The sequence below is a fragment of the Chionomys nivalis genome, chromosome 8, assembly GCF_950005125.1.
Source record: "Chionomys nivalis chromosome 8, mChiNiv1.1, whole genome shotgun sequence".
Lineage (NCBI taxonomy): Eukaryota > Metazoa > Chordata > Mammalia > Rodentia > Cricetidae > Chionomys > Chionomys nivalis.
In genome coordinates this window covers 22152443-22437072 of record NC_080093.1, presented here as the reverse complement: position 1 = coordinate 22437072, position 284630 = coordinate 22152443, and the positions used below count along the sequence as shown (strand labels likewise).

General features: G+C 42.8%; 3 protein-coding genes across 6 annotated transcripts; all 3 read left to right on the top strand.

The window, feature by feature from the left end:
- The first annotated feature begins 42469 nt into the window (after positions 1-42469).
- On the top strand, positions 42470-193090 carry Exoc6 (exocyst complex component 6). 3 transcript variants are annotated; one of them, XM_057778887.1, is made up of 22 exons: positions 42470-42659; positions 86468-86639; positions 87939-87986; positions 88120-88210; positions 89999-90044; positions 94148-94352; positions 95989-96144; positions 100377-100445; positions 105044-105127; positions 109922-109968; positions 110102-110222; positions 111826-111897; positions 114687-114784; positions 118796-118901; positions 120956-121065; positions 122532-122643; positions 123589-123723; positions 134005-134184; positions 145000-145141; positions 161089-161162; positions 190642-190754; positions 191925-193090. In XM_057778887.1, exons 1-22 carry the CDS (start codon positions 42535-42537, stop codon positions 192055-192057), a joined length of 2439 nt encoding a protein of 812 aa, XP_057634870.1. In that variant the 5' UTR covers positions 42470-42534; the 3' UTR covers positions 192058-193090. The 3 variants fall into 3 exon arrangements, with proteins under 3 accessions (XP_057634870.1, XP_057634872.1, XP_057634871.1); XM_057778888.1 differs by lacking the exon at positions 42470-42659 and adding an exon at positions 61352-61485; XM_057778889.1 differs by lacking the exon at positions 145000-145141 and having other exon boundaries at positions 191925-192064.
- Positions 193091-194682: 1592 nt separating this feature from the next.
- LOC130880632 (cytochrome P450 26C1) lies at positions 194683-201807 on the top strand. The gene is made up of 6 exons (XM_057779762.1): positions 194683-194886; positions 195412-195636; positions 196049-196324; positions 197484-197639; positions 199283-199600; positions 201430-201807. Exons 1-6 carry the CDS (start codon positions 194683-194685, stop codon positions 201805-201807), a joined length of 1557 nt encoding a protein of 518 aa, XP_057635745.1.
- A 4365-nt stretch (positions 201808-206172) lies between these two features.
- Positions 206173-209648, top strand: LOC130880127 (cytochrome P450 26A1). Of its 2 annotated transcripts, none has more exons than XM_057779002.1 (7): positions 206173-206493; positions 206689-206913; positions 207165-207458; positions 207538-207699; positions 208159-208293; positions 208821-208973; positions 209214-209648. In XM_057779002.1, the coding sequence occupies exons 1-7, from the start codon at positions 206305-206307 to the stop codon at positions 209553-209555; spliced, it is 1500 nt and encodes a 499-aa protein (XP_057634985.1). In that variant the 5' UTR covers positions 206173-206304; the 3' UTR covers positions 209556-209648. The 2 variants fall into 2 exon arrangements, with proteins under 2 accessions (XP_057634985.1, XP_057634986.1); XM_057779003.1 differs by having other exon boundaries at positions 206177-206205.
- The last annotated feature ends 74982 nt before the right edge of the window (positions 209649-284630 follow it).

Sequence of the window (284630 nt, the reverse complement as noted above, 5' to 3'; positions counted from 1 at the left end):
GGGGGAAGGGAACAAAGGAAAGCGGGTAGAGATATTTGTCCTGGTGAGACAAAGGACTGCTTCTGGAAAGAGAGGAGACAGATGTGGCCCACAGGCAAATGGGCAGCTTATAAAGGTAAAATGGATCCCCTGTGTTAGGATGAGGTGTTTAATTTTTATTGGACAAGTCTGTTAGGCAAGCCAGAGCAGCTGTTGATTGCTGGACTTCAACATTTTGATGCTGGACTTCAATACTTTGATAGCTGGACCTTGGTGGTCTATTTTAGGAGGAGGAAGTGGCCAAAGAAGGGACTAGACCTTGGTGGTTAGCTTTAGGAATGTAATCCAATGATTTTTAGCAGAGGGACTCAGGCAGAAGGGCCCCAGAGCCATGCCTGACATGCTCCAGCTGGCCAGGGTCTCTTCAGTTGGTTCACAAGTTGAACTTTGATGATATCTGTACTTTGGTTTGTTGTGGGTTCCTATATGTGGGTGGGAGAGTAGAATGTGTGTGCACTGTGTCTCCTCAGGAAAAGGTCTGTCGGGTATCAAGTTAAAGCTCAGTATACCTTGAGGCTGTTTCTAATTTGAGATTCATTTGATCTTGGAATCAAAACCCAAATCAAGGCAGTGCTCAAGAATGCAGAGGAAAGTCCTTGAGACCAGGACTCAGGAAGCCTGGACTCAGTTTCTCTTCCACCAGAGCCTAGACCTGGGCCTTTGGAATATGATTTACTTATGGAGCCTAGCTTCTTCATCTTTCAAATAAGGCTGGTGAGCCAGGTGGTGGTGGCACACACTTTTAATCCCAGCCCTTGGGAGGCAGAGGCAAAAGGATCTCTGTGAGTTTGAGGCCAGCCTGGTTTATAGATCAGTTTCCGGGACAGTCAAAGCTACACAGAGAAACCTTGTCTTGAAAAACAAAAAACAACAACAACAACAACAAAAAAAGAAAACAAAGGAAAGAAATGGGGTCGATGGAGTGGGTGGTCAGTATGATGAAGAATAAGCTTCAGCTTACGTCATCATTCATACAGTTGTGCGTCTTCGTCTGTTTCCCAAGGCCAGGACCCCCGAGGCTGCTGTGGTGTGACCCCTTCCTCCCTCCGTTATCTCTGGTTGATTCAGTGGTAGCCACTTGTGACAAGTCAAGTCTGTCAAAATCTTTCTCTAGGACTTTTGAATGTGAACCACAGAATGTATGAACAGTTCCTCTCTTGTGGTGGGAGCCTGTGAGAAGTGAAACTCGGTAGCCATTGGTAACCGTATTATCAGCGTAGTGAGGTATTAATGTGGATAGGATAAAGACGGTTCCCTGCCCCGTGGGGAAGTAGTCACATAAAAAGGAGCAACCTCTAAATGTGATGTTTGGATCGTGTCCTGGAACAGAACCCAAAGTACTAGGAAAGAAAAAAGAGTGAAGCTTCGGGTAATTTCATGAGTCGTCGCGACCACACCCAGTTCTGGGGACGTCTGTGAAAGCAGTTCTGTGAGAGCAACATTTGAATGGATGCACAGGCAAAGCAGATGGTCCTCCCCAGGGTGATGGAAGGTCTGAAGTGGCCCAGGGGGACAGTTTGCTCTTTTTGCCTGCCTTAGGGCAGGAGTGCCTTCAGACTTGTTCTCAGGCTAGGACTGCCATCACCGGCCCTCCTGGGTCTTCGGGTGGCCCCACCTTTTCAAATCCCACAAGCATGTCATTGCCTCTGCCATCTCATGTCAAGTCCAGTACTCAAAGGCAGAGCAGGAGGATCACATGTTTGAGGCCAGCCTCGGCTACAGAGTGAGACCCTCAACAGCCAAGGGCCTGGAGCTCAGTGGTAGCCACTCTGTGAAGGTCCTGTCCCCAGGGCTGCCTGTTGAATGGGAAGGGCTATTGGTGACTTTCAAGTCATTTATATATGTTCTTCCTATGTTTAACTGGGTTTTTCTGTGCCACACCTTTAAAGTAGAGTTTGGCTATAATGTGACACCAAATCTAGTTCATTTAAGAAATGGTTCATGAGGAAGACTACCCACCTTAAAGAACAGGCCTTTTCCTCCTTCTAGAACATCTCTGCGCCAGTGCTGTGGACTTTAATTAGACCAGAGCTGTCATGGCTAATCTTGGTTGTCAACCTGACCCTTTGGGAAGAATGAACCCCAGTTGCAGAACTGACTCCCTCAGCTTGGCCTGTGAGCATGCCTGTGGGGGTGTTTCCTTGGATGACCATCAGTGTGGAGGATGCAGCTCCTTCTGGGTGATACCATCCACGAGCAGGTGGTCCTGGGGGGGATATAAGAAGGCAGGCTGAGGATGCGCAGAAGGATTAAGTCAGTGTTCCTCCATGGTTTCTGTTTCAGTTCCTGCCTTGCGCTCCTGTGGCGACTTTTCACAGTGATGGAGTGTGGCCTGTGAGCCAAGAAACCCTTTCTCCTCCGGCTGCTTTTGGTCACGGTGCTTGTGGCAGCAAGCGAGAAACAAACTAACAAAGAAATTGGTACCTGGAATGTGAAGAACCTGACCGTGTTGCATTTTGGAGGGTCATGGAAGGTTTTTTTGAGCTTTAGACTGGAAAAGTCATTGAGCACATAGACCTTAGCGTGCTGTTTTTTGGGAACTTGGAAGATGAGCATGTTGAGAGACGTGCATTTGGTGAAGGTCTGGGTTGTGAAGTTTCAGATAGAAGCAAAGACCCTATCAGGCCATTTGTATAATATATTTGAATTAAGAATCTTTAGCAGTAAAACCTTTGCTTTATTGAGACAATTATTGCTGGTTAGCTGGGGCTGAAATTGATAAGGACCAGCATCACTGAGGCAAAATCTTTTAGGAAGTTATTTTCTCAGGATCAGCACACAGAAGTTGTGGTCTGGTGGGGCTAAGCCTACACCCCAATTGGCAGTGGGCTTTGTAATGTGTACAACTACCCCACATGGTGCTGGGTTTGAAGCATGAAGTGGTCACTGAGAACAGCTAAAGCTTCTCTTGGTTCGGCAGGGTCAGGGTCCCTGAAGAGAAGCCAGGAGGCCATTGGTGAAGGTGCAGCCTCAGTTATAGTGGAGACTAGCATATTGGAGATGCCAGAACTGTGGGACAGCCACCGACATTGGCAGGTGTGGTTTGGCACTGAACTGAGCCTACCAGATAAACTGTGTATTGGGTGGCAAAGTTGGAGAGGTGGGGCTACTCAGGATATTTGGAGCTCAGAAAATCTTGAGTGAGACTCTGTAGACCAGGCTGGCCTCAGACTCAGAGACATCTTCTTGCTTCTGCCTCCTGAGTGCTGGCATTAAAGGTGTGCGCCACCACACCCTACTGGACTGTGTTTTACACTGCGATAGTAATATAAAATCTTATGGACAAGTTCTGGTTTAATAGTGATGTGTTATGTGTAAAGAAACAGGAGAGATTATGTCAAAAAGTAATAGAATTGACTTCCAAAAAGGTGGGTGCACACACACAATTTTTTAAAAAAAAAACAAAATTGCTAATTGTCAATAAAAATTCAGTGAAATGGTTCCTGTGGTAGGATATATTCCCTCAAATATTTTACTGCAAGAGGGAAAATAGGCATCCCAGAATTTGAAGCACAGAGAGAAAAATGACAAGCAGAGGAGGGTGGAAAGTTCTGGTATCAGATAAATATGGGTTTGAATCCCCTCCCCCTTCCCTGATTTTGTGTCCTCTGTGAAGTTATTCATCCTTTTTAATGCTGCCTTACTTCCCCATCAGGACTATTTTGTCAACTTCACAGATTACTTATTTGTGTTGCGACAGAGTCATGTCAGGCTGGCCTTGAACTTGTGCAGCGGAGGATGAACTTCGTCTATGGTCTGTGTTGGGATTACAGGCATGGGTCACCATGTCCTGTTTATGTAGTCTTGAGGATGGAAACTCGGTTTAATGAATGGTCCTCAGAAATGTCAGGCAAGCACTCTACCAGTTGACCTGCATCCCCAGCCCATTACTGGGTTTTCATAAGACTTCAAGTGTGTCTTGTGTGTGTGTGTTTATGAGATAAATTGCCACTCAAAATTTTATAACAAGCCAGGCGGTGGTGGCGCACGCCTTTAATCCCAGCACTCGGGAGGCAGAGGCAGGCGGATCTCTGGGAGTTCGAGGCCAGTCTGGTCTACAAGAGCTAGTTCCAGGACAGGCACCAAAGCTACAGAGAAACCCTGTCTCGAAAAACCAAAAAAAAAAAAAAAAAAAAAAAAAAAAAAAAAAAAAAAAAAAAAAAAAAAAAAAAATTTAGAACAAAGACTTCCATGCTTAAAAGAGAACTAATTTTCTGTGACGTTTTAGGGCAGGGGAAGTGCCATTTAAAAGTAAATCTTGGGCCAGTGATATGGCTCAGTAGGTTAGGGAGCTACCCCATGTCTGATGACCTGAGTTCAAACACCAGAATCCGCAGGCTAGGAGGAGAGCGCCAGCTACCACCACATTGCCCTCTGATGTCCACAAGGATGCCATGGTACAATACCGCTCTCAAATAAATAAATAAATAAATAAATATTGAATATAAAAATAAAATTTAAGCTGTGTGTAGTGGCATATTTGTGTAATCCTAGCATTTGGGAAATAGAAGCAGAAGGGTCAGAAGTTAAGGTCATCCTTGGCTACGTACTAAGTTCAAGGGTAGCTGGGACTACTTTAAACCTGTCTCAAAACTCCAGGCAAGCTGGCTGTAATGGCTCATGCCTTTGATATTAGCCCTGGGGAGGCAGAGGCAGGTGGATTCTGTGAGTTCCAGGCTAACCTGGTCTACAGAGTGAGTTCCAGGCCTACCTAGGCACACAGTAAGACTCTGTCTCAAGTAAACAAGCAAGCAAACAAACAAACAAACCTCCAAAAATACATATTTGCTGATGGTCGTGTACTAGACAGCATAGTTGTTTTCCAAGCCACTCCTTTCCCTTCTGTTGGTCCAACTCTGGACTTCTGTAATATTTCCCTGGGAATTAAAAAACATAATAAGTTCTCACTATGTAGCTGTAATTTTAGCCAACGCTGGCCTGAAATTTTCTTTGCAGCAAGGCTGACCTTAAACTTTGGATCCTCCTGCTTCTACCTCCTGAGTGCTGGGATTGCAGGCATGGACCACCATGCCCCACTTTCCTGGGATTCTTGCTGTTAGTTGCCTTTTGGCTTGGTTGCTAGTGATTCCTAGTAAACCAAGCTCCCTGCATCTTCGGATCCTTGGCCCTTATTGGTTGTTCTCCTTCAATTCTCCTATGACAAAGACTTATGTGGCTTCTCCTTTGGTCAAGTCTTTGCTCAAACCTAACACCCTCAGCAAACCCCTCGTCATCTACTCCAATGGTACCCTGCTGTCCTGCCCCTCTCTCTTCACCCGTCTGCAACGTTTTCTTCATTGCGTCTCTCCCATCCTGGCATGTTATTACATAGCTTTTTTATTACCTGCATCTTCCCCCATGAAGCTCTGCTGCTCCAGGCGGCTGTTCCGGCAAGGCTGGCGCACTGCCTGTGAAGTGCTCTGGCTGGTGGAGGGAGGGGTTCCCAAAAGAGCTTCTAAGGGAGGCGGGAGGAGTCCTGGGCCAGGTGGGGTACCTGCTGGTAGGACCTGTTCCCTCTGGCCCTTTCTCACCGACCTCTCCACAGCCTTGGCAACATCCTTTCTTCCTGATTCCTCCCCGCTGGACCCTTTGAAGGGCTGCTGAACCGGGGACTGACCTCTCCACGCTTTCCTCAGTTCCTTGGTTTAATGAGAATCTTTAATGGAGGAGTAGAGCCAAGAACAATGGCACTGAGCACCTGTTTCCTGACCTTTCTGACAGCTCAAGGATGTGGGGAAGAAGTCCTGCTACCGTTAGCCAGGGCGTTTCTGGTCCGCCGTTGTGTGCAGTATAATCCCCGTCCTGAACCTGCCCAGAGTTCTCCTTAATCAGATCACGGACTCTCTTCTTCTCATGGGATTGGAAAATTGGTTGCATTAACTTTTTCCCATGATATTTTGTTGAGAATAAAATTGAAACTTATTGGATTCTAATTTTTCTTTTGTAACAGGATTAGCACATGGCTTTAAAAATATTTGTCTTGAATTTGAAGCCATTTTGAAAGAATAAGTATTGTATAATTATGATATTTATTGACTTAGAATTATCTACAATTTATAATAATGTTGATACAACCATTTATTAAGCTGAAGAAGGTGTTGTGTCAAGAGGTTTCACATTATCTCATGCATAGTTCTATCTCATGGGCTGTATTAATTGTCTCCTGTTGTATGACTGTCAGCCTGTTAAGCACCTACACACCACACACACACTTCTTTCATTTAATTTTCTCAACCCTATGGCAAGGGTAACATTATTGTCCCCATTTTGCAGGTAAAGAATCCGAGGCGTAGAGAAATGTGGATAGTGTGAGGGAAGTACAGGCAAGGAGTCTTAGCAAAACTGATTTCCCACAGTTTTTAGAAGCTCAAAGTCCAAAGACAAGGGCACACTGGCTTCTAACTTGGCATCTTTTTGTGCTCTCTTGCTTCAGGTAGCTTATTCTCTGCCAGGATTGCTTTCTGATGCCTCTTTCTCCTCTTATAGTCACACCAATACAATCCAATTACAGTTTGTATTGAAACAGGGTTTTACTATACAAGCATGGCTGGCCTGGAATGCGCTATGTAGACCAGTCTGGCATCAAACTCACAGGATACCCTTATCTATGCCTCCTGGGATGCTGGGATGAGAGGTGTGAGCCACAACTCTCAGTTAACACATTTCTCTTTAATAAGACTTTCTCTTTTTCCGTTTCAGCTCTCCAGAGAGCTTCTTCTTGCTCACCGGTCCTCACAGTTAAATGCAGGAGCAATCAGTGCTGGCTTTGAACCTGCAGACCTGCTCCCGCCATCTGGCTTCTGTGTCTCCCATGGGGTCAGAATTCCTGGGAAGCTTCTGCCCATGAGCCTTCCAGGCGCTCACGGTTTGGTGGGCCTGGTTTTAATAAGTGCCCTCCGTTCCCAGTAACCACACTCAGGCAACTGTTCAGTGGTCCGGGTCTCCCTGGTCTGGGTGAGTGTGGGAATGAAGAATACCAAAACGATGCCCTTGCTCATGGCTGTCCCTGACTCAGTCTTTGGAATTCTCACTTCTCTGCCCCAGTTCCATGATGCACAACTAGTTGTCTCTGCTCTGCCTGGTTCTGGGGTTCCTCCTCCCGCGTGTCTATGGACAAATGCATGCTCCCAGCCCGTGCAGCAGTGATGCATGCTGCTTGGTTTCTAACCCTTGCTCTACTGCTATGAATTGCTCATGCCAATGACGACTGCATGGTGAAGAAGGAGCCGTGTAGAAGTTGGTGGGCATGCTCTTGACTATGAAAGCTGGGTGATGTGATGTTAAATTAATTAATTAATTGTTTTTTTTTCCTAGATAGAGTCTCTCTGTGTAGATCTGACTGTCCTGGAAATCACTGTAGACCAGGCTGGCCTTGAACTCTGAGATCCCCTTGCTTCTGCCTCCCGAGTACTGGGATTAAAGAAAGGGTTTGCTCCACCGTGCTGGACTTAGTGACTTTAAATTCTTAACTTCACGCAGTCCATGACTGTGTAGTTTCAGTCTCTTTGGACCTCCACTTACTGACCTGTAAAATGGGTTGGGAATGGTTGCTGTGTGTATGCCAAAGAGAGGGTATATGGAGGAATGATACAAAAGCTCGTCTCACCTTAAAGGGAAATAATAAAGTTAGTTGCCATAATGTCAGAAACGATACGATTTGAGTACTTCTTATGTTGACTGCATGTAACGGAGGGTCAGATGGGGAAGACAGGCCTTATGGGAAACTTTCTAAAGTGTTGAAACTGCCGGGGTCTAATGGAAGCTGACCACCTGGCACGAAGATGAAAGCTGCTCTCTCAAATACAGAAGGAAAATTTTGTTTCTTGTGTTTGTTCTTCCTCATGTGGGGTGCCTGCTAAGGGCTTGCCACTTTGAAAGCGTCATTCTAGACCACTGGTTCTCAACCTTCCCAATGCTGTGATCCTTTAATACAGTTCCTCATGGTGTGGTGATCCCCACCCATAAATCATTTCTGTTGCTACTTCACAACTGTAGCCTGCCTCTGTTAAGGATTGTAATGTAAATACGATCTGATATGCAGGATGGCCTTAGGTGACCCCTGTGAAAAGGTAGTTTGATCCCAAACCGCTGCTCTCGCCTGCATATTTTTGTTTGTTTGTTTGTTTTTGTTTTTTGAGACAGGGTTTCTCTGTAGCTTTGGAGCCTGTCCTGGAACTAGCTCTTGTAGACCAGGTTGGCCTCGAACTCACAGAGATCAGCCTACCTCTGCCTCCCGAGTGCTGGGATTAAAGACGCAGACAAACACACACCTCACTTTGAAATAGGAAGGACCATTGTAGGGACCAACTTAACTACACTCGCTAGTTCATATCCACTCATCATCTAGGAGAAAACTGGCTACAGAGAGCTGGAGGTGCCCTCACACTGGTCGGCAGAGCATTGGCAGTTGCTCTGGCTGCTTTAGAGAAGGCTGCCCCTCTCACTGGAGTGACTGGGGTGGGTAAATGGACACGGAGAAACCCAGCACGATATTTTCTTTCTTGGCTCTCTAAGGCCTGCAATCCGCTCTTCCCGGACAGAACTACCGAGGGCGCCCTCTAGAGGTCTATTCGCTGCCATTAACTACATGAGGCTCTGCTTTTAGCAGTGACAAGCCGCTGCACACAGTAGGAGTCCACAGTATGTGGTGAGTGCAACCTGGGCTTGCAATACATATTTTAACTGTGTCACAAGATTTGATGCAGGCCTTTCCTGAGCCAGTGGTGTGCGAGGGAAATGCTACGTAGATAGGACTCACAATAGGGATATCCTCTCTGGAATACCGACTGGGCCAGCAACGCTTAGGGAAGGGCAGAGCTTTGAGGTATTTTAAAAGAGATTAACACTTATTGTAGGAGCGCTAATCACCGAGTGAAATAATCAAAGGCCAAGCTACGAGGTGTTAACAAGAAAGATTAGAGAATTGGGGTGTGAATATTCAAAACTGGGGCTGAGAAACCTGGGTACACAAAAGGGAAGAAAAGAAGTACAAGCATAAGTGACCAGTTTCCCTGAAGCAGGGCTCAGGAATCGTCCTTAAAACTACTAAATGCCCCAATGCTGGCGCGCTGCTTCGTTTGTATCAGGAACACGATAAATATTAGATAGGGTCACTTCTTTATTAAAGTTCCTTGTTTAAAATATTTAAGAGGATCACAGAGAGGAAAAAACAAAGCAAAACATGTCTTTAAAAAGAAGGTAGAGGAGAGTCTGGCTCGCTTGTTTCTTTTAAAAATGGTGAGATAATTTGCTTGCAGGAATTGATCACCCTTGGGTGCATAGTTGCCAGAACTTTTGCAGTCAAGGATGGGAGTTGCTCAGATAATTTTCGTTTTCTTTCTGGAACGAGACAGAGCACCGGATAACCAAGGACTGAGAACTTGAAAATGAAATTAGAGCACAGGAGGAAATGGTTTGATGTCCAAGTCACCAGTGCCTACGAGATGGTTTTCTAGGAAGCGGGTGTTTGCAGAGAACACAATGAGAGGGTGGCGGGGAAGGAGGCTCTGGAGGAGGCTTCTCTGAGCATGGGAATATCTGAGAATGAAGTGCTAATTTGAAAAGGGAAAAAAAAAACAAAACAAAACAAAAAACAAAACAAAAAAAAACCAAACAAACAGAACAAGTCCCAAGGAGAGGCTTAAATAAAAAAAAAAAATAAGTAAATATTGTTTTCAGCATAGTTAATGTGGGGGGGGAGGGAAGGTCATTTAAATTGGCCAGAGCAGTTGGATAGTTGAGTGCTTGTCCTTCCTGTACTGAATTGAGGAAGAGGAGGACAGGAACATTTGCTGGGCTTTCCTAGGGCTATTGGAGGGCAGGGAGGGGTAATTGCTGACCACGAGAGGAGAAGTTTCTTTGGCCAAGACTGAGAGCAGCACCAATCTATGGGTATAAACCTAAATTTTTAGTAAGCACACGGATAACATATCCATGTAGTAAGAGAACAGTAGAAGGTTCTCTCGAGGGCCAATGACCTTCCCGGCCATGGGCTTTTGACTAGGTTTACAGTTCCAAGCATGAGTTCCCTGGAGCGGAGCAGGCCTCAAATCCAGTGCCAAGTGGTTGGTTGTCCCCATAAGCTTCAGACCGCTATTTTGCCGTCCCACCTGGACGGTCCCTCTTGTAGCATTTGGGATTTGCTGTGGGACACCACTAAGGTTTTTCTCTCCCAGCAGCCCACACAGCATGTGCTGTGAGAACCAGCCGCAATGAGGAAGTCAGAAGCCCTTTGGACTCCTTTGCCTTTATTCTTCTCCTTAGAAGTGGCTACTGCTGTCTCTGGAGTGTTGCTAGGTCCGCCTAGCATATGAATGATTATGGATATCCAGAAAAGTAACTTTGGTGTTTCAAAGCCAGTAAAGTGAGTGCTGGGGATTTAGCTCAGGGAAGAGAGTGGGAAGAGAGTTTACCTCACATACTTAGGGTCTTGGGTTTCATCCCCAGTACTACAGCGAAGCAGCAACAACAGATCAGCCACATGTATTTCTTTCAGTCTGATTTTCTTGCTAACATTAGGACTTCGTGGACAGATTTATCAGACTCATTAAAAAACAAGCAAGCAAACAAACAAACCTATCCTTAGCCTATTTAACCATTTCCCTATTGATGAAGATTTAGGATGCTTTTAACTTACTGCCATTATTGTGAAAAAAATGATCTAAGAAAGTCTTTTTCTAATGATGAAAATATTGTCATTATATCATCACTTTCAGAGAAGAGATGGCATGCCTGTCAGAGTTTGGAAAACTAAACAAGTTGTTGAACCGTATGACTCAGGGTTAGCGCTGCCCATTTCCCTGACTTCCTGGGAGCCACACCAAATCCCCCTGCGGTTCTTAAAGTCAATCATCACAAGTTTTCTTCACTAGGAGACACATTCGCTTTTCACAGACCCGAAACTAGAGCGGAGGCCGAATAGAAAAAGAAGAGTTTTCTGTGGCTGAAGAGAGAAAGAACCTCTAGAATGAGTAATGATGGCGTGGGGGTGGGGCTGTCGCTCACCCGGGAGACTGCTTGCTGCTTGCCTAGCATGCTTGACCCCCCCCCCCACCACACACACACACAACCTTGCATAAACTGGGCTGAGTGACCCAGGTGGGTAATCTCTGTTTTTGGTAAGGAGAATCTGAAAATCAAGGTCTGGCTATAGAGTGAGTTCAAGGCCAGCCTGGGCTGAATGAGAATGAGATGAGAGAAGTGGGGGGGGGGGGTAGTAGGGAGGGAGGAAGTGTGTGTATGTAGGGGGGTGTGTATGTAGGGGGGTGGGCAGGACAATACTGTGATTCCCATTTGGAAAATGCACTGAAATTTTCATGCTTTTTAAGTCCTTGAGGTGCTTGGAAGCCTCACGATACATCCTGGCAGCTCCTTGATGTCCTGAACCAGGCCTATCCTCTTATCTCCTTTCTGCCTGTGTCCCATGCTGCATGGTTGCTCAATAATCCAGTCCCCCTCAGAGGAAAGCTTTCTGATAGCTCATACGCATTGTGTGAGTCCTCTCTGGATCACTATACTGAAATTACATTATTTTAACCCAGACAAAGGTTATTTTCATCCACGGCTCAGAGACCAGATCTCCACATAGGACTGTTTATTGCTTTCTGCCTCTGAAGACTACATATGGTAGTAGGAGTGAATGGTAGGAAAAAAGAAACTCTCAAGATATGAGCTAGGAAGCAAAAGGAAGAGTACTATAGTCTCTTAATCCCTCTTTGGTGGCTCCCATCACCTAAGGACCTCTTAGTAGGCCCTGCCTCTTAACAGCCACAGCATACCCCAGTATCTCTACTCTGGAGCTGTGGCTTCATTTGTGTGACTGTGATATAACACTCTGACCAAAACCAGCTTCGGTAGGAAAGTGTTTATTTGCCATAGACTCTCGGGTCACAGCCCACCGTTGAAGGATGCCAACAAGAAGACAAGCGTGCTTACTATTTCTTGACACAACCCCCATGACCAGGAAACTCACTCATAGCTAGGAAGTACAGCAGAAGCCATAGAGCAGTACTGCTTGGTGGCCCCTCCTTACACAGCCCAGGACCACCTGCTTAGGGAATGGTACTGCCAACCGTGGGCTGGGCCTGTCTGTATCAGTTGACAATCAAGACAGCCCCAACTGACTTACTCAACAGGTCAATCTGCTGCGGGCTATCCTTCAGCTGAGACAGTCAGGTAACACTAGACTGTATCGGGTAGACAACAGTTAAAGCTGATGGAATACCCGGGGATCAAACCTCCAAAGGCAGGGACCTTTGAGGGATCCTGACACTTGTGAGGAAGAGCTGCACTTTAAATAGTGTGTAAAATTGATAATTCTTGACTCTCTCTGCCCCTGAGTTTAGCAGTCATCTGATACATTTATTACCTGGGTCACTGGGATATCTCAGTGACTAAAAGTGCTTGCTGTACAAACAAGAAGACCTGAGTTTGGGTGCTGAAGAGGTGGCTCAGCACTTAAGAGCACTAACTGTTTTTCCAGAGGTCCTGAGTTCAATTCCCAGCAACCACACATGGTAGCTCACAACCATCTATAATGAGATCTGGTGCCCTCTTCTGGGGTGCAGGTACACATGTAGGCAGACCATTATACATAATAAATAAATAAATAAATAAATAAATAAATAAATAAATAAGACCTGAGTTCAGTTCCCACATCCTATGGTTGAGGAATTGAACTGAATTCTGACCTCCACATGTACACACTGCGGCACCTGCATGCCTGTACACACACACATACAAAAAAAATTAAAAACAAATTTAGTGAACGGCGTACTGTAGGTTATACGTGGGCATACCAAGGTGAATTTGAGCACATGATGTCTGAGGATTATTCTAGAAGGTTTTTACAAAGTCCTTATTTTGAGCTATTATATAGGCATGGCAGTAGTCATTGGGGTGATGCTAAGAGAAGAGCATTGTGAAAAGGAGGTGTTTCAGGGTCTACTTAACATAGTGTTTAAAGACTGTCCCGTGTAAAATCTTACGGAAAGGTGCAAGGCCACCGGAAGGCGATCAGAAATGAAACACGTACCTTTCCTCCAAATCTTAGCCCTAAGCCTTTTTTTTTTTTAACTAAACAATTAGTGTTTGTTTATTTTTACTTTTTAAGACAAGGTCTGTCACCCAGGTTGGCCTCAGCCTTCTAAACTCTGGGACTACAGGTGTGCACTGTACCTGTTATTGTCTCTAGAATTTTTTCCCCCTTCGCTGCTGCTTCTGTCCTCTGTGACCAGTCCAGGCTATGGGAATTTTTCTCAGATCACAACACAACTGCCTTCCATTTCAGTTGGGAGACAAACCCTGAACATCGGAGCCCGATGGTCCAGCGCATGGAGAACTAAGCCTCATAGAAGGAAACATTACATCTTTGTGAGCCAGGGCTCAAGCAGAGCAGAGCGCATGATTGACAACTCTTCCAGTCCAATACTTGGTAAAACTATGTGCAGAATAGATATTATAGCACTGGAGGCAGTGTGGCATCATGCTACCCTAAGACATTCTGAAATAGATTTCCCATTCTTCCCCTCCACGTGGAGCAGACAAGCCCAGCACCTACCCAGAAAGCACTTTAAGTTAGTGAGTCATTAGGCTATGTTAAGAGGACTAATCTTGTGTAAATCTGCTCCTGCCAACAAAACAGAAAGGCTTCCATGACCGCAACTCATTTCAAGGAAAGGGTAAACATTTTAGCCAGGGCAGGGCCCTAATTCAGCAAATTTTATTTATGTCCAAATGCAGTGGTATTGGCAATGAAGAGCAATTCAGAAGTCATAACCAAGAAGATCATTGTGCAGGGCCCTTAAAGTTCCCTATAAATTTCTGCCGGTGACCTTAGAGCCACTGCTTGACCACATAGCCAAATATTTGTATTAGGTGTTCCTGTGTTTAGCACATAATTAAAAAGATGGCATTCTTTGACTCCCTCTCAAATCATTTGGCTTCTCATCTCTTTCTGGAAAAGGCGGCAGGGACTGAGAGTGTGTTTTCTAAAGAGAAACTTTACTGTGTTGCAATAAATCCAGGGGCTAGGGCATTAATGCACCTGAAGGGCTCTTAACGTGTCTGTGGTGGAGATCATCCTTCAGGCCTGTTGCAAGGAACTTTACCTTGAGGGTTATAAATCCTTTGATAAATGGCTATAATGGAAAAAGCTTCACCAAAGGAAACATGGACTTCAAACATAGTTAAATGCATTGGTTAGAACGGAGGCTTCAGGACAGGTGGGGAGGCCATGACACCTTGGGGGATTCCCTCAGAGCACTTGTCTCTGGTGAGGTCGAAAGATTGTCCCTGAAATGTATACAGTGGGAAATGAGATGCCAGAGGCAATCTCTCCCCAGCCGCTAACACAATGCATTTCTCTTTCTCTTTTCTGTTTGTAATCCAGGGAATAGTAGGGGTGCTAGGAATACAAAGCTCCTATCTAATGTGTATTCTGAGGGCTGGTGATGAAACTTGCACACACAAATCTGCGGGTTTGATCCCCAGCACCATATAAGCTGACCATGGTGGCATAAGCCTTTATCTAAATATACGGGGACACAAAGTAAGAGGGTCAAGGATGCTGTTGAGATCATTCTTGACTATACAGTGAGTTTGAGGCCAGCCTGGGCTACATGAGACCACATCCTAACAAAGTACAGTCTGAGGACTCCAGCGTGGTAATAGCAAGAAATCAGGGTAAACAAACCCGTTCGGGGCTTATGTCATTCCTACTGAACCAGAGTCTTTGGTGGTGGTGACAGGGGCAGGGAAGTGAGTGGGCTCAGGATTTGTATCTTAATTTTTTTGATATTATTTATTAGCCCATTTTAAAATAGCAGCAGTAAGATTATTACATGTTAACACAGATATCTTGTAAAAAAAATCGGTATATTTTCCAAAATAGCAAATAATTTGTGAGAATAGTGGTGTCATTTATATAGAGAGTTTCCAAGTATCTCTAGTGTGTGTCCTAACACACAACAGGTGACCCCTCTTGTTCAATGTCGGTTCTGCATTGAACCTGCTGGGACACGCTGTTTTGGTAAAGTCCTCTTTTAGACAAATATATAGTTAGGAAAAAGAATGTTGTTTTAATGGCATTTTCAGGTAGTTGTGAGTTGAGGAAGGAGACTTTTTAAATCAAAACTTGGTAAGTGGAAACTTGGACAGGGCAAGAGCATCATGGAATCTCAAGTCATATTGCTGGAATTTACATACCGTCCCGTTAAAACATAGCCACCTTCCTGGAATCTACATTTCTAAGACAGGCTGCTTATTGCGGTGCTTACATAGGGCAGAGATGCCTAAATGCTTTCCACATGCCCAATGGATGGGGTGGATAGCTGCTCAGTAGTGAAGCCGCCATGGCTTCTGGGTGCTGACCGTAGGGGCTCATCTCCATCTTCAGTCCTGTATACCTTCTTACCATCTGCCTTTTCGTTTTCTCCCACACCTCTCTCTGTCTCAAATGTCCTTTCTCCTTGGCTTTCATAATTAAATGCTGCTTTTGTCCAATCACAGCCCCTCACATACTTGTTTCTGTCTCTTGTTGCTTCTTACTCTGTTCCGTGGCCTTAACTGTGGGTAGTGCAGGGTGTGGACCTTGGACTCACTTCTTCATTTTCTGCCTGGTTTTACTAAAACACCATCACTGTGTCAACCTTCTGTGAGAGCCAAAGCTACATTTTAAGCTTTAATTACTATGCCTTAGCGATCTATGAAACAAAATGAGTCCGATCTGCAAGCCCCAAGGATGGAGAGTCCCTGAAATGCTAGAGGCCACGTGTTTTCACTCCCCTAAGCAAGTTTGTGTGTCCCATCTGCACTGGATGCGCTTGGTCACGTGTGGGCAGGAGGTAGGTTGGCAGGAAATGTGTCAGGATGTGTGCTTGCCCCTAATTGGACCTGATGGGAAATGCAATGAACTATGGATTTTCCTTCTTAAGTCCTTGTCATACTTGATTCCAGGCCATTTCCTGGGAACCTGGCTATGGACGTGGCCAGAGCCCATCCACCTGACCAGTATTTTATTAAAGCTTGCTTCAAGTTTGGTTTTAAACTGTGGTAGTGTTCTTAGTTTGATCGGTGGGAACAACACTTCACCTTCATGCAGATAACCCCAGAATCCATATCTCTAACCCTGACCTCTCACCTGAGTTCCTGCCTCTTATCTTTGCCTGTCTGCCCCTGGAGATTTCTGCCTGGATTTCCCACCACCCCACACCCAGAGCTGGCTTTCCCAGACTCCTGTCAATGGGGAAGGGGTGTGTGTGTGTGTGCGAGCGCGCAGGCATGTGTGTATGTGTGCATGTGTGTGTGCATGCATGTGTGTGAGTGTATGTGTACATGTGTGGGTATGTATGCATATAGGCACGTGTGTGTGAGTGTATGCGTGCATGTGTGGGTATGTATGCATATAGGCACGTGTGTGTGAGTGTATGCGTGCATGTGTGGGTATGTATGCATATAGGCACGTGTGTGTGAGTGTATGCGTGCATGTGTGGGTATGTATGCATATAGGCACGTGTGTATGAAACTTGTTCTTACTTCCACTGAAAACAGCCATGAGTGCAGTAGCTACAACACCGTAACTACCTACTCCGTGTCAGGCTCTTCACATCCCCGCCTCAATTCATCCTCACCACAGTCTCGTCGGAGGGTAATTGTTTGCACTTTTACATGGCAGGAAACAGAAGCAGAAAGAAATTTAACACCTTGGCTCATATGACACAGTTATGAAGTGGACAGAACATGACTGTCTATCCCAAAGCTCATGCGCTTGCCATTATGCCAACAGCTACCAAAATAATTTAATTCGCAGTTACATTTCCTGAAAGACGGGAGAGGGAGCAGCAGTTACCTCTGAGTCTTTAGCATTTGGTGTGAGCTGTCTGTATAGGCAAGGTTTGCTAAATAGCAGGCGGTGACTGATATGGAAGCTTTGAGGCAAGCAGACCTGGGCTCACTCCGACTGCCATTTTCAGTGGAGTGGGAGAATTGGCCGTCTGGGCCTCATCTGTAGAGTGAAGACACACACACCTTACTTTCAGGAGTATTGGAAAGAAAAATGAGATACCATTTGTCAAGAATCAGCCCTGGTAGTCAGATGTGGTCGTATACTCTTGTAACTCCAACACTCAGAAAGTAGAGGCAGGAGGATCAGAAGTTCAAGGCCAGCTTCAGAGAGCAGCCTTGGCTACATGAGACCCACTTTCAGAGCGAAAGCACAAAACCCATCCTAAGTATTTGGAAAGAGGAAACAACCAGAGGGAAGCGGGAGGGAGAGTCTGTGGGAGCTGACTGTCAAAATACTTTGTGTGTGTGTATGAAAATGGCATGATTCTGCATAACTAATGCATGCTAATAAAAAAATTGAAATGTACCCTAAATACCCATCCATTGATGAGTGGATCTATGGGACATGATACATCCATAGAATGGAACATTATCTGATGATAAAAGGGACTGAGTTCTGCAGCAGGCTATGATATGCATGAGCCTTGAGAATATGCTAAAAGAAAGAAGCTAGGCATAAGGAGCCATATTTTATTCCATTTCATATCAAGTTTTCAGAGCAGGAATAATCAGTAAAATCAGAAAGTAGGTTAGCGGCTGGTTAGTTACAGGTGGGACTGCTAACTAGGAATGGAGGTGTTAAGCAGGGTATAAAGTCCTATGGGATGCTGGCTGTAAAACACTGTATCTGCTAAGTCCACTGAAGCATGTACTGTACTTAGGTGAGGTACACAGTATATGAATTACATCTCAATGAAATGGTTAAGAAGCAGAATGAACCTCAGATGCTCTGTGCATCATTGGGGCTTAGCCAATTCTTATTGATGACTTCGCCTCCTTTGCTAGTTTGCTCCAGTGACAACTGGCCATTTGTCTTCTCTTAGGATGTCCTGACCGAAGTGCCGCCATTGTCCTCTGCCTGCCTCTGGCAAACATCTAGTGAGCTTTGTTTGTCTTTTCTTTGGAGGTGTTTGAAGACTGGGGGGGGGCTGTCTGCCTGCTGCTCCTTAGGGTTTGGCTTCTGTTTGTGCCTGGATAGTCCTGGATGTGCTGCCATTCACAGAGGTGGCCAGACCACCTTTCCTCCCTTCCTAACCAACAGTCACTTGGTAGATGACAACACCTTGAGGCATTGTGGGTGAAGTAGGGGACTGAAGCCAACTCAGCCTGTGGACGTGGACTCTTTGGTTTGATTGTGATACATAGGACACAGATATAAAACCACGGAGACATGACTCAAGTCTGCTAAGTGTGCAAGTGTGCAGTTCTCACTGAGATGCCCACAGAGCACAATTGGCCCTTGAGGATTTAAGAACATTTTGATGATGAGAAGATGAGGTGTGTGAGCCAAGGCTCAAAAACGGGTCTTCCTTCTTCCTGCTGGGGTATTAAGAATGTATTATATGCTAACCTCTGCTTTGTTATGTCTTAAATCATTAAGACTGAGCCAGGTTGGTGGTGTGAGCCTTTCACCCCAGCACTGGGGAAGTAGAGGCAGGCAGGTCTCTGTAAATTCAAGGCCAGCCTGGATTCCAAGCCAACCAGGGCTAAGTAGTGAGACCCTGTCTAGAAACAAATAAAAAACACAAGATTAAGTCCAGCCCTGCAGGAGTTTACAGGTGTGGGAGGCTGAACACAGGAATTCCTAGGAATCCATGAATAAAATACAGTTTGGATGAAGGAGTTTGAAAGGCTCACCGAGAGCTATTGTGTGGACTCACAGGGCTCAGGACAGTTTTCTGTCAGGAGGTAAGGAAGCAGACCACAGGAAGTTTCAAGGCCAGCCTCAGACACTGTGTTGGAGAAGGGCAGGTGGTTCTGAGCCCTGTCCTTCTGAGCTGGGAACTGAGAACATTTGAGGGGAGGAGAGATTTCGTGGCAAAAGTTTTTTGTTTTGTATTGAGCAACTTATGCTCTGTATGAAAGCGATCAAAGCTGAAGGCAGGGCATCTTTTCTATCTCTCTCAGATAAAACTGCCTAATTTCACATCTATTTTGCTGCCTTCTCTTGAACACTAGCCCTCTCTTTTCCGGTAACTCCTGCTGCAAAGTCCCTTCTCGCTTTGGTTAAACTGTGGAAGCCATGTTTCCTGGAATCCTTGCCATGTGGGTCAGGAAGGATAGGATACTTTCTCCCCTCTGTCACTCAGGGAAGGAAGCTGAATGGCACAGAACCCTGCCCCCTCAGCAGAGACCACCAAAATCAGAATCAATACAACAGAATGTTGGTCCCATGTATCAAAAACACCTACTGAGCACCAATCAAAATTTGTATTTTGATTATAGCATTTGAAAATACAGACCTCTAAGTCGGGAGGTAGTGTTTGCCAAGCCTACAGAAGGATCTTGATTTCAGCACCAAAGACCAAACCAAACCAAACCAAACCAAAATAAGCCAAAACAAAACAAAAACCAATTCAGGTCTGAATCCCCTAGCAAATTTTTAGAATGTTCTCAAAGTAGATCTACATCCCTGAAACTTGTCTCTATGTGTCCTAAAAGATTTAACGTGGTCTTCCTGGGGAAGCATAAACCCCTTTGCTGGTCATCGAAAGAGCAGCAGGAAAGTGCATGGAATATTCACACGGACTTGCATGTTTTTAACTGAGTGCTGTACACGTAATTACTTCTACAATCTACAGGTGCAAACCAGGGATTGTAGCCCCCAAACAAAATGGCACATTCATGGACTGAATTCTTACTCATTTATTATCCTTTTCTGTACTGTATTAGTATCTTTAACTGGTCAGTCAATCATAAAAAAAATTTCAACTCTCAGTAAATCTTATCAGTAGCACAGAGATAATGGGATCTCTGTTTACACGCTGTCGATTGTGTTCGCTCTTTGATAAAGACTGCAGACAGTCAATAAATGAGGAGACATTTACATGGCCAGGAGGAGTCTAACTAAACTATCTAATCTTTCAAAAGACAGTCAACACAATGAGCTCCAAACGAAATCCCTTCAAATACTAGAGAGACAGTTTAGTGCTTAAACCCAAGCCGCCATTAAAGAACCATTAAAGCTTTCCCCTTTACCTCCCAGAAAAGGATTCCTGCTTGCAGTTTCTGCTCTAAGGCGGGTCTTTATCATTCGTGTTCAGTGATTTCTAGGACCTGGGCTTGGGCTGGGGGACAGCTATTTAAGTGCTGGACGGTTGACCTCCATAGTATTTAACACTGTAAACATGACAGGAACATCTCTCTTGGATTTCACAAAAGTGAAACACCAAACTTGCTGGTTTTATTCCTCCTAATCAAGTAAGGAAACCTCCCTTCGTTCAGAATTCCCAGATGCTAGTACTTTACATGTTGTTGGGACCATTTGGAGTCCTGGCCTCCAGCTGCTCTTCCCTGCTAGAGATCTTTACTTTCCTTCTGATTTGAGTTACTGCAAACTGTGTCAAAGTTGTTTACCAGCTCTGCTTCACGAACACGTGTTGCCTTGGCCTTGAAGATCAGAGGATAAGGTTTTCACCCGTCGGCCCACTTGACTGTTGGGTATATAAGCCTCCATGGTGCTATTGAATAGAGGGCTTCTTACCAGTGACTAGAGGTCTGTGTCTCTGTCTCTCTGTGTGTCTTTGTGTGTTTTAACCTCCAGCCCCTTGCCCGAAGCTCGCGAACTGTATGGTAGCACATAGAAGAGCGCAGATAGGTGTGCACTGCAACATATTACTTGGAGATTCTTAAAATAGAGGTTGCACAGAGACTAGGAGTTGACCCAGTGGTCCTTATCACCTGATGAAGGAGCAAAGTTTTAAAGCTCTGAGTTCCTGACCAGACACTTTGGAGAAGACAGGTTGTTAATACCTGGGTACAGAGACATCAATTTAGATACTAAAAGAAAATTTTGGGTTTTCTGTGCTGAGAGAGCGAGAGAAAGAAAAAGGGAAATTGACCATGATTTGTCTATGTGCTACTCCGGCTCTCCAGAGCGCTGGGATGCCCATTAAACAATGCTATTGGCTGGAGGAATCAGGCCTGGCATCTCAAGGCTTCCATGGGATTCTTAACTTGAGGCCGCTTTGTTCCTTCTGGGTCCTTCCTACACCCTGTTTAAGAAGCCCGGCTAAGGAAGTTTGGGTTTTGTTCCATTCTCCACCCAGGTATAGAGGCAGTCCCGCTGAGCTTGGAAATTCTGGGCCTGAGAGCAGACCCACATAGTGGCCTGCAGAGCGCCGGCATTCCATTTTCCACAGGTAATGAGATTCTCACTGGCCTGGCACTTAGTCATGCCAGGAAGCCCACTGGAGTCTCGACTTTGTGGATTAAGAAGTGGCAGGAAGTTTACCAACACAGTCAGTCCAGGAACATGGCCTCTCCCTTCAGGTAGACAGTGGGAAGTCTTGGATGAGGGATGTCCTGCTTATTTTTGAATTAAGCTTTGACTCACACCGATAGGATATCAGTAAGGGGTAGAGTACGAGGAGGGACTGTTTAGGGGACACATACGTATCCTAGGCACTGACACTCCTTCACCTTTAGAACCCCACATCTGTTGACCCCTCTACTGTTACAGTCCCTCACACCATGACCCGCTCACTTTGTTGAGCTGTACATAGCCTTTGTCCAGGTGGACTCCCGCACCCTGTTCCTGCAGCTGGACATAGCTGGAGTGTGGCGCACAGCCAAGCTGATCTGACTTCGTTCAATTTTTTTTTTTTGTCTTTTGTTCCTTCTCTTTCTGTGTCTCTATCTCTCCTTCCATTCATTGACAGGTTCTCATGTAGGTGAGACCTGCTTCAAACTCTGTGCTCCGGGCTGCCTCCACCTCCCCAGGGTGGGGCTTACAGGCAGGCGCCACACCTGGCTTCATTCTTCTTGTGACCTCTGGTGGCCCGGCTAGCCGCCCAGCACTTGCATTGTGTGCTTCTTAGGCCCTTCATTCTTTGCTCTGCTGGGAGGGGATTATTTTATACCTTTTTTTGTTTGTTTGTTTCAAAACTTTACCCTCTTCCTACCTCATTGTCACAGTGACTTTGCTTGCTGTCTACTGAGGAAATACAGCCAGAAGAAGGAAACTTCCACAAACTTCCAGATTGCTCTTTCTCCCCTCTCTTCCCTCTTTCCATCCTCTCTCTTTCTCAAGTTTTAAACTACATTTATTTAATGTCTGTCTGTGTGTGTGTGTGTTCACATTTGTGCATGTCTAGGCACAAGTACCGCAGCACAAGTGTGGCGGTCAGAAGACAGTTTGATTCAGGCCCTGACCAACCTAGCCGATCAAGCATGACACCACAGCCCTTCCCACTCTCCTGCATTGCCAGTCTTTGCCAGTATCACAAACGTATCTCTCACCATAAAAAACTAAACACAACATTGACTCTCTTAACCTACTTTCTCCTCTAGCTTACTGCGCACCCAGTTCTCAGCTTCCTGTTTCCACCTTCTCCCGAGTCCTGACTTCTCCCCTTCACTAACTGCTGCTCATTTTCCTGTTTTTTCAGCTCATCATCATCTTCTTCTTCCTCCTCCTCTTCTTTCTCTTCCTCTTCTTTTTCTTGCCTCCTCCTTCCTCTACATCTCTGTCTCTCTCCTTTCCCCTCCTTCCTTCCTTTTTTGGTGCTGGAGATGGCCTCCGAGACTCCTACATGGTAGACAGTGGACACATAGTGTCCCCTGAGCTACCCTTTCCAAAGCCTCCCTGCTTTTCCTCTCCAAGTTGTTCTAGGATGGAGTGAGTACTCCAAGACTCAGTACTGAGCCATTTTCTGTTATTGAACTATACCCACCACTTTCCTCTTTCATCCAACCTAGTATATTATCTCCATATTGACAGCTTGTAAACGTGTCTACTTCCAGCCTGTACCGTGCCTCTGTGTTCTAGACTATATCCAACTCAAGACCTCCCTCAGGTGTGCAATACACATTCCCAGCCGGAGTTTATCCTTCCCACCCTAATCTCTTCTTAGGGAGTGTCAGCTCTAATCTTTCAGTCCCCAAGCAAGCAAACAAACTTTTGGTATCACCCTTGACTTAGTTTTCTCTCGTATTCTACCCATTAGCAAGTCTGGTTGGCTTGTCGCTCAAAATGGAATGAAAATGATCACTTTTCATCTTCTCTATCGCCACCACCCTGGTCCAGTTCACCCCGTTACCTGGTCTCTGGTAACGTAAGTCTGGTTATGGAGAGAGAATAGATAAAGGTGTGGAAAATCAGTTGCAAGATATTTGTCCTGTGAAAACCAGGCCAGGACATGTGGACATGGCTCACTTCAAGATGACTTCTGACTTGTGGACGGAGCATGTTCCCTCAAGTACTGCCACTGCCACTAGTTTTAAAAATATTTGTTTTCTGGGAGGTGGTGGCACACACCTTTAATCCCAGCACTCGGGAGGCAGAGGCAGGCAGATCTCTGAGTTCGAGGCTATCCTGGCCTACAGAGAGAGCTCCAGGACAGCCAGAACTACACACAGAGAAATCCTATCTCAAACAAAACAGAACAGCTATATAACCATATATATGTTTTGTTTTTGAAGAATTTCATACAAGGTATATGATCAGATTCACCCCAACTTCTTAATTCCTCCCAAATCTTCCCATCTCTATACCCCCAAACTTTCTGTCCTTGTATATATGTGTGTATTTATTTATTTATTTATTTAATAATCCATCAAATCAATTACGTGCTGTTCATATGTCCTTCTGGGTGTGGGGCCAGCCTTGGGAGTGTCACATTTTTTTTTTCCGAAAGTCATTTAAACTTATTTATTGATAGAATGGGAACGCTATGGCAAGTGGGCATTAGGGCTCTTGAGATGGCAGAATGAGGGCTGAGCAACGGGCTTAGCTCGCATTTTGCAAATGCTTTAGCATTTTGGAATTCGTTCACATACGGCAAAAGTTACTGTCAAAACACCACACTTCCTTCAAGAGTCTTTGGATGCCTGTTCTTTAATTGTTTTAGGATGTGACCAACTCTTGTGGAGTTGAGCTAGTTGGCTCCATTATTCCCCTGCAACATTTCCTCTGCACTCACTGATTTCCATGGCTACATGATGATTGCTTCCTGAGAAACAAAGGAACACATGTGTTTAGGAGTCAAGAGGAAGCATACAGATCACCTATTGAACTGCAGCCCTGTAGAAGCCCGGATACATGGAAACTTTTCTTTCTTTTGTCGTGTGTTGGGAATGAAGGAATCCACATCAGTTATTCTCCTAGGATTTACTCTGGAATTATTGTACTTGCAAGGGGCCAGATGGTGTCAGGGACTGTAAACCAAGTTTACTCCCAAGAGATGTAACAGACAGGCTGTTTGCTACATCAATATTTCCGAGTAGTGACCAATCCAGAGATAGGAGGTAATGGGAAATTTGAAGAGATTATGGGTAGTGAAACCTAGTGTGGTGAGACATGTCTGTAATCTGAGCATGCATAGGGCTGAAGCGAAAGGTTCATATTCAAAACCAACCTGAGCTACAGTGAGACTATCCAAAAAAAAAAAAAAAAAAAAAAAAAAAACCAAACAAAAAAAACCCCAAAACAATCAACCAAACAATCACCAGACAACCAACGAACCAAAAGACAAAAGAATGGGTACAGGAAGAAGGAACATCTCACTGATTCTATTTTATTTCAATAATTCATTAATGACATCAACAAACATTCACTAAGACTTCCATGTATGAGATCCTGTACTAAAGACTCTGAGAACAAAGGTAAAAACCCCAGAGATGAAAAAATTTTGCTGGTCATGGTGGCACACGCCTTTAATCCCAGCACACAGGAGGCAGAGACAGGTGAATCTCTGTGAGTTTGAGGCCAACCTAGACTATAGATTGAATTCCAAGACAGTCAGGACTACATAGAGAAATCCTATCTCGAAAAATCAAAACAACAAACAAAAAAGGATGGAAGCAAAGCTCCTTAGTTTAGTGTTCCATAAACAGCATCTAAATCTTGTCCAAATCTTTCCTGCACAAATTGGAATCTATAGTGACTTTTTGGTGAGGGCTGGGCTGTGCGTGTTGATTCTTGAACACATAGAAATTCACTGAATAGAGCCGGGTGGTGGTGGCTCACACCTTTAATCCCAGCACTTGGGAGGTAGAGGCAGGCGGATCTCTATGAGTTCGAGGCCAGCCTAGTCTACAAGAGCAAGTTCCAGGATAGGCTCCAAAACTACACAGAGAAACCCTGTCTCAAAAGACAAAAACAAACAAACAAAAAGAAATTCACCGAATAAACAGACGTCTAGAAGCCCATTCCAAATAATAGGAATAGCATCTAGTGTTGTGGAGTAATCTTTTTGTACATTATAAAGATGCGTCTTTTCCAAGGCACCTTCTGATTGGTCTAATAAAGAGCTGAATGGCCAATAACTTAGCAAGAAGAGGTTAGGCAGGACTTCCAGGCAGAGAGAGAAGAAGAGGAGATGAATTGTGGTGAGAGATGCCAGACAGAGTACATAGAGAGGGAACAGGAGGCGCAAAATGGACGAAAGGTAAAAAGCCACGAGACAAAACTTAGATTAATATAAATGGGTTAATTTAAGTTGTAAGAGCTAATGGGACAGCCTAAGCTATAGGCTGATTTTTCATAATTAATAAGTATCTGCGTCATTTTTTTGTGACCTGGTGGCCCAAAGAAAAATCTATCTATGATCTACCGATGTCCAGAGATGCACCCATCAGAGCTGGAGATTGGAGGTTGGCAGAGACCTCTTTGAGAACAAGAGTCCAGTGAGGATGTTTGTGTTGGGGCATTATCATTTGTAAGTGTGTGTTCATTGCACAGAGGGAGCTGTGCAAACTGAGGAGAGTCGATGAGTCCAGCTTTAGACCTTTCTGGTGGGGTGGGGTATGGTAATGGAAATATTATGTAGTTTTTAGCAACGAAGTTTGGAGCTTAAGGGAGAAGTGCAACTGAGGACTTATACAGAAGGAACCTGAGCACACAGGAATCTAGAGTAAGAAGAAAAGAAAATTAAAGAGAGAATTTGTAAATTCTGGGGGAGACAAGTGCCTTTATAAAACAAGCTAACAAGAGGTAACCCAGGAAAGAAACTAAAGAGGAGTCAGGGTGCTATGACGAAAGCCACACGAGAACAGCAAATGAGGCTGCCCTAGTGTGGCCCTTCAGTGGCTGTTGAGAGAATGTCACAGCAAACAGCAAAGGGACTGCTAACTGGATCCTTTCTCTACTGGTTCCTTGACTCCACAAATTTGTGGCTGTCTTTCAAATGTTGACCCTACCCTTTGTTTCCAAAAATAAGTTCCAGAAGTCTGGCAGAGCAAATGGGTGCTTTCCCTCTGGATTGCATAGTGAAAGCTCTCTGGAGTCGGGTGAGACGGGATTACACGGTGCTTCTGTCTTTCCAGTTGTCTGGAAGAGTCAAGAGTCTGTTTCTAACCGTCAGCAATAACCATAGCGACGCGTGCGTTCAAAGTACAGAGAAGCCATGATTGCTGAAAGCCCAGCCACCAAGGAGACATCTATATCACCTCCTCCAAGGCTCAGCGAACACTATGGAGGACGGTGGAGAGAATGCAAGAGCCAGAGGAAGTGTGTGTGTGGCAGGTGCGGGGGAGAAGAGTTGTGAAAGTCCAAATTCTGGGCATGACGTGTCTGCTGCTGTCTTGAACTCACAGCAGCTGAGGTCACTTGCGCAAAAATCTCCACAGGATTGGATCCATCAATACTCAAGCACAGAGGGAGAGGCTCCTGGGACACCCCTGCCCATCGAGGATTTATATGCAGTTAATGGTTGACGGGAGGGAGAGACATTTTCTTAGGTGGTGTAGCCACTGGTAAGGGGTCCATGCTCCTGTAAGCAAATTCTTATCCACATTTCTATGAAGAATTCTAATGCAACTGATTGGAGGTGCACACACACACACACACACACATGCATACACATGTGTGCACACACACAAATAAGAGAAGAAAGATTAGTGAGAGTGGGAAGGGGGACAATAATGGGTGATGGAGGGGTGAACATGATCAAAATATATTACACATGTATGAAGATGTCATAATGAAATCCATTATTATGCATATTTACTGTATGGTAATAAAAACAGTTTTTAAAAGGATGTTCTAAGTTGTAGCCCTCCAATGAGCAGGGAGCAGTGTCCTATACAGTAGAGACGAGCAGAGCATCAGACAGATCTGTGTTCAGATTCTGCTTTGGGGTTTAGAGATGGATCCTTCCAGCTAGTGTGAGCGTGGGCAGCCCTGGTGTTGACTGCAGCCAGACCTCAGCCCTCATTTTCAGGCTGAAATGACAGAGAACTTGTCTTGCTGACCTCTGGACTCCTCAACGGCTTGAAACACAGTGGAGTTTTCAATTATGTTTTACTTTTTGTTATTTTTTAAAGCTTTATTTATTTAGTATGTATACAATATTTTTTCTCCATGTACACCTGCAGGCCATAAGAGGGCGCCAGATCTCATTACAGATGGTTGTGAGCCACCATGTGGTTGCTGGGAACTGAACTCATCCTCTGGAAGAGCAGCCAGTGCTCTTAACCCGTGAGCCATCTCTCCAGCCCTACTTTTTGCTATTTTGCTGTGTAGTTTAGGCTAGTCTTGAACTTGTGGTGATCCTCCTGCCTTGGTCCTTGCGACGCTGGGAATATAGCCATGTGTCACTATCCTCTATAGTCTTAGGTATGTAGCTTTACTTTGAAAGATGAATAATTACATTTACAAGCCAGAGAATCAGCACATAGGAAATAATTTTATGAGCACCTGAAATTTATAGTCTCCTGATATTTCCAATATCATTTGTAGTTTTCTGATATTTCAAAACTCTGACCATTGGGTTTTAAAGAAACATCTATGGGTACTCATTTGAGGAAAAACAAACAAACAAAGGAATAATCTACTCACCAGAACAAAAATAAAAATATTCCTTGGAACTGGGAGCTTATAAGCACACAGGGATCCGATTCCCACCCTACTTCCTCAGCTCAGGGACAGATAGCTTCTCATCCTTGTCACGGCCCCTCTTCCTAAGCTGGGAGAGTTCTGCCTGTGGGAAAGCCCATAAGGGAGCATCCAGGAATTCATAGACCTTGTCTGGCTTCACTTGTCCTGCTGGGGAGTTTTCTGAGGGGCCCCATGTACCCCGAGGTCTGTACCCGTAGGAGGTCACACTTCAGTGGTAACTGAGAAATAGCTAAAACTGTCTGAAAGCCTGTGGAGGCACAGGGCTTGTGGCCTCAGCTCTTGAGAGGTGGAGGCAGGAGGATCAGGAGTCCGACATCATCCTCAGCAATACATCCTGGATTATAAATAACCCTGTCTGGTCAGGCGGTGGTGGCGCACGCCTTTAATCCCAGCACTTGGGAGGCAGAGACAGGTGGATCTTTGTGAGTTCGAGGCCAGCCTGGTCTATAGAGTGAGTTCTAGGAAAGACTCCAAAATACAGAGAAACCCTGTCTGGGGGGTGGGAGGGGGTAGAAGTGGGGAACACAACCCTGTCACACACACATACACATACAAAAGAAATAAAATAAAATACAAAGCAAAAAATAAGTCCTCATCAACAAAAATGACGGGAATTAAGCAGAAGGAGCTATACTCTAAGGATTGGAAACATGGCTGCTGCCTTGAAGAAAACTGGAATTCAAAGTGATAGTCTACAGTCACTCTAAGGAATATATCCAGTGTGTTATAGCATACACAGCATCTATGTAGCTCTCTATCTACCTTCCTAAACGCAGATATAGGTGCAGACACATATATACGTTTAAAGTTCAGGGTGGGGTTGTAGTTGAATAGTAGCAAGGCCACTGCAAAAAAAAAATCTGAAAAAAATATTTTCAGATGTTATATTCTCTGAATGAGGATATTTTGCAATTACTCTTATTTAATTATATTAAATATCACTTACTGAAGAAAAGAATTCCAAATGTATAAAAATAAACCTGATTAGGCTTTGTGTTCTGATTAATGTTTTTTTTTCCACCCAACAGGAAAACATTTATTAACAAAAGTTTTGAGAACAATAAGGCAACTGGAGGTTATTAATATGAAAATAGCGTTGATTGTTTCTCCTGTAGAAATCTCCCTGGGCAGCCTATTTCCTGAAAAATGACTCAGCAAAACCGCCAAGAGGAGCTATTGGTGTTCAGTATGATTGTTAGGCCAGGGCTTGTTTCTTATCTATAAAGTCGCCTTTTGATTGATGGCTTGTGCTTCTTTTCAATAAGGTGCTTTGGATGGAAACGATTTCTAAACGTAAACAAATAGCTTTGGTATTAAAAGCAAAACATTTCCGTTTGTTTGGTACTATTTCCTGATTTAATGCTTGAAACTCTATTTTTGCCGGAATTGTTTGGTTTCAAAAGATGGGAAAAGAGAATGATTGTTTAGAAGAAAGTGTGCAAAGGGAGGGGTACCTTGGCTCTGGGCAAATGGCCCAGAGAAACAGGTGTCCTGAGCTGGGCCTCCATGCAGACCTCCTTCTCCTCTAATGGGAGGAAGGGAGGGTTTTGGCACATTATGTTATTATAGGTCCTGCAGCACGTCCTTAAATTCCAGGCTCTGCTGGTGAGGCCTGGCGTAGGTAGAGGGAGGGTAAATGCTGCGGAGAGCTGCGGCTTAAAACCCTCGAGAGGTCTGAAGTCATTTCTGACGACTGCAAATGTCATGAGTGGGCCATGGTGGGGCAAATCCGCAATCCTAGGGTTAGTTCCAGGCTAGTTCTGGCTACATAGCAAGTTCTGCCAGTCTGAGAGACGTGGGACTCATTCTCAAACATAAATAAATACAGGGCCAGAGAGATAAGAGCGCTTTCTGCTCTTGCAGAGGACACTGGTTTGATTCCCAGCACCCACGTGACTGCTGGCAGTCATCTGTAACTCTGTTCCCTGGGGATCCAAAGCCCTCTTCTGACACACCAGGCATGCGTGTGGTGCACATACACACACAGCTGAAACATTCATACACGTAAAATAAACAAACACATGAACAAGACAGAACAACCCTTCCATAGGGGTCACCTAAGATTCCCGAAAACCACAGATATTTGCACAGCAAAATTACAGTTACTAAGTAGCAATGGAAATAATTTTATGGCTGGGGTCAGCACAGCATGAGGAACTGGGTTAAAGGTCACAGCATTTTAAGGGTGGAGAACCACTGCATTATATGCAAGCATGAAATTCTCAAACAGTAAAACAATGTAAACTTTAGATGCATTTAAAAAGTGCTGAGGCATGGCCACTAGGTGGTGCTGTAACCACGCTCTGTGACCACAGAGTTAACTGTCAGCTCTCTGTATTGACTGTTCAAAAGGAGACTCAGGAGTAGACAGACCACCAAGGCTGGCTTGAAATTTTTCGTTAAGAAGACCCTAAAATAAACTGAAGCTGAAGAAAGCTCAAATATTTATTTGGTGAAACTATTCCTACTCTGGTCACTATTTTCTTTGAAAATTCAGATAGGATATTGTAGAAAAGATTTGAACTGTCTTTCCAAAACTGTTTTATTTTATTATTTATGTGTGTGAGTGTGTGTGTATGTGTGTGGGTGCCGTGTGTGTGTGTATGTGTGTGGGTGCCTTGTGTGTCTGCACAGACCAGAAGAAGGCTTTGGATCCCCCGGAGCTGGGGTGGCAGTTGGTTGTGAACCACCTGGCATGGGCGCTGGTATCCGAGCTCTGGTCCCCGTCTCCCCGCCCCCCCCCCATCTTCCACAAGAGCAGGCGGTGCTCTTAACCACCAGGCCATGTCTCCAGCCTTGAGTCATCTTTTAAGGAAACCCAGATTTGCATGGAAATAGACAAAAAGAATTGTCATAATTAGTTTGGACATTTCAAAATTTTCTTGTCAGATTAGAAAAAATATCAACCTAATTGAGGAGCCAGCACCGCTCATGTGTGTTTTGAGTCTCCCAGTCAGCAATGGTTCAATGCAGCATTCCCGCTGCGCGCCTGATAGCACGGGGAGGGCTCTGAACCTGAAGAATGGAGACAGCTGACTAAGGCTGATGGCAACCAACCCTATGAAAAACAGAAGGCTTTATAGCCTTAAAAGACGAGGAAGGGACTGGAGAGATGGAACAGTGGTCAAGAGCGATTTCTGCTATTCTAGAGGATTCAGGTTGTGTTTCCAGCACCCATATCTGGTGGCTCAGAACCTACAGCAGCTCTGGTTCCAGGGAACACAATTAATTGGCTGGCCTCTTCTGGCCTCTTCAGGCACACGAACACACCTGACACACACTTGTACACACATGCTTAAATGAAAACAAACCTTTTAAAACAACGACAATAAAAAGATGAGTAATAACGTCTGGTGTCGATGCTTACTCTATGCCTAGCCCTCCCAGACGCACTCCTAATCAAATGCTTGAAGCTGAGTCATCCCGAGAGCTGTAAGAGGAAGGGGCATTGCTTTTACCCACATTACAGGTACGAAAGGCTGTTTGGGAGCGGTGGGCAGCTAGACAAAGGAAGCTGTATGTACAAAGGCTCAGAGACACACGAAACCGTACCCTACCCCAAGGAGCAGGTAGGTTGAGCTAGCAAGAGCGTGGGCACAGTCACAGAAATGCACAGATTCATAGCATCTCTGTGAATGTTCCTCTGTGGTTTAATGAATGGGAAAATCTGGGGAGTGATGTCAGAAATTCAAAATAAAATTTTACGAAATTCTTATTGCTTAGAAATTTTATTTATTTTAGCTGATGTGTAAAGTTGTATGCAGTTTTGGCATAGCATGTGATATTTTTGAAGTATTTGACTCTTTAAAGAACTGTAGACTTATTACTAATTGGGAAAACAGACCCATTGAACCATCACAAAACTCTTGTCATGAAATATTATATCCCGAATCCTCTGAAGATGATATAAAACCATATGGGAACACATTTTTATGCCATAGCTCTTTGCTCAAAGTATAGACTTCCAAATAACAAACCAAATAGTTAACCTGCTCTACTAATGTAACAAAGCTACGTGGGTTTTGAAAACCCCAAATAATACCTTGAAAGATCTCCTAATATTGAAATCATATCAGTACCATGCAACTTTTAACTATTTTATTTTAGATAGCTTTTGTAAGACAAACTGTGATATCACAATTAAATATTTATTAGTTATCCATTACTTACAAAGCACTGTGCTTCTGTGTCAAGATTATTTATCAAACAAATATTTATTGAGCACCTGATTTGTGCTAGTCACTCTGCTGACTGCTGAGACAGCAAAACAGCAGCGCCCGGCCTCTGTGGCTAGCATCCCCTTGGTTACCTCTGGGCACATTCGCTTCCCAGATGTGTCCTCTCTTCACGGTAACAATCCCTGTGTCCACCAGCTTCTTTGGATATGACATGTCTGTGAACCCCTGTAGTATCCAAATTAGCTCCATGGTAACTGGCAGGGCCAGTGACCCAACTATTCCTCTGTGCACACTGGGTCTCACTTGAGCCCTCTAGGCACTAAGAAAACAAGCCCTCCCTTAACCAGTTTGGAGTGTACGGTTCAGAGGGTTGAGTGAAGTCGTTGTTTTGCAAGAGATCTGCAGGCGCTTTTCCTCTTGAAAAATCGAACTTGTACCTCCATTAAACAGCTTCCGGTCCCACCCTTTCCCCTCTCCTCAGCACCTGCTGCCCTACTTCCTATTTCTACGGATTGGCCTTTGGGTGCCCCATCTGGGTAGGAGGGGACAGGGTTTGCCTTTTTGTGGCTACTCATTCGGTTTTTAGCATGATACCCACAAAGAGCTCCATTTGGGAGGAGTTCTGTCCTTCCCTGGGCTGACAGTACATGGACCACTGCCTGCTTATAGCACATAGCACCTAGGATGCACTTGTAACTGAGGAGCTGCTCTTTCTGCTATTTTTATTTTTATTTTTTTAACCATTAATTTCTTGTCTCCAGGGGAAACCATCTGGGCATGGATTTTTCTCTTCTCATCTGCGTGTCTCTTCATTTATCCATCCAACAAATATTTGCTGAAGGCCCTCTTCTTGACACGCACATGCACATCACAAATGAACAAAAAAAGAAACAAAGCTTCACCTTCACCTTCATGTATCTAACACTGAAAGAGGGAAGACAGGTGACGACGGGGTAAAGTCAGCAGGGGGTCCAAAGCTGGAGAGCCTGGAGCGAGGGAGTCGGGGAGAGGAGAATCCCATCAAGGGAACATGTTTATGTCCAGGAATGATGAGCTCGGAAGGAGTGTGCCTACTGAGTGTCAGAAGCCTTGAGAAGAGAAGCAGAAGCCCAGCGAGTCAGACCCACATGGGAGGCTAGGCACAGAGGCCAAGGGAGTAGACCAGCAGAGGACGGCAGGTACCAAGGTTGGAGTGGAGGAAGGGGGAGGGTGTTGGGGGCCTGAAGTTAGGGGTAAAGGCAGAAGGTGAGTCAGGCTGGGCAATCAGCAGGGAACTCTGCGATCATTCTGAAAAGCGCCATAGGCATTTCACTCAGAAATAGCACTTGGAAGAATATTTGAACAAATACTTGTCTCCTCTAATGCATTTGTATGTCGCATCTGCCTTCAAGGGTGATGTGGTACTAAGAGAAAAAGTGCCATATTGAGTTTCGTCAGTCCTAGATATAATGGGACTGTTGCCTTCCTTGTTCTGACCTCTGTCCTAATTGCTATTGTGATTGTTGTTGTTGTTGTTATTACTAAGACAAGGCTTCATGTACCCCAAGCTCTCCTTAAACTCTGTTTGTTTGTTTGAGACAGCTGTGGCTGTCCTGGAACTCACTCTGTAGACCAGGCTGGCCTCGAACTCACAGAGATCTGCCCGCCTCTGCCTCTGAAGTACTGAGATTAAAGGTATGCGCCACCATCGCCTAGCTTTAAACTCTTTCTGTAGCTCAAGAATGAGCTTGAATTTCTGATCTTCCTGCCTCCACACTCCTGAGTGCTGGAGTTACTGAACAGGGCCACCACACTGGGTTTATGCATTGTTGAGAACCAAACTAGGATGAGCACATGCAGCAGGGCGGTGGTGGCGCACGCCTTCAATCCCAGCATTTGGGAGGCAGAGGCAGGTGAATCTCTGTGAGTTCGAGACCAGCCTGTTCTACAGAGCTAGTTCCAGGACAGGCTCCAAAGCCATGAGCACATGCTAGACCCATCCACCAAGCACAGGCTAGACCCATCCACGAAGAGAGCTACACTTGCAGTCTATTATTTTACCCAGGTGGGTCTGGAACTCTTGTCAAACTGCCGGCCTCTGTGTCTCTAGGGCCAGGATTACAAGGGCTCTTCATGCTATGCTGATTGCAGCTAAGCCTGCAGTGACTACAGAAGAGGAGGGGAGGTGGTTTGAGATGTTATCCCCCCCGCCACCTGAGACAGGGTTTCTCTGTGTAGCACTGGCTGTCCTGGAACTAGCCTCAAATTCAGAGATCTGTCTGCCTCTGCCTCCTGAGTGCTGGGATTAGAACACTCCACTACTGCTCTGCCCTGAGATGTTACTCTTTAAGGAAGTCTCCTATCTGCTTCCAAGACTGGCTAGGTGCCCCTCCTTTGAGCTCCCTTAGAAGTGCTGGGGAGTCTCTCTCATAGCCCTGACCATGTTGCATAAAACAACATGGCTCCCAGAACAGACTGAAAGTTCCCAGAGAAAAAGAAGTTATTAATGTGTAACTGTCCCCAGGTAGGTATTTGATAATGGAAATAATGAATGTTCTCAGGTTCTAGTTAAACTAAGGGACTTTATATTTCTCCCTTCTAAATATTGTTAGGTTAGAGTTTTCTTTCTTTACCAGCCGTCGTCCCTGCTTCTTGGTGAATTGGAATAGCGACTAAAGCTGGTGTGGTGGCACACACCTTTAATCCCAGCATTCGGGAGCAGAGGCAGGAGGATCTCTGAGAGTTCAAGGCTAGCCTGGTCTACAGAGTGAGTTCCTGGAGGACCAGGGTTATCCTGTCTTGGAAAAAAAATAGTGACTAAAATCATTTCTGAAGCCGTTTCTTCCACTTATTGACTCAGCAGCCTGGAACAGTTACTCAGTGTCTCTCTGTTCATTATTTTAAATGCTCTGAAATGAAGTTAGTAATCTCTATCTCTTGGTGCTAGAGAGATGGCTCAGCAGTTAAGAGCACTTACTGCTTCTGCAGAGGACTGAGATTCAGTGACTCACATGGCAGTGGCTCACAGCCACTGTAACTTTAGGTCCAGGGGAACCCAGTGTCCTCTTCTGACCTCTGTGGGCACCAGAAACACATGTGCTGTGCTTCCATACATGCAGAGAAAACCACTCATGCACACAGAATAAATAAATCTAAAAACAAATTTAAACAAAGAATGATCCCACTATGAAAAACAAAACAAAGCAAAACAGAACACAACCCTAAGATTTTAGGGAAAGTGTGTTCAAATGTTTACATAGGCTTGTATGTGGTGGTTGGTGAGTATTTAGATAGAAGACAATAAAAACAAGTAGGGGTGCAAATACTTGATGTCTCTGAAGACTTAAAGAGACCGAAGGAAGGAGGAGGTAGAGAGGTGAGGATATCAACTAGACCAGCTTTTGAAATGATTCTGGTCCAGGGGAGCTTGCTTGTTAGCCAGGGGAGATGGCAGGTAGGCTGCCGAGGGCCCACCTGGCACATGTTCATGTTATTAGAAGTTCATATGCTAGCCAGGTGGTGGTGTATACCATCAATCCCAGTACGAAGGAGGCAGAGGCAGGCAGATCTCCGTGAGTTCAAGGTCAGCCTGGTCTACAGAGTGAGTTCCAGGACAACAGGGGTTGTTTAAAACCCTGTCTCAAAAAACAAAACAAAACAAAAATTTCATAAGCTGAGTTTTATGGGGAGGAAGTGGGGAACAGCAGGGCACACGCTAGCAGAGGTCCGTGTGTCAGGGTGCGGTGTCCGGGACGTGGTGTGTCAGCATGTTAGAGGTCAGAGATGATGCTTTGTGACATATGAACAGCTGTTGTTAGTTGTAGCATGACCCCATCCTTAAAGCTAGACCATACACCCTCAACCAAGTGAGTCTAGAAAAGTAAATCGCACGAGCTGAAAGTCATTCTCGATTCAGGACTCTAAAACCTTACTTGTTCTAGATTTTCTTGACTTTTTCTCCCTTGATAGGCCCTCTGGACTGCTGGATTTAAAAACTTTCATGGGCCCTTCTGAAGGGACCTTGTCATTTCTTGCTGTTTTAGGCCTCTGTTAGCTCTTTCTGTAATGATCCAAAGTATCCCAATCTTAGCCAAGTAGTATATCATATTCTCAGGTATTTGGTATATTTTAATCCCATTGTACATGGTATTGATTTTGTATTTCATTTCTTTTTTTAAATATTTATTTATTTATTATGTATACAATATTCAGTCTGTGGGTGTGCCTGAAGGCCAGACGAGGGCACCAGACCTCATTACAGATGGTTGTGAGCCACCATGTGGTTGCTGGGACTTGAACTCAGGACTGTATTTCATTTCTTAATTACCATCAATACACAAACATATATTTGAAATTTACCTAAAAATATTCCCGTTTTCATTCACTATTTGTGCCTCTATTTTTTAATATAGAGAACCATTTGTATATGGTTCTCTCAATGTCACTTTTTCTTACAATTCCACGTTGTTTGCTGCCTTGTTGTGTTGTGCCGGGACAGTTTGGAATAGAACTAGGGATTATTGTTTCCGTGAACAGAGAAGCTAATATTTGGTGTTTCTTTCGCAAACGTCATCACCAAGCTTTTGCATAGACTTGTAAAGTGGCTGTTTCTATTTTTTTTAATGGAATCATAAAAACATATAAAGATCAGAATTATACAGAATGAAGCTCAGATTCCACAAGACCAAGTAGAACCGAATGCCAGGAGATACTTGCTAAAGCTGGGCCACCTTTGGGGACCCCCTCTTCTTTCTGGGACACCCTTGCTTTGTCCCCAGTTCCTAGATGTTCCCTAAAGGCTACAAACTTTAGGTGCAGCACCCGTGCCCGTGGAACCATGACAGCACTGGAGTCTAGAACTGATGGGAACCAAGGGCCAATGGGATTTCATTCGAAGAACCTTTTTTTTTTTTTTTAAAGTTAATTTTTAGTTTCTTCCAGAGGGTCGAGGAGAGCTCCTAGCTGAGTAACAGGACAGACGCTTAGTTTCAGAGAAGAAAGAAAAAACCCAAAGCAGTCCCAGGAACAGACACGGGTCCAGAGCCTCACGCCCTGATCATAGGACCACTTCAGCTTCCCTCAAGTACCCAGGCTTCATTCTAGAAAGCGGTGAGTCTGGTCTGTAGCTAGGAGGAGAGATCAAAGGTGGAGACAGAGTCTCATTGAGCATACAAACTGTACTTAAGGGCAGGTCCCGTGTCCAGCGAGAGGTGACCAGCACACAAAGGCTCAGTGGTGTTTTTGCAGGGGTTTTGTCTCATAATGCTTTGTCTGGGCAGTTTTTTTTTTAACCATATAGATATTTTGCTTATATATTTTGGTTTTAATTTTGCTTTAATTTTGCGTTTTTAGGGGATTTCTATGTGTGCATCTGTTTGTATATTTTTCTTCTCATTTCTTCTTTTTCTTTGGTTCTCATGCTCTCTCCCTCTCTCCCCCATTGGTTTTGGCCTAGTCTATTTTTTCTTGTTTTTGCTTTTGTTTGTTTGCCTGTTTGTTTTATAATGAGAGAGAGAAAGGGTCTGTGGATTTCGGTGTTTGGGTGGGTGGGGAGGTGGGGAGGATCTGGAAGGGTTGGGGAAGGGGAAATCATGATCAGAATACATTGTGTGGAAAGAATCTATTCTCAATAAAAATTAAAAATTTTAGAACTATCTATAAATGCTGAGGCTGGAGAGATGGTTCAGTGGTGAAGAACAGGGACTGCTCTTTGAAAGGTTCTGAGTTCAATTCCCAGCAACAACATGGTGGCTCACAGCCATTTATAATGGAATCCAATGCCCTCTTCTGGTGTTCAGGTGGGTGTTCAGACAGACAAGCATTCATAAACGTAAAATATATAAACAAATAAACCTTTGAAAATTCTTTTAAAAAAATGAAAAAGAAATTGCAAGTGTTGATGGCACATGCCTTTAATCCCAGCCTGGTCCAGGATGGCCAGAGCTACAAAAAGAAACCCTGTCTCCAAAAACCAAAACGAGAGAGAGAGAGAGAGAGAGAGAGAGAGAGAGAGAGAGAGAGAGAGAGAGAGAGAGAGAGAGAGAGAGAGAAAGAGAGAAAGAGAAAATGCAATGAACAGTTATGGATGTCTTGGAATATGGCTGCTGAAAACTTTCTATTTTCTCCTTTTCCTTTCCTTATTTGGTTAATTTGACATCAGGGCATCACCCACCTAGGAGACTGTTTTTCTGACTGGTTTGTGGGAGGAGAGCCTCTCCTATTGTTTGAGTGTGTGTGTGTGTGTGTGTGTGTGTACATGGGCGTGCACTGGCAGGAAGTGAACTCAAAGAAAGTTCTAAATAAAAGGAAGATGCCAACTGAGCTGGTGGAAACAGGAAGTCATTGCTTGTGTCTTCTGCAGAGTGGAGGAAAGTAAAAGGCTGAGCAAACATTCACTTTACAGAGTGGGAGGAGCAGCGGAAGGGAGTGGAGTTGGAGGGGAGGGATGGTGGGGGCACTCGGGAGCAGAAAGTGGTTAGCGAGCCACTGGCTTAGAAGACCATGGCTCTTCTGGTGGGGCTGGCTGCTCTGGAAGAGCAGGCCAGGGTTGCCCCATAGTCGTAATTGATAATAATAACAGTTACTACAGTATAGTGGTTTGTTAAATGAACTGTATGACATTGTTTCCCTAAGTACTCTATTTAAATCAATAGGATTCTATATTAAGGACCTGTGCCCATGTCCTAAAAATTCCTTCTAGAAAATGTAGCAAAGTGTAACAACCAAATGAAGGGCATGTGACTTTTCATTGTTTCTTCTTAGAACTCTTCTGTAAGTTTGAAAATGTCAGGTAATTTTTTTTTTTTAGACAAGGTCTTGCTACATAACCAAGCTGGCCTCAGACAAGTGCTGGAATCCAGGCCTGCCCCATCAGGGCTGGCCAAAACCAAAATTCTGCCTATGCTTGGGAGAAGAAGCAGTTTTAAAACCATGTGCTATGTAAGGCAGGATCTGTCCACTCAGGTCTTGTAGGTGGCATTACCCATGTAGTTCATCTTTGATATTTGATCTGTTGTGCTCATGAATGATAAGGGTGGCTTCTTGTCTTATGTGTTTTCAGGTTTTAATGCGTTTCATTTGAAGTTGTCAGATGTTTGCATCACTTACATCAACCCTTCGCTACAGAGCCAGAGTAACCTCTAGGTTTGGCGTTCATTCATTCTTTGAGCATTTCCTGAGCATCTAAAGAGGGTAGACAAATATAAGTCTGTTCATAAGTAGTCTTATAATATGGTTCAGGTTAAACTGTAGATGACATTAACGGATGATAGGGGGCATTGTTTTCTGTGAAATCTCTGGAGGCCACTATTACTGCATGCTATTCATGTTATAGGCCTGACGGTGCTAGGCATATTCTGTTTGTCCTGCTGTGGAGGGAAATCAGGACTGGGTTGGAGCTATTGGTGGTGTTGGGGAAAGCACTGCATCAAGTTGCTATTGCTGGTCACCCCCTTGTGACTGAGGACAGAATTTAGTTTTACTCTCGTGGGTCTGGCTGATCCAGTCTGGGTCTGTGTGGTCAGCTTCCACGGTGTGGAGGTGAGGAGGGCTCTATTGTGTGAATTGAGAAGTGTTTTTCTCAGATGACTGACAAGATCCCAGCAGGCTAACTAAGAAATATGGGAGGTTTTGGGGGCTGGAGAGGTGGCTCAGCAGTTAACAGCACTTGCTGTTCTTCCAAAGGTCTCAAGTTCCACTCCCAGAACCTTCAAGGTGGCTCACAACCATTTCTTACTCCAGTTCCAGGGGATCCAATGCTCTCTCCTGGCTTCCATGGGTCTGGCCATGCACGTAGTGCACAGATAAACATGCAGGTGAAAAACCCATACACATAAATATTGAAAGAGGTGAGGCCTCATAAAACCTAAACTCAGGACTCAGTGTTTCTGTCATTGTCATTGTCATTGGCCAGCAGAAGTCACCAATTGTCCAGGAGTAGAAATAGTGCCTGCAGTGAGATCCTGACCCTGGTATGCATGAGGTCAGGAGTGACAACTTACTACAATCTATGGTAAATGCTTCATGATTATAACATGTGTTGGTTTTGTTTTAGTTAGGGTTTTTTAAAATGTATTCTTCTCTCATACAATACATCCCGATTGGAGTTTTCCCTCTTTCTACTCCTCCCGATCCCCACCACTACCTCCTCTCTTCCCCAGATCCACTGCTCTTCCATTTCCCCTCAGAAAAGAGCAACCAGGGATAGCATCTGAACATGGCATAACAAGATGCAATAAGACTTGGCACAAGTCTTCATAGCAAAGCTGGATGGGAAAGCCCAATAGGAGGAAAAGGGTTCCAAGAGCAGGCAAAAGAGTCAGAGACACCCCCACTCCCACCTTTAGGGATCTCACAACAAAACTCCAAGCTAGCAACCATAACGTGTATGCCGAGGACCTAGTGCAGACCCGAGCAGGTTCAGTGATTGCTGGTTCAGTCTCTGTGAGGCCCAAGGAACTCTACTTAGTTGATTTCTCCTTGTGTCCTCAGCTCCTCCAATTTCTACAATCTTTCCTCCCTCTCTCCCGTGGGCTTCCCTGAGACCCACTTAATATTTGGCTGTGGGTCTCTGCATGTGCTCCCATCGGCTTCCAGAAGAAGACTCTCTGATGACAATCGGGCTAGACACCTGTGAGTCTAGTTGAATATTTGGAGTCACTTCATTGCAAGTTTTTCCAGTTGTGTTTGGTTCTACTCTAGGTCTTTAGTCCATCCAGTTTCTGGTTCCTGGCCATCTAGGCAGTGTCTGGCATGGACTCCCTTTTGTAGCACGGGTCTCAAGTTAGACCAGTCACTAGGTGTCCACTCTCACAAGGTCTGAGCCACCATTGCCCCAACACATCTTGCAGGCAGGACAGGTTGTAGGTTGAAGGTTTTGTGGTTGGGTTGAAGTCCCAGGCCCACCACTGGGAGCCTGGCCTGGTTACAGAAGAAGGCTAGTTCATGCTCCATAGCCTCCATTGCCAGGAGTCCTTGCTAGGGTCACCCTCATAAGTCCCAGGAAGTTTCCACCGCATAGGTTTCCATTACTTAGGGTTTCTATTGTTGTGATGAGGCACCACAAACAAAAGCAACTGTGGAGGTGTCATTTCTGTTTACACTCAGATCACACTCCATCACTGAGGGAAGTCCGGGCCAGAACCCAAGGTTGGAACCTGGAGGCAGAAACTAAAGTAGAGGCCATGGAGGGGTGCTGCTTACTGGCTTGCTCCCCATGGCTTTGCTCAGCCTGCTTCCTTACACAACCAGGACCACATGCCTGAGGGTGGTACTGTCCACTGTGTGCTAGGTCCTCCCACATTAATCATTAATCAAGAAAATGCTCTGTAGGTATATAGGACATTCTTGTGGAGGCATTTTCTCAATTGAGGTTCTTTTTTCCCAAATGACTCTAGTTTGGGTCAAGTTGACATAAAACTAACCAGGATAGCTATTATGCTTATTTTTTTTTATGAGAAAGAACTTCAGTTTTTCAGAGCAATTAAAATATTACAAAATTTAAAACTGATAGCTTCATATGGAAAAATGTCACTCTCCAGCTCTTTAAATGCCCACCGTCTACAAGCTGGAGGTGAAACCTGGGGTTGGGGAAGATCAAGTACGAAGGTCTGTGTAGCCCTTCAGATCTACGTTGGTTACACTTTCCCTGGGTATTTTTTAATATCCCATTCCAGCTCTCTCTTTCTCCTTCTCTTTGGCAACCAGTCTCCTAAAAATCTTGGCATCTTCATGTTCTTTATTCTCCTTATTGAAACTAATTCTTCAGAGAGGATTCAGCCCACTCACCCACAGTGGGGAGTAAATGTAGGAGCAGGGTTAAGATCTAGGCACCTCTGGGAGCATCTGCCCTGGAACATGAGGGCAAAGAGTCAATACTGCTAGAAGGAAGACAATTAGCATGCAGAGAGTAGAATAGGGAAGGACCAAGGAACTATCCCAGAGACCCCAACATCACATTTCCTGGGATATAACCTTCTTCCTAGACAAGTTGCCCCCTGAGATTCATCAGCAAGGGCAGAGTTTTCATGAATAGCGTGAAATTTGCACTATATATGTTAACATAAATATTATTGTATTGCAAATAAAACTATCTATCAGCATAAGTAATATTAAAACAGAGGCCACAGTAAATCAAGTGGATCTAATTGTCTGATTCCGTCTCAGAGTGGCTGTCTGTGAGAACTAAGAGAGTAAAGAGAGCCGGCAGTAGGCAGGAGCTTTCTGAACTGTGTCAAGGTTAATAATAAGTAAAATGTTGTAAGTAGAGACGAGACAGTAACAGCTGTGCAGCATTCTCGGAAGCAAGGGCGCTGATAGCATGAGGACAGACAGAGAGCTTACTTTTTGTCGCTTTTTTTGGATGACCAGAAAAGACTTACGATTGGAGAGAAAACATCATTTGTTGTATCGAATACAAACATCCTCATATAAAATCGAATGGCTGCCGCAGCTGGGAAGTCAGGGGCATGCGGGATCATGTTAGAAGAAGAGACAGAGCAAGCCTATGAGAACGTCCTGGCTGAGATACAGTCTTTTGAGCTCCCCATTGAAGCTACTTTAAGGTAGGATGCCTTTATATTTTGCAGTTTATTTATTTTAACTTCATTTCTCTCTTTTCATTTTTTTTTTTTTTGGTATCCTGAGACAATTTTACTCCATAGCCTAAGCTGACCTCAAATTTACAGCTATCCTTTTGCCTCAGCCTCCAGAATTCTAGGATTACAAACGTGCACAACTCAGTTTTAAATTCTATAGGTTTTTAGTGACTCTAAAATGATCTGTGTATACTTTCCTTGCCCCTTCCTTTGTTTTGACTTTTTGAGACAGAATGTCTCTGTGTAACAGCCCCGGTTGTCCTGGAACTCGCTTTGTAGACCAGGCTGGCCTGGATCTCACAGAGATCCACCTGCCTCTGCCTCCCAAGTGCCAGGGTTAAACATGTGTGCCACTACACCCGGCTTCTTGTATACTTTTAAAAGATAACAGAATAAAAATACTTTTGAAAAACAATCATAGTTCTTTACATACTTAATATAGAAGTTTTCATATCCTTTGAGATATTGTAAGAATTAATATACCTTTTTTTCTTTGTATTGTGTTTGTTTCCTGATCCATGATTACAAAACTAAAAATGTGAGACTTCGAAGTGATCGAATATCATCTCCTAACAGATATATTTCTGTTCAATTCTTTTCTCTACAATATCTCAGTGAAAAAGGAGCAGAAACATTAGACATAGCATCAGAACCGGCTTATATTTGGGTTACAGAACAACACAGGTGAATGCTTGTTTGGTATTGTTCTCTTGAGCGGCCTCTTAGCTAAATGCTTCTTATTTCCACGCGAGACCTAAAAATAGCCCCTTTGGTAATGTGGGCAGTCACTTGCACAGCTCAGGCCTGGATTAAAATGAAAAACCATGTCTCTGTGTCAGGAGGGTAGCTTTAAACAGTTCATCCTCTCTGTCTGTCTGTGTACGGCATTCGTCAGTGCGGGAACAAGATGCCAACCTCTGCCTGTGGCAGCGATGGGAGGTGATTATGTGTTGACTGATGTTTAAACAGTAAGAGGGAGGACATTTTCAGTGTCTTTACTCTCAGAGAATCTAATGCTTAAGCTTGCATACATTTCTGCAGTTTGTTTACATTTTAGTTTGCACCACATAGTCTGAATATCTTTAAAGAGTTCGGGACAGTGTTGGGCCCACAGAAAACCACTATGTCTTCCTACCTGGTTTTTTGATTGGCAGCATATGGCCGTAGATACAAAAGAACCTTCTTCGTGTGGATCGCACTGTGGACTGTACCAGCCAGTGCCTTCTGAGTGTGTGCCTCTGCTCAGTGGCTAGTTTAGGAGTCTAAAGTGAAACAAGAAGGGGAGTCAAGGCCCCTAAACATATCCAGCTCCTATGGTCTATGCTGCCATGCTGCTCAGAGTCCTCGACCTCCAACCACTGATCCTGTCCACTTCCTCTCTAGTATCACAGTCCCGAGCCAAATCTACAGACTATGACCCACCATCCTTGTGAGACAAAAGAAAATAGACAGTCAAGGAAAAATGCCATTATTTCAATGGAAGGAAGAAGCAAGTCTCATGGTGGTGGTAGACACCTATAAACCCAGCACTCAGAGGCTAAGCCTAGAGGATCAGAAGGTCCAGACCAATCTGAACTACATAGAGAGACCCTGTATCACACACACACACAAAAAAAAAAAACCAAACTGCCAAAACAACCTAAAAATAATAACAATAAAAAACCCCAGATTTAAAATAAATGCAAAAAAACCAAAAAACAGAAAACCTAAACACTTAAGGGGGGGACTGGTTTCAAATTATAAGCTCTAAGGGTAGAGAGGAAGGATTTAAATGGAAGCAGATTGCCTGGGAGAGACAAAAGGTCTTGCTGTGAGGCCCTGGAATGGACAGTAGGGGAAGGTTAGGATACTGAGATGATCAGACTAGGAATCTATGACGCCTTCCTGGGGAAATCCCTGTGTGTGGGAACTGAGGCAGGGGAATCCCTGAGAGTTCTGCTACTCATTTCCTACCGTGAGGGAGACAAAGCCCAGCTCTCTGAACCAACACCCTAAACACCGGCTTCTCCCTGCCTACTTTGGTTTCCAGGCAGGAGTTTGAGGTTCCCTGTTGAAGAGCAGGGTTAACAATCAGGGCCAGATGGGAAACGACTTCCTAGCAAGGTGAATTCGGAGACCTCCTTGGCTTGGAGCTCACATGACTTCTAACAATGTCACTTAAGGATGACTCTGGCTCTTCTTTGCACACCAAGCCAACATTCCTGGCACACTCACTTCCCCTACCATGTCAGATGGGAGAATGAGCCTGGTCTATCTGGAGAGTCATGAGCGGGTCCTTGAGACCAGGAAATATGCAGGCAGGAATCACAGACGACCTGTGGTCTCCTGTGCCCTGCAAAGGCTGTATTCCTCCCATGTCTTGATTTCAAGCCGTTCCCAGAGCAAGTTACTCCCCTTCCTGCTGCCCTCAATAGACCCTTGGACCAGCATCTCGGCTTCCTTTTCTGAAGATGACCAAGAACCACATGGTTCTGAGGTCTTGTGTTAATTTTCATTCTATTTGTGAAATATGGTACCATTGGCTGCTGTACTGTTTGAAGGAGAGAGAGAGAAAGAATTTGAGAGCTGAGACTCTCTGCTAGCCCCAGATTTGATTTACCCAAGAAACATCCATTACAGCTGTACAAATTGAATTGGAGAAGAAAATTCCAGGGTGGAAAAGTAGAATCTCATAGTAGCCATGGTGGCAGTTAGTTTGAATTATCCAGTTGACAGAATGGAGAGTCACCTGGGAAGGGAGTCTCAGTAAAGGACTATCTAGATCAGCGTGTGAGTGTCTTGATTGCCTTAATTGATGGCATGTACCCAGCCTAAAAGTGTGTGCTTCCATCCCCTGGTTTGGGGCCCTGGGCTGTATGAAAACTCAGAAAGCTAGCTGAGCACTAAGCATTCATACATTCCTTTCTCTTGGTTCTTGACTGTGGGCGTGGCAAGCTGCTTCAAGCTCTTGCCACTGTAACTATCCGAAATGATACACTGTAACTTGGAGTTGTGAGCTAAGAGAACCCCTTTCTCCCAGAGTTGTTTTTCAGCTAAGGTATTTTTATTGCTGCAACAGAACCAAACCTATGACAGTCACAGGGCTGGCGATGGAAGAGCAAAGGGAGAGATGGAAAGGAAAACCTGCTGCCACTCGGGCACTGTCCTAGCACATTGAACATCTCCTAGCCGGCAGGGTGCAGCTCACCACCAGATGGGGCCTCGAGTTGCTTTTGCTGTTTGCACCATGCTACATCCAGACACTTACATATATCCACAGGATTATTTTTACGCTGTCCAGGTGCCTTGATTTTTACTCATGTCTCTCCTTAGACCCACCTGCTACCATGCCAGCTTCTCCCTCTAGGGGACCTGATCCCCTCTGCCCACAGGACACTCAATGACAGTCTCTGGGAGGCTTAACGTCTTAGCCCTGTTGAGAAAACTTGGTGCCTATTTTTCTAAGCCTTAATAGCCTCCTCAAGCAAGGAAGTCAATAGATTTCAACTAGCGTATCATTTGTGCCAATGGTTGCCCAAATCATCTTGAGGATGCTCTTGGTAAACTAGGGATGACAGCTATGGTTTTAGGAGAGAGCAGTTGCAACGTTTACCATCTTCACACTAGAACTTCCTGACACTAGGTCTCAAGCACTGGACATGCCCTGCACGGGCCAGATGTTGCCTAGGGTTCCTTAAGCCTCCTGGGATCTTGCAGGTGTGTTGTCAGCTCTTTAGTCCAGGCTCTGACCTATGTTTGTCGCTGGAACAGAGTCTCCCTGATAAGAAAGTCAGGACGGATTGTGGCCTTGCAAAGCCAGTGGGAGGTAGAGGGGTGGAGGAGGTGGGGGCGTAGCCACAAAGGGTTCTGCAGAAGGCTGGGAAAAAATAGGAGGAAAAGGGAATTGTACAGGATGACGTACCAGAAGAAATTCTTGTAATTGTTCTGTGATAACATAATTGTTTCACACTTGTGTTCACAGACTCCCTTGGGCACGTTTCCAAAACCTAAGCGTGAAATTCTACCCGTTTGAGAGCAAACAGGATACTGTGTTTCTTTGACTTGTGTGTTTTTAGGAATAAAGATAACGAATGCGATTTCAGAAAAGGAAAGAAGAGGGTTTTGTTTGTTTAAGCTTTGCATTAATATATGTCCTCAAATCTTAACCTAAAAATGTTAACTGATTAAGTTCAACTTCAGAATGCTCTCCCTGTTTGTGTTTTCAGAAATGGAAGACTCCTACTTTATTTCATTCTGGTAAGTATGTTAGTTGAGGTAAAGATCTAGATTTTAATGGGGGCTATAGACACTCATTGCTTGTCTGATTTCAGCTTCAGTTTCTGGAACTATGAGGCAGAAAGAACAATGCAGCCTGCTGCAAGGGGGCTCAGATAACGCTTGCTTGACTCATAGCAAATGCTTAGTGAACGTTCGGCCTTACAACTACTGTTTCCATCTGAGGCATATGTTTCAATATATACATCTATGCCACATACGCACTTTATGGTTCATATGTAATCTAGAGTCACAATAAGCAAGCGCTCACAGCATCTTGAAATTCTGAGTAGCTGGGAAGTATTGTCATGAAAGTTTTGAATTTTTTAAAGGTTTACTTTATCTTTTATGTGTATGAGTGTTTGGTTTGCACGTATGTCTGTGCACCATGAACATTCCTTGTGCCTGCAGAGGTCAGAAGAGGACATCAGATTCCCCTGGAACTGGAGTTTTGCTCAGTAGTTGTGACCTGGTATGTGAGTGCTGGGAATGGAACCCCGGTGCTCTGCAAGAACAGTAAGTGCTCTTAACCTCTGAGCCATCTCTCCAGCCCATGCACTGAGAAATTTTAAAAAGAATTTTGTAGTTCTTAAAAATTTTTAGTCACAAGACAGGGCAGCGTGAATGCCAGCATCTTGATATTCTGAATTGACCATAGAACCTTTTAAGATTTTCTTTAAATAGCTCATTGTCAGGCTCAGAAAGATGGTTTCTTTGTGTTTTTGAAGTTTATACTTTCTTTTTTAAGATTTATTTTTATTCATGTGTAGATGTGTGTATCTGTGTATACCACATGAGTGTGGGTACCCACAGAGGCCAAACAAAGGTGTCAGACACCCGAGAGCTGGAGTAACAGGCAATTCGTGAGCTGTCTGATATGGGTGCTGGGCAATGATCTCAGTTCTTCTGGAAGAGCAGCGAGTGCTCTTAACCACCGAGCCCTCTCTTCAGCTCCCAAGTGACTATTTTAAAGGCAATTGCTGGGCTGGAGATGCAGTTCATAGGTTCAGAGCACTGGCTGCGCTTCCAGAGGGCCCAGGTTTGATTTTCAGAACCCATGTCATCTGTAAGGTTAGTCTCACAGGATCCAAGGCCCTCTTCTGGCTTCCATAGGTATCAAGCATGTACATGGTACATAGACATACATGCAGATCAAATGTTCATACATATAAAAAAAGTTTCATTTATATCTGGGTATTCCAATACTCAGAGGCTTGCAGTAATAAAACTTTTATTTTGGCTGCATATATTCAGGGAAGAGAGGTGTCCCATTCAAAAATCATATTCACTAATACTTAATACCTAGGACAATATAATGATCTCGTTTATTCTCTAATCAGAGTTGTATATTGTATTACATTTTTTTTTGTGGGTGTTCAGAAAGAATCTCAATAGGTCAGGGATATAGCTCCATTGGTAGAACTTGCCCAGCATCCATGAAGCTCAGCACTCTGTTCCCAGAACTGGGTAAGACTGGATGTGCTGAGGGATGCCTGTAATCCATGTGCTCTGCTATACGGGAAAATGACACCTTCTCTCTTAAACAAACAAACAAATCTGAGGTACAGTTCAGTGGTTAAGCACTGGAATGTGTGGCCCTGGGTTGAATACATAGACCTATAATAAATAAAGCAGTAAGTAATAAGCATTTGGAAGGAAAGAAGAAAGGGGGCCTGGAAAGATGACTCAAAGATTAAGAGCACTGGCTGCTCTTACTGAGGCCCCAAGTTCAGTGACTATTACTGACATGGTAGTTCCTAACCATCTGTAAGTTCAGTTCTAGGGCATCCAATGCCCTCTTCTGGCCTCCTTGGGTACCAGTCACACATGGTGAACAGACATACATTCAGGCAAAAAATCTACACATTTAACTTTTTAAAAAGGAAGGGAGGGAGGAGTCTCTCTCTCTCTCTCTCTCTCTCACACACACACACACACACACACACACACACACACACACACACGTAGCTGGAGGCTGCCCATTCCCAAAATAATCACACAGAAACGGTATCAATTAAAACACTGCTTGGCCAACCACTTAGGTGTATTGTTAGCTAGGTCTTATATTTTAAACTACCCCATTTTTATTAATCTGTGCATCTCCATGAGGTTGTGGCCTACTGGCAAGGTTTTGGCGAGCTCTCATGGGTGTCTTTCTCCTTCGGCAGCAACATGGCATCTCTCTGACTCTGCCTTTTTGTTGTTGTTGTTGTTGTTCCATTTGCTTGGAATTTTCACCTTGTTCTATTCTGCTAAGCCACTGGCCAAAACAGCTTTATTAATTAACCAGTAAAAGCAAAGCAACTTTTACTTCCCACATCATTTTCCCTTTTTTGTTTAAATACAAAGGAAGGTTTTAACTTTAACATAGTGGAATTACATATAACAAAGCAGGTATTAATCAAGCATTAAAGTTACAATATTTATATCTACTTTATCTTTTATCATAACTAAGGAAAACTATAACTATCTGTTTTTTAACTCCATCAAAGATTCCAGGAGGATATAATATTACCTAAGTAAACAGGAAGTGCATTGTAAGCAACTTCCAAAACTCTAGAATTGACAGAGACAGACATCTTGCTGCCTGGATAGTCACCCAAAGTTCTTTTGTAATATTGGGGCATCCATCTTCAACCTACCATAGTATACCATAGTATTTGGTAGACTTTTTCATGAAGCAGGAAATTTTAAAGACAGTTCCACCTATATTGGCAGTGTGTCAGTTACTTTTTTGTGTGTCCTGCAGAATGTCTGGAAGACTCTTTCATGAAGCAGGAACCCTGAAGGACCGTCTTACCTTTAAGCAAGTTTAACAGCCATTTTTTTTATGGTCCTACATGTCCAGTTCATACAGCATAACATCAAGTAGTCCAGGCAAGAACAGTTTATTGCCCAAATGACTAGCAAACTCCATAAGGGGCCTCTTTGATGCCCATTTTCTTATTGAAGTAATTGGTGCTGCCAGGAGCAGATATGACTTATTGTCATGAAAAGTTCTAAGTTTTTAAAACATTTTAAATGCCACATTCTGTTAGTCTTTGAAAGGTTTGAAGAATACCTATCTAACTGAAATATATCTCTATATATTTAGAAAACCTAACATGACTACAAGCTTGACTATTATAGATGATTATCCATTAATATATATTTTTAATTATACATTGCATTTTTAAATGAGTCTCACAAACACAATACCTTAATCAAGAGCAGAAATACACATATAATAAAATTGACCTTAAATTTGTATCAATAAACCAAGATCCATACCAATGCAAAGTATTTATCTCTATATAATGTTTCCCTTTAAATGTAAACAAGCATTTATAAACAATATTTGGAAATTTTGGCATAGTTCTTTTTAAATTGCTTCTCGCTTTTTGTTGGGTGAAGTAATTTTAGGGGATCTTGTTCCACAAAACCACATCATTCTGGAAGGAATCTACAGGTTTTCATCCTCTGTGGAAACAAAAGCAGAACCTTTTTTTTCAAAGCAACAAATCCTTAACCCAAATTTTGAAGTCAAGATACCTTTAAAAATATATGTTGGTTTAGTTTAGCACCCCATACATTCAAATGTCTCTCTGTACTTAGCTTATTTACAGCCAAAAATTAAAAGAAAACAATAATATACATAATCCAGACTCTCTGTGTCTATTGCATCTTTACGTAAGACTGTCTGTACTCTTTTATATTGTAAGTGTCTATACTCTTTTTTCCTTCTCTCTCAAGTCTGGGTACATTTCTTCAACATTGTGACCCATTTAGAAGCCTTTTAAATTTAGATTTGTTTTTATTGTGTATGTATCTGTAATTATTTTTTGACCAGGATTGCTTTTTAAAATGTTAAGTGGCATGGCTAGGACTGAGTCTCTTTTGCCTTTTGACCCTGACCAGTCTCACATGGCAGAGGTCTGTTTAGTGTCAGCTCTGTGAGTCATGCTCACAGCCCCATTTTTGGGCACACAGCGGGTCTTTGCTGCCATTAAGCAAGTTGTAGCACTCTACTCACAAATCCCATTCAAATACTCTGTTCCTGGACCTCCAGAAAGAGTCAGAGTTGTTTGTGTAGGTGACCAGGAAGCTGGCTTCTAAGGAAGTCACACAGCCATTTTTGTCATCGTTGAGTCAGGAAGACCTCTCTTAAAGGAGGTGCGGCACTCTTGCTCACCACCAGCAGACCAAAAAATGCAGCTACCAAGAAGTTGCATTAGTTCTGTTTGTGTGTATGTGTCTGTCTAGAATTTTTTTTAAATCTCTCTCAGGTTTTATGTGGATGTAGTCAGCCCCAAATTGGGTGCAAATTGGTCGGCAGAAGCTGCTTGTTCTTTTCGGGTCACCCAGACCTAAAATAATCACACAGAAACTGTATTAATTAAAACACTGGTCAACTAATCACTTAGGCATATTGCTAGCTAGCTCTTTTATCTTAAATTAACCCAATTTTTTGGGGAGATTTTTTCGAGACAGGGTTTCTCCGTAGCTTTTTTGGTTCCTGTCCTGGAACTAGCTCTTGTAGACAAGGCTGGCCTTGAACTCACAGAGATCTGCCTGCCTCTGCCTCCCAAGTGCTGGTATTAAAGGCGTGCGCCACCACCACCTGGCAAATTAACCCATTTTTATTCATTGGTGAATTACCACAAGTTTGTGGCCTACCGGCAAGGTTTCAACAACCCACCACAGTCATCTTTTTCCTTTGGCGGCTATATGACTTCTCCCTGACTCTGCCTCCTTTCCTCCTCTATCTGCTTGGAATTCCCACCTTGCTCTATTCTGCTAAGCCACTGGCTGAAACAGCTTTATTCATTAACCAATAAAAGAAACACATATACAGAAGGACTTCCCACACCATTCACACACACACACACACACACACACACACACACAGAGAAAGAGAGAGAGAGAGAGAGAGAGAGAGAGAGAGAGAGAGAGAGAGAGAGATGATTATGATAATGACAGTGGCTTATTGCACTTATATTACCTTGACAACTTGACAATCTGGGGTCCTTGACTGGAGTGAGCTGTGTAGCCAACCATTGCTGAAGAGCTGGGATGTGGCTCAGTAGTCAAGCATTTGCCCAGCACTGCAGAAAATACAACAATAATAGCAAAACCCATGCAATAAAACAGCTGATGTATGAACAAATTTGGGGCTGGTTACTTTTGAACTTCTTTGAGAACTGTTCCATATTTCATGAAAAACCGATTTTATTTGGCTGCAATACCAAATTTCCTTCTATTGTTCTCCACGGTGGGGTCCTGAGCTTAATGGGACTGCAGCTTCCTGTACAAGGGTTTGCAGCAGGGATCCACCCTGTCCCTATGCTTTGTTTATTCTCATGCACTTACAAGACGTGGTCACTTGGGGTCACTGCTCTAAGAAAGAAGAAGCTGGAGGCACCCTTGGGACTGGCTATCTGGAATCATCTAGAAGCCAGCTGGAACACTTAATTTATTAGAGCCAGTAGGGTTTATATTTTGTTGCAGTTCTATAATCATATATCTTTAAGAAGCAACTGAATGAGATTAGCAAATCTGGAGAGCATAAAAATCATTACTATTAAAGGATTCTTCACTGCAGGAAGGGGTTTTCAATAGAAATATACCTATAACATCATGGAACAGGTTTTTGTAGCATTAAGCTTACTTGGATGTAGCTGAATCTGAATCACCCACGTAACAAATGTTTAGTACTCACAAGGCCCTGCCGGGGCAGTGAGTGTGGTCCTGGTATCTGCTTTTAGGAGCATTGCCTAGAAGTGGAGCTAGATGCCTTGTCTTGTTTACCACCATGTTTGTGCCTCAAGGGATGGGCGCTGACCTGGAGGACAGGAAGAGATGTGTGTCTGTCTAATACTAGATCCAGAGGGCCTGCTGAAGTGGTTCTGGAACCATGAGATTAAGGCAAAGATGTATTCCATTTTCCTCCTCTATGACAGCAGGAAACAGATTTTATGTGGTTTCCACCGACTGAACTTTCAGAAATATCAAGGCACATGATTTGGGAGCCCCGATGCCCAGCCATGTTATTGTAGCAGTGGTTAGAAAAAAGAACAATTATGACTTGCTTTTTATTTTTATTTTATCAAAGAGGAAGTTAAACTGTTATATAGTTTACTGACAATGCCTGGTAATTTTAGCCTCCAGTACCAATGTTGGTAGAACTTTAAGAGTTAAACATAACACATTTATTATCTCTAATCCACACACAATTTGATGCACTAGGTGTTATGGTAAAACTAAAATGCCACAGGTCCCCGAGTGGCAGCAGTGGGCAGTGGGCATGAGACCATGGCAGGGAGCCAGGCAGTGGGTGAGAGACAGAGACCTATTAGGCACACCATGCAGAGAAAGCGGGTATTTATTTTGTGGGTTATGGAGGGGAAAAGGGAAGGGGAGAAGGGGAGAAAGGAGAAGAGCAGAGAGAGAGGCAGAGAGAGAGAGAGAAACAGAGAAGGAGAAGGGGAGAAGTGGGGAGAAGGAAGAGAGGCAGAAGCTGCCTCTTCAGGAGAAAGATGGAAAGGAAGGGACTCAGGCTAGAAGCAGAAACAAAAAAGCTTGCCTCAGAGGACAGGAGGGAGTGGGCAGGGCTTGTCTTTTAAAGGGACAGGACAGACCATTATATTCCCATCTCTTTTTTTATAATAAAAAGGTGGAAGGTTAGGCACAATGGGTTAAAGGAATTGGGATGGTGGATTCTCAAGACTGCTTCCTACTTATTTGTGGACATTGTCTTTGTGTGGGGGGGGTAACCTGAGAAAGTTGGGTGCTGGTCATATCCTGGAGTAGCTGATTTCTTTGTTCCTGTCTGGTGTTTGTGGTATGGAAATGTATGGTGTCTCTTACATCTGTTTAAGGTATTGGCAGAACAGAGGACAAAGTTCAGTTTAGGAAAAAAAAATTTTAGGACCAGGGAATCTAGAGGGGTGTACCTGACCTGTTTAAGGTGGCTCCTTCAATTTGACTCTCTGGAACTCACAAGATTTTTTTTTGGGGGTTTATGAAACATAAGTTCTAAACAGCAGCATATTTATATCAGAATGACTGTGACAGATGTTTTTGCACAATGAAAAGTATTGTTAAGACTATGAAAGGCAGTATGAGAGCGAATTTTATTAACTTGTATTTGTTTTCACACCTTTATAACTTGCAGGTACACACCTTAATAACTTGTATTTGTATTTTACTGAAGTATTTTTGGTGAAGTTGTCCTTTTAAACTGAGGAAACCTCTCAGGTGTCAAACTGCATTGGAGATCTTTGAGAAGGATAAAATTTTACTTGAGGAGTTATTGAATAAAGAACAATAGAGAACTTACTTGGTTGGCACCTAGAGCTACTCCTCAGGGTCCTCCATGGTTGCTGAGGGTCGTATTTTTCTTTTGCTGTTTAGCGCAGGGCCTGCCAGGCTCCAGAAGATCCTGTGGGCTAAGAAATCTGTAGAAAGGCAAGCCTACCTTGACCTGAGCAGCTAGGCTGTCAATTCCAGTGATTGTGTCCACTCTCTGGAGATCATCAGTTTAGATGAAAGGCAGTTTTTGCCCAGTGGTCAGTGTTTGGCAGTTGAAGCAAATTGTAGATGGATGTTGTTCTGTGCCCATTTGTCTTCTTTGGAGAAAATAGAATGCTGCTGCTAGGAGCCAATCTGTCTCTTTTTGTTATAAATTTTTTTTAATAATTAAGTATTTAAATGTCATATTCCCCAGATCTCTGAGCAGATGAGGACTGTTTACTGGGTATAGGTGAATTATAACAACAGTACAGAATCTGCCTGGAGGGCTGAGTCATAGCTTGACTGTACTGGCTGTCAACTTAACAGGTAAAGCAGGGTTGGATTAAAAGACTTAAAAGTACATACCAGTTTAAACATGAGACTTACTGTTTCTGTAGTCTGGAATGAGATACAATGAACAGACAGTTATAACATTTAACAGTAAACATAGGTGCATTTAGGTTTACAGGTATGCACACAGAGTGTGTGGATGCTTTGGTGGGCCCTACCAAAGGCATGCCACTGCACAAAACACACATGCAACAGAGTCAGCATGGGGCAGGGGGGGACCAGACATGGAATACCTCAGAAAAAGATGGTGGGACTTGGTCACCTGACCTGGCCATCAGTTAAAATGGCGCTGAAGTCACCTGACCTCAGTCAAAATGGCAGCAGATACATGTAGTATGGAAAAGCCATGTTTTTTTTGAGCAGTGGGAGCTTTAAACATAATAACAAGAGAGATCTATTGATCTGCCCTGTTGTTGAGCTGCTCCACCATAAGCGACAGTGGGGAGCAAAGGCTGGAATTAAAAACAGATGCCTCGTGGATCCAACTAATCTTATCGTTCCTGCAAAACCAGCAATAGTGGAGGAGCAAAGAGACTAGCTATGCCAGGATGTGACCAGTACCCAGCTTTCTCAGGTTTCCCCCACAAACAAGATGATGCCCACAAATAAGCAGGAAGTAGTCTTGAGAACCCACTGTACAATTCCTTTAACCTGTTGTGCCTAACCCCCCACCTTTTTATTATAAAAAAAGAGATGGGAATATAATGGTCATTCCTGTCCCTTTAAGAGACAAGCCCTGTCCACTCCCTTCCCCCCTTCCCCTACCACTGCCTCTCTTCCTTCTCCCCACTTCTCCCCTTCATTCCTCTCTCTCTCTCTCTCTCTCTCTCTCTCTGCCTCTCTCTCTGTTCTTCTCCCTTCTCCCCTTTCCCCTTTCTTCTCCATAACCCACAAAATAAATACCCACTTTCTCTGCTGCCACTTGGGAACCTGTGGCATTTTAAGTTTTTTTTTTTTTTTTTTTTTGAGACAGGGTCTCTCTGTAGCTTTAGAACCTGTCCTGGAACTAGCTCTTGTAGACCAGGATGGCCTCGAACTCACAGAGATATGTCTGCCTCTGCCTCCCAAGTGCTGGGATTAAAGACATGCACTTAAAGAGGTATTTCTCTTCTTTTATTTATTTACTATGTATACAATATTCTGTCTACATGTACGCCTGCAGGCCAGAAGAGGGCACCAGACCTCATTACAGATGGTTGTGAGCCACCATGTGGTTGCTGGGAATTGAACTCAGGACCTTTGGAAGAGTAGGCAATGCTTTTAACCATTGAACCATCTCTCCAGTCCCTGGCATTTTAGTTTTACCATAACACTGGGGACCTTTATTTTTGTGACTAATCCTGCTTGAAGAAATTAAGGCTTAGACAAGTTAAGAAATCCCTGAAGCCTAACATCTACTAAGAGGTGACTTGGAATTTGACCCCAAGCAGTTAAAATGCCAGACTAGGTCACCTGCTTCCTGTATTCTCCTCCTAAAATGCACGTCTTCTTAAGCCAGGCTGTTTGTCCAGAGACAAGTGGTTAAACTGTAAGTTTTTAATAACTACAGATTTTCCAAGTCAAATCTGTAGTTTGCTGGTTACTTTCATGCTGGACAGAGAATGGATCCCACTGTGGCAGACTTCCTGGCATATCTTGTTTATCTTTCGAGATCTTTGGGTGGGCCTTGGGCAGTTATTATCCATTGCCCAAACACATCAGTGTGCATGTGAAATGTGCCCGTGTGCCTTACCATCTGCACCCCCAGAACAGACTAATGGGACTGTATACCCCTTAGACAGGTCCCCCACCCTTTTCTCCCTATTCGTTATACTTACATGCGATTATAGTGGGCTAAGGATGTAGCTCGGTGGTAGCGTTGCCAGACAACTCAGGTCTGTGGCTGTAACTATAATTATACACAGGAAGAAATGATAGCTGTGTGAGGTCCTAGGCTTGCTCTCCAGTGCTGGGGAAAAAAAGATAAAGACCCTGGGGCTGTTCTGGGAAGATAGCAAGGGGGTAAGGATTTACTGTGTGAGTATAAGACTCTAAATTCAAATCCCCCAAAAAGATGGAAAGCTGGGCCCAGTGGGGTGACTCTGTAACCTCAGTGGTCCTGTTGTGAGATGGGAGATAAAGACAGGAGCCAATTTGGAAGCTCCCAAGCCAGCTGACCAGTGTATACCATAGTGAAAGACAAAGAGACTGTTTCAAAACAAGGTGCAAGATGAGGACCAACACCCCAGGCTGTCCTATGACCTTCACACTCACATGAACACACTCACACACACACACATGAAAAACAATTAATAAAAACTCAGACAGAAATTGGGGTTCAACCTGAAGACCAGAGAAGCAAAGCAGTCAGCCACTGGCTCTTACCTTTACCTCAGTCCAAAAATGGTGATCCTGACTCCAGGAATCTCAGAATGAGACTTTGTCTGTGAGCTGTCTCCTCCCATTTTATACTCCTCTCTAGGGCTGGGATTAAAGGCATGCGGCATTGGGATTAAAAGCATGTACCTCCCGGTTTCTATGGCAAACCAATATGGCTACTGGGATTAAAGGTGTGTGTTACCACTGCCTGGTCTGCAAGGCTGACCAGTGGGGCTGTTTTACTCTCTGATCTTCAGGCAAGCCTTAATTTTTAAAATACAAATGAAATGCCACTACACACACGCACTTTTTCTCTCTCACACACACACTCTCACATACACACACATACACATACACTCATACACATAGACATACACACAAACTCTATATATACACAAACTCACACACATATAAACTCTCTCATACACAAACTCCTCTCTACACACACACACACACACACACACACACACAGAGAGAGAGAGAGAGAGAGAGAGAGAGAGAGAGAGAGAGAGAAAGAGAACAAGAAGAGACCATGAATCAGTAAAAGAAAGAAACTGGGTTTATCAAAGTTTGGCCAAACCAGGGAGATATCAAAACCCAAACTTCCTAATTTTTCTCCAGCTTTCCCAGGGCAGTCTTACAACTTACAGAAAAAGTAAAGCAAAGTTTAGGAAATATATGGACAAGTTTAGCTTTGAGACATGTTACCAGTCCTCTGGGGGGGAGGGGCTGGGCAGGGGTAGGAGGTGGGGAGCTCTGCTGCTGCCTCCATTTTCAGTATGCAAATTCTGTTATACGGTTAAGAGTGACACTTGCCTTGCATCCTCAAGGCCCTTAATTTAATAAAAACCAAAGAACAAATCAATCAACGGACCGACCAATCAGATAACCAAAACAAAATCAAAGACAGAAAACTTAATTGTAAACACATTTAGTTTTAAGTTCTTAGCTAAAAAACCCACAAAAACCATCTAGGTACTAACAGAACTGTCAAAAGCCACAGAGAGGAAACAACAAAAACTGCTTTCAAAGGAGAAGTGGCGAGAGGACTGACTTCCCTTCTTCCTGATTTGTGCAGAAGAAGGCAGGGTACCGAAGGTGATGCAACTTCTCTGGGCAGGGGCTGAAAGGGGCCCAGTAAGAGACGCCTTCCAGCAGTCCTGACTTCCCGAGGAGAGAGGGCATTTGGAACTAGGTTTAGACAGATGGTGTCAAGATTCCGAAGAGAAGGGAATAGGTCGGTGTAGGGGATGCTTAGGAGAGGAATACCTCCGCAGGAGACAGCTGCTAACAGCAAGCTGGCCTGGCCAACATGCCGGTTCTCCTTGCTTTCACAGCCTGGCTTTACTCTATGGAGAGTCTGGTCACGCTTACTTTCTGAGTCAAGATGCTCTGGAATTTGCTGTAGCAGGAACTAGATTTTTACTTCTTTGTAAGAAAGAAAAAAAGTTGTTCTCTTTCTTTTGTGATTTAGTTTTTAGGTTTCTTTTCCCTGCTCAAGAGTGGAACCTGAAAGTAGGGAGCACTAACACCAGACAGGGGTGCCTCAGTAGTTGGAGAAGCAGTCAGCAGAAGAAAGTCTAATTTATTTTTAATAAAGACTCATTTGTATGAATAGCCATGAGATTTATATCCTGTGACAGAAGTTCATAAATACTGTTTCTCACATTGGAGCTCTCGCTAGATCTAAGCATCAGGGAATTTGCACTGTGCCGCAGGCTTCTATCAAGATGGCTACACAGCAGCATTATGGTATGTTTAAAGTCAATGAACAAAGAGCAACTGTGAAGAAACTACTAATAATTTTATAGTTTAAGTCAGGCAGTGGTGGCTCATGCCTTTAATGCCAGCACCCGGGAGACAGAGACAGACAGATCTCTGATTCGAGGCCAGTCAGGTCTACAGAGCCAGTTCCAGGACAACCAGAGCTACAAAGAGAAACCTTGTCTCAAAGAACAAACAAACAACAAACACAAACTGAAACAAAAACAAAAGCAAATTATTTCATTGTTTAAATTTCTAATGGGTACCAATCGCAGGGTAGCTACCTTCTGCCCTTTGCTTAGACTTGTTTGGATCAGTTTCTTTCTACCTTATCCTAAATTTTCCACTTACTTCAGAACTTCAGCATTGTTTGGTTTTAAGAAAAAAAAAATCCCTCAGCTTTCTCTGCCATGTTTAGGATTCCTATGAGGAACTATCAGTGGTCATCAGTGGTTGAGGAAAAAAAGTTATCTGAACTTTAGGAGCTTAACTTTGTGTGTCAATTTTGGTTGTTCTGAGAAGAGATTCCCCCCCCCCCCATCATTCATATTCTGGGAGCACAAGGAGAAGAGATTTTCCAGAGAAGGCTGTATTCCCTTGTACCGTCAAGACTGTGGGAAGAGGAGTGGGGCTTTGGTGGCTTCACTTTGACTTGCAGTGAGGCTTAGTTTCGGGTGGAATGCACTGTCGGATGGAGCAGACTCTCTGCCTTTATAAGCCAGCATGCACTCAAGTTTCTGGGACTCAGGTATGCAAACTAAATGACACTTGGCTGCAGAGGTGGTTTAGTGGTTAAAAGCAGTTGCTGCGGTAGCAAAGGACCTGGTTTTGGTTCTTAGCACTTGTGTGGTGGGTAACAACTGTCTGTAATTCCAGTGGCGGAGGATCTGGCATTCTCTTCTGACCTCAGTGAGCACTGTATGTGGTACACAGATATGCATATAGGCAAAACAATAGTGCACGTAAATAAATAAATCTTTAAAGGAAAAGGCTGGACATGGCGGCTCACACCTTTAACCCCAGTACTTGTGAGGTGGAGGCAGTCAGTATCTGTGAGTTCAAAGCCAGTCTGGTCTCTGTAGTGAGTTTCAGGCTATCAGAGCCACAAGGTGAGAAAGACACAAGCAAAGGGTGTAATAGCATTTAGAAGCTGGCAAAGCAAAGGGACAAATTCTTCCTTAGAGTCCGGAGAGAAATACAGTAGTGCTGGTACCCTGATAATAACTTAGTGAGAATTCTAAGAGAATCCGCAAGGCATTTCAAGCCCTAGCTTTTGTGGTAATTTGTTCCAGAAAGGACAGTCTCTAATATAATATAGAATAGCAGTATAAGGTAGATACTGCTGCTATTGGTGTTTATAGGTGGGGAAACTGAGATAGTGTCACAAGCTGGGAAGTGATATCAATCCAGGAAGGTAGTTTGGGACACTTGTCGTCAGAGTTCGTGTTCTTAACCATTACTCAATTCCACCTCCCAGGATTTCCTATGGGGAGGAGGAAGGAGAAAGGCTTGTAGTCGAGACCCAGGGAAGTGAGCGAGCCTGGCAGCTGGCTAGTGCAAAGCCTGCTTGGCTCAGAGGGAAGCTCAGAGCTCCTGGATTAATGGGAACCAGAAAAGAGTTGTCCCTCAGGGTAGGTTTGCACGCTTTTCTGATTAATCTTCAGTCATTGCTTTGATCATGACAAACTGGTTTACGTGGTGTCCTAGATACAGGTTGTTAAGCAAGACTCTTTTTCTACCTGGATTCTTTGCTCAAGCCACCTGCCATTTCTTTCCACCTCTGTTATGCAACCCCCCCATGTTCTTTCTCCCCCCCCCCCCATCCCAGCTACCATTACCCGGGAGCACGTAGGTTCAAGAGCTTTGCCACTAAATGAGTCATCGCCTTAGGCCTCTTTTTTTTATCCTGTCAGCAAGTGCCTTTGTCTCGTTCTCTTTTTTTCCCTGATGTTTAATAGTTTATGTCCAATATGACTAACCTCGGTGAACTTGCATCAGGCAGAGGACACGATCTATTCAGAACAGTCATGATATATAGAATTTTGTTCGTTTCTAAAATAAATCTCAACGACCCACTCAGTTTTGATTTTCATGAGAGTATTTGCCTTTCTCTGACTCCCCACTGTTCTAAAGCCCATCAAGCGCTCTGGTAGCTTCTATTACGCAGTGTGACTGCATTGATACACACGGTCCCTGCAGCGTTTAGCTGGGGATCTGGAAAGTACTACACTAATGTACTTCTCTAGCTAACCAGGGGCGGGTCGCGAGGAAAACTGGAGACGGTGGTCTGGTCCCCCGGGGTCAGTGCTACCTCTCTAGGGGCAGGCTCCACCTTCTGCACCCCACCCAGCAAGGCTCCGCCCCCTCACCTCAAGCCCCGCCCCTCAGAGTCTCGCCGCGCTTGCGCCACCTGCCGCTCGCTCCTGTGCTCCGCGCGGCGCCGCGCCCGGCCGGCGCCTCCGCTTCAAGCCAAGATGGCGGAGAGCGGCGAGGCTCTGGGCACGGTCCCGGAGCACGAGCGGATCCTGCAGGAGATCGAAAGCACAGACACCGCCTGCGTAGGGCCCACCCTCCGGTAAAGCTTTCGTCCGCCCGGGCTTTCTGGTCGCCCTGGTCAGGGACTCCTTAGGAGCAGGGCGGGGCGTCTGCCGCCGGGTGCGCGCGCGCGTCGGCCCGACAGGTGGTGCGCGCGGGGGCGGGCGCTCGTGGGCTGCGGGACCTGGAGGGCCCGGGCACCTGTCACCGCGCCGCCTGTGGGTGTGACTGCTGGGGTGTCTGTGACCCGGGGAGCCGCCCCAGCCTGGGGCCTTGAGGCGCCGAGGCCCTGACCCCGAGCGCTGTGTCGGCGGCGAGGCTGTCGGCTCTGCTGGGGACGAAGGTCACCTGCCGGCGGCCGGCGTGACTGGCCCGGGTGCCAACCTGCGTTCTGGAGGAAACCCAGGCGCCCTGACTACCCCGGGCGTGGGAGAACTGAAATCGAGCGGGAGATGCCAGCACCTTCCTCCCTGGTTGCAGCACCCTTCTCCTCGGGCGAGACGCGAGCGTGGGCTGCAGGGGAGGAGCCGATGGCTAGGGTTCACGCTGGGGTGACGATGTTCTTGGGACAGGAAGCTTTTACTTATTGACAAGCATTTGGTTAATTTTGCATTAAATTTTCGGTTTGTTTTAAAATGGGTCCTAAGCCATTCTCTTTAGGAATAGTACCAGGTTATGAATATTCCATACCAGACAGGATGCTTGCTGTCCCAATAGACTATTAGCTGGTACCGATACAGAAGCATTAACACTGGGCTACACACTCTCCAAGAATCAAGGTCTCTTCTTTCGCAGTTAGGATGAATGAACTTGTTCATTTAGGGAATTTGAGACGGATTGTGCCTTTCCAATAGTCTTTCTTCAGCATATACTTCCTGGAAATAGAACTCTTGTTTTCTCGACGTTAAGTGTAGATAAAGCGAAGTCGGTTCGAGTTGCAAATTCACTTTACCCCAATGAGCCAGATCATCTGGTGTATTTTCTTTCCCGTAGACCTGCCACCGATGACAGCAAAAATCATTTAACCCCCTTGGCCTTGTTTCCATGTTTGTAGAGTGGGAAGGAGTGTCGAGATGCCCAGAAAGCCAGAACATGAGAGACCGTGCCTATTTGTTCTCTGCTGTGTCACTACCTCCAAGCTTTTATTATACAAAGTTCTGCCATGCTATGGGAAGGCCTCATCAGTACCTTTTCTTAATTTATTTATATGAATCTTTTCATCAAACTTTACATATGTACTAGTAAAATATGAATCAGACTCCAAGAAAAGTTGGTGATATCTAGATTCTACTGAAGGACCTCTTTAGTCTCATGGAGGGACAGCCATTCCTTAACATGTTCATGAAGCAATTGATTTGTGATTCAGAACTGCTTTTATTTGCCACGGATCAGAAAATTTCCTTTTGGTTTTGGTAGTTGCCCAGCCAATGAAGGTGGGATGGACAATGAGTCCTTATATTGTTGTGTTACTCCTGGTCTTCAGGAGGCTGGAAACCAAGTCCCTTTGTTGGCTCATAGGAATGACTCAGACACCAGGACTGGCCATCACCCCATAACAGAGGCTGTAAAAGTAAGCAGCTTTAAAAAATTTTTGAGACTGTCTCACTATATTGTGCTGGCTATCCTAGGACTCGCCGTGTAGGCTGGGCTGGCCTTGAAGGCGTAAGGATGTATCTCTGGTGTGTTGACATTAAAGGTTTGTGCCACCACTCCTGGTCAAATTTTAAATTATGTTTTGTCTAAGTCAGATTAGGAGATTTTTGTTGTTGTTGCTGATTTGAGACAAAATGACTGTGTAGCTTGAGTGTATTGAGCTTGCTAAATAGACCAGGCCAGTCCTGAATTTGTAGGATGTTTTGCCTATTTCCCAACTGCTGGGGTTATAGGCTTGCACCACCCAAACAATGGTTTTAACTCAAAACAAATGAAACACTAGTGTCCAGTTCTCTTCTTTCCCATGTTTACCCACTTAGGCTGGTTGGGGGAGATATTCAAACACCTTGACGTACACTAGAGAATAATCTCGTGACGGCAAGGGCCTACCGTATGGCTTTACTGGACGTCAGTGTTACTTCAGATTTTCTCTTATTTAAGAACTGGATTATAGATAGGGTTGTGATCCCTGCTGTAGCCTCCCTCAGTTCTTTCTGCCTCACCAATATGTGTGTTCCTCATCTAGTGATCTGAGGAGGGTCTAACCGAGATAGCAGAGAAAACCTGAGTTCTCCCTCTCTTTTGAAGTTATTTTAATTTTATTTTATGTGAATGAGTGTTTTTCCTGCGTGCACTAAATGTGAGCCTGGTGCTGAGGGTGTCGGGTCTCCTGGAGCTGGAGTTACAGACAGTTGTGAGTCATTGTGTGGGTTCTGGGAATTGAACCTAGGAAAAGCAGCCGGTGCTCTTAACAACAGAGCCTTCTCTCCAGCCCCTGAATTCCCTCTTCTTGTGCTGGGGCATGGATCTTCTGTCTTTGGATACTGGAGCTTCTGGAATCCTTCTGTACTCTTGGACTCATAGGCGTCCCTGGGGTTCCCAGGTCTGATTTCCCCAGAATTGTGTTCCTGGTTCTGGTTCTCCAGCTTACACAGAGCCTGTCATGGCGGTTCTTACTTTTCAGAATAAATGATCCAATTCTATAAAAAGTTCTTTTTCTATTTCATCTCATTTCATCTCCCTCCCTCCTTCCCCTCCCCCTCTTTCTTTCCCTCTGATGAGGGTGTCTCACTGTGTTACTGAGGATGTTCTCCAACTTCTTGGGCTCAAGTAATTATTCTGTTCCTTTCTTCTGAATGCTGGAATTACAGTGTGTGTTAGCATGTCCTGACATGGCTTGATTTTTTTAAAACTCAAGTGTAACTTATTATTATGCTTCTGTGTGTATATGGTGTGCCCCCATGTGTGAACGTGTGAATGTGTGTGTGTGTGAATGTGCGTGTGTATGCTTGGCGTGCATGGGCACATGCCATGGTGTGCATGTGAAACTCACCGAGTTTTATTTGGATTCCTGTCAGGCTTGTGCAGCAAGTACTTTTACATACTGAGCCATCTTGTTGCTTCTCATTTTAATTTTTAATGCAGTAATATTGTTAGCTGTAATCCATATGAGCAAAAGCTTTGTGGACTTTTCTGTAAGTTTTTAGAGTGTGAACGAGAACAAAAAAAATTTGAGAATTCTTTTTATTTTCCCTCCTGGGTTACTATGCAACCCAGACCAGCCTGGAACTCACTATAGTCCTCTTCCATCAGCTTTCTGGATGTTGAGATTACAAAGATTGGCCATCAACTCTGGAAAAAACACTTTAAAAACACACAAAAGCACAGTTGCATTCTCTGTCACTATTTTTTCTAGTATGCTTTTAAACTATTGGTTATAATTTCAACTTTTGCCCAATGAATATGTTTCATATGAAAACTATTGGGGCAATGCTCAGTCGGGCAGTAAAGCTGATGAGCACATGGGCTCCTGTAGCTACAAACATCCTTCACACTCTTCACAAAGCGGAGACATGAACACTTGCATGAGCTGTCCTAGACAGAAATAAAGCCTCTGCAGGACATAGGAAAAGAAGACAAAAATATATAATTTAGTTGTGTTTGGTAGTCAGCCTTCTAGGATTCTGTTGTACTTAACAACCAGATGATTGAATGATTATTAATTAAATATCTAGCTTTTAAAGTTACTTGAAGATCTTGGCAATTATTTTTTAGACATATTAAAAAGAAATGACTCAGTTTATTTGAGCATAAACTTGCCTTTTTCATCATCTTAATACTGTTAGAGTAATGCTAACTTATTTGGTCAGCAAGTAAATTGATAGGAAAATCTTAGTTGAATAAAATGATCAAAAATAAGAAATAGCCAATTTTATAAATAAATGGTCAAACTAGGGTTGTTTGCCAAAGTTCTACTGTCATGTAAGATTGAGCATTTAGGCATTTCTGAGTTAATTTCGGGTAGGAAAAATTTTTGAATTTTTTTTTTACAACCAGTACATTTAATGTAGTTAAAGTCCAATTTTCTTATTTTCTTGGAATTTCAAATAGTACAGTAAGTGACTTCCTTTTTTTTTTTTTTGAGATAGTTGTAATCAGGCTAGTTCTGAACTTCTACGGTGCCTGCTATGTAAGTCTTCTGAGTGCTGGGGTTAAAGGTGTTGACTGGTGAGCATGGCTTTCCACTTGTTTTAACACTTGCTTATATCAGTAAGCAAGCTAGAACAGTGCTCTTTAGGTCCAGGACTTTATAAATTATCAGTGCACTCTAAGATAAGCCATTTTACAGACACAGTGAGAGGTAAATCCTATCTGATGATAAACTTGTTTCAGCAACTTCATTCAAGAGACACGAGAGAAATAGAGAGAAGAACTTATTGGTCCAGGGGTTGAAGAGATGGCTTAGCAAAGTGTTTGTCGGATAAGCATGGGGACTTGAGTTTAGATTACGAAATTGTTCAACTCCAGGTTCAGGAGAGATAAAGTCTCAGAAACTAAGGTGGAGAACAGTTAAGGAAGACACATGATGTTGATCTCCGGAATCCACACAGGTGTACACACACACACACATACACACACACACCAGTGTATACATTACCCCCCATATACATCATATATACATGGAGCAAACAGCGTACTGATTCAGACAGACATCAGACCTGGGCCCTTGGTGGATATAAAATCTTTAACCAAATTCTTGAAAAGTATCTGCGCCTTCTCAGAAATGACATGATTGCTCTTTCCTTTTATTAGGCAACCCGTTCTCTTTACTCCTTCCCTCCATTTCTCCTGATTCCCAACATGCTGAGAAACCGACTTTCAAGTCTATTTCCTGTGTCTCCCATTCTTGATCAAGAATAAAATCTCTTTTGCTTCTCAGTTGGTGCTTGGTCTTGTTACTGGTTCTATAATTCTGAGAGGAAAAAGGACCCAATTTGGTTAAAAGCAAGCAAGTAAACAAACAAACAAACAAACAAAACTCCGTAGTAACACTTTCAAAATTTTCCAGAAACTTTTGTGTGTGACCATGTTTACAGTACCACACATATATCCATTCCCTCCTGTGAAGCAGCCCCAAATCCAAGCTGAGAGCAGTTGGTTACCCCCACAACACCGTGCCACCATTGCACCATAGGGACATTTATGGCAGGTTGGCATTGCAGTTTGTAGGGTTCTGGTAGGGACCATCAATGTTTTATATTCCCTGGCAGCCTGCATTGCACCTTCTGGCGTTATGAAACCCAGCTGGCAGGGAGGATCTTCCAATTCAGTTCCAGGTTGTAGTCTATATAGTTTGTACCCAGAGTGTCTTAAGCAGCACAGTCTTATTGTCTAGGTCTGATGGGTACTCAAGAGGAATGGGAATAGTCTGTGTTGTTTGGGGTCTTCTGGGGCCTCCCTGACCATATAGAGACACCCCATCTCTAGTATTGGGGTTTTCTCTGATAAACAGTGGATTCTAGGAACAGTGTTATCTAGCCATACAGACTTCTCTCTTAAACTGTTTTTATTCATTTTTAAAAATTGGCTTAGATAATGGCTTTTCATGTATCCTTCAGTTCACCTAACCCTCTTTCCCTGTTCCCTCTTCTCCACTGTCTCTCAACCCCCATTCATAATTGAACCCGTCCACCCTCAGTTCCCTCTCTTTTCAAACCATCTATGTTCTACTGGCTGCTCTCCCTTTGACCTCCCCCCCAACACACAGTGGGACCTTTCTAGTTTTTTTTATTTTTAAATTTTTTATTTTTTGGTTTGTACAAGCACTTCAAGTTAAATGCATACTAAAGATTCAAAGCTAGGATCCATTTATCAGAGACTGTGGGTTTGTTCTCTTGGTCTGGGTCACCTTACTTAGTAAAACTTCCTGCTGGGAACTTCACTACAGTGGCTGAGCTAAATTGACATGGCCCCAAGGTGCATCCTAAGTGTGCTCACAGACAAACGCTCCCCTCATCCTTCATCAGAGAAGCTTCTCTCAGGAGTCACTGCTGGTGAATGATGAGTGCTCACGATGCTTAGAATGATCGATAATTTTGTGCTCGGCCCTGAATGGGGCACATGTACTACCCATTCTAAAGCTCAGGAAACATTGTGGAGGATGGAGTGGAAAGACTGTCAGAGCCTGAAGTTAGGGAGAAGAGTTGGGAGATGCTGCCTCGAGGGCATGATACAGCTGATGCAAGCACGATCTTACAGCAGCTGTGGTTGGACCTGCACGAGGCTGGGTGCATCAACAGCCAGTCATGGATGGGGACGGGATAGTGGAACTCTGACCTATCCCTGCTGTACTGTTGGCTACTGATAGATTCTGGGAGAAGGACAGTCAGTACCTTCAGTGTGTGCCAAATGGGGAGCCCACCAGGTTGCAGTGGATAGTTCCAAACCTGTGGCCACAGAGACAGTACTGGGTGAAATCAGAGAGTCACAGAACAAAACAAAGAGGCATAGCTGTGGGAAAGGGACCTGAAAGGAGGAGCGGGAATAACAGTGTTAAGACTCTAACTAAGGTGGGGGTTTCTATTGCTGTGAAGAGACACCATGCCCATGGCAGCTCTTATAAAGGATGCCTTACAGTTTCAGAGGTTTAGTCCATTATCATCATGGTGGAACATGGTAGCATGTAGACAGACATGTGCTGGAGAGGTAGCTGAGAGTTCATGGTGGAACATGGTAGCATGTAGACAGACATGTGCTGGAGAGGTAGCTGAGAGTTCTGCATCTTGCACAGGCAACAGGAAGTGATCTGAGACTGTTGGCGTGGTCTGAACATATATAAGACCTCAAAGCTCACTCCCATAGTGACACACTTCCTCCAACAAGACCACACCTACTCCAACAGGGCCACACCTCCTAATAGTGCCACTCTCTTTGGGGGCCATTTTCTTTCAACCTGCCACAAACAGAGAAATTTATATATATATGTGTGTGTGTGTATGTATATATGTATATATAAACTTGTCAAGGAAAAAAATTACTAAATATTGAAAAGAAATCATAAACAAAACTAAAGTAGCCAAAGTCAAGAAAACTTATTACATTAGTTGGGAACATTTTTTTGTTATTGTTGTTTTCTTATGATTAATTTTTTTCCCTATTTTATTTTATTAAAATACAAATAAGGCCGGAAGGTGGTGGCGCACACCTTTAATCCCAGCACTCGGGAGGCAGAGGCAGGTGGATCTCTGTGAGTTCGAAACCAGCCTGGTCTACAAGAGCTAGTTCCAGGACAGGTTCCAAAAATACAAATAATTTTTTTCCCCTTTTTGCTTCTGAATTTTGTCATAGTATAAAAGTCGATCCTCTTGTAAGGAACTTCACTCCTGTTTTCTTTTGATACTTATATGATTTTATTTTTACTTTTACATTTGATTCTTGTAGCATATTCCTGAGATATGGTATAAGGATTTTATCCCTTTTTATATGCAATCCAGATAGCTTAATAATAATTATTTAAAAAGTAGATTTTCTTTTCCACATTGGCTCTTAAGTGTTGTTGATATCAAGTACTGAATTTTTGTAGCTGCATTCAGTGGGACCAACTATGGTTTCTCTGTTCTGTTAATGTTTTTATGTCTGGTCCCATTCTGTAACAGACCCTTTAATTATGGAGCCTTTGTTGTTTGTTCAATCTGATTGGGCTATCTCTACCTTGTTACTCATTTTTTTAAAGGGATTTCCTGGTACTTCTAGTTTATTCTTCAAGTGAACTTTGTAATTAACTTGTCTAACTCTTAAAAAAAACTTTAAAGTGCCAGGTGGTGGTGGAACACACCTTTAATCCCAGCAGTCTGGAGGCAGAGGCAGGCGGATCTCTGTGAGTTTGAGGCCAGCCTGGTCCACAAGAGCTAGTTCCAGGACAGTCACCAAAGCTACAGAGAAACCCTGTCTCCAGTCCCCCTTCCAAAGGAAAAAAACCCCAAAATCTTGAAAGTGTTTCATTACAGTTGAACTAAATTTATAGGTTAGTTAGGGAGACATACATCTTGGTAACTTTAAGACTGCCTATCCAAGAACATAATACTATTTGAAAGTATTCCATTAATAAATTTTAGAACTCTTAAGATTAGGTGGATAATTGTAGTCTTGTACCTTTTAGAGACATTTTGATCAATGACAGATTTCATATATGATGGTGATCCCCTAAGATTGTAGTGGAGTTGGAAAATTTCTGTTAGTTATGTCATAAATGTGGTGACGTCATAGCACATGTATCAATGTCATATTTGTGGTGAGGCTGTGGTGAAGAGATCTGCTATGCTGCTGCCCATATAAAAGTAAAGCTTGTACAATTGTATGCTTTTTGTTTTGTTTTTTCAAGACAGGGTTTTTCTGTGTAACAGCCAACCTTGACTGTTCTGAATCTTGCTCTGTAGACTAGGCTGGCCTCCATCTCACAGAAATCTGTCTGCCTTGGTCTCCTAAGTGTTGATGTTAAAGGTGTGAGCCACCACACCCAGCCAACTGTATACTTTTTAAGAGGCTGTTTAGTGGTTTATTGTTTATACTTTTGAAAATTATTTTATTTTTAAAAAATATTTTTTATTTATGTGTATGTGTATGCCTCAGTTTAGTGTACCACATGAATGCTGGTGCTTGTCGGCTCTAGGCCAGAAGAGGGTGTTGGGTCCCCAGGAACTAGGCTATTGTGAGGAAGTGAACCTGGGTCCTCTGGATGAGCCATAAACACTCATAACCCCTGAGCCATATCTCTGGCCCCCAAATCACCATTTTAGATTCTGCTTTTTCTGTGTAAAGTTAGCTGTAAGACAGCTTTAGGTCCTGAAGGCCTTGTTGCTATAGGACATCACAGCTTTGTGCATATTATTGCCCCCTAAGACCTTCCAGTGGGACAAGATGTATATAGCTAGAGGTATAGTAGGCTGTGACACCTGGTTTTATGTAAATACAGTCTGCGGTGTTCACTCAATGTCTAACAGTGCATTTTTTAGAACATAGCCTGTGAATTGGGGATGTAACCCAATGATAGAGTATTTGTTTAATATGCATTGAGGCCCTGAGTTTGGTCCCTAGTACCACCAGAAAAGAAAACAAACAAGGGAGGGAAAGAAGGGTTGGAAAGGGCCAGAGGGAGGGATAGAGGGGTAGAGAGATGAAGAACATAGTCCCATCATTAAGTAGCATTATGACTGGATTTGATTTTTTTCTTATTTTAATTGAGTCTTTTCTTATGTTTTGTAATTGGTCTTATGCACACACAAATACGCAAATTACTGTGATTTAGCTTCTTTGTTGAAGGCTTTATTCTTAGGCTGGTTCTTTTGGAAAGTGGTGTTCTTTAGGAGGTGGGGTGTGTTAGGGTTCTCTCCAGGAACAGAACTTACAGAATGAATCTATATGTAGAGAGAAAGGGATTTTTTGCAGTGTCTTACAGGCTGTGCTCCAGCTGGTCCAACAGTGCTTGTCTGCCAGTGGGAGATGCAAGAATCCAGTATTTAGTTAGTCCACGAGACTGTCAGCAGGAGGTGTGGACCGAATTAAAGGTGGATGGATCTTCCCACCTCGAAGATCCGGTTTAGAAGTGATTCTTCCCACTTCCAATGATTAAGAAAGAATCCCTCACAGGTGTGCCCAGGCACTTGGGTTTTTGTTAATTCTGGATGTAGTCGTGTTCACAACCAAGAATAGCCATCATAGGGCTGTAGTGAGTGGTTCTTGGGTCACTGGGGACATGCCCTCGGAGGGTGCTGTGGGTCTCCAGCCTCTTCCTCTTTGCTTTCTGGCTGGTGAGGAGAGCAGTTGTGCTCTGCCATGCTTCCTGCCAGTGTGCTGCTTTGCCACAAGCCCCAAACAGTGACCTCCTTTATTCAGTGAGCCAGAATAAACCTTTTTATAGGGAACTATTTCTGATAGTTCTTTATAGTGACACCTAAGTAATACACACACACACACACAATTTTTTATAGTGACACCTGAGTAACACGCATACACACACACTCCCTCTACAAATGCTGGTGGTCTTTGTGCCTACACCCTTCTCACTACCCAGTGCCTTGTGCAAGCTTGGCAAATGCTCTGTGACTGAGCTATACCCTCAGCCCCGGATGCCAACTTTTTGACTATTACCTTAAAGTTTTATCATTTGCAGTTAAATTGTTAAGTTTTCCCCATTAATTCTATTGGGTTTTGTATTAGTTTTCTCTCTTCCTGTGATAAAATATGACCAAAAGCAATTTAAGGAGGAAAGGCTTTATTTTAGCTTATGGTTCCAGAGGGATAGAGTCCTCATGGTAGGGCAGGCATGGATTGGCTGTGAGAGCAGGAAGCTGGGTGATCATGCTTTACCCACTCTCAGGAAACAAAGTCAGAGAATAGTAAGTAGTACAAGGCTGTAGCCCCCAGACCCCCCCCCATGTACTTCCTCCAGCAAGGCTGCTCCTCCCCGAACAACACCATCAACGGGGATCAAATATTCAAATACAGAAGTCAATGGAGGATATTTCTTATTTAAACCACCACAGGCTTTGGGGTGTGTGTGTGTGTGTGTGTGTGTATGTTGGTTTTGTGTTGCTATAACCAACACACACACACATACACACATTATTGAAAATAACTAATGGGAAGATTGATTTTAGCTCATGGTTTTGGGTATTTTAGGGCATTATGGCAAGGAAGGCAAGGCAGAGCTGCTCAGTTCACTACAGCAGGAGTGTGTAAAGGCTCCTCCCATCCTGCAGAAAGTGAGGTGGGAAGCAGATATCCCCTAGAGGGCCAATTAGGCCCCACCCCTATAAAATAGCTGTTGTTTACTATTGTTGTTGGCATGGGAGGTGGGTGCATGTGCTGTGGCATGTGTGTAGAGGTCAGAGGACAACTGGTGGTTGGGTCTCTCCTACCTTTATGTGGGCTTCAGGGATGGAATCCAGACTGTCAGGCTTGTGCAGCAAGTACCTTACTCCCAGAGCCATCTTACCAGCCATCTAGGGAATACTGCTCAAAACATTGGCCTGTGCGGAACCTTTCCTGATTCAACCCATAATAAATAGTGCATTTAGAAAAACTTTTACTTTTTTCTTCTCATTTCTTAAAACTTAAGTTCTCTTTTTCTTTTCTTTTTTTTTCTTTTCTAACTTAATCGTGTAATGCATAAATTGAACACAGTACAGGGTGAGTATTTCTAATCTGAAAAATCTGTCTCCAAAATGCCCCCAAGTCAGAGACTTTTTGAGCACCAACATAATGCCACAAGGGGGAAATCCCACACCATGGTTTGTTTTATGTTCAGTTACCAAAAATAGTGTGCCAAATTACGGTTTGGCTCTGTGTAGGCGGTGTAAAGAAGTCTAAATGCATTTCATGTCTCCTTCCCTAAGCTGCGTTGTCTGTGTATGTGCAAGCTTCTCAAACTCTGAAGGAAGCAGATAGCAGATGCCTTTGGTCCTGAGCGCTTTGGGTTGAAGCCTCCTTACATGCAGTGTCGGCACCTCTTCTGTCCCCTGAGCCCGAGGAAAGCTGCTAGTGGTGCTCCCCGGGGCAGCTCTGGCTTTGGGGCTAGGGGAATGTTTAACAAAAAGACTAACTTTCATACTGTGCTTTTCTGAACCTTTGGGAATAGTCCTCTGATTTTTGTCTTGCTTCAACATTGGCTGCATTGATGGTGGATTTCCCGTTAAGGAAACATTCCTGCCATTGCAGAATAAATAACTGCTCAATGGTGGTGGTCTGCACTCCCTGTGCCTGGGAGTTGTTGTGTTGTGTGCTTTTCAGAATGTTTTGTCTTTGTTTTTTTTTTTCGAGACAGGGTCTCTCTGTAGCTTTGGTGCCTGTCCTGGAACTAGCTCTTGTAGACCAGGCTGGCCTCAAACTCCCAGAGATCCACCTGCCTCTGCCACCCGAATGTTTTGTCTTTGTAAGGTGAGATTGGTCTGCTTGTTTTCTTGGGACTGTCTCACAGGCAATGCAGTGTCTGTTTCATAAAACAAAACTGAAGCTCTCCTTCAGTTTGTGTGCTTTGCATAAACATTAACTAACCCGCACCTCCACAGGTTGAGCGAGACCTTGAAAGGATCAGCTTGGGTCTGATGCTTTCATGAAGCCATTTTTTCCTTCTTTCTGTTTCTTTGCAGTAATCAATCTGAGACTTTCTTTTTCTAAGTGGTCAATTAGTTATATTTTATTAAATTATCCATCTATTCAAGTTTATCAAATACTTTGGAGTTAAATATAATTTTATGATTTAATAATTTGCTTTTGTTTTGATGGTATTTCATCAGCTCTAGTTTTGGGTAGTTGTAACTTCAATCACTGACACTCCCTCATACACACACACACACACACACACACACACACTCAGGGTAATGGCTTGCTTGTCGTTGATTTATGTGTGTGCATTTTGCATGTTTGTATGTATGTGTGCATGTGCATATGGAGGTCAGAGGACAACGTTGGCTCTTGTTCTTTAGGCTATGTACCTTTTTCCTGGGACTTGTCAATCAGGCTGACGTGGGTGGCCAGCTAGCCCCAGGGATGCACCTGTCCTGCCTCCTGCCCCTGATTACAAGGGTGCACCCACATGCTGGCTTTTTAAACATGGCTTCTGAGGAGCAAACTCAGGTAGCTGTGTTTTCAAGGCAAGCACTTGACCAATAGAGTACTCCCTAGTGTCAATCTGTTAGTTTTGAAGCCTGCCTTTGGTTTTGTTAGCTCCACTGATTTCTTGACATTCCTTTCTGCTCTTCTGCTTGATGAGTCCTTTTTTTACCTTGGGACGTTTTGAATTTGGACCCTTTGCTTAGTTGGTACAATTATCTACTGCTGTAGGTTTTTCTCCAGTGGTTTTACTTCATGGCTGATCTTGCCCTAGCTATGTCCGTATGTCTGAATCTCTCCTTATTACTGTTTCAGAGAAATTTTGCTATTTGAACTTTGTATTTTTTCTGTTGACACAACAGTTTTAAATAGTGGGGTTTAAAGAGATTCTACTCTTTGTTTTGTGAAAATTTGTTCTTGTTCAGGGGTATGTAGATATCAGTATTACATTTTTTGTTTTGAAAAATAAATATACTACTCCACTTGCAATTTTTAGCATTACAAAGTGACTTATTTTTTTATCCTGTTTTGGGTTCATGTGTTCTTTGCTGTTGTTCTGAGAAGCCAGCTCTTTCTTAGTTGCACATTCTTCTTAATTGTAAAGTAGTGTTCCTGTGAGGGGTTTTGGCAAAGCATGAAGTTCAACTCTTCAACCATTGGCAAAGTGCATATTAGGTCTGCTCTGGACAGCCTGATATTTTTGATAATTTTCTAAACTGTTCTAGAGCCATCTCTGTCCACATGCATTAATCTGCTTAGTTGTTGCAAGATTTTAAAATTAAACATGATTTTAGCAATTGTTTATTTTTGAGGACAAATAAAATGGTACCTGTCGGTGCTTCCATTTCTCACCCTTTGTATTTTACCAGGTACTCCAAAAGTCAACAGGAAGGGACATCTTTTGGTCAGGAATGTGAAAACAGGAAGGAGGAAGTCTATTGGAAGTCTGCGTTGGCTGATTTCACCCTCAGCTCTCCTATAGAGGATGTTCATTAGTGCGCGTACTGCGCTATTACTCAGCGTTAGAGAGAGTGCTAATGCCAGGCCTATGAGTGTCAACTCATTACAGGAAGTAATGTTAACTAATGTTAACAAATGTTTCCTATACACGGGGATGGGATACTGTTAGCGAGAACAAATTACCGGTGGAAGTACACACAGTGGAAAACACAGCAAATCAAATTCAACATCAGAAATTTAGGAAAATACTCCTTCATTTTTGGTCTTTGCTTCTTCATGGTGCTTAGGCAATCCAGATAATCCCTTGGGATGTGTGTCCATGTTCCAGTGCTGTAGGGGACAAACCCAGCACCTCTTACCCTTAAAGAGAGTGAGGTGTGTTAGCTCTATTATAAAAAAATATTTGAATATTTTTGAATATTTCAAATTTTAACTGAACTTAAATCACATTGCTGTTATAAAGCATTAAATTATTTTATTAGATTTATTAATTTTATCTTTGTGTGTTTTGCCTGTGTGTTTGTATGTGCACCATGTACATGCTTGGTGCTGCGAAGTTCAGAAAAGGGTCTGGGATTTTGTAGGACTGGAGTTATGGGTAGTTGTGAGCTACCATGTGGTGCTGGGAGTCAAACCTGCGTCCTCTGTAAGAGCATCAAGGGCTCTTAACCTTTGAGCTGTGGCACTAGCCCCCTTAGGAAGCTTTTTAAGAGCACTGTAGCAAACGAGATATACTGTTTTGTGGGTAAATATACAAAGAATGGGTGTTTTGTAAACAACAGGTCTTTTCCAGGATTCTCTGACAAAGAAATTTGGTCTTGTTTTCTAGTCCCAGCCCCCTAAAGTTCTTAGGGACTCTCAGTGACTCTGTAGCCAGAGGATACCCCATTGGCCGATTGTAGGATGCCTTAGTCTTGATTATTATTGTTGTTGTTATAGTGTAGCAGTGCACTATTACAGATGATCTGGAGGGAAAGCAAGTGGAGAGCTTGATGATATCATCATCGGCACTGCAGTCCTGGGCATTTGGAGCACTGTTTTCCTGTAGTCTACCCATTTCATCTGGGCTTTAGGGCCTTATTTCTACATTACCATGTGGTGCTTCCCGATGTCGTTGTACAAATTGGCTAACAAGATGGCTCAGCTGGATAAGGAGCTTGCTGCCAAACCTTCTGACCTGAGTTCAGTTCCTGGAATCCACATGGTGGCTGGAGAGAACCCGCTCTCTCAGATTGTTTTCTGGCCTCTACGTGTACACCATGGCGCAGGTGCATGTGAGTGCACAAACATACACATCACAGTAAATACATAAAGATGAAGTACATTGGCTAACTTATTTTACTAGTCCATGATTTTAGCATTATCTGCACACAACACTAACATGAATACATCATAAAGTAATCTATTTGTAGGTATTAATGTTGATGTAGAAAATCATGAGTAGTTTGATATTCAGTTAGTTTAATTAAAGAGTTAGTGTTGACTTCGTATCAGCTTTTGGTATATGAAATACACATACTTTTTATGTATTTTAACTCAAATACTGACTTTGATAGTAAAATTATTTTTATTAATTTATTCTTCTGTCATAAATTACATCCCAACTGCAATAAAATTATTTTTATGTGTATTCTTTCAGTACCTTAATGATTACAAAAGTTCAGGTAGTGTGTAAGTATGTAATGGATAAAGGTTTATCCTGTGCCGGGCTGATCACTCATATAAGCTTGAGATTGGAGAATTTTTGTTGTTTTATAGTTCTGTTTCACTATTTTAAATACTTATTTTAAAGTAATGAATAACAAGATAGAATAGCTTTAAAAAGAAAAATAACCGGTTATGGTATATACCTTTAATCCCAGCATTCCAGAGGCAGGTAGATCTATGTTAGTTTGAGGTCATTTTTGTCTACATAGCTCTAGGACAGCCAGGGTTACAAAGAGAGACCCTGTATTGAAAAACAAAACAAAACAAAACAAAATCCAAACAAACAAAAAACAAAGGAAAAAGCTAATTTTTATTTTATTTTGGTTTTATACTATTCAGATGTTAGGTTGCATGAGATGCACTTATATTGATGCAGTTGTAAGATTGCTGAGGGCTATTGTTGGTGAAGAGTGCCCTCTAGTTGTTGTAATAAGAGCGGCGGGGCTGCGTCCCCGGCACCCGGCCGCCCACATGGCTTATGCCCCAAAATAATTACACAGAAACTGTATTCTTTTAATCACTGCCTGGCCCATTAGTTCCGGCCTCTTATTGGCTAGCTCTTACATATTGATCTAACCCATTTCTAATATTCTGTGTAGTACCACGAGCTGGCTTACCAGGAAAGATCTTAACCTGCGTCTGTCTGGAGTGGGAGAATCATGGCGACTCACTCACTAGGCTTCTTTCTCCCAGCATTCTCTTCTGTCTACTCCACCCACCTAAGGGTTGGCCAATCAAATGGGCCTAGGCAGTTTCTTTATTATTTAACCAATGACCTTCCTCCATCATCTAGTGACTGTTCTTTTCTTTTCTTTTCTTTTCTTTTTCTTTTTTTTTTTTTTTTTGAGACAGGATTTTTCTGTGTAACAGCCCTAGCTGTCCTGGAACTAGCTCTGTAGACCCTGGTCACCTTGAACTCACAGAGGTGCACTCACCCCTGCCTCCCAAGTGCTAGGATTAAAGGTGTGCACTACCACTGTCCAGCTTAGTGACTGATTCTTATCCACACACTTGTGGATAAACATGGAATACATCATCGGCTCTCAAGGAACTGAGAAAATAAAAATATACTAAGTAGGCTGGGAGGTGGTGGTGCTCTCGGGAGGCAGAGGCAGGCGAATCTCTGAGTTTGAGGCCAGTAGTGTTATTTTGTTTAAGTTTTAACAAATAAAACTTGCCTTATCAGAGTGCAGAGCTACGCCACTAGAGGCCAGGGAGTGGTAGACACACCTTTAATCCCAGCACTCAGGAGACAGAACAGAGAAATCTCTGTTAGTTTGTGGCCACCCTGAGCTACACAAGATTGAATCTGTCTAAAAGAGAAACAGAGCTCACACAAAGGTGATCTTAGAACTTGGGATCCCACACCTTTAATCCCAGCACTAGGGAGGTGGAGACAGGAGTGATGTGGCTGGGCCGAGAGAGGAATATAAGGTGGGAGGAGACCGGAGAGCAGTACATTCTGAGGTTTGGTGGAGATGCGCATTCTGAGGTTTGGTGGAGATGCGCATTCTGAGGTTTGGTGGAGATGCGCATTCTGAGGTTTGGTGGAGATGCGCATTCTGAGGTTTGGTGGAGATGCGCATTCTGAGGTTTGGTGGAGATGCGCATTCTGAGGTTTGGTGGAGATGCGCATTCTGAGGTTTGGTGGAGATGCGCATTCTGAGGTTTGGTGGAGATGCGCATTCTGAGGTTTGGTGGAGATGCGCATTCTGAGGTTTGGTGGAGATGCGCATTCTGAGGTTTGGTGGAGATGCGCATTCTGAGGTTTGGTGGAGATGCACATTCTGAGGTTTGGTGGAGATGCGCATTCTGAGGTTTGGGAGATCCAGTCCTAGGACAAGATCTTGTCTTCGGTCTTAGCATCGGTAGAGGTAAAGAACACTCTGGTGGCTGGCCGTTCTGCTTCTCTGATCTTCAGCATTAACCCCTATATCTGACTCTTATTATTACTACCAATTAGAATTCATGCTACAGAGGCCAGTTTGGTCTACAGAATGAGTTCCAGAACAGCCAGAGCTGTTACATGGAGAAACCCTGACTTGAAAAACAAAAGAAACCAAACCCCAGAAACATACTAAATAAATTTGATGTGATATATGGATAAAAAGATAATATAGACTTTGTGTAGAAGACCTGGGGAAGTTCCATGTAATTGGAGAGTTATCTAGCTGAAACTGAAAAGAACTGTAAGATATGGTATCGAAGCTTATGTAGGATAAGGCATCCTTGGAATGGAATTTTCCCCAAAATTAAGTTGTTTCTTGAGCAAATGTTTTATTCATCTAAGTTAAATCTATTTTGTTTAAAAGAAAATAATTTTGAATTTTTTTCTTTAAATAAACATCCTTTGTCCCACATGGCATCTCCTTCAGTATCTTTAAGTAATGTTTTACCTCACTGTTCCTTACAAGTTGTTTTGGAAATCCAGAACCTTAAACATATCTAAAAAGGTCTGTAGTTCTCAGGTCCATCTCTGGCCCCAGCTGCAGGGTCTCAGGTGGATTCTGAACTGCTTCTGAAGATAGCATCACTGGAAGACCGAATTGTATTCTCAATCTGTAATATCCAAGAATGAGAAATGTAACTAGAAACAAAATGGTCACTCAGGTTGTAACAAATACAGTATCAGAGTATAGCTTCCTACATGCACGCACACACCTTAGCTCACATTTTGCTACGTAACTGTGCCCATTTACTGACTGGATACTTAATGTATGTCCCATTCTGAAAGAGCTGTCATAATTATGGTCTTTTGTTTAAGGAAGTATCTTAAAATCTTGCCTTTTCAGTTGCCATGTGATTATTGATAACAGCTTCACGAGTTTTTAAACTTACTGACTTAACAAAACTCCTTTTTGAATCTTTTTTGAACCTGTTGTTAATATATATCGGATAGGTTGAAGGATGGTTTAATAGATTTTGGAAATTTATAATCAGTATTTTTGTAGTTACATTTAAAATTGTCCTCATAGGAGCATTTAAAAAAGGCAAGATTTAAATGAAGCATTCTGGAGTAGAGGGAAAATGCTTATTTTATTTGGAAAAGAAACTGTAGTTTTTTTCAGTAAAAATAGGAAATATGTGGAATTGAGAATTAAATGCTTTGAGAGTACATCAATTTTTCTCAAAGTTTAAATGTTTTAGAGAAAAAATTATGTTTTGGGAACCAATATATTTTATTTTATTCTCAGATATTGTGGTGGACTTACTCTTTATAATGAAGATACAGTGAAAGAAAAAGTATTGAAATAGTTCTGAGGATCTGTGCTCTTTGATTAAAAAATTCTGATTACCAAAGATGAAAGTTCTTTTTTACATTTCTTGGGAATTAAATTTTTTTCATCAGAAATATTTTTTCTTTACCAAAATAAAGCTATGAAATATGCCAGGCAGTGGTGGCGTTTGCCTTTAACCCAGTGCTTGAGGGCCAGCTTGGCCTACAAAGCTAATTCTAGGACAGCCAGGGCTGTTCCACAGAGAAACCCTGTCTCGAAAAACCAAAGCAAAAAGCAAAACTATGAAATATTACTAACTCCGTTCATTTGCAGAATGAAATGTGTGTATCTATCAGAACACTGGTTTCTTGATTTAGCAGAGTACAGTTGATAATAAACGCATCAGTTTCTACTTCATCCATTTTAACATTTAGAATCTTCACGATGTACCATCATCATTACCTTCCCAGAGTCGTATTTTCCGCCACTAGGTGGAGCCCTGTACAAATAATTTAAAAAGGCATCTGCGAAAGATAATTCTCTTGTTTAAATCCAAAAGCCTCATAATATTAGATAACCAGATGTTCCAGACTAGCTTATAACTGAAACTCAACTTTGTTGTATGAGATATGAGAAGATAAGATGGACTGTAGCTTTAAATAGTTAAGTCATGTTTAAGAGGCTTTGTGCATTCTTAGTTGCTAAAATTAAAATATGGGAATAAGATCTTCAGTGTAGTTTAAGTCACGTGTTTTTGTTGTAAGTCATGTGCTTTCATTGTTGTTATGTAGCATAGAATCTTGCCAGAAGACTTTTGTGCTAAGCATTTGGAAGGGTGGGTAAACTTTTTTTAAAAATATATATATATTTTAAAATTAATTCTTTGTAAGTTTCCCATGATGCACCCCAGGCCTTCTCATTTCCCAGTCCTCCCAGGTCTGCCTTCTACCCTTGTAGTCTCCCTCCTAAAAAAAAAAAAGAAAACTAGTCAAAAAAGCAAAACAAAACTCAGGGCTGGGCAATGGTAGTACACACCTTTAATTCCAGCACTCAGTACACTCAGGAGGCTGGGACTTGTGGATCTTTGTGAATTCAAGGCCAGCCTGGACTACTGAGCGTGTTCCAGGAAAGGCTCCAAAGCCACACAGAGTAACCCTGTCTCAAACAAAACAAACAAACAAAAACCAAAAACCCAAAACAACAACAGCCAAACCCCCACTTGCTCCTCTGTTTGGCCGCCTTCCATCACACATTAGTTCACCTTAGTGGCATTGGGAGCTGTGGTGTGCCGCACAGTGGACCCTTTTGCCCAGACAGCTTTAGTTACAGATGTTCATTGCAGTGAGTTGTTGGTCTGGTTCAAGACCTCTGGCTTCTGCTACGCCATCAATACTGGACCCTCACTGAAACTACTTTTGATGGTTGCCTTGAGTCGTGGAGATAGATCCTACAGTTATGGTTCTGCAGGACCAGCCCCATCATGAGCCCCTGCAGCTCATAGATGGGGTGGCTGTTGGGGAGTAGATATAGGGGTAGATACTAGGGGTTCAGAACCTTAGATGTGGGCCTGGTTGGTAGCTGGGTTGGTCAGCCTGGGCCTCCTCTAGGACCATCCCCTCAGGTGAGCTTCAGGGCCAGCTCTCCCATTCTGCCCTCCCCCTCCACCATCAAGGCTAACTCTATGGCTCCTGTGCCACCACCTCTTACTGCAAATGACAAGGGCCAGGGTCAGCTTCCCTGAGTGTGGTGACCAGTGAGTGTGGGACCACCTCTCCCTTTCCACCCCCTTCTGTGAGAGGGTGGGGCTAACCCTCCCAGGGCCAGCCAGGTGTGGGCCTGCTTAATAAGGTCCTCAGACATCAACATGGGCTTAGGCCGCAGTCCAGACCGTGTCATCCAGACGTGCTCATGAACTTCAACACAGTCCCCAGTTGCAGTAGGGTCGTGAACCCAGACATGACCCTCAGTGGCAGCATAGGCACAGACATCACATGGCCTCAGGTGGCAGCGCAGGCCACTCCCATTGTCCTGTTCCTCACCACCAGTTCCACTTTTCTCCACAGCACATGAACCACTCTACTTCTCTTTCTCTCCCATTTCTCCACCATAACATGCTTGCTCATCATGATGCTGCCCGTTGACCACAGGGGCAGGCAGGCCAGTGGGCACTGTCTTCTTTCTGCCTTCCTGTTCCCTGACTAAAGTTTTACCTTGACATTGCTGTTAGTGTGTGGAGGACTAAGGTACCACCTTAATGGGCAGGAGAGATGGCTCAGGGGTTAAGAGCAGGGGCTGTTCTTCTGGGGACCTGGGTTCGTTTCCTACCACTCACATGGCAGCTTATAACTGTCTGTAACTTGAGTTCCAGGGAGTCTGATGTCATCTTCTGGACTCTAGGGGCTCTGCATTCACATGGTGTACAAACATACGTGCAAGCAAAGCACAGCTCACATAAAAGTCTTTTTGAAAAGGTACCACCTTAGTTCATGTGGAGTAGTATAGCATTTACCAGTCTTCTCAGGTTCTGTCTTGCTAGTCTATCATATTTATGAATAAGTGTGTTTGTAGGAGCTTGGTTAGGCTTCCCACTAGATACTAGAAATCCTGGGGAAAATAAAAAAAAAGTTTTGTTAAACTGTATGTCACTTAAAACTTTAGAGTAGTAATATAACTTCCACTAATATTTTAAGGCAACATAGTATTCGACCTTGGGTTAGAGGCTGAGTGACTCTGCTCGCCTTCCTGCCTTCCTTCCCTGCAAATCAGTTTCAAAGAGTAACCTTGATCGTTCAAGGGAAATGACTTTTCAGAGAAGCACGGAGGGACCTCAGTGTTTCCCCCTCATGTCTTGCTCCTCATTTTGTTGCATTTGTAACTTACTGCCTAACGATTAGCCATGCCTCAGTTCCCATCCCTCTTCCTGCCCATCTTGATTTCACCTGATGGGTGCAGCAGTGCACACAGGGATCCCCTGCTGAGTCATTATCAATCGCTGGCCTTCAGAGGTGATCTGTGTGGCTGCTCGGGCCAGTGCTCCCCATCCACAGTCCACGTGCTGCTTACTGCTGCTCACTGGAAACTCTCATAACGCAATATTTTTTAAATTATTCTAGATCAGGTAGATTTGGGATTAAATCTTGACTGTGTTTTTTTATGTGACTTTAGACTTATGTGTTAATCTTCCTCAAGTGCATTTGAAAACTGGGCTGCTAGCAGAGTGTGCTGTGGAGGTGTGGCGAATACTTAATGAGGGCCTGTGTGAGAAGCACTGACCATGTAGTAAGCGCTCTGTATTTTTATTACCACCATCACTAACTAAGACATAAGCAGCTCTCCCGACTGTACTGCATACCCTCAGCATCTTACATGGGTTCTGGGGATCCCAACTCCAGTCCCTGTGCTTTTATGACAAGTGCTTTGACGACTGAGCTGTCTCCTCAGCCCCAGCAGTCTGAACTGTGAACTCTCCTACAGGAGACTAACTATATACCACACAACATTGAACTCAAATGCATCTCTCATAGCCCATGAACCTTGAATCAAAATAGGTGGCCAATTGTTTTGGTTGCTTGTATCAAAGGTGTTTCTTAAGATGTGAGATTTTCAATTAAACCCAGAGAGAGCAGCCTTTGACAGACTTGGGTGACCTAACACCCTCTCCTACTTCCTGTCCTTCCCCTTGCACTTTCCTTTCCCCACTCCTTCCCCCTTCTCCTTCAGTTCTTCTCCGCTTCCATTTCCCCAGAAACCTGGAGGAGGTGAGGGAGACAGATTGTATGGGAACACACATTTGCAGGGCACAGGGCAGGAATGGACTTGATGTGTTCAAGAATTTACAAAGATGGGACTGGAGAAGAAGGCTCAGCAGTTAAGAGCACTGGCTGCTCTTCCAAAGGTTCTGAGTTCAGTCACCAGCAACCATATGGTGGCTCACAACCATCTATAATGGAATCCTTAGCTCTTTGGCATGCTTGCAGACAGAACACTCATACCTAAAAAAGTACATACATATTTTTTTTTTTTTCGAGACAGGGTTTCTCTGTGGTTTTGGGGCCTGTCCTGGAACTAGCTTTTGTAGACCAGGCTGGTCTCAAACTCACAGAGATCCGCCTGCCTCTGCCTCCCAAGTGCTGGGATTAAAGGCGTGCGCCACCACCGCCCGGCTCATAAATAAATTTTTTTGAAAAAGAAAAAAAAAACAATTTGTGAGGAGGCCAGTGTTGCCGGCACAGAATTAGTAAAATGGAGATTAAATAGTAGGAAGTGAGGGCAGGGAGGTAACATGCAGCAGAATTGTATAGAGCTTTACAGGGCTGTTGCAAGAATAAATGATTTGAATATGAAATCTCTTATTTTAATAAGATCATCTCCATTATACATCATGTGTCTTCAGTTGGGAAGATGCTGGAAGGTGGAGGCAAGGCAGGGTCATACCAGTAGGAAGCAGTTGACAATAATTTAAAGCAGAGCGTGTTGCTGGCTTAGACTAGGGTGATATCAGTGCATGTGATAGGCTTGCTAGATCAGAGGTGGCCAACTTAAACAAAACAAAACATTTATTATTTATTTTTATGTGTATGTATGTAAGTACACATGCTGTGTGTGTGCATGTATGTACGTGCTCCATGGCATAGGCGGGGAGGTCAGAGAACAGTTTGTAGGAATTGGTTCTATTCTTCTGCCATTTGGGTTCTGGGGATCCAACTCAGTTTGTCAGGCTTGGTCGCAGACAGGGTCACCTGCTGAGCATCTCAGCAGCCTGTCAGCCTTTTGACACTGTGATATGATGCTGTCATTTACACATTTGTTGGGCTGCATTCATCACTGTCCTGGACCATAGATCGGATATACCTGTGCTAAATCATCTGTGGTTAGAAGCGGGAGAAAAAAAGCCAGGGACAATTTCAGGTTTTTTTTTTTTTTTTTTTTGTCTGAGAAATAATTAAGTGGAGTTTACTAAGATGAGGAAGAGTGTGGAAAAAGCAGCGTTGGGGGAAGTGGGTTAGGAATTCTCTTTTGAATAAAGTGAAGATTAATGCCCATCACACTTTCATCTGGGCAGATATGAGTCTGAAGTTTGAGGAGAAGTTAGAGGTCGAAATGTAAATTTGGAAGATGTTTGTGTGTTTGTAGAGTCAGACTGAAATAGAGTATATGAATGAGAAAGAAGGTGACCAAGACCAGAGTCTCATTCTAGCCAAGCTCAAAGAGCCCAGCTTTTTAATTATCGTCCTCTAATGTGTCTACTGCTAGTAGTACTTAACTCATTAAAAACTGAGACTTGCAGCTGCCCTCAGAGGCTTTGGTGTGTTTGGGGAAACAAAATATATAGAATATATTAATATTTAAGTTACAATAGAGGAAGTAGTATATGAGAAGATGTCAGAGTAACTATCAAGGACAACAACTTTATCTGTCCTAAAGAGGAAAATATTATTTCATATAGAAATGATTGACAAAGACCTGGTGGAAGAAAACGGAACTTGCACTGAACCTTGAACAAGAGGCAGTGCTGGTGCAATGTCCTCCAGGTTCAACACTGTGTAGAAACAACTGCTAGATTCTGTCAGAGGTGCTATGCACACAGTTCTGTTTGATAGAGCACGTGGATGCTTCCTGCAGTTAGCAGTGGGAAAGGCACTTGGGCAGGGTGAATGAGAGGTCTAGGGATGAGTGTCCATTTGTCTTTCCCTAGTGGCATTGTGTGGGCAGCTCTTCCACTGTTATCAGTGAAGTCACTCGCCTTGATGTCCAGAGATCTTTATTAGGGTACAGTCATGTGTGTGGGACTAATTGCCCATGTAAGTCTGGCTCACTGCCCACCTTGCTGACCTTAGTTTTTAGCCTCTAGAAAGCTGAGGCCCCCACTTTCACAGATCATACTGTTATGGCCTCCACGTAAACAGACAAGACATTACACAAAGTGTTCACTTCCAGAGCCAAGGACAAGCTTACTGTATAGTAAAGGGGTTGACGTATCACCAGTTCTGTGGAGTTAGCATGAGCTGAACTTTGTACCATGTTTTCAAATGTTGTGGTAACCATAATATGATTCTGTACTTGAGAATCTAAATCTTGGAACCAGATGGCCAAGATGCATATTCCAGTCATAAATTTTGAATTGTGGAATTTATGGCAGTTATAATGAATAATGTATACAAAAAGCAAGGGTAATAACAATATCTCTTGTAGCATTATTGTGAAGATGAGTTACTATATTGCTTTCAGAACATGTTCTGACACATAGTAAATGTCATAAAAATCATGAATTTATTCATGTATTTTACTCACACTATTGATTCAGTTTTGAGCGTTAGTATGTTAAGGAGTAATATTTGACCCTTATCTCCTAAGCCTTAAGACTTTTAAATTTCTGGACACCTAGAAATATATTTAGAGGGCTTCTCAGTCTTTTAATATTAATATACTGAAAAAGAAATGAAACATTTTCCTTTAAAATTGTTTCTAATGAAGGTTGTAACTGTCCAATTCATTTACTTACTTAAGATTAAATCCCTAGTTGCTGCAAAGACTGTGCTTAATAGGAAAAGCTTTTGATAAACTGAGAAGTTAATTTCAGTTTTTTACATACAGGTCTGTGTATGATGATCAACCAAATGCACACAAGAAGTTTATGGAAAAGCTAGATGCTTGTATCCGCAGCCACGACAAGGAGATTGAAAAGATGTGCAACTTCCACCATCAGGGCTTTGTAGACGCTATCACAGAGCTCCTTAAAGTAAGGGCCGGTGCGGAAAAACTGAAGGTAGGAAATATGTTCAGCTTCTCTTTGCTTTATACTCATTAAGTTACGCAATACTATAACACACTGGCCATTGACTGCACTTTCAGGAAGTAAACAGTATACATACTGGAGAATGTTCCTGGCGCTCCACTAACACAGCTGTCAACACTGCGGCAGCGATGCTTCTTACCTAACAGGATGTCTACATGCAGGAAGTGTGCTGACACACACAGACAGGGAAAGGCCTATTTACAGTTTTAAAAACAGTGACAATAGTCTTAAAAAACTGTCCTCACAAGGTGGTGGAGGCACACCCTTTTAACCCCTGCACTTGGGAGGCAGAGACAGGTGGATCTCTGTGAGTTCAAGGCCAGCCTGGTTTACACAGTGAGTTCCAGAGCTGTTACACAGAGAGACTCTGTCTTGAAATACAAAAAAAAAAAAAAAAAAAAAGCTATCCTCTAAAGTCATGAAAATTTACTATAAGTGATTTTATGCTGTCATTTAATTTTGTTAAAGTTGCTCACATATTCTGCCATATTGGAGACATTATTTATTAAACTAGGCCTGGATTTGTTCAGTAAGAATATAAAAACTTAATTATAGAAATTGTCTTATCTTTTCATTCAAAGTGCTTATCAGGCAGAATACAAAGATTCTGATTAGAAGAAGCATCATATAAAGGCTATTCAGATAACAAGAGACCAGACACACCATCATGAGGTCACTAAGCACCTCTGCTCTGCAGCTAATGAGATTTTTAATAAATGAGAATGTGCTTCCTCATATGATGACCTAATGAGTCACTTAATATGTGGGAAAATCCAGGCTGAGCTTTGGCTGCACCTGCAGCTTGAACATGTTGCTGTGGGTTGAGATTTCTGTGTTTGATGTTAATCAACCTCCCAGGGTTTGCATTCAGAAAGTATGAATGTTTAATTACCATAAAATGCAATCGCCATTTCCTTTGGACAGTGAATGGCACATAGAGCTCATTGAAGTTATCAAAAAGGGACCAGTGGTCAATTGGGTCAGTGATTTGAATTGTTTGACAGACTCAGAAAAGCAAGTAAAGTTCAAAAATCCTGAGTAAATTTGAGAAGTTTGCCACAGAATCTGTTAAAAAGAACTGTCACAATCAATTGAAGTTAACAAAAGTCCTTTTCAATCAAAAGTTCAAGTTCAAACTGTAGAGTTAATTTGAATTTGCATTTCTTTGTTCTGAGTTTCTCATGAAGCATGATCTGATTATAAGGGTGAGCAGTTGCATCAGGGCAACTTTATGCACGTTTGTCTAACTAAGGCGAAATTATTTTTAAGGTGCAAGTTACTGATACCAACCGAAGGTTTCAAGATGCCGGAAAAGAGGTAAGAAAAGGATGGATGAATAGCTGGGTGGGTGGATTGGAAGAGGGAGGAAGGGAGGGAGGGAGGGAGAGAGAGAACTTGGTATATATGGATGCCATTTAACCTTAAAATTGTCAACACTTTATTTTCCAAGGTGATAGTACAAACAGAAGATATTATTCGATGTAGAATTCAGCAGAGAAATATTATAACCGTAGTAGAGAAATTGCAGTTATGCCTCCCAGGTGAGTCAAACGACGTACTGTATGTTTGGTGTGGTAAAATTACAATTCGATGGTACTGCATAGTCATCTTCCTTGTGGGGATTACAGATTATTGTGATTGCTCCCTAGCATCGCCTCTGGTTGCCTTTCATGCTTGCTCCTTTTCTGGATTTCCGTGAGTTTTACAAAGTAAATGTTTCCGTTTCACCTGTTTCCTAAACATCTTTGCATTTCCTTTCTGTCTAGCTGGCATTTGGATTACTTCTCCACCATCACCCCACCTCCATGCTTATCTGTTTTCCCTCTGGAGAGTGTCTTTTAGCTATGTTTTTCTGGGCTTTATCTAATCTGCCTATTTTTTTTTTTTACCTCTAGTTTTCCCATTGTTTTATGTTTGTCACCTACCAGGTTGACTTTGTTCCCAACCTCATTTCCGATAAAGTAAAGAAACATTGTAAACGCTAGGCCTCCCCTCTTTTGCCTCTCCAATTGCTTTTTGGAAAGACTTAGTTCTTGGTCTGGCTCAGATATTACTGGGATATCACAGAAATTCTCAAGAACTAGCCAGTATTTCTTTACCTGGACTTACTGTGTTGTAAATTGGATGCATCCTGTTCAAACAGAGCAGGTATATGCCATTTCTTTGTTTTCACGTTGTCAGTGAAATCCGTCTCAGGATCTGCTTTAACTTAGCTCTTCTTTAGGAAGAGACCTAATCCTCCATATAATACCATGCATACTAGTTATGTGATAGAAAATTAGCTTCGATTAGAAATGATATTGTCAGCAGTTTTTATTGACTAAGATAAATACTTTGTTTTCTCACTAAGGAGAATAGCTTTTCTTAGAACCCCTACAAGTCCACTCAGTTGAGTGCATAGTGGACCAGGGATATTTGCATATTAACCTTGAATAAATGGAATGCCAGTTTTCTAAAGGTTTCAGGATTGAGAGACGCTTTGAATGGGGTTTTATAATGCCTCTGCTGCCATTATCTACATGTGTTAACCTTGAAGACACTTCTTCACTGGATGCTTTGCCATTTGTCACCTTGGACAGTAAGCTTAAATGTGTGTACTGGTGGAGAGCTGGGTTCAGCACGCACCTTAGTGGGCTGTGAAACAGAGTTGCTGGACAGTGGCTCTGAGCACGTGTGAATACTTACTCTTCATTGCCACACCCAGAGCCTCCCCTCCCCAAATCTACCCTTTTGATGAACAACACATACATTTCCCCATGTGTCAATCATTATGGAAGGTATTGGGATTATACAGTTCAAAGTTTATTATTTTATTGAATAATTATGTTTCTGAGGCTTTGTGGAAGCGTTGAAATAAATATTCTTTGCTGGGTTTATTTCGACTGTTGTTAGAACTCACTGTGCCATTAGCATTTGACAGTTTTCTTTCTTTGTGGATTCAGTGTGAATTTCCTTGTCGTCAGTTATATTACAGTCGTGCTATTTATGTTGAGTCGGATGAATCTCACTGTCACTCAGTTTTCTTTCTCAAGTACCTAAAATAGAAACTTCTAATTCTAATTCTGGAAAGAGATATTAGTAGTTTCTGAATAAAATAATTATTAATAGGTTCCTGTCTCATTGCAGGTATCAGTATATACAAGCATTCCAGCTTTAATATGTTAATATATATAATGTTCAATATATGCAAATTAAATCATTTCCATTAACAACACATATAACTTTTATTCAAGAATATTAGCTCACCACGTCGTAGTATAGAGAAGACTAATGGATTTGTTGTGTCAATGTCCTTTTCTTACGAAGCTCACCTGTTGTTTTTACTGCAGTGCTGGAAATGTACGGCAAGCTGAAAGAGCAGATGAGCATGAAAAGGTGAGCCCACTTCTCTGCTGTCTCATGAGCACAGGGCGACTCTGGCTTCAGCCTTTTCATGCAGCGTGCTTGTCACTATCACCAGTAAAGTGGACTGTAGCCGTGTGCTTGTCACTATCTCCCAGTAAAGCGGACTGTAGCCGGGTACTTGCGAGTGCTTGTTCTTTAGAGGTGACATGAAAGATTGGTAGCACTGATAAAGGATAAACAGACAACTTAACAGGAGTCAGGATTTTGTTAACTTACTGACGTATTTTGCGATAATGAAGGGCCGAGTGTGGGATGTGGGCTGGAGGCAGAGTACAGGTGCTTATAAGCTGACAGCCAGGGCAGCGTTCTGATTTGCCTATTAGTTCAAGATTCTTATTAACTCATAACTTACATTAGCCCATAATTCTTGTCTGTGTTAGCCACGTAGCTTGGTATCTTTTTTTGGTGAGGCAGTCTCATCTGGCTTCCTCTGTGTCAGGGTGACAACTGCAGACTGAGTCTTTCTTCTTTCCAGAATTCTCCTGTTCTCCTTGCCCGCCTAACTTCCTGCGTAGCTACTGGCCAATCAGCATTTTACTAAAATACAATTGACAGGGTACAGACCATTGTTCCACAGCAAAATGACTCTTACTGTTTTCCAGTCTAGGGGCTTATCTGTTTTTTCAGTGATATAATCTAATAGTTATAATCAGATTTTCTTTACCATGCCCCAAATATTGTCTTCTTTCCTGCCTGAAAATTTGGTTCTTATGTGTTTTTTTGTCCGTTTTATTTTATTAATAAAATCCAATAATAATGATTTTAGAGACAGGTCTCACTCATTTTGCAGCCTCAGACTTGCAGTGGCCCTGCCTTCCAGCCTCTCCAGTGCTGGACTGAAGGTGCGAGGCTTCACACTTCTGAAGATGCTGCCCTCCCCTCCAGCTGTTCTTTTGCTATTCATGAAAAGGCCAGGTCAACTCTTGTAACTTTTTTTTTTTTTTTTTTGGAGACATGGCTTTTCTATATAACCCTGGCTGTCATCATGAACTCAACGTCTGCTTTTGCCTCCTGAGTGCTGGGATTAAAGGTGTGTGCCATCACTGTCTGACTGGGATTACCACTTTTAATCTGTTTTCTTTGCTCCTTTTTTCTGATTATTGCTGTAGAGTCATGAATATTTTAAAAATAAATGCATTAGTTTATTATTATCTTTATTCTTTTTTTTGGTTTTTCGATATTATCTTTATTCTGTTTGATGTACATATTGTTCCAGTTTAGTGTAGAGATTTTTCAAGCCAGTTTGTGTCCTCTTTGTGTGCTTTCCTGCTGTACAGTATGATGTCCCTGGCTCTCACTACGCTCTTCTGCCCGTGCTTGTTGCGGGAGGTCCTTCTCCTCCAGCCAATAGCCGCTGAGATACCAGCCCATTGGTGCGTGGTCTCTCTCCCTTTAAAAAAGCGGCCACTTCCCTCCTCACGCTCTCTTACTTCCTGCTCCACTTCCAGCAACTAGACTCCCTTCCTGATTGCGCAGAGGGCTGTTGTCTGTGACGGTGATCTGTAAGTTTTTTCCCTTTTAAATAAATAACCATTTTATTAATCATAATTCCAAACTGGTGTTTGTGACTTATGCCTTCGCCTTCATCTGGCACCCAACGTGGGGCTCGAACCCACGACTCTGAGATTAAGAGTCTCATGCTCTACCGACTGAGCTAGTGCTTCTTTATAGTTCTATTAGAGATAGTATTGTTATTAGACAGCAGCACTATTTAGAAACTAAGATTTTCCTGCAACCTGGGCTCATCACACTCTTCACTCACACGTGCACACACACACACACGCACACATACACTCACACACACACATATACACACACATACACACACACTCATGGGGTCAGGGTGGCACATATGTGAGCAAACTTATGAGCTTTTTTTCTCTCCAGGTGTGTTCTCTTATGACCTCTATCTTCCATGGTTGCCATTGGGAAGTCTGAAGTCATTCTTATTTCTTTTTCTTTTGTTGCGTTTTTTCTTTGCTTTTGTTTTTTGTTTTGCTTTGGTTTTTTTGGTTTGTTTGTTTGTTTTTGAGACAGGGTTTCTTTGTGTAGCCCTGGTTGTCCTGGAACTCACTATGTAGACCAGGGTGTCCTCAAACTCACAGAGATCCATCTGCTTCTGCCTCCCTCCCAAGTGCTGGGATTAGAGGTGTGCAAAACCAGCATCCGGTTTCATTTCTTAACTTTGCCCTTAAAAAACAAACAAAGAAAAACTTTGTCCTCTGTGTTCTGTAAATTTTTAATGATATGTTTTAATGGCTTGTTTGTTTTCAGTGTGCCTGATGGGTTCTTGGGGAGTCACCTTTTAAAATAATCTGTATTTATTTTATGTATTTGAGTATTTTGCCTGCATGTTTGTGTGTGTACTGTGTGTGTGCTTGATGCCTGCAGAAGCCAGGAGTAGATATTGAATTCCCTGGGCCTGGAGTTATAGTTGGTTGTGAACTGCCATATGGATGCTGGAAACCAAACTGTGGTCCTGGTCCTCTGCAAAAGGAGCAAGTTTCCTTAATTGCAGATTCATTTCTTTAACCCTGGGAGCCACACTTTAACTTGGAAACTAATCTTTAATTTGATAATACACTAGGAAATTTTCTTGATATAAATTTTTGTAAGAGTACTGACCTATTCCCTTCCTCCTCCCTCCTTCCTTCCTCCCTCTCTCCTTCATTTTCTTTCTTCCTTCAGAAACAGCATCTTACTATATCCCACCATATGCTTGAACTTATGACTGCTCTGCCTCAGGCTTCCAAATACTGGCATGTGGCAAGCTTTCTTGTTAGACTCTCTTTGGACCTTCAGTCCACAAATAATGATCTGGAGACTTATTATTAATTTTGAAATCTCAGCTTTAGCTTAGGCTTTTCCCCAATTAGCTCTTATAACTTAATTAACCCATAGTTTTTAAAATCTGCATTCTGCCATATGGCTTGGTTACTGTTCCTCAGTATGGCATGTCTGCCTTGCAGTCTGCTGGTGAAATCCTCACACCTAGATTCCTCCTCCCCTTTCTCTCTCTCCCTGGAAATCCCACCTATCCTCTCCTAACTATTGACCATTCAACTCCTTATTAAACCAATCAGAAGGTGTCTTAAGCAGAGACACATTTTTACAATATACACAAATATTCTGCAATACTGGCGTGACAGACATGAGCCATGCCTTGTCACAAGTTTTGATTTGTTCTTTTTTCTATTATCTTTCAGTTTAAAGTATTTTCTAGTTTTCCTTGGATCTTTGAAACTTAGGATATTTATATGTTTATATGCTGAATCCTGGAACCATTTCACTGACATCTTGACCAAGTTACATACTGTTTTAGTTTTCTTATCATAACATATAAATAGCATTGGTTGTCAATAGATTATACCTCAGAGGGTTGAAAGAAAGAATTAGCCCATGAAGGTCTGTGTCAGTTTCTCTGGGGCACGAGCTCTGGTTTACTAATTACTGCATACCTGACATGTCCTCATAAATAGTGGGCATGCAGAAAGTGTTTGTTGAATTGGAAGAAATCACTCAGCAAGTGATTTTCCTCTTAGACTTGAGGCACTTAGTGATATTTCTAATTAAATAGTAGTATATTTTCTTAAAACAATTAAATAAATTTAACATTTATTTAGAATGAAACATGTGCTATAATTTTTGATGGTACCATTGTTTGGATGGATATAGTGTAGGAGAGATAGTAAGAAATTGTATAGTGAATAATTTAGCATTGTGTTGTGATTTGTAAATTTGTTTAGAGTTAAGACATTGCAACAACTATGATAGTATTCCTCATGTTATAGATTTCGTTGGAATTAAGGTTATGTTAGTTGAAGCCCTGAATGTTAGCTGCTAATGTGTATATAGTATATATGGTTGTGTTAAGTAATGGGGATAAATGTTATTTTCTCCCTGGGGCTGTATATGGAACCCAGGGCCTTGTGTAGCTAGGCAAAGGTCCCAGCACTGAGAGCCCAGATGCAGCCACTCCTCTTTGAGGGGAGCATCAGACTGATTGATTATTTGGGTCTCCTTAGGTAGTTAATTGACATGAACTTTTTACAATTCCCTTTAACCTCTTGCAGGTATTATTCTGCACTTCAAACGATGGAACAGTTGGAGACTGTGTACTTCCCCCGGGTCAGTCAGTACCGCTTCTGCCAGCTGATGATAGACACGCTTCCTAAACTCCGAGAGGATATCAAAGAGATCTCCATGTCCGATCTCAAGGACTTTCTGGAAAGCATTCGAAAGCATTCTGACAAAATAGGTGAAACAGCCATGAAACAGGTGAGTCTAACATTTCAGATTAATATTCTTGATGTCTGGGATGTAAAACATATCCAGGGCTTCCCTCTCAGCATGCTTCCTTGTGCTTAAGCTGAACGTTTTCTAATCATCCCTGGTTCTCTTTTAGAATGGCTTTTTCCTAGCATTTTCTTTGGAGATATTTTAAAAATTTAAGTAAAGTCAGTTTAGCTGATTTCTTCAGACATTCACCAGCTGAACTCCGAGCAGTCTGTTTTTTCCTTCACATGGTTTTCCGCAGTCAGATCTGCCTTAACAATAGGTGCCAGCCACAGAGTGGAAACAGCTTTATGGTGTTACCTTTTTAAAGATAGATCTGTATCATTTTTATTACGAGTATGTGCACGTGTCTGGGTGTAGGTATGTGTATGTGAGTGCAGGTGCTAGAGGCAGGCAGAGATACTGGATCTCCTGAAGATGTGGTTACAGGTGCGTGTGAGCTGCCTGAGATAGATGCTGAGAACTGAACTCTCGGCCTCTGCAAGGGCAACAAGTGCTCTTAGCCGCGAGCTTTCTTTCTACTTCCCATAAATTGTTCCTTTTAAAAATATTTTTAAATAAAATTGATAACCCTTTATAACAGAATTTGAAAGAGAAGAAAGTGAAAATCAGGAATTAAAGAGAGGACATTGGCCGGACGATGGTGGCGCACGCCTTTAATCCCAGCACTTGGGAGGCAGAGGCAGGTGGATCTCTGTGAGTTCGAGACCAGCCTGGTCTACAGAGCTAGTTCCAGGACAGGCTCCAAACCCACAGAGAAACCCTGTCTCGAAAAACCAGAAGAAAAAAAAAAAAAAAAAGAGGACTTTGTTGCAGATCTTACACCTACATTTAAATAATAAATTATTGGGGTTTTGGAGATGGCTTGGTTGGTAAAGCGCTTGCTTCTCAAGCATGAGGAGATGAGTTTGATCCCCAGAACCCACATAAAAGAGTCAGACATAGTGTGTGCTTGTAATCTCAGCCCTGAAGAGGCAGACATGGACAGATCACTTGGTCAGCTCCAGGTCTCAGTGAGAGATCTCATTTCAAATCAATCAGTCATGATCCTGAAGAATGGGGCTTGACTTTGACCCCACATGCACATGCTTCCCCAGGCCCTGAAACAGGTTTATAAGAAACAACTTAAAGGGCTGGAGAGATGGCTCAGAGGTTAAGAGCATTGCCTGCTCTTCCAAAGGTCCTGAGTTCAATTCCCAGCAACCACATGGTGGCTCATAACCATCTGTAATGAGGTCTGGTGCCCTCTTCTGGCCTGCAGGCATACACACAGACAGAATATTGTATACATAATTAATAAATAAATATTTTTAAAAAAGAAACAACTTAAAAAGGGATATTTTATGAATAATTTTGAGGCAGGGAGCAATGTACATGGACACACAACTACAAATCTAACACTTGGGAGGCTGAAGCAGGAAGACCTCAAGTTTGTGGTCAGACTGAGATACGTAATGAGTTCCAGTTCAGCCTGGCTAGATAGCAGGAGCCTGTATCAAATATATAAGTCGGTAGTTAGGTAAATGGATGAGTGGATGGATGAATGGATAGATAGTAAACGTTGGTTTTGACTAGAATCAGTTTTGAAGTAATTTGAACTTTGTCCTCCTTAAAATAGGCACAGCAGCAGAAAAGCTTCAGTGTTGCTCTGCAGAAGCAAAATAATGCGAGGTTTGGGAAAAATATGCATGCAAATAATGACAGAATTCTAGAAGAAAAGAATGACATTGTATTGAAACATGTACTTGAAGAGGAGGCTGAGAATGAAGAGGAGGTAATGGGTTTCTTCCTTCCCTTATTATTGAATTTATAAAAGTACTGTGTTTTCCATGTGCCAGTTGATTTATGTCCATCAGTTCATAGTGAACAGTGAATGATCTGAAATATTAGACAACATAATTGATAGACAAACAGGATATTGCAGACTGTTTTTTTGTAGACAGTAGAGTATAGCTGTTTGGTATATAATTAGTAGTAAAAATAAATTCAATCTTTTTTGTAGTAACCATATTTGAACTAGCTGAGACAAATTTTTATTTCCTAATTTTTGACTCTGTTATTTGGCCCAACTCTGGATAGCCTACCATTTTATTTTATATCATATTTTATTTTAGTATATATGTGCATATGTGTAGTGTTGTGCATGTGAGTGTACAGGTACAACTGGATGTGTGTGCATGTTTGTGTTGAGGCCAGAGGTGAACATCGGGTGTTTTCTCTAATCACTCTCGGTGTGTGTGTGTGTGTGTGTGTGTGTGTGTGTGTATGTATGTGTGTGTGTATAAGAATGTATGTGCCACAGTGGGTATATGGAGGTCAAGGAACAACTAAGTGGGGTTGTTTTTTCTTTCCATCTCTTACATAGGTTCCAGGGATCACCCAGGTGGCCAGGCTTGTGTAGCAAACACACAGCCATCTCATTGATGGCCACCTCAGTTTTTCTGAGACTGGGTCTCAGCGGGCCTGGAGCTCTCTGATTGGCTAGGCTGACTGGGGAATGAGCTGCAGACACTCACTTGTTTCCCCATCCTGTAGTGCTGGGGTTATAGTTGGATGTTGCTACTCCCTCAAGTTTATGTGGGTTCCAAAGTCACTTCCTTATACCTTTGTGGTAAGCACTTTATTGACTGAACTGTCTCCCCAGCCTTCTGCCACTTTATTTCAATTTGTATTGAGGGCTGTAGCTTCTATTAAGCTTTACATTTTTAAATTAAATATTTGAAAATTCTGTACAGTATATTTTGAGTGTACCCGCCATCCCAACTCCCCCTGTTGTCACCCTTTTATCCTTCCCATCCCTTCCCACTAACTTTGAGGTTACCTCTTCTTTCTCCTCTTCCCTCCTCTTCCTCTTTTCCCTCCTCTTTATTCTCTTTCTTTGTCCTCCTTCTATCCTCATTGAGTTCAATGTGTGCTGCCCAGCTTGTGTTGGGGATGGGGCCTTCCCTGGCCTGTGGTTGACCTACCAGAGGTCACATCATTAAAAAAATGACTTTCCCTTTCCCAGCAGCTGTCAAATTCTAATAGGCTCAGCTAGAGCAGGGTTATGTGTCTACTTCCCCACTACATGCTGGGATTTTGCCTGGCTGGGTCTTGCACAGGTATTTTGCATGCTGCCACAACTACTGTGAGTTCATATTACGTCTACCTTGTTACTTCTGGAAAACACTGCTTCCTTGAAGTTGTCTACAACTTCTGGCCCTTACAGTCTTTCACCAGCTCTTCCACAGGACCCCTGAGCCTTTGGGTGAGGAGTTTGATGTGGATGTCCAACTTAGGTTTGGGCACTCACAGCCTTTTGTTGTCTGCATGTTGAACAATTAGGGTCTCTGTGACTGTCATCTCTTTTTAAAAATTATTTATTTTTTTATTCTATGTGCATTGGTGTTTTGCTCACATGTATTTCTAGGTGAGGGTCTCAAATTCCCTGGGACTGGAGTTATAGACAGTTGTGAGCTGCCAAGTGAATCCTGGGATTTGAACCTTGTCCTCTGGAGGAACAATCAGTGTTCTTAACCACTGAGCCATCTCTCCAGCCTTGTTAATTGTTATTTTTTTAAAAATCATATCTATAAACCTTGAAATTATTTTAAATTTATTTTTTCTATCCAAATTTATTATTTCATCCTATTGTTTTTTTTAAACCTTCACCATGGCACAGTCATCTGTTGAGTCTGTCTTGTATTATTACTAATATTTTGAAATATTTATATTTTTATTATTTATTTATGTGTGTGTATCTGTGTGTGATTGCCCACAGAATTCAAATGAGGGCATTGGATTCTCTGGAGCTAGAGTTTCAGGCTGTGCATGTTGAGGTCTGAGGCTGACCACAGAAATATCCTTGACATTGTCCACTTTAGCCTATCAGTTGACTCAGAACTGCTTAGCCAGCCAGCTAGTTCTGGAGGCCGCCTGTCTCCACAGTTTGGGAGGGGTGCTGGGATGACAAGGGGACGGCACACCTGTCTGACCTTTACATGGGTCTAGGGTCTGAACTCCGGCCTTCACTGAGTGACAGGGTGAGCAGTTTACCCCTGAGCCATCTCTCCAGTTCCCGTCCTTTATTCCAAACCAGTGTTTTTAGAGGTAGGGATAAGCTCAGTGATACAGGACTCTAAGAGGTTAAGGGAGATGGACAGCACTTGTTGCTTTTTATTCTGATAAATCTCTGCATACCTGAAGCTGAAGTTGCTTCCTATAATAGTTGTCATTGGAGACATAGAATTGGATCTTTTTAGGTTGAATTTTGAGATAGTGTACAAATTGCAAACATGGTTTCAGTATGAAACACTTTCTAAAATTGACATCTTTGTTCTTAATATTTAGAGGATTTTGTATTCTTTTTTTCCTTTGAAGACATGGATGATAAGAAGTCAATTCTTAGTTAGTTTCCCCTATCTGTTTTGCACATCTCTACCTGTTGGTGATATTAGAATCATATGTTAAGGCCATTGCTTAAGGTACTTTGGTTGTTTCCTATTCTTTTGGATCTCTTTTACTATTTCTATATTTTGTTTTCATAATTTCCCTAATAAGTAAGAGCATAATCTGTTCAGGATTTGTGAGAATAGAAATGTGTTCCTTTTTTAGAAGAATTCACAGATTTCTCAAGTTTGAGAGACTTTATATTTTTTGTTTTCTGTTTGTTTGTTTTGAGACTGGGTTTCTCTTTATAACAGCTCTGGCTACCCTGGAACTAGCTCTTGTAGCCCAGGCTGGCCTCAAACTCACAGAGATCTCTCTGCCTCTGCCTCCCAAGTGCTGGGATTACAGGTGTGTGTAGCTGGAGGCTTTTCTCTGTCTTGCCCTGGGCCCATTGGACCAGTTTCTCTTTCAGTCCCCACAACTGCTTATAGAATAATCAATCACTCAGAGGCTAATATTAATATAATTGGTTAGCCGATGGCTTAGACTATTACTGACTAGTCTTCACTTGTAAGTTAACCTGTTTCTAATAGTCTGTATAGCTTTGTGTGACAATGGCATTATGTTAGGTATTCTGGCATCCTGTTCTATGGGCGGCTCACTGACATCTCTCTCAACCTACCTTTTTTCTTCGTCTCTCTGCTTGGATTTCCCACCTAGCTATATTCTATCCTGTCACAGGCCAAAGCAGGATCTTTATTAACCAGTGGGAGGAATGCATGTTCACAGCGTAAAGAAGGACATTCCACATCAGGCATGCACCACCACTGCCTGGTTTCTTTATGCTATTTTTTTTTTTTTTTTTTTTTTTTTTGGTTTTTCGAGACAGGGTTTCTCTGTGGCTTTGGAGCCTGTCCTGGAACTAGCTCTGTAGACCAGGCTGGTCTCGAACTCACAGAGATCCACCTGCCTCTGCCTCCCTAGTGCTGGGATTAAAGGCGTGCGCCACCACCGCCCGGCCTCTTTATGCTATTTTTAAACAGTTCTAAGGAATACTTTTTTTTTACACTGTAACATAATGTGAATAATTTTTGTATTATATATTCTAGAAGCTGACATGCATCTTAAAATAGATACACCAATTTTAAGTAGCTATGCATTTTTTTTAAAAAGGTCCATGAGATAATAGTGACAGTTTCTAATTTGAAACAATGGTTTTGCTTTAAATGGAACTTTGTTTAAAGCCAGAATGTAAATTAATGGATTACTTCAAACAAGGCCGTAATGAATATGTACTTATTTACAGCAATTTTCTGATACTCTGCTAAGCATGATACAGATATGTTTTCTACTCAATGGTAGAGTGCTTACTTAGCAAGTGCAATGCCCTGGGGTCAGTCCACAGTATAGGAAAAAAATTATTTTTTTTCTATAATCCGTAACAGTCAACAATAATAATAAACATATAAGGAATAAGCTACAAAACCACCAGAATGAAATGACATGGGATTGCATTTATATTGTATGCCTGGGAGAATTAAATAAATATTTTAACAGTCCGTGAGTTGATGTTTGATTTTAACTTTGTATTATCTAATAGTATAACCCATCGTTTTTAAAAATAGATTTATTTTTTAGGTCTTAACTGTTCAAGATCTCGTTGATTTTTCACCTGTTTACCGTTGCTTACACATTTATTCTGCTTTGGTGAGTATTTTTGCCAATTCTGACCGTATGGAGTCCCACGATGATGTGCTTTTGATATGCTGTGTGTATCATAGTCTTTGGCACCGGGGAATGTGTAAGTGCACCCTGGGACGTCACAGAATAACGACTTTGGTACTTTCTGAGAACAGGAGGAGATTGTACTTCCATCTCCCTTTCTTCCGAGGTTGACTCATAGTTACTTTTTAGTATTTATTTCAGTGTGTGCTTGTTCCACATTATATTGTTAGTACTTTTGAGTAAGCAGTCAGTTACCCATTTTTAAATAATTTTTTTATCAAGATGTAATTCAGGACTAGGGATGTAGCTCCATTGTAGAGTGTCCTTGTAGCATGTATGAAGCCCAGCACTACCACCAAAAAGAGAGGAAGGAAGAAAGGAATAAACTCGTGTATGTGTGTGTGCACATGTGTGTTTATATGTGCGCTTGTATATGTAAAGATTCATAAGTGTGCATGCATGTGTATGTGTGTGTTTGTATGTATGTTGAGACCAGAGGTCAACTTTAGGAATCATTAGGTGTTTTCTACCTTGTTTGTGTGTGTGTGTGTGTGTGAATTTAGAGGCCAGAGGACCTTGAGTATCATTCATTCCTCAGGTACTGTATACTTTGGGCACTGTAAAAACATAATACTTTGTCTAGGTCATGATGAAGTAATTCTTCCTCTCAGTCTTTCAAAGCCACTATTTTCTTTTTTTATAATGTCAGGTGATAGTTATGCGTTTAACTGTATTTGCACCTAAGACAAGTGGAAGCTAAGCTAGAATGTTACATAACACTGGGAATAGGGTTCCTGTTGCCCAATCTATGGGCTTTGGGTATTGGTTGTTTTGTTTTTAACTCAGTCTCATTGACTTTGAATCAAACCGAATATATTAGCCTTCTAAGTTCACTATACTGTGGTTTAACTCTTTGACTGTTCCTTCCAATCATGTTGACTTTGGTAGAGAATGATTTTGTGTTTGGTAGTACTTAGTTTTTCTATCCCTCCTTCTCTTTCTCCTGTTTCTCCCCCCTTCTCCCTTTCTTCCTCTCTTTCTTCACTTCTTCTCCCCTTCATTTTTGACTGGATCTTAGATAGCCCAGCCTGGCCTTGAATTTACTGTGTGGTCAAGGATGACCTTGAACTTGATTTTCCTCTCCACCACTAGCTGGTTTATGTGGTGCTAGAGATTTAACCCAGGGCTGTGTACATGCTACGCAATCCCTCTACCACCTGAGATACATCCCCAGCGCCTTAGTTTTCTTATTTATTTATTTATTTATTTATTTATTTATTTATTTATTTATTTATTATTTATTTATTTATTTATGGATTTTCGAGACAGGGTTTCTCAGTAGCTTCTGGTTCCTGTCCTGGAACTAGCTCTTCTAGACCAGGCTGGCCTCAAACTCACAGAGATCCGCCTGCCTCTGCCTCCTGAGTGCTGGGATTAAAGGCATGCGCTTAGCTTTCTTTACTTTTATTTTAAGTTGTTCAGGTTGACCTGAATTTGTGATCCTTCTGTCTCAGCCTCTCGAGTAACTGGGCTCACATGTCTGTGCCATCGAGTCTGGTTGATGTTTTACATTCCATGTCTTTTATTATAATCAGAGTTGAATTATGTTATACACTACTACTTCTACTTCTTTTATTTTTTTTAACATACTGACTTTTGTGATTAGTTCTTTTCTGACAAGGTTATTTAATTCTTTTTTAAAAAATCCCATTTCTTTCCTTTTTTAAAACTTCTATTCGCTTATACATTATATCCTGACCACAGTTTCCCCTTCCTCCTTTCCTCCCAATCCAGTCCTGCCCTCTACCTGCCCTCTCTGCCAGATCAACTTCTCCATTTCCCTTCAAAAGGAAGGAAAGAAGGAAGAAAGCAAGCAAGTAGGCTTCCCAGGGCTATCTACCAAACATGACCTAACATGATACTATAAGACTGGGCTCATATTAAAGGCTAGATGAGGTGACCCAGTAGGAGGAAAAGGTTCCAATCACAGGCAAGAGGGTCCGAGACACCCCCTTCACCCCCTTCCCCACTTCTGTTGTTAGGAGTCCCACAGGAGCACCAAGCTACACACTCACAGCATGTATACAAAGGTTTAGCTTAGACCCATACAGGGTACATCCGTCTCTATGGTTTTGTGGGCCCTGTTCTCCTAGACCTAGACCTCTCTGGCTCCTACAGTCCTTCCTCCATCTTTTCTGTCAGGTTCCCCTGGCTCCACATAGTGTTTGACTGTGGGTCTCTGTATCTGCTCCCGTAAGTTGATGGATGAGGCTCCTCTGTTAGCAATTGGACTAGGCACTGATCTATGAGTATAGCAGAGTATCAGAAGGAATCATTTCATTGATTTTTTTTTTTTTTTTTTGCAATTGTATTTGGTTCTATCCTGGGTCTCTGAGCTGTCCAGTTCCTGGTTCCCAGTCATCTAGGTATGTCAGGCCGGAGCTCCTCTTGTGGTGTGCGCCTCAAGTTGGACCAGTCATTAATTGGTCACTCCCACAAGTTCTGCACCATTGCTCCAGCACATCTTGCAGGCAGGACGGATTGTAGGTTGAAGGTTTTGTATGGCTGGGTTGATGTGCCAGTCCCACTGCTAGGAACCTCTGGTTATAGAAGGATTTTAAGTTGGAAGGCAGCCTGGACTACATAGAGGAATCTGTCTCAAAAAAGATTGGCTGTTTTGAAAAGTGTCTGTTTTTTTTTTTTCTTCCTCCCTGGTTCATCTTGATGGCACTCTACTGATTTGGATATATCTGCTTCTCTTGTATTTCTCACAGACTTATCTATTTCTCTTGCATGTGTGCAGTGCTAGATTAGTGGTCATGGATTGCTTTTATTTGTGCTTATTTTGGATGTTTCTATTTCTCAATTTTCGAAGAAAAAGAACAAATGGGTAGAGAATTCAGGACTTAGTTTTTGATAGCAATAAACAATAAATATTAAAAACCATTGAATTAATAATAAAATGTTAATCCAAAAAAATGAACAAACAAAACAAAAATATTCTATTATATAAAAATTTTAAAGATATTGGCTTCACATACAAATTTATCTTTTATTTACTTGTCATTAGAACATAGCACATGTTTATGCTATTTGGATCAGTTAAATACTAATTAGAATAATTTATACCTGAAGTAAAATAGTTTTAACATCAAGATTCTTGTAAGTTCAAAAAAATGATCACTAAAACATTTTAATTAGAAAATACAACATTTAGGCAAAACACATTAATTTAGGTAGAATTGTGTTAGGGTAGTGTAATGCTAGTGGGAGTTCAAAAGTAGAGGGATGCATGTGAGCCATACACGTGAGAACTGTCCATGTATCTTAAGTAAATGATGCTTGACTCTGCTTGAATGAGGTTATATTTTATATTATGCCTAATGTCCTATCTTCTGCATTTGCTCAAACTCTTAGTAAAAAATTTTCAGTTAATGTACTAGAATTGTATAATCAGTAGGATAGTTATTTTGGAGTTTTTGGTAGCTGGACCACAAGAACATTAGAAGGCTTTACATAGGAGATACTTAAGTTTTTGTTTTGATTTTTTGCATTATGAGTTTATTTTAGGTTACATTTAGGAAAGTAATTGTTTGTAGCTATTTAATATGAAGAAAATAAATCAATTTTTTTTGTTGAAATTTTTTTTATTGTTAAATTTCTCTTTTTTTTCCCCTCTGGAGTCTTAGATGAAGAGGAGAATGTGATTCCCAACTTTTTCTTTGTTTCTGAAAGGATTCTTACTGAGCAGACGGGATGGAGATGTATCTGAGTTTAACATCATCCATTTATTTGTTGGATGGTGCTGTGGTAGGAAGTGTGAATTGTGACAGAATGTCACAGAGAGAATGAGAACTGGGAACTGCCCACCAGGAAGAGGACAGTGTAGTGGACGCGCTGACGGTGCGGACGGTGAGGTGGACGTGCTGACGGTGTGGACAGTGAGGTGGATGCGCTGACGGTGTGGACAGTGAGGTGGACGTGCTGACGGTGTGGACAGTGAGGTGGACGCGCTGACGGTGAGGACGGTGAAGTGGACGCAGTGACGGTGTGGACGGTGAAGTGGACGCACTGACTCAGTGTGGATGGTGAAGTGGACGCAGTGACGGTGCGGACGGTGAAGTGGACGCAGTGACGGTGTGGACGGTGAAGTGGACGCACTGACACAGTGTGGATGGTGAAGTGGACGCGCTGACGGTGTGGCTGGTGTAGAGAGAGAGGCCAGCTAATGGTTTGACAACTTTTTTTTCTTATTTAGCATCATCATTGAGAACTCCATTTTTAGTTTGGTCAGTGAAAAGCTTGTAAAGTTTAAGTGGTAAAGTAGGAAAATGTATAATTGCTTGAACTTTATTTTAGGTAAATTTGAAATAAAGTTGCTGGTTTTCTGTGTGAGTATGTTTGAGCTATAATGCCTTTGTCTTACTGTCAGTGTGAAATGCCAATTGTCATTTATGTTCCAGTTTGGAAAATGATCATGACTCCCAGATGATGAAGAAGGCTCTCTCAGCAGGGAGGGCAAGGGAAGGAGGGAGGTTGGAGGTGGCAGTCTTGACCGTCATTCTCTTGACATTCTTTAGGGTGATGAAGAAACATTTGAAAATTACTACCGGAAGCAAAGGAAGAAACAAGCACGCCTAGTTCTGCAGCCTCAGTCGAGTGTGGTAAGTGCGAGTCCCTGTGCCGTGACCTGTGCCATCAGCCTGTCCCTGGCTGTAGTTTTTCTGTGCCATGACCTGTGCCATCAGCCTGTCCCTGGCTGTAGTTTTCAGAGCATGTAAATATTTATTGAGCACCTACCATTTCTAGTAATTGACTTAGGTGCTCACAATAGTGAGCAAAGCTGGGTCAGTCTCTTCTCTCATGAGTTTATATTCTATTAGGAAAGATAGACGTTGAATTAAATACAGATGAACAAGCACAGTGTCAGGCAGTGGTAATTTGTTTCTCACACTATGGTAAATTGTGTGCTATGATTCTTTGTCAACTGAACAAAACAACTGAAGACAGTAGATAGGCTTTTTCTTTGTAGTTTTATTTTTAATTATGTGTATGTGGCTGGGGTAGGTTTGTTTATGTGATTAGGGTTACCTTCAGAGGCCAGGAGAGCATGAGATCCCCTGAACCTGGAATTACAGGTGGTTGTCAGCCTCCTCATGGGTGGTAGGAACTGAACTTTGGTCCTCTGTAAGAGCAGCTAGGGCTTCTAACCACTAAGCCATTTTTCTAGCCTCTGGATAGATTTTTTTTTAATTAGATTTTTCTTAAATGTATTAGGGATCTGCCAGGAAATATAATTAAGTCAAAACCTTTGATTGTGGTGACATTTACATGACTAAATATGTTTGTGAAAGTTCATAGACAATACACATGAAAAACACCTCAAAATACTGACTATAACCTAAGTGAAGGCAGAAACCCAGGTAGGTTTAATTAGGCATTGAGTGTAGCTTTTATCCTAAAAGGATCTCTGGGATAGAAAAGAATGAGTTTGAGTGATACAGGGCCAAATCTAGAGCCCTTCAAGCAGATGCCCTGAACGAGGTCTCCTTTCTTATAATCAGGGGCTCTAGGGAGTGTAAAGCCCATTATTTTTTTTTAAAGATTTTGTTTATTTATTATGTATACAGTATTCTCAGTATTCTGTCTGCAGGTCAGAAGAGGACACCAGATCTCATTACAGATGGTTGTGAGCCACCATGTGGTTGCTGGGAATTGAACTCAGGACCTTTGGAAGAGCAGGCAGTACTCTTAACCGCTGAGCCATCTCTCCAGCCCTAAAGCCCATTATTAAGATAATCAATAGATAAAGCTATCTAAAAACCTCTCTCAACAATGAATGACAAACTAGCCTTAAAAACAGACAAGAGATTTAAACAGACGTCTTATTACAGATACACAAATGTTCATTATAACTTTTCATCAGGAAAATGTAAGCAAAGGCTACAATGAATTACTGCCATGTTATGGATGCCTTACATTAAAAAGATTGATAGTATAAAGTGCTGGTCAGGATGTGGGACTCAACAACTGGATTCTCTTATACTTCTGGTGGGTATAAAATAATATTACTGGAAAATGGTTTGACAATTTGTAATAATAAATTATTGTGCAATTCTGCAGTCCCCCTAGGTAGTTATTTATGAGAAATGATAACATAACTTTCCATAGTGACTCACATATGACTGATTATAGTAGCTTTATTCATAAATACCAGAATCTAGAACCATCCTCATTGTCTGTGAACTCATTAGTCGACAAATTACATCATTATGAATAAACATATTATTGTGCTTGGATATATAGAGGAACACACAAATATGGCTACATTTTTAAGCACCATTCTATATGAAGACATTCAGATATATGAAATTGGTACAGTGTGGCTTATGTAACTGAAATTTTTGAAAAGACAAAAACCATAGGACAAAGTGGGTCAGTGGTGGTCTAAGACTGGGAATCTGGCAGAATAGTTACTACAGAGGCATGAGGGAGCTTTGTGAGGTATATCTAGAGATATGTGCATATCTTTCTATCTTGGATGGTAATTATAGAGCACATAATTTTGTCAGAACTCATTGGTAGAGTGCTGGCTTATCATGCTTGAAGTCTTGAGTTCAATCCCAGGCAGCACACCAACAAACAGACGCGGACAAAAATAAATAGATCCTAGAAGTTCTTAGAGGGATGAGATGCTCTAATAAGCCTGCAGCATCCTCAGCTCTGAAGGAAATCACTGTCAGGCTAGGGTTCAGTGTCTAGTGAACACTGATGTTGTGTGGTAACTTAGGATGTTCCATGAGCTTTGTGGAGTAACTTCTCGAAGAATAGAAACCATTTAGTGGGGTTAAAAAAACAAGCCTGGAGTAATGAAATAAAATATATATCTATCTAAGTGTTGATTATTGTAAACCTATAAACGTTTGATAACATTAACTCAGACATACAAAACAGAATTGCCATGACTCAAAGGAGAAATGGAAAGAACCCACAAGCATAGAAGATGACTTATAAACCAAGTAGACAGAATTCCATTAAGATGCAGGATATGCTTAGTGGGCTTAATTTACTGGGGTATAGGGAACCCTGTTTTTACAGTTGGAAAAAGCACACTTTACTGAAGCATATATGTAATGTTTGAATTTTTTGTCATAATACTATGCTATATAGCAACTATCGGAAAATAACAAAACTTTGTTATGTAGAATACGTTTTCTTTTTGCAGTGTTAGAGACTGAACCTAGCTCCTCACAAACATTAAAAAATTAGTACTATGTCACTGAATAATTCTATCCCTTTGCATTTTTTTTTAAATCAGTGGTTAAAAGTTACTCTTCTGGAGGAACTGACACCTTCTTATGTCCTCCTTGACACCACATGCACATGATACAGAGTTACGCACTCAAGCAAATACTCATACCCATAAAATGTAAATAAATATTCCTCCCCCCTGCCCCGTGTGTGTATATGAGTGCTACAGTACATTTGTGAGATCAGGGGACAACTTGAAGGAGTTGGTTCTTTTTACCATTTGATTCCTGGTGACTGAACTCAAATTGTAGGCTTAGTGGCAAGTGGCCTTCACCTCTGAGCCTTTTGGTCAGCACTTGTCCTGTTTTTAAGTTAAAGCATTAACAAGGCCGGTGAGATGACTCAGAGGATAAGGGCACCTGCCTCCAGTCCTGAGACCTGAGTTCAGTGCACGGGACCCGCGGGTGGAATAAAGAACAGGTTCCTGCAAGCTGTTCTCCATACGTGTAAACAGATACACCTAAATAAATGTAATACAAATAATTAACACAAAATATTAATGATCCTCACTTCCTTCAACTGTAAGAGACCCTGATGTTTGAAAATCTTACCACATTTATGGGATCCACTGTCTTAGTTTCTTTTCCAGTTGCTGAGATAAAATAACCTGACAAACTCACCTTGGGGTAGGGGAAGATTTGTGTTAGCTCACAAGTCCAGGCCACTGTCCCTCGAAGCAGGAAGACCACAGCTTCAGGAATGAGAGAGCTGGCCACATTAAATCCACATTTAGAAGAGCGCAGGGGCTCCAGGCATGCTTCTGCTCCACTCTTTCTTTTAAAATGGATGAATGAATGAATAAACAAATGAATAAACAGATGAAAATTCAGGCCTCAAGTGCAGAAAATAGTGGTGCCCACTTTTAGAGTAGGTCTTCCCAAAATGAAGTAATCAAAGTAAATCCTTCCAGAAATGCCCTTAAGCCAATTTAACCTAGATAATCTCCTACTGAGGCTCCAGACTGTGCTGGCAAGTAAAATCAGTCGTCATCTAGAACTTACTTGGGATATAAGGTGGTTCATATAAACAAATTTATGGATAAAAATCAGATAGAGTTTTCCTCTATGTTTTTGTTAAAGGTTTATCAGACAATTGCTCATGTTTTTCAGTGTCTGTGAATGTTCATGTGTGTGCAGGTGCACGTGGTGGGTGAGTGTGTGGCAGGCAGAGGACAACCTTGACTGTTCCTTAAGTGCTGTCCATCTTGTATTTTAGAAAAATAAATTTTTAAATTTAAATATAATTGTGTCACTTTTCTTCCTTTCAACTCTTCCCGTGCCCCCACCTCCTCAAATCAATAGCTTCATTTTCTTTGATTATTATTGCTATGTATACATCAATATGACCTGCTGAGTTTGCTATTTGACTTTAATTACAGATGATATAAAAGTGTTATGGGTGGTACTTACAAGGTTTTGGGCCTGGCAGTGGTGGCGCACACCTTTAACCCCAGTACTTAGGAGGCAGAAGCAGGCAGATCTCTGTGAGTTTGAGGCCAGTGTGGACAACAGAGTGAGTTCTAGGATAGCAAGGCTGTTACAGAGAAACCCTGTTTCAACTCCTCCCCCCAAGTTTTTTGTAGAGGATATAATGTTCTCATAGCTAATTGCAGTCTATCACCTGATAGCTGTGTGAGGATAGATCATAGAGGGAAGCCTAGAATCAGAGACTATGTAGGATGGTGAAGTATTAGCTCAAGTGAAAGACAGAAGTAGCCTCTGAAATCCACTTACCTTTAGACTTATTTAATATCTCTCTCCTTTGGAATGTACATTCCATGAGGGCCAGCAAGATGGCTCAGTGAGCAGGATTGCTCAGTAGGCAGGGCTGCTTGCCTGCTTTTGTTTGATTCCTGGAGCCCAAGTGAAGGCGGAAGGAGACAGCTAACTCCATACAATTGTCTTCTGACCACCCCATGTACTGTGGCATATGTGTCCATATATACACACATACAATAATAAAATTGTTTTTGAATGTACAATCCATGAGAGAAAGAGATTTTTGTTAATTTGAAGTATCTGTGGTACCTTATTAGTAAGTAGAACTTAGTAGGCTCTCAATAAATATTTATCAGTCAAGTTATAGTGACTTGAAACTTTTGTTACTGTATTTATTGTTTTAAATTGATTTTTATTTTTCATTTTCAGCATGAAACAGTTGATGGCTATAGAAGATATTTCACCCAAATTGTAGGGTATGTATATAATATGGAAAAAACTATTACTAATTTTATTAAAGTTTGTTAAATGTCAAAAATAATTATTTTCTACTTGAACTTTCTCCCTTTCTTCCCTAAATACATGCTATGTTGGTAATTGCCATTGTAGGTTCTTTGTGGTGGAGGACCACATTTTACACGTGACCCAGGGACTAGTAACCAGGGCATACACTGATGAGCTGTGGAACATGGCCCTTGCGAAGATAATTGCTGTCCTTAGAGCTCACTCTGTAAGTCAGACCATTTACATTAACAGTTACAATTCTCTTGATTTGTATAGTGTGGAAAGCTGCATCTTTATCATCCTCCCTCTCTAGGCAATTGCTCAGATTTGTAAGTAATAACATCAAGGCTTCTGCCTGGTTATATCAGGATGCAGTTCTGGAACTGCCTGGGGCTTCTCATGATGCTTTTATTTGAGCCTTACAGAAAGGGAAGAATTAGGCTAGTCCCATTAGTCTCAATTGACCTCTTTCTTCATTAGACCACCGAGCAATACTGTGAAGAAAGGGGTTTTAATTATTTCAGATTTTTGGTTTCCAAAATCAACTCTACCATAAAACTCAATAAAGCTTGTTTGAGAATATTTATAGATTTTAAAATCTACAGTTTTTACAACTTGAACTCACTTGAAATAATAAACTTTCATGAGAGATTATTTTTTAATGGCTTAAAATTAAATGACCAACTATTTTCTTAATGCCCTTTGTGGAAACAGCTAACATGCTAGAGCTATAAGCATTATTAGGTTCATAATTGGTCAGTGTGACTTTAACTGAAGATAGTTTTAGTAGTTTATCTCCAGTAAAGTAGTCTTATATTTAAAATTTTGTAATCAATTACTGTAATTGGTAATTAAGATTTAAAAGAGGTGAAAGAAAATTTTATCATATTTAGATTACTAATATACTTTATTTATGTTTATTAGACGTATAGAATTATGATAAGAAGTATAGATTTGTGAAACATTGCAATAAAACTTTAAAAAATATTTTAGTGAATAAAGTATTTTGGGGATGTTGGGCACGAAATCCAGGGCCTCATGAATACTAGCAGGTGCCCTGCCCCTGAGCTAACCCCTGAATGCTGCATTTTATCATGTTTTATATTGAAATCAGCTCTAAATAATACATTTATGCTATAGTCCTCTTAATTCCATGACATTAAATATGAAATTATAACATAGTAAATATAACATCATGTTCAAAATCTTTTTGTTGTTGTTGGCTTTTTGGTTGTTTTTCCAAATAGGGTTTCTCTGTGTAGCCCTGGTTGTTCTGGAACTCACTCTGGAGATCAGGCTGGCTCACAGAGATCCATCTGCCTCCCAAGTGCTGGGATTAAAGGCATGTGCCATGACCACCTGGCTCACATTCAAAATCTTAAGTGTTATTAAGAGGCGGTGTATTGCTCTGTTCTTTTAAAAGTATTAATTTTCTTTCAGCTAGTTATTAAGAAATACCTAAGTTGCCATTCTCATATTGGAAAAGGTAATATTTGTTAGATGGAGGATACATGGATGATGAAAGTAGAAGTGTATGGTGTGTATGGAGACCACGGCTAGCATTTGTAGCTAGTTTCTCAGCAGTCTAAAGACTTGCAGAGATACAGCATCCCTTCTTTCACATGACCTTTTACACAGCATGCTCCGTTCTCCTCTTAAACATGAAACTGAGGCGAGGCAAGCACCTTGGATCTAAGGAATGAAGATTTTACTTTTATTCTCAGACTCCCAGATTGAAGGAAAAGTTTCAGGTTCTTATTTCTTAATTTTAACTTGTTTCTATTTTTCTATGTGCCACCCCTGCCCCGCCCCCCCCGCCAACCCCACAGTCTTACTGCACTGACCCTGACCTTGTTCTGGAGTTGAAGAATCTCATTGTCATTTTTGCGGACACTTTGCAGGTGCGTGTTAACCTACCGTGATTGGTGGCAATTTCAGGTGTGGAAAGACATAAAAAATATAGGCTATATTTTATTGTATTGTAGATTAATGGTAGTAAGTCAGTAGTAAAAAATGTTTACTTATAGATTGACATTCTCTTACCCAAAACTATATGCAATGCCTCCTTTGAAGCTTGGACAAAGCTCAGGAGACACTGGCACCTTTTAAAATACGAGCCATTTCAGTAAGAATATAGTCTTTTTTTAACTTTAAAAAAGGCCAGATATGGTGGTGCCTGTCTGTAACCTCTGCTTTCAGGAGACTGTATCAGGAAGGTCTTGAGTTTGACCCAGCTTAGGCTAAATAGTGAGATCTCAGGGTCAGGGAAGGTAATTACCCACTACATAGGGAGATCTCATGTTGCTGTTGGTGAGGTGGCTCAGCAGTAAAGGCAGCTGCTACCAAGCCTAAGGACCTGAGTCCTGTCACTATGACCCACGTAACGGAAGGAGAGAGCTGACTCCCACAAGATGTCCTCTGACCTCCATGTATGCACCCCTCATACACAGGTAAATAAATAAGTACAATAAGAAATTTCAGGGTACCAGTAGTTTAAAAATATTTCAGAAATGCTAAAGGAAATAAAACAGGTTTTTCTGTTAGTTCTCAGAAGAAATGTATACCTTAGTCTTCCAAAGGGACATGGTTTTGCAGTATTTCCCAGTATATGTGACTATGTAGTATTCCTTAGTCACGTGGTTGACTATGCAGTGTTCCCTAGTATAAGTCACAATGTAGCATTCCCCAGTCATGTGACTATGCAATATCCCCAGTACATGTGACTATCCATTATTCCTGGTACATGTGACTATGCAGTATTCCCAGTTCATGTTACCTTTGAACCTTTTTCTTTCTCTTAGAGCATTTTTTTAAATCTGTAATTTTAAAAACTATGCTTTGGGGCTTGAGAGATCCATCATCAGTTAAGAGTTCACATTGTCCTTCTAGAGGACATGAGTTTGGATTCCAGCACCCTTGTCAGGTGGCTACAATGATCTGTAAGTGTAGCTCTAGGGAATCTGATGCCTCTGGCTTCTGGGTACCTATACACATGTGGCATACACAGACAGACATATGAATATGCTTTTTATGGTTTGGAAAATGGTGGTATGAACTATTTGCTTCATTATAAGAGTCTGTGAATAGTTGTTTTCTTCTTAAAGAAAATATTTAACCAGCTTCTCTGTAAATTATTTTATTACCTATTGATTAATTTGAAATTTGACATCCCCAAAGTAATACAGAATGTCTTGGTTTTTTCCCATAAATTTTGTGATATGTGTATCCATCATACTGATCTCCTTGCATTGATAAGTTTTGTTTGGGACTTTTCTTAATTTTAGGGGCTTCTCTGTGAGCAACTCAACTCAGCTTTCCTTAATGATTTGAAACATTCAGAGTATGCTGTAGGGCCGTGGTTCTTTAAGCTGTCATCAGTCTGTTAATTGCTTGTTAGGTTTATAATAAAATAAAGTGATGGGATCATGAAGCACAAAGTTTAACTCTGTTGGCATCCTTCTGGGATATGCAAGATTTACTCCAGTCTAAGTAGGATCATGGGTTTATATTGCAGTGCAAACGCCTTATCTCCTTGTAAGACCATTGCAAACAGTTCTAAGACCAGTGTTTTGAAAATAATTGGATCTAGAGTATTTGATAGATTCTACGCTACAGAGAACCAAATAATATTAAGGAGGTTTAAGTAATGGAGACATTAGAAAAACAACAATGTTGTTACGTAAACTTTTGAAAGCAAGTCTTGTGTCTTGTTATGTACCCCAGGCTAGCCTTGAATTCCTTGTTTCCTATCTCCACCTCTTGATAAGCTCCACCTGCCTAGGTCTTCCTAAACTTAACTACTGCTTTGAAATAAGACACTAGTGATTTTTAGTTATTTAGAAATTCTTCATTATTTTCATATTTCTTGAAAACTGATAGGTTCATTATTAGGTACTTTTTATGCTACATTAATGAATGCTATCTTTTTAATTTATATCTTCTCATTGAAGAGTCAATATCTTTTCATAAAGACAAAAGAATGTTTCCTAATTTTTAGTTTTTTAAATTGACACTTTTACCACCTTAAAGAACTTTTACTTAAAAAAAAGTGTAGGGCTGGGGAGAGAGCTCAGAGGTTAAGAGCACTGTTGCTCTTGGAGAAGACCTGGGTAAACCTTCGATTTTTAAGAAAAAATAATGTTTTAATACATTTTGAGTTTATATTTTGGCGATTTCATCATGAATATAATGTATTTAGAACATTCTACCCCTGACTTCCATATTTCAACTCCTCCTGGTGTGCTTTCCACATCCTCCTCCCAGCTCCATTGTAATGGTGGTCATAGTCATTGATGTCGGCGTCATCCTCCTCAGCCTTTTCTTTGCAAAGAAGAAATCATGTTTTATCATGTAAGACAAAGCTGATAAAATCATAACATGAGCACATTTATAGTTCTGTTTTCCTTTTGTCAAGTCAAAGGCAGGTGTTTGTTTTATTCATTGATATTTTTCTGAGCAAATGTAACATGCTAGAAGATAGTTGATGTGTAAAATAGTAGAGAAGTGTGGTGTGGATATGAGAGAATGAGTTCCTTGATGGTGTGGAAAACTGTCATGTATGAGTGTGAAAAAGTTCAGTAGTAAAGAAGTTCAGATTGTAGTGGTGAAACCTTATTGAATGTAGTTTTATTTAGGTCAGTGAGCATTTTAAACATACTTGATTTACCTTTTTTTTTTCTCTGTGTCTTAGGGTTATGGTTTTCCAGTCAACCGGCTTTTTGACCTTTTATTTGAAATAAGAGATCAATACAATGAAACGTTGCTTAAGAAATGGGCTGGTATTTTCAGGTGGGTCTGCACCGTGGTTCCTTAGTATAATGAATAAGTTCGTCGAACACCTAACCAGTTGGTTTTGCCTATAGTAATAAGAATGCTTGCCGGGCGGTGGTGGCGCTCGCCTTTAATCCCAGCACTCGGGAGGCAGAGGCAGGCGGATCTCTGGGAGTTTGAGGCCAGCCCAGTCTACAAGAGCTAGTTCCGGGACAGGCTCCAAAACCACAGAGAAACCCTGTCTCGAAAAACCAAAAAAAAAAAAAAAAAAGAATGCTTGTGTTCAGTTTCTGTTGTGGTAAAATGCACACTTTGGTAGCTGAATCGTGTGTAAGTTTACAGGGCCATGGCTAACATTCACATTTCCTCTCTAGAACCCATGCAGGTTCCCAAACAGAAAGGAACTCGGATCCTCCTTCCTCTAGCCCCCACAACCACCGTCCTTCCTATTTTGTCTCTAAATTTCATTACTCTAGAATCCCATGTAAGTGGGATTGTGGAGTATTTGTTCTTTTGTGTCGGCATGGGTTCACCTAGCATGCCCTTGTGCTTTGTTTATGCTGTTCATTGGCCAGAAGTCTAAGCCGTACGCATGTGTCTGCTACATTTTCTCTACTCATATCGATAGGTATCTAGGTTGTTTTATTGGCTGTTTTAATGTTCTCATAAGCACGAGTATGCCAGCATCTCAGTACCTGTTTTAGATATTTAGAGGTTTTTACTCAAGTGGAATACTGGATTATATGATAATATATTTTTCATTTTTTTTTTAAAAAACTGCCCTATTGTTTTCCAAAGTGAATGAAACATTTATAATCAATTTATTTGTACCTTAGTTTTAGTATCTATAATTTTTCCAGTAAATTATCACATACTTATAAGGTTGTATTTCAAGATATTTTACATTGGAGACAGAAATTTATGCCTTTTAAGTCTGGCTTGGGGAAGGTGCTGTTTATAAAACTTAGCTGTCTTAAAGTGTCTAAGAAAAATGAATGCATTTTTCACAATCATTTGCCCCAGCTTTACCCACTGGACTCTCACTGCCCCCCCTTACCCACTGGACTCTCACTGCCCCCCCTTACCCACTGGACTCCCACTGGCCCCCCCCTTACCCACTGGACTCCCACTGGCCCCCCCCTTACCCACTGGACTCTCACTGCCCCTCCTTACCCACTGGACTCTCACTGCCCCTCCTTACCCACTGGACTCCCACTGGCCCAGACCTTTTTATTTACAATAAGGTCATATAAGTTTCCCAGGATGAGCTCACTCTATGACCCACACAGACCTTGAACTTGTTTGCTACCCCTGCCTTCTGTGTGGCTGGAGTTGTAGGTGAGCTAAATGAGATTTAGGAGTTTTCTTTGTCAGGGTCCTGGTACAGATGGGTAATGGACAATATTTGTATATAACTGTCATCAGTTTTATAGCAACTATTTTAGAGGTAGTATTTATGGCTAGAGGCAGTGATTTATGACATAGTCCTAAAATTTAATATGATATATCTTTTTACATATAAAATCTTAGAGTTCATGCTTTGTAATTGAAGGCCTCTTTAGTAGTTTTTCTAACTCTGATCAACTGTCTTAAGACTGTTAGCAGGGACATTACTCCCCAAAACTAGGCTGTGAAATATGTTTTATCACTGGAAAGCTAAAGTGTTTGTTCAAATAGAGATAGAACAGACATAAGCAGAATAGAATAGATTTAATCATCCGTATCAGTTGTGGAGGAAAACAACATTTCAGTTGTAATACTTAATTCCCAAATACATTTCAATTTCTACTTTTAATACCGTCCTAACTAGTGCTTTTTGCCTAAAATGGATTTAAGCTCTCCTTACCCCCGACTAGTGTCTTCAGATGCCTTACAAGTAGTCAACTGTCAATTAATAGTAAGATGGGAGAAGTAAATGTTCACCAATACTGACATTTACAGTTTGACTACTTCCATGACAAAACTTATCATCTGATTAATATTGTAGTACTTTCTCTATGTGTAGTTTCAATTGTAAGCGTTAATGGTTTTTTAAAACTTTATAGTTTATTTATTTATTTATTTTCCAGGCAGGGTTTCTCTGTGTAGCCCTGGCTGTCCTTGAACTCACTTCTTAGACCCGGCTGGCCTCAAACTCAGAGAGATCCACTTGCCTCTGCCTCCCGGGTGCTGAAATTTAAGGCACGTTTTTATTTTTAATAGACAACTATGAAGTAATATATTCATATAAATATATTTAATACATAAATATGTTTATAGAGTACATATTTTAATATAGCTATGCATTATTGGTAGCAAAACCAAAAGAATATACTCATTATCTTACGTTTAAAAAATATTTTATTGATTTTTTTTGATTATTGAAAGGAATAAAAGGGCAGGAAAATATTGACAGTTTCATAATGATCCTAAGTTCAACAGTCATCTCTGTGTGACTTCTTATAATATCAGGCATCACATAGAACACTGAAGGAGAAGAAATCTGTATTATTGTGAGCTGCATGAGGTGGTATACGCCTTTAATCCCAGCACTCGGGAGGCAGAGGCAGTGGAGCTCTATGTGTTTGAGGCTAGCCTGGTCTACAGAACAAATTCTAGGAAAGCCAAAGCTACACAAGAGAAACTCCATGTTGATTGTTTGTTTTTGTTTTTCGAGACAGGGTTTCTCTGTAGCTTTGGACCTGACTTGGAACTAGCTCTTGTAGACCTGGCTGGCCTTGAACTCACAGAGATCCGCCTGCCTCTGCCCCCTGAGTACTGGGATTAAAGGCATGCGTCACCACTGAAACCCCATGTTGAAAGCAAATAAAAAGAAAGGGAGAAGTCTGTGTGGCAGAAAGTGGAGTAAGAGTCTGTGAAGTGCCTTCAGCCTCACCTGTCTTGCCTTGTTTATTTTTTGTCACCACTAAGCCCTTAAGTCTGGGAGCAGATTGGTAAATTGTCATTAGATTTTCTTTCTCTGCAATAAGTAGTCTGTCTCTTTTTGAAGTAAACCTTGTGAATTGCAGTCAGTCATCCTACCGTGTGACTGTTCTCAAAAGCTATGTCCCCTGTCTGGTACTTCATCTATTTCACCCAGCATTTCCCTTTGCCTTTAGTCCTCTGTTAACCTCCAGTCCTTTCTGCTTCAATGAATTTGGCTTTTTTAGATTCCATATGTAAGTAAAGCCATGCAGTATTTGTCTTCTAAACCAGGGCTTATTTCATTTAGCATGATGTCCTAAAGGTTCTTCTGTGTCAATGCAGATGATAGAATTTCTTAATTTTTAAGGCAGTGTAAACCATTGCATACATAAAACATATTTATGTGAGTTCATGATCATCCTAGTATACATAGTGAGTTCCAGGCCAGCCAGGGCTACACAGTGAAACCCTGCCTCAAAAAAAACAAAAACAAAAACAAAAACAAAAAAAAACCAAAAAACAAAATAAAAGTCAGTTGATTGGTACAAGCCAAGTGGATCATAATAGTCCTCCAAGGCTCAGTGGTGAAGGTTGCTTATTTCTCACACCAGAGTCAAGATCTGAGCGACTTCGGTTATGATACAACTTCTGAACCCATTGTCTCCCAGGAGAGTAAGGTCAGCTCAGAGCAGTGGGCATCACTTCCACAGTGACTAAAACCAGCTAGTCATGTCTACCATAGCCCTGTCTAACTGCAGGAGGTCTGCATTGGCGAGTACAAAGTAAGGTGGTGCCCTTTCCATCCACGTGGGTGGAGACTGAGTAATAGACACAGTATTTTGATCTTCAGAATGTCAGCTTTTTCAGAAGGCACCATCTTGAGAGATAGCCTGGGCAGGAAAGGTAAAAATGAAGTTCCGCGAGGATGTGAAACTAGAACCAGGACTCTAAACGAATTGCAAGACAAGAGCCAAACTGGATTTTAGAATTCTGGGTGATGAGTGATTTTCTGTTGTGACTTTTAATTGGCAAAATAAACAAAACTGTACGAGCTGCTTTTGGTTCTGTAAAGATACTGTAGTCTCATGACACAATAATAAGGTTTGAACTTTTCTTATTTAACAGGGACATTTTTGAAGAAGATAATTACAGCCCCATCCCTATTGGCAGCGAAGAAGAATATAAAGTAGTTATCAGTAAATTTCCCTTTCAAGATCCCGACCTGGAAAAGGTACAAGCAAGTTTTTCACTTAAGGATTAAGAAAAAAAAAAACAAATCATTGTATTTATTGCTTCTATGGCTTGTTCCTCGTGGCTTGTTCAGCCTGCTTTCTTAAAGAACTCAGAATAACCAGCCCAGAAGTGCGTGTGCACACATACACACACTTTCTATGAAAGATATGTGATGGTAGTAGCTGCCTGTAGATTTCTTCTGGAAGAAGGAATATGTGTTCAGAGTCAAAATAGCAATGTAATTTTTTATAATTGTGCACACAATCATGTGTACACACATGCCTAGTCACACATATCCATTATCTCTGGGTAGAACTAGTTCTTAGAGGAAAAAAAATATTATACTTTACAACCAAGGTGGAAGGTGAGGATTGACACCGAGTCTGTCCTATGGCCTTCACACAGTCACTGTGGAATGCATTGTCCCCACACTGATGCAAAAGATGTACACATGAACATGCACTCATGTGCAACTCTCATGAACAACTCTCAGACACATACAAAATCCAAAGTGAATATTATATTTTGCATAGTAATCACCTTTTAAATTTTTATTTTCTCTTTTTTTTCCTAGCTCTTTGAAATTTATTTAGGACAAAGCTGTAAGTCATAGCAATAATAAAAAGATAGCTGAGTAAGAGAAATAGAGCAGGTAGAGAAACTGAAGGAGAGAAAGCCAGGCTTGGGCAGGATCTCAGGGAGGGAGGAGAGTTTGTTTCAGAAGAAGCGGCCACTGCACCAGGTCTTCAGAGAGGCCAAACGGACTTAGCTAGGGAGAGCTGGTGGTGGTCTAGTAGGGCGCGCTCACAGCCATAGCAAGGGTGCAGTCAGAATGAAGGTAGACATCTAGTTAGACTAAAGAATAAATGAGGGGCTTTGGGGTTAAGATCTTGGGAAATTTTCCCTTTTTGGTGATTGAGAATTTTCAAGTGACTGTTGGCTAATAAAATAGTTTAGAAGTAAATCATGGCAAGGTGATCAGAAAAACTAAGATATGTTCTGAAACTTGGACTATTCTGGATGCCATCTTAAGTGGCCTCACACCTTCAGTGACACTTACATGAAGGGTTGTTACTGTTGCTAAGAACCTGGGCTGAGGAGATGGCTCAGTAGTTAAGAGTGTTTGCTGCATAAATTTGAGGACCTGAACTCGGATCCCCAAGCGCCCACATAAAAGCCAGATTAAGCTATATCTGCCTATGACCCCTGTGCCACCATGGTGCAGAGACAGGAGAATGGCTGACTGCTGGTCTCCTCCAGACTCAGCAAGAGACTCTTCAAGGGAGTAAGGTGAAGAGCAATAGAGCAGAACTTGGTTTACTCTTTTGGCCTCTGTGTATGCAGACACATCTGCATACATATGTGCATACACCACGTGGACACTTCATATCATATGCAAATACATACTTATTAAAAATAAACAACCCCCCCCAAAACAAAACAACCCCAAACAGAAGCCCTCGAGTCAGGAAACTGGTCTGTTCTTTTCATGGCCACCCGTCTCTTGTGACTAGAAAGAAGCAAACAGCTAAGCATGGCCTGTGTAGTGCTTACGTTATTATGACACAAAGTAACATTGACATGTGCAGTCTGTGCTCAGCAGAGTCTGACTATGATCTAAGCAAAGGATTAAATGGCTGTACTTTTTTGTTTTGTTTTGTTCAGACAGGGTTTCTCTGTGTAAATCTGGATGTCCTGAAACTTACTCTATAGTCCAGACTAGCCTTGAACTCAGAGATCCACCTGCCTCTGCCTCTCAAGTGCTGGGATTAAAAGTGCATGACATCACCGAAGGCAATGGCTGTGCTTTAAAAATAGATAAATAAATAAAATAAAGGATTTGTTTAAAATTAAAAGTAGGCGAGACATGGCAGTACATGCCTGTAATCCTAACATAAAGCAGAACAGATAAGAATAATGTAAAATATAACCATAGAATTTTATGCAACTATTTACATCAATTGTGAAATCATTTTAACTTTTTACCTTTAAAGAGGCTAGAATTTTTTTTAAAAAAGTCTCAGAAACATTATTCACTTTCTCTTTTTACAGCAGTCTTTCCCAAAGAAGTTTCCCATGTCCCAGTCAGTGCCTCTTATTTATATTCAAGTTAAAGAATTTATTTATGCCAGCCTTAAATTTTCAGAGTCCCTACACCGAAGGTAAGCTCATTAACATGAAGCCTGCTTTGTCGTATGCTTTTAGGAAGTTCCAGTACTTTCTTTCCAAACCATGACTCTTTAGTGACCTGTCATCTGGTTGGAAAGGCTCCCTTATTTGAGTTATATTTAGGTTAGGTTGCTGTAACTATCTTATTTAACTTTCTGTTATTTTGGTGTTAAGACACATATGACACAGATGATTTGATGGTAAAGCTCTTTGCCCTCAGCATCTAGATTTAACATAAATAAATATTTTGCCACATATCCTTTGCCTATATATTATTAATAATAGTTTTTTATTCTGTGGGTATAGATGTTTTGTCTGCATGTATGTATGCATGCCTGGTGCCCAAGAAGACCAGAAGAGGGCATCAGATTCATGGAGGTACATTTGGTTGTGAGCCACAGTGTGGGAGCTGGAAATTAAACTTGAGTCCTCTGGAAGAACAGCTATTGATCTTAACTGCTGAGCCATCTCTCTAGCCCCTTCATCTCTTTTAAAAGACATTTGAAGGAAGATTTCATCAGTAATGATCTTTTACCTTTAAATAGTTAGCATTTATTCAATTGCATTCCCCTCTAGTTCTACAAATTACTCCTAAAACTACAGAGCTAAATCTAAAACATTAACTGCTTTAAGATTTTATAAATTGGTAATGTATACAGTTTGACTATTCTTACAAGTACTTATGTCTAAGCTAAATGTTGATTCTTGTAATGCTGAAATTCATACTTGATTAACCTACTGTTAATTTTGGAGAAGTATAGAAATTTGACATTTGGAATTAGCTTTATATAAAGGCTGATGAAATTTTACTCATTTAAGGCAGGAGTCCTAATGGGATAACTTTGGTTTTCCCCGCTGAGAACTATTTCCCTGCATTTGCAATGCCTAGCCTAGAGACATTGTCGGTTGTCACGCTGTAGGTAGGAGTGCTACGTTGATAATTCGGGTAGGGACCAGAGATGCATCAGAGCACACCATCTCCTGCTGCTCTGGTATTGTATGGCCTCATATATGCCAGGCGAGCACTTTACCACCCAGCTATACCCCTAGTCTCGCAATTTGTATTTTGGAAGTAACTTTTAGCTCTTATTGTGTATAAAGTGACTTACAAACTGACTGCTTTACAATAGAATTATAATAATGCTTTGTACAAAGTAGCTCATGATTTTTTTTATCTTGATTGATTTGGTACATTTAAATTATAATGAACATTTAAGTTATAAATGAACATTCTGCTTTAGGGGAAATGATTGCTTTTAAAATTAAATTGAAGTTTGTAGCTCAATAAGTTATTGCTGTTTATATAATATATATACATACATATAAAAATAAGGATATATGATTTTATATGATACAAAAGATAGGACATAGAAAAAATCAGTAAGTTATATTACATTATTGAGAATGTTAACTAATTATGGTCTTGGAAAATTTTATCAATATTAACATTTGTTTTTAGCTCAACAGAAATAGATGATATGCTTAGGAAATCAACAAATCTGCTGCTGACCAGAATTCTGAGTAGCTGTTTACTCAACCTTATTAGAAAACCTCATATAGGTTTGACAGAGGTAAGAAGAAATAATAATCAAATGTTCTATTTGAAAAAATTGGGGCCAGAGAAATAGCTCAGAGAAAGAGCATATAATTGCTCTTGCAGAGGACCTGGGCTAGATTTCCACTGCACACATGGCAGCTCATAGCCATCTGCAATTTCAGTTTCAGGGGACCTGATGCCTTCTTCTGGCCTCTGTGAGCCCCAAGCACACATGTGTTACACAGACACACATGCAGGCAAAACACCCATACACATACAGTAACAGCAAAAACTGTGAAATGTTATCCTGTAGCTTTGCATTTAAATTTATTAATGTGAGTATGCTTTAAAAAAATAAAAACATCAGCACAATTCAAAATGTGAGAGAGGAGCTAGAGAGATGGCTCAACAGTTAAGAGCACTGTCTGTTCATCTAGAGGGCCTGGGTTCAATCCCCAGCACCCACATGGCAGCTGCAGCATCTGTAGCTCAAATCCAGGGGCTCTGACACCCTCTTCTGGTCTCCACCACCGCATGCACATGCTGTGCAAATAAGACACACATTGAAATTTAAAAAAAAAAAAAACTTAAAAAAAAAAGAAACAGGAGGGGAAGAGTTTACTTGGGGGAGTAGTAGACAGTTGGAGGTGTGAAGGGAATAGACTTCAGCCTTTACATAGACAGTCACAATCCTCATTTTGTACTTGTTAAGTGTATGGGATCTGCAAATTGCTATTGAAAGTTATTTCAAAGTAATTGGCTGTGAATTCCTAATATGCCTATTTTTAAAACAACATTAATTCTTGTAAGAAGTATTTAGGATATACTTTGGAAGTCAGATAACCAGTTGTATCCTGTTTTGCTGGAATTATGCAGACACAGTGCAAAGGAAGACTGGAAGTAATGATTGTGCTTTTTGAAAACCAATCAGTCCTGCACAGGCATGATCTGTATTTACTGTGGCTTTCGTGTGTTTTAGTTGGTGCAAATCATCATAAACACAACACACCTGGAGCAAGCTTGCAAATACCTGGAGGACTTTATAACTAACATTACAAATATTTCTCAAGAGACTGTTCACACCACAAGACTTTATGGACTTTCTACTTTTAAGGTATGTAAAATCTGACCAAAATAATTTTGCTCAATTATTATATGAAAACTTTAGGAAATTAAAGATAATTTTTATTATATTCTAAACACTGAGAATATATTAGAGATAATCACTGCCCATAATGATGATCAGTTGTGTGAGTTCCTCTTAGCAATTATGCATCTTAATGAAATATTAAAAATAGTTTTGATTTTCTATAATATAGTTTGTTCATATTTTGATAATAAATGGTAGTACTGAATTAGACTAACTGAATATCCATTAATGTTTCATAGTTTAATAAATGTACATGTTTGTGTGTATTTGGAAATCAAAAATGAAGTATGAGGTTTGCTTTCTATCCCTGTTCTGATCTGAAGAAAAATAGATTCAAATCTTCCTATGTCAGGATGAAAAGAGTTCAGATTGTGAGAGACTCATCAATTAATGGTGTTTAAGCAGAATATGAGATTAATTTCACGTGTTTTTTGTAATCTGATTTTCTTTATTCTCTCTCTCTCTTTTTCAGTTGTTATTATTATTGGTTTTTCGAGATAGGGTTTCTCTGTGTAACAGCCCTGGCTGTCCTGGAACTGAGTTTGTAGACCAGGCTGTTCTTGAACTCAGAGATCTGCCTTCTCTACTTCCCGAGTGCTGGGATTACAGGTGTACACTACCACGCCCGACATAGCCCATTTTCTTACTCTATTACTCCTAGCTGTAGATGAGCCGCTGACAGTGGCAGCTCTCTGTTGCTGCGATAGAACCCAAGAAACAGAGTGGAAAAGCCTACTTTTGGCTGGCAGTTCTACAAGTTTCAGTCCAGGGTTCCTTGTCTTTATTGCTTTGGGTTTAGGATGAGGCCAGGCGTTATACTGGTGAGTACATGGTGGTGCAGAGTGCCTCACCCCATGGCATCTAGAGTGCAGTCTTGTACTGGCCAGCTTCTTCCTCCTGCTTGTGTCCCTTCTGTGCTCCAGGTTGTTGGCACTGCCACCCCTCTTCACTCAGGGCATTTCTTCCCCAACTCAGTTGCAGTTCCGTATGCTAGATGACATCACCAAGCACGAGGACGTGAGCTCAGATCCCCAGAACCCCCCAGAAGCTGGATACAGCTGTGTCTGTCATCCCAGCACTCCTAGAGAGAGGACAGGGAGAAGAATCCTCAGAAGCTCCTGGGCCGGCCTCTCCTTTGAGACTGTGCTGTTGCTGTGAACACCAGGCTCGCTGTCTCTGCTGCCCGTGCCAGAGTAGGGATACTGGGATTGCAGGTGCCTGCTGTGGCACCCACTCTATGTGGGTTCTGGGGACTTGAACTCAGGTCCTCATGCTTATGTATCAAATAAAGACATCTTCCTAGCTTTTAAAATAACAATTTCTGTCCATCTCATTGTCAAGTTCCTTCTCATGAGTGAATGTTAGGTTTTCTTGTGTTAATCTGTTTTCCTTCTGTCCTTACATCAGTGGAGCCATTTGATGATGGATTGGATGCTGTGTGCCGTGTAATTCAAACCAGAAAGTTCATTGTTCAGAATGGTTTATTGGCATATTGTTTCTCGAGTCAGAATAAAAACTAGCTAAGGAGGATACATTTGTTGAGGTGGTTTCAACTTTCCCTCTCATTTCTATTTTTAAGGCCTCCAAAAGGTTTTAATTTTAATCTAAATTAATTTTAATTTTAATCTAAATGATTAAAATTAACCCTTTTGTCTCTAAGTGTTCAGAAAGTGTTTCAAATGAGATACTTGTATTAATCAGTGATATCTGCAAAAAAAAAATGGTAAGAAAAACAACTTAAACTTCCTTAAACAATAAGGGGTCTGGGTATTATGGCTATGTGGTATGCTTAGGCAGCAAGATCTCTTGAGCCCAGAAATTGAAGACTAACTTGGACAACAAATCAAGGCCCATTGGAAAATTACAATAATGGGAAAAATGTTTGCCCATTGTGACTGAAAGGTCCAAGGATAGGGAGATTTCAGGTGAGGGTAAAGTTGACTGACCCAGAATCTCTTCCTCTAATCTATGTTACCTCTAATCTATACAAGCTTCATCACCACACTCTACAGTGTACAGAGTCTACACAGTGACCACGCAGCTCTTCCTCATGGTAAAATGCTACCTGGTCACATCTCCAAACCTCATGCCTAGCTATTACAGGATTCTTTGCTCGTAAGATGGGAATTACCAATCAACTTGACCTCATCAGGACCCATTCTTGGGACTAGATCTGGGTTCAGCTCTGTCCAAACCCATAACTGTGATTTTTCCAAAACCATACTTGGATGATGTTTAAAGAAGGAACCATAGATAACCGGAAGTTATAGGTGTTTACTAACAGTGTTGATCTGTTAGCCTTTATTCAGGACACATGTGCTTCCAGTCCTGGAGGTGCAGAAGCTTGTGTATGTTAAACAGTTCCTCAGGTGGCTCTGTTTCACACCTTTGGCTGAGAAGCACTGCTAATGGTAGGAGAGCATTTTCATACCTTGGAAGCAAAGGTTGGCACTTTATCCTAGATACATTTCTGCCCCTAGAGGGCACTGTTTCTTTAACGAGCGAAGGAAGAGTATTATTTTATAAGCTGAATTTTACATTTTAATTAAGAGAATATAGTAGTGTGTCAGTTCATGCAGGCCAAGGGCACATGCACTTCCCAGTGATTTTATTTGGAGCCTGGTGCTTAGTGAAGTTCTTTGAAATGTTTACTGCTCCTGTTCAGAAGTGCTAGCTGATTTTTTTTCTACCCCGCGCAGTCACTAAAGTTTTTACTTAGAGTTCTTTGCTTGCTATTATAGTCTATGGAAGGCATTAATATGTCCTAAAATAAGCTCTCTTTTAATTTAAAAGAGGTCCTGAGAAAAGTTTGTTTTAACCCAGTAAATAGGAAAAGCAGAACTTCTTGATGTTGCCTTAGAAAAGTAGGTTAATCACCAAAGTCCTTTATAGAACAATGACAAAAATAATGAATTGTTATATTATCCACTTCCGTTTTGCTTAGTTCCTTTACCAAACAAAACTAAACAAGCTAATGTAATCTGAATCACTTTTTCTCTGAACATTAAGTCCAGAAAACACACAATATTTTTATTTGAGACAAAGTTTCACTGTGTAGCCCTAGTTGGCCTGGGGGTCAAGGGTTGACTTCACAGATCCACCTCCCTCTGCCTCCCTAGTGTGGGATTAAAGGTGTGCAACTCTATGCCCAGACCTAGAAAACACAATTACTTCATTTGAGTAGAACGTAAGTGATTTTATTGTCATTTTACATTTTCTGCCTTCAGATTCAAACTTATTTTTTTCCCACATGGCTTCAGAATATCTAGGTATTTGGTTCTTTGACTTGTGGTTAGTGTTTTAATCATCCCATACTTAAGCTCTTTCAAGAGATTGTGAACTAATAACATTCTTTGTTTTACCATAATAAAACTATACGGCTATAAAATGGGAATTCAGGCAGTTGGGGAAGGGGGCACACACCTTTAATTCCACCACTGGGTGGGGGGGCACAGAGGCAGGCTGATCTTTGAGTTCAAGAGCAGCCTGGTCTACGTAGTGAGTTCCAGGACAGCCAGGGCAACACAGAAAACCTGTCTCTAAAAAGCCAAAAATAAATAAGTAAACAAATAAATAAAATGGAAATACAGCACTGATTTTAAGGCTAGAGTTAAAATAGACTCATAAAAGAGTAGGGTTTATATAAGTTTATATAAAATTTTGTTTGGAGGAGTCTCTTAGGGACTGGCTTTAAGTTTTTGTGGATGGAGTTAGTGCTCAGAGGCAGATTACTGGCCTCTTATGGCCAAGAGTAAAAGACAAACTTGCTGTGCATCTCTCTCTCTCTTCTTGCCTGCATTAGGTGTAGCCCAAGAAAGCAGGAGCAGTCATGGATAGCAGTGTGTGTGTGTGTGTGTGTGTGTGTAGGGGACGTAATAGATGACAGGAAGAGCTAGTGTCTTGGTTTCCTTTGCCTGGTGATCCTGGAAGTGAATGGAGTGTTAGTGAGCTCCGGAGTGTTGAGCTTCTGTCAGTCTGTGCTCTGGCAATGCTTCCTTGCTGCAGTTCTGCAGGGACCCGTATCAGTATGCTTTAGATCAGTAAGAGTAATGAGACATGAAAGAAAGGGCTGACTGTGAACACTGGACGAAATGCAAAGTGATAAATATCTTCATGTTGCTCTTAGAAATTGACCTACAGGTGGTGTCATTAAGGTGTGGGAAGTTCTGTGGTCCACAAGCACATGACAGCCTACTGCTCCCTAATGTAACAAGGAAGGTTAAAGAGGAGTGTGTATTACTTATGGTTAATACACATTAAAGATGACTCCGCTGTTCAATTACTAGCACACAATTCCAAAATGTTATTTTGCAGTTGTTCAATTGCAAATGGTGGCAATAAGTTAAATTGTGTAATTGTGTAATTTGGAAATCTTGATATTGTGATGAGCAAAACAGATGAAAACTTCTGTCCTTAATGAAGCTTACATTTTGGTGGATATTCTTTTTTCTTTCTTTGTTTTTGAGCCATGGCCTTCATATGTAGCTCTGGTTGGCCTGGAACTCACTGAGAACTGTCTGCCTCTGCCTCCTGGGTGTGGGGATTAAAGGTATGTGTCCCCATGCCCTTTGGTGGACAATTTTTACTCAGGGTCCTGGATATATACTGATAATACTGATTCGGTCATTGATAAGATGGAATGTTAGCTCTTCAGTCTTAAGACTTCTCTGATCTTGCATTAGAATTAGAGCCTGGTCCCACTGCCAGTGGCTGCACACACTGTCGAAGATACATCATTGTCACCTGCATTCAGGGGCCTAGTTCAGTTCTATGCAGGTTCCCCAGTGGTCAGTTCAGAGTCAGTGAGCTCCCACTAGCTCAGGACAGTTGATTCTCTGAGTTTCCCCATCATGGTCTTGACCCCTTTGTTCATATTATCATTCCTCCCCCTCTTCGATTGTACTGTGGGAGCTTGGCTCAGTGTTTAGTTGTGGATCTCTGCATCTGCTTCTATTTGTTGGAGGAGGGAGCTGCTTGTTGGTTCCTGGCCACCCAGCTAGCTTAGACCTGAAATAATCACACAAAAACTGTATTAATTAAATCACTACTTGACCTATTAGCTCTGGCTTCTTATTGGCCAGCTCTTACATATTAATTTAACCCATCTCCATTGATGTGTGTATTTCCACGTGGCAGTGGCTTACCAGCAAAGTTTCAGCATGTCTGACTCTGGCAGTTCCATGGCATCTGCCTTCTTCCTCCCAGCATTCCGTTTAGTTTTTCCCACCCAGCTCTGTTCCCCTATAGCTCTGCTATAGGCCCAAAGCAGTTTCTTTATTCATTAACCAATAAAAGCAATACATAGACAGAAGGACCTTCCACACCATCTATCTGTTTCTGGATGAGGGTTCTAGCTTCTCTGGGGTTGTGGACCTGTAGGTTGGTTACCCTTTACTTTATGTTTGGTGCACTTATGAGCAAGTACATATTATATTTGTCTTGCTGGGTCTGGGTTACCTCACTCAGGATGGTTTTTTTTTTTTTTTCTAGTTCTGTTCATTTGCCTGCAAATTTAAGATGTTTTTTACTGCTGGTAGTACTTCATTGTGTAGATGTACCACATTTTCTTTATCCAATCTTCAGTTGAGGGGTATCTAGGTTATTTCCAGGTTCTTACTATTACAAATAATGCTGCTATGAACATAGTTGAGCAAATGTCCTTGTGGTGTGAGTGTGCCTTCTTTGGGTATATGCCCAAAAGTGGTATTGCTGAGGTAGATTGATTCCTAATTTCCTGAGAAATTATCATATTGATTTCCACAACAGCTGTGTAAGCCCATTCCCTATGGAGAGATACCTTGCTCAGACTAGACATGGGGGTAGGTATGGGTGGATCTTGGTTCTGCCTCAGCAAGGTGTTGTACAGACTTAGTTAACTTCCCAGGGGAGGCCTTACCCTCTCTGAGAAGCAGGTGAAGGATGGGATGGGGGGAAGGTAGGGAGAAAGAGAGGAGAGGAGGGTGGGGGAACTGGGATTGGTATGTTTAAAAAAAAAGAAAAAATATTTCTCTGAGTTTAATTGCATTAGACTTTTCAGGGAATATAGGTTACTGAAAGCTGAGTTAGAACTCATTGCTGTTATCACACTTAGTCCTTTTTTTTTTTTTTTTTTTTTTTGGTTTTTCGAGACAGGGTTTCTCTGTGGCTTTGGGACCTGTCCTGGAACTTGCTGTGTAGACCAGGCTGGTCTCAAACTCACAGAGATCCGCCTGCCTCTGCCTCCCGAGTGCTGGGATTAAAGGCGTGAGCCACCATCGCCTGTCCCACTTAGTACTTTTTTACACTTACAGCTAAGACACTTCTTTAACTTACCTTAAGTTCTTCTTTCACCTGCAATACCGTGTTTGCTTTTTTCCGCCTCTGGCAAGGGATACTGTTGAAAGTTTTTACTGTTTATGTTGTATCTGTATTAGACCTCTGAATATAGAGAGAAGAAAATCCTTGTTGCAATTCCTGTTCCAGTCCTACTGTGAAGCCTACAGATGGAGCAGCTGCCCAGGGCATGACTTTCCTTGCCCTGCCAGGTGTGGCAGAGAAAAGAAATGGTTGGGCAGTGTGAAAAGTGGAATGGGCCCCACAAACACACCGAAGCTAGACATGGCACATTTTAATCATTCAGATTTGCCTTTTTGTCTAGTATCTATTTGGAAGAAGTTTTTAAGGGCATATAAAAAAAATGATAAGGGTTCATGATTATATTTTCTGCATTTAATTTATTTAGTATGTATATTTTTATTTTTTATTTGCATCCTAAATACTTTCTTTTAAAAATATTTTTGTTAATTCTTTGATAATTTCAAGCCTGTACACAGTGAATTTTGGTCATATTCACTCTCTGCTCCTCCCTAACACCTCTCATATCCACTCTCCCTCCTAACTTCATGTCTTATTTATTTGTTTGTTTGTTTATTTGTTTATTTATTTAGTATACAATGTTCTGTCTGTGTGTATGCCTGCAGGCCAGAAGAGGGCACCAGACCCCATTACAGATGGTTATGAGCCACCATGTGGTTGCTGGGAATTGAACTCAGGACCTTTGGAAGAGCAGGCAATGCTCTTAAACTCTGAGCCATCTCTCCAGCCCCCTAACTTCATGTCTTCTTTTTTTTTTATTTCTATCCCACTGAGTCTAGTGTGTGCTACCCATATACTGAGAGGTGTAGGGCTACCTGCTGAAGCTTAGTGAGAACCTACCAGGGTAACACCTTTAAAGAAAACTTTCTCTTACTTCCAGCAGCCATCAGTTTTCAATAGCTCCTCAGTTAGGGGCGGGGGCTCATGAATGCCTCTTCACTCTGTGCTGGAATACTGACTGGCCTCATCTTGTACAGGTCTTGTGAAGGCAGTCACAGCTGCTCTGAGCCCATGTATGCAAGGGTCCTGTTGTGTCCAAGAGACAGAGTTTTACTTGTCTTCTCCCAAACCCTCTTTTTAGACCCTTCTGCCCCTTCTTTTGAGATAGCCCCTGAGCTTTGAGGGAAGGGGGCATGGTATAAATGTCTCATTGTTGCTGAACACTTCCCAGGCACTTATTCTCTGCACTTGGACAAGTTGTCAGTTTCTGTGTTAACAGCCAACTGCTGCATAAAGAACCTACCCAGATGAGGTTGGAGTCCTGCGCTCATCAGGCTTGTGTCCTTATTCTGAATGCCATGTCTACATTTGTCCCTTCCAGGTACCCTTCTCTGTCTCCTGAGAAGTCAACACAGCTGTGAAATCTGTGTTTAGCCTTTAAGTTCATCTTTTTCTATTTTTAGGAAATAATATGTGGCCAGCAGTTGCTGAGTGGAATGTGCTGCAGATTTGTGTAAGGTCTAGTTGCTTTATATTGCTCATCATCTGTTTCTTCCATCAGATCCTGAACCTTTCTAATGATTCTTTCCCATTTAACTTAATACATCTCAGTAATTTGACTGTTTATAGTTTCTACTTACTGAGGTATTTTCCTTGTTTCTTAAAAGAGTTTTTTTTTGTTGTTGTTGTTTTATTTTGTCTTTACAAGAGAGGATTTCTCCGTAGCTTTGAAGCCTATCCTGGAACTAGCTCTTGTAGACCAGGCTGGCCTCAAGCTCACAGAGATCCTCCTGCCTCTGCCTCCTGAGTGCTGGGATTAAAGGCGTGTGCTACTACCGCCTGACAAAAGAGTTTTTAAAGGTTTCCTTTTGCTCTTTGGTCATGTTTTGATAGTTTATGTGAAGTTTTGTCTTGTAGTCTAGTAACTGGGCTTCCTCAAAGATTCTTTTATTAGTTGCTCTCTCTTCCTTAGAGGGGCCATGTTTTCCTATTTGTTATATGGTTTGTAGTTTTTATTGATATCAGGCATTTAAAATGAAGTAATAAGGCAGTTTTGGACATGAGTATTCATTCATCCTTGGGTTTGTTGGTCCTCCTGTTGGCACTTTATTGTTTTTCTGGACTGGATTTATGAAGTCTGTTTTCTTTGTGTGGCACTGGTCTACTTGCTTAGCTTAATGGTCAGCTAGTGATGGAGATTGCCCCTGAAGGCCTAGGACCATTAAATACATGTCTTGTAAGAGACTCTGTGTGTGCTGAGGCATGCCTCAAAAATCCACACAGAAGGCCAGGCGGTGGTGGCGCACGCCTTTAATCCTAGCACTTGGGAGGCAGAGGCAGGCCTCTGTGAGTTCGAGACCAGCCTGGTCTACAAGAGCTAGTTCCAGGACAGGCTCCAAAACCACAGAGAAACCCTGTCTCGAAAAAAACCAAAAAAAAAAAAATCGACACAGAAGTTAATGATTCTGCTTTAGCTTTCATTTCCTGCTTGTACAAGCCTCAAGGGGGGTCATAATGAGAGCTAAGACCCTCTTAGGCCTTTTCTGGACATGAACCCTACCCCAAAGGAAAACTCTTCCAGTTTTCCAGGAAAATGTCAGAGGGTTTTGTTGTTATTGTGTGTTTGTGTTGTTGTTTTGTTTTCAGACAAGGTTTCACTGTGTATTCTTGGCTGACCTGGAGCTCACTACATAGACTAGGCTAGCATTGAACTCACAGAGGTCTGTCTTCCTGTCTCCCAATTGCTGGAATTAAAGTATGGGCCACCACACTCACTATATGTCAGAGTTTTTAAAAGATGTCTCTGGACGTGTTATTTTCCAATGCTTACTTTTTAGCTCTTGGTTAACCATTTATGAATCAAAAGTATAACACCATAGGTATCCTCTTTATTTAAAAAAAAGTCCCTAATTGTTTTGACAATACCCATGGGGAAAGGCATTTTTGCACCAGAGAACCCTGATTTAGGTCAAATAAAGATATCCCTGAAAATGTGGCTGGAGTTGATTTGCATATATTTACATTCAATTAGGAGTCAATTTGCATGAATTTACACTGTAATAGGTATTATGTGCACACCTTTAATCCCAGCACTTGGGAGGCAGAGGCAGGTAGATTTATGTGAGTTCAAGGCCAGCCTGGTCTACAAGAGGTACTTCCAGGTAGACTTCAAAGCCACAGAGAAACCCTGTTTCAAAAAAACAAAAAACAAAAAAAAAAAGAAAGAAAAAAAGAGAGAGATGACAAAATATACACGAGCATGTATTTAAGTTATGAGTGAATGCTATACCATTTTATAAGGTACCTTAATTTATTGTTTGTAATGAGAGGAAGATTCTGAAACCAGCCATCTGTGAAAACAAGTATCTTCTATTTTCTCTGTGATATCCAACTTACTTTCTCTTAGTGACTCTGTGTGGTGTCTGCATTCTCAACAACCTCTGCTTTCTGGCTTCTGTTCTTCCTAAGGGCCGTTCTCATAGGCTGTTAGGAGAACAAGTCAGGGGTTCTTATGTGATGGTTAGTATTGTCAACTGGACGAATCTGGAATCATCCAGGAGATGGACCACTGGGCATCTTGTTTGTTAATTGAGGAAGGAGGGCACTGTGAGTGGTACCTTCTTCTGGCTGGGGTCTGGGATTTCTGTAAGTAAAGAAAGGTTACTGAGCAGCAGTTAGCATCTGTGTGTGATGAATGGAATAAACAGGGTCTCCCTTAAGTTGGTTTGTCAGGGTGTTTCATCAGAGCAGTAGGGAAGGAAACGAAGACAGGCCTCTTAAGACCAAAAGGTTGACAGTAGAATTAGGAAGGAAACAAACATGACACCATTCAGATCAGCTTTGAGGTGTCAGAAAACACCTTTACTGTATAAAACAAAACACTTAAAATTTAAAAATTTAAGGACACTTGCTTCTGTAACTGTTTCTTACTGCTGTCTTTTGTCTCCTCAGGATGCTCGACATGCAGCAGAAGGGGAAATATATACCAAACTCAATCAAAAAATTGATGAATTTGTTCAGCTGGCTGATTATGACTGGACTATGGCTGAGTCGGATGGAAGAGCAAGTGGTTATTTAATGGATCTTATTAATTTTTTGAGAAGCATCTTTCAAGTGTTTACTCATTTGCCTGTAAGTATAAATCATTTCTGATATTGTAAGTTTGTTTTCTAAAATCCATCTTAGGATTTAATATTGGGTGCTTTCCTGTTTAAAGCAACCTCTTTATGCATTTATTTTTCTATTATTATACATCACTTGGTAAAGAATCTAGCTGAAGTTGTCTGAGGTTTTAATTCATTGTACTTTTTAATTTAAATAACTATAGCTTCCTGTTAAAAGCAAAAAAAAAAAAAAAAAAAAAAAAAAAACAAAAACCGTGAAATCAACAGTATAGATTTAAATAGAAATAATCTTTAATAGGAGTTTGTATGAAAGTCAGTATAATCAATAGTTTTTTTCTAGCTTACAGGGTACAAGAAAATACTAGATATTTTAAATTATCTGTCTGTCTATCTGTCTGTCTATCTATCTATCTATCTATCTATCCATCCATCCATCCATCCATCCATCCATCCATCCATCCATCCATCTATCTATCTATCTATCTATCTATCTATCTATCTATCTATCTATCTATCTATCTGTCTGTCCATCTGCCCATCCATTCATCCCAGATGACTCTAGCTTGTGTCAAGTTGACAGAAAACTAACCAGCACATCCTATTGCATAAAATATGACCATGAATACATTTTAACAAAGAAGAGGTTTTATTCATGTATTGGTGCCAGGCCTATCCAGGACTCAGGATTCCTAAACATAGCACCCAGCCATTTCAGTCAGGGGTTTACAAAGGCAATAACCACAAAGTTACATTCTGTTTAAGTACAAGCAGTAGGTTCTCTCATGCAAATAAACTTTTGTCTACAGAGGCAGAGACAGCAGTAAGAAATTAACCCTTAATAGCCCTTAACCTCTGGCGGTCTAATTTTACTTTTTTTTTTTTTTGCTTTATTTTCTTAAGCACAGAGATTTTAAACTTTTAAACACCAAGTTAGCCATCAATATAATGTTAACCATCACAGGATACCACCAGAGTTCAACAGTGGGGTTACTTATAGGACTTATAGGAATATGGGTAAAGAGTTACTTACAGGATCATAAATGATTCAAAGACAGCTATACCACCAGGCCCACCCCATCATGGGTGACAGCTCACAAAAGCTGGGGTTCTGGAGCACATTGCACAAACTGCAGGCAGCTCAACAAGTTAGAGAGTGTCTCTCTTCTAAGTGATTCTAGGCTGCTTGGCTGGTTTCTGCTTCTTCTAGGCAGGTGACCTGGTCTCAGTGACTTCTTTGCTCCTTGATATGTTTGTGAGTGACTTTCAACAGCTTGGCCTGTCTGCTCCTGCAGGGAGGGGCCTAGTGAATCTGATCAGTTTCAGGAACTTCCTGAAGCTATTTTGAGTTGTGTACTTCCTATCTAAAGAGCTTGTCTGCAAGATGAAATGTTTTAATCTTGAAGAAAAATGTTATACAACACAACTTACCTGAGCCATGTGATCATGACCCAGTGCAAATATTTCTTTCTCATTCCAGCCCAGGACTGCTCTTCTGAATCACCTTAACCCCTACTTTTAAAAAATGGCTTTATTGAAGTTTTTGTTTACTTTTACTGTATTTGTTTTTTTCTGTCTCTAGTTGTGTGTCCTTAACAGCCAGAATAAGAGCTAATACATGATTAGATACTGAAATTTCTTCTTATGGGGTCAACCTAATTTAGCATGTAAAATTTAAATGTTTCTATCATGTATTCTCCCTTTTCTATTGTCCCTGTCTTCTGATTGGTCTGCGCCAGCTCTCTTACCTTACTTCTGTTTGTGTATCCCACAAGTGCAGGTTGTGTTTTCTAAAGCATGGCCTAATCTTACTTTCCATTCAAAACTTAAGAGTTTTTAGTTGTGCTAAATTAAATAAAAATTCCATGGGCTAGTAAAAAATAGCCTTTCTTGATACATTTCTGAATACATTACTCAACTTGTGCTTTATCCAAACTGGCATATTTATTGTGTCCTGAATCTATATATCTTAGCTTTATTTATAGCTATAAAATGCTTGGATCTTCTTCCAGAGTTCTCTCTGATGCGGCCTCTTTCACACAGCTTTTGTTGATCACACTACATGAGGTTACTTTCCCCTTCTACCCTTTCTTTTCATATTTTGCCTTCTATGAATGCTGTTTCTGGATTCCTCCTTCTCTCATTAGAATTTTATCCCCTTATAGGAAATGTATCTACTCATCTTTGTATTTTCTGTAGTATAATACAGAGTACTTGGTAATCATTTTTAAGTAACTGTAAGAGAAATAGTGAAAACAGGGATTACATTAAGTTCTTTCTGCAGGTCAGCCATGACTAGAGTGAAACCCTGTGTCAAGAGAACATACCTAAACAGAAAATGCCTTTCAAAACTGCACGTACTGAATGCATTTTCCTTTATGTGAAGAACATGAATGGCCTATGTGTTGGTATTTAAAGCATTTAATTGCCCAAACATGCAAAACTCCACGAGTATAACAAAGTCTTTTTTTAGAATGTGCCTTGAGTTTTATTATGTAAATTCTTCATATTTATTTATCTTTCTGACTGTGTTTGTGCCTTCAACGCTTTCACTTTTCAATGATTTTCTGCTCCTCAGGAGGGAAGCACACCTACCCTGTCACAGACACACTTAGTACACATGGCTCCACCCTAGGCCTGATGACTGCCTCTTTGTTTTAGACAGTCTCATAAGGACTTAGGCCTTAGAGCACGAGCCCCTCAAAGTCTACCTGGGCACACACCACCTGCGAATTTTGGTGCTTTCCCAGTCTTCTTGGTATAAAGGTAGGCAGTCCTATTGCCAGGAGTTGGAGACCACCTAGTTTTGTTAGTGACTGTATTGCAGAAAAGCCTACAGTGGATGTCAAACGTGGACCATTTTGAGTGTCTGCGTGCCATCCCTGGAAGACACATAACAAGTTCTAAACACACTATGATCATGTAGCTATTTCAGTATTTTCGGGAATGGTAAGCTGGCCTTCTGTCCGTGGCTACAATCTGCCCCTTGAGCTACTGTCTCTGAGGGGCTTATTTTGTTGTTGTTCGATCATTTCCATTGTTTGCTGAAGTTCATGGATGGTACATGATGGACATGAAACTGTTTCCATCCCAAATCCTGTGCATCTTCATTACTTTCTTAATATGCGAAAGGTATTCTGTTTCTCCTTTAGTTTCTCATGGCTGCCTTGATAATGCTGGACCTCTTTTGCCAAAACATTTCTGAGAGATTTTTTTCTTATTTGTTTTGCTTGAAAAGAATACTTTTACATTCAGCAATTTTTTCATGTATTCCAGAAATATTCTGTTTCTATAAGTTTTTCATAATTTTTATTTCTTTAAGATGCATATAACATACCAGCAAAGTTTTGCCCATTGAGGATTCACATTGAGACCGTGAACTTGGTGTGCATTGGTTGTTGATGTCTCAGTTAACTAAATGCTGGCTAATCTTGGAAAGAAGTTTTAGTTCTAAGTGAATGTAACAGCATTCTCAAGTTCTCTCCCAGTGTTAAACATTGTAGAAAGTACTATTCTGAATTGCTCCTGGTCAGGACTTTATTAGAAGAAGTAATAGCAATAATGGAAAGGCTCTTATTATCAAATAACCATGGGAGTTTTGTAGGAAGCTAGTGGATTAGGACAGGTCTCAAAGCCTGGCTGTAAGTTACCAGGGAGAGGAATGCATGTGGACGTCATTAGAACAGATTCAGTTTGTGGAGCAATGTACACGTGTTCTAGAGATACTGTAGCACTCTGTAGCAAAGTAGTTTTAGTTTAGCTTTGTGAGATAGGATGTTGCTGTGTAGCCCAGACTGGCCTTGAACTTGCAGTATCCTCTTGCCCTCTCTGCCTTCTGTAGGGACATGTATTTAATCAGTGCCAAAATAAGAAAGAAAAAAAGCTTTTTGGCTGAGAGTGAGATATGTATACAATCTCAACAATTGGGAGGTAAAGACAGGACAACCAAGGTTATCACAGACACACATGCATGCACACACGTACACATACAGTCGAGTTCCACGTTAGCTTGGGCTATAGTCTCATAAAACAAATAAATCGCAAGTTTAGACCATGGTGGCGCATGCCTTTAATCCCAGCACTCGGGAGGCAGAGGCAGGTGGATCTCTGTGAGTTCGAGACCAGCCTGGTCTACAAGAGCTAGTTCCAGGACAGGCTCCAGATTTTCCTGCCTCTACCTCCCAAGTACTGATATTATAGTCATGCACCAACACACTCAGCTTGCATTGTATTTTCAGTTATGACTGCCTATACCAGCTACCACATCTATTAGTAAGTTGCCATGGATTGATATTTGTCAAATTTACTAATATATGGGAGTTACATCTACAATATAACCTGTTAGTGACTCTGGCAACTTATTTGGGAATTTTAAATTATAACATCAATGTAGAATATTGAATTTTCATTGCTATATGTTTCTGGAACCCTGAGCTGTATGCTGACCCAAAAAAATGTGGAAATTGCCCTGCTCTCAGTGAGTTTCTGCTTTGATAATGGTTTCTGGTATGTTTTACTTTTTCAACCTAAGTTCCCTAGATCAGTCATACTACTCAGTGTCAACTACTGGAAAAAATTAAGTGAATCTTTAACTTCTCTTGTTTGGTTGATGTTTTTGTTTGTTTGATTGATTTTTTAAAAGTATTTTTCAAAGGTTAAGAGTTTTAGGACCTTAGTAATTAAGCAAATTAAATTCCTTATTAAGGCTTGGCATGGCTGATAGATGTTTGTAATCACAGCACTTGGGAGGTAGAAGACCAGGAGTTCAGACCTTCCTTGGATATGTAGTTTGAGGCCAACCAAAGCTATAGGTGACCTTATCTAAAATAAATAAATGAACAACAACAACAAAATACATCCACCCCCCCCTCCCAAATTGTCTTCTAAACCTTGACCTTTCAAGATTTACTTAATGCTTTTTTGCATTCTCTCTCTGGGACTGCCATGACAGCAGCAGGGATGCCTTTCAGAAAGTTCAAAAAGAAAAGAATGCCATTAAAGTCCACATTTAAAAGACTGTTTAAAAAATGTGCAATGCCAAAGTTAGATAAGCCATGACTAGGATGTGGAGGTTTTAAGGACATAGAAATGTGTGTATTGCAGGTAATCACCTCAGGAGAATTTGGTTCAATTTTCAGATAATCATGTTTATTTTATTCACATGCTCCCCCAAGAGCAAGAATTTATGCTATAGTCTCAAGTCCTTGTGGATGGCGAGCATTAGAGCTGCAGTGAGAAAGGTTTTGAAAGCCTAAGAAGAAAGATGGGAGTTTGTAGTTGACCGGGGACTGGGGTACGTGATGTAGCCAGTTCTTCCAGGGATGAGGAGAGATGGAGACAGAAAGTGAGCACGAGAGAAACACAGCTGTGCAGGGATTGAGGTGCTGGCTGTGTTAGATGGGTGTATTTTGATAAACTGTGGGTGTTTTGGCACAATCTCAAAAATCTGTCTTCAAGGTACTATTAAAGTCATTATTAAAACATACTAAAGAAAGTTATCTTGATATTTAAACCTTTATAACTCACCCATTCTTTATTATTGGGAATTTGAGACATTTTAGTGTGTTCATTTAGGAAATGCACTAAAACCTATCTTGATGGTTAAAAGAACTTTGTGCATTGTGATGTCATCCTGAGGGGGTTTCCATATTCTGTACTGTTTCAGGGCCTTTTCATTTAATAACATTTTTTTTTTTACAGTTGAGCAACGATACACTTACATGTAGCAAAACTTTAGGTTAGTGTTTTTTTATTTTTTATTTATTTTATTTATTTATTTATTTATTGGATTTTTGAGACTGGGTTTCTCCATAGCTTTTTTTGGTTCCTGTCCTGGAACTAGCTCTTTTAGACCAGGCTGGCCTCGAACTCACAGAGATCCACCTGCCTCTGCCTCCCGAGTGCTCGGATTAAAGGCATGCGCCACCACCGCCTGGCTTTTTTTTTATTTTTTAAAGACAGGGTTTCTCTGTGTAACTCTGGCTGTCTTGGAACTCGCTCTATATACTAGGCTGGCCTCAAACTCAAAAACACAGAGTTCCCCCTGCCTCTGCCTTTAGAGTGCTGGGATTAAAGCTGTGTGCCAGCACTGCCCAATCAGGTTGGGTCAGTGGTTCTTGATGTACAAACAGAAGGAAGAATTGCAGAGTTATTGAAGTAAACTGTTTTCTTTTTAATTAACTCTTTATATTTAAACTAAAAATTTTATTTCTACTTTTAATATTTAGTTCACATTTGATAAAAGACCCAATTCTCTTGGTCTATATATTTTAAAATATTATGTATTGTGACTCTTTAAGAAACTGCCCAATTCATCAAAACCCTTTTCCTTTCTTTTTGTTTCTAAAAAGCTTAGTTTACAGTCTCATAACTCAAGTCTCTATATCAAACTAAGAGATATTGCATTTGTATATAATAGAAATTTGCTGTTTGAACTTAATGACTGTAAAGAACAAGGCCAGAATGGATAGGTTCACTTAGCAGTGTTGGATTCAAATACACTGCTCTTTTGTTCTTTATTTTTTCTCCTAACTTTTGAAAACAAAGCCTGATGCTAACATAAAGAATAACACAGTGTACAGTATATTTCTCTCTGTGTATTTTTTATGTAAGTTTAAAAAATAGTTTGCTCTTCAAAATTGTGTGCGTGTGTGTGTGTGTGTGTGTGTGTGTAAAAAGGAAAATGAGTCCGTCTGGGGTTGTTAAGGAAGAGTAGGTCATTATAGAAAGAATGGTTGTGATTTCAAGAGGGTATTTTTACATCATATGTATTTGTGATAATGAAAGCAGCCTTAAAAATGCTTTCCAATAATTACTGTTGAAATAAAAATTTTCTTACTAGATATGTGAAATAAGAGAATGGTGAGACAAATGCAAACTTCAAATGAAAATTTAAAGTGCCAAATTAGTTTTTAAGTTTTCCATATTTCATCCACTATGATCTTAGACCTATGAAAACATTACTTTGAAACCAAAACAGTTTGAGCTATAATCTAATAAGATGTGTTGTATTTGTGTTGCCATGTTATTTTATAGTTCAAAAGAAACAGTATCTGTAGCCTAGTCTACAATAGTAAATTATTTTGGAAATGTGGCTTGACACACAAACAGATGTGTTTTCTTGATTTCTTTCGACTGAAGTTGGTGGTTAGTGGCTCATTGTTCTGTGATTGGCACCGAAAGCTTCATTTCACAGCTTGCAGTAGGAATCTATTGGGTAAAGAGTGGTTCTGTTCCACAAACGAAATTCAGAAAGTGTCAATCAACCTCTTACATGGGTTACTCAGAGAATGAGTTTTCTTACTGATTTCACTAAATGTCGCCTCATGCTGTCTTTGATTGGCATAGCCTGGCAGGGAGGATGGATGAATCTGTCACCAGCTAGTTAATTGTGTTGCTGGCCTCAGTCTGACATCAGGTCTTTGACTCTTAAATGGCTCAATACAAAACAAATTAGCAGATTGTAGTCATATTTCTCATTCTATATGCTCTGACTTTGGTGAATGCAGTCCATAAATCATATTGACTGACACACAAGCTAACGATGAAAGCTGCTTTTGAGACGAACGTCCAGAAAGCAGCGCTGTGAAGGTGCCATGGAAGGATGCATGTGGTTGACCCTGTGGGAATTTCCTAGGAGCCAAATGTCTCTTTGCCACAATTGTTCTTAGAAGAAAAGCTTTGGGTTAATGCAAAAAGGATCTAATATGTCAGCAGATTCTCTTTTACAAGTCCCTTTGAAATATAAGAAGTTTGTCTAAGGGTTTTCTCTCTTGGCAAGTTGTTTTTCAGAAAAAAAATGTTAAAGCAGGGTAAAAAAAGCATAGTTACCTTTTTAAGAGTTTGACAGGTGTTTTTACTTATTGAACTTTGTGTTGTTAAAGAGAAAGAAAATGCTAGTAAAGTTGCAAGTAATTTTTCAAATGAGGGCAGGAAATGTTTGATTGCTTAAACTATATTAAATGTACACTGCTCTGTTGATTATTTTGGCTTTGCTATAATGTTCTTGTGCATTAAGCTAGTTTTTAAAAGACAACTATAAAAGTGTTTAAATTTTTTGTTTTAGGATGATGCATTATTGTAAGAATCAATGTTACTAGTTATAATAGTGTTCAGGGAGTCAATGTTAGTAGTTATAACAGTGTTCAGGGAGTCAATGTTACTAGCCATAATCTAATAAGATGTCTTGTATTTGTTCAGAGAGTCAATGTTACTAGTTATAACAGTGTTCAGGCAGTCAGTGTTACTGATTATAACAGTGTTCAGGGAGTCAGTGTTACTGGTTATAACAGTGTTCAGGGAGTCAGTGTTACTAGTTATAACAGTGTTCAGGGAGTCAATGTTACTAGTTATAACAGTGTTCAGGGAGTCATTGTTACTAGTTATAACAGTGTTCAGAGAGTCAAATGTTACTAGTTATGATAGTGTTCAGGGAGGTGTATTTGGGTTATTAAAATGGCCAAGAGTCTTAGGCATGAAATATCAGTTGCAAATATGTTTTTGAGTGTAAAAATATTAAAGACATTAAAATTTTTCTATATAAAATAAGTAGATAAAATTTAAAAATTGTTCTTTATTTTCTGAAATCAAAGTGGATATCTAGAAAATAGTGTGTATCTTATAAAATATATGCTTTAAAAAATTTCAACAATCTGAATCTTTGATAACATTAACTTAAATTTTAATGTATAAAAGGAATAATTTATTTTATTTAAAAAATTTATAAAATTTTGTACTTCGTACTTTAAAACTTTTATCTTTGAGAACAGTAAGCCAGTATCCATTATGCCTAACCAAAAGAAGTTTAATATTAAGATTTTACTGTTATAAATAAATATTATTTAACTACAAAGCAAACTTTTGTATTTCCATTGCCTGATTCCACCAGATTTATGGAATTGCTTATAATCTTGTCATCATTTTTGACTCTAGAACTATTGTACTGTTATTTTTGCTTCTGAACCTATGTTAAAATAATGCCACTTAAAATGTGTAGAATGTTTATTAACAAAGTGAGTTAAATAATTTTTGGACAATTTATTAGTGTGCTTTTTCAAACTAGTTGCTAGTACTTTGTCATATAACAATATAATAGGCCATAGAGCTAAACTGATGGAGAAATACATTAAGCTAAAAATGTAGTTGTGTTCCATTAAGTCAAAATAACGTTTCTATGAAGTGTTTGCAAACATACTACACCGAAATTAAATGACATGCCTTTGATTTCTCTTTTTTCTGCTTTTATTCCCCTCCCATTCATATTGATATCATTCTGCTTGGAGAATGGAGCTGCATGTCTCTCAGACTAATTCCGCTTGGGTGTGGAGCCTTTTGAGCATGCTGGGTTTTTTATTGTTTGTTGCATTCTTTTTTTGGGCAATTCATCAGTATCTGTCAAATATATTGTTTGCATTGGCTTTTATCTCTGAGGTTTTTGATTGAGAAATTGACACTGCATGTCAGATATTTAGTTTTCTGCTATGCATGGTGCCTAACTGCTAAGCACCCATCCATAAGCAGTTTGGTTCTAGTCTGAGTTTTAATATGTAATTTAAAGAACAAGTATTCTGAAATGTATTTATTTTCCTTATGACTTTTTATATCAACTCTATGTAAACATTTTCTTTTAGTATATTGTAGCGTCTATGTTTAAAAGATGGTTTTTTAGTTTGTCCTTTGTGATTAGTAGGAAGAAAACACAATTATCAGATAACACTGGATAAATATTTGTTGATTGAAATGATGCAAACATGTCATGTCCCCTGAAAACCATTATTTTCCTAACCCTAATCCTAGTCTTTGACTCCCATCAAAGCAGTTAGCCCATCACCTAATCATAGAATCATTTGAAGACAGCCACCCTAGGAGGCTCACACTGGAAAACTTTGACCTAAATGAGTTTATACTGTTAAACATCTGCTTCAAATGCAAGTACTTCCTAAAGAAGCGAGTTATACATGGGATATGTCTTTAATCCCAATGCTCAGGAAGAAGAGATGGGCAAATCTCTGGGTGTTTAATGCTAGCCATAGTGAGTTTCAGGCCAGCCAGAGCTACATAGTGATACCCTAGAGTCTCCTCCGCCCCCCTGAAAAAGGCAATTTATACTCATTGTGATCCAACTGTGCAATATATACAGCAAACCTAAAAAAACTCATATTTTAAGAAAATTCAAGTAAGACTGTCAATGAAAGTTCATCTAGAACCTCTAGAGCTTAAAGTGAGTCGTGTATCATCCTGAAAGAGTGCCGTGAGTATTAGTTTCTGTAATTACATGCTGACTAGAAGTGAAGCTGAAGTCAGAGGAGCAAGCCGCTTTTCCCCACTGGTAACTGTGGTAACTCTGTGCGGAGGAGAGGTGAGGACTCTGTCTTGAAGTGTGCTTTGATTTATTGGTACAGTTTAAGTAGCAGTAACAAGAGCAGCTTATGTTACACAGTTGACTTACTTTGTTCTTAGACATATAAAGGAGAGCTCAGTGGGCATCATTTGAATAAGCTGTTTTGTCAGTATGGTAATTTAATGTAACAAATGCCATATTTTCTTGTGCATTTAAAATGTTACATTATTTCAAGAGATCTGAAATATATCTTCAAAATGTATAATTTTCATTTGTGTAGTTAGCATTTTAATAATACTGTATCCTGAGAAAGATGAATTTTAATTCTTAGGATACAAGTGCTCAGCCTTGTAGAATAGAAGCAGAAAGACCAACAATCAGTATTGTACCAACAAGAGTGCCCGGTGTACAATCTTGTGCTATTTTATGATGTATTTCCAGGCTTACTTTTTGTTTACTTTTGATTTGGTTGTTTGTTTTACATAGGGGAAAGTTGCCCAAACAGCTTGCATGTCAGCCTGCCAGCATCTGTCAACATCCTTAATGCAGATGCTACTGGACAGCGAGTTAAAACAGATAAGCATGGGAGCCGTTCAGCAGTTTAACCTAGATGTCATACAGTGTGAATGTAAGTACATATGGGCCAACTCTCATGCTTTCTCTAGAAACCTACATTTAATTATTATGGAAAGTTGCATATAGTAGGACAGCTTGACAAGGAAGAAGAACCAATTTAACTACATTTTTGGCAGATTTAGAAGGATAGTTAAGTCCTTCCAGGATGAAAAATTATCTCAGTTATATACATTAATAGCCTCAAAGAGCTTCACTGAAGTGGTGATTTGTATCAAGGTAGCAAAAGAAATGATCTCCTTCCTCTGGTCCTTCTTGCTGCCTCTCTGGAACTCTCCTAGGATGCCTGCTCTAAATGAAACAACGCCAAGCTTGTCATTTTTACTTTTCCTGAACATCTTAAGATCTTCTGCAGCAAATGGTGCTTCTACAGTTTTGTTCCTCATTCCTAAAGTGTTTTCCAGCCTTGATAGCTGCAGGTTTTTTTCTCCATCATTTTGTTTATACCGCAGGGTTTGCATCTGTGGTCTAGTATTGACATTGGCTAATGGGCTTTAGAGCTCCTGCTGTTAGTAGCCTTGTTACACACACCTCAGAAATGGGTTTGTATCAGACCTCCAGCCCTAACTAGCTAGCCAGGAACTTTGAGTCATTTTCCAACAGTATTCTCAGATGAATGATTCCCTGATTAAATGATGAAAGGTTGACAGAGAGGTCGGACGCCTCCACTGACAGTTGAAAGTCAGTAGGGCGGGGAGGGGGCAATGTGTGGGAGGAGGGGAGGGAAATGGGAAACGGGGAGCAGTTGGAAATTTTAATTAAAAAAGAATAATAAAAAAAAAAAAGAAAGTCAGTAGGGCACTGGAAAGATTGCAGAAAATTTTCTGGATGGGGGGGGCATAGTTTACAATTATATTATTTGAAAGACTAAAAAAATTAATATCAGCAGCCTTCAACTAAACCAGAAATAATATGGGTTTTTTCCCCGGTAACAAATATAAAATATTTGTGTGCCTATGTTTAATGTATTTTGCTAGGGGGAAAATGTTTGCCTTTTCCTAGAAAGTAATTCTAACTTTATTTTACCAGAAAACTTTTATTTTTCTCAAAGTAAAATTCTCATTTGTAAAATGTTTGTTTTGTATTGATAAAAATATTTGACCTAAAAATGTACCATTTAAAATTTTCTAAGCTCGGATCAATTATTATTCTCCATCTACAGATTATTTGGCCCTCCTCTCCATCCTCCTTTCTTTCCCCCTTTATCTCTCCATCCCTTCTCTTTTGTTTTTAATTTGCAGATTTAATTTAATTAGCAGATGTCCTTACAGGTCCACACATACTGAGTCTGGGTGGAACATCCCCACAGTACCTCCACTCCCTGCCTTCCCTCTCTCCTGTACCCTTCCACTCCAGCATTACATTTTCCACCTCCTTTTCTGGTGCTGGGAATTGAACCCTAGATCTGGCACAATTCTAAGCCTACCCTCCTACCACTGAGCAGTACCCCTAACTTAACTGGTTTCTTTAAGAAGTTGTGTTTTGAGATCATTACAGTTTGCTATTGCTTATGTCAATATTTCACACAAATATTGCTTGATTCATTTTGTATTATTTTGTCTTTAGTGTGGCTTCAAAATAACTAAGTATTTGCCTAACTGGCTGGTTCATTCGGTAAAGGCACTTTCTGCCATGCCTAGTGACCAGAGTTCATCCGCAGAGCTCACAAGGTAGATGAAGAAAATTCCCACAAGCTGCTCTCTGACCTCTACATGTGTGCTGTGGTGTGAGCCTGTGCTCACCTTTGTCTACACACAAAAAATAAATAAATACAACAAAACTTTAGTAATAATTGGTAGTTAGACCTCCCATTGAGTTCGGTTGTATCTTCTTGGTTACACGTGTTGCTAAGTGATAGACATTGTGATCTGCGTAGGCAGTTTTCTGGTGTCCAGCTCTTGTTCTTCTTCTTCCCTGTGAAGTACTAGAGACAAGCACATACTACAACCCCACAAGGCATTGCCTCTCACCCTCTCTAGGATGCTTCCTTCTTCTAGTCATTCCTTTGGCCGTTACTACAGGCACGTTGTTATTTTCCCAGAGAAGACCAAGAAAGGAAATGCAGTCTGGTGCCAGGTGCACGTGGGGCAAATCTTCCTCTGTTGAACTGAGTCTCGGCCCAGAGACGTGGAAGGAGGCCACTGAAGCTTGGCACCATTTCTTCTTCCTTTGTGGTTTTACCTTCGGTTGGATCTGCTCTTTAAGATTATCATGCAGAACTGCTCTAATCATTACTTTTAATGATTTTTTGGCTATGTTTATTTTTCCTTTTTGACAATATTTTTGTAAATTTAGTGTGTTTTGTAAATTTAGTTTATAAATTTATGTGTGTTCACGCATTTGTCATGGCATGTATGTGGAGGTTAGAAGACAACATGTAGGAATCAGTTCTTTTCTTCTATCATGTGGATTCCAGGGATCAAACTCAGGCCATCAGGCTTGGTTGCAAGCACCTTTGCCTACTAAACCATTCCACTGATGCCCTGTAATCATTATTTCTTAATATAGTATCACATATTCTGTTCTTACTGAACAAATATGAGTTTTTGTATGTTTATTTTACTACCTCCCATGTTGAATATTTTCCAAAAGGCATCTTTTAACTTTCAACAGTGAGTTTATAGTATAGATAATGATGAATTCTTCTGTACTCTTTCTTTTTTTTTTTTTTTTTTTTTTTTTGGTTTTTCGAGACAGGGTTTCTCTGTGGTTTTGGAGCCTGTCCTGGAACTCCCTTTGTAGACCAGACTGGCCTCGAACTCACAGAGATCCGCCTGCCTCTGCCTCCCGAGTGCTGGGATTAAAGGCGTGCGCCACCACCGCCCGGCTGTACTCTTTCTAAAAGAAAAAAAATATATACTCCCATCCACTCGCAACTTTTAGTGATTGCTATATGTATTGTGTGAACATGAAACTGTCTTTAATATTATAAGTATTTAAAAAGATGTCAAAAATAAGTTTTTATCATGTTTTAAACAATCATTTTTAAAACTAGGTGAGTACTTTTAAAATATAAAGCTTGTTTTCAACATTAATGCAATATATACATTTTCTACATGTTATGATAGGGAAAGAAGAAAGGTATGCAGGAAGAGGAATTTGATTAGATTGGGGAAGGCTGGAATTCTTAATAAGTAGGTGACAATCTTAGCATCTTGTCATTTGCCTGGGATATGCAGAAGAAATGCAAGGAGCCCAGATAAAGAATCTTAGAAGCTAAACAATCATTGAATCCCCCCCCACACACACAAACACACATGGTCATGGCACACCTGCTCTCATACTCCTCCATGGTGAGGTCTTCTGGCACTGGATACGGGAGCAGACTTGGAGCTGCATACTGTGCTGTGAAATAGCCGTGCTGTGTAGTTGTCCAGCCCTACCCTGAGCACCTGATTGGAAAGATTAACTATACTTCAGAAAATGTGTTCCGTGAGATACACTTTGCTCTGTTGGATTGTATTGACCTGGAACTACTTGCTCTCTGAGTAAGTTCTTTTAAGTGAGAAGTTCTGCCATAGCCTGGAGTTACCACTAGTCTAGATTGTGCCTTTTTGTTAAAGATGTTCTCACCAAAAGGGAAATGCCCTGTAGAGCTGTCTTCTTTATATGCATTAGAGAAAGTTTGCCCTTTTCTAGTTGAACTCAACTGCTCCCACTGCACATGACTGTTCAGATAAAATACAAACTAGATTTCAGCTACCCACATCCTCCTGCTACTCATTTGGTCATGTGTGCATCTGACATAGACTGACAGCTCTGTATCTACTTAGAGCAACGCTCCAGACACAAACCTTCATTCCTGAGTTAACTCTCTGAAAACTGCTCATTATCCTCTAAGTGTCCTCCCTGTTAATTTGACTGTCTTCACTGACGTTGTCTGATGCCTTGATCTAAGGATACCACTATAATATGCAGCTGGACTGCCAAGTACACTGTTCTGTTTTCTGCACTCTATTAACAAAGCCCAAACTGAAGGGCATGGTGGCACTTGTAGACTGAGGCAGGAGGATTGCCATAGTTCAAGTGTTTTAAAGCAGCAATGAAGAAAGCTCAAACTATCCTTTCTTGGTGGCCAGGATGTACTTTGAAATAACTGAAGCTTTGGCATTCTGAAATCCATATATAATGGGACTGGGGAGCTGGCACGGTCTGTAAGCATGAGGACCCACGGTCTTATTGCCAGCACCCATGTAAAAAACTGGGCATGGTGGCACACATCTGCAAGTGCCAGCTAGTAGCCAGAGACAGGTAGATCCTGTAGCTCACTTTGTAGCCAGACTCGCAGAATCACGAGCTCCAAGTTCCTTGAGAAACCAACCGTGTCTTAAAAATAAAGTGGAAAATGTGTGCTTGTCTGTGTGTGTGGGGGCGGGGGTGGTCAAAGGAAAATGCATGGTGTTAGTTCTGTCCTTCCTCCATGTGGGTCCCAGCGATCCACCTCAGCTTTCCAGATGTGGTGGCAAGTCCTTCACCACTGAACCATCTCTCCACCCTTACTGAGGCTTTTAAATCAAGACTTGATGCTAAGTTTGTACATAAAAGATACACGTGAGCAACCAGGGAAAGACAATCAATAGCACTCGATAGAAAAACAGGTGGAAAGACACTGGGCTTAGGAATAATGGAAATCCAGGCTCAAATGAAGCATCTTCTTTCTGTGAGTGATTGGGACAGGTTACACAGCTTGTGAGATTTGTCATGACAGTGAGACAGAATGCAATACGTCTGTGGTAAGCCGTGATCAAACCAGAAATGTTTAAAATAGGGACAGTTTAGTTCATAAAAAAGCAATTTATATGTTTATTTTATTGAAGAGAAGATACTGTTCTCAGGTAGTCTTGTCTCACATGGGCAGCTGATATTATTTAAAGAGATTAGGACACACACGAGAGTGAAGAAAATACAGTCCACTCATAGTGTGGACTGTTTAAGCGTGGAAAGCTGGAAGCTTTAAGTGAGCAAGTAGGCCCTTTCAGCCAGTAGCTCTGTAGTTCTGTTCCTTTGTTCCTGAAGGATGCCTGTATGGTCCAGATAGATTTTGAAAGAAATGCTCTTGTCTGCTTTACTTACTGTGGTATCAGCTCATAGAGGTGCCATGGTGTGTATGTGGGAAAGGGAGGAGGAGGATGTGTGTATAGACTTAGGCAACTCGGGCACGTGTGTATAATTGGACATGGAGGCCACAAGTCTATGTTTGTTTTCTTCACTTGCTCTCTACCTTATTTTTTGAGTCAGGGTCTCTCATTGAACCTGGAAATTGCTCATTTAGCTAGGCTGATGGAGTGAGCTCCAGGGATGTGCCTATCTCCACGTTCCCAGAGCTGGGAATATAGACACATGTTGTCACACTAGCTTTTTGCATGGGTGCTGGATATCCAGACTCGGGTCCTCATGCATGCGAGGCAAGGACTTTCCCGACTAAGAGCTCCCCAGCCGTGAGATTTATCTTTATATGTCTGGCTTATTTTACTTAACATAATATCTTTCATCTTAATATTGTTGCAAAATAAATTTATTTTTAACTTGGAAAAAAATCAAGACTTTATGAAATCTGTATCATAAGAAGCTATCCTGAGCGTCATATGGAAATTAAACTGGATCAAGGGAGAGGCAGAAAGCAGGAAGACGTGCTAAAAGACTTAAGCTTTTCCTTTTCAAAAATAAACAGAACCTGATATTAGGAAGTGAAAATACAAAGGAGAAATTGGTTGCAGACATTTTGGAAGGGGAAATATATGAAATTAGTGAATTCTTTGAATATGATATGATTAAGATGACAGAATTAGAAACTCACACAATGAGAGAGACCTAAAGAATATATCCTATAATTAGGGGAGGGTGTGAAGGGGGACAAAAAGAGATTTTCAGCCATATGGGACAGATTAATTAAATTCCACACCCTCCCCAAATGGAAAGACTAGGAAAACTGTGTCCATAGTGAAATGCCTGTAAGTTTTTATTTGTTGAAGAGAGAAACAAATGAATAAACTAGAAAGTCTCTGTGATACTGTCATTTCTGGAGTTCTACCATGGAAAGAGTTAAGACCATGTGGCCTGCTGTGCTTCCGGTCAGGACCATTTCACTCTTTGCTGTGAACATAGCTGACAATTATGCCCTTTGAAAACTTGATATGTTAGATAACTGTGCATAAATGACTTTTTATTTGTTCTGAGCTAAATAACCAAGGTTTCTTTGTTTCCTTGTGAAATTAATTTTCCTCCCCATTCTGTCATTTTACTTTGGAACTTGTTCTAGGTTTCTGTTTTTGGTTTTTAGTACTTTAAATCAATACAGGGTCAAACTTGGTTTTAAAATGTTTGTACCCAGAAATGTGGACTCATACGAACTCATGAAGAACTTTTGTGTGTTTGGAGTGCTTCACTCCCTCTTCTCAGTGGTCTTAGTATGTAGCCCAGGCAGGCTTCTCAGTTCTAGTTTGGGCTCTGCCTTTAATTTGGCATATCATTCGAGTATCAAGAAACCTCAGAATTTTCCCTAAAACACAGGACTTAGAGTTTAGGATTTCCCTGATTATCTTACTTCTAAGAATGAGAGACCATGAATTTTAAGGCAAATGAAGAGTGTAGAACATTGAGACCATATGTTAATTGAGTCCTTCATATTTAGTCAGTACGTGGTATTTAGAAGCTACAGTGGTAAACAAAACAGAATAGGGACATTGTTACCCTCTTGGGATTGAAACCCAGTGAGGAGTCAGTAACAGATATTGAAAATTGTTTAATTCTGTAAAAAATAAATATTTTGAGAATATAGATTTAAAGTATCAAGTAGGGTCAGTGCATGACTATGTGGACACATTTGCTTGCCTTGATTACAACTGCAGTGCTAGTGTATCTGCATGTTTAGAAAAAGGAAGATGTGTACTTGGGAAGTGTAGAGCTAAGTTCTTTTGATCCACATTAAACATCTGAACCTATTATAGAACAAGTTAAAGTTCTTGATTGAGGGTGATTTGCCATGCTTGTCATAGGCTGATATTCTAAATCTGCACATATGTTTTGTTTCATGTTTATTAATGTGTTATATGCCAATGTAGGTACCTTGCAGATAGAAATATATTGAAGAAAAGATAAATCTTCTTACTAAATTATTATAAAAGTATCTCAGAAATCATTCACACTACTGACAAAATACAGGATATTTCCAAAGCATCAAGAAATCATATTCTACTCCGTATTTAAAATAGTCCAGACTAGGTCTAGAATATATATATATATATATATATATATATATTCTAGATATATATTTATATCTTCCATGCATTCTATACATATATCTCATGAGGTTATGATCTACTAAGAGTTTAATATCTGAAATCCATAGGTATTAGAAAAGCACTATATCATATATACAAAAGTTTGAGGTGGTCATGCACGCCTTTAATCCCAGCACTCTGGAGGCAGAGGCAGGCAAATCTCTGTGAGTTCGAGGCCAGGCTGGTCTACAGAGTGAATTCCAGAACAGCCAGGGCTACACAAAAAAGAGAGGTGAGAGAAAAGAAGGAAAAGGAAGGAACAAAAGAAGGAAGGGAAGGAAGGATAAAGGGAAAAGGAAGGAAGGAAGGGAAGGAAGGAAAAGCTAAACACTATATAAAAGGGAGCTGGTGCCTGCTAGTCTATCCTGGGGATTGGACCTACCTTGTGCACAGTCAGCAAATTCTCTACCTCTGAGCTACATCCTGGCCTTTTCTGCTTTGAGACAGAGTGTCACTAAATTGTCAAATTGACCTCAAACTTTCAGTCCTTCTGCTGGGATTACAGGGGTGGCAGGCAGCACAGTGCCTAGCTTGACGTCTGTTTTGATGGTTAGTTATTGGGGCATTGATAAATCTACAGGTTGGATAAAGGCTTAACATACCTAAAGGCTAAACAGAACAAAGCAAGCAAACAAAGCTCACTAGCAACAAAAATCTTCGTAGGTTTTTGTTGTTACTGGTGATAGTCATGATCTCATCTCTTGTTTTAACCTTGGTGCAGATCTGTGTCTCCAAATAAGAATACTGAGAAAAAAATCATGGGGATGGTATACAAAGACTATTTCAGTGTCATGTTTAAAAAGGAGCTGAATGTTGGTTTCTTTGTTTGGGTACCCAGAATTCTTCCACACTTAATGGTGTCCCAGCTGTTTGATTGAGGGTCCTTTGCTGAGGTTTACTTCCAAGAAATGGAGAGAACTAGACATAACTTTGTGTCAAAATGGAACAGTAAATATTCTTAAGGCTTGCATTTCTCCACTGAGATCTCATACATGTCAGAAGCAAGAATGCTGACTCCTGACAGCCCCGCAGCAGCTTCTCTGTATCATCAGGGAAACCACTAGATGGTGCCGTTAGTCATTCCTTCTTACAATGCGTCTTTGGTACTTGTCTAGCAAAACTGAGTTACAACTAGCTATTTTAATTTCAAATTTACCTAGAAATTTGTGCATGCGCATGTGTGCATATGCACAAATAAATGAATAAAAGTTTAAAACATTTTTTTTCACAAAATTTTAAAAAGAGAGAAAAGAGGAAACTGGGGTTGGCAAGTTGACTTACAAATTAGCTTACATGCATGCATATATATCACACACAGAGACACACATACACGGGCGGGGGGGAGGGAGAGAAAGATGCATGCACAAATGAATGTAAAAATAGCCGGCAGTGTTGGTACATGCCTTTAATCCCAGCACCCTGAAGACAGAGGCAGGCTAGTCAACAGAGCAAGTGCCAAAATAGACAGGGTTACACAGAGGAACCCTGTCTCAAAAAAACCATCCAAAATTAATAATAATAATAATGATGATGATGATAATAACAAAATAATAATAATAAACAATAATAAAGTCAAATTAGAGGCAACAAAGCTTGTGTTTGGTTTTTTGTTGTTGTTGTTTTGTTTTTTGAGACAGGACTTCTCTGTGTAGCCCTGTGTCCTGGAACTTGCTCTGTAGGCTAGGTTGGCCTCAAATTCAGAGATCTGCCTGTCTCTGCCTCCCTAGAGCTGGGATTAAAGGCGTGTGCCACCACTCCCTGGTTTAAGATTATAAGCATGATATTTAGAATAGCCTTCTTAAGTTTTTAAAAATTTATTTCTTTATTTTATATCCCATCCACAGTTTCCCCTCTCTCCTCTCCTCTCATCCCGCCCCCCCCACTTCAATCTACTCCTCTTCTATTTCTATTCAGAAAAGGGCAGGCTTCCCATGAATATTGACAAAATATGGAATATCAAATTGTAATATTGTATTAAGATTGGGCAAGGCAACCCAGTAATTTTTAAAGTTTAGAAACTATATTAAAATATTTTTGATGACCAAAATCATTATATGTCTCTTGAAAACATCTTTAAAGACATAGCTGAGGCCGGGCGGTGGTGGCGCATGCCTTGTGAGTTCGAGACCAGCCTGGTCTACAAGAGCTAGTTCCAGGACAGGCTCCAAAGCCACAGAGAAACAACCCTGTCTCGAAAAACCAAAAAAAAAAAAAAAAAAAAAGACATAGCTGAGTAACAAAGATGATATCGTAGTAGAGACCCTTCATAGAGTCAGTATTGACAGCAAAGAATTATCTTTTACTATGTGTTTCTTCATTTGATACACATTTGCTTACTATTTCCTGTACGCCAGACTTGGGAGATATAAAGATTAAAAAAAAAAAAAAAAGAAACACTGCTTCCTAGGAGCTTTCTGTTCAGGGGAAGAGCTTATTTCAGTTTTGTTGAAGAATGTGTTAGGAATATTCTCACCCACTCAGTTATTCTGATATAAATACCTAAATTTGTACACAGTATTTTGTATTTACACTACCCAGTAGCCATATGTGACTATTAAATTAGATTAATATGGAATAAAACTATCAATCCTGAAGCACAGTTACAGATTCTTTCCATCATCGCAGGAGGGTCTGTTGAACCATTGCCATTCTAGAGTTAATCAACAAACCAGATAATATGTTCACTACAGGCTGTGCCCCGCTAGAATTTCTTGCTTGTTTCTTTTCTCTCTGTTCACTTATTAAACTTTCAATGCACATTTACTATTTAGGTGGTAGGAATTAGGAACAAAAGTATAATTCTTACAATTGGGGAGTTCATATTTTCATGGGAAAACTCAGGCAGATAAACAATTAGAAGGCAGCAGAATGGGCACCGTGGTAGGATTTGTACAGGAAGTTACAGTGAGAACACAGGAAACAGCTTACAATCTCCAGGGATAATGGAAGACTTCCACAGAAGGTGATGATTGAATTGAAGGATAAGTAAGAGTTACACAGGTGGGAGGGAAGAAGGATGCTGCAGGCAGGAGGATCAGAGGCATTACGAAAAAAGACTGGTGTTCAAGGAAGTCTAGGCAACCTTGTTTGGAAAGAGTTTAAGGAAAGTCTTAAGAGATCAGGCCAGAGAGATAGGCAAAGGCCACTTTTAAAAGACCTTAGTCTTGTTTTCCTGTGAGGGTGATGGTAAACCATTAAAGGATGCTAAACTCTGAAATGCCCAAGTAACAGTTATATCTGACATTAATCACTGGAAGAAAAGGAAAGAGAAGCAGCCAATAGAGCGGACTGGAGCGTTCATTAATCTAAGCAAGAAATGCTGATGGCTTGAGAGAAGAGAGAGCAGAGAACAGGAGAGACTGTAAAACAGGAGAGACTGTATTTGAGTTTTAAAGATATAAAGGGAAAATACAAAGTTGCCAGTCAAATTGAGTAGCCTGTTATTACAAATACTCTCTGTGTTGCATGATTTGAGATTGTTAAGTTACCTTCTATCCCTAAAAAATATTCGAGAAAAAGCCCTAAGAGTTATAAACTGCTGCTTTGTCTGAAAAGGAGACAGTATGAGAGACTGAATACTTAATCAGATTCTGGATCAAGTGCCAGGATGCCAGATTTAGCTATGTGGTCCTGGGAAAGTTACTTCACTTTTAATTTTTCTATGCCGAAAAACAAAGAGCTGGGCACCTTTAAACTGGGTATTCTTTACTGGGAAGATTTTATAAGCTGTTAGCCAAAATAAATTGTTACAATGATCAAAGCAGATGGTATATGAGAAAGTGTTTTATGATCTGGAAGATGCTGTACAAATTTATATTATAATTTTGACACTAAACTCTTGGGTTTAATGCCAGGCCAATGAACTTTTAACTATTGTATCTTAAACAGGAATCGAGGGGGAAGAAAAATGACAGTTTTTTTTTTTTTTTTTTTTAAGACTTCTGGTGCCAGGCATTTTGCCATGGCCTGGTACACTCCAGAAAATTGTTTCAACATTGGTCTCTTTCTGAAGTCAGAGATGGTGGCACACACCCATGATCCTACCATGGGAGGCTGAGACAGAAGGACCATATGTTTGGGAATTAAGAATATTACAATTACAAGCATGGTTGAATTTGAGCTGCTTTCTGTGTCTTACAGATAAAATTAACCTGTCTTGTAGGAAGGCCTTATGTGATCATAGGGTTTTTTTTTTTAATTTTAAAGATTTTTATTTTTGGTGTATGTAGAAGTATTTTGTCTACAGGTATGTGTATGCACCATGTGCATGCCTGTGCCATGGAGAACAGCAGATGGGGGCAGATCCCTGGAACTGGAGTTAGAGATGGTTGTGAGACACCGTGTAGGTTATGGAAACTGAGCCTTGGCCCTCTGTAAGAACAAGTACTCCTAACTCGTAGGCTGTCACCCTCCAGAAGACCCTTATTTTTTTTTATTTTTTTATTTTTTGGGATTTTTCGAGACAGGGTTTCTCCGTAGCTTTTTAGTTCCTGTCCTGGAACTAGCTCTTGTAGACCAGGTTGGCCTCGAACTCACAGAGATCCGCCTGCCTCTGCCTCCTGAGTGCTGGGATTAAAGGCGTGCGCCACCACTGCCCGGCCCGAAGACCCTTATTTTTAACAGACTGTTATAATTGTTCTTATCATCCTTCAATTAAAGTCTAATAGGAATAGAGAAACTTGGTTATCTGGGACATAGTAAGGACAGGTAGAGTTACCACTGTAGGATGCCTGCCATTTTTCATTGTGGACAGTACCATTGACAAGTCAATTAGCCATCAGGTGAGAAGTGGTTAGATCTTCTTGTTAAAAACTTGTCTTCTGGTTCTGGAGGACCCAGGAAAGGTGAGTTTAATCATCTGTTTCATGTCTTTACCTGGACCCCAGCAGAGACCCAAGAAGTGTGTTTGTGTGTTGGGAGTGATGGCACCTCTTAGTTAATTATATTTGAAAGGTACACATCAAAGTGACTTATCCATTAGCCAGGTTCATTTGCACTGTAGTACATTCAATTGCTCGGGAGGCTGAGGCAAGAAGACCATTTGAACACTCAAATGTGAACCCAGTCTGGACAATTTATGGAAATGCTATCTAGAAAAAGAAAAAAAAAAAAGGAAGGTGCAGGCAAGAGAGGCAGAAACACACACACACACACACACACACACACACACACACACACACACAGAGAGAGAGAGAGAGAGAAAGAGAGAGAGAGAGAGAGAGAGAGAGACTGAGACTGGCTCTTGAGTGAGCCTGATTTGAGGAGAGGCTCTTGTCTACACTGGGCTCCCTCTTTTTTTTAAGTTTTAAATTATTCTAAATTATTACTTTTTTTTTTTTTTTACTGATTTTTATTGAGATCTACATTTTTCTCTGCTCCCTCCCTGCCTCTCTCCTCCCCTTCAAACCTCTTCCAAGGTCCCCATGCTCTAAATTTACTCAGGAGATCTTGTCTTTTTCTACTTCCCATGTAGATTAGATCCACATATGTCTCTCTTAGGGTTTTCATTTTTGTCTAGGTTCTCTGGGATTGTGATTTGTGGGCTGGTTTTCTTTGTTTTATGTTTAAAAACCATTTATGAGTGAGTTGGGCTCTTAACTGTGACCCCCTCCTCCGGTAGTTGGTCAGCTGACCCCCAGCTCAGGAAGAACAAAGGAGAATGTTAAGCAGAGAGATGGGGAGAGAACAAGAAGTGAGGACAGAGTATTTAGAAAAGGTAGACAATCAACAGAATAATTCTGAACTTTGTAGTACAAAGAGAAATAAAAGATTTTAGTGGTGAACTATGAAAAATATTGGGAGTAGTCTATTCAAAAATTAAAAGACTAATACACTTCACAAAGTGCTGAAACAGAAAGGTGGTGCTTGAGGTGAAGTTATTATCCCTAGAAAGTAGGAAGTTACTCTGAACTTTGTAGTCCCCAAAGAGGGGAGGCCAGGTAAATTAGGCTGTGGTAAGTTTTCATTTGTTTTTAATTATGTTAGGTCTTTCTAAACTACTGTTTTATACAAAATCCACTAAACTTAAGATTTAGTTCTGTTATTTCAAGAACAACATAGTCAGAATTATACATAGCCTCTAAATACTGACTTGGTTAGGTTCACATGTGAACTTTATACAATGTTTCTGTGAAAACTGAGAATCAGGGAGAATCAGAGACACTGTGTAAAAATGGTGATGTTGGGCAGGCGATATGACTCTGCAGGTAAAGGCAGTTGCTGCCACACCTGACAACCCAAGTTCCATCCCTGGGACCTACATGGTGCAAGGATGGAGAGAAAGGATTCTGGAGTTGTTATCTGACTTCCACATGTAAGCGTGGCATGTATGTATGAACACATGAACATGTACACACAAAGTATTTTTTTTAATGATGGAGCTGGAGAACTAGATCCAGTAGTTAAGAGCACTGGTTGCTTTCAGGAGAACCTGATTCCAGGTGCCAGGTGCCAGCACCCACATGGCGGCTCACAATTGTATGTAACTCCAGTTCCAGGGGGCCTGACACCCTCCTCTGGTCTCAGTGGGCACCAGGCACACATGTAGTGCATAGATATACATTCATGCGAAATCCCATACATGTAGGGACATAGCCCCACCCATTGGGGGCGTGTTCGCCTCGGGCTAATGTTTACGGATAAATCTGCCGGGCGTGAGCCCAGCAGCCCTTTTCTTTTGCTCCGCTTTTCCAGTGCTCCGCGGGAACCTGTGGTCCTGTAAGTCTATTTCCTTATTAAAGCTGTATATATCTATATAATCTGTCTACATTCATTTGCGCCACCACATTTGGCGCCCAACGTGGGGCGCCACTCCTCTGTTGTAATATGAACGGCGGGGCTGCGTCCCCAGCACCCGGCCGCCCGCATGGCTTATGCCCCAAAATAATTACACGGAAACTGTATTCTTTTGAACACTGCCTGGCCCATTAGTTCCAGCCTCTTATTGGTTAGCTCTTACATATTGATCTAACCCATGCTGGCGGCTGGGTGCTGGGGACGCAGCCCTGCCGCTCTTATTACAACACATACACATAAATAAATTTCTAAAAAATTTAAATGGTAGATTCTTGTATCTGGGAGGCAGCTCAGTAAAGAAAGTGTCAGTCAAACAGGCACAAGAACCTAAATTTAGCTCTCCATCCCCACAAAAAGGCCAGGTGTGGCAGCAAGTTCCTGTAATCCTCAAGATGGAGAAGCAGAGATGGGTGGATCTTGGAGCTTGCTGGTCAGCCATTATCGACGAATTGATGATTTCCAGTCTCACCAGAGCTCCTGTCTCAGAAATTAAGTGTAGCACAATTAAAGAAGACACTCCACGTTGATCTCTAGCTTCCACGTGTACACACATGCACACCAACTTATTCACACTCATACAGTACATTTGCACACTTGTGCGCGCACACATACACACACACACACAATGAAGTCCTTTTGAACTAATCTTTCATTTAAAATAAAGTAGAACGGAAATGCTCTTTTCTGGTGCTGAAACTGAACTGAGGGCATTGTGCTTGCTTTGTAAACACTGCCTTGGAAGCTATGTTAGCCCCCTTCCCTTTAATTTGAGACAGGATCTCCCTAGGTTGTCCAGGCTGACTTTGAACTCTGGCATTGATTGGTTTTCAGTTCTCCTGCTTCAGCTACATAAGCAGCTAGGGTTGTAGGCCTGACCCAGCAGTCATTGCTGTTAGGATTAAAATTCTTAAAATACAAAAAATATTGAAAAAATCTTGAATTAAAAAAAAAAAATCTTGGCCGGGTGGTGGTGGCGCACGCCTTTAATCCCAGCACTTGGGAGGCAGAGGCAGGCGGATCTCTGTGAGTTTGAGACCAGCCTGGTCTACAAGAGCTAGTTCCAGGACAGGCTCCAAAACCTCAGAGAAACCCTGTCTTGAAAAAGGAAAAACAAAACAAAACAAAACAAAAACAAAAACAAAAACAAAAAAACATCTTGTCTTAAGATATTCTTTCATGCCGGGTGTTGGTGGCACACCCTCTTAATCCCAGCCCTCTGGAGGCAAAGGCAGGTGGATCTCTGTGAGTTCAATGCCAGACTGGTCTACAGAGTGAGTTCCAGGACAGCCAAGGCTGTTACACAGTGAAATCCTGTCTTAAAAAAAAAAAAATTCTCTCCTTTTGAAGACAAAAAATCCTTTATTAAAAACAAAAGTGGCTAAGTGACATGGTCAGACATTCTTGAATTCATCAAATGTTTTACCTGTGGTCTGCATGTAAAGCTCACCTCCTACCTTGGTATCTGCCTCTTGTTGCTGTTAGCTAGAGGTGGTTTTAATAGTGCATGCCACGTAACTAAGCTGACGTTTTGAGCTTCGTTGACAGCCATGGAATCAGTAGTTTCAAAGTGCTTCTGTGGTTGTTCACCTAAGGCCAAAAGAGTCAGACAACTTCACTTTGATTGAAGTCTGTTACTCCTGAACTTGTGTACGACAGTCCTTTGAAATTTATTGTGATTAAAGGTTGTAGATTAAATGACAGTTTAGAAGTTTTATATTATTAAATATTTGTGGTAATGGGTCTGGAGAACATATCAGTAGAAACTGAAGCTTGTAAGTGGTCTTTGTTTACAGTGATTGTGTATAAATATTAGATTTGTAATGAGTCTTTTCCTAATTACCTTTTATTTTCTAAATTTTTGAAACAGTGTTTGCCAGCTCTGAGCCTGTGCCAGGATTTCAAGGGGACACCCTGCAATTGGCATTCATTGACCTCAGACAAGTAAGATGTGATGATGCTCTCCACTTACTGTTCTGTCTGCTTCATTAGTTTATTCTTAATGGTACCAGAGTGTTTGTTTGCCCTGAAAAACCCATCTTTCTCTAAACTCGTGTTCATTATAGTGTCTCAGCTTTATGGGCTTTCTCATAACGAGAATTTGATTTATTCGTTTCTTGCAAATATTTTTTATAATTTTGTGGTCATATAAAAATCAGTAGTAGTAACGTTGTTAGAGCTCTGTAAATTATTACTAGAAAGTCACCCCTTGTTTAGCATTTTATTAATGGTAATTTTTATAAATTTTTGTATTCATCCAGAAAAGGGATAAAACTAAGTTTTTAAAAAATAATTATTTATTCTCATATATTTTTTGGTAAGAATGTTCAAAGTTTAGTAACAAATGTGAATTCTTTTTTCTGCTTTATATTTTTATTTTATTTTTATTCACTTTTAAATTTTGACATTTCTACTCTGTTGTATTCTTTATTTTTCTTTCTTTTTTTCTATCTCCTATTTTTTCTTCTTAGTCTTTTCTTCTTCTTTCTTTTTCTTTCTTAATCCTAGGATTAAGGAGCTTAGTAAAGCGGGGAGTCAGAGTGTGTGGAGGAGGGGCAATCCCTTAGGGGGTTCAGGAGTGCTAGATTGACAGCAGGACTGACTGCTGTCTTTGGCAGGAAGCCTCATGGAGACTGATTAAAACAAAGGCACTGTGGTCAGTCTGCTAATGATGTTCATTCCCCTGAGGATGGAGGTGACCCGTGGTGAAACTCCACCCTTGTTATGAGCAGAACCTCAGCACACTCATGTCTACAGTAAGACTAATTTGAGCATTTAAGAAACTCCGATTTCAGTAAATGTTTGGGATTAGAGCTCTTTTTGCTATTCCTGAACAGCCAAAGTGGAGTAAGTACTTATTGGCACCTGTGTATTCATTATTTGATGAGGAAGTGTGATTGAAGTAGATACAAAATAGTATAAGGTGATTTCATTCTGTGGTGTTTGAACACCCTTTAGAGCAGACTGGAACCCTAGTAAAACCATGGAAATGAATGCTGTTCCAAGTCAGGTTTCCAAGGATGCTGAGAAAGCTGTTTCTGTAAGGCACTCACTTCTTCTGCACACAGTCAGTATTTAGAATACTAAATAACAACAGGATGGGCCAACAAAGACCATCTTCTGGGTAATGTGGGTCTATAGTCAGCTAGCCATGCTAAGTTGGGAAGGGTAGCCGAGGAAGTCACTCAGCTTTGCTCCCGTGTGCTGAGGAGATTATTGCAGTAGCTCCTTTCAGAGGACTTTGTTTTATTTGTTCTTGGAGGAAAATGATCTAATACAGAAAGCTGAATCCGTAGCAAGTTGGAAACAGGGTTAATTGAGTTTTCATTTCTCAGGCAGTTTATGACCCTGTATTAATGTTCTCCAACTCAGAGGAAATGACTGAGGGTACGTCCCCTACTTGTGATCTATTCACAGAGATTTTCTGTTTTGCAGTCTGTAGGATTATGAATAATACCACATAGTTCGTGAAGATGTCCCTAGGGGGATGATCATATAGCTCAGCTGATAGAGCATGTCCCTAGCACACCTGAGGTCCTAAGTTTAAGAAACAAATAGCAACAACAACAAAAAAACCAGGCAAGGGGGTGAGGTGACACACTCTGGTAATCATAGCTACAACCTGGCCCAGCAACCACCACTAACAAACACAGGCCTCTCTTATTACTGCCCAGCATGCTGCCCTTTGCATTGTAGTAAGCAAACCTTACTTTGCACTTTAAAAAAGAATCCTTTTTTTTTTTTTTTTAATAGATGTGTTTGACCCCAGTTGCCTTCCTTCACAGAGTCATTGTAGACAGCATAGATGGCCAGTTTATAAACTGAGTAGTGGTGGCGCACACCTTTAATCCTAGCACTTGGGAGGCAGAGGCAGGTGGAGCTCTGTGAGTTTGAGGCCAGCCTGGTCTACAGAGCTAGTTCTAGGACAGAAAAGCCCTGTCTTGAGGGAAAAAAAAATAAAAAAGGAAAGAAAAAGATAGCTATTTTGTAAGGCATGTATCTCTCTAGGGGATTTTATTATTTATTAAAGTACACTTATAAATATTAACATCTTGAGTCGGGACTGAAAATATGTGCACTTAGATATTAAGTTAAGTTCTGGTTGACTTCTCTTTTAAATGTAAGCTGTTTGAGAGACTTTCAAGTGAACTTTAGACACCATCTATGAATGTGCATAATTATGAAACCTGTATGTGTAGGGAAAATGCCATTTTACAGGGATAGTTGGAAGCATTAACACCACTGTGCCATATGGTGGTCAGTAGAAGTGGAAGAGAAACTCTGAGGAACTAGTTGATTATGTTAATTTTTTTCTAGTCTTAAAAGAGGCTTAAATTTTGTTTTTTATTAATGTTGAAATTTAGTGATTCACTGTCTCTAGACTCTCATACTCTTGCTTTTGGCTGCTATGTCACTTTGGCCATAAGTTAAGTTTTATGAGTTTAATGGTATAGATTTAACCAATTCAAAAAGGTAGCTGTATTTCACTGCATCTGCTTTTAAAATAATTTGCAATCACATTATGAAATATACAATATGAGAATAGGCAGAAATCAAAATTGATCTTGAAAATGAAAGTCTTCCATGAAATCATCCAAGTTCATTCTGTCCAGTGTTATTGATTATTTAAATACCGATGCTTTAAAGTTTTGGTAGTGCTTTTATGTCTGACTTCATCAATAGATATTATAGTGTCTTTACCTTTTTGTGAAGGAGTTTATTGTCAGACATAAATGGTGCTTGCACCTTTATTTACATTTCAGTTGACTTTCTGCACTTTTCCTTCTTTTTTTGCCTCTGCTCTGTGATCCATTTCTGTCTTAATAGGGTGGCTGACAGTTCTTTTCAAGTGTACTTAGAAAGGCAGGCAGCTCTTTTCATAGTGTGTATAAGGGTCGCGCTTCTGGTTTTTAGTTTGAATTTGATACTGCTTCATGAATCGCTGGGTATGAAAGATTAGGAAGTAGGTCCAATGGTCAGATTTTACCTGCCCACCCGGACTTTGCCCTGAGGTCAAACTCCTGATATTTGCTGCACTGAATAGAGGAACTGATGACAAGTGTGAGTTGGTACAAAAGGAAAGTTAGAACCATATCAAAGCTGAAGGCAGAGAACTGGGACTCAGTGAGAGACTGTAGTTAAAAGATAGAGCATCAGGAATGCCCTCCTCTAAAGAAAAGGAAATAGCTGACCTGTGAGTGAAAAGACTTTATCATCCTGCCAATCACAGACTTGCTAATGGAAGCCAGTTATCTCAACAACATCTTAAGACCTACTAGCCTAACAGACAGTGTGGAGGATTAGCGGTTCTGGTGCTGCTGCCTGGCCAATTTAAACAAGCCATTTAAACACAATTTGTACGTGTAAGTTTTCTTACAAATAAGAGTTGTCATCTTCCTGTATGAAATTAAGTCACAAAATGATGGTATTTTATATGCTTATTGGTCTTGCCTTTTTTTAAATTCAAAGGCATTAAAAAAAAAGTGAACTTAAATATGTGACATTCTTCTGATAATATACAAAAACCTTAAAGTTTGAAGACTATTTTACTGTAAGATTGTGTGTTTAATATATAGTGTTCAGAGGCAACCTATTTCTAATACAGTAGCAATATTTCACTAAATATCACTGGAAATGGAATATCACATACAAATACATTTTTCTGGTTAGCTAAGATTGTATTTTAACCTGATGAAAAAGTTTTTAAGTATAGCTTTTCAGCGTGGTTCTTACAGCTGAGCATCCCTGGCTTCCCTGATGCTGGCATTAAATCTTATTTAGTGGGTGCTGTGTAGCGTTGTGGTGAGTTTCTTCAGCTGACAAGATACTGCTTCATTTGAACCTTCTTCGGATAATATGTAGAGTTTTAAAATGATCGAGAGGTGGAGTTATAGCTAACCAAACAATCTCTTGCTTAAAAAAAAAAAAAAAACTGTTGGCTGAAGTTTTCTTATCACCCTTGAACAGTATTTGCTGAAGTATCTTTCTGGGAACATTGATTTCTTATGATGATAAACGTTTCTTCAAAAAAGGTTTCCGAACTGGGAGTATAACTCAGTTGTAGAACACTTGCCTAGGAATAGGTGAGGCCCTGGGCTGGGTACCAGCACTAGGAAACAGAAAGACGTCCAACCCATATCAGCTTGAGAAATATAAGAAACACTTTATCTTTTATTTAATCTTTCAGAGACTAACTCGGTACATTAGAATTTTAAACATACAAATTCTGCAGCAGCCTAGCATTTTCTAAGCACCTCACAGAACTTTTGCCTTGCTCATTTTGGGATGCATTACGTAAAACATCTGTCTGAAATGCTGTCTTAAGGATGACTCTGTAGATGTCTATCTCTGATGGGGGCCAACATATTTTAAACTAATGACTTTGATGAAAATATGAATTAGATTTATTGTTGTATAAAGCTAGACAAGTTACTGACAGAGAAGACAAAATCAAAAGGCCCTGAGAACTTTAGAGTCCCCCCAAATGATACAGGCTATTGTTATTGTTTTGGGTTACCCACCAGAGCTAGATGGGAAGACCCTGTTGCCGAATGTGTGACACCACGTGCTTTGGTTGCAAAACTGGAGAAATCCAGAAAGCTGGAACTGAGCCGGAAGCTTCCTCTCTGCAGGTATCTTCATATCACCTGCAGGTGCTGTGCATGTGGGCTACTGAGAGAGAAAACTGCTTGGCTGTTTTTCCTATGGACCCTGTGAGCTACTAAACCAACCTTCCAGACAAGATGCGTCCACTAGTGCAGTAGTCTAGAACATTAGGGGGTAGCTAACTTTCTTTCTTTCTTTCTTTCTTTCTTTCTTTCTTTCTTTCTTTCTTTCTTTCTTTCTTTCTTTCTTAGGATTTATTTTTATTGTATCTGTGTGTCTGTGTAAGGGTGTCAGATCCCCTGGAACTAGAGTTACAGAGTTATGAGCTGTCATATGGGTGCTGGGAATTGAACCTGGGTCCTCTGGAAAAGTATTCAGTGCTCTTAACTGCTAAGCTATCTCTCCAGCCCTCACTAACCACTTTCTGATTGGAATTTTGGCTTTCTGATCGGAATTTTGGCTGCTCTTCTAGAGGACCTGGGTTGGACTCCCAGCATCTACATGGAAGTTTACAGTCATCTGTAATTCCAGTTTCATGGGTCCAGTGCCCTCTTCTGACCTCGGTGGCTAGCTAAAGATTGTGTTTTAATCACAAAATCTTTAATACTTTTCCATTTTGTTGAAAATGTTAAAAATTTCCAGATTGTAGCTTCTGAGCATTTTTCTCACAGTAAATTGAACATCCCTGGCTTACCCTTGTGTGCCAGAAGATGGCCTTGGACTCCTGAAATCTTTATTATTATTATTATTATTATTATTATTATTATTATTGTCGTAAAGCATTTTATTAGCATCAAATGTGTGATTCTTTTTTCCTTTTTAAATTTTTTTTGTATTGTTTTTATTGAGCTATATATTTTTCTCCACTCCCTTCCCTTCCTCTCCCCACCCCTTCTACCATCTCCCATGGTCCCCAGGCTCCCAGTTTACTCAAGGGATCTTGTGTTTTTCTACTTCCCGTGTAGATTATATCCATGTATGTCTCTCTTTACTATTGGTCGAATAGATATATGGCCTCTATTATTATGATTTTCTTTATCTCTTCTAGGATTAGGTCCTGTTTTTAAGTACTTGATTTGGGGCAACAAGAGAAAAGTATTGGTCATTTCTTTAAACTAGATATAGAGATTTCAGAGAGAGTACAAATTGTCTAAAATATATTTATATCTCTTAGATCTTTCTTTTTAATCATTGCTAGTATCAGTATTGGTGTTTTGCCTTCTTATATGTATGTGCACCACATGTGTGCTTGGTGCCCACAGAGGCCAGAAGGGAGCATTTGACTCTGAAAAACTGACCTTAAGGTGGTTGTGAGATGCCATGTTGGTGTTGAGAATGGAACACAGGTTTTATGGAAGAGCAGCCAAAGTTTTTAACCTCTGGACCATCTCACCAGCCCTTAACAGCATCTTTTCAAATGTCTACTGCTAAGTTGTCTTAGCTAAGGGATCTATCACTATGATAAAGCACCATAACCAAGACAGCTCATGGAGGAAAAGGTTTATTTCACTTAGACCTCCATATCACAGTTCGTCACTGAAGAAAGTAATGGCAGGAACTCAAAAGAGAGCAGGAACCTGGAGGCAGAAGCTGATGCAGAAGTGATGGAGAAATGCTACATACTGGCTTGCTCTTCATAGCTTCTTCAGCCAGCTTTCTTCTAGCACCCAGGATCACCAGCCTAGGATTGGCTGCACCCACACTAAGCTGAGCCATCCAGTATCAATCATTGGTCAAGAAAATGCATCCAGGATTGCCTATCTGATGGGGGCATTTTCTCAGCTGAGGTTCCTACTTCTAGAATGACTCCAGCTTGACTCAAGTTTCATAAATCTAGGTAGCACACAAGGGCAGTATATCTTCAAAAAAATCATGGTTCTGCTGACTTTTCACAAAGTGACTTTTTCTGTAATGCTCAGGTCATGAATGAAGACTTGACCCTTAAGCCTCACTCACTGCCTCTTGCCAGTCACGACCCTTTCCTCTCAAGCCCCTGTTGTTTCTGTTGCTGTAGAACTTGAGCCTGATTTTGAGGTTTGCATGTTTTAAACTGTGCAATGTAACTTTGTGATTTTGCCTTCTTCCCTTCAGTGTTGTGTTTGTGCAGTGTATGTATGTTGTTATGTGCAGCTGTGGCTCATTCATTCTCTTTGCTGTGTAGCTTATCCTTGTACAAATATAGCTGTCAATTCATATATTCTACTATTGGCAGACATACGAATTGATTCCATACTTGCTTTCCTTCTTTCTTTTTTTTTTTTTTTGGTTTTTCGAGACAGGGTTTCTCTGTGGTTTTGGAGCCTGTCCTGGAACTAGCTCTTGTAGACCAGGCTGGTCTCGAACTCACAGAGATCCGCCTGCCTCTGCCTCCTAAGTGCTGGGATTAAAGGCGTGCGCCACCACCGCCCGGCACTTGCTTTCATAAATAGTACAAACACATACATTTTTGTATGCCATGTAGTGAACATATACATACGTTTCTGGGCAGGCATTTGTCTAGGAGTTACTGAGCCGGGGAATGTGTGTGTAAAGACTGTAGAGCAGTTTTCCTAAGCAGCTGTGCTAGTTTATATTTCGTTCAGGAGCATAGAAAAGTTGCTCACCTGTCATCACTTGGTATAGTCTGCTTCTTCCTTTTTAACCACTCCCTGGACTGGACAGTTTGACCACCAAATTCTTCTCAAACTATTCCATAAAACAGAAAAAAGAAGAATATACTAAACTCATTTTATGAAGCCAGCATTGTTCTGATACTGCACTGGCTAGTTTTATGTCAACTTGACACAAACTGGAGTCCTCTGAGAGGAGGGAACCCCAGATGAGAAAATGCTTCCATAAGATTGGGCTGTAGGCAAGCCGATAGGGCATTTTCTTAATTAGTGATCAATATGAGAGGACAGGTGGTGCTACCCCTGGGCCTGTCCTGGCTTCTGTAAGTCTGAGCAAGCCAGTAAGCAACACCGCCCCCATGGCCTCTATCAGCTCCTGCCTCCCGGTTCCTGCCTTATTTGAGTTCCTGCCTTGACTGCCTTAATGATGAACCATAATATGGAAATACAAGCAAAATAAACTCTTTCTCCCCAAGTTGCTTTTGGTTACAGTGTTTCATCATAATGGTAGAAACCATAAGACAGTACCAGAATTAGATGAGGACTTACTGAAGAAAAGGAAACTGCAGATCAATTTCCCTGATAAGCATACATATAAAACTTCCCAGCAAAATGTTTGAAAATTGAATTTGAAAACATATTAAGATGATCATACCTATGTCAAGATAGTTTCCTTCTGATGATGCAAGATTAGTCCAGCATCTACAAATATATAATTTAGCACATAAATAGACTTAAGGACAGAAAGCACGTGTGCATCTCAGTCATTAAAGAAAAAGCCATCAACAGAGTTCAACATCCTTTCATGATAAAAATCCTGAATAAACTAGGAATAAAAGGACCATACCTCAACATAATAAAGGCGGTATATGACAATCTTCAGCCAACCTTACACTAATTAGGGGAGCTGGGTGTTGTATTTCCCCAAAATCTGCAAGGAAACAGGATGTCCACTCTTTCTACTCCTTCAGTCTAGTTCTTGAAGTTTTAGCCAGAGTGGTAAGACAAGAGGAAGAAATAAAGAGAAGAACTCAGATGACCTTGTTTGTAGATGACATTATCCTTATTTAAAAGACACTGAAAGCGCCATCAGAAAATAGTAGACCTGATAAATCCTTTCAGCAAAGTAGCAGATTATACAATCAACACACAGAAATTAGTAACATTTTAGTAGCTTTTCTATATCCCAATAATGAACTTACCAGACAATAAATTAGAGAAAGAAAGAAGGAGTGGGCAGGGGAAGACAAACTCACACACCTAAGGAGTAAGCTTAATTAAAGAGGTAACACTCCTGCAGTGAGAATGTCAGATACTGAAGAAAGACATTGAAGAAGGGATAGCAAGACCTTGAGTACTCATGGATAGGCAAAATTAATTTTGTGATAATATTACCAAAAAATGATCTATAGATTCATTGCAATCCCCACCAGAATTCTAGTGGTATTCTTTATAGAGGTAGAGAACAATCCTAAAATCATATGGAAGCACCAAAAAATCCCAGAATAGCCAAGATAATCCTTAGCAAACAGAGTAGTGCCAGAGATATGCCAATAAATCTTGAATTATATCACAGAGGTACAGTAACAAAACAGCATAGCACTGGCATAAAAGACATGTAGACCAATGGGATAGGAAAGAGGATCCAGCATGCTAAAGGCTTGGGAAAGCTTACTGAGCTCTCTCTCTCTCTTTCTCTCTAGCAAACTAATTTGGATGCAAATTTATTAATATCCTGCAAAGCAGTGTTATGTGTGGCACAGCTTGGAAACAGATTTACCAAAGCCACTGTCACATTACATATAGGACCTTAGAATTGTCTCTTACAGGGGCTGGAGAGATGGCTCAGAGGTTAAGAGCATTGCCTGCTCTTCCAAAGGTCCTGAGTTTAATTCCCAGCAACCACATGGTGGCTCACAACCATTTGTAATGGAGTCTGCTGCCCTCTTCTGGCCTGCAGGTATACACACAGACAGAATATTGTGTGTGTATATATATATATATATATATATTAAATAAAAGTTAAAAAAAAAGAATTGTCTCTTACAACTGAGGGCTGTGGTGGTGCACGCCTTTAATCCCAACACTCAGGCAGAGGCAGACAGATCTCTCTTAGTTCAAGGCTAGCCTGGTACATAGTGAGTTCCAGGACAACAAGGGTTATGTTTTGTTTTGTTTTTTGTTTTGTTTTTTTGTTTTGTTTTGGTTTTGAGATAGGGTTTCTCTGTAGCTTTGGTGCCTGTCCTGGAACTAGCTCTTGTAGACCAGGCTGGCCTCGAACTCACAGAGAACCGCCTGCCTCTGCCTCCCGAGTGCTGGGATTAAAGGTGTGTGTCACCACCGCCCGGCTAAGGGTTATGTTTTAAAAGAAAACAACAATAACAAAAAACTCCACACAGTTATAATTGTAAGTAGATATATTTTAATATCGATATGAACTCTTTAAGTATTAAAATGCAAATAACACAAAATGGTTTTCAAAAACAATTTGTTGAACTTCCTTTTCCTAAGCATTCAGATGACTTTACGAAAGATGATAATTGCTAGAGGATTAATGCTGCTTAGGAGCAGCAAACCAGGCAGTCAGTTACACAGAATAACTTGTTTTTAAGACACATGAAATGGCAACACAGGATTGCTTGTGAAGAATGAAGGGATTTAAGCGGGAAATTAAAATCCTAGTTCATGTACCCTTCAAATCCCAGTAGATATCATATTTCTCACTGAGTCATCAGCCTGTGGTTATTAAAATACATTATGCATGCTTGGAGAGAAATAATGAATATGTTCAGAAGTATATGTCTTTCCTTACTAATATTCCTCTTATAAATGAAATGGGAAAAATGGGAGGGATAGATATTTTTTATAAAATGATCAAAGTGATTTTTATATTTTTCTCATTGTTAAAAATGTCTTACACTGTTAAAAAGGAAATGGAGTTTGAAGTGATTTTTTTTTTGCATGTAATGACTTATTTCCTTAAGACAAACTGCCTAGTAATTGCCAAATTTAAATCCTTAAAACAAAACCAGAACTTCCAGAAATAAATAGTATTGCTATTTAAGGGTATTATAAATATGATGAAAAAGCAGTTAAACTTTTTTAGTGCTTACAGAATTTCTTTGCTCAGGTGGCTTATTTTGCACGTTAACTTAGTCACAGACACCTATGTATGGAGAAAGAAGAAACATAGAACTTTATTTAGTGGATCTCTTTACCTGGTCCCAGCTCCTCCTGCCATGTCAGCAAGCAACCCTCTCAAAACCCACCAAATCCCAAAATAATTGTAGGATGACATAGGTTCATGCTAGTCGTCACAGAGGAAACAGAAGGCTTTTCCTCACTTCACACCTTGGTGTTGTTCACACATCACTGATGTACATACAGTTTTGTTTTTTATTTGGGTTTTTATTTATTTATTTATTTTTGAGATAGGGTTTCTCTATATAGTCGGGCTATCCTAGAACTTGTTCTGTACACTAGTCTGTCCTCGAATTTTTATAAGCCAGGGGAAGAGGTACAGACGACACAGGAAGATTATCACACAGAATATCCACAGAGGACTTTGGAAAGGAGCTTGGGTAAGTATGATGGGAATTAGGCAAGGTGCTTGAATGAGTATCTTTCTTTTCTTTGTTATTTTTTTGGGGGTTATTTGTTTGTTTTCTTGAGACAGGTTTTTTTTTTTTTTTTTTTTTTTTTTGATTTTTTGAGACAGGGTTTCTCTGTGGCTTTGGAGCCTAGCTCTTATAGACCAGGCTGGTCTCAAACTCACAGAGATCCACCTGCCTCTGCCTCCCGAGTGCTGGGATTAAAGGCATGCGCCACCATTGCTGGCTTGACTTACATTACTTACATTACATTACTGTTCTAACTTACATTTTGAAAGATTATTCTGATTGCTTTAAGGAGAATAGATGTTTAAAAAGACAAAATTAGAATCAGAAGTAACAATAAAGTTACTTTGATATTCTCAGATAAATATGAGATATGCAACAGCATATCGATAATGTGATGGACTATTCCCAGTGATGTCATCATATAGACTCACAATTTCTATTTTTTTTTTTTTTTTTTGGTTTTTCGAGACAGGGTTTCTCTGTGGTTTTGGAGCCTGTCCTGGAACTAGCTCTTGTAGACCAGGCTGGTCTCGAACTCACAGAGCACAATTTCTATTTTAAGTATTGCATATAGTTTAGTTTGTCCTGAACAACTTGTTTTTTTTTTAATCTCAGGAATAGTATATTTTCTAATTAACTCTACTTTTGAGCAGAAAACACGGTGTGTAGTACAGCATCACTTACATTTTGTACACTCCCATCATCTTCTCTCCAGTGCTCACCTTCCCCTGGCCCTGGGTTTTCTTGGTTACTCTGTTGTGTAGAGTTTGCACTATGTTTGTAATTTGTTATAAAGCCCTTTTGGAACAATGATTTATAAATAAACATTTGTTGGGGGAATCCTAAAACTGCAGTCAGAAGCTCTAGATATAGATGGATTTTCTCTACCTTTTTATTGAATAAATCTTTCTTGAGTTCCTCAAATAGTCAAAGAGTAAAGAAGTACAAGTAGGTAGTAGACATAAGCTGGGCCGGTGGTAGATGGTGTATACCTGAAACCAGGCTGTAAGTTTGAGGCCAGCCTGGGCTGTACTCTCAGGTACAGCAAAAACTAAGCTATCTGAGAGATGCGTTAGTTGGTGTCAATGAAAACAGAATTATCTTAGCGAAAGGATAGACACTTGAAAAGTGTGAACAAAAAGCCACTCGAATGCATGCGAGTAAGAGCGCTATTGGATAGGACAGCAGAAGCTGCATGGGCTCCTGCCTCTCTCGTTAAGTACGTCACAACCTTGGAAAACAGTTTCTTGAACTATGTCAGCTGTTTAACAGAAAAAAGGTGTACAGTTTACTTCTGGGAGAGATTTCTTTCCTGACATGCTTACTTGTCACTACTAAAGTCAGTGACTTGTGTGACACAGCTGCATAGCAGATTTCATCAAAGCGATGGCGGGGTGGTGGCCTTGGTGAAGATAATGGTGAACTATTTGGAGCTGGCATTTCTCCCCACCAATGCTGCTTGAGAAAGGAAATACCGTGGACATCCACCTCCTTCTTCTCTTTATCCCCCTCACCTCTTCTCTTCTACCTTCCTATGCACAGACCATATCCCCAAATAATTACAGGCTGCACAGTTTAGGAAAGAGGTTCTGTCCATCACCAGGAAAAAATAGGAGACTCCTGTAAGTTTACAGGACTCGAATTGCATCTGATACAAATAACCTTGGATTCTTTCTCTGGGGACATGAACAAGTGTTGGAGGTTATGAAGGACGTGTTTGGCCAGAACTCTTGCCATGGAGACTGGGTGTCTGCCAAGACTTCACTTTGAAATCTCTGTCTTCTGTTTCTAGTCTTAAGGCATCATAACATACCATTCTTTTGCCACTAGTCTATTTTATTCTCTTATGAAGAAGTTACTTTTAAATAACAATTATTTCCACTATAATTAAATAAATCTTCCTTTGTTTGCATTGTATTTGTTACTATATTGTATATACACCCTGCTTGCTTAAACTTGCCCACATAACTCCTTCACAGGAACTTGCTTTAGAAGTTTGAAGTCTTTGACTTCTAATGAGATTTGCCCAAGTTGTAGTATCTAAATGCTTGACTAGCTACAGCAGCGGGAGCGTAAGCTGTATACACATCTCCTCCAGCAAGCTTTTTATTCTTAGACAATTCTAAAGTCATCTGAAGTGCCAGAGAATTAAAGGTAGAGGCATTGGAGTTTACTCCTGAATATAACAAGACCAGACATCTCACAGAGTTTACCTTAAGGTCCAGATATTAGAAAAATATGCTGCCCTTGGTAAAGCTTAGATGATGAAGGATTAGTTTGAACCTAAATGGCTTTTGCCCTTTCTCTTCTTTGTGTTCCAGTGTCGTTACTGTAGGGATCGTGGTTTATGTTTAAATATATAGGTGACTTATATTCATACCTTCAGCTATTAATATGCATTTTGAACTCAGGTTTGTAACTGTTATTTTAAGAACTAAGTTCAAGCTACTGTATTGTGTGGGCAATTATTTTTTGAGGTAAAACATATTTTCTCTCTCTGCTGAGAACTGAACCAAGGACTTTATCATACTAGGTGTATGATTTACCACTGAACTATGTCTCTAACCTAGTTTCTCATTTTAAAACAATTACGCACCCATAAGTTACAAGCAGTTCCCTGCACACTTCCCTTGTCGTTCTCCAGTGATCACTACAGTGTGATTATCAAGACCAGGGAACTGTTCAAAAGCTCTCATTTCTCCCCTTCTCTTTAGTCTCTTAGAGTAATTGGTTTGTTTTCTTCCTCACCCTTTATAATTCACACATACTTGTGAACACACTAAAGTGCATGGTCATAGTTAAACTTTGTTTTGAGATAGGCTGGCCTCAGATATGACTTTCTTACCCATGGCTCCTGAGTGTTGGGATTACAGCCATGTGCCGTCACACCTGTCTATGCTTGCAGAATGACTGGGCTCATTTATGTTATATAATAATTAACATTTTAAATGCAGTATTCTGTTATTTTATGTTGATAAATATTAATCGATTTTATTCTCTTTGATCTATTCTTGCTGTCCTGTAGTATGAACACAACATAATTTATTGAAGTATGTGTCCTTGTTTTTAGGCATCATAGGGTCTCAAGATTTTCACTATCAGTAATGTTGTAGATAATATCCTTATATAGTGGGCAACTGTGACTATTTCAGTAAGCCTTCAGATGTAATATTTCTATATACTGTCAAAAGTGCACCAATCATTTCAAAGAGTTACTAAGCAATATGACAATAAAATTAATAGATATGTGGAAAAATATACACTGTGTAAGTATACAGTTTGGAAGTCATAGACTGTTCCTTATCTATGATGTAAACATTATCATTCTGCATGTTTGCAGGACTTTGGGGGAACACAGTGCTGGGAATCCAATACAGGCAAGCACTCTACTACTGAACCACACTCCCTGATAGTTAGATTGATTTTTAGATAAAATTTCAGCATGCCCCTATAGACCAAAAATTATAAGCCAGTACTGTCATAAGCCACATTTTGGGGTAGCATTTGTCGCAGTCCAGCCATGATGGGTTCATACATTCCAGGGTAGGGGCATGTGGATTAGAAACGTTAGGTAGGAGGAACAGAGATATGAAAGAAATACAGAGACATAGAATAGAACCAAGAGGGCTATGCAGTGAATACTGACTCCACCCATGTTTATTTTTCATATACTTTTATACCCCAGTACAAAGGGGGGGGGGGGTAAAAGACTGCTTTAACATGACACAGGACAACCAGAACAGTTACTTGTTTCAAAACTTGACACATTCAAGCCATTATTTCCTGAGTAAAGCATTTTATGTTTTTGGCAGGATATGCAGCAAACACACCCTAGATAAACTCAAACTCTCTGACCTTTAGTCAAGGTAGACCAGGCTCACATCTGTGTTCCTCCACACAGTACATAAAATACAGTCCCATATGTAAGTGTTCTTAAGATTATCAATATCTTGTTAATTCGTTTTCATTAATTAGGGCTGGAGAGATGGCTCAGAGGTTAAGAGCACTGACTGCTCTTCCAGGGGTCCTGAGTTCAATTCCCAACAACCACATGGTGGCTCACAACCATCTGTAATGAGGTTCTGGTGCCCTCTTCTGGCATGTAGGCATATATGCAGGCAGAACACTGTATGCATAATAAATAAATAAATCTTTAAAAAAGAAATGGCGAGCCAGCACTTGATAGGCAGAGGCAGGGTGGATCGTGTATCGCTGTGAGTTCAAGGCCAGCCTGGTCTACAAGAGCTAGTTCCAGGATAGGGCTCCAAAGCTACAGAGAAACCCTGTCTTGGAAAAACCAAAAAAAAAAAAAAAAAGAAGGAAAGAAAGAAATAGGCTAAAGTTCCTAGAACAGCCTGTCACAGTAGGGGTAAAGGTATTCTGGACTTGAATGAATATTATACATGCTATCATAATTATTAAATATTAGTTAACCCAGAGTGACAGTATTTAACAAGAAATTCTTTTAGAAATCAGTTCACTTTGGGACCAAAATTCCCAGTATTCATCTATAAGTATTTTCTCAGATCAGTGAGATGATCATTATCTTCACATTTGGGTGACCCAGAGAACTGCTCATACACAGCTAGTGTTTTGTTTTGAGCCAGGATCCCACTGTGGAGCACTGGCTGGTCTGGAACTTGATTTGTAGACCATGCTGGTCTCCCACTCCTGGAGATCTGCCTGCCTCTCCTTCCCAAGTCCTGCTGGGATTAAAGGTGTGCGCCTCTATGACTGGCCCACTGCTAGCACTTGGAAGGGATGCATTCCTTCGCATCTGTGCTGGTGTGTGCTATGTGGGGGAGGCACATTGTAAAAGAGCTTTTAATTAATGATTTAGGGGTGGTGTGGGGGTAGTAAGATGAAGGCCGGGTTAACCACAAACTCGGCAATCTTCCTGCCTCAGTGCATTCAGACACACAAACTTTAGAAAATCTCGTGGCAGCCTTTGCCATTTCTCTGTGGGATGTGGTTAGACACTGCCTTTCCAGACACTCGCTGTCCGCTCATCCTCACTGATCCCTGATTATTCAGTAGTTTCTCTTCTCACTCTGGCGTCCTCTCCTTTTCACCTCCGGGTCTTTTTCTTTTTTTCTTGTTCCATTTTCATTGTGTGTAGTAGGTATTATTTCCTTTGATTTCTCGTGCCCTTGCCATCTGAACGCCCCCCCCCCATTCTGATGTAAAATGACCCTAGCCTTCTACAATTTGGCAGAAAGATTTCTTTTCCCCCTCTTCCTGTTGTTCTGGGGGCCCATCTCCTGCAGCTCTCTCTAGCAGAGTGCATTCTTTCATGGGCTGCATAGAGAGAAGGATGAGTGGTGGCTCCCCTAGCTCTTCCTGTCCATTCACCTCTGCCTCTAGCAGTCTCTCACTGTTAACTTCCGCAGTGCCTCTCCCTGTTCACACACGTGCCCTTCTTTTCTTCATTTTCAGCTGATAGCCATTTTTAATGAGTGCATGGCACTCTCGGGAGTGCAACTGGGTACTTCCCTTGTGTGGTCCCAATCTGCTTAAAATTCCTCCACCCTTCCTTGATCAACTCCTGACACACTCAGTTTGGATACTGTTAAGAGTGTACTACACTAGAAACGCAGATGGACTTGTCTGTGTCTTTCCATGATGTCACAATTTATCGAATAAGTTCAAAAGCTATGTCAGTTTTGTTGGTTGCAATTTTCCAGGTCGTTGGTTGCTCAGTTTCCATGGATAGTAGCTATTGGCAAGCACAGATTCTTTGATTCCATTCCTAATTACTAACATGAATGCAGGTGACACATATTACACAGTAGTATGTGTGTGTGTGTGTGCGCGCGCGCGCACGCGCGCGCGTGCAGCGGAGTTCAAAGAGCCCTTCCTGGAGGTAGGCAGAGGCAGAACACTATATGGACGCAAAGAGAATGTGTGCAAGGGTTAGATAAGGTAGTACCAAACCCAGGTGGGGAGCTCCTGGAAGCCCACAGGGCCAGGGATTAGGGTTCAGTTGAGCTACAGAGTTGAAGTACAAGACATGAGGGACACAGAAGTGAGGATAGGGTCTGAATGGATGGATAGACAGAGTAGCCTGTGTTAGCAAGCTGTGAAGTCACCCCGCCCCCCACATTAGTTCCCTACCAGTCAGTCATATGGGTGGTCAGATGACAGTCAGAGAGGGTCTTTCCTTCACAACATTAGCTGCTCTCCTCTCCATATATGGGGCTCCAGGTAAGGGTGTTGTACCATTCTTAGTCTAGTGTGTTCTACAAGTTTTCCAGCTTGCTTTTTCTGCTATTAAATATGCCCTTATGTTCATGTATTTTCTATAAATTATCAAAGTAGACAGGAAGTACATGATTCCTTTATTACAGAAGAGGAAGTTGAGACCTGTCTTAGTTAGGGTTCTTATTGCTGTGAAGAGACACCAGGGTAACTCTTATAAAGGAATGCATTTAAATGGGGTGGCTTGCTTATAGTTTCAGAGGTTTAGTCCATTATTGTTGTGGTGAAGAGCATGGCAGGGTGCAGATGCTGGAGGAATGGCTGAGAGTCCTACATCTGCAGGTAACATGAAGTCAGCTGACTGTCACACTGAGGGAAGCTTGTGCAAAAGAGACTTCAGAGCCTCTGCACAGTGACACACTTGCCACACAAGGCCACACCGTCTAATAGTGCCTCTCCCTTTGGGAGCCATTTTCTTTCACAGCACCACAAGACCCAGGTTATAATGCCTCTAAATGGTTAAGTCAAGATGCAGGTATCTTTAGTTTTTGCAACTTGGTTGGATAGAAATTTAATAAGGCATAAACAATTGGTAAACAATATTGGTGCTTATTACAGAATGTTTCCAGAGCTATGAGCAGTAAATGTCTGTTGTTTGATTGTTGAGAGAGTTTATATGTGTAGCCCTAGCTGTCCTGAAATTCATTCTGTAGACCAGTCTGGCCTGGAACTCAGAGATCCACCTGCCTGTCTCACAGTGCTGGGATTAAAAGCATGTGCCACTATGTCTGTCAAAGCCTTAATTCTTTTTTTTTTTTTTTTTTTTGCTTTTTCGAGACAGGGTTTCTCTGTGGCTTTGGAGCCTGTCCTGGAACTCCCTTTGTAGACCAGGCTGGCCTCGAACTCACAGAGATCCGCCTGCCTCTGCCTCCCAAGTTCTGGGAATTAAATGCATGCACCACCACCGCCCGGCCTAAAGCCTTAATTCTTAAGCATTATCTTATTCAAGTGAAGTAATCAAATTATTACTGGTAAGCAGGGAGACACAACTACATGTTGTGCCCCTCAGCAGCCTGAGGAGTTCCTTAGACAAACTGGGATTCCATTGCTTTGATGGAGAGAAGAATTTTAGGACTATCCAGAATGGTGAAGCAGAGTTAGAGATTGTATCAAAGGCATTTTATATTTGATATAGACATGAGCATGAGGGTTGGAGAAAGAGAGGCACTCAGAAAGAAAGACATGTCCAAGGATAGGCTTCCCAGAGACTAGGGGAAGTAAGATACGTTCAGCTGTGGTGTGGCGCCTCAAGAATAGTAATCAGCTGACTTAATATTACCCAGATGTGCCGTTTCTGTGGCTCAAGTTACATCTCAAAAAGTTGCTGTGAACCTGCATGGGACTGACTTAGGCCCTCTGCTTGTATCTTGCAGTCGTGTAGTGGGAGCAGGGACTCTCTGACTCTGTTGCCTGCTTTTGGCACCCTTTCCTCCTACCAGATTGCCTTGTCTAGCCTTAATAGGAGAGGAGGTGCCTGGTCTGACTGCAATTTGATATGCCATGGCTGGTCGATATCCATGAGAAGTTCTATTCTGAAAAGAAATGGAGGAGGAGTAGGTAGGTGGGGGGAGAGGAGGGAGAAAGGACTAGGAGGAAAGGAGGGAGGGGAACTGTGGTCAGGATGTAAAAACAAACAAGCAAATGAATAAATAAATAAATACAAAAAAGTTGTTTAAAAAAATCTTCCTCATCCTTCTCTCACTTTCAGTAAGATCCTAAGGTGGCCTTGGGTGTCATTGGACGGAATAATAATCTGAGAGAGTGATACCAGGAAGCCACTGGGCTTCACAAGGGCCTCCCAAACTGCACATCTTTCCTGGACTGGGGTTTGTGGTGGGAGTCCTAGAAAATTGTAAATTTGTAACTGGGGAGAGAGAAAGACCTTGTTGTGTGTGATTCTTGCTTCTCTGCTGGCTGAGGAGCTCCTTTCTGCTTCTCATGTCTCCCAATTTCCCTCTTTCTGTCCTGCCTTAAGATAAGTACATAGAGTTTTATTAGATAAGAAAATGGAGGGCTTGAGATTGTAAAAACTTTTTTGACTTCTACCATTCTGGTGCACCATAACTAAGTATGAGATACTTAAAAATTATTCCTTAAAAAATGCTGCCTTGTTTTAAGTTGTAATGTTGATCAATTTTTTCCTTAAATCATAGTCTCTTAATTACCCCAGACTCTTGCCAGGAAGTTTTACTTTTAATTTTTTATGATTTTTTTCAGACAATCTTTAAAATACTTAGAAGATAACTTCCAACTTCTTTCATGTCTCTCTCTTCTGTTCTTTGTTTTCTTCTTAATTATCAAGAACCAGGCCTTAGCTCCTCACCTGTGTTGAGGGCACTGAGCCAGGCATTGTTTCTGTTCTTACAAACAAGAGACTGGGGCTTGAGTGTTTTCTGATGGCCTAGTGTGAGCTGTTTATGCAAGGTAGCAATGGAAACAATTATCCTAACAGGATGACACAGCCTATTAGGCTTAGAATGTCCTGATTTCCTGTTTAGGTTATCCAGAGGTCAGATGCAGGCTTATCTTCCCACTCTGTAGTCCACATGGTAGAGTGTGGTAGAACTTGGATCACAATCCATTGATCTGCATTTATCCTCCCAAGAAAGTAAATCCTTCCCTTTCTGTTGTTGGTATCTTTAAGCTACAGCCCTTAGTGAGGGTGTGGTGCCCGAAGCTGCATGCCAGTAGCTGCTTCCTAGCTCAGCTGCGTCTTCGTCTTCATGTACCTTTGTCACAGTGTTGTAGAGCTGTCTCTTACCTCTCTGGAATCTGCTACTAAGGACTGGGCCTAACATAAGCCTTGTCTCCATGCTGTGAATACTTCCTTAATGAATCAGACTTAGTAATTTGCCATCTGCCTTTTTACCCTTTGTATTTCATTATGCTTGAGGGTATGGAAAGACATTTCTCTTTAAAGCAGATCAAGCAGCAAGTGTTCTGACATGTTCTTCAAGCAAATCATTGTACCTGACAAAAGATAGTTACATATACAATCAGATCTGGAAGTAAACAGTTAATTTGGGTTTATAAATAAGTGTCTTTTAGATTCAAGAAAAGTAAATACATATTTTAAATTGCTTGAGTAAAGATAATAAAATCTATTACAGAAAAGAAGAAATGGCTGAGGATTCAGGTCCCTTAAGTATAAAATAGTGGACTATTCACTGTGTGTGTGCAAGTGGCCTACTGTTGTGCTTTAGCGCCAGCTGTAATACTCTGTTACACAGGGCCGTGAAGGGCCTGTTTTGTTAATGTCCATTACCCTGTCTTTGGTAGTCAGCTCACTTTGCATTCGTTCTGGACTCCAACACAAATGGTAAAGTCTGGCCGCAGCTGAGACCTTCTCTCTAAAGCATAGCATGGATAGTCTGAGCTTTGCCTTTCGCTGAGGAGCTCTCCAAGGGTTAGTTAGAACCGAGTCTCCCACTGCAGGTGTGCACCCTCTTCTTCCTACGGCAGTGGGGATGGCTTTACTTAGTTTCATCTGTAAACGCCTTCAGTTCCATTTTTTTGTTTTGTTTTTTTAAGACAGGGTCTCGTATAGCCCAGGCTTGTCTCAAAGTTGCTATATAGCTGAGGGTGGCCTTGGCCTCCTCATCCTTCTTCATCTACCTCCCCTGTGCTGGGATTATAGGCATGTGCTACCATGCCTTGACTCTGAGTTCCATTTTAAACAAGGAAATGACAAGATGTCATTCAGACATTTTGGTGTCAAAGTATTTAGTTTTAATTTTAGTTTAGTTTATTTCCTTAAGCCAGAACCAGCACTCATATGACAAATTATAAATTTTATTAGACTTACTAAAATTTTAGAGTAAAACATATGTGACTCATTTTATTAGAGATTAAATTAACCCAGGTATTAGATTCTCCACATTTTCTTGTACTTTTTTGTAAATCACAGCCATTATCTCACATGGGGAGTGGGGATTAATGGAACACCCACCTAGATTCTTCTAGATGTGGAAAAATAGTTGTTCCCATTAGCCCTTGTTTCTTAGCACTCACCAGAGAAGAAGCACACAGAGCACAGGAACATCAGTCGTCTCCCTCTCAGCTGGTCCAGAGGGTCTTCTTCCATTGCTCGAGTTCTTCCAGGCCCAGTTCACACCGTTTATCGGAGTTCTTCAGCGCTGCAGTGAATCAAAATGATTCATCAGAAAGAATCGCAAGTCTACAAGCGCCTCTTGCGGTTCGAGGTTTGATCCTTTAGAACCAGACTCTTTGAGCTTCGTGTAACTGCCTCACATAAGTGCAGCAGATGATGTAATGAACCTGGACAGAAAATTAAATGTATGACCAGCAGTGCTTGTTTGGCATGTGAGGTGGTGCCATCATGGGCTTACAGAGGGGAATCTCAGAAGCAGAGCTTTGGTTTTGAAATGCTCTTCACATCTATAGCAATGTTAAACCAGGACTTTTGCAGTCTAACTTTCAGAATGATAATATATTAATAGAATTTCAGAGTTAAGTAACTGTTTTGGTAGTTTTTACTGTGTGTAGAGGTACACATTAAAAGAAACAAAATTTTTAATCTTCAGAAAATTGTACATAAATGGTTATTGATGATAGCTAAACTGTGAAAAGAGCTGAATGGTCTTCAGCTGATTATTAGAGAAAGTGTGATACATGGGATAGAATTCACCAACAACAGACAGGAAGTGCTAATTGTTGCTACAATATGAGAATATACTAAGTAAAAAGCCAGTTAAGAGAGACCGCATCGCAGGATTGCCATTTACTGCAGTGACTGCTGATAGCTATGGATTGAGATGGTGTCAAACATTGTGGATATACTGAAAGCCACTGATTTTAAGTGGATGAATTGGACAATACAGCTCAAAACTACTTCTTTAATTTTTTAAATGTTGTATTTTTAAATATATTAAAGTTATAAAAGTTAAAAGAGGAAATTTTTGAAATAGCTGTTATAAATAGGAAGGTTGCCTAAGTAAGGTAAGCTCTTCATGTGAGTATATGTCCGAAATTAGCAAGGCAAGTCTGAGTTAATGTTGTTCTTCTGAGAGTAGGTGCTGGGGCAGTAAACTCTTAGTACTATGATATGCTCCGTATCCAATCTATGATACAATTATTTGCTGGTATTATTTTGAAAACAAAATATAATACATCAACATACAAGCTTATACATGTTTCTGATGTTGTTATTTTTTCTGCTGTGTAGTACTCCACTGTTTAAATGTACCACATTTTCCTTATCCATTCTTCGGTCAAGGGGCATTTAGGTTGTTTCCAGGTTCTGGAAACAATGCTGCTGTGAACATAGTTGAGCACATGTCCTTGGGGCACGATTGAGTATACATGTTTCTGTATGTTACTTTAGCTCTGACAGCCACAGGAATTTTGGCAAGTGTAAGAGTTTATAAATCTGATTGTGTTCACTTCCATTATTCACCTCTTTCTTTGAAATTCTAAACTCACCTAATGGCTGCCTAGTAATATCATACAGCATAGCTTAGCATTGAAAATACTCTAAAGAAGGCCTGGGGTGGGAGTATACACTTTTAATCCCAGCACTTGGGAGGCAGAGGCAGGTGGGTAGCTTTGAGTTTGAGACTAGCCTGTCTTAACATAGAGAGTTCCAGGTCATCCAGGGCTACATAGTGAGACCCTGTCTCAAAAGAAAGAGGGGATGGGGAAGAAGAAAGGAAGGTGGTTGAAATAATAAAAGAAGAAGAAAGAAAAATTAAAAATTCATTTCAAGAACACTTTGCTTCTGTAGTGAAGTGAGTTAAAGGGAACTGCAGTCCATGGCACCTGAGCCCACCCTGAGCCCACCCTGATCTCACCCTGAGCCCACCCTGAGTCCACCCTGAGCCCACCCTGATCCCACCCTGAGCCCCTGAGCCCCTGATCTCACCCTGAACCCACCCTGATCTCGCCCTGAACCCACCCTGAGTCCACCCTGAGCCCACCCTGATCCCACCCTGAGCCCATCCTGATCTCACCCTGAACCCACCCTGATCTCGCCCTGAGCCCACCCTGATCTCGCCCTGAGTCCACCCTGAACCCACCCTGAGTCCACCCTGATCTCACCCTGAGCCCACCCTGATCTCACCCTGAGCCCATCCTGATCCCACCCTGAGCCCACCCTGATCTCACCCTGAGCCTACCCTGAGCTCACCCTGATCTCACCCTGAGCCCACCTTGAGCCCACCCTGATCTCACCCTGAGCCCACCCTGAGCTCACCCTGATCTCACCCATACTCCTCATAGAGGGAACCCAGAAGACACTGGCTGAAAGCAGGCTTGAAAAATGGATGTTTAGCTGGGCGGTGGTGGTACACACCTTTAATCCCAGCACTTGGGAGGCAGAGGCAATCTCTGTGAGTTCGAGGCCAGCCTAGTATACAAGAGCTAGTTCCTGGACAGGTTCCAAAGCTACACAGAGCACAGAGAAACCCTGTCTTGAAAAACAAAACAAAATCAAACAAAAAAAAAAAAAAAAGAAAGAAAGAAAGAAAGAAAAAAGAAAAATGGATGTTTGAATAGAAAAGGCTTGGGTGAAGACAGCTTGAAGGCCTTTAACACCAGGAGGCAAGAAAAAGAGACTGAATTTCATGTTTTTAAACAAAGTCTGTAAAGGCTAATACTAACCTTAGAAGCCCCACTTGCCTAAGGACAGATAACTTCCTGGAATGATGGGAGCTGGTGTTCATGGTCACATGATTTTGCTTCAATAAGCAAGGTTGGTTGCCCCAGCTGTGCAGGATGTACTTGATCACTTGTAGATAGGAAGTACATCAGGATGTATGCTTGCCCCGGATTGGACGAAGATGGGAAGTGCCATAGCCTTGTAGATTTGGTCTTTATAGATAGGGACCTGGTCAACATAGCTTGTGGCTATTCTCTGGGAGTCCCCAGTATGGAGCTGGTCAGTGTCCCATTGTCCTGGCCAGTATTAAATAAAGCTTGCTTCAATTTGACAGCTATAGATTTGGTCTTTGTTCTCAAAGTTTTCAGGTTTAATGGTTTTGTGGTCTAGGCTGACCCTAAACTCATGCCTTTGCTTGAGATTACAGATTGCACCACCATGCCAAGTTTTCTGAAGTATTGGAGATTGAATCCAAGACCTCAAGCATGCTAGGCAGGCCTCTACCAATTGAACTACACCCATTGCCCCTTGTATGGAGTTTGACTAAGTTCATATTGGCTTATATAAAATTATCCCCTCAGCTTCCTCTAGAGCTTTCTGAATGTGGTATTTGCACAGAAAGGGGAAAGTCTATGCTTGAAAAAGCAGATGGTGCTCATTTGATGCCATTGTCTGGAAAAGACAAGTATTCTCCAGGAAAGGGCAATAAGATCTTTCTTCAATTCCCAGTGGCCAATTATGGAGGATTTGTTTGAAGGGCAAGTGTTTCGGCCTCAGCGTTGTACTGGGCTTAGGAGTTTTGTTGTCCTTAAGTCTCTGAAGCGTACTAGGGACCTTGCATCAGCTTTGTTTCTTGAAGGCTAAGGAAAAACAATCTTCTGGTTTACTTTTGGAATTTGCAAAGCGACCCTGAAGTCCCAGGTGGATTTAGTGTTTGGAAAATGGAATTTGGGGGAGTAAGGCTGCCCCTGAGCCCCCAGGTCAGCGTTCACAAAAGCAAACCTGGTGTCCCCAGTTGCTTCTCTCTTGAGGTTGGCTTGGCTTTATTTTTCTTCTGTCTTGGGTCACTGCCCCTGAGGTGCTTCAAAAGCAAAATCTGAAAGACACAAAACAAAACTAAACCAGATTCAAGGGAAAATGAACCGACACTGTGGGTTCAGTTTTACAAAGGCAAAAGGCACTCTTCAGAGCTCCACAGAATGGTTTAAATCTGCCCACATTCACTGTGTCATTTGCATAAACAATCTCAACAGATTTGAGACCCCAAAAATCTGCAGATTCAGAACCAATCTATAGGGTGGGGAACTGCCAGCCAGCTAAATGGACCAGCATGAAGGATTCCTCAGTGATTCTGAAGTGACTCAACTTTCGAGCATACGAGTGGGGCCACCCATGCTACCATTTCATTCCTTTCTTCTTGTTCGCTGAACACACAGGAAGCACAAAGGAAGTAAACCTTAGAACTTACAGATATTGCTATAAATCCCCTTGATGTGTTAACAGTTGTTCTGGAGGGGAACTGGGTCCTTACTAAGAGAGGGTACTAATTTCAAATGATCTTTTAGGCTGTGATGAGATGGAACGGAAGCACCACTGTTTCGCTGCTTGCTTTTGTGTGATCCATACCTCCCCCAAAAACTTGAAGATTCGTTTTACTTGGCTATTGGGACAAACCCACTTACAGAACTTAATACCAAGTCTCATTATCATGTGCCCTACTTTATCCTTTAATAAGCGTTTGTGAAGTTGCTTTTGGATAATGTGGTGGTGTTTTGTTTTTGTTCATGTTCCATCTATCTTTGAACTCTGTGTTATCTGTGTTAACTAATGTTTCATCTGTTGAGACCATACCTTACTGTTTTGTTTTTACAAGACTAAAGCATTTTTTAAATTTAAACTTTTTAATTTTATTTGGTTTTTCGAGACAGGATTTTGCTGTAGCTTTGGAGCTCGTCCTAGCTCTCATAGACCAGGCTGGCCTTGAACTCACAGAGATCCACCTGCCTCTGCCTCCCAAGTGCTGGGATTAAAGGTGTGCACCACCACTGCCCGGCTGAGGCTAAAGCATTTTATGTGATTACTACAAACTTATTGTTTGTTCACTGCCTTCTGAAGGGACCAAAACTTGAAACAGACTGATGTTGTCTGTAATGGGGGCTTTAATATTAACAGTGCAGCATCCTGGGAAAACTTGGACAGCTCTAAGGGGCAGTCCCCAGGGCAATGGCAGGATGTGGAGTGAAGCTGAGTACTGGTGTTTCCCGACAAGCACTCCACCTCCCTCCCCTTACCATCATATTCTGACAGCAGGGCATCCCCAGGGGTCATGGCTGTTCCAGTCAGAGCCGGCTGTGTGAAAACCTGTGGGACCCTGGCATAAAGTCCAGAGGTGAATTAATCTGTTCAAACCAGACTGATCTACATAGCAAATTTCAAGTCAGCCAAGGCTACATGTCGAGATGTTTAAAAGTAAACAAAACAAAGCAGAAAGGTAAAAATGGACTTGATGTTAGGGATGAGACCTCATTTCTCAATGAGACCGTGAGAGAATCCACCTGCTCTACCAAATAGCCCAGAGAGATGATGCGGACAGTTGCCAGCATTGTCAAGGTGTTTTCTTGTTGTTGTTTTGTGTTTACTTAGTCTAGCAGCATTATGGATTTGAAAAATCCATATGCACACGGAAAGGAGAGATTTGAGTATGAAATCACCATGCCTTCTGGCTCCACTCTTCCTCCTTATCCATACCCATTTTCCTTTAAGACATAGACTCTGAAGTGCTGCTCCAGTGGACAACCATTTATTCAGGGACGAGAGTGGCAGCAAGAGAGTAGCCGGCAACCGTGGTCCCCGCCGTTTCATACGAGGCTGACAGTAGTTTCCCGTGTTAATAGAGTTCAGATTACAGGGTTTGTGTGAATAATTTTTTAAAATAATTTCTTTATGTGAGCTTCAAAATATAACTGTTTCTTTGTTAATTTATCACCACTTAATAATGTTCACTCCTTGAGGAAAGGGACAGTGTCTAGTTGTTATACTGTCTTCTGGTGTCTAATATTAGGTATGTAGTACATTGTAGGTGGGCCATAAACATTTGCTGAATGATTAAGTAAATTTTATCTAGATACCTGGTGTTGAATTCCTTAAACTTTAACCACAGGTTTCCATAAATATCTACAAATTACTCATGGTACATGTTTTATAAAATATTTAATGTTAATGTGAAGTATATAGATTAGAATCTGGTAGGTACATTAAATTTCATACTTTCTATAATCATAGTGATTTGCAGTGAATATCTGCATATGACGTCTGGTCTTGTGTACAAATTACAATCACAGTATTTCTATTGAGGAAAGACTTTCTTTGCTGGAAAAGGGCTATGCGTTTTCACAGCTGTGGTTGGTTGGTTCAGGAGATGAGCTCTTTCTCCCCACCTGGAGGTGGTAGTGCAGCCTAAGAGAGAAGAAGCCTCGCTGACAGACTCTTCCTTTCCCAAAGGTCACTGGCTAATGCCCTTGAAGAAAGGCATGTCACAGCCAGTGTGTAGTGGTTACTTTCTGCAGACTGTGGGAATGACCCCATTCACATGGAGAATCACACATAGACCAGACAGAGGAGCTTTCACAGTGAGACTGCTGCTGACACTTTAGAGACTGCTAACATTTTAATAGAAGTATGATGCTATTTTTAGTTCTAGCAGTAAAGCATGTTTACTATAGAATATTAGGACAATAAAGAAAATAAGTTATTTGTAACCCCACTATAAAAATGATACCATTTTGGCATATTTTCAAATTTTCTTCTATTTATAGGGTTTTCTGTAATTAAGTAGCAATATACATTATAACCATCTTCCTAAGCCATTGCAGTTTATCTTTTTTCCCTTATGCTGGTGCTGGGCAGTGAACCTAGACCTCGCGCACACTAGGCACGTGTTTCTTCATATGGAGTAGACTATTCTAATTTGTTCTGTAACCTAATAAAAATGTTGGAGCTTACTATCTCTGTGCATGGCTTTTTGCCATCCCTTATTATTTTTCCTATAATTCCTCTCTTATAAGTATTATTACCAATCCAAAGAAAATCACTGTTTTATGGTTCTTAAGCCCATTGTAGATGATAGTCTGTCAATCACATTATCATCATCCAAGTATATGAAATTAATGTCCCTTGGGAAAATGTGTTACCAAACAACAATGAAAAATCATGCATACATTCTCTTTTTATTATCAGACAGGACCCTTTTCTATTATTTTATTAGAGTTTCTATAACAGTGTTTCACTTTCTGCTGTGGGAATGTTCTCTTGTCTAAAAAGAAACAGAGCAACCATTAGTCGTTAATATTTTCATTATTGCACTTCCAACCTTTTACAAGTGTCTGCGTAACAGTTGCAAACTGATGGAGAAAATCAGAGTCAAACAGCTCCTCACTTTCCCAAGAAAAAGTTGGTTTCTTCTAATCATTTTTTTTTTTTGTTTTTGGTGGCTTTAATTACCTTAAATGTTTTTATTCGTCTTCTAGTTACTGGTTCCACGCACACATCCTGTAAGTAAAAATAAGTGCTTCCTTCGTGTGAAAGCAAAACCAAGAGAACCCTTATTTATGAAGTGTGTTTTTAAAAGAATATAAAAAACCGAGGAGATAGTTAAGTAAAGCATCCAGCTTCCTGAAACAGTTCAGATGGGGAGAATAGGAAGTGGGCTTTAACCGGCTTAAAGGGATTAGGGCCTTTAAAGGTGGTTAAGGATTGGATGCTTTGGGTTAGGCCTGGCGTTGCTTTTAAAAGATTATAACAATATTTGACAATGATTCTAAATGGAGTTTATAAAGCAAATATTAGGACAATAAAGAAAATAAGTTATTTGTAACCCCACTATAAAAATGATACCATTTTGGCATATTTTCAAATTTTCTTTTATTTATAGGGTTTTCTGTAATTAAGTAGCAATATACATTATACCCATCTTCCTAAGCCATTTAAATTTTATGTAGATGCCGAGTCCTGAAGCCCAGATTCCATCACGGTATCTCTCACCAAGGAGAGTCCAGCAGAGGTTGGGTAATGCACTTCATTGAGATTATCTGAGCGTCTGCTCTAAATTACTTTAGGAAAGTCAGGCTGTAAACAGCTTCTTTGAAAGGTAAACACAGTTCTTCTTTCCAGTTCTACACACAGTGGCACGAGCCTTGCCGCCTGAGTTGCGGGTAGTACACAAAGATAAAAGCTGTGAGCATCAGTACAGGTGCGAACATGATTGTGAGAGTGTGCCATACAGTTACGTGGAAGTGTCATAAATCTTTAGAGCAGGGCTGGAGAGATGGCTCAGTGGTTAAGAGCATTGCCTGCTCTTCCAAAGGTCCTGAGTTCAATTCCCGGCAACCACATGGTGGCTCACAACCATCTGTAATGAGGTTTGGTGCCCTCTTCTGGCCTGCAGACATACACACAGGTAGAATATTGTATACATAATAAATAAATAAATATTAAAAAAAAAATCTTTAGAGCAGCAGCCACTGATGATTTTAGCAATTCCAGAATAAAAAATATGAACGTGATTTTGGTTGTGAAGTACACTAGTAATGTTCTTAAAATGAATTTCCTTATTTTATTGTAAAAAGAAAATCATGTGGACACGACAATAGCATATTCTTCATTTATATTGGGTAGCTGTCCAAAAGCTGACATGATGTTTCCACTCTCTTCCTCAGCTCCTTGACTTGTTTATGGTTTGGGACTGGTCCACTTACCTCGCTGACTATGGACAGCCAGCCTCTAAGTACCTTCGTGTGAATCCTCACACAGCCCTTACGCTTTTGGAGAAGTGAGTATGTTCCCAAAAGTTGTTTTGGTTTTTATTTTAGGTAGCATTTTACACAGGGTTTGATTGCATGATAAAGAACTAGAAATTTCTCTAAAAACAAAAATATCTCGATGGAGTTTTTAAAAAGTCATTACAGCCAGGTATGAGGTGTGTGCCAACCCTGAGGTGGGGGATCATGAGTTTGGGGGAGCTGAGGCTGTAGTGAGGATTGTGAGTGAAACATGGGGGGGGGGGGAGTAAATTCAGTCCTTTTGATGAACAAAAGATGTCTCTTTCTTGCCTTACAGAATTATTTTGATTATGTATGTGAGGAAAACATTATTTCTTCCTAATGTATTTCAAACATCTCAGGCTCAGTTTGCTTTATAAATATGTTACTGGAAGCCTGGACTATTTAGCACAGTTGTTCAGTGCTTTGTGCTAGGGCCTGAATCCATCCCTCGACTGGAGAGAAAATGGGGCTCCTTAAAAATAAAATAAAATAGGGCCATGGAATGGAATGTTTGCTTCACTAGTATCTAAGTCTTGGATTCTTTGAAGGTAGAGAAATACGTGATTTGAGAAAATGATATTGTAAAAAGTGAGACAGCCAAACACAGTGCTCCTTTTCCTGCATTATGTGTCAAACTTTTTCTGCACTCAGTCATAGCTTGTTTAAAATGTAACTATTAAAATGTACAGTTTTGTGTTAATATTGTCTGTTTTCCCAAATTTCAAAGTATCTGTGGTTATTTTATTTCAAAGGATGTAAGAAACTATACACAATTTATATAAAGTGATTTTATAATGTCATGAAATGCTACTGAGGCAAAAACATTACATTTTAAAATGTCCTACTTCTGCCCTCACGTGGTCTTGCTGTGAATGTGTGCTAGAGCCCATGTAGGGCATTCTAATAGATATTTGAAAACAGCATGGTGATTGAAAGCTGCATGTCTGAGATTTATGTGCTAGTGCAAGGTCGTCATTTTCCATCTCCTCGTGCTTCCTGTCTTCGTAAGTTTGATAGCACAGGTTTTCATTTCAAGCACTGAGTTGGTGTTGGATAAGGCAGATCATGTTTTTAAAAAAGGAAAGAAAAGAGAGAGGAGAGAGAGAGAAAGAGAGAGAGAGAGAACTCATCGGCAGCAGCTTTTCTTTTTCAGCATTTATGTCTGTATGTGTTTGTAGGATGAAGGACACCAGCAAGAAGAATAACATATTCGCCCAGTTCCGGAAGAACGACCGAGACAGGCAGAAGCTGATAGAGACGGTCGTGAGACAGCTCCGAGCCTTGGTGACTGGTATGTCCCAGCACGTGTAGACACACTGGGTCCACAGCTGAGTGCGTCTCTGTGGCCAGCACTGCTCATGAGACAAAAATTTGTTTACAGAAGTAAAAACACAGTTGAGGAAATACACTGATGAGGGCTTAAACAAGTAATGGTGACAAACATCATTTGTATGGATTTTTAAATAATTGAATACTATTTTATATATAAAATGTAAGATTAATTTTTTCAATTTCAGAGGAAAAGTCAAAAGTGTAATATATAAATCCAATAAATTGTATATGAAACTGATTGCAAATATTAGAAAAACCCGTGTCTCTGCTTGTAAGTATTCTTTCTGTAAGCTTGAAAGAGCTCCTGTTTATGCCATTATAGTTTGGGACGCAGCCGCTGCTGAGAAGGGAATACTTGGCTGTCATTATTGGGCTTCTAGCTCTTATTTTCACCTCAGTTTGACTCGTGTGCCTAAAATTTTTATTTCTGCCGATTCTGAGGAGGAAATACACAAATCTTGAAAGTTTCTGAAATCAAACACAGTTCACCAGGAACGTAAACTTGGGTAGCTTAACCACTCGGAATATGAAGAAAGAGTTTGGGTTTTCCAAAGATGTTGTATTTCTTGCAGTTGACCCGTTTTTAAAGTTTTAGTTTGGTTTAGATGAAAAGAGCAGGCAGTTAAAGGGCTGTTTCCATCGGGTGTGGCTGTGCTAGTTAGACGCGCTCTTCCTATGAATGAAGTTACAGCAGGGTTCGGGTTAATGCTCTCCAGAGAGCAGATCTCCAGGCTGTGGACCATGGAAACTAACCAGACGGACTGAAGTCTAAAGCCTACAGCCAGTGCACACTTTCCGGATAAATCACAGTGGCACAATGACAATGTAAACCTGACCTTTGTTTTCTCCCCAATGTAATTATGCTGAACCTCCTCCCCTTTGCATTTTCAGGATTTATGCTTGTAGACTCCCTGACTCTGTAAATTAAGTATGAAGAGTTATGCTTACATGTCTGGATTTTGTGATAACACATTAAAAAGGTTGAGAGCTGTTGAAGATGCTATTTCAAATATTCAGAGTTTCTTATTTAAAATAGCCTCCTCCAGAAAAGGCCCGTTATTTCCTAATGATCAGATTGCGCATGACACAAAACAAAATAGATTTGTTCTCTTGACAAAAATACTCCAAGTATTTAACATTTTAAAATCATTACATGAAAATACGATAATTCCTCAGACACAGTTCATTCTATACTTGAGTTAGATATGGGGAACAGGGTGCTCTGAAGATGTTGGAGTACCCTCACTCTCTGGCTACTTGGGAAGGCTCTGGCTTTGACCCAGGCATCTGGGGGTTTGGAAAGAGGATCCTCCACATCCCCTGGAGCAGACTCCCCCTCCCTTATAAGGGCTTCTCTGTACCCTTTCCAGAAAACTAGGTCACCTCCATGCCTCTACACACACACACGCCCCCCCACACGCCTCCCCCCCACATGCACACACACACACACCCCACACACATGCACACACGCACACCCAGATTGCATTGTTATCAGGCAGATAGACCTACAGGCATTGCAGCCTGGAGTGAGATACAAAGCTCAAGATGTTAGCTGGTGGGGAAGGGGCGGGGTCTGTCAGACTGGGGAGATGGGCAATGCAATGAAAAAGAAGTGAGAATTTGGGTTGGTTCTGAGACCAGAGCTGTGCCAGGATAATGGAAGACTTTGGGCGCCCCTGTGAATTTTAGGGGCAGTGAAATTACCATCTCCTGAAGGCTCCCTAAAATGACTGGTTGAAGAACTTGGAGCAGAGGTCAGAGAACTGGGCCCCAGCTATCCCTCTGGAACACTAGTGTCAAAACCCACATTCCCTGAAAGAGATCAAGCAAAAGGAAGCAAAACTCCAGGATTCTTGAGACTCGAAGGTGGGGGACCAGAGAGGAAGCAGATGGCTGGGGACAGGTGGGCCAAGAGCATGCAGAGTGTCTACTTCATGTGGGTTTCTCACGCTGGCTGTACTCTTGCCCCAAGAGCAGGGAAGTTACAGTGCAAAACCGCAGGCCCCGCCCGAGGATGCTCCTGGGGCATGGCCCCCGCCCAGATGCCACTCCCTATTTGGCTCGGGAGGTGAGCCCGCCACTGCCCACTGCTTCCAATCATTACTCCGAATGGGGCACTTTAAATATGCGTAGGCGCGGCACATTGTGTGACCCAGGACCAGTCCGTAGGGAGGGAGGCAGTATCTATATAAAGTGTGGAGGGTAGGTGGAGAAGGGTTAACCGAGTGGAGGAGAAAAGGTGGTGGGCAGGGGTCTGCAGCCCCTGGTTGGCAGCGCGGTGAGTTGTTTCTCTGAGGCTCTCCCGCAGCTTCTGCACTAGGAGCGCAGATCCGAGAATGTAGGGGCATTCCGGAGGCAAACGACCCACCATGAAGAGGCTGGCACTTTTTGACTGAAATAGGGAAAATGTCCTGGGCCTCCAGTCTTGAGGAAGGCGAATTCTCCTAAGTGCCTCAGGGTCACTGCCAACTTCCACTGACAGTCTTGTTTTAAGAGCGGAAGTCTTGTCTGAATTTATTAATCTCCGGCTTGGTCCCTAACCCCAGGACTTTTCTGAACGGGATAGGTGAGCTCTGCACAGTTATTGAGCCCTCTCTGCTCGCCATGTTTTCTTGGGGGTTGAACTGTTTATCCGTGCTGGGGGCTGCAGGCACTGCTCTCTTATGTGCCGGTCTGCTGCTTGTTCTGGCTCAACACCTCTGGACCCTCCGCTGGACACTGAGCCGGGATCGGGCCTCCGCCTTGCCCCTACCCAAGGGCTCCATGGGCTGGCCATTCTTCGGTGAAACGCTGCACTGGTTGGTTCAGGTGAGCAGTTTTATCATTCAGCAATGCCCCCCCCCCCTTTCTTCTCTCATCTGAAGGGCACTCTTGGTTCTCAGGGCACTTCATAAGCATTCCCTTGCCCAGGATTCTGATGAGTACTAAAAAGGTTGCCATTGCCTAGCTATTCTGTTCCTTCTAAGAGACCCCATGTCCCCGATTTAAACCCTTCTGATAAACCGTGGGTGTAAACTAGGGGCTTAGGGGGCGTTTGAGGGGCATTTGAGGAACGTGGTACCTACAATCTTGCAAGCCAGACCGAAAAGCCGAACCACATCTCAGCCTTGCGCTCTTGGGCACTCATTTCCAATCTAAGCCACAATCTTATTTTACCAGTGGGCGTCTACTTTCCCGTAGTGTAGCTGAGAAGCCCATTTGGAATTTTTTTTTTTTTTTTGTAATGTGACAGCCTGGGACAGGGGAGTTGTTAGGAAGAAGCAGTTGGGATGTCCGGGATGGATCTTCAGCCCTGCTGGCACAGAGGCCCTTCAAGTTCCGCCTTGCTTGCAGGGCCCTCGTTTCCACAGTTCCCGCCGCGAGCGCTACGGGACAGTGTTTAAGACGCACCTTCTGGGCAGGCCAGTGATCCGCGTGAGCGGCGCGGAGAACGTGCGCACCATCTTGCTGGGCGAGCACCGCCTGGTGCGTAGCCAGTGGCCACAGAGCGCGCACATTCTGCTAGGTTCGAACACACTCCTCGGCGCGGTTGGCGAGCCCCATCGGCAACGGCGGAAGGTGAGGGGAAAACCAAAGGAAGTAAGATCCGTGGTGCTTGCGGTGAGCCAGACCAGGGTCTCCGCTATAAAGGAACAGGTGGCCCCAGGCAAGTCTCGTTAAATTTCCGGAGTTTGAATTGTAAAGTAAGGGCAGGGCTACGAGTCCTTTATTCCAGATCTTCTGTAACAGGTGCTAACAGTTTTGGGGATTCAGATTTAAGAGGGTTCAGGGACGACTTTGTGGAACAGCTAACATTTGGAGCCTAGATGGATGGGAGGGACTCTGTACATCAAAGTGGAGGAAACTAAGCCAGCAAGTTTAGGCCTGTGCGTCTCAGAAGAGGAAAAAGGGACTGGACTTTCCCTTCAGGCTGCGGAGTCGCGGAGCACAAGAGGCCAGCCTGCCTTGCGCTCATCTGCGCTCCCTACAGGTCCTGGCGCGCGTGTTCAGCCGCCCGGCTCTGGAACAATTCGTGCCACGGCTGCAGAGGGCGCTGCGGCGAGAGGTGCGCTCCTGGTGCGCCGCCCGAGGACCGGTAGCTGTGTACGGGGCAGCCAAAGCGCTCACCTTCCGGATGGCCGCTCGCATCCTCCTGGGTCTGCAACTGGACGAAGCGCGATGCACTGAGCTGGCCCAGACCTTTGAGCAGCTGGTGGAAAACCTCTTCTCACTGCCTTTGGACGTGCCCTTCAGCGGCCTGCGCAAGGTAATGCTGTCCCAGACCAGGGCTCCAGAGGGTCTCCCAAGCCAGACGGGGTACCTTGGACCCAGGGCGTGGCCCAGCGTACGATGGGGTGGTGGTTGGTGAAGATCAGGGCAGCATCTTTTCGGACACACTGTGACACGGGGCAGGCCTCATGCCAGTGTATCCTTCTTGAGTTTGGGTCTAGTGGCAGGCATCCAGACAGGCGGTTCATCCTTTCTCAAAGTGCCTGGAGTCTCTTTGGAAGTCCTATGGAAGGTTGGCACTGCGGAAGGCGCGGGAGCCGGAGGGCCGAGACAAGCCTGGCGCCAGGTCTGATCTAGGGGATGATCCCGGCCGGCGGCCCTGGGCCGGCTGGTTTCCGGACCAGAAAAGAAAGGCCTTTTCCGAGTGATGGGCGGGGCCCTAGAACTAAAGGAATCTGGGTCCTGCCTTCTCTCTCCCTCTGCCGTAGAGCGTCCAGTCACTTGAATAAAAATAATAATCTGAAAAGAATCTTGTTGCGTGCTGGTCACCTTGCATACATTTTCTGGTTTAGTCCTTGCAACCCGCCAAGTGTTATTCTCATCTTGTTGGCAAGCAGGCCTCCTGGAAGTCACGAGACAAGCAAGAACACAATCGAGATCTGAACGAGATTCTTCTGGCTACAAAACTCAAGAGTTCCCTTTCAATGCTTCCCCAGCGGGATGTTTTGATTGGTCTTGCTTCCTGAACTCTGGAGAGTCATCCCTGACCCTTTTGTCCAAACCCCTGACAGCAGCTAACGTGCCTAATGTGCCTCCTTTTCTTAGCACTGATGCTCACTGCCTTACCTGAGTTCAGGGAAGGGGAGTGGCTAAGTGCAGCTTGCCGGTTCTGTGCCAGGTATGGGCACTGCCACTGTGTGAGGGTACAAGTGTTTGACCCTTCAGTGCTTTGTGTTCTGCCCCCTGCCCTCGGGGGTGACATTAACTGCCTTGCCAGAGGGTGCTGGTGATAATTATCAAGACAGGGTAGTGTTTGTAGATAGTGAATAAATCTATAACAATTTATTGAGCCATGCCTACCACATGCTATGGGTGTAGCTAAGCTGAGACTAACACCAAAATCTAGGTGAATCGAGGTAGCCAAGCCTGGCTCTTGAGTCTTCCCACCCCATCTGCCCTCTCTCCCTGTACATCAGGGCATCCGGGCCAGGGACCAGTTGTATCGGCACCTGGATGAGGCCATTGCTGGGAAGCTTCATGAGGAGCAGGCAGCAGAGACAGGTGATGCCCTGCACCTGATCATTACCAGCTCCAGGGAGCTGGGCTATGAGCTCTCTGTGCAGGAGTTGAAGGTAGGTGATGGGAGGCCACTCCTCCCTCTCCCCACTTTCCTTCCCCAGAGATCCCGCCACGCATCCGCATCCATCCCCAGTCATGTCCTGTTTAACGCCACTTGGAGGCACAGACACACTTCAGGGTGAAAAAGAAGGGCCTGGGTTCCAGTCATGACTCTGCCACATCTGCCAGCGGTGACTCCTTGGACTATATTCATTCTTCCAGCAGCACCAAAACCTAAGTCTGGCCTTACAGGTTCTGGATCTAGATAGCTCTCCTCTTGGCCCCTTCGACACCCCAGTCTCTTCCTGCCTCTGCTGTCTTCCTACCTATGAATCGTGCTTTTCCCCTCTGCACTCTGAGGCTCACGATCAAACTCTGCATCCTCAGAACTACATTTCCCCTTGCCAAATCAATACTCCTTTTTTTATTTGGCACCTGACACCTCGACCTGCCCGTTTTGCCCCTGCTGTAGAGCCCTGTAGAATTAGAATCCCTTCCCACATAGGCAGAGCATGCATAGTGGGTGGCTGGGAGCCCTGCTTCATGGTATGAGGGTCAGGGACATTCAGAAATGTGAAGACTTCAGTTCCCCGTGAGTTACTCTAGTTCTTGTAATGAGAATGGAAAGATCTCCATTCTTCTTGAGGGGTGTGAAGTTCAAAGGCACCAAATGCTGGGGGGGGGTGTTCTACAGACCTTGAGCCCTGGGGAGCTGAGTACCTGAGACAGTCCTGGCCTATGAAGGGAAGTAGCACACACGGAAGTGGGTAGTTCATGCGAACTAGGAGTAACAAGACCCTGGAGAAGGGGCCCATTGGCTAAGCTGGGCAGGGAGGATGTCTGGGCTCTGCGATCTCCATCTCAGCCTCATTTTGTTCAAGGTAGGACCAGCAGTTGGTCTCCAACAAGGTCATATTTCAGTCCACAAAGATTATCATGTACGTGTTCAGTGCCAGATTCTGGGCTGGGGTGCAGAATGGGTGCCATCTGTTTCAGGGTCTAGGCTGAGTGGGTGCGTAACTCTCACCTTGTGGTCTCAGAAAACGCATGCACAAGCCCTGGTGCTGCGCTGAAGAAAGGTACTTAGGCAGGTGGTGGCGCCTGCCAATGCCCTTCAGCAAAGCAGGACAGAAAAGGTAAGCAAGAAGGTAAAGCCTCTCCGGGCTTTGGAGCTGGTGCCGGACTGCAGGTGCCTCTGTTTGAAGCATCACGGGGTGGGGGCGGTGAGGGAACAGAGAGAGAACGGGGTGGGGGTGGGGGATCAAACCACAGACTCCCTGCTGGAACTTCTAGCTCTAGGGACCTGGAGCCTGCCCAGAACCTCAGTTTTCAACCTCCTAAAATGAGAGCAGCAATTGCTCCCCACGGGGTGAGGTGAGAGTCTCACAAGTTAATATATTTAAAGCACTAAAAATAACGCACAGAATTGAACATCCCTGTATCGCTTCTGAGAGCTCGTCCAAAGCGGGTGTGTGTAGATGCACGGCTTTGCCTATTGCTCAACAGGACTTTTCCAAGTGATAGACCTGAGTTTTGACCGATTTCACAGCCCTGAGCATAGCCGCCCGGGGCAGGGCATCAAGGTGCTAGTCTGAACACACGAGATCAGTTTGGACGCTTTTCACAGTGGGTTCAGAACCGCCCGGCTGTCTTGCAGGAGTCGGCTGTGGAGCTCCTCTTCGCGGCCTTCTTCACCACGGCCAGCGCAAGCACGTCGCTCATCCTGCTGCTTCTGCAGCACCCGGCGGCCATCGCCAAGATCCAGCAGGAGCTGTCAGTGCAGGGGCTGGGGCAAGCGTGCGGCTGTGCATCCCAGGCCACAGGGCCCAGACTGGATTGCAACTGTGAGCCGGACCTTAGCCTGGCGGCGCTGGGCCGTCTGCGCTACGTCGACTGCGTGGTCAAGGAGGTGCTTCGCCTCCTACCGCCGGTGTCCGGGGGCTACCGCACTGCGCTGCGAACCTTTGAGTTGGACGTAAGTGCGCCGCGCAGCGGGTCTCTGGATGCTTGCAGCGAAGCTGGGCTGGGAGAAGGGCAGGGAGATTAGCGCAGAGATCTCTTTCCCTTACCAGGGCCTCAGTTTTTCCCTCCTGTAACTGTAAAATGGGCGGAGTCCTATTCTATTCCCCCGGACTCTCCTTCCTTCAACCCCACTAGAGAGATGCAAAGCCTGGTGCCTGAAGGACTGGCGAAGTTAGAAATGTTATACAGAAGTAGGAATACTTATATATAAAGTATACTTCAGCTTTTGTTAGCGATCCAGCTAGAACGGAATTTTAGAACGCTGACATTTTTGCCTGAACCGCGCTCCTCGCAGCCAGTGTGTGTAGCTGGGAAGCAAAGAACTATTTCTCTAGTTTCCCCACGAGACTAAAGAACCAGCCACTGTTACCTGTCCAGGACTCGCGCTTAGGCAATATACCTGCAAAATGCAGCAGCCTTAATACAAAGAACAAAATCTTAATGGTTTCATCAGGCTGCCCTTGACTGGACAAGGTTAAGAACTAGGCCTGACTGCATCTTAGAACAATGGGGACAGTTCTCCCTTTATTGGGGGTCTCAGTTTAGCTTCTGGGAGGGCGTTATTTTTTTTTTGGGAATGTTTGATGAACTGGCAGCTTTGGAGATTGGGGAGTTCACACTGTAGAGCTTGAGGATCTCTGCCTGAATGGCTTTGCTCCAGTATTTGGGGGGGGCACTGAAAAAGGAGGGGTTCCGTGCAGAGAGGAGGTACCAAGACCAAGGAGTGAAGCTAGGAGATCTCTAGTGTTGGGTGATCCCAGCCAAAGGGCTGGAACAAGAGCGTGCCACAGCGGGAGAGCTGCCAGCCAAGGGCTGGTGTTCAGAAGTGTGCTTAAACTTGATCCCGCTGTGCTGCTGTGCCCAGTGAACAGCGAGGGCAGCAGAGGACCCGGCAGCTTCCAGGGCTGTAGGTGGAGCACAGGGCAGGTCGTCGTCGTCGTCGTCGTCGTCCTCCTCCTCCTCCTCCTCTTCCTCCTCCGTACAGACGGGAAACAGGAAACAGAACTGGAGAGGAAAGAACTTTCTTTGGGCGATTCCAGTGTGTTCTGTCCCACTAGCGAGAACCAGAATAGTAATGACCTTCCACAGGCTCAGGCTTCAGAAAACTGCCATCTTTGGAGGGACAGTTGATATTGTTGTTCAGGGATTGGAAGACCCAGGAAAAAACCCAAGGGTCTGGGAATGTCGGTCAGTGTTCCTAGTGTGAGCCTGGGCCTGAGTTGACAATACCTAGCAGGTGGCCAGAGAGGATGGATGGGAGGGTGGAGTGGACAAAGAGGTGTGCATCTTCTAAAGGGTAAAGCAGTGTCGCGTTACTGTGTGGAGGTGAAGTGGGAAGGTGGGGAAGTCTTCAGTTAAATGCAGGGAAGAGTTTTCTAATTCAGCTGTCCCAGGGGAGCGACGGTTCCCTGCTTCAGCCCAGGCAACTGGTAGCTACAGTCTTACAGTGCAAGTCTCCTGTGTCAGAAGAAAACAGACAGACAACAAACTCATAATATTCAAATTCATGGGCACTAATGTGTGTCAGTCTCCTTTTGAAATTTTCTCAACAACGTGGATATTTTTTATTCTTACTTTCTCGACTAAGCACAAGCATTCCAAGATCTTACAGCTCATTAGGAAGGCATAGAAACTGCAAAGCAGATATTTTGCCTTCGGGGTTAGTTAATCACAGGCCCCTGGAGGTTTACTTGGCACATCTGGGGAAGAGAGGTGAGGCGGGGGTTGGCTCTGGCGATTTCCCGGTGCTTAGCGATCAAGTCGGGTCCCCTCACTTCTCAGGGCTACCAGATCCCCAAAGGTTGGAGCGTGATGTATAGCATCCGAGACACGCACGAGACAGCTGCTGTGTACCGTAGCCCGCCCGAGGGCTTTGATCCGGAGCGCTTTGGCGTGGAGGGTAAGGACGCGCCGGGCTCCTGCGGCCGCTTCCACTACATCCCCTTTGGCGGCGGCGCACGCAGCTGCCTGGGCCAGGAGTTAGCGCAGGCGGTGCTGCAGTTGCTCGCCGTGGAACTGGTGCGCACGGCGCGCTGGGAGCTGGCTACACCTGCCTTTCCGGTCATGCAGACTGTGCCCATCGTGCATCCAGTGGACGGGCTGCGACTATTTTTTCACCCTCTCACGACTTTGGGTGCAGGGGATGGGTTGCACCTCTGATTCGCTGCTCCTCTAGCCTTAGCTTGCCCCGTGGCTGCCGCGCACACCCAGCGCTGGCCATCTTCAGCGCACTAGGGCCTCATCGCACGCTCATTTAAGTAGTCTTGGGTTTAACAAATGCTCACCAGACAATTCTGTGCTAGATTGGAATGAGTATTAGACTGAGTCACGCCCCTACCCACCCACCCCCACCCTGCGTTGGAGAAGCCCTGGGCTTGGGGAAGGAGAGCAGCGAGGCGAGCGCGGGAAGCATGCTTCACACTGTAGGCCTTCCAGGATCTCAAGGAGCCAGCGGCGGAGAGAACCTATCTCCACTAGATGAAACCTGGCTTCACCTTCCTGTGGCAAGTTTGGCAAGAAACTTGGGGCCCTGGCGGCAGCAGCGGCAGTGGTGATGGTTGGGTGTTCGTATCAAACCAGAGGAGAATTTACAATTTATTTTTAAGTTAGCAGAGATACCAGGGTATCCCTGACACTCTCAGCAATTGCCCTCAGGCTTCTAGAGCCTTGGCAGAAATCAAGTACCATGGGTGCTTCCAGGGCTCCAACTGGCTCAACATCAGCAGATTCTGTTAGAGACTCTGAAGAGAGAAATTCCTACTTCAAGATTACAGAAGAGAATATCTTCTCTGGAGCTGTCTCTAACTCTGGTTTATGTGAGGTTGAGACATAATCCCTTCATTGAGATAAACAAGAGATTTGAGATATTTGTACTGAAACAGGAAGGCCAAGAAATAACATTTCCTGCCAGTGGTTGAGTAAGGAGGCTGGGGTGGCGAGGGGTGCGGGTGTGTGTGGTACAGAGCGGTACCTGAAGGACCGACCCATTGTAGCCCATACCCGGAGGGTCTGGAAGCTTGGCTGCCCAGCCCTGCTTCCCTCTGGGCCACAGATCTGGATTCTGGGTTTAGATTATCTCCGCAACATCGGCTTGCAGAGTTGCTCTGCTGCTGCTTCCCTCTCCTCACTATTACCAAGGAGAAACTGCGGATCAAAGAACCTGGGGCCTCTACCACCGAGGAGCCACTGCGGTCCTGCACCCCCTCTTCCATCACTCAACCCTCCGCCCTCCCTCTGAGCCCGTGCCACCCGTGGAACTCAGTCCTTGCGCTTTTCACAGCCTGCCTGTCCTTTCCAGTTCAGAGATTTCCACCACCGTTTAAATCAAAATCACTATCATCCTGCCATCCTTCCCAAACCCCTCCTTCAACCTGCCACCCACATTCCCACACTCCTGGGCAAGAGGATGTAACTGATGAGCCAGGGAGCCTGCAACCTGGCCGGGGCTGCCTTCAGGAGGAAATTGGTGGCCTCCCGACCTTATGCTTAAAGTGGATCCTGGGGCCTGAAGTCAAGGGGGACATAAGTAGGTACTTGAAGGTGAGCAGCTGTTGGGATTCACACCACCATACCCCCTATACAGGCTAGTCAATCACCCACAGCTGCTCAGAGTAAAGGCCAGGGCCTGAGCTCTACAGGCACCAGGGGGAGCAAAGGCATTGCGGTGCAGGCCTACAACCTTGGGCATCTAAGAAACCTGCGTCTGGATGAGGAGGCCAAAAGACCCTGCTTCAAAGCTGATTGTGATTTGGGGAGAAAAAAACAGGGGAGGTGCCTTTCAGAAGCCTGTGGACAAACTGGTTCAAAGAGACTTGTTGACTCGCTTTGGGGTACGGGGTACGGACCGACTATAAACACATGAAAGTGGCTCCAGTTTTTCTGTTTCCCTTCATTCCATCATACTATTGAGGGACACGTAGGTTTCTAGTTTAGCAACTGCACATTCGTAGGGAAAGACCAGCTGTAGTTCTTGCCCCTTGAGCTTCCGATGTTTACAGAAGGAGGCAGACAATAAATAAACCAGCAAAACAAAACAAGAATGCTCAGTGGTGTGAAATATAGAGAAATCACCACCACCAAACCCAAAACAAAACAGGCCTTTAACTCAGAGTGAATCTAAATGCTGACATTTGGGCAAGGGACCCCGTCTGAGGTGACATAGGCGTTTGTCCACTTTGGCCTCAGTCCCCAAGCAGCATTGGGGACAGCAGCAGGTATAGATGCCAGAGACCAGAGGGAGAGCTAAAAGGGGGCTGAAGGGAGAGTCCAGGAGGAGCGTGTGCTGGTCGTTTGATTCCTGTAGCAAAAGCAAAACAACAGAAACGAGGGCCACCACAAACCTGATCCCACCGCTCCCAACCCTTAGCAATAGGAAAACTGGCCAACTTTTGGTTTCTCAGCGAGCCAACCTCCCCTTCCCCACCCACCACCATCCAATAAAGTCTGGGGTAGTTCCTAGATCAAAATTCCTATTGGGCTGGTAATTTATTGATCCCCCTCCCCCTTGAAGTTTTTAAACGATCTTGCATTCTAACATTTAGTGTTTCCCTGCCAGGCGCCCCGCGGATCTTGATGACCAGTTAAATTTTTTTCAATTTATTTTTTTAAGTACTAGGTTTTCACCCTGTAGCCATTTCCAGCGTGCGAGCGGGGCTCCTCTTTTGACCTAGCGTGCGCTGAACTTGGTGGGGTTGCCCGGCAGAGTTCACTGGGATGTCACGGTCCGGCCTGCAGGGGTCACAGGCGGGTCAGGCTAAAGGATTGGGACCGGGCCCCAGGTCACGCCCCCGCTGGCCGATTTTTGCACACCGGTCGGAGGCGCTCTCCAGAAAGGGGCGGGCGGAGATTTCTGAGAATTACCTCCAGCACAGTCTGTCCGCGTTCCTGCCAGTGCAGAAGCTGGGATGCAGTTCTTACAATAACCAAATCATTACACGATATGACAGCGGCAGCGCACGCCTCTCGAGAGCCTCTGAAACACTGAACAGAGTTATGAGGAGCCACTGAATCTCCGAAATACAACCCGTAGGCATCCTGGCTTAGAGAGTCGCCAGGTTTGTACAGGTCCTCACGACGTTTGCGGCTATTTTGTGACTCCCCCCGGGGGCGGGGGCGGGGGTGGGTGTCATTTGGGGACCACCACTGGCAGGCCACATATTGAACAGCTTTAGTTTTTCATCTTCAATGGACTCTTCCCAAGGGGTGCGGGTGTGCTTTTGCTAGATCCCGTGTTCAGGTCTAAACAAACACGCTTCATTCTGTTTGTTTTCCACGCCGCTGGTAAGTTCAGTGCCCAAACCAAGGCAGTGTATGGCACTGGCTGAAGCTATGCGGCTGGCAGGAGATCACGGGAAGCCCAGAGTGTGTGTGCTTGCATCCCACAGCTCAGTATTGGCTGCAGGAACTGAGACTTGCTCCCCAATACCGATTCCCTTTAAGTTCCCTATGGCTGGTGGCAGAAGCATAGGGTCAAATAGCCATCTTACCAGGGTCTCTGGCTTTTCTTTGGGTGGGATCTGGGAGACTGGAGAAAGGTTCTGAAGTCTTGAAGCCCGACCGTTCTATAAATGTAGCCATTTGGAAGCAGAAGCCCTCTTTGGGAACTCACAGCTGCCTTGAGGTGTAGACAGAGTGGAAACAGTGGAAAAGATAGCCTTCTTCCTAAGGAAGGGACACAGACAGGAGGAAGCCTGCTAGCTCGCCCAAGAGTCAGGCACTCCGAAGTGGAACGGGACTCCTGGGTTTCCTCCCTCTGTCTTCCTCCCCTTATCTGCCTGGACCAGGGGCCCTCTTCCTGGCTGCCTGGCTGGGTTTGCTAGCCCCAGGGCCATAGGATTTGAGCCAGCTTGGCGGTATTACCACAGCTGGGCACCGACTTTGGAGCCTCTGGGCTCTTTAGTACACCACTGGGCTACAGAGTAGGGAAATCGGGCTTGTGCAAGGCTGCTCCTGGGGTCCCAGAGATCCGAAGGCTTTCTTGCAATTGAATCCTAAAGCACCTCTTCCCAAGACTTCATGCGCTGGCTCACTTGCGGGATCCACGATCTGTCAGTCGTACTTGACCTCCGATGCTCTGGCTTGGACCCTAGCCCTGGAATCTTCTTAGGATCCTCACACATCAGGAAGTGTTTGGGATCTCATTTACCCAACCTGTGGGTCAAGTCCACTGAATGGTGATTTCTGAACACGCTCTCCAAGCCGTGCGGCGCCATTGAATGGAAAGTCAGGAAGGCTGCTTTGGGCTGGGGCAGCCCGTAGGACAACCAAAAGACAGCTAGAAAGTCCAGGACTCCAAAGTCCCAGATCCACAACCCGCTCCCCCCAGCTCTCCACCGCTCCCTGCTGACTCGGAGCTCCGCACACCCGGGATAGGGGAGGCGGTGTTCCTAGCCCCGCACCCCAGGAGGCGCGCTCCCGGGGAAGCCGCCAGTGCGCCGCCTCTGCCTGAGCGCGGAACAAACGGTTAAAGATTTTGGGCAGCGCCTCGCGGGGGGAGGAGCTAGGGGCCCGATCCGCAATTAAAGATGAACTTTGAGTGAACTAATTTGTCTGACCAAGGTAACGTGGGCAGTAACCTGGGCGGCCTATAAAGAGGGCGCGCGGCGGGGTTCGGAGCGAGGGCGGCGGCGGCAGGTGGCGCGGAGGCTGCTGCGTGCCATGGGGCTCCCGGCGCTGCTGGCCAGTGCTCTCTGCACCTTCGTGCTGCCGCTGCTGCTCTTCCTGGCAGCAACTAAGCTCTGGTACCTGTACTGTGTGAGCAGCCGCGACCGCAACTGCGCCCTCCCTTTGCCCCCCGGGACCATGGGCTTCCCATTCTTTGGGGAAACCTTACAGATGGTGCTGCAGGTAAGGGAACTCGGGAAGGGACCTGAGGATTTCCCGGAGGATTTTCCGCCTCAACTCTGGGCCTGGGCTGAAGCTGGGATAAGTGTCCTTGCGAGGGAGGCGACTACGGCTAAAAGAGGGGCGAGACGGAGACCAGATGCTCCCCGGCGCCCCCTCACGCGGTTTGCCGGTCTCTCTCTTCCACCTCACTCTCAGCGGAGGAAGTTTCTGCAGATGAAGCGCAGAAAATACGGCTTCATCTACAAGACGCATCTGTTTGGGCGGCCCACGGTGCGGGTGATGGGCGCGGATAACGTGCGGCGCATCTTGCTAGGGGAACACCGGCTGGTGGCGGTGCAGTGGCCTGCGTCCGTACGCACCATCCTGGGCTCCGGATGCCTCTCCAACCTGCACGATTCGTCTCACAAGCAGCGAAAGAAGGTGAGGGTGAGGTGACAACGCCTTGGATAGCAGGGAGATCTCAGTCTTTGGCTTGGTTCAAATAGATGTTGATGAGGGTTAGCCATAGGAGGTGGGGACTAGGACCCTTTCTGAGATCCACTTTAGGTTTCCACGCCAGCACGTGTGTAGGACTGGAGGCTCTGGAGGTCCTGGAAGGGTACTCGGGAAGGCGAGATGGGGTGTGTGTGAAGGGGAAGAGGTTTGTAATCTCTCTACTGCTGGGGGATCAGGTGATTATGCAGGCCTTCAACCGCGAGGCACTCCAGTGCTATGTGCCGGTGATCGCCGAGGAGGTGGGCAGTTGTCTGGAGCAGTGGCTAAGCTGCGGCGAGCGCGGCCTCCTGGTCTACCCCGAGGTGAAGCGCCTCATGTTTCGCATAGCCATGCGCATCCTGCTGGGCTGCGAGCCTGGTCCGGCAAGCGGCGGCGGGGAGGACGAGCAGCAGCTAGTGGAAGCCTTCGAGGAGATGACCCGCAATCTCTTCTCTCTCCCCATTGACGTGCCCTTCAGCGGGCTGTACCGGGTAAGGGCAGTTGGCGGAGTTGGAGCGAGGGGCGCGCAAGACTGGCGTCCGCTCACTGCCCTGCTGTCTCCGCGCTCAGGGCGTGAAGGCGAGGAACCTTATTCACGCGCGGATCGAGGAGAACATTCGTGCCAAGATCCACCGGCTTCGGGCTGACGAGCCCCAAGAGGACTCGTGCAAGGACGCACTGCAGCTCTTGATTGAACACTCATGGAAGAGGGGAGAGCGGCTGGATATGCAGGTGACTAGCTATTTCAGAAGGTGCCAAGGTTGGGGGGGGGGGGTGTCTCTGGCTTTCCAGAACATTTCCTGAGGGGGCGGGCGGTCCAAAATCGCTGTCAGGAGCCCAGGTTCTCCAGGGTGGACAGCCTACTCAGACTGCACTGAGGAATCCTGAGGGTTAACGCTAGATCTGGAGAGCTGTAAAAGAAAGCGGGTGGCTGTACAACTAGAATGGTTCTTAGGTTCAAAGGGAAAGTCTCATTTGCAAAGTTTTAAAGAACATTGGGAGGCATTAATAAAACCAAGGTCAAGGAAGAGTAAAATTAAGGGGGTTTTTGCATTTTGTTTGCTCTCTTTGACTTTCTATGAGCAAAGCATTTTTTCCCTGCAATCTTCCGTTCAGTATTCTCAGTTTGGTTCTGTAACGGTGCTGTAAAACTGCACGCAGATCTGAATAAACTTCCGTTTTTATCCCTAGGCACTAAAGCAGTCTTCAACAGAGCTCCTCTTTGGTGGCCATGAAACCACAGCCAGTGCAGCCACATCGCTGATTGCTTACCTAGGACTCTACCCACGGGTTCTCCGGAAAGTCCGAGAGGAGATAAGGAGTAAGGTAAGAGGATTCTAGAGGTTCCCTACTGCCCTAGCCCCCCCCCCCCCCCACTTCCCATTAAGAAACTTTGCTTCCTACACCCGGTACTATGAAAGGGAAGGATCAAGGGCAAGGGGGCTTGTGGTTTTAAAAGGGCAGTTCTTTGTGCTAAGATCTCTTTTGGGCAGAGTTTGACCCTGTGTTCCTGCACCTCCTCCACCTTTCACAGAACTGTAGAGATTACTAGGCTCTCCTTTGGTGGATATTTGCCCACTCAAGAAAATGAATAGCGTGGCTAGTGCCATAGCTGATGGGGTGGGCAGTGTTGGTGAGGGGACACCTGGTGAGCAACATTCCAGGCTGAAAAGAGGTGGTGGGTTTGGGCTGAGGAAGTGTGGAAGTGATTGGTCATTAGCTGCTATTTCCCTGGTATCCTCTCCCATCCAGAAGCCTTAGGGTTCAAGCAACAGTTAGTCCTGTTGACATCAGCTGGGCTGGTTTCACTGGGGTGCCCAAGAGTCATTCCCCTCTGTATCTGTTTTTGATAGGGCTTACTTTGCAAAAGCAATGAAGACAGCAAGCTAGACATGGAAACTTTGGAGCAGCTTAAATACACTGGGTGTGTTATTAAGGAGACCCTTCGGTTGAATCCCCCAGTTCCAGGAGGGTTTCGGGTTGCTCTGAAGACTTTTGAGTTGAATGTGAGTTCTCCTCCTTCCCATCCCCCACCCTGTCTGCTCTGCTGTGGTTCTGAGCCTTAGCTTCCCTGAGCAGAGTATCCCTGGGCTTACTGCCTTTGACACTGTATTGCACCATTCAGTAATGCGAATCAGGCCTTCAACTCGCCCTCCTCTCAACCCCAACCATATCCGTGATGACTTTTTGTTCTTGCAAGCTCAAGTCCGGCTTGCTGGTTCTTAGGATTTCCTAATTTTTCCCAGGGATACCAGATTCCCAAGGGCTGGAATGTTATTTATAGTATCTGTGACACACACGACGTGGCAGACAACTTCGCTAACAAGGAGGAATTTAACCCTGACCGCTTTATACCACCTCATCCCGAGGACGCGTCCAGGTTCAGCTTCATTCCGTTTGGAGGAGGCCTTCGGAGCTGTGTAGGCAAAGAGTTTGCAAAAATTCTTCTTAAGATATTTACAGTGGAGCTGGCCAGGCATTGTGACTGGCAGCTTCTAAATGGACCTCCTACAATGAAAACCAGCCCCACTGTGTACCCTGTGGACAATCTCCCCGCAAGATTTACCCACTTCCGGGGTGATGTCTGATGGGTATTTCAACTCTTGGACTTCTTTGAAGTATACGTGTTTTTTTTTATAGTGTCATGCTGCCTTTATTTAATTTCTAAATGTATAGTCTAATATTTATGTGTCTCTACTACAGCCCCATGGTCTTTAAATATTAAAATAATGAATTTGTATGATTTCCAAATAAAGTAAAATTAAAAAGTACTTTTCTTGCTTCTAAGATTCTTGTTGGCAAGCTGGCCATGGTGGTACATGGCTATAATCCCAGTACTTGGAAGGTAAGGGCAGGAGGAACAGACATTCAAGGCCAACTTGGGCTACAGAGATACTGTCTCTAAAGAAAAATCACACCAACAGAAATTCCCGTTAGGTAGAACTGATGTAGTTTGTGCAGTTAAAATGATTTAGAATGAAGCCATCGTTTCCCCCTCCATGTTAGAAAACATACATTATGTGTGTGCTGGTCCAAGGGTATTTTTGCAAATTCTTGTAAGATAGTTGAGATTCCACATTTTGAAACTTTACCAAGGCTAGTTAAGTTAAATTTATTTATTTACATTTTTATGGTGCTAGGGTTGGATTTAAGGCCTTACTTGTGTAGGGGAAATGCATTACCACTGAGGTACATCTCCCTGTTGTCAGCCCAAAGTTAATTTTAGATTCTTTTCCTTTTGTGCTTTTGGGAGTTGAACCTGGGACTGTTTTAGTTCTGTGATGTTGGTCGTTGACTTTACTGTAGAGAAGGATGGATCTGGGAAGGCAACAATGCTGGTGCATCGGGAAGCATCCTCTAGTGTACCAGGGCCAGCAATCTAACATCTCAGTTAGCATAGTTAGTGCACGTCCTAGAAAGGCAGAACTCTCTTTTGAAGCTGATGTTTTAGATAAGACAGAGCCAGTCACTCTGATTATGGCAGTTCTTGACCAAAATGAAACAAGAAAACTCCTGGCATGTCACCTTTCCTTAGAATTTGCTTCTGGAAACCGTGCTGGGAAAGACAAGGCTGCTTTAGATAAGCTGAGCCCAGGTTTTCTTTATTCAAGACCAGGCAGTAGGAACAGATTTAGCTCAGTGACAGATAAAGTTTTTATCTATCTCTGGCAATAGGGTGTGAGCCTGACGTGACTGATAAAATGGCCCAGTCATGACCCTGTGAACCTTGGCTAACCTCCTCGAAAGCACAGGTTTGTCACAGCTCTGACCCTGGCGTGGCCACATTTCTAAACTGAAGGCCGGACTCGATCCAGAAAGGTTAGCCACGGTGACTTGCTTATGCAAGCACATTCTCCATTTTGAAATGGCACAACCTGCTCATTGAACCTCTGACTGTTTGTAGGTTTTGGACTTTAAAATTGTCTTTACAATTTGAGAATTTGGCAATGCCACAGAAGCTGGGTGGTCTGACCTAGGTGTTTGAACAGCGTTCTGTCGACGATTAGACGTGCGTGTTCTACCTGACTTCAGTGTTTGGGCAGAACTTCTTATCGTTGGACTCTTCTGATATTTAGAGAACTTATTGAATAACCCACAATGCCTTACAGTAGCCTTACACTGCACCATGGAGAAATGAGATGGGCTGCCAATAGCTTCAGTATTCTCTAGCGTGACAAGATGGTCCATCCTCTCCGTAACGTTTGCCCTAGATCTTTGCAGATAGATTGAGCTAGCTCAAGGGCATCATGATTACAGATAATTTATACAAGACCATTTTAGGAAGATTTCAACATGGCATTTTGCTGGTGGGGGACTGCCTTTAACAACAAGTCTTTGGCGACTTGAGGACAGTGAACCCCCATAGCTGCATTCTAAAAGGGACTTGAGCCATATAATTCAAATTCTTAAAAGCCACCTTAACCCCCCACCCCCCGAACTTTGAGGAAGGTGCTCGTGATTTCTCAAGACTACCTTTAGCTCAGTTATATTGTCCAGAATCCACCTCAGAGGGACACCTCCAGCGCAGTCTCTGGTGATGCTGTGGGCACCGAGGTTAGGTGTGTGGTGTGAGCTGTATAAAGGACGTGAAGTGAGCCTAGCTCACACCTCTATGGACAAGCATGCTTATGGCACAAGTACGCGTGGGTCGGTGCCCTGGTGATGGCGAAAAGACGAAGACTTGGCCAAGACTGTGGGAAGAGGGCAATGACTACAGGAAATGGCCCTTGGGGCTCCCAGGGCTCCGTACAGCGATGGAGGGCTGCATTCGCTGTAGCTGTAGGTGGCTTACCACCTCCTTCCGGCAGGGTTTGCCTTTGTCGTTTCCGGTGTTTTGGTCTTCAGTCAGAGATGGGGTGCCACCGACCACAGATCATTATCAGGACAGGGATGTAAAGGGGAGGGCACCTATGTTCCGCAGGACTATAGTTACCTCTTTCTACTAGAGACCCAGAGAAGGAGATACACCAGGAGTTTGGGAATCAGGAAAGAGTTCTCGATGCTTCTCCTGCTGGCCCCTATCCTTTACCTAACAGATAGTAATATTTGCCTATTAGCTTTCCGATTTTCTGTAGCCAACTGAGGGATCACCATCTTCTAACTTCCTTTCCTGCCACCCCTTCTGTCTTTGCTACCGATCTTTCACAAGCAACAGGTGAATTGGGGCTCCACTTCCCCCCATGCCCTGTGTGGGTTCAGGGCATTTGCACTTTGCAAACCCCCACAGGTCCACAAGGGGGCGGTCTTCTCCCTTCTATGCCAAGCTCGGGGCTCTGTGGCTTTTCCACCAGTGTCCATGAAATCCAAAGTTGATACATTCTGGTTCAAGGCTGCTTTGAACCCTAGACAGCGAGAACCTGAAAAGCACCCGATGACTTAGCAAGGGCTCACGTACTCAAGGTTTACCGAACCCAGCCCGTCATTTGTTTCTAGAGGGAGCCACCAACAATCTGTAGACTCTGGGTTACAGTATTTCCCACGCTGCCCATATTTTGATCTATGCTAAATTACCCCAGTTTTCCAAAACCATGGGCAACTTAGTCAGTGACATAAATTCAATTCTGGAACCATCCCCTGAGAAAGAGCCCAATGGGGCTGTAGTCATTAAGAGTTCTTTCTGCCCTTGCAGAGGACCTGAGTGTGGTCCCCAGCACCCACAACCGGTAGCTCACCGCTGCCTCGGCTGCAGCTCCAGGAGATCTGATGACCTCTTCTGACCTCTTTCGGCCTCCATGAGCGCACACACAGCACCCAATACACATAATAAAAATAAAATAAATCTGTTTGTTTTGAAACAGGGGCTCATCGTGAAACCCTGGATAGCCTGGAGCTCGCTGTGTAGACCAGGCTGGCATCCAACTCAGAGATCTGCCTGCCTCAGCCTCTGGAACGGTAGGATTAAAGGTGGGTACTACACCTGGCAAAATAAAACCAAATCCAAAAAAAAAAAAAAAAAAAAAAGAGCTCTGTAGATGTTAGAGAGTTTGTGGTGGCTCCTACAAACAGCGAATCCAAACTGTTGTAAATACAAGTTCAGACCTGTTCTTCTGAACAGAGCACGTTTAGGTTGGCCATGGGAGGAGGGTGTCAAGGCCGCTCTGTGAAGAAACAGCTAGAGTCCTTTAGTGATGAAACCTGTGATCTGGTTAGGGAGCAAGCTCCCTGTCAGCCGGCACATTCAAATGGAAGCTGGGTGGGGAAGCTGTCTTAAATGGCTCCCCCATCCTCTTCCAAAGCTGAACAGTTGCAAAGCCCTGAACTTCCATTCCCGGCTGTTCAGGTCTTCCAACGCCGTCTTTACTTTGAAATACACATTAAGAACAATCCAGGGAGACAGCCCTCGCCTTGAGCCTTAGGACCAGATGAGGTGGAGGCACAGAGGCACCGAGGACCCTGTGATATGTCGTTTCTGTCTGCAGTTTCTGTGTCTGCTCCATACCCAGCAACTTCCTCCGGCTGCCCCATGCTGACCATTCATTCAGGCCACCATCCCAGGTGTGGAGCATCCTTCTCTCTCCGCGGCCTTCCTACAGAGCCGTGCACCGATATAGGACTCTGCCCAGCCCGCCATTCCCTCCGCTCTTCTGCCTGAAATGCTACTCAAGGTTAGGAAACGCTTTTCGGCGTTCTAATCACGTACATTTACTCTGTTTACATAATTTATTGCCATCCTCCAGAACATGCTCACACATAGTAGGCGTTCTCCTAGAAAGAATGTTTCTGGACACCATCTACCTTGTGTTTCTTTGACTTACATGGTGCCATGGTTTTTTTTGAAAAGTGAAACTTTCATCCTTGAAAAATCTCAGTGGCCGCAAGCTTACACGGTGTGGTTTAACAGCATGTCACATTCCTGAAACCAATGCTCCATGGGTATTTGGCCAAACAAGCTTTCCTTTCTTTGAAGTAGAGTCAACTCCGGTTAGAACCCTGGGACGGGGTGGAGGCTTAGCTCTGGACTGCGTGGTGGGTTTTCTGGGTGAGAGTTATCGTGTTGCAGTGTTCGTAACCACACCGCTTCAGTACAAAAACTGCCCCACACTGAAAGGGCTCTCACTGCTGCCAAACTCTTAGTCCATTGAGAGGTTAGATATCTCTGTTTACTTAGCAATAGTAGATGCTTCCAGGCTGTTAGCCTGAAGTTATTAGTAGGTTCATTTGAATTGGGAAAGGAGGATAAAGCGCGTTGCTTATAATGTGACAAAATCAAGTCACTAAGAACAGACCAGTCGGTTCACCAAGAACAACCAAGCCACCCAATGCTACAGTGACCTGTTTCACACTAGATGAGGGGACTTGGTATTCTGAAATGGAAAGTTCACTTAATATCAGCTAGTCACTGACTTTTAGGGCTGGAGGAAGGACTGTGTGTGCATCATCTGAGCACCTCAGGCTCCAGCTGGGAAATTCAGGGTTCCAAGAACCCTTAGGTTCCGACTTGTTTTCAATTCTAACAAGAACAGCAACAAAGAACAAAGCCCTGTGCGTTGGTTATTTGTGGACACGTCAAAGAGACTCTTAAGGCTGCACCGTGCTGATTCTTGATCCTTGCACACCTCTGAGGAGAGAGACTCAAGGTGTTGCTGTTAGAACTTGGGGTTTTATAGCCACAGTGGACTTTCCAGCAAGCCTGGCAGAAGGTCCAGCTCGCTGGTGTTTCTGCTGGGGCTAGTAGCTGACTCTACTCGTTTGTAGAGCTGTGCCCTCAGATATTTTGGAGCTGAGCATTGCGGTGTGAATGAGAACAGCTCCCATAGGCTCACATATTTGAATGGCTGGTCCCTAGTTGGCAGAACTGTTTGGGAAGGATTAGAAGGGTAGTCTTGTTGGACTTGGTGTCTCACTGGGGGTTGGCTATTCCAGTAGGTTCTCTCTCTGCCTCATGGTTGATGTTTCGGCATGTAAGCTCTCAGCTCCTGCTCCATCTCCATACCTGCTGCCATATTCCCCACCATGGTCATCAAGGACTTACCCTCCGAAACAGTAAGCAAGCCCCCAGCAAACTCTTTGTTGCCTTGGTCATGGCATCTCTTCATGACAATAGAAAAGTAGCTAAGACACTAGAAGCCTTGCTTGGGAAATGTGAGTGTGCAGCAGGAAAGCCCACAGAGGGCTTGCTGAAATACAGATTGGGCTCCAGCCTAGGTTTTCTGCATTAACTCAAGAATTTGCATTTGCAGCTAGTCCCAGGGTGATGCTGATGCTGGTGGTCCAACGTCCACACTGAGCACCACCAGTGACAGCGTTTCTGATCTGTGATTGCAAACGTCACAGGGTTGGTAAGTGATGTGCTGTACCTAGAGCAGGGTGATTGGTGTGCAGACCTGGGGGGGTGGCATAGGTACCCTCTAGAGTAGGCCTGATCTAGTCTTCAACTGTAGGAATGAAGACCTGGGTGTCTAAAGGTCTTTCAGTTATTTCAGGTGTTGGGCATCTTGATTTGCTTGGGAACAGCCTCTTTAGATATTGGAGACAATTCTTTTTTTCCTTTTAAACATTTAAGCAAAATTAAATTTGTGGCCTTATTGACTGTTAGTTTGAACGTCCATCTGAGAGACTGGAGAGGTGGCTCAGTGTGTAAGAGCACAGGCTGCTCTTCCTGAAGCCCCAGGTTCAATCTCTAGAGCCCAGATGGCAGCTCACTGTCTGTGACTCTAACACCCTCTTTCACCTCTGATGGCACCAGGCACTCGTGTGGTGTGTTCTGTATGCAAACAAACACCTACATATACAAAGCAAAGAAAGTTAAACTTTTTTAATTATATTTAAGAAACAAAACCAAAACAAGTTCATCTGAGAGGTTCTTCTGTCTGCTGTTGGATAGGAATGAAGCTACCCAAAGCCTTGAGTAGCTCTTCAGGGGTTTGCTTCCTGGATGACTCACTGGTGACTGGTGACAGGGAGACTTTGTTCCTCACTATGTGATTCTCTCTACAGGGTGGCTCAAGGGTCCCTGACACATGGGCACCTGGCCTTGCTCAGAACAAATGATCCAAAACCAGGAGCAGGAGTGAAGCCTTAATGTCTTTTGTCACCTAGAATTGGAAATTGTACTTTAGTCTACTGATGACCCAGAGGAGCTGTCCTTGTGGGGGATTCTAGAACTAAGAACGACCAGCACCATTTGGAGGTTGGCTACCACAGTGAGTTCAAATGAAGGCGCAGATGCTTTTCCCTGCCATCTTCCTGTTTCCGAGGAATCCTGGATTTCTTGTATTTTTGCTGGCACCCGTTGCTCCCTGCTGCTGCTAACAGTAAGAAACCCTTCTCTGGATGGTCTCAGGAGGCATCTCCTCCAGCATCGCAGACTGGACAGTGCTGGGTGAAGCCCCAGTGAATAGATGCTTAAACCCTTCAGTTTGCCAGTGTTTCCAGCAAGTGAACTTCACTCAATTACGCTTTCAGGCCTCTGTGTTACTGGACCCTGTTTTAGTTAATCCAGCCATTGGGGTGACAAGTTGTCCTGGTCTGTTTAGTACTTATGGATTTCTTGGGGCTCAGGACTCTCTGCAAATACTTGGACAATCCTAAGCAGATGAATAGATCAATCCCTTTTTTTTAGCAAAGTGTTTTGTTTTATTTACTATTGTTGTTATGTGTGATATGTGCTTGCTCCAGTGTGTGTGTGTGTGTGTGTAGGAGAGAGGACAACTTTGATGACAACTCTCACCTACCACTTTTTTTTTTTTTTTTTTTTGTTTTTTTGTTTTTTTGTTTTTCGAGACAGGGTTTCTCTGTGGCTTTGGAGCCTGTCCTGGAACTAGCTCTGTAGACCAGGCTGGTCTCGAACTCACAGAGATCCGCCTGCCTCTGCCTCCCGAGTGCTGGGATTAAAGGCGTGCGCCACCATCGCCCGGCCCTCACCTACCACTTTTATGTGGACCCTAGGGATTGAACTCAGGTCTTCTGCCTTATGCAGCAAGTACCTTTTCCACACTGAACCCTCTCATAAGCCCTGACCCCATCCCTTTAGTGAGTCTCTTTTGTGGACCAGCAGCTTCTGCTTCTCTTGGTCACTTGGTGATGCAGCAGTAGCGTCTCAGGTATCACCTCAGACTTCCTGAATCCATGCATATTTAGTGAGAGTCCAAGGCAAACTGATGCACATTAAGGCTTCGGGATTTCTAGGTATGAACCAAACTTGATGAGTTCTCTGAGTATTCAGGTTTGCTGGTTGCATGGGTGAAACAATGATCCCCTTATGCTTTGTTTAGTTTGACCTTGATACACCTTTTATTTCTAGTTCCTGCTTCTCTTCCATCACTGAAGGGAAGACAGCTAGAATTTCACTGTTGGAAGGAACCTAAAAGTCCCAGCTCTCACCTGCGCTTGAGTAGCGGTTTTCATAAAGTGCCTTTTGATCATTGAAATCCCCAGCCCCTCCTCTGCCCACAAGATGCCATAAACAACAGAGATAAGGGGAGATTGCTGAACATTTAGGTTGTTTCCAGCTTCAGACACTCTGAGCACTGTTCTAAAGTATCTTTGTATATACAGCATTGTGGAAAAATCAATGCTTTACTTCTGAAGGTGTGGTTTAGAAAAAGGAGTTTGCAACACCAAAGAAGATGCTTATTTGAGACTATGGTGGATCTCTGAAAACATGCCTGTCCAATGAGTGTCTGCAAAAAAAAATTGAAAATGGTATCACCTTTATTTTATGGGAAATTGTGAAGCTTTAGTAGAGTCAATACAAGGACATTTTCTTGCCTTGAAGGATTGCTTTGATGGCCTGTCTGATAAGGAGAACGAGGGGCAGAAGGACTTTGCTAAGTTGTGTAAGAATGCCTAGCAAAGAGATTATTCACACGTCCAGAATACATTCTGGATGTTTCTTCTGGTTGTAAAGTATCTGTATTGATTTTGTAATTAAGAATTTGAGGGTTGGGGGCTGGAGAGATAGCTCAGCGGTTAAGAACATGGACTGTTCTTCCGGAGGTCCTGAGTTCAATTCCCAGCAACCACGTGGTGGCTCACAACCATCTGTAATGAGATCTGGTGCCCTCTTCTGGGGTGCAGGTATGCACACAGGCAGAACACTGTATACATAATAAATAAATAAATAAATAAATCTATTAAAAAAAAAAAAAAAAAAAAAAAGAATTTGAGGGTTGCCGGGCGGTGGTGGCGCACGCCTTTAATCCCAGCACTCGGGAGGCAGAGGCAGGCGGATCTCTGGGAGTTCAAGGCCAGCCTGGTCTACAAGAGCTAGTTCCGGGACGGGCACCAAAGCTACAGAGAAACTCTGTCTCGAAAAAACCAAAAAAAAAAAAAAAAAAAAAAAAAAAAGAATTTGAGGGTCTAGGACTCTAGATCAGTTGCAGAAGGCTTACTTAGCATGCCTAATGCCTTGGACTTGGTACCTAGAATGCAGGGTGCAGGGCGGGTCTTAGTCAGTGTTCTATTGTGGTGGAGAGACACCATGGCTGTAACAACTTTTTTTTAAACTGAGCTATACATTTTTCTCACTCCCCTTGCTTCCTCCCCTCTTCCCTTCCACCTTCCCCCTGTCCCCCATACTCCCAATTTACTCAAGAGATCTTGTCTTTTCCACCTTCCTAGGTGGATCCATGTATGTCTTTCTTAGAGTCCTCTTTGTTATCTAGGTTCTCTGGGCCTGTGGACTGTAGGGTGTTTATCCTTTGCTTTATGTCTAATATCTGTTTATGAGTCAGTAATATTACATTTGTCTTTCTGGTTTTGGGTTCCTGGTGTGGGACAATTCTATATTCTGTCAATTATATTTTAAATAAATGCTGATTGGCCGATAGCCAGGCAGGAAGTATAGGTGGGAAAACCAGACAGGAAGTAGAGGCGGGGCAAAGAAAACAGGAGTATTCTGGGAAGAAGGAAGCTCTTTCCTAGTCCTGCCCAGATCATGGAAGAAGCAGGATGTGATCTTCTCTGCTGAAAGGTACTGAGCCATGTAGCTAACATATAAAGAATAATGGGCTAATGTATGTTATAAGAGCTAATACAAAGCCTGAGCTAATGGGCCAATCAGTTTATGATTAATGTAGACATCTGCGTATTTTCTTTGGGACCTAAACACAGTGGGAACTGGGCAGGACAGAAATACCAACTAGCAGGCCCTCACGTCACAGGTTCCCTCACTCAGCATAGTTTTTTTTTTTTTCATCCATTTGCCTGCAAATTTCAAGATGTCGTTATTTTTTACTGCTGAGTAATAGTCTGTTGTGTAAATGTACCACATTTTTCTTAATCATTCTTCAGTAATAATTTTCCTTATTCATTCTTCTGGCATCTAGGTTGTTTCTAGGTTCTGGCTATTATGAATAATGCTGCTATGAACATAGTTGAGCAAATGCCCTTGTGAGCATCCTTTGAGTATATACCCAACAGCGTTATTGCTGGCTATATACCCAATTGATTGATTATTTCCTAATTTTTTAAGAAACCACCATACTGAGTTCCAAAGCAGCTGTACAAGTTTGCACTCCCACCAGCAATGGAAGAGTGTTTCCCTTACTCCACATCTTCTCCAGCATAAGCTGTCATCAGTGCTTTTGATCTTGGTGCTTTTGATCTTGGTCGTTCTGACAGGTGTAAGATAGTATCAAAACAGAGTTGTTTTGATTTGCATTTCTCTGATAGCTAAGGAAGTTGAACAATTCCTTAAATGTCTTTCAGCCATTTGAGTTTTTTCTGTTGAGAGTTCTCTCTTTAGGTCTGTAGCCCATTTTTTCATTGCATTATTTGTTCTTTTGATGTCTAGTTTCTTGAGTTCTTTGTGTATTTTGGAGATCAATCCTCTGTCAGATGTAGGGTTGGTGAAGATCTTTTCCTGTTCTGTAGGCTGCCATTTTCCCACTTTCTCTTCTATGAGGTTCAGTGTTGTTGGTTTTATGTTGTAGTCTTTTGTCCATTTGGACTTCAGTTTTCTGCATAACAATAAAATGGATCTATTTGCATTCTTTTCTATGTCTACATCCATTTATGCTGGAAACCATTTATTGGATATCCTTTCTTTTTTCCATTTTATAATTTTAGCTTCTTTATCAAAAATCAGGTGATCATAGATGTGTGGATTGATATCTGGATCTTCGATTTGATTCCATTGGTCCTCCTGTCTGTTTTTATGCCAATACCAAGCTGTTTACATTACTGTAGCTCTATAGTATAGTTTGAAGTCAAGGATGGTGATGCCTCCAGAAGCTCCTTTATTGTATAGGATTGTTTTGGGTATCCTGCATTTTTTTTGTTTTGTTTTGTTTTTCATATAAAGTTGAGCATTGTTTTTTCAAGGTTTGTGAAGAATTTTGCTGGGATTTTGATGGGTATTGCACTGAGTCTGTAGATTGCTTTTGGTAAGACTGTCATTTTTACTATGTTAATCTGACCTGTCTAAGAGCATGGGAGATCTTTCCATTTTCTAGTGTCATATTCAATCTCTTTCTTTAAAGATTTAAAGTTCTTTAAATACAGGTCCTTCATTTGTTTGATTAGAGTTACCCCAAGATACTTTATGTTATTTATGGCTATTGTAAAGGGTGACGTTTCTTTGATTACTTTCTCAGCTCATTCATCATCTGCATATAAGAGGGTTACTGATTTTTTTCTTTTTTTTTTCTTTTTTTTTTCTTTTTCTTTTTAGTTAATCTTGTATCCTGCTAGATTACTAAAGGTGTTTATCAGTTGTAGGAGTTCCCTGGTAGAATTTTTGGGATCACTTATGTATACTATCATATCACCAACAAGTAGTGAAAGTATGACTTCTTTTTTTCTAATTTGTATCCCCTTGATCTCCTTTTGTTGTCTTATTGCTCTAGCTAAAACCTCAAGTACTATATTGAATAGATATAAAGAGAGTGGACAACCTTGTCTTATTCCTGATTTCAGTGGGATTGCTGGGAATTTCTTTCCATTTAGTTTGATGTTGGCTGGTGACTTGTTGTATATTGCCTTTATTATGTTTAGGTATGTTTCTTATATCTCTGCTCTCTCCAAGACCTTTAATCATGAAGGGATGTTGAATTTTGTCGAAGACTTTTTCAGCATCTAATGAGATGATCATGTGGAGGGTTTTTTTTTTTTTTTTTTTTCTTGAGTTTGTATGATGGATTACACTGATGGATTTTTTTGTGTTGAACTATCCCTGCAACTCTGGGATGAAGCCGACTTGGTCATGATGGATGATTTTTCTGATGTGTTCTTGGATTTGGTTTGCCAGTATTTTATTGATTATTTTTGCAACAATGTTCATGGGGGAAATTGGCCTGTAACTCTCTTTCTTAGTTGTGTATTTGTGTGGTTTGGGTATCAGGGTAACTATAATCTTGTAAAAAGAGTTAGGCAACATTCTTTCTGTTTCTATTGTGAATAATTTGAAGAGTATTGGTATTTTGTTGTTGTTGTTGAGAGACTTTTGATGACTGTTTCTATTTCCTTAGCAGTTATAGATCTGTTTAATTTGCTTATCTGGTCTTGATTTAATTTTGTTATGTGGTACTTATATAGAAAATTGTCCATTTCCTTTAAGTTTTCCAATTTTGTGGAGTACAGGTTTTTGAAGCATGGCCTGAAGATTCTCTGGATTTTTTCTGTGTCTGTTGTTATGCCCCCCTTTTCATTTCTGATTTTATTAATTTAGATATTCTCTTTCTGCCTTTTGGTTAGTTTGGATAAAGGTTTGTCTATTTTGTTGATTTTCTCAAAGAACGACCTCTGTCTCATTAATTCTTTGTATTGTTTGCTTTGTTTCTATTTTGTTGATTTCAGCTCTCAATTTGATTATTTCCTGTCTTCTGGTCCTCCTGGGTGAGTATGCTTCTTTTTGTCTCGAATTTTCAGGCATTCTGTTAATTCACTAGTGTGGGATTTTTCCAGCTTATTTGTGTAGGCATTTAGTGCTAAGAACTTTCCTCTTAGCACTTCTTTCATTGCATCCCATAAGTTTGGGTATGTTGTGTGGTCATTTTCATTGAATTTTAAAAGGCCTTTAATTTCTTTATTTCTTCTTTGGTGATTCAGTTGAGCATTGTTCAGTTTCCATGAGTTTGTGGATTTGTGGATAGTTATTGATTAAATCTGGTGTTGTCATGGAATATCTTATTTTCTTCGTCTATATTGATTGAAAGCTTTGCTGGATATAGTAGTCTGGGCTGGCAACCATGGTCTCTTAATGTCTGCATAACACCTGATGAGGACCTTCTGGCTTTCATTCTTTCTATTGAGAAGTCAGCTTTAATTCTGATAGGTCTGCCTTTAAATATTACTTGGCCATTTGCCTTTGTAGCTCTTAATTTATTTAATGTTATTTGTATGTTACTGTTTTGATTATTATGTGGTGAGAGGACTTTTTTTTTTGGTATAGTCTGGTGTTTGGTAAGCTTCTTGTATTTTCATAGCCATGTTCTTCTTTAGGTTGGGAAAGTTTTCTTCTATGATTTTGTTGAAAATATTTTCTGTGTTTTTGAGCTGGACTTCTCCTTCTTCAATTCCTATTATTCTTAGGTTCAAGTTTTTCATGGTGTCCCAGATTTTCTGGATATTTTATGTTAAGAATTTGTTGGAATTAACATTTTCTTGATGAATGAATCTGTTTCCTCTATCATATCTTCAACACCTGAGATTTTCACTTCCATCTCTTGTATTTTGTTGTGTATGCTTGCTTCTGTAGTTGCTGATTGTTTACCCAGATTTTCTATTTTCAGATTTCTCTCTGTTTGTGTTTTTTTATTGCTTCTATTTCAATTTTTATGTCTTGAACCATTTCTTTCACCTGTTTGGTTGCTTTTTCTTTAAGGGATTTGTTGGTTTCTTCCTTTTTTTATTTGTCTTTCCCTTCACTTTAAGTAAATTTTTTAATCTCCTCTTTAAGATCCTCAATCATCTTTATAAAGTTATTTTTAAGGTCGTTTTCTTCTGTTTCATTTGTGTTGGGATGCTCAGGTCTTGCTGTTGTAGAACCATCAGTTTCTGGTGGTGCTGTAATTGCTCTTGATGTTGTCTAGTGTATTCTTACCCTGTTGTCTACCCATCTCTTCCTCCAATTGGAACAAGTGGAGCCTGTGTTTCAGGGGATTCCTTTCCCTTTAATAGGTGTAGTTGGGAGCTGTGGCTCTGTTGAACTCTCCTTCAGGTGCAAACAGGGATGAGGCTGAGTTTTTGATGGTCAGATAATTTCTGGAGGCTACTGCTGTCAAGATACTCCTGGCAGCTTGGCCTGCCCCGCTGTGCTGCTGAGGCTTCTCCTAGTGCCATCCTCTGCCTGCCGCTGACTGTAACAATTTTTATGAAAGAAAACTTTTAATTGGGGCTTGCTTACAGTTTCAGAAGTCACTCATCATGGCAGGGAGCAAGGCAGCGTTCAGGCTGACATGGTGCTGGAGAGTTAGCTGGGAGTTCTACATCTGGAGCCACAGGCAACAGGAAGGGAGGAGCCACTGGACCCGACTTGGGCTTCTGAAATCTCAAAACCCACCTCCAGTGACACACTTCCTCCAACAAGGCCAACCTCCTAAACCTTCCAAATCGTGACACCCCCTGGTGACCAAACATTCAAATCTATAAAATGAGGCCATTCTCATCGAAACCATCACAGGGTGGGCCAGGCCGATTAAAAGCTCAGGTGCTGCAGGGTAGAGACTCCAGCCCTTCCTGTCTCTGCCTTCCTCCACTGATGGGCTAGGACATCAGTTCTCAACCTGTGAGTCAAGACCCCTTTGGCAAACCTCTGTCTCCAGAAATATTTATGATTCATGACAGTAGCAAAAGTACAGCTGTGCAGTAGCAATGAAAAGAGTTTTACGGTCGGGGGTCACCGCAACACGAGGCACTGCATCAAAGGGTCATAACCTTGGGGAGACCGAGAACCACGGGACTATGATGCAGAAGTGTAACCCCAATAATCCCTTTCCTTCTCTGTCTTGCCTTTAGTCATGGTGTTTCATCACAGCAATGAAAACCCCAACTAAGACATCCAGCTAGACAAACCAAGGAGTTTAATCACTTACAGAGTGTGAGGCTACTCACAGGAATTTACAGGCTTCTATCCCGTGGAATAAACATCACCCCAGCAATTGGGAAGTGCTTATGTGTCCTCATGGAGGAATGTGGCCTTTCACATTGTCTCTTGGGTATTTTGTACGCCAGGGCCTTGGGCACCTTCTCACTAACAAACAGCATTTCCTGTCTGTGACTGTTAACTAAGTCTGCTGTAAGGAACATTAAATAGGAGTCTTTTCTATCAAATGCTACAAAACTTGTATTTATGATAAGGAACTCAAGTTTTTTTTTAAATATCCCTGATCTTCTAAGACTTTCATGCAAATGCCCCCATGACCAGTAAAGCTTTTGTTTATACAAAGGCTCTGCTACATTCTTGGATTAAAAGGTTGGCCCTTCCCCTTTCATTTCCTTTAAACAAGTTTTTTTAAAACTAGCCAATCTAGCAGGGTGGTGGTGGTGTATGCCTTTAATCCCAGCACTAGGGAGGAAGAGGCAGACACGTTTCTGTGAGTTTGAGGAGAGATTGGTCTATAGAGTTTCAGGACAACCGAGGCTACACAGAGAAACCCTGTCTCAAAAAACCAAAACCAACCAAACGAATAAATAAAATAACTAACTAATTAAAAAAAAAACCAACAACTAGCCAATCTAATAAGACTGTGCTGTTGGTCCCCAGCCAGTGAGAAGATACAGGCACCGCTTGAGTTAGAATAGAGAGTGAGCGCACTTACTGCTTTTGTGCGTTTGCTATTCTGAGTGCACCTGTTTTGCCCTGTTCAACACAACAACTGGAGCCGTGATTGCTTTTTTCCAGAGCCCTGGCTGGCCTGGAACTTACATGTAGACCAGGCTGGCCTGGAAATCGTGATCCCCCTCCCTTCAGAAGGCACAGGCAGGTGGATCAGGATTTCCAGGCCAGCCTGGAATTAAGGATGGTCGCCATCGCGTCCTGCTGGAGCTGTGGTCTCTTTCTTTGTGAACGGGAGCTTGTTTCTAGAACTCCTGATCTGTCTCATGAACTCTGTGAGCCATCTACCCTGTTCACAAGGGAATGCTAGTGTCTTATGTCTTGTGTAGGTAATCATAGCTGCTCCAGTTTCAAAATGGCAGTGGCCGTTTTATACCCAGAGGAGTGTTCTCCAGTGGAACCCTAAGCTGTCTCAGGCTTCTTGTGTTTGGATTGGGGGCTGATTCTACCCAGGGTAATGATGACTCCTATTTTTGCTGAGCGCTTAATGGGCACCAATGAATGTCCTCACTGCTTTCCATGAATCGATTCGCTGAATCCACACAACAATATCAAACCAGAAAATGGAATAACAGTTGATCACCCAGGTGTGTCCCTTGGTAAGGAACAGAACAGCCAGAGTTCACACCTAGATAGAGCCCCGCACACTGAACGTGAGCTTTCCAGAAACATCTGTCCACCTACCAACACACAGGAATTTTCTCGTGACCCCACACTGTTCCACCAGGAGAGCTAGAAGTCCAGAAGTCATCTTGGTAACGCAGCTGCAGTTAAGAGATCTGATTTCAGCTCTCTGGACCAGAGCTGGTGTCCCATGAAAGAACGGAAACTTAACCCCATCTCTGTCACTGACGGAGCTTTGTTAGGAAGAATTCTAAGAGATGGAGGAGGTATGTGTGAGTGTGTGAGTGCGTGTGTGCATGTGTGCATGCATGTGTGTGTGTGTGGTGAGCTTCACAGCTCTAAGTTTGTCCTCGTAGAGATCCTGGGGAGGACTCACAGGGAAGAGAGATCAGTAGCATTCTCTTGTTCACATCCAAAGTATGAAACTGTGACTCTTTTCCAGGGGAAGTACTCAACAAAAAGGAGTTTCATTGCTGGGGAAAATGTGTTTTTCTAAGTGAAAACCAGAGTTTAGCTTCAATTTGAATTGCAAATCCTTTCTCGAGCAGAATGGAAGAACAGAGCAGGCAGAAATCAGTTTTTTCCTACTTTGTGTTATAAAAACTTCCTGAGACAAGCTTTAAAAACAACAACAAAACCCTAATTATTTTTTTTTAAATTCCAGTGTCTTACTGATATGAATATTTTAGGTAAGTTAAAACAACCAGATAATTTTATACAATATCAACTTGGTTTAAGATGAAACAAAACAAAACGCTCATTACCATTGCTGCTGGATTATTGGAAGCAGAAAATTACAGGGTGTGTTTGGCAAACTGTGATTCTAAGAGCCGGCGTCGGCCCTGGAGGATAAAGCACATGGCAGGGAGAGAGATGAGAAGAGGGGCGGGACAGTCAGATCTGTGTGGTGGGGACTGAGCTCTGCGCCGCTGCCGGGGAGATGTGGCGTTTGAACTCATCACACCCCGCGCAGCATCATCCTAGCTGTCAGCTGAGAGTAACTGATGCTCAAGGAAGTAAACTGACATGGCCCATGTGCTCAGCTGGTCCCTAACTGTGAGAATAAACCTGGAAAAGCCAGGGCACGAACTGGTGTGTTAAGGAGACAGCAATCAGAGGCACCCTGGAGGTGGATATCTGGGACTCCATTACATTAGGTCCTCTAGAATTCAGAGGATCCATCTGATGGGAGAGCAATGAAAGGGGGTGATGTCCAGTTTTGGAGCTGGGATGATCAGGTACTCGGCGAAGTCCTGGGGGTGGGGGAGGGCAACCAGAGCAGAGGCCAGGAGAAGGATGTTGAGGTCTAGGCAGACCTGTGGAGTGGGGACCCAGGGCAGGAAGTGAGAGGGTGCGGGTAGGTCGACGTAGCTTCTGGAGATAGGTTGACTAGAACGAGTGATGCTCAGGTGTAATTGGGCGAAGTGTGGAAGAGAGGAGTGTGGAGGCTCCAAGAGAAGGGGGCAAGGCCAGAGTGGAAGTGGCTGGGTGAAGAGGTTGGGATCACAGAGGAAAAGAGAGGAGAGAAACTTTTGTCATTCTGTATTTTTTAGAGTTCTTCAGAAAGTACCCCCAAAAGTTATAAAGTTGATTATGTTAGAGAAAGGGACAAGGGGAGGAGAGGGAGAAGAAATGGGGATGGGAAGGGAGAGGAGACAGTGAACTACTTAGAGAGATGATTATGTGTACCTGAGAGATAGAACAACACACCATACACACACACCATACACACCACACACCATACACATACCACACACTATACACACCACACACCATACACACACCAACGCTATACACACCACACACCATACACGCCATACACACCACACACCATACACTCCACACACCATACACACCACACGCCATACACACACACCATACACGCCATACACACCACACACCATACACTCCACACACCATACACACCACATACCATACACGCCACACACACCACACACACCATACACACCACACACCATACACACCACACACCATACACGCCACACACCACACACACACCACACACACCATACACACCACACACCATACACGCCACACATATGCACACACCACATACACACACCATATACATACCATACACACCACATACTATACATACCATATATACACATACCACATACACACATACCACATATACACACTATACACACACCATATACACCACACACCATAACACCACATATACATACACCACACCATATACACCACACACACCACATAGCATACACACCACATATACAATGCACTACATACATACGTACCAAAACATATACCGCATATCATTCTCTCTCTAACTCTCTCTTTCTCTGTCTCTAACACACACCACATAGATACACACATACACACACATATACATATCTACATACCATTCTCTCTCTCACACAACACTAATACATATACCTACACCACTAATATACACACACGACATCACACACATACCATGCACACACCACAATACCTTACACACATACATACTATACACAAACCACGCACACACCACATCATACAGACCACACATACCCGTCACATATATACTCAATACAGATACCACTCATATGTACACACACCACACATACTCACATATATACACAAACCAAATATACTCACACCATACACACTCACATATGCACACATACCACACACAGCACAAATACACAATTCAACTTACTCATATACTGCAAACACAACATAACAATGCACACACACCTCACACAACATCACACACACACACACACACATAGAACACAGTGCACATACTCATCCCGCACACAGCATAGGGATTTTTGAGACTGCTTGCTGTCCTAGCTAAAGCACTCACCTAAGCTCTGTCTGCTTTCTAATCTGTTTCTTCTTAGCAAGCATGAGTGAAAACACCCTGTGATGAATGGGAGCTTCCTGAGCAGGAAGGAGGTGGTGGTGACTCAGGTAGATAAAGAAAGAGGGGCGTGGGGGTGCCTGTGTGATTGGTAAGAGAGGAGCCGGTTGGGGGAAGGCTTGGCCAGTCCTCAGCCCTCTCCAGGGTCCTGTCTGGCACTTACCTCACCTCAGAGCCAGGGTGCCTCAGCGTAGGGGTTGAGAACCAGTACCCTTGGGTAGGCAGGGCCTCTGGCATCAAAGCCCCCCCCCCCCCCCCCGTTTGCCCCAGCAGGGTGGCGGTGGGGGACTTCCTCTATGCTGGAAAGCCACAGGGATGCTGAGGCAGAGGCTGAGTTCTGCCTAAAATGCCTGGCAGAGTTCTGTCAGCTCCCTGATCTTGATAGTTGGGAGTCTGTAAGGCTTGGGGGCTTCTGGGAGAACGCCATAGGCACACCTCTTGCAGTGCTGGTGGCCACTGTCAGCCTAAATGCCTGGCAGAGTTCTGTCAGCTCCCTGATCTTGATAGTTGGGAGTCTGTAAGGCTTGGGGGCTTCTGGGAGAACGCCATAGGCACACCTCTTGCAGTGCTGGTGGCCACTGTCAGCCACTGTTGCTACTCAGCACTGCGTGAGCTTCAGTGATGATCAAGGACTTCCGTAGGGCCCTCCCACCAACCCCTGGCTGATCCACTCACAGGTCTCAAGTCTGAATCTCAGGCCATCCGCAGAAAGGTCTTCCTAGCCTTCCCAGCTCTGTTCTCCAGGCCACACTAACACTACATGCCACATAATTTATGTCCTTGCCTTGTGTCCCCATTCAGCGTCAAGTTTTTGAGAACGAGAACTTATTTTTGTATTTATTGGTTTTTATATTCACGCGCGTGTACATTTTCATGTGTGTGCTCATGTGCCGTGTCTGTGTGTGCATTTGTGTGTGCGCACGCACGTGTGGGTATTTGTCGTGGGTGCGTATGTGCACGTGGAAGGCAGAGGTGGACTTTAGTATCTCCAATTGCTCTCCACCTTATGTTTTGAGACAGGGTTTCCTCATTGAACCTAGAGCTCATTACGTGGCTAAACTAGGTGGCCAGTGGGATTCAGAGATCCACCGGTCGCCCCCCAGCCCCCTCCAGGGGTGGGTCTGCCCCTCTAATGTCCCCAGCTTTTTATGTAGGTGCTTGAGGAACTGAACTCAGACCTTCATGCTGTGGGCAAGCCCTTTACTGACTTAGCCATCCTCCCAGCCTCTGTCTTTATTTTTGACACTACCGTACGCTAGCACTTAGGCCAAAATACTCTGGCCCCTTCTAGGTCTTTGATAGACAGTTGCAAGAATGAGTCCACATTCGGGCTGAAAGAGCTCAGACAGAGCCGGAACTTTCTGTGGCCGTGAGAGCTGGCTCTGGTGAGAGAGGTGATGTTTCTCCAGCTGGCATGATTCTTTTCTTGGCAGATCAGGCAAATGTGTGACTTACATACAGAGGAGCCCCGCAGGACCACTTCAGGCTGGAAGGCGACTTAGCTTTTCTCACTGGGGATGGCCTTCATAGGGTTCAGTCCCTATTCCAAGGCTCTGGCCCACAAAATATCCAAGAGTCACAGGGAGTGACAAGGGTGGATTTACAGGCTGGGCGTGGGGGCGGGGCTGAGAGCCACCCCCTCCCTCTAGGATGTAGCTCAGCATGCAGTGGTCTGGGAGAGAGCCCCTGGATGCTGGCTTCAGCGGCTTTCTCAGCTGGATTCTCTATGGGCAGATGTTCTGCGGACAGGATGATGTCAAAACACCAGGAGGTGAGAGAAGGGGCAAGAAGAAGGAAATGGGATGCAGAATAAGGTTGCTGTCCCACAAAGAGCAAGAGCTTGTGGCTTTGCATCCTCTCTTTAGCCTGTGTTATAGTTACTGGTTCCTGCTCTGTGATTCAGGGAGCAGCCCATGCCCTCCAACTCTGGATGGTGAGACGTGGGGAGAAAGGTCAGCCATTGCCTTCTGCCCCTTACAGAGTGGAGGTGACTCTGGGGTCTGCCAAACCCAGCTTCTTGGTCTATGCAGTGCTGCTGCACATTCATCCTGCGACTCCCTCCCATCTGCACAGGGGAGCACTGTGCTCCCCCTCCCCATCTGCACATGTTCCTGTCACAGGCAGAGTTCTAACAGCCCCCATGATCCCCATTTCCAGCTCATTCATCTCTTAAAGTTCAGCGCTGGAACGCCAGAGAGGATGCCTGCCTGTGGGCTCTCACTCTCATGATAGGTTACAATACGTTACAGGAAGGATGTCACAGCTAAATCAGAGTTACTCTAAGGGGGAGTGTCCCGAGTGAGCCCAGCTCAGGGAATGAGGTTTAAGGAGGGGACCACACAGCCAAGACGTGAGAGTAGCCTGTAGGTGCTGAGAAGAGCTCTGGAGACCTTGGGTTTTTTGTTTGTTTGTTTTGTTTTTTGTTTTTCAAGATAGTTTCTCTGTGTAACAACCCTAGCTGTCCTGGAACTCACTGTGTAGACCAGGCTGGCCTTGAATTCACAGAGAGCTGCCTGTCTCTGCCTCCCAAGTACTGGGATTAAAGGCATGCGCCACCACTGCCCTGGCAACCTTGGTTTTAAGAAGGGCACTTAGTCCTGACAGCGACCTGAGTGACCAGGGAAGAGGATCTAAGCTTCACTTGAGAACCCCTTTGCACCAAGGGCCAACGAGATTCTGGGAGTAGAAGGGGGTGACATTAGCGGTGTGCCTGGCTTGTCAGGACAAAGCATGCTCTAGTGGGGAGCGATTGATGTCTTAGTCTGCTGCAGGAGATTGGGGAGCTCTCTCTCCAGGCCACCATTCTATACGGAGCATCAGCAGGAAAGGCTACGAGACCGGGCATGTCTTGCTTCTGTTCATGTGCAATGTCAGGGCTGAGCTGTGCACCCCAATCCCAATTCCAAATCTGCATACCCGGTGCTCTTCCTTCTCTACCCTGCCGCTCACTGGCGTCAGTAGCTGAGGGACCCAGGGACACCCTTTCCACACACTGTTCCCCTTCTTCACTGATAGGGGCTGAGACTATTCGGCTACAATGATGGAAGCAAAGGGATTTCTGAGAACCATGTCTATGATCTGGTGAGGGAACCGTGCCTACTGTCTGGTGAGGTAGTCATACTGTTGAGCTAGGAGTTACAAGAAGCGATTCAGAGCCGGGACCATGGGCATGTGCCAACCCTGGAGCCATTTCTGAGAGCACTGGCAAACGGAACATGGGTCTAGCACTCTGCTCCAGACGCCATTCTGCTCAGCGTCTGGCTCCCAGGTACCTGCTGTTGGGTGTGCCATTTCCACTAGAAAAGGTTGGGCTGCTCAAAACCCCTAATTAGTGCCAATTTCATTATTCATGTGGCAGAACTCAAGCTGCCTGTAATCACTTGGATAAAAAAAATTCTTTGGCTTGTCTGTAATCCTAGCACTTAGAGGCCAAGACAACAGGTTCAGGAATTCAAGGTCATTTTCAGACCTAGCGAATCTAAGGCCAACGGACGCGCATGAGACCCTGTCTCAAAATCTAAAAATACAAGCACACAAAACTCCTTGTATTCCAGTGTTGGTGAGGATGTAGGGAGTATAATTTGGCCGACTCTTGGCATCGTGTGTCAAAAACCTAAAATTAGGGGCTGGAGAGATGGCTCAGAGGTTAAGAGCATTGCCTGCTCTTCCAAAGGTCCTGAGTTCAATTCCCAGCAACCACATGGTGGCTCACAACCATCTGTAATGGGGTCTGGTGCCCTCTTCTGGCCTTCAGGCATACACACAGACGGAATATTGTATACATAATAAATATTTAAAAAAAAAACCTAAAATTATCGATGTGTTATGAACCAAGAATTCCAGCTCGCCGCTGTGACCCACATTAGCCTGGGACCCTCCTGTTTCTTAACAGTGAGTTACCGTGCTTGGCAGGATTTTACTCTTGGTGCATATGCCTTGACCCAAGAGTTACAAACTTAGATGTGTTTTTTTTTTCTTTTTCTCTATGAGGACAGCCTTTAAAAATTATTAGTAGTAATCAAATTTATCCTTTGACAATTTCACACATAAGCACAGCGACCACATTCACTCACCCATCTCCAAACACCCCATCTACCTGTACTGCCTTCGGCAAATCCTCCACACCGCGTCTACTCGTTTGACTTTGCGATCCACTAAGTTTGAGCAGAGCCAGCTGTGTGAGCATGAGTTTGGAGTTGTTAGAGCTGGCAGACTGAACAGGGGGTATGCAGCTGAAAACAATGGCGCCTCCTTGCCCGGAGTCTATCGGTAGCCAAAAGTTCAGCAGGAAGAAATCAAGAGTCCTGATTGCGCCCAGGGCCTGTACATTTAAATACACTTGTTCATGGTTGCAATGAATCTAAAGTGGTTCTCAACCCTGGAGGTTGCTACCGGCTCAAATATCGGATATCCTGCATATCAGATTATCTGCATTACGATTCATAACACTAGCAAAGTTACAGTTAGGAAGTGGCAACAAAATGGTTTTGCGGTTGGGGGGAGGTCACCACAGCATGGGGAGCTGTACTAAGGGGATTGAGAAGCTCTGAGCTAAAGGCTCCCAGTTCCACCCTAGTTCTGACTCTCACACGCCTCCCACTCTGTCTTCCGCCATGTTCCTTGAGCCATACAGGAGGTGGTGTAGGTTAGGTTGAGCACCTAAACGAGGCATTTATACCATATTTAAGATATTTTAAGCAGATCTCTCCTTAGAAAGCTGGTTATTGGACAATGTATGATAGAAAGCAGTGTTATCAGTCTACTGCTGGTTGCTGATGGGGACTGAGGAAACCTTGAAGCACCTAGACAGTAAAGAGTTCAGTGGTCACTAAAAGTAACTGAAAGCTAAGAATTGAGACAGGGGCAAGCAAGACGGCTCTGTGGGTAAAGGCTTTCCCCGTGAGACCCCGACTACCTGAGTTCCATCCCTGCAACTCCCATAAAGGAGGAAGATGAAGTCCACAAAGTTGTTCTCTGATCTCCACATGCATGCTGTAACATGTGGGTCACCTTCCTATTGTGCGCGCGCGCGCGCACACACACACACACACACACACTCCACAATAATAAAGAAAAAGAAAGAAAGGTCTTTATAAATATACGCTCTTTGGTTTCAAAAACTAAGAGCGAGAGTCATCCTGGGATGTTACCATGTAACTTGTCATTGACTTGGACTATGTAAGCCTTAGTTTCTACATCTGTCAAATGGGGCTGCTAATCACATGACCTCCCAGGGTTAGTTACGGTGAGCAGGAGAGCAGATAATTCGGGTGAGGTACTTAGTCTAACTCAGTGCAGTGTGGACACTTGCCGGGCATTTCTGCATTCTGCTGGTCTTTCGCTGGCTTTGGAGAACAGGGAAGGGATGGAAGAGAAAGGAAAAGCTGTCTCAGGTGATGAGGCTTAATGCAGGGCTTTTTTTCCCTTTTCAGCAGAATGCTGTGAAACACAAGACCAATTTTCTTCTCTTTTTCTTTCTTTTCTTTTCTATTTTTATTTTTTTAAGAAGGAAAAGGTGTCACCAAGAAGATAGTGGCCTTAATTGGTTGAGGCCTCTTGGGAACTTCAAGACCCTCTTGCTCTGCTTCGTCTCCCTGAAGTCATCTGAGGTTGAATCTGTGAAGAGAGCCAATGGTCCTGCCACATGCCTTTCCTTCCAGGCCTGCTTCTTCCCTGAGAAAACTCACCAGTGGGGATGGGGGTGTCTGTGTGTGTGCGCGCGCGCGCGTGTGTGTGTGTGTGTGTATGTGTGTGTGTGTAGTGAACACTTAAGTCTGGAAGAAGTCTGGGGAGTGAAACCAATATCCTCCTCCACACTTCAGGAGCCGCCTGTGGTGTGAAACCCAGCCCCACCCCAGGAGACGCCTGGGGAGAGACCACTCAGTGGAGCCCAGGGGACGGAACTTCTCTCACTGATTAGTCAACCTTTATCAGCCCAACACCAGGGAGAGTTCTTTTGTGTCTACCTCCTCCTTCCGTCTTTGTCTGCTGGGTCACAGACTGTTCATTAGCACTTGTGACAAATGTCTCAAGGCAAACAGAAGGACTGAGTGAGGACCAAACTGTTTCAATCTCCTGGGAGGGACAGCAGAGATGGGTTGGTACGTCATTTCATTTCCAGAACTGAATGGCAGGGAGGGCCGGGCTGGGGTTCCAGCTCCTGCCAGGAAGGTGCGTGCAGGACCTGGAGCAGCAGGGAAGTTTCGGTTTCCCAGTCTCATAAGCCTTGGGGCAGGTAGATAGCACCCTGCACTTAGGGGCAGTGAACAACGGTGCAAAGGGAGACCCTGGAAGCCTTTCCTTTCCAGGAGAATGCTCAGAGACTGTGGGGCGTGACATGGAGCCTGATGTTTGCCCATCACATCCAACAGAACCCCAGAGTCCACACTCTATACAGTTTTGCTGAAAAGAAGTCTATAGATTTATTTTTATTCATTACTATCTCTTTGTAGTTCTGGTTGTACCATAACCTGTTATGTTACACCAGACTGGCCTCAAACTCACAGTGATCCTCCTGCATCTGCCTTCTGGAGTGCTGGGGCTTGCATCACCACTCCTGACCTCAGATTTAATTTTTTAAAGAAGATTTATTTTATTGCATATGCAAGTATCGTTTGTGTATATATAGTATGAGTGTTTGCCTGCATGTGTAATTGTGTACCATGTATATGCCTGGTGCTCTCGGAGTCAGAAGAGGTTGCTGGAGCCCCTGAGATTAGAGTTGTGATGGTTGTGACCCATGACGTGAGTGCTGAGAACCAAACCTAAGTCCTCTGCCAGAGCAACAAGTTCTCTTAACCACTGAGTCAAATCTCCGGCCCTAGATATTTTAAAATTGATTTGTTTTTATTTTATGTGTGCTGATGTTTGCCTGCACATATGGCTGTGTGAGGATGCTGGATCACCTAGAACTGGAGTTACAGACAGTTGTGAGCTGCCTGATGAATGCTGGGAGTTGAACCTGGGCCCTCTAGAAGGGCAGCCAGTACTCTTAACCACAGAGGCATTTTTCAGCCCTGATATCTTTTTTCCTTAATTGTAGCACAAATAATAAAAACCCAGAGACAGATACTGAGGTTCAAGATGAAGATTAGAAAAGCAAAGCAGCCAGCCACTAGAGAGATCTCTACCAAAGTTTAGACAAACCAAAGGGTGATCCTACAATGGTCTCCACCAACCTCAGATTCCACACGCCACTGAGTTCCTGTCTCTTCCCCTTTATACTCCTCTCTCCGCCCAGCCATATCACTCCTGTCTCCACCTCCCTAGTGCTGGGATTAAAGGCGTGGGATCTCAAGATCACCATTGTGTGAGCTCTGTTTCTCTTTCAGACGGATTCAATCTTGTGTAGTCCAGGATAACCTTGAACTCAAGGAACTCTGTCTTCCGAGTCCTGGGATTAAACATGTATGTCACCACTCCCTGGCCTGTATGGCTGCCTTGCTTTCTGATCTTCAGGTAAGCTTTATTTATTAAAACACAAATAATATACCACTATACTTAATGGATCATATTTTTGAGTCATATTAATTATATTGGTTTGTCGTGTGTGTGTGTGTGTGTGTGTGGTGTTAGATAGACTGAAAGTAGAACTTCACCTGTCCTTAGAATATGTCCTACCCTACTAGAAACACCCCTAAAACTAGAAACCTTTGCCTAATGCACAGTCACCAGTTTTCCCCAGAGACTTGTCCTTATTTTAATTAATTAATTTTTGAGACAAAGACTCACAAAGCTTAGGTTGGCCTTGAACTGAATTTGTAACCCGGAACTCCTGCCCCTCCTGCCTCTGTCTCCTGAGTGCTAGGATTACAGGCATGCACTACACGTCCGGTTTTATGCAGCGCCCGGGACTGAACTTGGGGCTTCACGAATGTTAGGCAGGCCCTGTACCAACTGAGCTACATCCCAATCTTCTTAGCCGTGTTAGTGTCTGCACTTCATACAAGTTTAAAGTATGAATCAAATTTACCCACCCTCAATGCTAGAGACAGAGCCCAGAGTCTCATGTATGCTAGGCAAGCCTTCTACCACGGAGCCCACACGGTCAGCACCTGTGCACAGAATCATGGATCAACTGTCTTCTTCCTGCTCGATAGAGTATACCTGATTTACATTCATGGGGGGCTTCAGAAATGAAGATCCAAACTTAGGAAGAACTCAGATTTTATGTTTGAGTTCAGTGAGGAGTGGGCAGCTCTGAGAGATGTCATGAGACCTGTGAGGCCGAGGCAGAAGGATCATGAGTTCCAGACCAGTCCAAGTCAAGGGCATCTCTCAAAAATACCAACCAACCAATAAACTAAACAAATAAAACAAAAAGATGCAAACTAATCAAAATAAAAGCTTTATTATTCTGCCTTTGGATGCTTATTCAACCGCTCATCTGAAAGGGAAAACCTTTCACTGGTGAATTCTGTTTACATCTCTGTCAAAAGTCAATTATCACCCTTGAGTCTTTGGGGGTACACTTGTAATACCAGTACTCAGAAGGCTGCAAGACAGGGGATGATGAGTCTCAGGGGAGCTGGGCTACATGGTAAGATCCTATGTCAAAAAAAAACCCACTAAAAAATGATCCCTAAACAAAATCAAACTAACAACAAAAATACCACCCAAACAAAGTAAAACAAACAAGAACTCACCACAACAGTAAAACCAAGCAAATGAAAGAAAGGATAGATCAGGAGTGTGTGTGTGTGTGTGTGTGTGTGTCCCCTTTAGGACTTTATTCTGCTCCTTTGGATGAGTTGTGTTTTTAACATTACCACACTATTTGAATAAGTATTATTTCATACAAATCTTGGAATGAGTATAGTATAGGCTAGTATAGATTCTCAAATATCATTTAAAAGAATTTCAAAGTTTCCTGGGTTATTTCAGTCCCCTCATAGTTGTATATGACTTTTAGAACCACCTTGTCAACCTCTATGAAAGCCCAGTGGGCCTTGACTTCCTTACTGAGTCCAGGTTGATCTGCAACATAATGGACATTGTGTCTCCCTAAGGACGTAGACTGTTCCTTCCTGTCAGTTTCCCTTAGGAGTGTCTGTAAGGCCTGGCAGAGTTTTTCTTTATCAGATCTATCTTAAGTAGTTCTGCGTGCTGCTACTGATGCTGTTGCTTGAATCTTAACTTCCAATGCTCCTTGCTGGCATATAAATACAAAACAAGACAGTATTTGCTTTATCATCATAATTATTATTTGTACACTGATCTGGATGCTGCAGTACAGAGGATTATGACATCTGCAAATAAAGATAGTTTTCCTTCCTGACAATTACTATGCTTTTTATCCATTGCTCTTTGTTTTTCAAACCTCCAAAACAATCCTGAATAGAGACAGAGAGAAATAATCTCTTTGCTTTGTCCTTCGTCTCAGGTGAAAGTATCAAATTTTTCTTTGAGGCACTATTTTTAAAGTCAAGAATAAATGTTGGCTTTTTTAATCAAATACACTTTCTACTTATATTAAAATGTTCAACTGGGTGATGGTGGCACACCCCTTTAATCTGAGCAGTCAAGAGGCAGAGGAAGGAGGATCTCTGAGTTCAAGACCAGCCTGGTCTACAGAGTGAGTTTCAGGACAGCCAGGGAAACCCTCTCTCAAAAAATAAAAAATTGGGGCATTGGAGGTGTGGCTGAAGCAATGACTCAGCAGTCAAGGGCATGGGCTGCCTGATGGGATTCCTTTCATAGCTCGTGTAGTGTGTGTCAATGTCATTTTAATTTTCTTATTTTGGAGCATATTTTAGGTATTCTTTTCATCTCTGATTATTTCTGACTGGTTGTCAAACCTTCCGAACTACCTCTTCTTTGGTATGAGATAACCCTGGCTTCCTGTGCAATCACTGTGGGCCTCAACTGTCTTGGTCTTTTTAGTCTCTTAGCTGTGTTTCTTCAAATCTAGGCGCTTGCTGGGTTCTGCCTGCATCCTCCCTTTCTGTGCTGTGCCTGGAAATGTGGAACCGCCATTCCTCTTCCATTCCTCGAGAGTCTCTCTGCCCATGAGGAAATCTATGAGCAGTTACCCGCCCCCCATCCCTCTCCCCCAGGGTACCTGGAGAGCAGCACTCACAGATGCTGCCGTTCTGTCTCTGAGTTCATCTCATCTGATAAATCTGTTGGCTATACATGGGGACTCTGTGCTTGGTTTCTTCCACTTAGCAGAACGCCTTTGGGACTCATCCACTGTATAGAGCGTCTTTCATTTCTTTTCATTGCTTCTCCACGATATGCATTCATCGGATGTTGGGTGGCTTTTGTCCTTTGACTACCGTGAGCGGTTTGTGACCAGCAGTCTTCCACACGTGTTTCAGCGCCCATTCTCAATTCTTTTGATTATGTTCCTGCCAGTGGAGATTTCTGGGCTATATGGTAACTGGAGCTTTTTTAGTAACCACCAAGCTGTTTTATTCAACCACGGAGCTATCTTCTGTCCCCATCTTCCTTTTATTTTTGTTTTTTGTTATTTTGAGACAGGGTCTCTCTACATAGCCTTGGCTATCCTAGAACTCACTACACAGAGCAGGCTGGCCTCCAACTTGTAGAGATCCGCCTTCTTCTGCCTCTTAAGTGCTGGGATTGAAGGCGTGTATCACCATGCCTGGCTCCATCCACTTTTAAAAAATGTTTTCTAGAAACAGATGCTCAGGCTGATCTCTATGTCTGGGCTCAGGTGATCCCCCTGCCTCGGTTTCTCCATTGAGATTATAGTATGTGTCATCGCATTCCACCCCTTTGTGTTTCTGGTTCTGGGGTCAAACCCAAGGCCTTATGTGTGTGATAGGCAAGTATTCCATCGATGAACTCCAGCTTCCTCTGTCTAATTCTTCTTTCTTAAGCTTTATGTTTTAAATTGTTATTATTAATGTGTGTGTATTATGTGCTCAAGTGTAGGTTTGCATGTTGCACAGAGTGCTTCTGAAGGTCAGAGGTCACCTTTGTGGAGTAAGGTCCATCTTTCCATCTTTGTGTAGACTTATCTGATCAAACTCAAATCATTAGGTTTTCAAACACCTTTACTCATTGACTTATATTCCTGGCCCTCTATGTTTTGAAGGTTTTATTGTTCTTATTTCACGTGCATGTGCATTTTCCATGAATATATGTATCTGTACCACATGTGTGCAATGCCCAAAGAGGTCAGAAGGGGGCATTGGATCCCACAGAACTGCGGTTGTTAGCTGCCAGGTGAAGCCTGAAACTGAACCCAGGTCCTCCGTAAGAACAAATGGTTTTAACCAGTGAGCCATCTCTCCAGCCCCCCTACTTTACTTTTAAATAATTCCTTTTTCGAGGTATAATGCACATCTTTAATAAATATTTTTAGAATATAGTTCAATTTTGTCAAATATTCATTTTTGTGTAATTGACATCACATTCTTGAAATAAATTTTTCAATAAAATAATAAAATAAAGTAAGTTTTTAAAAGTTTTCTCCTCCATTTGGAATCTGTTCCTCCTTTCCTATCAGTCATTGATAAGCTTCCTGTTAATGCAGATTAATTCTGCTTATTCTAGAGCTTCATATAAATGGAATCTAGTACCAGGTGCTTCTTTGGAACTGATGAACTTGCTCAGCATAAATGCGAGGAAAATGCCTATAATTTGTTAATCCAGCCATTGTCTCATTCACTATGTTAGCTTGCTTTTTGTTGCTTGTAATGCTGGGTAAATTATAGAGAAAACAGGCATTCTGAGTTCATGGCTCTCACCCAGGGTTAAGGGGCCACATCTAGCAATGGTCTCGCTGGCAGCATAGGGCACCAATTGACATTAACCATCCATTACTGTATTAGCTCCGTGAGTGGAGTAGCCAGTCCACAGGTAGAGTCTCCATCAGTATGAGCTACTTTTCTATTATTATGATAAAACAGATGACCAAGACCACTTACAGAAAGAAGGGATGATTTGGTGCTTTTAGTTCCGGGGAATAGGAGTCCTCACCATCACATGGCCGGGAAGCATGGCAGCAGGCAGGCATGGTGACGAGAGCAGCAAGCCGAGAGCTGAGTGCTCACATCCTAAATCTCCAGCAGGAAGCAGGAGGTTCATTCCAAATGGCACACGTCTGTAGTGCTTCAAAAGTCACTTCTAGGGACGTCTTTCCACCAACCCCGTCAGAGCCTGCTTGGAGTCATCCTACCACCTGTGATTCTCGCGTCGCTCTTCCTAACATGCCACACTGCGACTTCTTCACGTCTGGAACAACTTCAGAGCAGTCTGGTTCCATTTATCCAGCCCCATTTTCGGAGCCCCTCTCTCTTCCAGAAAACATGCAAGATGAAGATATGCTGCTGTCCTTTAGCGAAGCCGGATAGGTAAGGAAACAATTGCACTGTGGGAGTGTAAGAAGAGGGAACCCCTCAAAGGTACCAAAGTGGCCCCTAAGGACTTATCAAGTCTGATAAAGAGGTCTGGCATCCAGAAGAGTTCCCGAGGTGCCAGAAATGGTGACCAGGTCCAAACAGAGAAAACCGGTGTGTGCTTTTTCTCCAGAGCAGAGCAGGTAGGACACATGCAGTGACTGTTACAAAGAGGTCATTAGCTGGGCTTATGGGATTGGCGAACACTTGCTCCCTTCAAGCTGGAGAGTCAAGGGAATGATATCTGTTTGGTTCAAAGGTTAGAAGCCTCAAGACACAGGGGACTAGGGGTGCAGCCAGAAGACCTGAAAGCCCCCTGGAGAGCTGCTGGCGCAAGTGATTGTGGGGAAAGCTGGAAAATCTGTGTCTAATATCTGAGGGTTAGAGAAACAGCAGAACAATCAGCCTACTCATGGCGGGCCAAGCATGTATGCATGAGCGTCGCCTCAGTCTGTGTGGCCTCCAGTTCATTGGATGGTGCTACCCACATTGATGCAAGATCCTCCCGATCACTCTGTGCATCCAACTACCAGTCTTCCATAGAGACGTCTTTAGAGACACACCCAGAAATGCGTTTTAGCAATGTTCCACATACCCCTCCATCTAGTAAAGCTGACAACCGAAGCTAATGATGGTACAGAGGCTTAGGCAGAAGGAAGCAGACAGCAGCAGCAGGCCAGGATGGATGGGACAGGCGACAGGTCATGCAAGTGAATACACACACAAGGCTGGCACTCAGGGCAGCATCTCTGATTATGGAAAGCCAAGTGTGTCTTGCCAAATTTTAACTTTGACAGTGGGGTAGGTGGTAGCCAATGAGCAGAGCTTTAATGGAATCATTAGGGCGGGGAAGGCTGGACTTGGGGATGGGGCAAGAGGGCAGAGATGCAAGTTGGAAGGGGAATGTGGTTGTCTCTAGGGGAAAGAACTGTTCCATGATGTGCACAGAGAGAAGGGCTGCAGAGGCAACCACCGCCAAGGAGTAGGGCCAGGGGCTTTTGTGTTAACCGGGTCTGAGAAATGAGAGCAAAGGAGGTGTCTCGGTGTCCCCAAGGGAAAGTAGCATCATTAGAGAATGCACGCTGTGGCTAATGTCCAAGAAAGGGCAGACGAGAGTCGGAGACGAGAAATGTAGAGTGCGTGCAGGGTGTTGGGGTTTGGGAGGCTCAGCTGGGGAAGGGGAAAGACAGCTGCAAATGTGAGCCAGTGTTCAGGACAGATGGGGGTGGAACTGGAATCTGTTGGCGGATGGTGAGGAGGTGTGTGACACTTGCGGTCACAAATGAGACTGGCCAGGCTGAGCATGTAGAGCCAGAATCGAGGCTTGCAAGTGGCCAGAGGGGAAGGCATCCAAGGAGGCTCCAGCTTGCCAGGATTCCATGCAATGCAGAAACATTGCTGCTTTTATCCAAGTGCTAAACGTTCTATTGCTCCATCTGCTTCACCTGAAAGGACAGTTCGTGTAGCTGAGCTAAATGGAGCTGTTGTTCCTCTTTAATGTGCCAGTATCTGCTTCTCAAAACCCAGCGTCATGTGACCTAATTCTTTTGACCATTCTCAAGGCTGAGGCCTTATGGGGATGCCTGGCCAGTGCTGCCTGCTGTCTCAGATCCTGTCTCCAGTTGCTATTCTTGTCTTTCTGTGGGCCTACGAAGAATATTACTGCTGACCGTGCACACAGTAGCCAGGGTGTGCATCCTTATACCCCACCTCTGTCTGCACTCCAATCCACATTTCTTTGGTATAACCAATGTGTTAAGGGTCTAAATTTTACACTAAGATTCTGTATATAACCACTTAATTATGCCACGGAGGTGAGAGCTGGGGAGGGTGGCAAAGGGGAGGACTTCTGTTGTAATTGTCCTGAGTCTGTCTCAACCGTTTGGGCTTTCAGTCCTAAACAATGGCTCACTCCTCACACTTACAGGTGGGTAATTTAGTCACCAGAAGAAAGGCCAGTATGTAACAGTCATGTCACCATGTCTCTTGGCTGGGCCTGTGGTGGACATCACCAATTTGCCCAAAGACTTTTCCTGCTGAGCCTAAGCCAGTCTTTGTGTGTCTCAATGACACTTCCAGGGAGTTACAGTTATAGGCTGAAGATGGCTGGGTTGGGAGGGAGCCCAAATATGTCTCTAATCTTAAAACTGGTCTTTCTTTGCTGGCCTGTGGTGGTAGGGCTGGGACTCTGGCCAGAGGGAAGCAGCCAGGCTGGAGTAGAAGCTGGTGAAGGGTCTTCCCCTTTCCTGTCTGCTGGTAACTGTTGCGTGAACCACCGTTACCAGGCAACCCCTGTGTGCTCTGCTAGCAGAAGCATCTCTGGCAGCAAAACTTGAATCCAGCTATAGGTTTTCTACCATCTATAAAACCAGCCTCCATCTGGCCCAGTGCCACTGTGCAGCTACTTCCTCTGTTCTTTGAGCTTTGTCTTTGGGGGCCTTCCTCCACACTCCCATGTCTTAATATTTCCTTCTGGGTCCCAGTGGTGTGGCTGACAGCTGGTACCTGTGGTTGCTGATTTTCTGGTGTCCTTGGGTTCTCTTTCTGTCTGTTCCGTTCCTTGTTAGCAACTTTTTACCTTCAGTTCTTTTAGCTAAAATGATTGGCTTGCTACCCATCCCCCACCTACACCCTTATTGATGCAATACACATAGGTCAAACTCATTTTCCTCCCGTGACCAGGTAGCAACCATGAGGCTGGTGGCGAAGGCTTTGGCTACACAAAGTCTGAGGCTTTAGTAATGTTTGAGAGAGTGTGGCACAGTTCTACAGACACAAGGAGGCAGATGAATCAGAAGGACCTGAATGACCTAGCCCCTTAGGGAATCTGCTCTGTGATGCTAGGCTAGGTGTCCTGCAGGCTGCTCTGTACTACTCCAGTTAAAACCCCAAATTTAGTGCAGCTGTGGAGGAATCCTGAGAAATTAGCCACCTCTGGGCCTCTTGAGCCACTGGGCCCCCTTAGTTCACACTCATACAGTGAGAGATTCACTTAACATTCCCCATTTGGGAAATATCTAAGTTTTTTTTTATTTTTTTTTTATTTTTTATTTTTTTGGTTTTTCGAGACAGGGTTTCTCTGTGGCTTTGGAGCCTGTCCTGGAACTAAATATCTAAGTTTGAGATGGTGGTTGAGTCATCAGATTTTGTGGTTATATCCAAGAAAATAAAAGAAAGGTATTCCCCCCCGAATGTACACGCTTGGGTAAAAAAAATAAAAAGAATGGTTCTTTATCTTTTATGTTTAAAAATACCCTGTCACTAAGGGTAAGCACCCCACCTCCAATTCATAATATACATAAAAGTGGCCGGGAAAGACGTAATACAAAAGAGTGTGTGCATATAGGTGTAACTAACCAAGAGGTTGTTGCCTGTTTCTCAGCCCATTTCCTGTAAAATGGCAGCTAAAATAGTACTTCCTTATTAAGATGTATCATGGCTGGGCTTCCTCTGACACACAGTAGTGAATGTGGATGGATATGACATGTTATTTCAAGTATAACACAGTGACTTCTTTTTTTCCCATTGGTTTTTAGGTTCTGAAACAACTTTTTCTTTCCTTCCTTCCTTCCTTCCTTCCTTCCTTCCTTCCTTCCTTCCTTCCCCTTCCTTCCCCTTCCTTCCTTCCTTCCTTCCTTCCTTCCTTCCTTCCTTCCTTCCTTCCTTCCTTCCTTCCTTCCTTCCTTCCTTCCTTCCTTCCTCTTTCTTTCTTTCTTTCTTTCTTTCTTTCTTTCTTTCTTTCTTTCTTTCTTTCTTTCTTTCTTTCTTTCTTTCTCATTAGTACTGTTCCTGGCATGAAACCCAAATTCCACACGTGTGAGTGATTGGTCAGAATCAGCATGTCAGCATGTAGCATCTTCTCCCGTTATTACTCAAATGGATAGTTGAGCCTGTTTCTTCCAGGGAGTTAGGGACTCTTCTGTCACCTCTTTTTAACCTTAGGAGAGGTCCCTTCTGGTGACTGAACAGGCGGGTTGGTCTCACACCCCTGATGACCTATCCATGGGGTCACGGAGTGGGGGGCCTTCAGGGGTTGGCCCCTAGAAGAAAGGGCCCCAAGTAGGCTATCACCCAGCCCAGCTGGCTTATATCCAGTGATTTACCGAGCATTGAGGCCACTGACACCTTTTATGCCCCTCCCTCTAGACCAAAGGGACAAAGCTGGTGACGAGGTGCCTGGAACCCATCCCTGGGTTAGCTCCATGGAACTTTCTCATCATCGAAGGTATGTGTCCCTTTGCCCTGGGAAACAAAACCCAGGCCCCTTGACTTTGGGTTACCCACACTTTGGCATTACCTCTGATGCACTGGTCTGAATTTACGACACCATTAGTGAAAGCCGTTTGAGGCTCTGCCTTCTTTCCCGGCCACTGAACTTCATGTGGTCCAGAGTAAATCACTGTAATGGCCGCTGGGTCCGCATTGTTGCGGGGATGTTTTACGCCCCGCGCTGTCAGTTGTTTGAGGTGGTTACCAGCTGAATTGCCCAGGGTCGAGTTACAGTGGTCACTTTTCTTTGCCTTGCGCATAATTAGAAAGGGCTAAACCAGCCAAAGGTAGCTACGTTCACAAAGGAGGGCAGAATCAATACGCGGCAAGGTGCGGGACTCACGGACACGGAGCAGAGGTAGCTTGGACTGTGGTGTAGTTTCCCAGGTTTGTTGCCCTAATGATCTGGATCCCTCAGGTAGCTGCAAATGGAGCCCCGCCTGACTCTGGATTCCTGGGGTGCTAAGGTGGGCCAAGGAAAGCTACAACCAGAAAATTGCCTAAGCTGCCCTCCACTGCCATCTGAATGCATCTTTAGGGTGAAGGAGCGGTGTTGCTGAAGACAGGGATTTCACACCTGAGTCCTGGGAGGCCCCAGGAGGAGTCCAGCTGCTCCAAGTCCCCAGGGGTCATCATTCATGAGTTTGTCAACTTTGTGTCATCCTATCGGGTCCTATCTGGAATGTTTTCTTGGGTCAGGAAGACGGAGTTGGCAGTTCCGAATATTCACTAAGTTTCCTCATGGCCGTGTCTGCTTGTTCGTCCAGGGATGGAGGCTAAGGGAGGTCAGAGAACTCGCGGAAGCAGGTGGTGTTGAAAGGAGTTTCAGCACTGGCTTCCCAGGTGAGGTGGTCCTGTCCTCTTCACCCGCTCCCTGAGATCCTGCAACGGCCTTTCTTAGGGTTTCTGTCCTTCTTGTAGATTTTTATTAATTATCTTATTATTGCAAAATAAGCTCAAAACAGATATGCTTTCATTGATAAATTCTAGAAGTTTCCCTCCCTCCTCAGACCCCATATTTTCTTTGCTGGTCCTACAAGTAGAAACCATTAGTTTTTAGTGTTGAATATACATTTCTGCTATTACTTTTGTTTATATGAAAGTGTTGGTGGACAGTGGACTTCTGACTTGCCTGGGCCCGTGACTGTGAATGATCAGGACAAGGTTGAACAGATCTACGCTCAACACCTTATCTAAAGGCAGATGAGTTGCAAGTCTGCAAGCCTTTAAAGGCTGGAACAGAAAAAAAGAACCCTCAAAAAGCAGAGGCTCTGGGTATAACCCCCAGGTCCCACACAGTGAATTGTTTCAGCATCACAGAGAGGTTCTTGAATTTGAGAGTACAGTCTGCTTGCTAGTCAAGGAAGTGGGCAGATAATTCAAGTTCATGGTAAAGTACGGGTGCAATAAGGAAAGTCCAGAGGGAGCAGAGGGAAACTGGAGAATAACTTTGTAGTGATGGGTTGGTGAGGGGATTACTAAAAGTGGCAAGGTCTGAGTTGGGCCCTGAAGCACTGATCATCTTAACTGGGCCCATAGGAGAGCTAGAGAGGAAACCCTTCTTGTAAGTTTGATACATGGGGAATTGTAGTCAGGTTGGCATTGATGAATCTGAAATGTCTGTATCAATATTGTGGTAGGTGGTGTGGTGTGGTATGGTGGTGTGTGTGTGTATCTGTGTGTATGTAGGTTATGTGTGTGCATAGTAAATCAGGAGATGAAATGAAGCTTGTTTTGTTTTTATTTTTTTATCTTGTATGTATGGGTATTTTGCTTGCTTGTATGTCTGTGCACCATATGTGTGCCTGGTGTCCACAAAGGCCAGAAGAGGGTGTTGAATCCATTGGAACTGGATGTACAGATGGTTATGAGCTATCGTGTGGGTCCTGGGAATTGAACCCAGGTCCTCTGCAAGAGCCGCCAGTGGTCTTACTGCTTAGCCGTCTCTGCAGACCCATGGAGAGGAATAGAGGCAGGCCAGAGTTATAAAGGAAACTCTCTGATGGGTGCAACAAAGTCTTTCTTTCCTTTTCATTTTTGGTTTTTACAGGGTTTCTCTGTATAACAGTCCTAGCTGTCCTGGAACTAGCTCTTGTAGAGCAGGTTGGACTTGAACTTGCAGAGATCTGCCTGCCTCTGCCTCCTGAGTGCTGGATTAAAGGCCTGAATCACTACCACCTGGCAGGTATTAAAGAGTTCTAAGAAGGTAATCCTTCTGGACCCAGAGACCCTTTTCTAGGAATTTGTCTCAAAGAAATATTCAGACAGATACAAAAGATTTTTGATAAAAAATAGTTATATTAGGAGCCGGGGAGATGGCTCAGTGGTTAAGAGCACTGGCAGTTTTTCCAGAGGACCCAGGTTCAAGTCCCAGCACCCACATAGTGGCTCACTGTCTGTAACTTCAGTGCCAGGAGATCCAACACCCTCATAGAGACATACATGCAGGCAAAAAACACCAATTCACATTTTTAAAAAAATGTAAAAAAAAAGAGGCTATTTTAGAATTGCCTAAACTGGAAATAGTAGCATATGCAAACAATTATAGTACAGTTACAAGACAGATTATGTGACACAGTCATTAAAAGAAAGAGTCCGTGTGTGTGCAAACGCTTCTGGGTGGGTGCTGGGAACCGAAACCAGGTCTCGCTAGAAGAGCAGCAGGTGTTCCTAATCACTGAGGGTCTTAGTTACTGTTCTGTTGCTATGACAAAACACCATGACCAAGGAAACATAAAATCAAACATTTAGGGGGCTGGATAGACAGTTCAGCAGTTTAAAGCATTAGTTGCTCTTGCAGTGGACTAAGGTTCGATTCCTGGCACCCACACCACCAGGAACTCCAGATCTAGGGAGCCCGATGCCCTCCTCTGACCTCCAAGGGCATCACACTCACAGGTGATACACATACGTATATACATCTGTGTAGGCAAAACACCCACAAAATAAAACGAATGAATTTAAAAAGAAGGCATTCAGGTGGGTGCTTGTTTCCAGTTTCAGAGAGTGGGTCTATGATCTTGACAGTGGGGAGCATGGTGGCAGGTGGATAGGAGAAACGGCCGAGAGTTCCCTTCTGATCTGCAAGTTGAAGGCAGAGAGAGAGAGTCTGGGCCTGGCACGGGCTTTTGAAGACTCAAAGTTCTATTTCTGTAGGGAACCCGGCTTAGACAGCATAATACAAGTACAAGGACACGAATTCTATGCTTAGCGTCTGTGTCAAAACCAGGCACGGTGGTATATACTTGTAATCCCAGGCTGGGAAGGCAGAGGAAGACAGATCCCCAGGGCCAGCCAGCCTAGCCTAGCCTAATGGGCAGGACTCAGGCCAATGAAAGGCCTGGTCTCACAAACAAGGCATGCTAGGCATGTACACCTTTAATCCCAGCACTTGGAAGGCAAAGACAGGCAGATCTCTGTGAGTTCCAGCCAGCCTGGTCTACACAGTGAGTTCCAGGCCAGCCAGAGCTACACAGTGAGATCCTGTCTCAACAACAGCAGCAACAAACAGGTAGACAGCTCTCGAGGGATTATACCAGAGCCTATCCTCTAGTGACACGGACTTGACACATGCATACGTAGGTACTCCTGCACACATGCAAACAGACACACAGGTATACACACACACACACACACACACACTGGGGAGGGGAAAATACCCATTGTGGGTGGGTATGAGCAGGACACCAGTTGCCACAGGTCTTTCTGAACTCAGCACAGCATAGCTGAGCAGGAGACCAAGAAACAGTGTGTTGAAGAGGTAAGATGTCTGTCTTCATGTTGTGGGTATTGTACTCTTTGGAGGTCACCTCCAAGGACTTGGGCAATGTTTCTCTCTTTCCAGAGCAGCAAAAAAATGATTAGGAACTAAATGGCATACAACTGATCATGAGTGCAGGTATGTGATAAAGATTTTCTTGAAGGTTAAGAAAGGGGCAAGGGGTGGTGCTGGTGAAAGCTTGGGGCTGTAGACAAAACTATTTTATTTTATTTTATTTTTTTTAAATATTTATTTATTATGGATACAATATTCTGTTTACATATATGCCTGCAGGCTAGAAGAGGACACCAGACCTCATTACAGATGGTTGTGAGCCACCATGTGGTTGCTGGGAATCGAACTTGGGTCCTTTGGAAGAGCACACAATGCTCTTAACCGCTGAGCCATCTCTCCAGCCCCCGACAAAACTATTTTAATTAATAAAGGTAAATCTAGTTAAATTAGTTCATTTAACTCTGAGGGAGAGAAACCTGGCAGGATGCCTCAAGAAAAATGATTTAAAAGCAAGAATGAGAGCCCCAAGGAAGAGGGTGAATCCCTTCCATATTTTTGTGACAATTTTTGTGATCGTACTTCAAAATAAACTGTGGGGGCCTGGAGAGATGGCTCAGTGGCTAAGAGCACTTGTTGCTCCTACCAAGGACATGAGTTCTATTCCCACAGCCACCTGAAACTCCAGGGGATCCCACACCTTCTTCTGGACTTGGAGGACACCTGCACTCACACATGCATGTAATTAAAAGTAAAATAAAGAATTAAAATGTTTAAAGTGTGAAGTAAAAGCTATTGGTATTATACTTGTTCAGATACAAATGTCATGGGATATTGGTAGAAAATTGGTACCGGAGACCCCAAGGCTTAATCCATTTAGTTTGTTGTAAGAATTAGAACACATTTTCCAAATGTGTTTAATTCCAAGATTAAACAAAGCATATTATGATAGACTATTATGTCTACTAGATTCTGTCACTATTTATTACATCATCGCTTGCTACACTCTTTCAGGCTTTGTTTAGAGTACGGGCATCAAGTGTGTTATCCCATGCAAAGCTCCTGTAAGAGTGATGAAGTTATACTAAGTATGTCACCAGTTTAGTGATTGTTGTTCTAATCGTTTATCCAGCACCGGATTCGAGGGCAGTGTCCTTAACACACGATACTGACAACGACCATTAGGGCCCACTGCATACTATTTGCCAGTCACAATTCATGTATGATCTTATTTGATTCTTCCAGTCTCTCCTTTGGTCCCACTATCGTAAAGAAAACTGACAACTCGGAGCCTCACAGCTGGCAAGGAGAGGAGTCAAGACCTGACTCCAGGTTGGAGCCAAAGCCCAAAGTCTCCTTTCCTTTTGTTTTCTTTGTTTCCCTCTGCCTTCCCTTCGACATGTTCATTGTACAGCTCAAACATACGCAAGGTGGCCAGACAATAAGATGAACCGGCTTTTTCCAGTTCAATAATGCTCACCTTGAGGCATCTTCTTCTATCTTTATCTCAAGATCCCTTCCATTGGGTTATTTCAGGAAAAAGCCCAGTCTGTCAGTTCAGTAACATGTTACAGCTTACTGAGGAATCGAAGTCTCTTTCATTGTAAGTACATCCGCATTATTATATCTAAAAGAAATCTACAGTATTAACCGACCTTCACAGGCTTTTTGAAATTTCCTGTGTTTTCTCATGAATTCAAAGATGGATTGGACTGTGACTCCTACATCACATGCAGTTCACCAGTCCTCAGACCCACTCTTTATCAGGAGCCTCCTTTTCTACATGCTTCTCCCTCTAAGACTTGCTGAAGGAACCAGTGTTTGTCGTTTAAGTCCTGACCAGCCTCCAACTTTTCACGGTAGAAGCCGAGATCAGACCCAGACCCTTGAGCACGCAAAGCAAGCTCTCCACCGCAAGCCATCTTTCCAGGCATTGTGTTCAGGTTTTTCCAATTTACGCTTTGCTAATCTCATTCCTTGGGGGGCTATTTAGATGTTCCTCTGTGAATTGGTTGTTTTCTAATGAATTTTTGTTGCATCTTTACTGTAGGTGGGAGATTCCTACATGGGGCTTGCCATCTTCCCTGACAGACGCTCCTGAGATTATGACTCACTTGGTCACCAATTGCTCTTGTAGAGCATCCTATAAGCCCAGGAACCTTACTAGACAGAGACAGCCTTTTCTTTGAGAGTTCCTAAAACATCCTCATACTCAGCCTTACTGTCTGGGTGTGGACCACACATATCTTTAGGCCAGTCTTCATGTCTGGAAGAAGCCAGAACACTAATTGACCATCTCAGTCTGCCTAAACCATAGGGAGCACAGGATTGCCCAGGGAACATTGAGATGATAATACCAAGAGAATGGGAACTGTCCTCAAAGGGGGCACACTGTCCTTACTGAAAAGCTCTAGAAAGTCATTAAAAGTTAGTGGGGCAACAGGTGGAAAATGGTGCTATTCTGGGCAAACTGGGATCTATGATGCCTTAACAGAACTTCTCAGGGGCATTAAATGACTTTGTCAAGCTTCACAGACTGCAAAGTCAGAGATCTAGGTGACAGAACCCATTCCAGATTTTTTTTTTTAATCAAAAAGTTAATCTTGGCCACCACTGTCTCTGCAATAGCCTGTACAATGGTACCAAATAGGATAGACACAAAGCAGGGATTACCTAGAAAAAGGTCCGATGTGGGAAGTCCTCCTGTATATGTGTTGCTTTTATTGGTTAATGAATAAAGAAGCTGCTTGGGTCTATGAGAGGGCAGAATAAGCCTAGGCAGGAAAACTAGACTGAATGCTGGGAGAAAGAAGGCGGAGTCAGAGAGACACCATGTAACTGCCGAAGGAGACAGGTGCTGGAACTTTACCCAGTAAGCCACAGCCTTGTGGCAATACACAGAATAACAGAAATGGGTTAATTTAAGATGTAACAGCTAGCTAGAAACACACTTAAGCTATTGACAAAACAGTATTGTAATTAATAGAGCTTCTGTGTGAATATTTCAGGTCTGGGCAGCTAGGAAATGAACGAGCAGCCTCTGTCTACAAAGGACTTCTGATAAAATCAGAACCAAGTGAGCAATCATTTGTAGTGTTATACCAGTGACCATCTGAGACATCTTCCTGTCTTTGCTAAGCTCAGCTAGCCTGCAGCTGTCACACCTCACCCTAGAATGGTATGCGTAGTCAATGTTTCAAAAGTGTGTGTCTGCAGCACTGGGCAGCTGGGTCAGTGGGAAGAGGGCTTGCTTCACAGAGGACCCAGATTCAGATCCCCAGCACCTATAACAAAAGCTGGACATAGCAATGTGTACCCATAGTCCTAGTGCTCAAAGATGGAGACGGGAGAGCCAATGGGGTTACTGGCTAGAGAGTCCAGCCAGTTCCTGAACTCCAAATTCAGTAAGGTAACTTGTCTCAAAAGCTAAAACAATAAAGGAAGAGAGCTGATATCAACCTCTGGCCTCTACATGTGCATACAAGGGTGCATGCATGACCCCAACATACATTAACCAACACACAAAATACCACACCCCCCCACACATACCATCACCCACCCACACACCAGATACCACATACATTAATATAAGTTAAAAGCAAGAATAGTGTGGGTCTGAAATTAGAGGGGTTTTAACCTAATCCTATGACTTATGAGCCTTTTGACTTTAGGCAAATTATTTAATCTTCCTGAATCTATTTCATTGCCTATAAAATCGAGACTTATCCTGGGTCCCCTTCAGAAGCTTGGTGCAAGGAAAAAATGAGATTTTGTCTGTGAAGTGTCGTTCTGGAACATGGCAATGTTCAATACACGAGCTATGTGATCGATTCTCTTAGCAGCATGCATACAGAAACGTGTCCGTGTCTGACTTGCATTCCAGCATTGCGGGGCCAGGGAGACTCACAGTACTACACGACTGGCTTTGTGAGTTTCTCTTCTCAAGCCAGATGTTTCTCCTCTGGAACCAGTGCTTCTGTGGCTTGATCAGCTGGCCATAGCCTGGCCTTACATCTGGTCACCTGGAGAGCAGATCAGTCCCAGTGTGTGGCACCAGCTCTATACTGAGAGAGCTGGTAAATGCCCAGGAAGGATTTTTATTGCCTCTCTGGGGAGCATTAAAATCATTGGGAAGAAAGCCTTTGGGAAGCACGGTGGAAAATGCAAGGATCTAGGCCACCATTACCGAGTCCTGGTAGCTCAGGCTACAACGCTCCGCATTAAAAAGGGAAAAGCGAACTAAATATTTGCACAAATGTCTCTAGCCTCCAGCACCTGGTTTGGAACCACACTTGGGTCCTGTGCTGCATCAACCCTTCAGAAAGCCCAGGAAGGAAATACAGTGTGTGAGGCCAGAAAAGGGTGAGCGCCTGGCTTCCTCAGGTCAAACAGCAGGCTGTAAATGACTCCTTTCAAAACACATGACTTCCCAAGATTGTGGCCTGACACAAAAGAAGGTACACACAGCAGTTGTTCCCAGCAAGGATTATACTACATGGCTATTAGGGGGAACAGAAGCGGCCCATGCTCACCAATGGCAGGAAATGAGGTCAAGTAAAGATAACAGGTCTTTGAATTAAAGAGCCTTTAAACACACATCCTGGCTTCACAGCTTTAGTAAGTGAATGAGAATTACCGAATGAAGCCTTTAAGCTACTCTCCTGAGCACGCACTCTGCCTGGGCAGGGCAGGCTCTAGCTGCCTATACCTTTGCCTCTTTCCTCACATTGAATTCCTAGTAAGATCTGGGCTGGGATTGGCTCACCAGTTCAGAGTCTTACGAGTAACCTGTTTGATAGTCTTGGACATACATAGCTTTAGTTTTGGGACCAAGGCTACGTTACCTTTGGGGGCAGAGGAAGGGAGTCTGCAAGACCTCACAGACTTGGGCCAGCACGTTTCTATTTGGTCCTGTTTCTCAAGGACAAGATATCTGAGCAGGCTTGATTCGATTCAACAAGGCAGAGAATGAGTTCAGAGAGAAGGGTAGAAAAAAAAATCCCAAACATCAAAAGGGTGCTTGTCACGTGCACAAGCATCTGGCTGTGGGCCTGGATTCCTGCTCTGTTGCAGTATCTGCGTTTATCAGTACCCAACCTTGTCTTGCCCCCTCCTTGGAGTGGGAGGGGCAGGGAATGTAAGCTAAGCAACCATTAGGACATTTAAAAACTTAACGTGGTTAATTCAATTAGCCAGCTGTCTTTCCTACATATCACCAACTGGCTGGCCAGACACAAGAGAGCTGGTTTTTTTTGTTTTGTTTTGTTTTGTTTTTTTATCTTATTTTATTTTTAAGACCTTGACTGGCCCAGAAACTCATTACGTAAACCAGGCTTGCCTCAAACTCAAAGAGGTCTGCCTAGCTCTGGCTCCCCAGAGCTGGGATAAAGACTTGTGCCACCAGTTTGACCTCACTTCAATGCTTGAGTTAGTTCTGGGGCTCATGGCTGTAAACCTAGGCTAGCTATTTTCTCCCATCATAACTTAATAAAGGATAGGATCCTTCTTTGCTTTAACATTGTTTCTTTTCTGACCTTTAAAATAGGAATAAAAAAAAGCCACCTGATTTTGACAGATAAGCCCAGAAATAGGCAGTGTTAAAAGAGTAAATGAGATAATTTACGTGAAACACTAACCTGATGCCCGACACAGAGAAAAGAAGCATTCTAGAGTAGCAACTGTGATCTGTCTATCTATCTATCTATCTATCTATCTATCTATCTATCTATCTATCTATCTATCATCTATCTATCTATCTATCTATCTATCTATCTATCTATCTATCTGAGACCATGTTTTTCTTAGGGTTTTCTACAACTGTGTTGAAACATTATGACCAGGTCAGGCATGGTGGTACATGCCTTTGATCCCTGCACGCAAAAGGCAGAGGCAGGTGACTCTGTGAGGTCAAGGTCTGCGTGGTCTACCAGACAGCCGGGGCTACATAGAGAGACCCTGTCTCAAAATGAAAAAAAAAAAAAAAAAAGAAGAAGAAGAAAGAAGACAAAAAGAACCATCATAACCAAAGTAACTGGAGGAGGAAAGGGTTTATTTTATCTTACATTACCGTATCATAGTCGTCATCAATGGAAGTCAGTGTAGGAACTAAAGACAGGAACCTGGAGGCAGGAACTGATGCAGAGACCATGGAGCAGGGCCTCGTACTGGCTTGTTCCCTGTAGCTTGTCCAGCCTGCTTTCTTACATCACCCAGAACCATCTACCCAGGGAGGGCCCTGTAGGATGGGTCCACCCATATCAAGTGCTAATCAAGAAAAGGCCCCACAGGCTCCTTTATAGGCCAACGTGGTGGGGGGACATTTTCTCAACCGTGGGTCGTTTTCCCCAAATGACTCTAGCCGGTGTCAGGTTGGCATTAAAAGCTAACCAGCACAGCGCCTCACCAGGTAGCCTTGGCTGGACTGGAACTCGCTTTATAAATCTGGCTGGCCTCAGACTCACCTGCCTCCACTAGGACTCAAGGTGTATGCAACTATGCTCTGTGGTGAGTTGAATGCTAGGGCACAGATGTCCTGGCTGGCTCTAGGATCACCTATGGAGTTTTGTACAATTTCAGTTGATAGTGATGTTTCTGTTACATGGGTGACGGTCTGCACCCTGCTATGGTTCCTCAACAGAGAGCTTTACCTGAATTATAAACACAATCACAGGCTCTGACAGCCAAGAGATGTCTAAATATTTAAAAAAATACAGACAGAAGAGCTGTTCATTTTACAATACAATTCATCTGCATGGTTCTTTGAAAAATAGATGAACATTTGCAAAAAAAAAAAGAATATAATAAGTAGTTGTTCTACCATTCAGAGATTGCCATGTCCAGGTTTTATGAAAATTCTACTTTGTTTAATGAATTCCACCTATTTATATAAACCCCCACAACATTAGCTAGTCATCAACGTCACATTTAATGGCACCAGAGGGGTCTGTCCATGGCACCTCATATTTTTAAACATGGTTGTCTTCTAATATGGACAGTAAGAGGCTTCCAGTTTTTCCACTATCTGCTAACATCATTGTCAAGAAAATGCAAAATCAGGATTGTCGGGCATGCTTTCTTTCCAGCCTCTGCGACACCGTGCCACCTCTGAGGGAGCCCGGAGGCTCTTCAGAAAGCTAGATGTTCGTTCCCTACATCCAGAGCAGGCACCAAAGACACCCCTTCAAAGGTTAAGATGTGAAATTCCTGCCTCATTCCCAGCCAGAAGAGGCAAAATTGGGGTCATTTTCATGACAGCTATTACTGTGTGTGAGGTGCTCCAAACAGACACTCCCACCCTTCCCCCTAATCATAGGCAATTTCCTCAGGCAGCGTCAACCTCACCTTTCATGGGGATGTCAAATGGGCCATCCAAATAGATGGTTCCCGAGACAAGGGACCCGTTCACAACACCCCGGCCGTCCAGGCACGGTCTCACCTCGTGCTTCAGGGAGAGGTGGTGGGGAAAGTCCTTTCCAGTTAACTGGGACTTGGGATCATTTGAGAGTTATTTATGTGCCTTCCTGTGCAGCTGAAGATTCTCATATTTCCAAGAGATTTCAAAGGGGTTTGGAGGTACGGAATGAACTGATACATAGAGATAAGTGCCTCAGCAAAGCATACGAGAGGTCCACAGGAAAGTGACTTGGCTTTTCCAGCCTAGTTATAGCCTAGGCTAGCTCTTGGAATGGCTGTCAGTAAAAGTAAACACTTGTGTGCACTGAGCACATCCGGTATGAGTGAACATTCATGTGCACTGCGACCATCCGGTGTGAGCCAACACTTGTGGGCACTGCACGTGTCCTTCCAGGGCCTGCCACTGTGAATTTCCCACAGCGGTCACCCTCTCGATAGTCTTCACTCAACATTCTCACTGGCTGTCACTCAGTCACACATCCTGTCAAATGTTCAGCGTGGTGACCTCCCGGAGCTGAACACCCTAGCCTACTTGGCCTCTCTCAAGGGAACTCACACACCCTGTCATTACGAGTGAGCTCTGTGCCCTTCCAAGGTACAAAGGTGAGCTTTCTCCCAGTGTGGGAGATGGGGGGAAATTGTAAATATAAGATGCTATGTGCCCTGGGATTTCCATTTGTGAGAGACACAATCAACATAAAACTTTATTGTTTGTCTGAAATTTGATTTTTTTTTTTGTGCTAGAGATTGAGCCTAGAGCTACGAAAATACCCCAGCTGCCCTACAGCTTCTGCTGTAAAACTCAGATGTAACTGGGTGTTCCATGCCCGTAGTCTCTCATGATTCTTCTAGGTCCCCCTGACCCAATCTCCCTGGAATAAACCCAGGGCAGTGCTTTGGGACAGCAATAACCTCTGTCTACCTACAGATCTCATCCAGTCAGCGGGAAGAAGAGCCTTTCCCTCCTCAGGGACAAAGGTCTGAGCTTACTTCTAGCCTAGGAGAGGGATGTCGCTAAACATTGGTCATAGCAACTGATCCATTGCAAATCCAAGGTCCCCCCTGAAATCAGAGATGCTCCTAAGTGCTTGGAGGCAGTGAAACAGCTTGAGAGGCCCAGAGGAAAACCCATTAAACAAAGTAGAATTTCCATAAAACCTGGACATGGCAATCTCTGAATGGTAGTTGTGGGAGTTGGTTGTTAAATTTCCAGTATTGTTGCCACCTGGCTGATGAACATTCCTATTATTAAAATCAAATTATATATAAATTTATGATTAAATGACAAACTGTATGTTAGCCATTCGTTTAAGGTCATGAATACTCAAAACTCAGTACCTCTGGCCAGGGGTGCTGGTGCACGCCTCTAATCCCATCACTAGGAAGGCAGAGGCAGGAGGATTGCCACAATTTCTAGGTTAGCCTGGGCTTCTAAGTAAATCCTCAGACAGACAGAATTACACAGGGGGACCTCATTGCAAACACACACACACACACACAAACCTCTCAGTACTTCTGACCTGTTTTTCCACACCCTCCCAGTGTCTGTGCCCTGAAGGTCACATGCGTCTCTTGTGTGCTCACACTGGAGAGACTGGGAGGTGACTTGTCTGCTTGCCTATTACCAATCCAGCGATGCAAGTGCCCCAGAATTAACCCAGAACTTTCCCCCCTAGGAACTCGCTAAAGGAGGATGATTACACCATTGAAACCTAAGGGGTTATGTTTTGCCTGATGTTAGTTTTTTTTTTTAACATAACTTTTGAGAGGTGAACTAGCTATGTAGGCGGTGACTGAACTGAGCACAAAGTCCATATTTTTCCAGACACTCTCAGCTTGTTTTGAACTATGTTTGAAAAATTTGTTTTTAAGTCCTTCCCTTATGTTCAAACATCTATTAAATATCTCTCACCAGCCTTCAGTCAAAAGGATCCAAGTGTTTCTAGGTTACCAAGAGTCATAGACCTTCTTCATTCAACAAGGGTTTTTTGAGATCCATTGTATGTTAAATATGAGATGATGCAGATAAGAAAGACACCCTATATCATGGGTGACAGTGTTGCTTCAAAACTTGTATTAGATTAAATAATAAGTATGAATTTTGTGTGAGCATACGTGTGCGTGTTTACGTGTGTGTCAGTACACATGTGGATGTCATGCCTGTGGATGTCAGAGACCAACTTCAGACATCATTCCTCAGTTTCCCGTATTCTGTAAAAATATCGTGTTTATTATTTGTATATGTGTGACTATGCCTGTGTGAGTTTATGTGCACCATGTGCATATGGGGGCCTAAGGATGACAGAAGAAAGTGTCAGATCACCTGGAACTGGAGTCTCAGGGGGTTGTGAGCCTCCATGTAGCTTCTGGGAATTGAACCCAGGTCCTCTGCAAGAGCCATCTCTCCATCATCTCCACTTTGTTGTTTGAGACATGATTTCTCACTGGCCTGGACCTCTTTAAACAGGCTGTCCCCTGAGCGCCAGGTATTCACCTGTATCTGCCTCTCAGCCCTGGGATTACAAGTCAATTCCACCGTGCTTAGTTTTCACATGGGTTCTGAGGACTGAACTCTGGGCCTCCAGGTTTATGTCAAATACTTTACTGACTGAGCTTTCTCTCCAGCCCCTAAATCTGTATTTTTAGCAAGTTATTTAAAATATAAACTGGGAACAGATGTGAATATATATATAGACACACACAAAACAATCACTTTTATATTGTGTTATGGTTTATATCTAAAATTTTTAGCATGTGTGATGGCTCCTATCTGCAACCCCAGTTTTCAGGAGTTCAAAGCCAGCTTGGGCTAAAGAGACAGAAACTGTTTCAAAGCATAAGTAAACAGGGCTGACAAGCTGGCTCCATGGTAAAAGCACTTACTACCAAGCCTGCTGTCCCCAGCTGAATAATCCCTGGGACCCACATGGTACCAAGAGAACCAGGGAGTTTGAAATTGGGCCCTCCAGCAGAAAAGCCTAAAGAAAGGCAGCACGGGGCCGTGACTGAGCTTTGACTTCCAAGTAAAACCTCCTAGAGTTTAAGTCCCGACTTGACCTCCTGCCAGTCCTGTGGCCCTGGGCAAATGACTATACTTAACGTCTTTAAATGTCGGTTTTTCTTGAGACAATAATAATAATAATTCCCTCATAGGCTTTATGTGAGGATTAAATGTAGGAATCTGTTTGGAGAGTCAATGCTCAGCATACAAAACCTTAAAAAAATCCCCCAAACTTGTAAAAATCTGCCCAGTTCCTTAGAATTGCCATGGCGTGTTCTCATTGCCTTTGGCGGGTCCCGATTTGCTCTGGGATGCGCTACTCCTGAACTTGAAGTGGGGTTTATGCTGGCTCTTGGCAAATGCAGGCACTTTTCTTCCTTAGTATATTTTTAGTTTTTCACTGTTAGGAAGTACTTGAAACTGTCCTGCTAGCCCCAAGAACCGTTCTTTCCTGTCCTGGTCGTCGGCACCACCTCTGCCTCACCTCTGCCTCCTCTCTGTCTGTAATCTCATTTCCAGCTCCAACCGTCCCCTGGGAGGCTCTTACTCAGGTCATCTTGGGACTGATCCTTAGAGCTATCGACACAGGGGAATTCCTTCCAGCTTTAGACAGGGGTTAGCTGGATTCCTTATCTAGGTGTGGTGACTCTTAGCTTATAGAGAAAGCCCAGGCTGGGGTTTCAAGGAAAGACATTTGGTGGGGAAAAGGTGGATTGGTGAGAGTTATATTTTGCCTTTTATTTTTATTTGTTTGAGATTGAATAGAAGGAATTTTGGTGTGGAGTTTTGCCATGTTTTTGTTTTGTTTTGTTTTCTAAAGTGAAGTGTCTCTTTATAGCATCCTTAGTGACCTACACAGTCAGAGGTTTCGTAACATTGTTCACTCTTCATTGATCTTCTGTTTTTTGTTTGTTTGTTTGTTTTAATCCCAAATGTCCCTCTGGGGATAGTTTTCCTCTTAAGGTCTATCTCTTAAGGGGCTAGAGAGTCAGCTCAGTTGGTAGAGTCCCTGCCTAGCATGCACAAACCTCAGAGTTCTATTCCCGACACCACATAAACTAGGTATGGTGTCTGTGCTTGCAATCTCAGCACTCTGCAGGCTGAGGCAGGAGAATCAGAAGTTCAAGGTTTTCCCTAGTTCCATAGAACATTGGGGGGGGCGAGAGAGAGAGAGAGAGAGAGAGAGAGAGAGAGAGAGAGAGAGAAGAGGAGAGGGAGAGAAGGAGGAGAGGAGGGGAGAGGAGAGGAGAGGAGAGGGAGAGGAGAGGAGAGGGAGAGGAGAGGGAGAGGAGGAGGAGAGGAGGGGAGAGGAGAGGAGAAGAGAGGAGAAGAGAGGAGGAGAGGAGAGGAGAAGAGAGGAGGAGAGGAGAGGAGAAGAGAAGAGAAGAGAGGAGGAGAGGAGAGGACAGGAGAGGAGAGGACAGGAGAGGAGAGGACAGGAGAGGAGAGGAGAGAAGAGAAGAGAAGAGAAAAAACCTTTTATCTTTATTTTTGGACGTTAGACTCTAAGCACAGGTTTTCAGGATGGAAATTCTTTTCTCTCAGTGCTCTGAAGACTTCACTCAACTGTCAGCTGCTGTCTCCTCCTCTGTTGGGAAGTCTTTGGTTAGCCTAATTCCCATGCCTTTGAAGGGCTCTGTCGTGTCCTGTACTGGATTACTTCTAGCTCTTCTCTGTGTAAGTTTACCTTGCTTTGAGTTTACTGGAATTCCTGAGTAAACGGTTGGGAATTGCATGCCAGTTTTGGAAATTCTCTGCATTCTGTCATCTGGAAAACGCCCCTAGAATAACGTCCAGAAGCCTTTGGGCACTTCCCACTGTCTCTGCTTCTACACCCTCTCGTTCATATTGTCTTTTTAATTCCTTCTATGTTGCCTTCTGGGTAATTTTTTTCAAATATATTTAGTTTCTTTAGCTGTGATTTGTCCTCCTCTACCTGTGGTTTAATCAGTCCACTGACTGCTTTAAGGTGAATTTTATTTTCCAATCTACTGTTTAAATTTGTAATTTTAAAAAAATAAACTAAATATTTGGAACACCGAAAAGCATATTTTAAAACCCCACATTTAGAGCTGGAGAGATGGCTGACTAGGTCCTGCAGGGGACCTAGATCTGGTTCCCAACATCCACATGGTCGGGTGCACCCACTGGCAAACAGGAAGGTGGACAGCAAGGACTAAGACTGAAGGTTGTCTCCTGACCTCAGCATGTACCATGGCATGTATATACCTGGGCTCACGTACACACTCTTACACACCATACATACACAAAAGTGCACACCACACATGCATACATACTATTATACACACATAAAAAAACAAATAAAACCACTATCTCCGTACCCCAGGGAACAGCCAAGGCTCACTCTTTATTGAATGTGTGTGTTTATTTCTGCTCTCCATAAACTCTCAAGCAGCCGGGTCTGGTGGGAGAGACCTGCGGTCTTAGCACTGGAGAGGTGGAGATAGCGATACTGGCACTGCTCGGGTCAGATCCTGACTTCTGGCAGCCCTAACGAGCTGGGTGCCATCATTGCCCTCAGTAAGCCAGTTAAAGAGATAAAACAGCAATGCAAAGCAGGGAAAGGAGATTTATTTACTGCAGTCACAATAGAAAGAGGAATAAATGCAAAGGTCAATGCAAGATTTTGCCTCTTCTGAAAAATCCGTCTTTAAGGCGAAATAGAGCAGAAATGTGTGCAGTTAAGCAGTCCCACCCAGGTGTGAGCCACCACCACCCCATCATTGTCTCAGCTTCCGCTTCCCTCCAAGGAAGACTGGCAAATGCTAGACCTGTCACCAGGCTTCAGCCTTCTCCCAGCATGAGACTTCTGGGGAAATTCCTTGGGAACAGTTGTTTCAATAGCCTGATAGAGAAAGGGAAAAATACAAGGGTCTTTTTAGTATTTCAGTATCTTCATTCTTGCCAGAATGATCACAACAAGGGGACTGGGAGATCAAGGTCATTCTCAGCTACATAGTGAGTTCAAAGCTAGCCCAGGCTACATGAGACCATATTTCAAAGAAGACAAAACAAAGACACCAAAACAACAACAGAAAACCAACTAAAAGCATAAACCCCCAAATGCAGGAGCCCAAGGTTCATGAATTTCAAAGCTTACAGTTCCAGCCATGGGAGCAGAAACCTGGACGTGTTGTTTGGAAACAGTTTGGATATTGGAAGTGAGCAGCTGGTGTGGGTGGTGGTTTGGCGGGCTGGGGAGAGTATGTGTGAGGTGGGTTTGAGGGCTGTGGGTCAGACAGGCTGGGTGGTTCTCTAGGAGGTAGAACCTGCTTTGCCTGGTCACAGAGAGCACCATCCCAGAAGGCTCCTACTGGGCCCAAGCTTCCGCCCAGCTCTGCCCTCTAAGCACAAGCAAGTTTGTTCAGTGAGGAGAGCGAGCAGAACAGATGTGGCAGGCCACGGGCTTGCCCTAGCTTGCCTGTCTTCCTGGCAGGACAAGCGGTTATTAGAGACTGGTGACTACTCCTTGTGTCTGGGGACAAGCTGTCTACATTTTTAGGCGACGGCTCCTTCCCAAGTGGGGAAGGAAGAGGTGCCAGGCTGGAGAAGGGCCCAAGCATTGGCAGCTCGTGCCTTTCAGAATGCCTGCTTTTGAGTGAAGTATGTGCTATTGAATCCAATGCGGCATTTTAAATGAACGTAAAATAATTTCAGTTCTTACCTCTAAGTCCATGCATACAAGAGGGGATTTTTTTAAAACTCTCTTGCCAGAGGGTGGCTTTGGCGTTGCGTCGTCACCTTCAGAATTGTTTTGGACAATGTTCCAAGGGCAACGGCAAACACATGGTTTCATAAAAGAGGTCTTCTAATTCAGCGGTATTTTGAATGAAACTGTTATTCAGCTTTCTTAGGATTAAAAAAAAAAGTCCTAACTGTTACTATCACAGGCGGTTCTCTCTGCTAACATCATTGTACTCAGACTTGAGGGCTGGAACAGGCCTGGCACATGTAATCAGGGCCAAATATCTCGGACAGAAGAATTTTCCAAGAGCTTCTGGGATGTAGAGAGCTCAGCATTATGCCTGAAGACTGGCAACAGTGTCTCAGGGTCTCAGAGGGCTAATGAATCGGGGCTGATTTGACTCTGACCTCTGGGTGAATGGCACTGAACCAGCACCGCCTACAACAGGCTTCTCTGGATTTTGAGATCTGATTTGACTTCTGATCCTGGTTCCTTTACGTATAAATTGTGGGACCTAGTGAAGCCTAAATTCTCTGAGCCTTATAAAGTGGGAAAATGTGTCCCTCATCCAAGGCTACGTGAAAGAGGCTAAAGTGAGGTTATTTAATAAGGAATCCAGGAAGAGCTGTGCCGGACATTGGGTGGACACATTTGTGTCTTTCTGCAAAGTCAGAATTCATTGAGAAACTGTAAATTGTAACTTACCAAGCCATTCCATTGCCCTCTACAGTTGGTCCCAGCGATCACAGGCTCTCTTATTCCAATCTTAATTACTCATATGAAGTCTCACATCACACGTTACAGTTAATGCGGTAACACACACACACACACACACACACACGCGCGCGCGTGTGCGCACATGTGCACGCAAGTTACAGAATGTTCACAAAAGGGTTAAAGGACCCTCAGAGCTCCAAGTGGCCCTACTGAATAAAGAGGACCCAGGCAGATGCAAAGACAATAGTCTCGGGGATGCATTTGGAGCATTCTGGAGCCCTGGAGAGCCTGGCTGTAGAGCCTGTACAGGGGTGAGCATGGAGTCAGAGCACCATCCAGGCGAGGGACGGTACTGGATCTGGATGAACAGTGCTTTGAGTGGGTGGCATGGAACAGTCTCTTTCTGCCAGACCCTCAGCTCACACACCACAGCAGGTGGTCGAATGACCAACCAAACTGATGGACACTAATCCTAGTGTCAGGTGTCCTTCCTTTTATGGTGTCCAGGTGAGGTTGCCGCCCCTTTCCTTGTTCTGGTGCCCACGTGTTTGTTCCCAGCCTACTTTGGTTAAGTTTATAGCTGGTACCTTTTTACCTGCACAGTTAAATTCTTTGTCAGTTTGCGCCTCATGGGTGGTGCTGGGATGGATGGTGGTGTCTGCAGGGTTATCTTGCCTCTGTGTTCGTACTTTGTAAAACAGTCACTGAGGGTAAGGCACAGACAGGAAACCATTGTCTCATACTGTGGAGTAACTTAGAACAGCACACAGCCTCATCAGCACAAGTGGTGAGCTACCACACTAAACGTAAAGTGTCCAAACCCAGGATTTATCTCTGCCTTTGTCGCCTCTACCAAACAAACACAGAAATGTCAAGAGTCAGGAACTCCACTTCCTTCCCTAATGGCAGCTATCAGCTGCTGACAGAATCTATGATGCTTTCCTGCTCATCAGCCTTCAAAGGTTCTACATATCCTAAGAGAAATTCTTAGATCTGTCCACCCTGATTTCTCTCTGACCGAACTCATAGTCTCTGTTTCAGCCGTGTACCTCCATTTACTTTGATTTTCATTCCCTTCTCCAGCCTACTGTTTTCCTGTTCTAATCAGCCTACCTCTCCCTGTAGTTCCCCGACTATGTCGGGCTTTTCATTCCTTGGTAACTGGTTAGAATCACAGTCCTTTCTAGCATTCTAATCCTTTTCTCAGTGTCTATTCCTTCATTAGATTCCCAGGGCTATGCACTATGATCAAGTGAGATAAAATCATGAGATGTCCCCAGGACCCTGTAATACCATGGGTCATTTACTAGGTACATGTCCCAGGCCAGCTCTTTACTTCCTCTTACCATCTTACCATTTTTTAAAAGCTTGGTAGCAATGCCCTTTGCACACAACTGTTGTCCCTTAAGGCAGAGGCTGCAGAGGCCCCCAGTAAGAGGCAATAAGTAGGTGCGAATATATTTTTTTTCTGAGACAGGGTTTCTCTGTGTAGCCTTGGCTGTCCTAGAACTCTCTCTGTAAACCAGGCTGGCCTTGAACTCACAAAGATTCACCTACCTCTGCCTCCTGAGTACTGGGATTAAAGGCATGTCCCACCACTGCTCAGATGATGCTAGTATCTTTAAATCCCCCTGTTTAGCCTTCTTTCCTTTCCTCTTTTTTTCTTTTCATGTACTAGAGATTGAGCCCAGTTCCTTACATCTGTTGGGTCAGTGCTTGACCACTGTATTACACTCCCCAGACCCTTTCATTTTTTTTTTTCAGTTTGAAACAGCCTCTTGCAAAATTGCCCAGACAGGCCTCAGACTATATAGCCCAGGGAAGCCTTGAACTTGTGATCCTTCTGCCTCGGCTTCTCAAATATTTGGAATCATGAGAGTGTGTCACCATACTGTGATTGTTTCCAGGGAGGGTTATCAGTAAGGAAAATTAACGGTGATACCTAATCTCTTACTTTGGGCCTCGGTACCTGTGAAGCCGTATTTTTGATTAAAAGATTGATTGGGACTTAGGGTGATGGCATAGAGCTTAAAGTACTTGGCATGTAAGCATGAGGACTCGAGTTCAAATTCTCAGAACCCAGTAAAGCCAGGCACCAGGCTGTGCATCTCTAACCCCAATGCTCCTATAGTAAGACAGGGGATAGAGACAAATGCATGCTCAGCATCCAGTGGTCCAGATCACCCAGTGTATGCAGTGGTGCACAACATAGAAACCTGTCTCAGACAAGGTAAAAGGTGAGACTGAACACACAAGGTTGTCCTCTGACATCTGCATTGTAGTCATGGCCCATAGTCACACACCCCATGCATACACAACACACACACACGAAAGAATGAAGGAAGGAAGGAAAAAAGAGAAAGAGAGAACGAAATAAAGAAAGACAGAGAGAGAGAAAGGAAGGAAGGAAGGAAGGAAGGAAGGAAGGAAGAAAGAAAGAAAGAAAGAAAGAAAGAAAGAAAGAAAGGAGAATTGGACATAGTGGTTAACAGGGTTGTAAGGTTTTCAGAGCAGGGATTAATATGACTTTCATCTCTACATGTTGATGCTCTGGTCTAGAAATGTGGGAAGCACTAAAATCTGAGTTTAAATCAACTCCATGTTGAGTTACGGAAACTTCAGGGCAGGAATCTCTAGTTAGTTTTCATTTCTATTTGTGGGCCTCTTCAAATAATCAAAAGGAACTTCCAGAAAGCTGGGTATAACTGATTCCTGGCCATTAAAAATCCCAGCACAGTTTATATGTGCATGTGTGTATATGTGCTCTCGTGTGCTATAAACATACATACTGTTATTTGAATTCGGGTAAGCATCCTATCAGGTGTAATATGTCACTTATCATCTTGGGTCTTTTTTCTTAGAGGATTGAGGTACCTACCACCTAGGTAGTTAGCAGGATGATGAGCAAACGCTAAGCTGAGTAGCCGAGCTTTTCTTGCCTTACCCCAACCCCCATCTAGTGAAGAACTAGATGAAGACAGTGGCTACTGTCTGTAAGACAACGGTTTGCCTGTTTGGAGAGGTTGAGGGTGCAGTGCTCCATGGAGTCTAACTGACCTGAAGGATCAGCTCCTCTCTTCCAGATGGATCGCATCTCAGGGGAGAGGATCAGAATGATAGAAAAGACTGAGGGATAAGAAGGTTGGAAAGAAAGCCAAGGAACACAGGGAAGGGTTTTTGAGTCATTGCTGTGAGATGGTTGGCCTTCTCAAGGGTTTGGGAAGGGTGGGTTGTGGTTGAAGCATTTGTAAGCCTCATGGCTGGGCTAGAATCCTAGTGTTTGACTTGGGACGATACTTCGCTGACATCTAAGCATGTCATTCTTATCATTCCTCCTTAGCCTGTGATTCTCTAAAGCAATCCTTCCACTCCAGTTATGGGTTCATATGATTTTGTTTAGCTTGATATGCGTAGGGTCCTTTGGATTTCCTTGTCTGGATTCTAGATTGGCAAACAGGCTAATGGCCCGGGCCGAGGGTTTCTGTACTGGAACTCCGCTCTGTTCTGGCTCTGGTGACTGCTTCCTTCCTTCCCACAGAGGACCCGAAGTTCTACTGCCCCCTTCTAAAGAGACCAGACCCATCTGTCCTGGGATATCTCTTCTTTGGTAGTGAGCTTTGCAATTAGCCTATCCTGGGCCCTTATTTGTTTTCTGCGAGCTATTGACTTCGTGCCCAGTATGGCAAGTGCCAGGGAAATGGGAGATATTGTTAGATTGAGAATACTCAACATTTAATTGATTGTGCACTTATCAGTAAATGTGGGTTCCTCATTAATTTCTGGTGTAACCATGCCATTTTGGCCTGACTCTGGAGAACAAGTTGGATCCTGGGTTTGTGGGGGTAGCTGGGTGAGGGAGATATGCGCTGAGCTCTGGTTGAAGTGGGGCTTTCTGAGAAGGGTCCTCAAACGGGAACTGGTGCTTGGGTCCCAATACCTCTGCTGTGAGAAGCCCAGAGGACAGGAGATTCCCAGAGACAGGTGGCCTGAAGTCTGTGGTTCAGAACAATGGCAGCCAAATGATCGGTACGTAAGAACAGTCCAGAATACAGAAATACAGACTTAGCGATAGGAACAGTTGGAAGTGAAATCTTGGGGGAAGATAGGGCAATCTGGCAACAGTTCATGTGTTCCCGATTCTCTTACTTGTTGTTTGTTTCCTCCTTGTATGTATGTGTGTGTGTGTGTGTGTATGTATGTGTGTGTGTGTGTGTGTATGTGTGTGTGTATGTGTGTGTGTGTGTGTGTGTATGTGTGTGTGTGTATGTGTGTATGTGTGTGTGTGTGTATGTGTATACTATTTTGTCCCCATAATGTGATACTTACTGAAACAAAAATGCACTCCCAGAAGCAGGCATTCCTACAGCTGAGAGGGAAGCTTGGAGAGCTAAGTGCCATGGCCGGGTGGTGGTGGCGCACACCTTTAATCCCCATACTAGTGTGGCAGAGGCAGGAGGATCTCTGTGAGTTTGAGATCAGCCTCATCTACAGAGCAAGTTTCAGGATAGCCAAGGCTACACAGAGAAACTCTGTCTCCAAAAATAAACAAAAAAAAAAAACCCAAAATAATAAATAAATAAACCAAAAGAAAAAAGTTAAGTGCCATGCTCGAGGCTACACGGCTGGTGGGTGGATGCACTCAGATCCAAGTAACCCAGAGTCATAAGCTCTGCTGCACTGCTGGCTTTCCTGGTTGAAACTTAAATATTTGATAAATTGAATATGGTCCAATTTCTAGACTTGACCAGAATGTTATCTATAATGTGCATTCCTGCCACTTAGGGGTAATTGAATGTTTCCCATTTTTAAGACCATGACCCAATATCTGCAAACATAGCATCTTGCTTATCTTTCATGAGAGAGAGCGGGACAGAAGACTGAGAAGAAAGTATTGTATAGTGTGGTGCGTAGCACAGACAGGGTGGGCCCTTTGGGATGGCAATATACATAAGTCATATCTCAAGTTATGAGTCCTTTGGTTTGATAGAATTTGAAGCAGGCCTCTTAAGGACAGCGCCCGGAAGCATTTTCTTCTACTTTCCATAAGCCAACACGGCAGCTCCTCCAGCTAAGTGACTTATCCCAGGGCGTGATGCATAGGGGAGATTCATGTCTCACCAAAGGGCCCTAGCAATGCAATTTCCTTTTTCTGTTAAAGTCATTGAACTGAATCATACTTTGAATCATACTTCCAATGAAACACTTTTCAGATTCATTTTCCAAGTCATGATGTCAGTGCTTTTACATAGCGTCGGGCTAGCCCCTTAGATTTAAACATTAACTAGGCAAGCAGGAGACGCGCTTCCACCTCCTTCTGAGAATCAGTCAAAACCGCCCTGAAGCTCTGTCTTGTCAACAATGTCACACAGCAGCCACGCTTGTCCCCTGCCCTGCTTTTGGGGGTTCTAAAGTCAGCCAGCCGAGACCAAGCTACCGTGTAAGGAACAGATTAAATGAGCATACATCAAGGTGAAAGGTAATTATTACTTGTGTCAGACAGCACCTGCTTCTGCAGCATTCCTCAATCAGTTAGAGTGGAGACAGGCTGAACTTTCCAGAGAATTCTCCATCTGACAGTCGCTCCAGGCGGCTCGTCTGCAGAACACCCTCACTGTGTTTACATTTTTGAGGTAGATTAAAAATGTCACCTGTGAAATATAGCCTGAACATCTCACACTGCAGCACATTAACATATACAAATACAGGCCTCGAATGGGAATCAAGCCGGGGGACCGGGCGAGTGCTCAGCTGCTTCTCCAGCAGGGATCTCTCATCATTTTTATGATGTCAAACTAAGAGATCCTCAGCCTTCAGTTCCAGGCCTCCAGATCACTCTGCGCTTCACAGTTTGGAGCGATCCATCATTCCTCAACAGGCGGTGACGCTTTCTTCCCAGGGGAGGAGAGTCAGGAGTCAGGTACAATTAGGAATTTGTTGAGCCTTCTTGCCCGTTGCATTGACCATAGCTTGTCATGACAATCATACCCAAGCGAGGAATCTCTGACCTGGGGCAAAAAGTCTAAAGTGTTTTTTTAAAATGAAACGTGACACCAGTGTGGGGCCACAGACAGGCTAATGTCCTTGCCATGTTTGAACCCGGGGTTGTCCCTTAGTGAGATACAGAGAAGCAGAAGTACAGGAGAGATGCTGGTACACTTTGAGAGACAGGAGAAGAAGAGGAGGAGGAGGTGTGTAGATCCTGCAGTTTTCAGGGTGTTAGTCTTATCACTGCTCTCTGTGTTGGCTCCAATCATGATTTCATCTGACATGATCTAAATACACATTCCAGTGCAGGTGAAGGAAGAGAAAAAGGAGGCACGAGGCCCTTTAACACAGGACTAGGCAACCAAAGGCATTTAAGGTACTGCATTCTTGGGGTTAGAATCATGAGTATGTGTTTTACAAATGCTCCACGTTCTCTCAGGTCCCAGGTTTTCTGACAGCACCGGAATACGGCTGAATTTCTCCCAGTCTCTAGCCACCTACCTCTCTGGTCAACTTTGGAACCCTTTGCCTAGACTGTTTTTGACAGCCTCTTTTCTCTCTCTCAATCCAGTCTGTCCCCAGTCCTCTGTGTACCAATAGTCATTTGTCTAAATGCAAGCTAGGTTTGTCACCTCTTATCAGGGCTTTCGTGGGCACGAGAAAACCTTCACCTCCTGCCAGTTCCTTAAAGAGACCTCCGCGACTCTATTGTGCTCACTGCAGAATCCAGGACAGTCCTTGTTTCAAGACTGCTAATTTAATCACATTTATATGTAAGTTACTCCCCTACCACGCACAGTAGCTAACTATTCATAGGTTCCAGAGATGAAGACACGGCTTCTGTTTTTAGCTGGCATGGGGCTCATGCCTGTAAGCCTAGAATTTGAGAGATGGAGGCAAAAAGGTGAGGCGTTCAAGTTTGAGGTCAGCATGGGATACGGGAATCTCTGTCTCAAAAATAAAACGAACAAAAAGGCATGGGGGCATCTTTTGGAGAACCTTGTTTGACCTTTCATGGTGACTCAGCCACTTTCTCATGATACCTCTTCCTTGACTAAGTTTCAGAAAACTCCCTTTGACCAAAACTCCAAAAAAAGATGGAGGGGAGATGATGTTTAACAACCCCAAGGTGCTGGTTTCAGCACCTCTGCTCTCGGCTGTGCAGGGAGGACTGGACCACACCCGCGTGTAGCTCCTCCCTGTGATCCGCTCTCTAGGCATGTCCTCTCACCTCCCTTTCTCTGGTTTTTGACCTGATATTGAACTTCCTCCAGGTCTGAGTCAAAGAGATGTTATACCCAACCCATGTGGCTTATGGAGGCGTTCACTAAAGGGAATAAAGAGAAAATTCTACCCACAGGACGGTGTTGGCTTCATCTGCTTCCAGGTTACAATGATTTGTCCTGAGTGAGCCATTCTCTTCTGACCATAAGTTGCTCTGGCTAAGCCTGAATGCTTCTCCATGGACAAAGGTGGCTAGGTCATATCAGAATGTCCTCTGACTCTGTCCTGTTCTTGCCAAATACTTACTGAGCATCTGGGAGAGGCACGGTGACGGACACCTTTGCTGGAAGGTGTAGTTTCTCAGATACAAACCCTGAGACATAGAAGATCCTAGAGGAGTGATTTATCTGCAGGTATTGATAGGATGAACCTGGAGGGACGAGGAGTGAGGATTGTGATTAAGGAAGAACTGTCTAGTACAGTCACAATGGGTAGCATTGATTCTGTCCCCGAGGGTACTCTGAGAGTGTAGGCCATACCTTCCCTTGTCCTGATCATGGGCAGTAGTCATTGCTTAAAGACTGCCCTAAGGAAACATAAATTCCTAGTGACGTCTGGCACTCCTGGAACCCAGAAAAGGAGACACTAGCAATCTGAGGAAACCCCTTCACCCAAAGCTGTAGGTGCTTCTGGGAATGGGGAGGAAGGAAAAAAGAGAAAGAGAGAAAGAAATAAGAAAGACAGAGAGAGAGAAAGGAAGGAAGGAAGGAAGGAAGGAAGGAAGGAAGAAAGAAAGAAAGAAAGAAAGAAAGAAAGGAGAATTGGACATAGTGGTTAACAGGGTTGTAAGGTTTTCAGAGCAGGGATTAATATGACTTTCATCTCTACATGTTGATGCTCTGGTCTAGAAATGTGGGAAGCACTAAAATCTGAGTTTAAATCAACTCCATGTTTAGTTACACCAAACTTCAGGCCTTTGCCTGCGCCTAGCCATGTTGTCTCCTCCCTTGCCTCTCCACTCTTTTGAGGTTGACTTTACTCTTGATAGTCCGCACTTGGCCTATACGTCCTTGCCATTCAGTAGAGGCCAGCATGCAGCGGAGTTCACACAAAACTTCTAGCTTTTTTCCCTGGATGCACAGGCGGTGTGGTTCAACTTCTTAACATTGTTACATGATGCCATCTGGAGAGTGTATGGTGGAGAACTGTGCCGTTAAATTACAAAGTAAATTTAAAAAACGCTCAAAATATTTGGCCACTTTCATAGCTAACATGAAGCCTACAGGCTGTGGATTGGACACACTTGTTTAGGTACCAAAGTTGTTTCCTTGGGCATTGATAAAGAATGCTGCTTGCTTAGGTAATTCCAATGAAGACTTTCTATTTCATTTTTAAAATACGAAATGCAATTCAATTAAACTGACATGTAAACAGTAGTAACAATGGCAGCTAATATTTGAATGGTGTGTCATTCATTTTATATGTGCTATTTTACTTTATTCTTCCTCAATGACTCTACAAGACAGGGACTATCATAGTCTCCATTTTCTGCTGAGGAAGTTGAGGGTCAGAGTTCAGTAACGTACAAAGTTTAAAGAGCCGAGACTGGAACTCAAGTCTGTTCTAGTTAAATGAAACCCGTCCTCTATATCCGTGTCCTATGTTCTCCCCTCCATCACAGCGAGAGAAGGAAGGGTCTCCTACTTAGAGTTGAGGGCACAGAACACGGATGGATCTGGCAGGGCATGGTGTTTCTTCAGAACTTTGGATTCTGATGGTATTTAGTCACTCCATTTATTAGGTTCCTTACCCAAGAGTTAAGTAGAAAATGGACTCTTTCTCCCAAATCCCTTTCAGATGTGTTGGCTAGCAAGGCAGCCTTCATCGCCCCAAAGTGAGTCACTGGACAAGCCAGTGGTACTTCACTGTGCTTCTCTGGGAGAGGGGCTTAGACCCTCCACATAGTGTTTTTTAAGAGCTTTCTTGGAAGCCCCACCCAGTATCTGCTGTGTTTGTTTTTTTAGCCAGAACCCTATCAAATGACAACCCACCCTTAGCTGCAAAGAAGGCTGGGAAATAAAGTTTGTTCTGTTTGTTTTTTTTAAAGCATAGCTTTCCCAACAAAATCACCATCTTATTAGGAAGCAGGGGCTGGTGGGTACTCAGTAGATAGACAGTCCTGTCTGCGGCACCCCACCCCTGTTCTCACTGTCTTATATAATTTGGTTCACGAACCATGATTTCAACGAACTTTGGACCAATATGCTAAACTCTTTTCTATTTATCCTTTCAACACATTTATGTGTCCCAAAGATGTTCAGTCTTGGTATGTCTTTCATAGACCCCATTTTTTCCCCAAACCCACTCCTGTGTTTTCATCTAAGTGAACACCACCACTGTTCATCTAGCAATTCCAAACAGAGACGTATGTGCCATCCTTGTTTATTTCTTAGCCTTTGCCTCTGATCAGTCACAAGCCTGTGTTTTTGCTTCTCATTTACTTGATCTCAGCTATCCTCCTCCTCACTTTCACCCATCAGTGTATGGGAAGCATAATGCATCATGACCAGTTAAGGTTTATACCAGGATTAAAAAACAATTTAGTGGTGGAAAGTCTGTGATTGTAATTCAGCATCCTTACAAATTAAAGAGAAAACACATAGGTGTATAGTAAAACGCATAGGTGTATAGATTGAGAAAAATCATTCAACAAAGTTAACATGCTTTGCCTGTCTGCAGTTATAAATGAAAAAGAAAAAAATACTTATGAATAAATTTATTCAAGAGTTGTGAGACAGGTACATTGTGAACTATAAAATATTGTTGAAAGAAATGAAAGAAGATCTAGGTAATTGGAGAAGCATCCAGCATTCATGGGTTAGAAGACTGAATATCAACAAGATGGCAGTACCATTCCAAGAAAGCTTTGGTTTCAGCACCATATTTCTCAAAAATCCCAATTTGAACTTTTTTCTAATTTCCAGAAATGGGAAAGGGGATCCTCAAATTTATGTGAAATTTCAAGGGACTCTGAAAAGCCAATAAAATTTGGAAGATGAACAACTGAAGTTGAAACACTGTAAGTCTACGGTGATCAAAGCAGTGTGCTCCTGGGATATGAACAGAGGTTTAGACTGATGCAAAAGAATTGAGATTTATTTTGTCAGTTTCAGCTACCATTACAAAATACCACCAAGTGGGGAGCTGGAATAGCAGAAATGTGTTTCTAAAAGTTCTTGGGGCTGGTCATCCAAGGTCAAAGTATTACCTAGTGTTAGTCCTAGTGGAAGCTTATTACCTGGCTTGGGGCTTGGGGAATGATGTGGGATTTCCCTCTGTACGCTGTGAATATGTTTTGTTAACGAGTAAAACTGCTTTGGTCCTATAGCAGGGCAGAATAGAGCTAGGTGGGAAAACTAAGCTGAATGCTGGGAGAAAGTAGGAGAAGCCACAGAGGCACCATGTAGCTGCTGCAGGAGACAGATGCACCCCCCCCTCCCGGAACCTTGCTGGTAAACCATGAATCTTGTGGTAATACATAGAATAATAGAAACGGGTTAATTTAAGATATAAGAGCTAGGTAGAAATATACTTAAGCTATTGGCTAAACAGTATTACAATTAATATAGCTTCTGTGTGATTATTTTGGGTCTGGGTGGCCGGAACAAACTAGTAGCCTCCGCCCACAGGGGAGGCTCTACTTCTTTTCATAAACTAACAAATTACATCCTTACCTAATCTAACCTAAATCACTGCCCCAAATCCCATTAAATACCATCACATTGATGATTATGGCTTTAGTATATGATGAGGGGGCTCATCTACTTTTAGTCTATAATAAGAGTCATGAAATAAACCCATCGTCTATGGTCAATTTATTTTTGACATAGTGGCCAAGGCCGTTCTGTGGGAAAAGTCGTTTTTTGGACAAGTGGTATTAGAACAACTGATAAGTACATTTACAACGATCCAGATTATACACAAATGGGTCAAATACTGAAATGTAAGAAGTAAAGGGATAACCCAGAAAAACAAACGTTGCATATTTTTCCCTCATTTGTGGAATAACTTTGAATATTCAGATGTGTGTGTTCATTTGGAAGATCCATAGAGGTCAGGAAAATCATAAGGGACTATAGAAAGGGGTCCTAGAGGGAAGGGAGATAGAATGTAATAGCAGAAAGAGATAAAAGGAAATGATGGAACAGAAAGATTTAAATTGGGATGGGGAACAGGGTTGAGAAGAAAATACAGGGAAGGGTAAATAATGCCAAAGACCTCAGGAAAAAGTCATATAGGAACCCAGTGTTGGAGACACTTCCTAGTATGTACACAAACACTTCAAAAGAGTTAAAATGGAGTTACCTTATAACAGGGTGATAATGCCCTTCTAGACACCAGAGGCTAGGAAATAAAAGACCCAATATGGGGAATAGGTTACCTCTTTTGGAGTTGTTGGACATCCGGGTTCCAGAGACCCCACTCCAAGCATTGCAGGCTATTGCTGATGCTATTGGCCCCCCTTTATATCTTGATGTTAAACCCTATTGCTGAAGAAACTATATACTCGAGTCATAGGACATGAGAAAACCAAGCTCATTCTAACCTGGAGGCGTCTTCCATCATAGTTAGCTTTCACAGTGCTGGAAGGTGCTGTGCACACCCCTAGAGGAGAAAATCAAGCGGTGAGTCCTATGGGCGACAATAGTGACTGGCCAGGAAAGACATGCCCACTAGTGCAATAGTGGCATGAGCATCATGGGAGTAACCAATTGCTTTATGATTTTTTTCAAGTGCTACTCTTCAAGATGAAACACATACCTGGCACCTTTATCTAGCCAAGAACCCATAGAAATGTAAGTCATGGTCCGTAGGCAAGAACCTACTACATTTGTTCTGCTAGATAGACATAGTTTTTGTCTGTTTTTTAAGATAGAATCTCACTATGTAGCCTTTGCTTGTGTGTAACTTTTTTTTTGGTTTTTAGAGACCAGATTGGCCCTAATTGCATAGAGATCCTCCTGTCTCTGCCTCCTGAGTACTGGGTTTAAAGGCATGCATCACTATGCCCATCTTAAATAGGCACAGCATTAAACTGATTCATAGTAACTTATCCTTGTCCCTGTAGACAATGCATCCCTTTCAACCCTCATCAGAGAAGCTACTACTTTGAGTTGATGGTGATTAACACTGAGACCCACATCTGGCAGAGAAACAGAGGGCAAGAGATTGCAGAATGCCTAGCTTTGAACATGACCCCTATATCCCAGCCCCTTCTCCTAAGGCTCAGGGATCACTTTGGAAGAGGGTGTAGATGGTTACAAGGAAAGAGTGTCTTCTGTGCACAGCAGGGCGGCTGCACATACTTACAACAGCATGCACAAGACCTGTACAAGCTCAAGTCATACCGAGTCTCAGCACAGGGGATGCTCACCCCTTGCCAAGGAATTACTGGCAATTGTAGCTGCTGGGAAAGAAAGAGTCAGTTTTCTCCAAGAGTATTGTCCCTGATAAGTTGACCATGGTCCAGGGGAAGGTCACATATCCAAGACTATATGAATGGTGCAAATTGGTCTTGATGAGTTCAGAAATATTTTATAAAACAAGCACATAAAGTTGGGTGATTAGAGGAGGGTGGGCTTGGGAGGGGTTGGAAGAGAGAATGAGTATGATTGAAGAACACACAAAATTCTCCAACAATAACAACAAAAAGATTGAAAGACATAAAGTCTCCTGCCGGGCAGTGGTGGCTCAAGCCTTTAATCCCAGCACTCAGGAGGCAAAGGTAGGCAGATCTCTGTGAGTTCAAGGCCAGCCTAGTCTACAGAGTGAGTTCCAGGACAGTGAGGCTATCCTGTCTCAAACAACCAAAGTAAGTAAAATAAAATAAAATCTCCTAGGTAAAGAGAAGATTTTAGATTTGGCAGTAGTTGTTTGACTATAACAACAGATATATAAGCAGCAGAGGAAAAAAATAGACAGATGAGGATTAAAATGAAAACTTTCATGCATCAAAAGAGCAAAAACTCAACCCATAGAATAGGAGATAATATTTGAAAATCACCTGTCTGACACGGGTCTAGTGTCGAGTATACATAAATAACTCTTGATATTGAATAACAAAAAGTAAGGGCAAGGGGCCAGAGAGATAGCTGAATGTGGAAAAGTGCCTGCTGCACAAGCCTGCCGACCTGAATTCAATCCCTGGAAAGAGACTGGGACCCACATAGGAGAAGTCACTATGACTGCAGGTCATCCTCTATCCTCCACATGTGCTCACCCACATGGCACATTCTCTCTCTCTGTCTCTCTCTAATAATAACAACATAAAAAAGAAAACACAAAAGTAAGTATTGAATAGACATTTCTTCAAAGAAGAGATAGAGATGGCTTCTGTCTATAAGATGATCCTCAGGACCGTTAGTTATGAAGAAAACGCTAACAGTAACCAGGAGTGTTGCATACCCCTGCAATCACAGCACTTGGGAAACTGAGGCAGGAGTCTTACTACAAACTTGAATTCAAGACCAGCTTGACTACAGATGAGACTGACCCTGTCTGAAGAAAGGAAGAAGAAAAAGAAAGAGTGGGCAAAAACCAGCCCAACGGGATACCATTTCACATTCCTTAGGAGAGATACAACGAAAACCCAGAGTTGGCAAGTCCGTGAGGAAACTGGCACTCTTGTACGTCGCCAGTGTGAACGTGAAATGACACGGATAGTGTGTAAAATAGTTTGACAGTTCCCAATAAATCAATTGTAGAACTACTGTTTGACCCAATGACTACATTCCTGGTGTTTAGCTGGTATGACTGAAAAGGATGCTCAAACAAAAACTGGTACACTGATGTTCACTGCAGCCCTACCGACAGTGGCCGAAAGAGAAACAACCCCATGTCTGTTGACTGACAAACACCATGCGGTAAGATCAGACCACAGAGCACCATACATCAAGACGTAGAGCAGAGGTACACACCACGGCCTGGCTGAATCCTCACCACATCTGCTAAGGGACAGATGACAGGTGCTAATGGCCACACGTCCTGTGGTTCTACTTCCAGAGACTTTAGCAGGTTGGCGATGGGGATTCAGGTTAGAGAGAACCTGAGAGGAATGTCTTACTGGGCAGAGGGCTTGCTTTCAGTGGGATGGATAGGTTCTGGAGCCAGATAGTGGCGGTGTCTGCACAGCACTAAGAAAGCAAGCACAAAGTACGGTTTGCCATTGGTGACATCCAGTGGGACCAGCACCACTGAAAACCATTTTGACCAACTTGTTTAAGCACATACCCTTGTCGTCATAGTGGGCTTCTACTGTGTGGCCTTTGTAGGAGATCCAGGGGGTGGAATGGGCTAAAGTTTTCCCTGGACATTGTAACTGTCTGTTGTCACAAGATCACAAAGCACACTGGATCCAGGTATATTCTTGTGACAGAAACCAGAAAGAAAAGGAAGATGTTAGCTGAGTGTTTGAGCCTAGAAAAATAAATGTCAAGTTTTTCAGCAGGAAGTATTAGTCTAGATAAGACGAGAGGCAGAAGGACAGGGTTAGGGCCAGAAGCCACCTGGCCCAGAGGCAACAGCATTGGGTAAGGGGGAGCCGTAAGAGTTTCTGTAAAGCCTCCAAAGAGGTTTCTTTAGGTTCATAGAATGGGCTGTTCAATAAAGTTTTTTTTTTGTTTGTTTTTTTGTTTTTTTTTCCCCCCTGAGGGCATGTTTGAAAATACAGAATGCTGTGGCCTTTAGAGCAAATGATCCTTGGTCTCCACCTTCTTCCCACTGTGGCCAAGCTGTGCTCTCCGGTAAGTTTCTTAACTTCGCCAGCTTCCAACTTCCTCCTCCCTGAAGTGAGACTAATAACATCTCCAAGGCAGGGTTATTGTGAGGGTGGGGATGCTCTATGTACAAACATTTAGTAAAGTGCCAGGGAATAGTGCAAAATTTATCTAATTGTAAGAATTAATTATTCTTGGCCTATATTTTAACCATCTGACTTTTCTAAGACAAAGCACATTGAGGTTCGGAGAGGAGCTCACTTAAGTATCAGCTATCCCTTCGCCAACTCCTGCTTCCCACAGTGGGCGGGTCATTGTTCTCATGCTGTGTCTTGCCTGCTGAGGACATTCCCGGGGCTCTGCTCCCCACACTTGGAGGCCTCCACACACGGCGTGGCTGTGGGAGGCCTGGCCTTTGTTTTCATGTGTGCCCAGTGTCTGTCGAGGCTGCTCTTGTTTGTGGCTTGGCCTCTCTTCTTCCCACTCTGCCTATGAGGAGCCGCACTGTCTGTTTTCCAAGCCAAGCCTGTCTGCTACTGCTGATTCCTGGGAATCCGCCACTTCCCTCTTTGGGGGCAGCATATCGTCACAGCATGGATGACAACTGCTGGGAAACCCAGCCTTGCCTGGAATGAAGCCATAGCTTTCAAGATAGCAATGTGAGAGACAGCAAACATGAACTGGAATAGTCTGGTAATTCTACTGAATGTCACAGCCTAGCTTAGCCATAGCGGATACCCACATGTGGGCAGAGAGCAGAAAGACCATCATCCTGTGCAGAGTCTCCCAAAGAGGTACTTTGGGCCAGGATTCTTGCCGTGGGGGAACAATCTGCACCTACTAGTCACTTCAGTTGAACCCTGGGTGAAAAATAAAACAGCAGCAGAGAATAAAACTTCTCAGAGAAGAAACTGCTTCTGATGAAGCCCCAGTCATCCTCTCCAGGCAGACATGAGATCTGGAGAACAAGAGTGAGGGGATTCAGAAGAACAATTGTGACAACCAAATTTGATCATCATTGTCAAGAAACAGAAAGAGAGAGATGGGGGTTAAGAAAGGACAAATACAGGGGTAACCACAGAGCAAATGAACCACTAGCAGGACGGGTGTCAAGGAGGCTAAGTACAGCAATGTCCACTATCCAGTTTCATATTTGAGTCATACCATCTGGTCTTAGAGAACCCTTAATATGCACTTGAAAAGAATGTGCGCTCTGCAGTCATCCAGGGCTCTATGAAAATCATTGTTTAACAATTTGCTTAAATTATCCCATCATTGGCATCATCTTATTTCTATCAGTTAACAAGAACAGTATTTCAGTCTCTCAAATAACTGTATTTATCGACACCTTAGTTATGTTTTTGTTGATGCCGTGATATACCCTGGCAAAAGCAACTTAAGGAAGGAAGGATTTATTTCAGCTTACGGTTTGAAATGATCCTTCATCACTGCAGGAGAATCCCAGCGGCAGGGACTTGGGGCAGTTGCTCACAGCTGATAAGCAGAGAGTGATGGCTGCACACTGAGGCTCTGCCCCATCTCTTTCTTTCATGCAGTCCAGGATTCCAGCTAGGGAATGGTGCCACCCACAGTGGGCACATCTTCCTACCTCAGTTAACACCATCAAGATAACCCCTCACAGACACATCTGGAGGCCAGGTTTCTATATCCTGTCCAAGTTGACAGCATTAAAAATTGTGATCTGTTTCTGTCTTTGATTCTGCCAGTTTTCACTCTGTGTATTTAGATGCCCTGTTTCCATGTATACACCTCATTAGAATTGTTATGCTTTCTTCATTGACCAAGTAAAATCTTTCTAGCTCTGCTAATGCTCCCTATTTTGAAATATTTTTGATGTGACAACGTGTCTAGTGTTTCATGATTTATCTATTTTTTCCTTCCTTTTCAACTTATTGTGTCTTTAAATTGAATGTCTTTCCTATAAATAGTGTATAGTCCAATCTGGCCAACCCTGACTTCCAGTAGAGTGTTTACTTATAATTGACATCATGATGGCTATCTCCTGGTTTCAGTCTTCAATTTTGCTGTTAAGTTTCTGTTTGTCACTTCTGTTCTTTGTCTCTCTCCTCTTAATTTTCTGCTTTCTTTTGGGTTAAAAGGGTTAATTTAACATTCCATTTTATTTCTTGACATTTTAGTTATGTCTGCTTTATTGGTTGTTCTAGGCACAACCATACACACCTGAACATTAAAAAGTGTACCTTTAAGCTCAGTGTGGTAGCTCATGCCTTTAGTCCCAGCATTTGGGAGGCAGAGGCAGAGGACTTTTTGAGTTTGAGGCCAGCCTGATCTACAAAGCAAGTTCCAGGACAGCCAGGACTGTTATACAAAGAAACCCTGTCTCTAAAAACAAACAAGCAAACAAACAAACAAACAAACAGGTCTACCTTAACAGTCTCTCACTTGCCTCAAAGAGACTTGCTACAGAATTTATTTGAACTGGCCTCCCCATGCTTTGACTAATCATTTTTCAGCTATTTTTTTTATGTGTCTGCAAACCATATGACCACATGCCTACTTTAAATAATCTACTTATCTTTCAGGGGATCTTCTTAATGAAGCAGAAATACTGTCTTATTCTTACCACGTCGTCACCATTTCCCGTGCTTTTCATGTCTGGTTCGCCTAGATGTCTCTGTCCTGTGTGATTCCCATCACAGCTAAGATGTGGTGCTCTGTCATTTCCTGCTGGAATCCAGTATTCCCAGGAGCAGCCAGCCCCACTTGTGGGCTTTCCCTCTCGACAGCATTCAGCCTTCTTCTCTGGCTGCGTTTCAGGTGTTGTCAGTAACTTTGGTTTTCAGCAGCTTTACTATGGCATGGCCGGCTGTAGATTTTCTTTTCTTTCTGTTTGTTGGTTTGTGCATGATGTGTGTGTGCGCATGTTTGTGTGTGACATGCGCAGATGTGCATAGGTCACATTGTGTATGAAGAGGTCAGCGGACAATCTCCGGTGTCTGTCTTTGCCTTCTACTCTGTCTGAGGCAGGGTCTCTCGGTGCTGTGTATGCAAATCTAGCTGGCTTGCCATCTTCTGGGGACTCTCCTGTCTCCATCTTCCATCTTGCTGTAGGAGTGTTGGGATTATAAAGGCCCTCCAGGTACCTGAACTTGGGCCCTTGCATTGCTCAGCCAACACTTCAGTCACTAATTCATCTCCCCCAAGCAGATTTTCTTTGGTTTTAGGGTAACAATACCTTGGGTCCAGCCGTTAATTAAACAAAGAAAAGAATGGGCATGATTTCAGTGTGTCCCACACCCCTGAGTCCACCCTCCTGCCTTCAATCTTTTCTTACTTTGGTACTTTCTCATGAGCTATTGTGCCTCTATTCCCCCCACCCCATTCATCTACCCCCCTCTACATTATTCAGTTTGAATGATTTTTATTAATCTGTTGTAAAGGTCACAAATCTTTTCTCCTATCTTATTAAATCTGTTGGGACCTTTTATTTCAAATATTACATTTTCCATTTACGAAAGTAGCACTTGATTCTTTTCTAGGTTACTTATCTTTTATGAAATTTCCCATTTCTTTACCCATCACACTAGTCTCTTCTTATAAATCTTCTGTATTTATCTTTTAAAAGATGTCTGTTAATTTCCACCTGTGTGCATGTTTCTGTTGACTGCTGCCCTGCCCCCACATTATCAGGTCTCCCTGCTTTTTCACACATTGGTGTTTGCTCGATAAGGATACAACATAGGATTCTAGGTTCTGTATCTCTTTAAAGAGTGTAGCGTGTAGAGCTGGATATGGTGGCACGTGACTGTAATCCTAGCAACAGGGAGACAGAGGCAGGAGGACTAAGAGTTCAAAGCCAACCTCACTTCCATAACAAGTCAAAGGCCAGCTTGGGCTATGTGAGAACCTATCTCAACCAACCAACCAAAGAATACTGAGCTTAGTTCTAAAAGGTAGATCATTTTTGCCATTTTTGGTTTGGAGTTTTTTGAGACTGAGTCTCATGTAGCCCAGGCTTGCCTGGAGCTTCCTATGTAGTAGAGAATGTCCTTGACCTCCTGATCCTCCTGCTTCTATCTCCCAAGTGTTGGGATTACAGATGTGCACCATGAAACAATGCAAATTACACTGATGTTGTGGAAGCTTGGTTTGTGCTTTGTTAGAGTTGGGTTTATTTATGTTTGTAGTTCCAGGGCACAGCCTGTACTGGTGGAGTGTGGGGATTGAAGTTACTTCTAAGGTATGTCTTCGGGGTTTCAACAGAATGCTTGAATTGTCTACCAACTTGTCATAGCTTTGTTGGGACTTGAACTTGCGACAACAGATCCCTGCCACTGGGGATCTGTCTAGGCTTTTCTTTAGACTTCTAGCTCTGCTCTCCACTGGACACTTGTAATCTTCCTCACAAATATGCTACGCAGGGGTCTGCAATGCTTAGGAGTTTGCACGGCTTAGGGGTTACGCAAGCATTTGCAAAGATTCTAGAAGGAAAATTTGAGGCTCCCTTTTTGTGACTCACTGTTTCTAGAATCTTTCCAGTTTTTAGCTTCTGTGATATGCCTAATGCCAGACTCTGCCTCCTCAGCTTGATAGCTCATCTCTGCTAAGATTCATCTGATGTGCACCCTACAGGCTGAGGGTTGTCCTCAGGTCAAATCTGTATGAGAACATGTTTCATCCATTCTAGTTTCAATGTGTGTGTGTAGTGTGATATATATGTGTGTGTGTGTGATGTGATGTGTGACTCTGTGTGGTGTGTTATATGTGAGTGTGTGTAGTGTGATATATGTGTGCATTGTGTGATATGTGTGAGTGTATATAGTGTAATGTGTGTCTGTATATGTGTGTGTGTGGTGTGACATGTGTGAGTGTGAGGTGTGATGTGTGTGAGTGTGTATAATGTGATATGTGTATATGCATATGTGTATAGTGTGATATGTGTGATGTGTGTGTATGTGTGTGTGTGATGTGTGTGAGTGTGGGCCTGTGCATGCCACAGAATGTCTTTGGATGTCATAGATGTTGCCTCAGATGTTGGTGCTCATGGTCACCTTGTTTCTCAATCTCTTTGTTACTCACTCCTGGTAGATCAGGATTGCTGACTCATGAATCCAGGGATTCTCTTGTCTCCTCTCCCCCCATCACTGCAGAGGAACTGGGTTTACAGACGTGCTCTAGTCATCCAACTTTATACAGGTCCTTGGGATTTGAACTCAGGTCCCTATGCTTGCCCGTGACCTTTACCTACTGAGTTATCACCCTGTTCCTGGTTTCATATTTTTAAGTCTATCACGCTCAGTTCCTGTTGAGTTTTGGTCACTTACTTGAGTGATCTCATCTGTCATTTTTTTTTATTCGGTGCTTATATAATTATTTATATGAATGCTAGTTCAGTATAAAGGAGCCCATAATTTTAGAAGTCAGAAGTTCTTGAGTGAGTCTTCAAAAGCACAATGATTTCCTTGGTTGTCCTCATCTTTCCATATTGCTATTATCTTGGAGGGAGGTTTGGAAACGAGGCTTTTTAGGGCTGTTTAGTTCTTTTGGAAGGTGATCCCAGAAAATCCCTTCAAGGAAGTTGAGGAGCGACCAAGAAGCCAGCAGCAAGTTTGTTAAATTATGAGCTACAGGGGAGCTCAGCCCTGCTGAAGATGCTCAAGAGGCCGTGAGCTGCGTCTCAGTACCCCAGCCAGGTGCAGAGTGGACTTCTCCCAACTCCCAGCATTGGTCTAGAGAGCAGCATTTAGGGGAATATTCCCTACGTTCACTTGTTTGCTTGAAACCTTCAGGCAGACAATCACAGGGATTTTTTTTTTCATAAATTCCAGTGGCATTTAGATATGAATGTTGAGAGGCTATGAGACCTCTTTATGTCTACTATTCTAGCCTACCAAGAAACACACATACACACACACACACACACGCCAAAGCAAAAAAGGAAAACAAAAACAAAGCAAAACAGGATTGGAGAGATGACACAGTGGTTAAGAGCACTGGCTGCTCTCCCACAAGACCTGGGTTCAGTTCCCAGCACCCACATGGCAGCTCGCACCTGTCTGTAACTCCAGTTCCAGGGGTTCTGACACCCTCACACAGACATACATGCAGGAAAAACACCAATGCACAGAAAATAAAAAAAAAAATAACAAAACAAAACTTACCCTGTCTTAAAGAGCACTGGGAAACGTTTCTTCTTAGTCTCTCATTGTTCC

What these genes read in the sequence shown, in the direction of transcription:
- LOC130880632 (XM_057779762.1), top strand. Translation starts at nt 194,683, where the DNA reads ATGTTTTCTTGGGGGTTGAACTGTTTATCCGTGCTGGGGGCTGCAGGC. An exon ending in TCTCTGTGCAGGAGTTGAAG is followed by an intron (nt 197,640 to 199,282) that starts GTAGGTGATGGG and finishes GCTGTCTTGCAG; the next exon opens with GAGTCGGCTGTGGAGCTCCT. An exon ending in TGCGAACCTTTGAGTTGGAC is followed by an intron (nt 199,601 to 201,429) that starts GTAAGTGCGCCG and finishes CTCACTTCTCAG; the next exon opens with GGCTACCAGATCCCCAAAGG.
- LOC130880127 (XM_057779002.1), top strand. Translation starts at nt 206,305, where the DNA reads ATGGGGCTCCCGGCGCTGCTGGCCAGTGCTCTCTGCACCTTCGTGCTG. An exon ending in CTCACAAGCAGCGAAAGAAG is followed by an intron (nt 206,914 to 207,164) that starts GTGAGGGTGAGG and finishes CTGGGGGATCAG; the next exon opens with GTGATTATGCAGGCCTTCAA. An exon ending in GAGAGCGGCTGGATATGCAG is followed by an intron (nt 207,700 to 208,158) that starts GTGACTAGCTAT and finishes TTTTATCCCTAG; the next exon opens with GCACTAAAGCAGTCTTCAAC.
- Exoc6 (XM_057778887.1), top strand. Translation starts at nt 42,535, where the DNA reads ATGGCTGCCGCAGCTGGGAAGTCAGGGGCATGCGGGATCATGTTAGAA. An exon ending in CTCATATAGGTTTGACAGAG is followed by an intron (nt 122,644 to 123,588) that starts GTAAGAAGAAAT and finishes CGTGTGTTTTAG; the next exon opens with TTGGTGCAAATCATCATAAA. An exon ending in AGATGTCATACAGTGTGAAT is followed by an intron (nt 145,142 to 161,088) that starts GTAAGTACATAT and finishes TTTTTGAAACAG; the next exon opens with TGTTTGCCAGCTCTGAGCCT.